The sequence below is a fragment of the Halichoeres trimaculatus genome, unplaced genomic scaffold (assembly GCF_033239565.1).
Source record: "Halichoeres trimaculatus isolate MK-OKI-2021-1 unplaced genomic scaffold, fHalTri1.1 fHalTri1_scaffold_3, whole genome shotgun sequence".
In the NCBI taxonomy this organism is placed as follows: domain Eukaryota; kingdom Metazoa; phylum Chordata; class Actinopteri; order Labriformes; family Labridae; genus Halichoeres; species Halichoeres trimaculatus.
The window spans coordinates 20,142,033-20,387,305 of record NW_027437181.1 but is presented as its reverse complement, the minus strand read 5'-3'; the positions used below and the strand labels follow the sequence as shown (position 1 = coordinate 20,387,305).

Sequence of the window (245,273 nt, the reverse complement as noted above, 5' to 3'; positions counted from 1 at the left end):
TGCATCAAAGGTGTGATCTTACGGGGACGTCTTTCCTTGAGCTGGCACTGTAAATGCTCTAGCCAATCTGCATAAGATAGCATGCTATTATTAGCATATCATTGAGATAAGTTGTGTAGTGCTTCTAATGTGGTTTGTAGACTGTGCCATGTCATTGAGGTTATGTTGGCCGTTCACTCCTTTTTGGTGGCAGAGAAGTCTGAAATGGGTTTGGACAGACAGTTAAATTAAGTTTGCCTGGACTGCTTGGTTTCCTTTACAAATCTGCAGGCTGGTTCAAAGTGAGTGCAGCTGTTGGATTCAAGAAGGAGTTTGGGTGATTTTCGAGGATTTCACTCAGGCATTTAGTGGATTTAGTCATTTGGCCAGCAGGTTGGAAAATAATCCCTAAAGCTAAACACAAGTGGAGTATCACAGTTTGAGGTTTTCCCTTGAGGACATTCATGCAGTATGAGTTGAAAAAAGCTCATTACATAACTGCAGTGTGGATATGGAGCTGTTGTGTGGTTCTGGATGGACTGTTTTTGAAATAACTTCTCATTAATGCTGTAAAGCCATTCAGACAGACGAGTATTTGAACTTAGCATGGCTGATATGCTGCTATTAAGCTGACCCCTCCATGTACCAGACCTCAAGCACACATACAGGCCAGGCCATTTTGTGGATTTACAGTAAATAATCTCTCACTCATACACTAATGTGTGAGCACACGCACACTCACATGCAGTGCGCCGTTACTCCTTAAAGCTTGAAGTCAATAAACAATAAACAGTGATATTCAGCATAGCTCAGCCATAAATCTGTGCTCAATGAAAGGTGCAAATTTATAACACTGACATAATTCAGGCCATGTGGGGGTCAGTGGGGAGAGAAAGAGCATAAAATGCAGAGGTAAGATAAGAATCATGTAACCTACTTACAAAAAATAATCTTCATATTATTCAGAGATACTATCTACTGCAGGTTTATAATTCAAGGGCATAAAATCCATGGAGCTACATAAAACATGTTTTTTCTTCTCTAGCTCTCTTGATTTTAACTTGACAGAACAAATCCTGGACCCATATAAACAAGAAAAAAAACTGTTTTTATCTCCAGTTTTAAATAAATGTGTCTCTGCACACATATGCTGTATGAATGAAGGAGCGCAGGAAAATAATCTCTTTGTGGTTCAACGCTGCCCCCTGGTGATGTTTGTGAGCACAAATAAAGGCACAAAGCCATGATTTCTCATTCATACCCATGTCATAGCCATATGACATAAATATAATAAAAGAGGAACAGACAATTAAATAAACATTTTATCCTCACAACCTGAACAATTAAATAACAAACAATGCATCTTAACTTTTTCTCTTTCACAGTACATACATTTTGAGTAAAGTTACAAAAATTATGCACCACACACAAAAAGAGTTACAGTCTTTCACAGTTAATATATTTGATATCCATACTGCAACTAACAGTCACCTTTAAAAATTCAACCTGCAGCTGTGAACACAAGGTGAGCTTTGCAAAACACAGTGCAGTTGTTGATGATGATGATGATGATGATGATGATGATGATGATGATGATGATGATGATGCTGATGCTGATCTTTTCAAAATTTGTGGAAAAGCTCCATGATAGCGATAGTTGTGCTCTGCCCAAAAATGAAGGTCCCAACTACAACGGTAATGACTCCCCAGGCTGTGAAGATCACCCTGCATGCAAGGAAACAGGAACATCAAGACTTCAGGGATATCACTAACAAAACCAGAACAGATTAGTTATTACAAAGGACTCAAATATCTCATCAAGTTCTCCATCATATCATTGTATTTCCCTTTACTCTCATGCACAGTTATCTGCTCTTCTACTGACAGACTGAAGACTATCATTGGGGAACACTCAGGTACACTTTCAATTTTGGTTACAGCCACCGTAAGTGATCCCTGTGGTCTGTCTCTTCGCTGAGCATTTCCTTCTCATCCTATCATCTTTTCACAGTGTAACAAATCACTCGCTGTAAATCTTTGAAAGAATAAGCAGTGGCTGCAGTTGACCACCCACAGAGGGTCAGGCATTAAAAGTAGTTCATATAAAGTCTTAGGTATTATACTATGGTAATTTCAGTTAGTTTCATGATCAGATAATAACTCTTCACAGGAGCTCTAATTTAATTTGATAACAAAAGGCACACTTATTTTCGTTGTATTTAGTAATTCTCATTATCAGATTACACAGCCTATTGCAGGAAATTTCCGATATTTGTTGATAAATAACCATAAAATGACAGACCCCCTAAGTGAAGCAACACTGTTAAAAATAAAATTCCATATCAAAAGTGTCCACTCACCTTACTCTTGCAGTCACAGGTTCACTTTGCATTATAAACACTAAGCAGAGACCTGCAACACACAACAAACAAATCACATTAAGGCTGCCAACCTGAGTCACATGCATGGTTATCAGTCACGTCATTTTTGTGCAGCACCTTAATACCCACAATGAGCCTACACATGGCTCATTATGTTGTCAGTAACACGTAATTATTCAGACACCAGAGGTGTCTACTTACCAGGAAAAATGAAGATGAAGAAGGCACTGATTCCTCCAATGACACTTATGACCTCACCCATGTCAGGCACAAACATGGCGATGAGAAGAGTGACGGTGATCCAGATCACAGTAAGGACGACTCTGCAGCGACTTTCAAAGGAGTGAGTGATGATTCCCCGGCGACGTCTTTGAACACGCAGCACCAAGTTCAAAATAACAGATCTGTTTCACAAAAAAGAAACAGACAACATGTAACATATAACCTCACACAGCGCAAAATAATTCACCTCCAGCTTCACTCACCTCCCCAGGAGGAGAATAATTGGATAAATGGTGATGATTGAGATTCCAAAAAGGAGCCGGGAGATGATCATGACCACATCGTTTCCAGGATATGACATCAAAATGTCAGACGCAACTTCTCTTCCAAACGTCATGAAGCCATACACACCTGAGGAAAGAGAGTGCGAAGTTATCAGCAGGGTCCAGGTAAGAAAGTAAAGCACAGAGGTTAACCTGTTAGAGGTGAACTCACCTGTGAGAGTGTAGATGAGTAAACAGAAAAACATGGAGAGCACGGAGATGAGCACCCAGTGGGAGATCTTCTGGTTCTCCATGCTGCTGTAGATTGCAATGCAGGCTTCATGACACTGCAACACACACACAGGAATAACAATTTTAAAATCCTGTAAAACTAGAGGGAGTTCATTTAAGGTAGTTTTCATTCTATGGTTTTCAAGTCATGGCATGGATTTAATGGTTCTGTCTTCTTTTTTGACTGTGTTCTGTGTCTATTTTCTTTTCTTTAACATTAAATTACCGTGCTTCAACTTCTTCTGGATTTGCCTTGACTTTTCTTAAATACCTTCTGAAAATGTTGTTTCTGCTTTTAAATTAGGATGTTAAAAAGGTGCTTTTTAACCCAAACCCTATTATAACTCACTAGATCAATTTTCTAACATTTACGCTTGCAGCTCTAAAAATATGAATGTGAGTGTAAACGTCTCCAGCCATGATTTGGTGACTGATAGTTTGGAGGCAAAAGTTTTAAGCAGTCTTTATCTTATGCACAAAGTTTACTTGAATTAAAAATCAGAAGTTTTACCACAGCTGTGTTTGCCCCACCATCATTTTACAAAGTTAACATTCATCTTTGTAATCCCCTTGGTGGCAAATTTAGATAGGGAAAGATTAAAAGTTGTCTCCCTAAAATTCAAATACCAGGTTTGACAAGTAGTCATAGAAGGGGTTGGTCCTAACCGACTTTCAACGACTTACCTGAAAGCCAAAGCAGATAGTCGGCACAACACTGAACATCGAAGCCCAAGAGCTGACCCTGAAAAACAAGACATACACATATTTACAGATATGAAACAGAAACCTGTGATAACTTCACACGATGAATGCACTAAAAACAGTGTTGCTGACCCTTGGCTGTGTTCTGGAGTTAATTCAACAGGGTGATCCTCCAGTAGGTAATATTTGACGATTACTGCCACACACAGGTACGTAGCAGCCAGTGTTCCCAACACACTGGCACACAGAGAAAACAGTTAAATCACATATAAGCTGGCTGTGACGCTAACCACAGAGAAGTGTTGTGTACCTTGTGTATTTCTGGATGCCAATTTCTTTTGGGATGGACAGGGGGAGGATGATGACAAGGCACATGATGAAGAGGGCAAATCGATGGTCAGTGTACCAGTGATACGGCATATCTGCCTCACCTGACCCAGTCACAGTCTCATATAAAGATATACACACTGAGAGAGAAGAGGACACGGAGGGATGAATTTTGTTAATGTGCTACACCAGGAAGGCATCAGCATGCAAGAAGCAGCAAATCCTGATTCGCACAAGATTCATTAACATTTCACATCTTCCTTTATCCATCCACCCTGGTTTATGTTTTTTTAATGTGAATGAACATTTAGAATAATCAAAGCAGAACAATCACAGATTTGTGGTTAAAGCTATTCATCCTTAAAGACATCTCTCTGATGCCTTCATTTGCATACACTGTGCAGAGTTTTTCTCTTTGTAAACCCAGCGACTTTACAGAGGAGAGGGATGTTGTGTGTAAATCCCAACAAATGTCTTTTTCACAACTGTAACGGGGAGAAACATTAAAGGGATTTTAAAGTGTTACAGATGAACAAAAGTGAAAAATGAAAAACTGGTTGTAGTAGTGATGACAGTCACGTGTTAACCCTGATACTGAAAATTAAAGTGCGGATGATTTGGGTTCTGAAGGAGATTATAATCAGATTTTTTTATATGGGAAATGGCTGCTAAATTGATCCCTCACTCAGACTGTGCCTGGATAATATTTAGACTTCAAACTGGAAATGCTTCATGGTGATTTACAGCTTGTGTACAAAAAATCAGCTGATGGGGATGACAACTAAAGCAGGCGACACTACAATGATTTTTAATATGCTGGGATAGAAACACGGACAGAAGTGAATGGGAAGGTATACCACATCACCCCTGAAAACAATAAATCATCAGTTTTTTGTAATGTAAGTTCCTTCAACTTAAAAAGGAAGAATGCAATGCTCACATTTCTCCAGCTGGTCCTGCACCACTACCAAGAAGGCCACACATATCATGAAGAGGTTGAAGCAGAAACAGACTTCACAGAGTTGACCCACAGCTTGCCCACACACCTCCCTCACTACGTCCTGATACGTCTTCTGTCTGCTGACTGATGAGGCATAGCCCAGGATCACCAGACCACTGATGAGGAAAACCAAAGAGACCTGCAAGGAAGAACAGCACAGGAACACACACTGAAATGTATCGACACACAAAGACACAGGCTAAATTCAAGTGATATCATGCAGGTTAGCGACCTCTTTGGGTTTTTCATGACATAGTTGGTCTGTGGAGGAAGTTTTGAGCATTCCCTTGTAATATGATAAAACTTAATCCACTAATGGTGCAACAGTGACAAGGAAAACTTTCTTTTAATAAGCGGACACCTTGATCACTACGAGGCTGATTGGTAAGCAGCCATCTGTTATGACCAGATGGGTTTCGATAGTTGAAAAGAGAATATGGAGTAACAGAGAGTAATAGGGAAACTTTAAGTATAAAGTCAGTCCTTAAAAGTAGTGAGGGTGTCCAACTCACAGGTTCTAGTAAATGTTTTCACAAGAGGGGGGCTCCTGATTGTGGGCTTTGTAACCTATGCTTTATTTTATTAAAAGCAACTTAGCATTCTGTGGACACCATCTGGAACAATTATAACATTTTTTTTTTAGTGATGAGCCTAACTGAGCATCATCTGTACCACAAGAAAAAATGTATTTTGTCTCACATTTGGTGAATTGATGAGATTGATATGATTTCTACCAGTTGACATGGTAAGTAAGGTGTTTCAGTACCTGAAGAAGAATGTGATGAACAAACATTTCCCTGTTTCTTGTTCTGATACCCTAACAAAAAAAAACAGTCTATGCAGCAGTGACAAATACACTGTCGTCCATGCGGCTGGGATAAAATATTTTCAACCTTTTCTCAGTAAATGATTGCGATTTGCAGTTTGGAATAGATTGATTAATATAGTTTTAAGAGGATAAAAAATGTATCCACAAAAAAAAAATCACTTCTTAATCATTGCATTGATGAGGAAAAGTGTAGTTGGGGGCACCCTGACTTTTGGGGTTCCTGGGCCAATTCTCAGAAAGCTTGTATGAACAGAATGAGACAAATACACACCCAGAAGAAACACACAGACACACACACTTTGAAAGTTTTTAAAGTCAGTGCATTGAAAGTTCAGGTCCTCACCTAAACAGGAAGCTTCATTAGAGCTCACCTGTGAAAGAAGTGTGCCTCTTTCACACTAGGAAGGGAGAGTTGAGTGGACAGTCTATACATATGCAGCCTACAGGCTCTGGCCCATTATAAGCCTCTGAATAGCAGTATTTTAAAAAGAAAACAACAGATAACACTTACAGAAGTTCCTCATTCCTTTTGTGTACACACAAATCCTTAAAACACTTTTTGAACAGACACATATATCAGCACAGTGTCAGAGTTGAGAGTGTATGTGTCCTCACCAGCTCCACACTGATAGCTGTGTTCACTCCCCCCGCCTTCTCAAAGGCCCAGGGAAAGTTGAGCAGTCCGGCTCCCAGCGCGGACTTCAGCATGATGAACACCGCGCCGAACGAGCCGAGCCGAGGTGGGTCAGCGTGGGACGCAGAGCGGGCCAGCAGGCTGATGCTCTCCCGGGCTAGTTCCTCCATAACCTTCCTCTGGCTCCAACACTCACTGCACCGAGGAAAGAAACCGAGGGAGTGACTTCAGAGATGTTCAACACGAATGAAATTTCAGTCGTAATCCAGTTGTTCGGTTCATTCAACAGTTTCTTTAAGATTCACCAAGCTGAGGTGTACAGCATGCTGATATATAGCCCACACCCACGCGCACTGGCGACTCACGAGGTCTAATTGGACGTTTAGACTATTTAACATTTTAACTGAGGGGTGACAAATGTGTCACTAAAGTGTAAATGTTTATTCTCTCTCTCTCTCTTACACACACACACACACACACACACACACACACGCACACACACACACACACACACACACACACACACACACACACACACACACACACACACACACACACACACACACAGGGGCGTATTTAGTCGTTTGGGGGCCCAAGGCAAACCCAGTCAATGGGGCCCTCCATGTCCTTGTAACTCATCTTCCTCAGAGCTAGACTGGCCTCCCCTGGGTCCACTGTCTCTTTCCAAGAATCAAGGCATGAGACAGTGCTAATCTTGTACATGCTAACTTAACGCAACTAAATTCATTTTCTCAAGTTCTGTACTTTAGTTTGATTTTGAAAAAAGTGAATAAATAATTTAGTCCACTTTGTCCTGGATTTGAAATCTTTTGTGGTCAATTGACAGCTTATTTTTCCCACAGGGTAAATACTGAAAAAAATAATTTAGTAAAGAAAAAATATGTAAATATCAAGCACAACATAAAACTGGAAGAAAATCTACTGAAGGATGTGATATTTACAGTTACCATACTTTTTGGTACTATTATTATTATTTAAAGTTAATGTATTTTTATTTGATCCCCTGTCCAGTGAGTTATGTATCCAAAAAAAGAGATTTTGTACAATAATGATTATCACCAACTCAAAAAGTTTGATTTTGAGAAAATTATCCTGTTTCCTGGGCTAGATAAACCCTTAAAACCCTAAAAGTCTTTTGTGTTTATCTCAGATCTCAGAGCAACATTGTTTTTATTTCAGACTTGATTGAAAATAAGAAAAACATGGGAAAAAAGTGTTTTTTACCACTTTCTTCCTGAATCAAATTTTCAGATGTGCTGTAACATGGTACGGCCCATTGAATAAGAAGGGAGGGAGAGTACCCAAAACGATCGTTAAATTTTAAGCCTTTTGATGTATTTTGATTCAGAAAAAAGAAATGCTTTCAGGTGAAGAGAACTTCATGAATCAGTTTTCAAGAGATGCTTTGGGGGCCCCTGGGAATCTTGGGGCCCCAGGCAACTGCCTGTGTTTGCCTAATTGTAGCTACACCCCTGCACACACCCCTGTTTGCTACTCTACCGTCTAAGGGGTTAATCAGGCAACAACATGATAGTTGTGTAACAATTTAAGAACACTTTAACAAAAGCAAAGATAGAATTTCTACTATATTAATTACCTGTATTTAAAAGGTAACAGCAGCCTGATAGCTTAATACATCAGGTCTAAGGCAAAGTCGAGTTAGCAGTTATTTAGGCTGATTTGAGGCCTCCTGTTTTCCATTATACCATAATACAAGGACTCACTTACCCTGGGTTTTATGTCCCCTGTAGTGTCTAGCTGTCATCTCTGTCAGCCTTGAAGAAAAGCAGTTGCCTTGGCTGCTCCCACAGATATAATGTGTTGAATTTTCTATAGCTTTTTGAATATATCAAAGATTAAACTCAACCCATGGTCATTCTTCACAGGTCATGTATTCACACATGCTGAATGGGGTAAAGCCCATCAACAGTAATCTGAGCCGACTTTTAATAATCTGTATTACAGTACAGTAACAAGTTTTAAATCATATTATTTGTGAATTGACACATTCTTAATGGACATTTTTTCAGATAAAACCGCTTCATTTGAAAAAGTGGGTTACAAATATTATTCACATTTTATTTTAGAAGGGTAAACTTGAAGTAAATTTCAGGTACGTACATTCATAGCCAGTGTGTAGAATTGGTGCACAACAGAGCCTTCATGGTCATAGCATTTGTTAAAGCGGTAAGATAACGGCCTGGTCGTATGGACTGGAGAGAACAATCCACTTCACATGGAGCTCATAATCCCAGCCATGCTTTATTCTACACACCATCTGCTATGGAGCATCAGCCCAAATCCTGTGATTGTTGTTCTGCATGTCACTAACTCTCATCTCGCAGCAGAAATTTTTCTTCAGGAAAAGAAAAAAAAAAAGGATACATTTGTTGTTTCTTGGACGTTTCAACAGCTGGCAGAATGTCAGCAGGCTTTGAGGCGTCTTACAAAGATTTCATGACGATGCTGCAGATTTTCTCAGATGAAATGAAGGACAAAGGCAGATTAGAGTGAGTGCAAACCAAGGTGTTCTGGGGACATCTGAAAGGTTTAAAGTTAGTTTTTCCACCTCTTGTACCCTTGTTTTAAATTTTCTGAAATATTCCAGGGGTTTGGTTTGATAATGAAAAGAAGAGACACATTTTAGATGACGCCATGTAAAGCATGGGGCAGCTCAGTATGGTGATGATTATAAAAGAAAGAAAAAAAAAATTAAAGATGTAGAGACCTGTGACTAAATCCAGAGAAACTCCATGTTTTCATTCATTCATCCATCATTCATTCATTTATTCATGTTTTGTGCAGACAGCGTGCAGAATTTAATATCAGGGTTATAGTCAGTTCTTTATGTATTAGCTCTGCAGGCTAAAGGTGGATCAAGATTTCTATTTGAAATGTAATCTGGCAATAGAGTAAAGCAAAAACTGAAACGGGATTCACTTCATGAAGTGAACTTTAAAGTTTATGAAATTGCGCTATTCAAATGAGCTGTTAAAGCTGTGAACTTTGGACTACAGGCAGCACATTTTGCTGACCCGTCATCTACTCAGCGAAGCACATGAATATAGAATATAAAGGATAAAGCAGGACATTCACCTGAGGTGTCAGTGTTGTTTTAGTTACTCCTCAAAGTCAGTGTGCTGCATAATGAAGTTAAGACCTCTGACCTTCAGTTGTCACAACTGCTCGCATCATGTTCAAGTCTGACTCTATAATGTTACTGACATAGCAGAAAAAGAACACAACCATTTACCACTTGACATATTCATCCTCCATCTGAGGGCACCGAGGATGTTTTCAAGGGTTTTTGAGGTGCAACCTGCTCGACAGTGATGAATAAAAAGAGATGAGATTAATCTACGCGTGATTCTGCTGTTATGAAACAGCTTAAGAGTATTAAGATTACACACAAACACACTCATGGATACACACAAACACATATACACAACACACCAAAAAAAAAACTTAAAGAAAAGTAATTTAGGGTGAAAAGAAAATCTCTGTATTGAATGTCTGCATAATTTATTCAGTTGGATTGTAAATAAGAGTGAAACAAACAGCCTTGTATCACTCTGTAATGCAGTGGAAAAAATAAAATGCAAATAAACAAACCCAGAAAATAATACAGTAAACATAAAGTGATGTGACAATCATTGAAAAAAAACACAGTGTGTGGTTGTATAATAAAGAACACCTGGAGTCAACAAAGAGCATACAAATTAATTATTTTACAGCAAGTCTCAGTGTTGAAGGATACAACTCCACATGCACTTTTTGTTCTTTGCACTTCACTTTTTATACAGGCTCTGACGTGTCCCTTTTAATTGTCCCAAAGTGTTAAAGTTAGTCAATTGGTTAAATGGGAACTATGCTGGGAGCATAAGTAAACAAATTATATAATAAATAATAACAGTGACAGGGATTGCATGGATGACAGAGTTTTGAATGCCACATGAAAAAAATAATAATTTTCATAGCAGTTGATGAAACTGTTTTGCACCCTGTAAAACACTAATCTGGATCACACCTGATTGGATCACAAACAAATCTGAACACCTGGCATTTGGAAAAACTCCTGAAATCTCATTTCGTTACATCAGTGCCCTGCACTACTACTGGTCCAAAAGTACAAGAGTAAAGATTTGACAACTCTGATCTGATCCTTCAGGTGATCATAAAAAAAAAAATCTGTACAAAACTGTACACACTAACTCCACTCACTGATGGTATGTCAAAGAAATGGTCCATGATCTGTATCTAATCATAAACCCAATGGTGAAACACGCAAACATCAACTTAAAGTTGAAAATTTGTGTCAGGTTGAAGGGAACGTCCCTACACTCTTCTTTCTTGGAGCAATGCCTGTAATAATGTAGACATACAAAGGATGAATGCCTAAATCAGCACCCTCTCATCTACTCTACCAAATGTTTTATTTTGCCTTAGTTATAGAGATCCCCACTGTATGATCAGTATATAATCATGATAATCATGACTCAAGTAGCATATTTTCACCCTCGTGTGTTTGAAGCAGAGGTGCAGCAGGACTCTTTTGAGGCCAGCTTTGTGTCTTTGATCTAACCTTACTAACTCCTGTGAAGGAGTAGCAGCATGCTGCATGCAGGGAACAACAGTGAGGCCAGGGTAGGGCTGGGTCTGTATGTCTGTCCCTTCAGTGTCTCCTGGTTGGTCTGATCAGACGTAGGGGGGCTCTGGGGTGCAGGCACAGTGCTGGGTGGGAGAGTTGTAAGGCTGGCGCACATGTCATAGAGGTTCCCAGAAAACTGTGTCTTCCTGGACTCTTGTCTCAGAGACTCCCAGACAGCTGCTGCGTCTCCAGGACAGCCGGCAAGCGCTGAGTTGGCACAAACATGGAATGCATCCCATGACCTTTGAGGAGCCAGGGCACAAAATATGCTTCATGTTATGTGTAGAAATGCGAGAGAACAGAAAATTGTAGTTTACCCCAGAAATATTCAAAAGGTTAACAATGTATAATACAGTGATGCCATTCCATGTGGTTGACACTTTGCTCCCAGTGGCTAAACTTTGAGAGTGTCTCTTACAAAATATCCACCCTTATGATTGATCAAGTAAAGAGCAGCATTATTACTTAAGCCGAAGTATCAAATCCTTTGGTACAACAAACTAAGGACACACTGGCTTTCAGGTTCCTCCTTAAACATATAGCTTATAGGCTCAGTATTTAAATAAAAGGGGAGAGTACAATGGAAGAAATCAATCATTTTGAAGCTTGATGCCAATTTTTTTAAATTAAATTTATAGAAAAAAAAGTGTCGTTACTGCAACTCAGTGAATATGTGAAGCAAAAGCTGTGCTCCTTTCACTATGAAAGTCTCTATGAAAACATAACCAGCAGTGACCTGGAGGAACCTCTTAGTTGTTACTGGAAAGATGATCCTATCCTGTGACCTAAGGTCTCTGGCAAATCTGGTACAAATGCAGTCCATTTTACCAACCCAAGACCCTTGTTTTGTCAAACCTCTAGTGATCTGATACAAAACTGCAGGATCTGTTGGTCATAGCAGTTTTGTAACATTGCTGCGAAAAAGAAAAACTATAAAGACTGCCCTCAACAGAAAAACTGACCTGATTCCAAATCAATTTCAAATTGCAGTTGCTTTGCTTACCTTAGAAAGGTAAGAATTGTGCAGAGTAAACATGATGCAGAAAAGAAAGTATTTAAACTTTGTTCACTGATTCAGGATTTTTAGGCAGAGGAGATGTTTCCACTTGTCATTTTAGTAAATGGAGCTGATGGGACCAAGAGGACCCAACAAAAACAATAAAGTTTGTTTTTTAAAGTTTGTATTGTTTTAACACTATAGGCTGACTGCAGTTTTCCAGGCTGTATGTTGAAAGATTTGGAGTATCTAAAACTTAATAAAGAGTTAATTTTGACAATCTGAAGGAACATCAGCCTTTATTGAGTCACTGATTTCAGACAACAGATGCTAGCATTCAACCTCTGCCTAACTAACATCATATAAGCAGAGTAACAATTAATAATGATTATTTATTCAATGATAGTAAAGAATTTCTCAGCTAGTTTTCCAGTGTTTGGGGACTTACACCTATCTTGGTGAATAATTGAATTTCCCTTTGGGATTAATAAAGTACTTATCTATCTATCTATCTATCTATCTATCTATCTATCTATCTATCTATCTATCTATCTATCTATCTATCTATCTATCTATCTATCTATCTATCTATCTATCTAAAATATGTTTCACTGCAAAACAGTAAAATCAAGTTTTAGCTTATGCATTAACATTATAAACAGGTTTGTTGTTTCAGCATAAGATACTGTGGAATGGCTGTTCAGATTTCATTGATTACTGTCTTTCTAACTGCTGATTCATTGTGAATTAGTGAAGTGAATTTGTGAACTGGTAGGAACCTTACACCACTGAAAACTTGCAATGCAACAGCATAAGGCTGACATAAGACATTCTCGCAGCTATGTAAGTTTTGGTAAATGTTGTGCCTTGGTTAATGCTAATGTTAAACGCTCATCTGCTTATGGTGATGTGTGATATTTAACAGGTAACCTGTTAAGCTAGCAGCATCAGAAACCTTAAGTTAGTATGGAATTAATTTATTAGCAAAAGATTAAGTTAAGGTGAAGCTGTCAGGGGAAGTCTTTGTTCTGTTAGATTTTTCACCATAAATCAACTAAATAATCAAATGCATTGTGAAAGTCAGGTTTCATGGTTAATTTCCTTGCTAACATCTCTGCCCCTCAGGCCATTTGAATATTGACTTAAGATAGTGATTAAGGTTGCATCATGTATACACACACACACCTGCAGATTGCAGCAATGTCCTGTGAGCTCTGGTCTTTTTGTGTTTCCACCAAGCTGTCGCCAAGCGTGAGTAAACATTGGGCAAAACTCTTGTAAATGGAACCACATGAAACAGGAATGGCAGCTCCAAAACACACAGGGACCAGGCCTGGTAGAGAGAAAAAGACAAAACAAAGTAATGTATGTGTTCCTTCTTATTACATCCATCAAACAGACAAATACAAAATAAAATGATGTGTTGGACACATTACATGTGTGTGTCTTTGCATTCAAAGGGAAAGCAACCCACTGAGTATGAGCCAGAAGTCAAATCAGCAGATTCTTTGGGTTGCTGAGTTTCATCTAATGAATCGATGACACAGTGTTTGTTTATTTATAGAGGAATCATCCATCTGGTGCTTTGATGGATCAAAAAATACAGAAATATGTTGTATCCCATTCATCTGGAGGGATTATAGATCCTCGGTGCCAAATTCGGAGAAGACTACAAAACCATGCATTAGCTGTTTGAGTCTATTGATCAGCTCATACATAATACACTTCTCAGAGGATGATTTGAGTTCCTGCAGAAAACATTTAAGGGAATGTGGTAGCTGAACACCTCAGGCTAAAACTATGGATATTATTCTGGCTTTGTATCAGCTTACTCTTTTCTGGTTTAATCACAACATTTTGGAGTCCTGCTTTAGAAATGTACTCCACATGCAGCAAGAGCAGCATCAGTGATAAAGTCTAGCTCATGAGCCTTAAGGTCAGTTTGAGGTTGCCAAACTCACTTCTTCACCCTCCCATAACCCTATCCAAAAGGTGAACCACCACATGCTGTTTCATCATTTTAATGTCTCTCTTTGTATCCAAAGAGCTGAGTACAAAACATGACCAACACCACCAGGCCAAAAGGGCACAGAGGTGCTTACTAAAACAACTAAAGCTGCAACCACTTCTTATTTGAAGCCTCACATTTAAAATCATACTCTTACTCTTCTTTGTAATTTTTTAAGACTTACTGATTTAATAGATGGTTCAATGTTGCACTTGCCCATGTTTTAATTGACTGTGGCTATCCACCAGTTTCTACTGCTGAGCTTATGAACCATGTTTGAATACACACTGTTAAATGATGTTTTCTTCATGTTAATAAGCCCATTTTGTAATCTTAATTTTTTACTTCATACCAGAGTTTTCAATCTCCAGCTCCATTAAAACTGTCAGTATAATCATTCAAAAGCTCCCAATCCCAGTTGTTCTTTCCTTGAAAAGTGCTGAGGTTTCTGGTCATGATAAACTGACTGGAGAAAACCAACAATGTAACCACCCTCATGAGATTAGACAGAAGGAGTCACTTCGAGTTAAATAATGCTGAACAAACACATGCACGAAAACATTATGCTGAAGCTTTCGTTGAAATGTCTGAAAATCTTTAGTTTCAGATGGAGTTGAAATTTTAACAGTTGATGCTGAACCTCCTCTGATAAACCTCAGTGAGGCCTGAAGAAGATGCAGGAATTTCAGAATTATCAGAATTTCAAACTTTTTTTTCAATAAATGAACACACTCCACACTCATAAGAACAAAATTAGACAACATTTAGAGTAAAATCCTTACTGAGGCAGAGAGCAACTGGAAGCAGCATCGTCGCCATGCCTGCTTCAGACTTGAAGGTTTCTTCCCCAAGTCCCGTGGAGCCGAGTCCCCCCTCTGAACCACAGACTCTGATGTGTGATGATGATGATGAAGCTCCCACTGAATGTGAATCCAAAAAGTGAAAAAGTTGCTGCTTTAAAAAGTGATGTGTCCAGACATCCACTGTAGGTTCATCAGATTGTAAAAGTACAGCAACGCACTGAGGCACAACTCTGCTGGATTAACAGGGAAAGGGACTGATGCATGGCAGAGAGTAAGAGGATGTGTGTGAGTGTGAGTGTGAGTGTACGTGTGTGTGTGTGAATACACACCAGGGAGGGGCACAAGGCGAGAGCGATGGAGGGTTTTGAAGCAGCAGACCAATGACGGCATCACAACACAGCACACTGGATTACAGCGTTCTCATTTCCGGTCTTTAGTATTAAGAACATTTATGTGAATTACAAATAATTATAAAGATACAGTATAAGGGTGAACGCACACCCTCACTGCCTGCTTCTGACACATTTAACAGCTGCAGAAACATGTTTTACAGAGGAGGAAGTTTATTACAGATGAAAGCAACAGGGGAACATAATCAGAAGTGTCATGAGGATTTGGGCTTTATTTTTTATGTGGACAGATGGATGTCGTCCCTGAGAGGATAAAAGAATCCAGCTCACCTGGGAGTCCAACACACAGAGAGAGGGAGAGGGGGCCTGCTGAGAGCAGCAGCAGCTCATGTGAGAATCATCCACAGATATGTGGGTCACCGGGGTTCATTAAAGAGTGCTGTGAAGTGCTGTGCAGTGAAAGCTTAAGATGGGACAGAAAAAAAATTCAGACCCTGAAAAACCATTTACCTTGTTCAGAACACCTTCTCACATTGAGCCTCTGTCTCGCTTCCTACCAACCTTAAATCTTCTGCTACATCCTCCAGATGGCCCATACACTGTGCATTAGCATAAGTCCTGCTTCACATCTGTATGGTGACACAGGAGAAATGGTAACCCATTGTTAATCTCCAGTTTAAAACAACCATTAACTGCAGAATAATCTGTCTGTGTCTGAGTCCGCTGCCACGAATCAATACATCACAGGAGCTACTTTGGCAGCGTCATCTGGATTAGCTCAGTAAATACGATTTTTGTCTTTCACCACCCAGCTGTGCTCAGGGCCATCAGTGTGCGAGTTTTTAAAGAATTTGTTTTTTTTTTTTTTAAAGTAGAAACTGGGAATTGGGATTGGTTGAAGCCACCATCAAATTGCTGTGAAAAACCAAAGAGAGAGCCAAGAAGAAACAGATTTTGTATGCATAGATGGTTGAACTTAAAATCTTATACATGTAACTCAATGTCACACCATGTCAGGCCTCATCATTACACATCATCTGCACCTCAGCTCATTGACGCAGATGGACAGCGTAAATCCCAGCAGCCTCGTGGTGCAAAAGGTACTCAAGGAATTGGAAGGTTGTCAAAAATCATCTTAGACATGGGTGCTACATTCAAGTCTGCATTGTTTTGCAAACTGTTGTGCCAATGTATTGCTTTGATTCTCTAAAGCTCTCTCTGCACAGATAGTTCAAAGTTCATGCTCTTCCCCGTGTTTTTTTTTCCCCATCATTTGTTCACTGTGCTCTTTTTAATCCCCAAAGTTTGGCTTTCTATGTGTTGTCTGTTGTAACCTTACGCAGCTCTCTTTGGATCATAGAGCAGCTGTCCTTCTTTAATGCTGTTATGTGCAGTGTGGTCATTCTCATGTAAACGGATGTGTTTTATATTAAATCCAGTAGTAAATATTTTTTCAAAGGACTTAAAAATGCATTTCATAAATGTTTAAATAAAAATCCCTCTATGATCCAGTTTATCCATCTATTTAGTGCTTTATCTCAGATTTACAATGACAGCAATGCAAATGATAATTAATCCAAGGAAATAAAACTTTCTGTTACATAATCCACTTTTCTACTCTCACAATCAGTTTTGTTTTGTTTGTTTGTTTTTCACTGGTCCATATTATTGTTTGGAGATCAAATCTTAGATTAACTGCTTGGCTCACTTGAGGCCAATTGTTTTCTGTATGTTAAGTTACACATCTTTTGCTCTTATGCACCTGCTCCTAAAGAAACTCTGAGCCCTCATTCATCGTAATGTTTTTATTTAATGAAGTGAAAATAATAAAGAACATATTTTGTGATATTGTGAAAAGTGTGTCTTGATTTTTTAATAAGTTAAGCACTACATAATCTTTTTTAGAATATAATAGAAGCCATTAGAACGTTTTAAGTTTTTTATTACTATGTGTCATGATTATCTTTGTTGTTATGGTTAATACTGACAGCATTATTTTGTATAATTGAGGGTAATGTATTAACCATAGCATTAAATTAACACTTACATTTAGTGAATAACTTCCATGCAGAAACAAGGGATGTTGTTATGAATGTAGATTTATGCAGTGTTTATGATTTTGAAAAAAAAATAGAAACATGTACTTTGGATAATGTTGATAAAGTTTCAACAGCAGCTTGTTTATCATATAATCAAATGGTCATCACTCCAATGGATCTATAGGCAAAAACAAAAAATAAATCCCGCTGACTCTCTTATATGGCTGCTGAGTACTACTTTAAAGTCGTACAGTGTCTTAAAAGACCACACACCGAAAATTAATTTAAAAAAATTCATACATATAAAAATATGCAAAGCCTTTTAAATAAGTATCATAATATGAAAATAACAAGGCCTCATGAGATTTAATTAAAAGGCTCATATATGTGATTTCCTACTATCTTTACTGTAAACACATGTACCTCTTGTTATGTCTCCTACTTGTTTCCAGAGTCACATGTCGTTTACATTGTTTTACGTCATCAACATTACATAATTATTCTCACAGGACGGGACAATCTGGCATTAACTGCTCTGCTTTGGCCTGGATGTAAAGACGGCTGTGGTAAATGTCAGCAGCCATGGAAAAGGAAGACAGAGTAGTGTAACTTTGATCGACAGTGCTGGATTACAGTATTATGCAACACTGCTGGGAGTAAAAAAAAATAAATCCAGATGAGATTAGGATCTACGTCCTGGCTCTCTCCAATGCTCTCCGTCTATCCATTCATCTGCCTCTCGTTCCTCTCTTTCTCTGATTCAGCCAACACATTATCACATAAAAGGTGAAAATTACTTATTTGTGATGGACTGCTTTTAGACACTACAGGTCCAGGTTCTCTGTAATTTTTACAGTGCTTTAATAGAGGTAATTGTTAAGTGAATGAACACTCCAGCTGTCAGCCCACAGGCATGAAGACAAATTAAATAAAGCCATATAGACAGGAGGCAAAGCTCCTCTCTTTAAGCTTTTATCCCATCGCCATCTAGAGGGAGAAAATCATGCTACAATGTCTGACTGCAGCCTCAAAAGGAGCTGTACATGTGTTGTTTACCTTGAAACTGAAATCTACCATCTATCTGTGAAAAAGTTGAGCTTGTTATCAAGTGTTTTTTGTTATCACTGGTGAACTCACTAAAACTGGAACACAGTCACTTTAATAAACTGTCTCACTGAACATTCTTTAATATTATTACTTTCAACTCTTGATTGCTTGTCCACGCCTTATTTTTGTATTTTTCATATTTTATTCCTTATTCTATTAACACTCCAATATTCATTCTTTCTGAGAGTATATCTGAATTTCTCCCCATGGTTTAAGTTTTTTTTTTTTTTATTGTGACCGACAATAATATAATTATTGGGTGTAGTTTGCAAATGGTAATGTGCCACTGTCCACAAAACTGTGCTTTATCAGCTTTTGACCAAATCTAAAGATGCAAAGTTATTTGTTGGTATCTTGTAATAAAACCTGTTAATAGCCCCAAAAATTGTATGGGCTGTTGCCTTGTGGTGCAAAAATCTCACTTAGTGTAAGCTCAATTTTTGTTCAGTATCTTTAAATTACTGGTCAGAGACAGTCAGAGACTTTCAGAAAAGTATAAGTGTGATGCATAAATATTAATTATTCAACTGAACAGCGTAGTGGCTTATCATTTGATTTGATATGGACACCCATGCATAAAACTAAGACAAAATCATATTGTAAAGTCTTACACTCACTGAAACACTACCAGGACTACCACAGCTTGATTATTTTACTCTAGCAAATGATGTGGTGCACTAAGTCATTCAGACATTCTGTGAGGATACTCTCTCGAAACTGACACATTGAAACAATGACGATCTGCCACTGACAGTCAAAGCAAAGTAAGACATCGAGTAGACACTCACCACACAATTCACATACCTATCCAGGTCCTGTACTGAAATATCCATGGGAAATCACGACCCCTGCACAAACAGAGCTAAACATGTCCTGTGAGGATCTTCTCTGTTATTCATTATGAAATGTTTAAAGAAAATGTCTCTGTGTGGATTTCACACAGAAACACCTATTATTGAAACACCTATTTTCACACAACACAAAATCTGGAATTTCATAGTTTTTCATTAATTCTATTCTTTCTCAATCCTTGAGTGTAAAATGTCATTTTCTAACTTATCAAGTTTCTGCAAAAAAAAAAACTTTTTAGTGGCACAGGAGTGTCAAGATTTTCAACTCTGTGGTTTTTTCTTTCTATTATAGAACTTATCACTGTCACTGAACTTTTCACTAAATCCTGACTAATGAGTGCAATTCCCAAGCTGTGCTGCTACTATTGTTGTTACCAACATGTCAGTGGTTGAGAAATCAATTAACATGAATCAACTCAATTTCTACAGGAAATTTACTTCGAAATAACAGCAGAACATTAATGTCAGATGAAAGAAATCAGAAATGTGTATAACATCCTGCATAAAACACTGATGGCCAGACAGGGGTGCAGCTGCTAAATATCTCCAAAAACAGGCACATAAAATTCAACCATGTATCACACTGAAAAAAAGCAGCTGTTATTTGACAAAACTATTTATGAGGGTAGACAAAGTACAGGTTCAAATCGCACGAAGCAACTTGACAAAATGTGTTGTAAGAGAGAGTACACTTGTAACTCAATGCATGTTTTCAAGAAATATTCTTTAAATATTTACTTAGATACCTTCAAAGGCAAAGAGACATGGCTGAGTTTTGTTTTAATCACTTGTACCAGAGGAGTGCCAATAGTGTTTTGTTTACAAAAGTCCTATACTCCATCAGTCCTACTCCATACTAATTTAAGTTTATGGGTAAATAAAAACACCGTAATTATTATCTTCAAGAAAAAAACTCTAGGAAACTAGGCAGTCTTCGGCATCTCCCTCGTCAGTCCGGTAATTAATGTATAAGCCAGCATGTAAGTCTGTGCACACTATGAGTCTGGTTAACTTGATAGATACGCGCTATTACTGACCACGTCTAAGCTGTAAGGGTGTTCCTAAATGATGAGCAATGATGGTTATTTATACAAGCTACATGAACTAGCCAGCGTACTTTGTTTTCACACCGGGCCTACGAAAAGTCAGTCTACCTGCTGAAAATAAATTGTCATCGCTCGTAAATTTTATACAAAATAGAGCTGAATCTCCAGTCCTCAAACACCTTGGTATCTCAGTCTGAGTCTGTAACGGGCCATCTCAGGTTATCCTTCAGATTTTCTTCCGGATGCTAAAAGCCACAGAGTTCCCGTACAGCAGCTTGTCCCGCTCCCGTACCTCCTCCTGCAGCTTGGCCTCAGCCACCCGGAGCTGACGGATGGTCGCCTTCATCTCCTTCATCTTCACCTCCATCAGTGCGATGATGTCCCGCTGCTCGTTAAGTTTTCGCAGAAGCTCAGTGGACGTGGTACCGGTGGTCAGTGAGTACGAGTGGTCCAGTGGGCTGCTTGTGACACTGACATACTGCAAAGGCTGCTGGTGCAAGGGCGACGTGGTTTCAACTATTGAACCGTCGACAATCTGCTCCTCTGAGGTGCAAATGGGCGCAGTGTAACAAGTCCCCTCTGACTGGGTAGGCAGCCGCGCCGTGCCCAGATACTCCCCGTTTTGGCCTATCTGGACCACAGTGATACTGTCGTCGATTGCCTCGCCGCCAGTGTTGCCCTCGGCTCCTTCAACTGCGCTGCCCAGGACATTAGTGATAACTATCCCGGAGGTGGCTGCTGCAGCGGGTGCAGGAGCAGCCGCAGACACTTTCCTACCCCTGCCCCGTCGACTCCTTCTCTCATTCACGCCCCGCAGAGGGAAGAGGGACGGTACTCTGATGGTGTAGGTCTTCCTCCCGCCAGCAAAATGCACGCTACAGACTCGATGCCCCGTGGTGGGCTGGAAGGTGCTAAAACAACCGCTGACTCCGGCCCGGGAGATGTTCCTCAGCCACATCTCCCTCAGAGTGGAGTCTTTGGGAAATGTGTAGAAGCGCAGCTCGCGGTCCCGATGGGAGTTATTGTAGCACCCAGGCACGCAGCAGGTAAACCCAGGCATGGCTGTTGTAAAGTCAATACCAAACACAAGGCGTTCGGGTTTACTTTCGGTTATTTTGATGTTTTTTCTTTATTCTATGCGCTGTTATAAAGCTCAGTGGCCTGCAAACGGAACTACACGTCCCACAACGCTAGCAACTTCCTGTTTATTTTTTACCCAAAGTGAGTCGTTCTTCTTCGCACGAAGGCTTAATCCACCCGACTGTATCCGGATTTGGCGCTCATAGAGCACCTGTTTGTGTTGGATTTGCAGTCAATATTTCATTTACGACGGTATTTGGCTTGTTTGGTCATTCGCGCTGTTATCGACCATCCGTCGTCCATCGAGAACCCAACTTCCCACAATCCTTTGCGCCTTTGTGTGCTAAGTCGTTTGCTGGACTAACGCCCCTGCTGGTCAGTCGGTTGTTGTGCGGTTTGAGCCAAGTGAAAGGAGAAAAGGCGGGTTGCTTTTTACTGTATATTTTTATGGCGTGATAAGACCAGAAAAACTTGAGCTTTGCCATTCTGAAATGATATCCTGCTGCCAAAGGAAACGCTACATCACTTGGTGAAATGTTTAATGTGGTGCACAACAAACATTTTCTAGAGCAGTTCCATCCCTACAAATTTACATAGTTATTGCAGACAATGTAATAAAGTCAGAAGATCTTTGATACGCATATTTATATTCATATTTACGTTTAACTGTGCATAAAGGTGGCTTCATTAAAATAAAAAATATTAATCTTGGGCAATACAGGTAGTCTTCTAAATCATAATTTAATAAAAAGAAAGACAGTTATCCAAATTGAAGGAAAAAAGCAGGGCACTGTTTACTGTGACTGTTGCTCATTTGTGTGTGTGTGTTTTTCCATTTCAATTTTAACTTTATATCTTAATTGCTCCAGTTGTGCAATCCTTGGGAAAAAAATTTAAGGCCTTGATGGTAAGATATCTTGTGTCTAAATCTAGGGAACATAAAACCTGACAACAAATAGCTATTGAATCAATTAACCTGTACAAAGTAATGACTGGATGTTAGCAGTGTTTTATTCCTTACTTTATTGGGAAAGCAAAACCAATGCCACTTTTAAGTCACACTGGTGTGTATATGTAATATATTCATCTTAACTAGTATTTATTTTGTTCTATTTTATTATGTAAATGCAGTCTTCTATACTTAACACTACTTTGTTCTAATAGCTTATTTAAGTTTATTTTGGTAAATTTAAGTTTATACTATTTTATTTAACTATGCTCTTTTTCCCATGGGTTATATTGTTTACACCTGTTCTGCCAAAACAAAATGATCTATGGTGATTAATAAAATCTTTTCTTATCTTAAGAGGGTGTCCATGTGTCCATGTTTTTTTTTTTAAATAGCCTACTTGTATATGATGATAACCTTACAGTAAACTTTGAATAATTGTTTGATTCCATTCCATGCAAACTACAAAATGCCTGTTTCTAAAATGTAGGATGTATATCACGTCTTAACCTCAAACAGGGATAGAAAAACTTCTAAATATTTTAAAAGAAAAAATCTGCCCTACTCCATAGAGCAGAGCTGTCCCATTTGGGGCCTGTGGGCCAAAGTTGCCAGAATTTTTATTTTTAGCCCACTGTCGATGTTTGAATTTTTATTATATTTATTTTAGCTATCATTATTATTTTCCTACTGTCAGCAGTCTTAATTTTTCATTCATTATTTATTCATTGTTGCACTTCCTCTCCTGACCACAAATTAACACTGTGTTACATCGGGAGTATGGTGGCACTAGTCTCATCAGCTCAAATCTAGAAGTCCATGACCAGAGAGTGAGAAGATGCAGGTTCATGGCTGGTGAGACAGTGAAACTCTGACAAGAGAAAGTTTAGAAAAAATTGGGAACATTATTTATTTTATTTATTTTTTTTTTTTTACAGAAATTGATTCAAGTATGCCAAATATGTGGGCAGAAAGTTACTGCTTTTAAGAGAGTTAAGTCTTTGTAAATTAATGTCATTTGTGGGGGGGGAAATCTAAAGCAGGTTTTCAGTTTTATTAGTATTTCTTATTTTAAAAGGATGGAAAATGTACTATTTTGGTTTCATAGGAGCCTGCTGTGTCCCATGCTGTTTAGGTGATATTGCACCAAATATCTTTGAAGATACAGGCCTAGTATTTGTGCCATATGGATGTTCAGTAATTTCATGCTGTGAGATTCAGTAAAGAAAAGTAGTTTGCAGTGCCTCATTTATTTAAATATGTATTCATTCATATATTTTTTTTTCTAAGCAAAGTCTTTTATTCTGTTGGTATTTATTTTAAATGCTGTATTGCTGGAATCCTGTTGCTGTACGATTCAGCAACAGGCGTCACTGGTCCTTAATTCTTTGATGGTGACACATCTTTGCTCTTAGTAGTATTTCCGGTCGTTCCTGTCGCCTTGCTGTTTTGATTCCCTGTCAGCGAACCATCTTCCCCCTCTTTTAGCATCTTTGGTTGTCTCCAACGTCCCGTCGTTGCTGCTGAAGTTACCATTAGCAACTGGGCAGCGCCCGGTAGAGAACCTATCGCGACTGTCGATGCTGTCTTGGCAAATTCAGTAGGTAAGGCAAGCCCAAATGTGTATTTGCCCGTCTACCCCTTTGGACTACCGTCGTGGATTGCTTGATAGAAAAGTTACAAACTCTGTTAAACATATGAGCGCGTTGGGAGAATTTTAGATTCTCTTTGCTGCTGTTTAGCCGGGGCTAGCTGAACGTGTTAGCTAACGTTATCACTAACCCTGTGTTGCTAGCTCGGTGTGAGTCTTAGCCATCTGGAACATACGCGTCTATATGAGCGAAAGAGGTAGCCACTGTCTGAGGTGTTGTGCTCAGATTGTTGTTGTCTATTGTTGAAACCTATTATCATGATATAGCTTTGCTATATGATGAGCAAACGGTACGAGGTTAGGTTAATACGCAGTGGCATGTGAGTAATACAGACAGTGACGACTCTGAAACTGGTTCACATATGTTTCAATCATGAGGTGTCGCAGTGGTGGAAAAGGCTACGCAGGTAATGCAGGTGCACGGGCACATGTTCTGTTTTTATACAGCCATTCCACAGGGAGTGAAGTGTGGCAGGAATCTCATCTTTAAATATTAGTTGTTGAATGATGATTATAACTTGAATGGATAAGCCTTTTGTTTTTTATTTTAAACCTAATAAGAGATCTGTCGCGAAAAAAACGTGCTAACCCCCTCCTTGTGAAAACAAGAGAGATACTCCTACCAAACAAGCCAGCTGTGGCCTGACTACTAATGGACATCTGCACTGGAGTTTAAGAGTCATAACAAAGGAAACTGAGTACATGGAGAGTTGAGATGTTCTTGGATGCGCTGAACTAAACACACTGTTAAAATGTTTAAGGAATCTGCATGTAGTTAATAGTTAATTTTATTTAACTGGTAAATTCACCTGTTATGTGTTATAGTTTTTGCACCTAAATGCCACCAATAAATGTAAATAGTGACCTGTAGTGCACTGCCTTCAAAGGTAAGGTTGGCGTTTACTTTTAGTGGGTGTGGATTGTGAGGAATGGCATGTTAACTATGCAGCAGGACACAATGTAAGTGGCTGTCAGTCAGATTAAAAAAAGGTTGATCCTTTATTGGACATGTTTTTCCTGTTCTATTTGTTTCTCATCCTGAATCCTGCTTTAAACCTAAGGAAAGTATTCAATATTATGTAAGTGATTTTGAAGAAGAGCTAATGGTTGACTTTAATAGCTTGAAAAATGTAGGATGTATTAAGACTTACACATTTTTATGACTCTTTATTTTTGCAGGTACCCTACTTCCAACTGCTCTTGATTTCCATTTAATGCCAGATAAATGGATCCTCAGCTGTTGAGATGCTTGTGACGCTGACCACAGTAGACACATAAGTTTGCAATAAGTGGCATTATCATGTTGCCAGGAGTAGGTGTGTTTGGCACAGGGAGCACAGCCCGTGTGCTGGTCCCGTTGTTGAAAGCTGAAGGCTTTGAGGTTCATGCACTCTGGGGAAGAAGTGAGGAAGAAGCACGCTGCTTGGCAGAGGAGCTGGGCATACCATTTCACACCAGCCGATCTGATGACGTCCTCCTGCACCAAGATGTTGACCTTGTTTGCATCTACATTCCTCCCTCAATGACAAGACAGATTGCTGTCAAAGCCTTAGGTAAGACAACATAAGCATGAATTGAAGTTCATGTTTTTATTTCTTTTTGCTTAACTGCTCTGAACAGTAACCCTAAGGCAGTTCAATATTTACAGTTAGCACATTCATGCTAAGCTTGGTTGTATGCAAACTTTCACACAGCATTGCTATGAAAAAAGGCTGAGTGAGCCTCCGTTTTTAAAGTGACCTGACCCATCTGGGTGTGGCGTATCAGCTTTGGAACAGATTCAACATCAGTGGAGTCCATCAAGCTCTCACTGTAGAATTTTAATGCTCACACTGGCTGAATTAATTTGTCATGTGTTGTAAAGTGTTTTTGGGTGTCCATGAGATATTCTGTGATTATTAAAGCAATATCAGTGAATGAAGTCGTTTGAGGGTGGGAGCCAAACCAAGAGCATTAAAAATTCTCCACGTTTGAAACAAGCAATCTCCAAAATGGATCACACATCACCATCACATTGTCATATCAGAGATGATCTATAAAGTTATCGTTTCACTGTATCTGATGGAATTCCTGAGCGTTGACCTCAGCTTCCTGTTTGAGTTGCAACTTCCTGAGTGAGTGAGTCCCCACCAAAAGACTTACCCGCAGCTCTACCTCCCACAGTTATTGTTAGCTGCTGATATCCATATATGAGAAGTATACACTACTGTGTGCTATCACATGTGCTTACAGAAAAGTATTTACATTTTGTCTAACCATACCAGAACCAGGGACTGCACACAAATGCCATTTAAGGTAAACCCTTTAACATTGTCACAGCACTGAGAACAGGATCCACAGCAACCCTAAAATCAAAACAAAAACGCAACGATATTTTGATAGAAATGACTTAAAACAGAAGCAGACCCACTTTGTTTACATTGTGGAACTGTTCCAGATAATCCAGTTTAGATGCTAAAAGTTGTTTGTGATATTGAAATGAGTTGTAGAAAAATTCAAAATAGGAAACCAGAGTTCTAGGTGAGATTTTGAGATCTGTGAAATCTTGTTGAATTACTTCCATATATATCTATAGTAACCTCTCTCTGTTCCTCTCACCCTCTCCGCAGGTATAGGTAAGAATGTTGTGTCTGAAAAAGCTGCAACTGCTGTGGACTCATTCAAGATGGTGACAGCTGCCAGATATTACCCCCAGCTGCTCAGCATCATGGGTAATACCCTTCGCTTCCTTCCAGCTTTTGTTGCCATGCGTCAGTTGCTGATGGATGGTTACGTTGGAGAGATGCAGGTGTGTGATGTCAGAGTCTATGGGCCAAGCCTCCTGGATCAGTCGTATGGCTGGACGTGTGAGGAGCTGATGGGGGGAGGAGGTCTGCACACTGCAGGCTCTGCAATTATTGACCTTTTAAGTTATCTAACGGGTGCTAGAGCTCAGCGTGTTCACGGCTTATTGCGGACATTTGTACAACAGAACGGTCTGATACGAGGAATTCGCCGCGTCACCAGCGATGATTTTTGTTTCTTTCAAATGTTGATGGGTGGAACTGTGTCAAGCTCTGGTGGCGTGTGCTGCACCGTGACCCTGAACTTCAACATGCCAGGGTCATTTGTTCACGAGGTCATGGTCGTTGGATCCTCAGGGAGATTGGTTGCCAGGGGGACAGAGCTGTTTGGCCAACGTAATGGGAGTAAAGGTGAGGAGCTGCTGCTGGGGGACAGTGGGTGGGTGGGACCTGAGGTGAAAGAAATGCCCCTGCCTCACCTGCAAGGGTTAAGTGCGATGGTAAAGTCACTAAGACAGTCGTTCCAAGCTCACGAGGAGCGCAGGTCCTGGGCACGAGGCCCGGTGGCTATGGCACCAACATTTGAAGATGGTCTGTATGTGCAGACTGTGGTGGAGGCTGTGAAGCGATCCAGCTGTACGGGAGAGTGGGAGTGTGTCGAGATCATGAGTCAGGAGCCAGATCCGAACCACAACCTGTGTGAGGCGCTGCAGAGAAACAAGAACTGAATTTTATACACCAGGTGCTACGCTACTAAAACACTAAGCTCTGAATGTTTCCCTTTGACCAAGCTGCTGAGGCAGTTGACATTACTGATGACTACTTTTCTTCCCATGTGGGAAAAGACAACACAACTTTGTTCTGAACATTTGTACTCGCACAGCTGTGATTAGTTAATACACTAAATGTATGAAACAGCTCCATTATTCTAATTCCTAATTCAAACATTATATGCTCAATGTCCCAATCTACTACATTAACATGTTAATCAACCTTACCATTCCTTTAAAGATTATCGCATTCCTTAAACACATTTATTGATACTTGAAGAGATATTTAGGACAGTTTAAAATACATGTAAAATGGGCATTTTTGGATGTTTTCTTTTTTAGCTGGTTAAAAATAATTAGTTTATTGGTAGTAGACACCAATAACTTATATAGTTGTGACTTTTCCAAGATGTTGTTTTAGATAAACCAAAACCCTTAATGTTGGTCGAACTGAGAAAACATTTTGATCTAAGACGTATTTTGGTGTTAATTTATTTACAGCACCAATCGCACCTTATCCCTATAGGGAGAGTTTATCTCAGGCCTAAATGTGAATACCACAGCAGGAAGGTGATTTGACTAACAAATCCAAAACTCACACACACGCACACATGCACACACACACACACACACACACGCGCACACGCACACACACACACACACACACACACACACACACACACACACACACACACACACACTGGCAGAGTTAAAATGATGCTGTGCTGGAGCCTCGGCTAAATTTGGAATAAGGATAATGGAGCTGTTTGTTGTTTGTTTCTTTTTATTATAATTTTTTTTTATTTGTAGGATGCAAATATCTAATGCGGAGGGATCACAAGATGAGGGATGTGGGTATTATTTCATGGCGTAAACAAGAGACCAGGGATTAAGTTGAATAAGCTATGTGAAAAAAAAAACAACATGAGACTAATTTGTAGCATTGCCTTTCTAAATTAATATGAATAATTTGAAAGTTATGTTTAATTCTACGACCAGTGGTAAGTGTTGCGTTCATTGTTTAGAAGATTAGAAAAGTGTTTGTAGTTTCCCTTTTCACAGATGGCGCAACTGTAATGAGCTCAAGTTGAAGATGGATTTTGATTGTCATGTTTTCAAAAAAGGGAAAAAAGTTCTACACCAAACAACTCTATTACGACTCACAATCATCTATTTCTTAGACACACACCACATAAGAAAAATATATTTCCCTCAAAGACTCAGATTCATGAGGATGTTTTGTCCTTCTTTGCACTAAATACTAAAAGATAGTTATACATTAAATGTACTGTAAAGAGGGAAACTACGAACTATTAACAGCCATCTGTCAAGCTGCTTTAAGTTCAGATTGAATGTTTATATCTTGCTTTTCAGTGTATCACTTAATGATGACATTTTCAAAAAGCAACTGGAAACTAACTGAATTTTGATATGTGTAAAAGTTTTGTTTACATGCCAATCATAGAAGTCATTTTGTTTTTACAAGACTTTGTTTGATGCAGTCCAAAGCTATTACACAGGTTAAAATCACGAGTAGAAGGCCACCATCCACCGCTTTGCTGTTTATCCTTAAATACTGATCCCTTGACTCAGCAGAACCACTGGATTTGATGTACGTAAAAGTATAAATGTGCACAGTGGACCAAGAGAAGTTAGTGGGAAACAGTTTACAGTTGAGCTCAACACAGTAGATGCACTGGTTTGGTTTGAATTGTCTGTTCTTTCTTAGACCTGTATAGGATCTGAAGATAACGACATGTACACAGTACATTACATGCTGACCTCACGCTTTCCCAACAGTGCTTTGCTAAAACAATGCATTAAGTTTACACAAAGTGTCTTTATATCACTTTAGCCTGCAGGAATTTCCATGACCACCACTTTTACTAAAATGCATTCCAGCTGAGTGTTCACCTTCTCACAAGTGATGTTTTTGTTGTACTTTTTGCACTGACTATGTAAAATATGTCACATATCGAACATGCAGTGTGATGTTTGAACCAGCCAGCTCGCTGCACCACTGAATTTAACATTTGTCTGTATTAGGAAGACTGTTTTGTATTTATTTATGTCTTGGTGTGAAGAGGGTTTTCCAGCACTCATTGTTTGTGTTTTTAGCCTGTGAATTTCTGTTTTAAATTGTAATATTTATCTTGTGTATATTTAGTTTTGTTTTAACTGATTAAATGGCTTTTGAGCGCTGTGTCCCATTACATTTGGTAAACTGTACCCGTCACCTTCCCATTAGATTTTCCTTTAATAAATGCAGTTGTGTTCATTAATTTCCTTTGTATTATTTTTTCATGAAAAGGGAAGTTAGTGGATTAAAATAGACGAAGTGTCCAGTAGTGTTTACAAATGTTTGCTTAGTTTAATTTAACTGATGCAGACTTAACTTTAAGATATTAACACAATACAGGATTTTATATCAGTATTCTAATCACAATCAGAAGTGCCATTGTGCTACACTGTTTGATTATTAGATTATAAATTATTTACTATAGATAACTGTTTATATTTCTAAATATCTCAGCTCACTGTGTAATGTCCCATTATGTCCTCCCCTTCATTCTGTTTCCCAAAAATAAATTCATTTTTCCTTACAGACGTAATGCTAAATGGGAATCAAAAGCACCTGCTTGCTAGAGAAATATTTTATAAAAGTATAACGTAAGTTATTTTTTACTGTACAGTTAAAAATTAAATTTCAAAGCAACTGTAAAAGAGTAGACCATTATGTAAAAGCTCAAATTCACATTTGTATTGTTTTATTATTTAAAAACGATTAAGCCTCCACATATAACTCATTGTTAATAAATTTCCATCCCCTACATGAAACATTTTTCTTAACTTTATCAGAAATGTATAAAACAAATCATGGGTAAATTTTAACATTTCAATAATTAATGCACAGATGGATCATTATATATAAGTCAATCAATGTTAAGAACTTTTAAGTGACTGTTTAGTGTTTTTGATAATTTTATTATAGTTAATGATTTAAGGTACATTTAAATTCATTTAGGCAGATTTTAGGGTTCTGCTTTTATGAATAAAAACTTGGAAAGTCATAGATTCGTTTTACAGCAGACTTCATCATATTTGTCTTTTAATATAATATCAACACAAACATTGTTTAGTGAAAATAAACTGGAAACGTATTGAATTTTTGTTTTTGACCATTAACTTACATCAGTCCAGAAAGTTTTCACAATTTTGCAAGAAAAACAATGGCCCGTGGACTCAACTTTTGCAAAGGGAGCATAAATTGGCCTTCAATTTGAAACGTGTACATCGCATTTTGCAGGATAGATTTATCTCAATATGGGATAATAAGATATTTGCTATGTCTTCAAATTTCTATCCCCCGGATATGACGACCATAGACGACTAAAGGCAGCAATGCATTATGGGTCGTGTTGTGGCTACAGAAAACAGCTAGGCTACCTGACGCTAATTGTTCTCCGCAGATTTGACTATAATACTTAAAAAACAAGTAGATTAACATTCACTTTCTACAATGGAAAAACCCATGTGCGGATGACAGAAATGGTCCGTAAGAGAAGTGTTGTGTGGGGCTATTTTTCTACCGTTAACTCAGAGTCCGTGCAGTGTTTACTCTGTCGATGTGTGGTGCCCAAACAAGCTCAAGGCACAACTACTCCTCTGCTTAGACATCTGCGAGTCAAGCATCCTACCGAGGTCGTGACAAAAATAAGAACCCGTCTGTCTGAGGGCACCTTTAAACACGAGAACCGAGAGATGGAGACCGACGGTGAACAGTTCTACTCAGGTATTAGAGCTACATAATTCAGATGCGCTCCATGGTGAGGACACACACCTCCATCTGTGAACACATACACGCTAATTTAACCACACGCATGTAACTCGTCATGCATAGGAAACAGTCAAGTAAAAACATTATAAAAACTTTAAATGATAACCAAACTTATAGCCGCGAGTTTTTCCTTGAGATTTAGGTTAACGTGTCCCATACAAAACAACAAACTATTTTGGAACCCAGTGTTTCCACAAGAAAAACAACAATGCTTAGCCTTTTAATGCTTGAGGTGTAAGGGGTCCAAAACTTTAAGAAAAATGTGTCATTACTTTTCTGGTAAATAGAAAAGAGTTAATTAAGTCCTTCTGCATTAAAAATAGTTAAAAGCAGGCAAGACAAAGACTAATTTTAATACAAATTGATCACATAAAAGCTGGCAAAAACAGTTTAAACAAGTCTAAACAGATGGGGCCTCACTTTAAAATTGTCCTCAGAGTCCAGCGTGAGTCAAAGAGAAAAAGGATCAGATTAAGTGCCTAAGTGTTCCCTTGACAGATACCGTCTTCAGACATCTCCAGAAAGTTGAAAGGGACTCAAAGAAAGTTGTTTAGAACCAACAACTTCAAAAGAAGGAAGGCTGGAGTTGTATGGCTCCAGCATCTCTCCCATATAATATGAAGCCTGACCATTCAGCAGTGTGTACATAACAACAAGTGTTTCAAACTGGATTCTGAAGTTGACTGGTGCAAAGACGTGAGTGTTGGAGTAAAAGGAACCCGCTGGCAGGATTTTGTCAACAGCTTGGCAGATGCTTGACTTTATATAGTTAAAAGAGAGTCACAGTAATCAGATTTTAATCAAGTGTACTTGCTATGATGATGCTGAAGTATGTAAACTTACATACTATTTTAATGAATTGCATTTGTTATTTTTGAAAATGTCTGATCTTCTTGATATAAACTAGTAAAATGTTTGAATTGATTTCTGGCTGCAACCCTGATTTTAACTTTGTTCTTTTTTTTTTAAGTTGAAGTGGCACTAGAGGAAGACGACTCTGACAACGTCACCATGAAGAATGAAGACGAAGTTAATTCAGCTATCAGTGGCATCCTGGAAGCAGGACAAGCAGAACAAACGACAAATGAAGAGGCAATAAGTGACTTGGCCGTGAGTCGCAGACGGAGTAAAAGAAGCCTGATCTGGAGGCACTTTGATTTTTTGGAAAGTTCATCTGCTGCTCAGTGTCACATTTGTATGAAGAAGCTGCAGTGCTCTGAAGGAGGAAGCACCAGCAACTTGCATCGTCACATGTCAAAGAGACACCCAGGGGTGTTCTCTCAGGTTTTGGGTAATGGTCAAAACCCACAGCCGTCTTACCCTACACAGGAATCAAGTACTGCTCAGAACACATCAACACCACCAGAGACAGTTGGGCCAACAGAAAAAAGAGGCTTTCCAGGTCAGGTTTTAAAAATTTCACAGCTGTATGTGTTTGTAGTAAATTCTGATGTCCTAAAACGTATGTGCTAAAAAGGTTAAATGCAGAAAGGCTCAGGGAAGTTTTCATGCAAACAACCCACTGCACATTTACTTTAAATTCAGGCTTTATGTTTTTCTGTGTTTTCAATTTTTTTTCCTGGCTTTTTGAAAGTCATTAACATTACTTATTTACCCAGAAATTACAAGTGGCAGCTTTAATTTATTCTAATTATCCCTTTCTTGTCCAGCAGATGTTTCAGTGGAGGATGGGGACTCTGACAGCCTTACCACGGGGATTGATGCTGACATTAACTCTGCCATTGATGGAATCCTTGAGGCTGCACAAGGTCCAGCAGAACAGATGATGTGTTCCGAGTCGCGTTGTGACCCACCTACGACTCGCGGACGGAGTAAACGGAGTCTGATCTGGAGGCACTTTGAGCGCCTGGAAAATCTTGATGCTGCTCAGTGTCGCATTTGCATGAAGAAATTGCAGTGCTTTGAAGGTGGTACCACAAGCAACTTGCATCGACACATGTCAAAGAGACACCCAGGGGTGTTCTCTCAGCTCTGGACGGATGGGCACAATCAAAGTGTAAACGGGGGCACACAGGCCCCACCTGTGACTGTTAAAGCAGTAAAGAAAAGACAGTGCTCAGGTGATGTTCTGCATCTTTTTGCTGTGTATTGGTGTAGCTTAACTCCACAAACTTCCTCTAAATAATAGAGGAAGAAAAACATACAGTTTTGTCTTGACCCAAACTTAAATTCAGTAAAACTAAAAAAACATGAAAATTAAGGCAGAATTATGTGCTTGAATCATGTCTGCTAGTAGATTCCTCTATGATTGAGATAACTATGATTGTGAATCTGACCAGTGATTTTATGGGAGTATTTACTGCTCTAAACTCATTTTGCAAAGTGCAATTATGTTAATTCATTAAGATACAGCTTAAGTTTAATCAAGTGAGCATTAGATTAGATATCCTTTTTAGTCATGCCAGAAAAATGAGTTATACCAAAGTACAAACATTATTTAGATGCTTAAGGTCTTATCCACTCTACTAGTTGTCCCTTGATTTTCTAAAGGATTCCAGGAAAGCACGTTGGTGCCCCAGCAACAACAATCAGCTAATGAAAGCTGAGTGGATTAATGAAACTCAACATGTGTTCTTTCTTCTTACAGGTATGTTGAAGTTGTCCAAAGCCTCTGAAGGACAAATGCGTGTGTTTAGAAGAGAGCGTGAGCTGATCGAAGCTCTGAGGAGAGCGCAGAGGGAGGAAGCTCAAGCTCTGGAGCAACAGAGGGAGCTGATTGAGAAGCTGCGTGCAGTGAATGCCAGGGAGGCAGCTGCAGAAAGGGAGCAAATTGAGTCATTGAGGAAAGCACAGATGGAGGAAGCTGAAGACTTGTGCAGACAAAAAGAAGAGCTGCAGAAGGAAAAGGCAGAGTTTCAAAAGAAATTGGAAGAGCTTCAACTGCAAAGCTAGGAACCAGAAACAAGTCTCCTGAATCTGGGACAATGTAAAGACTGTTATATTATACAGTGGGATTATAAAGGCTTCAGCACTCATATAAACCAACACCGGTGTAAATACATGTCATCTAAACTAGAAACGTTGCAGAAATAAAAAAAAAAAAAAGGATAGTCCATGCCTGTTGCTCATTATCTGGCTTGTTTTTAAAAATAAGATTTTTTTTATTACTTGTATTCTTACAATTGAAATCAAAATGGAATGGTGCTTCCTAAAACTGTCTGTGTAAAATAATGTCCATAGTTAGTGGTAGAACCATTTAGAAAATGTTTTTTATTATTTAGGCAGCTCTCAGGAATGATCCAAGCTTAACAGCAACTTCAAACTTTGGCAACAGTTCTGCATTGTCCATATCTGTTCTTTAGGCTCCTGTTAAGGCTACATTTAACTTTAGAGCAGCTTTATGAGGACCACATTCCTTCAGACTATGACCCAGTAGAAGGGCTATTGCTACAGGAATATTAATTTAAAGACCTTTATTAATTAAATTACATCAACCTCTGGTGTTTAAGTTGCTTCTAAACCCATTCCCCTATCTTTTTAATTTATATTAATTTCATTTAAAAAAAATAGTGGCACTTTGAGATCATATTATTATGTCACTATTATGTTAAGTGTACTGGTGCTGTGTAAGGAGTTTCAAAAGCAGGAACTTTAAACTTTAGAGATAAAAGATTAAATATGAACACCAAGTTATATATGGAGGATACATGGAAGTGCTCAGAGGACAATGTGATACATTTTTATAGTTTGCAGCTCCAAAGAGTAGTCATCTGAACTTCTGTTTGACCAACATTAATGTATTTCCATAACTCAAGAGTTTGTGGTCTTCAGATCTTTGTTTAAAAAGTAGTTCTTTTAAGAGCCAAAATCAATTATTTAAGTTTAGCTTACAAGAAATGCTGATTTCCTGATTATTTCAGATGTATGAGAAAGTGTACATTTTTTAACTTCAGTTATGATGAATTATGATTTCAAAATAAACAGACAACCCATGCCAAATGACATTATTTTTTATTTACTCATATTTTGATTAGCTTCAACAGTGTGGTTGCAAGTTTTCCTGGGGTCCACACAACAAAATAAAATGTTAAAAAATCACCGCTTAGAACACTTACTATCCTCCAAAACAAATATCCAGTATAGGTCATGTTTATAAAGTAAAACATTAAATAAAATAAATTTAGAACCCATTAGTAGCATAGTCAAACGAAGTAATGGAAACAAAAAGAAAAGTATAAAATACTTGGATCCATAATTTAATAAACTAAAATATTCAAAACAGTGATTACGTTTCGTCTATGACAAATCCATTAGTGTTTGTCATCTAAGTATTAGAATATAAAGCTCCTGGTGCCTTTCTTCCATTCATCAGGGGTAGACGAGTCGGCGCATGCGCAGTATCAACCGCTCGAAGCCCAGCTAAAGATCGCTCAGGAAATGGTTTTGCACTGGTAGAAGCCAGCTTCCTATTTTAATGTGCTGGCGTTCAGTCGTGGAAAAGTGGTTAAAATGTTCAACTAATTCAAAGACGGGGAGGCAGACTGCACTTTCCGTCGGCTCGTTTACCCTGTGAGGAGGCGTTGCCTGTCAGGCTAAACGCAGGGACACTAGACTCCACCACCGTGATTACGTTGGCCGTCTCCTGAATCCTGCGTCGGTGGCGGAAGATGGCTGACAGCGGAGCTTTAGCAGCAAAAAGATGCGACTCCGGTTCTGTGTCTTCAGTGAGTATGGAGACCATTTCAAGCCTGACAGAGCTGGAGGACCTGGAGAGAGTTTACCAGCAACTCTGCGCGGAAGAGGTTTGTAAACACGACTTCTTACGGCAGTTTTTTGACGTGGACATTTACTGTCGTCACTACGTAAACTTCCGGGATACTGCTGATTCCATACAGTTTTTGAAGACAAACCTCTGATGTGCTAAATCACGACAAAATAAGCATGAAACAAGACTCATAACCTGGATCTACGATGTTTACAGTTTTTAATATCCTCCTGACATGAGGAGACGTTAACATTTGAGCTGAGAAACCAAACACATCATAACATATCTGTGCTGTAATTGCTGGATTTGGGATTTGTGTTTGGGAATAATCATCCTTTCTTGTTTTCTTTTTGATTGTAGATTTCAGCTGTCTGCTTTCTATGTGTGAACTCTGTTTGTTCATGCAATAAGTGGTTCAAAGACTGTGTTGGTATTTGTGACTGTTGTTGTACCATCCTTAAATGCAACAAAGGATTACATTCATGTTAATACATTTATATTAGGGGCACACATGCTAGAGGAAGTCATCAACTTTCATATGAAGAAATGCTGCTTTTGTACAGTGTGTGTTCTCCATCCACAGTGACTACTTTACATGCCAGCCAATTGGAACAACCTCTATTTAGACACATCTGACTTAGACTCTTTAGCTATACTGATAGATCTGTGATTAGAAGATTTTTTTTTTCTGCTTATTGCTTATCACTTGTTCTGTCGTCTCCCCAATACAGAAAGAAGTGGAAGCTGAGCTGGACAGACTAGTGGGGCAGGAGGGGGCTATCCACACGAAGATGCTGGCTCTACAGAGGATGGGGTATGGTTTTGAATAGACTGATATATTTTTAAAGCACCTGATAATGATCATATATCGGACCCTATCCACCACTTTGTATGTTATTAAAATTATATCTGCTTTGTTTTCAGGCCCAGCCTACAGCTGATTGGAGGAGATGCCAGTCAGCTGTCAGGCATGATCACATTTACCTGCAGCCTGGCTGAAAATGTCAGCCGCAAAGTCAGGCAGCTAGACATAGCAAAGGTAAATCATTACATCAAGATGCAGCACTGATTCTATTGTAATCAACTGTAACTATTTACAAGTGGACATGAGGACATTTAAAAACTATTGTTTGCATGAAAGTCCGCACAATGTCCCATCACATCTGCTAAATAAATGGCTTAAATCTCTTTTTGATATTGTAGGAAAGTATTTAATCATAATTTTTCTGTATGCTTCATCACTTATAGACGCGCCTGTATAACGTCATCCACCGCACTGATGACATCCTAGATCTGAAGTTTTGCACGGACGGTGTGCAGACAGCTCTACGTAATGAAGACTATGAACAGGCTGCAGCTCACATCCATCGATACCTCTCTCTGGACCAGTCAGTTATTGAGCTGAGCAGACAAGGAGAAGAAAGTATGAATCTCTTAGTTTTTTTTTTTGTCAAAGTGAAAAAAGTACTGTTGAGTTTTATTTAGAGTTTTTGTCTGAATGTTCCATGCTGCATTGTTGGTTGCAGAGTAAATACATTATTCTGTATGTCTATGCTTGTATTGCAACACTGCCAATGGTTTGTTTCTGCACAGGCAGTGCAGTGGATGCCAGCCTGGTCATGCTACAGGAGGCAGAGCAGAAGCTGAAGGTCATCGTGGCTGAGAAGCTGGATGAAGCAGTAGCAGCAGTGGACCTTGCACAAGTGGAGCGGTTTTTCAAGATCTTCCCTCTCCTGGGTCTCCACCAGCAGGGCTTGGCCCGCTTTGGACAATATCTCTGCACTCAGGTTTGATGGTGTTTGCATGGCTTCAATGAAAAAAAAATGCTGCACTTGGATAAAATAATTTTGTTTTATGTATATCATAAAAAGAAGAAAGAGGAATTGTATGATCCACTACTTGAAAATATTTCATGAAAATACCTATTTCATAAGTCATCTTTGTCTTTAGGCTAAAATAATCAGATATATCTCCTTTTTCTGCCGCAGCTTGCATCAAAGGCAGAGGAGAACCTTCACTTGGCTACAGGAGGAGATCTTGGCGAGAAAAGAGCCCTGCTGGTATTTGCAGACACTCTCACGTTGCTGCTGGAAGGTGAACAAACAGGCCCGAGGCTCTGTGTGTGGATGATTTTCCTTTGTTTGCCTTGAGTGTTCTCCACTAATGTTTTGTTGTGTGTTCACAGGAATTGCTCTTATTGTTGAGACTCATCAGGTGATTGTAGAGACCTATTATGGGCCAGGCCATCTGTACACACTTATTACTCACCTGCAGCAGGAATGTGACCGACAGGCTCAGAAAATAGTTGATAAGTTTATCCAGCAGAGGGGATACCACAACAAGGTGTGTATGCCATTTAAAGTGTATAACATGCTTTTGGTGCACACCTGTACGCACTGTTAACCTGTTTTCTTCCTGTAGTTTCAGATTGTCCAGAGCAGCATGATGAAGAGTGTCCCTGGTGATAGGATCGAGCCAAGGTACTTGTTTTTATCTAAAATACCCCGCTCCCCTCTCTGTTAATGTGATGTTTGTTGGTTAGATGTCTATCCTCCATGGGGTGCCATTGGCTTAGTGGTTGTCCAGTGCACTCCATATAAACACAGTGGCCACTGGATCGACTCCCAGCCCCGACCATTTGCTGCTTGTTTCTCCCTTACTCTAAATTATCTGTCCTCTGTGGTCAGGGAGCTGGACCCTGTCCTGACAGAAGTGACCTTGATGAACGCACGGGCAGAACTCTACCTGCGCTTTTTACGGCGTCGCATGCTGGCTGACTTTGAAGTTGGGGATGCTCAGAATGTCACACAAGGTACATTTACTTACAGTTTTTCTCCATTGGTTTGGCTCGTTTCTTGTAACAGAATAACACTGACAAACCTCCAAACTACTCAGCAATTGTTCACAACATAACCGAATTTCTCATTAGTTTCATCAAATTGCAAATGCTTTTGTTTAGTTTGCAAAAGACAAAGTACAGGTAGCCTACAGTAAGCATAGTTAGCCTAGATGTAGCGCAATTTTCAAGTGAATAGATCTTGTTGATCTAAACTGATTGTTGATTCTCAGCCTAATGGTCAATTTCTTCAAAACATGTCAGCATCATTTCATTGTATTAGTCACTTCATGCACAATAGTCTGTTCAACTGTCAAAAAAGTCAGCAAAATAATAACATGAATACCATATATGAATCTCTTGGAACATTTGAAAAAAGGATAAATCAAAAGTCAGGTGAAACTAGAACCCAAAGGAGGAGTTTCACACGTCCCAGATGACCAGATGACAGGTTCTGCCTATGATTGTGAAAATACGCTGAGTGACACCCATAAAAATCAGGCTGTGAATAAGAATATGTGGCCTGACAGACAGCAGCGTGTGATTGGTCAGGAGAGCAAGGACGGTGGCCAGGAGAAGGAGGGGGAGGACAGCGACCAGTCTAAACGTTTTGACTTGCAGTGCTCACATAAAGCCAAAGTGACAATGCATTTTAGAGGTACTGACTATTTGTATGAGACAGTGATTTGGTTTTGACACATAACTGAACTGTTTTGGTAGGTGATCCATAGTGTTATACTGATCAATCCATGTTATTTTGAGCAAAAGCTCCAAGAGTGTTGAGAACGTCTGGTCCGTTTCAAGAAATGAGCGAAAGCAATTGAGAAGGATCTTTGCATTTTAGGTGGCACTGACTTTTAGAATGGAGTTTAGCTTTGAAGCATGAGTGAACGGTTTTGGTACAGATATGCGCTTTTGCAAGTGAGCTGCAGTGTTGTGCTGAACTGTAGGACTGTTTTGCGAAATGAGTTTTGAGAATGTTATTTCTGTTTCATGAAAAGTGCCAAACCGATGGAAAAAACTGTAATATGTGGTTATATATATATAAAAAGAGATTTTTATTTAGATTTTTTTAAATTGTCCATCCAAAATCTAATTTTTGTTTTTGTCCACACAGAACATCAACAAAATGTAGAAAAGCTTCTTAAACACTGTTTGCTGAGCAGGACGATGCAAGAGCTGATTGGGTACTACATCCCAATGGAGGAGTACTACATGAGAGAGTCTGTCAACAAGGTAGATCACTCACATTACACACAATGTCTGTAATACAGTGTTGTCTTGTGTATATTTGACAGAGTGGGCTTTTAGTCAGACTCTGATTGGAGATAATTGTGAATAATTTACTCATTCCATTTTGACAGGGATGAAGAACATATGGAATAAAATACAATGCCCTCCTTAGCACTCATATTAACAAATGAATAAACGAACACACCCCATGTACAGATGCTGTAGTACTTAAAGCTTTAGGTATTTTAACTATTTATTGTGGTATTAGCTCATCATATAATTCAGTTTACATCAGACTAACTGAATTTCCCCTTCTAGGCTGTTACAATGGATACATATGAAAAGGGTCAGCTGACCTCCAGCATGGTGGACGACTGTTTCTACATTGTGAAGAAGTGCATCAGTAGAGCATTATCCAGCTCCAGCATCGACTGCCTCTGTGCCATGATCAATCACGCCAATTCTGTGCTTGAGTCAGACTTCAGGTGCTGCCTCACTTAATTTTCCCATGCACATACAGTGTCCAATCCGTGTCTTTTTATCACCTTCTCTCATGCTTGTATTCTATATCGTTTCCTTTCTTTACTTCCCTACCTGTCAGGGAGGTGTTGTATAATAAGCTGCGGCAAGGCTTCCCGGCTACAACACTTCAGGACATCCAGCGCGGTGTGAGCAGTGCAGTCAGTCTAATGCAGAGCAGCTTGCAGCAGGGCAAGTTCAACACACTGGGCATCGAGAGCACTGAAAACGCCAAGGCTGCATTTCTGGTAAAAGAGACACACTTGCACATCCTTGCTTTTTTATTTTGATGTGTGTTTGATGGTTTGGTTGTCTATAGTTGTTGATGAGTCTTTCTAAAAAAGCGGCAGTTATTTAACTCAACAACAAACAATGCTTGTTGTGCATTAAACTTCACAATTATTTGTGAATGAAGCACAATTTAGGAACGTATTCTTCTGATGTAGAGTCCACAGAATCAACTGATCATTTTTTTCTTAATGTCTGTGGTTTGATGAGTGTTTTCTTTGTGTCTCAGGTTACCTTGAATAATGTAGAGGTGTGCAGTGAGAATATCACAACCTTAAAGAGGAACCTTGAGGTAAGTCAAATGTTCATAAAACCTTTTGGTTTAGACTTTACTTTATTGTTTGATGTACTGATCTTATCCTGCATCCTCCCAACAGAACGACTGCTCCAAGTTGTTCAGTCAGGGCGCTGGTCCTGGTGACCAAGCCAAGATCGAAAGCTGTTTGTCTGACCTCGTCAACACGTCTGCCAAGTTCAAGGATCTCTTACAGGTCGGTAACAAAGACACACTGATCAGCTCCTGTCAGCTGAGTGTTGTGTGTTTGCTTAATCAACTGCAGGAACCACACAGCATGGAACATGTTTTATGTGGTTAAAAAATGTCCCAAAGTGAAAGCTACTCAACAATTTGGTTGTTTGGGGTGAAGAAATTGCCTTATCTAAATTTGACATCTTTTTTTGAATATTTTTGAAATTTGTGTCCAGTATCTTGTATCATAAATACTCCTGCTATAATTTTCTTGCTCTGATGTGTTTTTTTTTTCCCCCAGGAGGGTTTGACTGAGTTAAACACAACAGCCATAAAGCCTCAGGTGAAGCCCTGGATCAGCAGCTTCCTGTCTATATCACACAACATAGAGGAGGTAATGTTCTCAAAGTAAAAACACAAAAATCAGAGGTCATTAAACACGTCACTGTAGCTGTCTGTGTCCCTTACAGGAGGAGTTTAATGACTATGAAGCTAACGATCCCTGGGTGCAGCAGCTCATCATCAACCTGGAGCAGCTCATGGCAGAGTTCAAGGTGCTCTGTCTGATCTCAGATGTAAGACCTGGTGTAATTTTTTTTCCACTCCTGGAGTTTAATCTCCTGTCTGTGTCCTTGTTAGACGGCTCTCTCTCCCGTTATCTACGACACGCTGACCAGCCTGATGACCAGCCTGATATCTATTGAAATGGAGAAGACTGTCCTGAAGTGCTCATTCAGCAGGGTGAGCAGCAAGGCTCAGCCACAAGGTGGCAGCTGGTACCCCTCAGCATCACATCACATCACATCACTGACACACGTGGTGAAAATCTTCAAGCAATGATTTATTAATGAGTCCAGAAAGGCCTGCAGGAGAGGATGCTTCTGCTTTGCACGAAAGCATCTCCCCATTTTTGCAGGGGGGTTGCAGGAATCTTCAGAATAACTGCCTTCTTATTGTACAACAGATATGTGAATCCTCTGTTTCTGATCCTGTACTCATGTTCTGTCGTAGCTTGGAGGGCTGCAGTTTGATAAAGAGCTTCGGTCTCTGGTGGCGTACCTCACCACTGTCACTACCTGGACCATCAGGGACAAGTTTGCACGTCTCACACAAATGGCCACCATCCTCAATCTGGAGCGGGTAACTGAGACCATTTTACACACTCACATACAGAATGTTCATCAGTATGACGGTAATTTGACAGCATTTTATACCAATAAAAGAGTCTAAGTTCATTTCATTTAATACAAGGTGAAGCTACTTGCATTTTTCTTCATTTTGCTCTTTTATACCTTTGACATTTGATCTACTGTAAGTTGTACTGCATTACACCGATTCAAGCAGCTACAGAACATATTAGAAGGAGTTTTTAAAAATGGAGACATCTGGAAAGGCCTTAAAATATTCAGTTAGCTCCTTATGAACCAAATACAGCAGAAACAATAGTTATAGATCAATGCATCAAATCTAACTGTCAAGTAATACTATAGTAATACTATTATTAGAAAACATAGCACTCAGCATTGTAAATCCCTTCACTTTTGATACTTTAAAGAATATTTAGGTAGAAAACTTCTCAGTTTCATTTTTCAAATTCCTTCTTTGTGCAAGAGAAGCCCTCATGTTCTCCTTTGTTATGCAGGTAACTGAGATCTTGGATTACTGGGGTCCGAACTCAGGCCCCCTGACTTGGCGACTGACCCCTGCAGAGGTTCGTCAGGTTCTCGCTCTACGTATCGACTTCCGAAGTGAAGATATCAAGAGACTGAGACTGTAACTAATGAAGTAGTGCACTGATATTTCAGTGTCACCCACTCTCTGATGCCATCCAGGTTTGATCCACGGCTGTTTTTGTCTGAAACAGATTGCTTATTGCTCATTGTGGAGGTTTCTGCTTGGTTTTCTGCTCCTCATCTGATGAAGGTTGACTTTGATAATGTGTAAAATCTGAATATTAATATTGCCTTAAATGTGAAATTAAATATGTGTCACATGGGGGAGTTCCAACCTTTTCACCTGTGGCTGGCTGTGGGAAACGAGGACACACTGGGACTGAGTGGTGGAGCTCTGGAGCTGTCAGTGAAACAGAGCAGTAATGAACGTCATACCCATTAAACTGACAGAAGCAGGTCAGACAGCTGATCCAGCCTAGTCATTCAATATATGAATAGCTCCTCGTCTGTGCTGATGGAACACTTTTAACCTAATAAATTGGGAGCCGCCGTGCAACGCCTCTGATCCCCTGTCATCCGCCACATTTCATGAAGTGCTGCTCCACTGCCATGCAAGACCTGCTCTTAATCTTTTTTTACATACTCCTGACACTATACTGTCAAGCTGTGCTCACCTGGAAACCTTAATTCTCTTCACTGATATAAGCAGGTCAGCATGTATTCAAACTTTAATAATCAGACTGACACCACAAACACAGGAATAGTTAGGAAAAGTGTGGCTTTAATGTAAACACAACATTCGATTGGCTCAGCACAAACATTCCACATGAGAGCAACCAATAAACTACCAAATAGGATGGGGTGCAGCACAAAAACATTCACAGTAAAAAAAAAATCTGGTATAATCATAATATATATACAGTACGGTGCTTTTAAGGTGAAAATGGAGAATAGGATATGAGGACTGATATGTGATAGATAAGAGTATACAGGGACGGGAGGATGATTTCTGGGTGCACAGGTGAAAATGGAGAGCTGTACTTTTTCTCTGTGAAAAGAGAAACGTGACAGATGAGTGAGTAAGAGGGTGGGGGGGTGGATAAAAGGTTCCCTGTTTACTGATCGGGGAGTTTTGGAAAAACCCAACTCCCCAGACAGACGCTGCCTCTAATGATATTGTTCTCCTAGTGCAGTCTTCTATTTCTACACTGTTTCACATCGAAGGGTAAAGCACCACACAGAGAACAAGATGTCATTGGAGGGCTGCTTTCTACCCTCTGAACCATAGACAGGTATCTGTGTACCTCAGTGTTTCATCTCAGGAAATAAATAATGTGGCACGGGATTTCAGGAGGTAGGAGGAAGCATGTAGGGCATGAGGCTTAAATAAATAAATCATTCGATGATAATGTCATATCTGTCACTTAAATAATGATGAGCGTGAATTATAATTTCTGATCCTAATCCTCCTGTCTTGTCATTACATGGATGGCACCCATATGACAGGGTTTCTGTTTTTTTTAAGTTTCATTGGCTGACAGGCGCTTCCTCGTGCTACAGGAGACCAATAGGAACAGGCGGCCTCTCAGAACAGAAGAATCCTCTCTTTCATTATGTTTCCTAGTTAAAGAGAGTGGAACAGACCTGCAGGCGACTCAGTCATGTGTGGGTCTGAAGGAGAGGGGAGCTTTGTCCCTTCTGAAAGTTAAAATAGCCTCCTTTCCCGACCATGAGCATCAGCCTCGAGAACAGCAACTCCCTCAACAACATCATCTCCACCTTCATAAACACAGCAGCTCTTCAAACGCAGCACAACAGGCTAAATTCAGTACAGATAGAAATGCCTCAAGACGTGCACATAAAAATGTCACATAAAGGATGGGACCGTATGCCACACCATGGTTTAAAAATGACATTGCACACCCCTCATGTTATATTTCTGGGCCGGGTTTGCAAAAACAAGGCTCTGGGTGACTAAAACCCTGGTACTGCCGCTTCTGACCTTAGCAGTCGTTGACACAGTCATCAACAGAACATGAAACATTCAGCTCAAAAACACAGTTTAAAAAGACAAAAGTTGGGTGTTATACTGAAAATAAAAAGAGGAAGGGAACAAATCATGGCAATAATCCAGTGTGGTGTCTGACGGCAGCTCTTTGGGTCCATTTGGACGTGTAGAATTACATATTTATGTGTTTAAGTATCATCAAAATTATCATTATTAACACCTCATACTCTCCATGACAACCTCTGTGCTTGGTCAGGCCTCAGTATAAGCCACACCCTCTAAGGTTGTTTGCAATAATGATGTCAGTGACAGCATCAAACACTACCTGGATGTTTCCTGTGTCTGTGGCACAGGTCAGGTGACAGTAGATCTCCTTATTGGGAGAGCGGTTCTTACTCTCAAACTGAACCTGAATATATGCAGTAGCATCATCATAAGTGTTAGCACCTGTGTGAGGACAGAGAAAGAAGAGGAGACAGCATGAGGGACTCATCTTCATCACTGTGCTTATGAAGCATCTTTGCACTGAAACCAGGCATCACAGACTCTCACCTGTGTATTCTGGAAAACAGATCGTCAGCGGTGACTTCTTGATCTTTTCAGCAAACAGATCCTTCTTGTTGAGGAAGAGGATGATGGAGGTGTCAATGAAGAACTTGTTGTTACAGATGGAGTCAAAGAGCATGAGCGACTCGTGCATGCGGTTCTGTAGCGGGAAGAAATGGGCTGTCAATGTTGCATTAAAGAGACTAACAACAAAACACAGATGTGATAGTCACATATCATTGTCGGACAGAATTAATAAAAGTGTACTTCTGTGTATGATTAAAGATGTCTTTTCTATAAACAAAAAGTCTAAATATGAGTGTTTGCAAAATCTAAAAACAATCAGTGTGTGTAAATGCATTCTTTTAAATATCTCTTTGTAAATGGTGGAACTTTATAAATATAGACAATATATTACCAATTTCAAGCTATTTGAATTTTAAATGCACTGTTGATAGAAGTGTAAGTAAGTGGGAGTGCAGGTTAAAGGGTCCAATGTGAGGATATCCATGTAAAGGAAGTTCCAGACTCAATTAGCTGAAGTTGCAGTTTTATCAGTTGTATTTTATCTGTTACGACTCCTGTTATCAGCAGATACAGCAGAACAAAGCTTCTCCATGGATTCTGCAGCTGAGGGATTCAGGTTGAATTAACTGAGTCATACTTACAGTTGTTTCATCTTCATGGAGCACCTGGTCATATCCGCTCAGAGCGACACAGAAGATAATGGCTGTCACATCTTCAAAGCAGTGGATCCACTTCTTCCTCTCTGACCTCTGACCTCCCACGTCAAACAGCCTGGAAGAAGTGAAAGAAGTCAATTCACTCTTAGGGCCTGATAATCCCCCCCCCAAAAAAAAACACCAGAAACAAACACCAAGCTGAAATGATTCTAGGACACTGAAGCCATCCAGACTGAGTTACCTGAAATGGAGGTTTTTAAAGGTGAAGTGGGTTTCGACTATACCAGTGGTCTTCACTCTAGTTCTCAGAATATCCTGCTCTGTGGGCTGGTAATCTGCCGCCCCGATCCGGTCTAGACTGTCCAGGTAGCTGAGGCACAAATACAAAAAGAAGGTGAATTAAAAGACTTGAGAACATCGATAAAAGGAGACTTTGAAATGTTTTATGGACACTCACTATTGAGCAGAGTCATTCAGTTGGTATTCTCGGGCACGGTTGAAGCACTCCTGAGTCCCAGCATCAGCCCAGACACGCTTCATGGCGGTGAGAAGCTCTGCAGAGTACGGCTCTGTGTCCTCCATACGACTAACCACATCACAAACCAGCTTAGCATCCGCCTGCACATTGCATACATTAATTAAGATTAGGGAACAAGGAAACAATGTTATACCCTTAAACGTGTTATAATTCTATTTGGGATCTTTTGGTTTACTGATACAAATTTACAAAATGGTTTTCTTAAAAATTAGCTCTCCTAAAATCAAAAACTCAACTATGACTAATCATTAGTCAAACTCCAACAGTGAAATTTGAGCTTTAGATTACTACCCCTTTCACATTACACCTGTCTGTAGCTCTCAAACCACTAAACATCTTATCTTAGAGAGATACTTTTCATAAAAAAATTCATAAAACCCACTTCTGTTTCTGCAGCACCACATTTAAAACCTTTCATCAAAAGGATATCTAAAGAATGGAGTTGCTAACTGGATGACTAACTTTTCTGTCTTTGTCTCCGAACTCGATGCCCAGTGAGTCCATGGCTCGGAGGATGGCAGCCAAGCTCTGGATGGTGTTGCTGTAGACAACAGGCTTATACTGCTTCACATCATCCCCAGAAAAGCCATCTTCATGGATAATCCTGCATGCGCACACAGATGTTAGCACAGAGCATGAACCAAAGCAGAAAAGTCACACTTATCCATATGCTCCTGCAGGCCCCAGACAACTGTCCTTTCACAAAAAGAGCTTTTTAGTTGACTTTAGGATTTATGTCTTTACGTATCAAACTGGATACATGTAGCACATCAAGCAGCTCTGTCTCCTTCCTTCCTACCATGTCTACATCCTAAAATGCATCTTTGTGTGTCAGTACCTAATGGGATGGGAATTGATCACATTCTCAGTCTGTGATCTGTAATTGGACAGTAATGTGATATTTAAGCCATTTATAATGTATGATGTGCAATGGAGTGGAATCGGTCAGAGCACTAATCAATCAAGCTGAACGGGACTCTACTGTTTCATCCAGTACGGCACAGTTAAATTCCTGATAATCTGGTCAACATTCAATTATCCATCAGCACACTATCACCCTGACCTCATTCACACTGACTCCCATAAATTATCAGTCATAACTTTTCTGTGACCCACCTGCAGTCCACATATAAGATAGCTGCTTCAAGGTACCTCCTTGGTGACCACTTATTGATATTTAACAAGAAATTTTAGTAAAAGAAGAAGGGATACAGTTTCTTTTTTATTTATAATATATTTAATATATCTATATATTCATCCGTGTTGGGGGGTATTCTGTGAAGACGTTTCACCACTGAGGCCTACCACCTGGACTGAAAATACTACAGGCTCCTCAAACATCTTAAAATGAACATTATAGACAACATTAGCCTGCAGGAAAAGGAGCACAGGTACAAATTTTGCACATAACAGCAGTTACTTGTTACTGATTGATCAAACAGTCTCTTCTGAGTTTCTGTAATGAACCAAAACCCTAAAAGTTTTGTTTTAAAACCATGGTCAATCTTCAGCACCAATGTTGAAAAACCACAAAAAAAATCTGCAAAAACAGTTTTTGAGTACTCTATCAATTGATTAACTATTTGACTAAATGTTTTAGCTGAAATAATAATAGTTACTCTTGTCAAATCTTGGGATACATCTGAATTAATTTTAAGTTAATGTACATTTTATGCCCATTTAAGTGACAGGGCTTCAAAAGTCAAAGATGGATATCAAAACTAACATCAACATAAGGCTCCAAATGACAATCAAAATATAGAAATCTCTCTTTCATTAGCAGCTAGGTAAATAAGTTCATGTTCACACTCATTAAGTCAGAGGCAGGAAGTTCTTGACATCATTGTGAGAGAAATGAATTTGAATTATTAACAGGCTGTCTGAAGAGTTGCAGATTGATTTTTAATTTTGCCATGTAAAAGTTTTACAGAATGACTGAGTGATGAAAACTTAGCCAACCAATCGCAGTGTCTGAAATCAAAACGTGTAAAAATAGACACCACTGAGATCCTGCAGCTGCATCTGACGATCCTGGTTAGCAGAACACCATCCATCACTGGGGTTGTCTCTGCTTTAAGCCATAAAATCAATACACTTGATCTAAGTCAATGTGAACACATTTTCCTTGACATGATTTACTGACTAACAAAACAAACAAAATTCTTAAAATAATTTCTTCACTCAATTACACACTCTGCATTTATGGATCAATCACTCCCAGACCAGTTTCAAACATCACAGATATTTTTTTTTACCCGTGACCTGAAAGTGATGATGCTGAATGTAGCCTTCAATAATTTTCTTTATAACCCACAGTGTAGCAAACCCCATCATCTGTTGCCTGCTTTGGCTAAACCAAACCCTGTAAAGTGTTTGTAAACACTCTCAAGCCCTGTGTGTTTCGTTCAGGGCACAGCAGTGAGTTATGAACAACCAGGGACCACAGGGAGGGTAATGAGGTGAGCGGAAGAAGAGGAAGCAGGGAGGGAGGGTGCAGTCAGTGCATTGCAGGCCGAGGGATACGCTGGGCAGGACGGAGGAGCACTGCTAACCACAAAACCACTGAGATGTTTCACAAGACGAAAAATACAATAGGACCGAGCCTTTTCCAGCGTGAAACATCTAGAAACTTAACTAAGAGGTTTATACAAATCAACAACAGTGATTTAAAACATCAAAGAGTGATTTAGCTTATACAGGGGACGGTTTAGATGCGGTTTTAGAAGCCATATTTCTGCGTAAATCCGCTTTATAGGCAAAGTACTCCCGGCGATATCGGGCACTTAAAGCCATTAAGATTAAAAGCAGAGGTATTCACTAATGGAGCTGTAGTGACCTCAATGTAATTCACACACACATACACGCACACGCACGTAAACTCACGCGCACAGAAGAACAACACCCACCTATTCCCTAGTCGCATACTCCCTGTAGTAAGCCCAACCCTGGTTAACTACATTTCAGCACCCCGGCAGTGAACAGCACCCTGGGATGCACCGGTGCGGCCTCCGCAGCCTCACTGTCGGTCTGCAGGAGGTGCTCGAGTCACCGGCACTCCTCCAGGGCTACGGCCTTTCGAAACATGGCGGCTCAACCTGCCTTAGCACAGATAGGGGAGGCGCAATCTCGGGCCTTTTACTCTGACTGCACCAGAGAGGGTTAAAACCGGGGGGAAAAGATGGACTTACTTCATCTGTTTGACGATGGTGCTTTTGCCGGACTCTCCGCCGCCTGTAAAGAACGGAAGGCAGAGTGAGAGCCGGCAGTGAAATCAGTACCACGGAGAGCACCTCCGCCCCATGCAGCCCCACCACAACTGAACGGAGCCGTGCCGAGCCGAGGCGCTGCAGCCTCACGGCTCAAGAGGCTCTTCCCTTACCGAGCAGCAGCAGCTTGACGTCCTTGGCGGCGACCAGCCCGTCCTCTTTCAGGTTTTTCTCGATGGCCTTGCTCCGGTCCAGAGCCGCGCGCTCCTCGGCGCTCAGTGTACATCCCATGTTTCCAGGCGAATGAGCAATCCCGTCTTCTCTCCGGTCCGCCCTGTCCCTCGCCGACTCTCAATCAGTGCGTTGTCTCTCGCTCGAGCTCTCCTCCCGCGCAGTCTGCTACAGCATTAGGCCCGGATTGAGGGCTGAACAGAGCCGGGATCCCGAAACGGTCTTTTCTCCGTGACTCTGTATGCGCCTCTCTAGCTCCGTCTCCTCTCAGAGGGGATTGGGGGGTGGGGTCGTTGTGCTCGAGCCTGCGGGGTTGGGGTTGTTGTTAGGTGGGGAGGGGGGTGCCTGGAGCTTCTCTCTCTCTCTTTCTCTCTCTCTCTCTCTCTACAGGGCGGCGCTGATGATGATGATGACAGCGAGCGCGAGCGATTTCATTGTATCTTCTCAGGCAGGCAAGAGGGGCGCGCGAGGAGGAGAAGGGAAGCAGAGCTGCGCGAGACTCACCTAAAGCTCGCTTACGTCACAGCAGCCAAGCTTTAATCACGTCCTATGAAAGATTATTCAAATGAAAGAGCGTTTAAATGGCAAATGTTGCCCTCTTGTCTCCTGGTATTAGTGGATTTCATGATGTTGTTTGAGAAATTAAAATTACACTACACTGGTATTTTTTTTCTGACGCTTAACAACTCCAACAGGTTTGAACTAACAGGCACCGTGCTGGGAAAAGAACAGAAATGTTATTATTATTATTATTATTATTATTATTATTATTATTATTATTATTATTATTATTATTTTGTTAAGAGAAGTTTGAAAACACATCAGGTCACAACCGTTGGGCAGTTATCAAAATCAGCTTTTTGTATTTAAATGTATTATTATTTTTTATAGGCTAGGTATTCGATCAGAGAAGAAACATATCACAATCAATTACGAAAGATGAGTTAAAATATCCATATGGAAATTACAAACCTGCATTTCAAGAATCTCGACAAATAATCACAAGAAAATGTTTTCATCAGTTTATAAAACAAAATAGTGCAACGTATTGCCAGGTCGGTTCATTTAGCATTATGGTGGTATAACAGGTGGAGCAGATTCAACCTGTACCAGTGCTTTGTATTGTAAAGATTTTCAAAATCTCAGCATTTATGCATCAGACACCTTGAGAATCTAGAGTAAAGTTACACTTTGTCATACTTCTGACACTGAAGGTCCTACTTCTCAGCCCTAAATTAAAAAGATTTAAGTTTTTTTTTCTAAATATGAGTATCAATTTTCTGAACCCAACATTTGCTACATTTAAGTGGAGTGTGTAATGCTATTTCATAAATCCCTCAAAGTTCCCTGAAATATAACTAAGAACATAACCTCTGTTTCTCTGTGGCAGTTCTGGTCCTGGTTAAGGCGTATGTGTGTGTGTGTGTGTTTATCCTAACCTATGATGCTGTGTGTGACCGTGTTGGGGGTTGTGGTCATAGCTGTAATAAATGAGTGATAAAAGCTTCCAACCCACACATCACATCAGGATGGGTGGTCAAGTGCAGTAAAAAGGGGTGGGGCTCAACAGCAGACCTTGAATGAAACCAGCAAAGAAATCCCAACCTGAAGAGACTTTATCCGCCCTTTGTAAATTTCCCCTTGACAACAAGATTGAGATAAAAATCTATACACTCACACACACACACACACACACCTCCACCTTTCTGCCCTGAAGCCCTAACACACACGTGACACATGCAGGCACACACACTAAGCAGCAACAACAGTAATCGGCACAGTTTAATCATATGAGCAAGTGCACGCGTATGTGAGTGACAGGGAGGGAGGGAGGATTATCACCAAATTATACCTGAGGGAATTTTGACAAAATTATGTTTTCAGTTTTAATTACACTAATGCATCAAACAGAAACATGAAGACTCTTTTCAAACCATTTAATTTGTATAAACTCATTTTGTAGAAAAAAAAACAATAACCTTCAGTTGTGTACTCATTAGCAACGAGACCCAACAAGCTTCATAAACAGACTTAAAGCAGAAATAAAAAGCAGTACATGATAAAAACAAAAGTTAAACAGTGCATCAAACTCAGAGACAGCATTTTTATGACAGTGATGACAAATCTGTTTATCTAGGTTTAAACAATTACACCAATAATTGAAAAGTCAATCAAGATATCAATTCTCTGTCTCAACAATGTGTACACACCAAGACACACATATAAAAACCACACACACACACACACACACACACACACACACACACACACACACACACACACACACACACACACACACACACACACACACACACACACACACACACACACACACACACACACACATTCAGGAATGATTTGAGTCAGACATCTATCAGGAACAAACTTGCCGCCCATAGAAGTTAAAGCAGGCAAGGCACAGTGAACTGCAGAGAGCAGAAAAAAACTGTCCTCAGCTTTCACCACTCATTCCCACAGATCAAAAGCACACAGAGTCAATATCAAGGCTGTATGTCCAAAATATTCTCAACCAGGTTGTTGAGTTTGCAGTCTTCCAGTGCTTTGACCAGCCGGCTCAGTTTGGCCGCTCTCCCCTCTGCCTCGATGAAGCGGTTGAGCAGCTGATAGGCTTGCTCATACAGCCCTTCTCTCTCGTACTCGTAGGCCAGGTTGTCTATGGCCGGACCTTTCAGAGCCCGACAGCTCTTCCCCAGGGCCCTCCCTACATACTTCCACTGACGGCCCACTCCGTTAGAGAAACTCTGAACATCTGCCGGTGTCAGCATGCGGTCCTCTGATGGGTTGGAAGATAAAGGATAAAGTAAAACACTAATGTACAGTGCACTTAAACATGATTACATAAACATCAGTTCACACACACAAACAGTATCTATTTCCTAAAACAAGTGGCTAAAAGGACTGGCTGGATGCTTTAACCCTATACATCATCAACAGGGGTTTTTCTATGTACAATATTTTCTACGTTGGAAGCAGAAAACAGGTCATTTAAATGTGTCACCTCTCTACCAATCAGAGACATTTAGCATTCCAGGCCCACCAATCAATATTACTGGACCTTTAAAAACTACCACCTCCTCCTGAGCAGGGACTTAAAAAAAAACTTTTTAAAAAAGGGAAGATCAAATACCCTGGAACTAAATTTAAATCCTGGTATTAAAATGCACTTTTTCCTCAAAAGGTCTGTAGTTCCTGCGCAAACTTCCCCCTTTGATAAGCACATCTGGAGACTATCATACATGCTCCGAAAGAAAAATCAGAGAACATTTACCCGAAGAATCTCTCATACAGTTTCAATGTCTCGCACACATGGAGACACAATGACACTCATCATATTTGTGTCCTCCTGAAAATCGTTCCCTAAATTCACTACCTTTCAAGCCCTGATTTGGTCAATAACCCCTGAGTGAAACACCAGATGAATGCTGCTCTCTGTTCAAGTCTGCTTGTTGGTTCCCAGAAAGTAGTTTACTAACAACACTAATCAAAGCAGCCTCACTTCTTCTATTTTTATTTTCAATAAAAGGTAATTAAATTACAAATTACTCATTGAAATCTACCCTATTAGAGGGACAAAAAATATGGAGAACCCAAAGTAGAGATCATTGGTGGCATTTTTAACCAGTTTCACTTGTTTCTAAATAAAACAAATCCCTGGAGAAAGAGTTAATTTGAGATTGTGCATATAATTTTAATTACTGGATGGCTTTGTTTTGTTCCAGCAGCACCTGCTGTTATATTCACAATGCTTTATCAGAGACTACAGTGTTTAGCCGTTTACTCATCCAGCAAGTGGCTGCACATGGCAATGCATTTCAATAAGCTGTCTGGAATGGTAAACCATGAACTGGATTAGTGAACATACAAAACTTAATTTGTACAGATTTTTTTTCTTTTAAAATTGTTTTATTCGCTTAGTAAATCATTTTTTAGAATCCATATTTAAACCAGTGCAGCTCGGGCTTTAAATGGCACTTGGGGAATAGACGTCCCTCCAGCCTAGATACAATCTGAGGAGGAGGATCTTCATTTACAGGAAGGGAAATTAAATCTTTAATTAAGTATATTAGGAAATCCTATTAACCTTCGAGACATTGAAAATGTTAATTACGGTTTCAACATGAGGTTGAACAATTTACATCAACATCTATGTAATGCAAATACATGATCTGCTGGCACCAATCTCTCCCCATAAACTGATCAGTTCATTAATGGTTGGATTAGTGAGTACTCGGGCAAACAGGACTGAATTCATAGTGTGACTTAAAAAAAATGGTTGGATATTGCATTAAAAAGTTTCCCAACAAGTAGACTCTGACACCAAGCAGTAATGTTGGAAGATAGAAAAAAATACATTTATACTTTTACTTTTGGGTTTTATATTACAAAAGATTTTTATTTAAATATCTGTCTCACATTGCCATACAATCGCCTTCTAACCCCTTGACTATAATTGGACAATGACAGCCTCTGGGACTGACAGCCAACTTTTCTGGCCATATGGTGTGGCCTGTACTCAACAGAGTAGTTGAGACAATGCGTACAAGAATAGATTTTTAGCTATACCTGCGTGCGGATGGCTGTGTACTTTCTGGTCATTCTCTATTCTATTCTATTCTATTCTATTCTATTCTATTCTATTCTATTCTATTCTATTCTGTGTTTCATTTTTTTTTAATCTTCAGTGTGACACCAAGTCTGGGGAGGACACAATATAAAAAAAGCCAAAAGTAGGATTGGCTATAAAGACTCACCAAACACTCTGTTCTGAAACTTGAAGCAGTTGCTGGGGACAGGAGACTCCTCCTGTGTGATGGTGGTGGACTGAGGAGCAGCACCAAGGGCTTGACTCTGTAGCTGCTGCTCCAGGTGATCAATTTCTTCGTCTCGCAGACGCTCCGGCTGAAACAAAATGACAGAATACTGAATATAATAAATCAGAACATTTGGGTAAACTCTCAGCTGATACCTTTTTTGTTTCTTCCTTTTTATCTTTAGTTTTTGCCCCGTCAGATAACACATACTCACTTTTTAAATATTTAACTACTTATTTATCAATGGTACAAACTATACACATAGTCTTTGTAAAGTTATACAAATACATTAATGTTTATATGAGATAAATCATACTGCAGTCAAAATCTTTGGAGTAAAAGAGCTTGTTCACAGATTTTTTGCTTTCTGTTGTTGTTTTCCAAACACATGTAGACTACCACATAAAGTGTCGAGTTGAGCAAGTTGTAGCAGAGAGCGAAAAGAGAGTCTACCTGTGACAGGTGGATGTGCTTTAGGCAAAGTTCCAGCTTGTCCAGATACAGGTCCAAGATATGTGTGCTGGCCTTGAGCTGAGTTTCCACTGTTAACTCTTGAGAGAGAGCGAGAAGCCGGCAGGCATGTTGAGAGAGAGACTGACGCACCGCTCCAGAGCTGTAGCTCTCCAGGAACTGCTGGCATGCCCCCTCATCCACAAACTTCACCTCCACCCCCAGGAAGGGATCAGCATCATGGACCTTAAGTATCTCATAACCACCTAGTCCCCCTGCAGAGTCTGAGCATGGAATGTTACTGATGAATAACCATGACATTAAATGTAAAATACACGTCTCCTGCAGTTTAAAAGACAGGCTATAAAGATATTAAATGCAATGCCCACCTATAAGTGTCAGCTTGATAACTTTAAAGACGATGAACTTTCCCCGATCCCGGTCTTTAAAGAGAGTGAGAAGGTTCACACCGGGACAGAGTGACTGCAGGAACATCACCGCACATCCTGTCCACGTCCCGCCATCCACAGTCCTGTCTGCCATTCTCTGAGTACAGGGAGACACACAGTTCAGTTTCAGCTGTGAGAGGACAACATCTCAATAGGAGATAGGATAAACCCAAATAGATTAGTGCAATAAGGAGTCCCAAATGTATCATTATCACTACTTTAAGAAAACAGACCAGGGCTCAAGATATCTGCTCATGTAGTGTGTGTGCAGCTTAAAAGCATCTGTTTTATAGAGTGAAGTATTTTGCAAACTTAAAGCAAATATCCTTTGAACTTCAAAATGGTTCTAAGTAGAAATCACCAAAAATTCACGAGCAACATCTTCAAACAGCCTTCAGTAAAACCTGGAGACGCTGGTCAGAAAGTTAATGTTTATCTGATTATAAGCTTTAAATGCAACTAAAAAGAAATCTGTTTGGTTTTATTGTTTCCGTAGTCATCAGGGTTTCAGGTTCTTCTTCTATCTTAAGACACCTGAATGCCGCTGCAGCAACAACAAAGAAAACCTTGTCTACATGGTACATGCTTAGTTAGTTTGACAATATATTTGTTTCTAAGGTGCATCAAACGGTCAGTGAGCTATTAAGTAGACAGGCATTATCAACATTTGCACGACTGTTGTGTAACCTTACTACACATCTCCTCTATGAAGCCAAATAAATCAATAGCTTTAACTTTAATCTAAGAGACTGCTTTTTAGAGCCTTTTTATATTTTTGAGGATTTTTGGAAAGGCCATTATTACATAATACTACAAACCTTTTTTCATGAGGATATTAGAGGACATGAATAAACCCAAAACCTAAAAAAGGTTTTTACTGCTAAAGGATTTTTTAAAAAGCAGCTGAAGTGTAGCATAATCATGATTACATCAAAAGCACTACAACACGGACACAATTGATTATTGGCAGAATAAAAATATGCATTTCAGACAGGTACACAATACACAAAATGTTAAATCTTTTGTTTGGTTAAAGTTATTAACCATTTGTTCTATCTGTATGTTTCTGATTTTTTTTTTTACCAATTCGAACTTTGAGAGAAAAGCTTGTAGTTGTTTAGGGTGGAAGAGCTGTTTTCAGTCAAAACAGAACATTCTGGAAAATAGACTCCTTAAACTGAACCACATTCAACATCATCAGTGATTGAACATCAAAGCTAGTGCAAATCTTAAAATTGGAGTTGTTGATGGGTTTCTATCTGGACAGGTCACCAGCTTAACACAGCCCAACACATAGAGACAGACAACCATTCACACACACACACACACACACACACACACACACACACACACACACACACACACACACACACACACACACCAGCATGTTTTGGACTGTGGAAAGAAGCTGGAGTACCCAGTAACAACCTATGCATGCACAGGAAAAACGTTTTAACGCCATGCAGAAAGCAGTCGTGGATTGGTACCAGGAACTTTTCTGTTATAAGACAACAGTGCCAACCACTGCACCACTACACATATGTATTTCTTACTGACTGTCCAAATTTGATGACAAAATCAATTGATATCATCTGAATTACAAAACCTGCAAACCATTAAAAAAAACAAACAGATTTTGAACTTGTGACGTGATGGTAAATTAATCACAACACGCATCTTCATAAAACTGCTGGGACTAAGAACACTTTTATGCCTCCTCTCTGAGCTACAGCCACCCCTGTCCTCTGGTTTCTAGCATTTGTGGCTTCACTACACTTTGCCCTTTTTTACCCCAGCCTCCTTTAGAAATGCTCATTACATAAAAACATGTTTAATCTCAGTCCTCCCCTCCCCCAGCCCCTGACTCTGAATGAAGTACTGAAGCTGGTTGCTAGCTCATGGTGCTGTCTCCACGCAGAGGATGCAGACCGCTCTGCGTGGAAAGAGCATCCTCTGAGCTGGATTATACGTCCTCGTATTTCACTAATACACAGAATGCAGGGCTGTTGGGTCTACAGGAATCTCCACAACTTAGCCAGTATGTAATTATATCCTATCCTATCTATCAGCATACTGGAAGTACATTGGGAGTTTTTTTCACCAGCTGTATGAGGATTAAGTGATCATCAGGAGCTTAAAATACATCATTTAGCTTTTGCTGCCAAAAGGCAACCTCTAGTTTTCCCTGGACAGCTTGTTTTACATTAAAGTGTTAATTTTTCATCCGCTCAAGAATGTGCTTCCTTAAACAAGTGATTGTATGACTTTTATGACACGAAATAATATGTCCTTTGTATCTAAGCACAATACAAAAGAACTGTGAATGGTTGGATCTTTTGAGTGATGTTCATTAAAACATGTAAACTGAACAAAGTGTTAGAAAACAACAAAAAGGGACATGCCTTACATTAGCCTTTGTTTAAGTTGATGAAAGTCTCGTTTTAATAAATAAGATGTATGTAAGCTACCATGACATTATATTTAGGTCCAGGATTGTGCACAATTTCACTATTGCTGGTCGCGAGCATTGAATAAGTATTAAGTTGACAAAGTCCTGAATGACAAGCTGAATGTCATTTTTGGGACCCTGTTACATTATAGTCAGGGCTTGACATTAACACCAGCCAACCGGCCAAATGCTGGTGGATTTCGGCAGTGGCTGGTAACACCGCCGCTCCCACTGGCCACTTTGGCTGGTTAAATTTTATCTCAAACATGTAGCAGAGAGACAAGCAAAAAGATGACTCTGATGACGACAGCTCTGAGGAAATTTAATTTACCTCTCCTTCATTGTCATTCTCATGAAAAAAGAAATGATTTTCTGATTACAATCATTAATAAATATTTAAGCAGACAGTGTCTCTTGCTGAGTTTTTATCAGTTCAATTAATCCCCTTTACCATTTTATTATAAGCAATAACAAACTACTATTTTAATTACCATGTCTGAATAAACTTCATATTTTCATATGAAAGGAGCACAATGTTACACACAACTTTATCAGAGCTGAATGCCTGATTAAGGACCTGTGGATTTTAACATTGATGTAGTCTTGTTTTGAGTGTGCATAGGGGTCATTTACATTTAAAGAGGTTGTAAATCTTTTTCAAGTAAACTTTAGCATGTTATTATCGGCTTTAATAATATTGAACATAAATATCCAACAACAAATTGTGGCCAGTGAAAATACTGAAAGGCTAGTAACTCAGGGATACCACTAGCCACAGTGGCTGGTGAGCAAAAAAGTTAATGTCAAGCCCTGATTATAGTCTATGCCATACCAAGTTTGTTAAAGAAAGTCTACTTAGAGGAGCAAAAAACATATAAGCAGAAACTAGTCCACTTAAAAATAAATAAATAAATAATTAACACTTACAAAATGAAATCGTTTTCCTAAAAAATGAAATACTCAGATCTGATCAACTGGATTGTTCATTGAATTTACTACTACTATCAATGGCAATGGTTTAATCGACAATTAAGTACAAGAAAACAAAATTATGTGACGACTGGCCTATATTTTTCCTTTTTCACACCAGATGTTTTCAGTGTCAGTGTGTCTGGTGCTACTTTTAAATCATTCCAAAGTTATATCTCATTTACTCTCGAGAAAAACAGAATAAGTTACTGTAAGCACGTAAGGTAAGATATTTTAGAGTCAATGTGCTTACTTGCTTAAAATGTAACAAGTATCCAACACTAGCACAAGAGTTGGTGCCATGCGACTCAGATGTGCACAGATGATTTTTCCCCGGCCACAGCACGTGAAGTTAGCTAGTTAACGTGTGACCAACAAAAACGCGCAGTGCGAAGTATTTTTTTACGTAAGGGGAGTTAAAGTTTGTTTCGATGAAACTTCTGTGGTTAAAGTTTGGATAATCAAAGTAAGAGATATAAACATTATACGGACACAGAGTATTGTGAGAGGTACAGTTCGAGTACAGTTCGACTTGATAAACCTCACGTACAGTTGACGACAACTTCGGCGACAGCGAGACCAAACTGACGACTGAAGAAGCACTAAAAAGTTTCAGGACGAAACATCATGCGGATGTGCTTTGACTGGTTGCTTCTACAAACCCTGAAGTAAACCGTTAATTAAATTCGGCACAAACTTACCCAGAAAACTTTGTTGTATTGTTCCGTGACACTTCCTCCTCGGAATCACACCCACCGATACGGCGAAATCTTCCTTCTCTCCTATTGGCTGAACAGAAACAGGGTCGTTCTGTGATTGGTGGAAATCAATATGTCGCTTGGGGCGAAATTCATGACAGGAAGGAAGTTCTTTTTTCAAGAGAAGTACGACCAAGGAGTTTATCTTCTCATCTTGAAAGTAGACATTACTCCATTGTGATTCATGCGAGTGATATCTAATAGTGAATGATAGATTAATAACATATGAGAGTTGAAATAATCTGGAAATGAAACACGAAGGAGTTGGTTAAGTACAAGATCCAGTGATTTAGTTTTGCCCTTCATCTTCTGGGTGAATGTTCGAATTCTGTGAAGTATTAACTCCTACAGAAAGCCCATTTTTGTGTTAGTAGCTGTTGACCTGTTTCCAAAGAGATATAACACAGAACTTAAACATGAAAAAGAAAGAAAGAAGGACACACGCACGCACACACAACTTTTGTCATTCAGAAAATATGTGCCTGTCAGTTCACATCTGAGCACATTACATCTCAAAAGGTTCAGAGGATGGTGCAAATTAAAACAAAACAGCAGCCTATGGATAAATGCTACACTGATATGTATATTACAATAAAGTATAAATACCAGAGGTAAAAGAGAACATTGCACATTAGTTCAACTTTTGATTTCTGCAGTCTGTTGGCATGAGGGAAGAATTTGTTACTAGATCTCCAGTTCCTGGTCCTGATACTGCAAAGCCTCTTCCCAGAGGCCAGCACACAGACCCCACTCACCCCCACTGTGGACAGAGAACAGTCCATGGTGGGGGTGAATGTGGTCTTTGACAATATTCTTGCCTCTGGTCAGGTACTGTTTTTGTGCATGTCCTGGATGGAGCCAAGTAAAGCCCTAATGATTTTCTCTGCTGCCATTGTGAGGACTGTGCTTATACGAGGTCCTAGTGCTTACAGAATCTTGACCAAACAGAGTTTGTGAGTTTGCTCTCTATGGTGATCCTGTAGAAAGTTGTAAGGGTGGGTAAGGGAAGATTTTCTCTGTTCATCCAGCGCAGGAAGATAAGATAAATCACACTATGCATTCATAAAAACAAGACAAAATTCTACAAATTAAGTTTAGTTACTTGTCAACTTAGTTTTTACAGAGGTATGCAGTGGTTTAATCAGACCCTTGGTTACTGCTTTGAAAAATACACAGTTAGATAATTAAATGATGGAACTATTATTTCCAGCTTTGCAGGTAAATAATATCATTTTGGTCTGGTGATATTTTCACATATAGTTTTGACATTTTTAATCTCAATGGAACAAGGGAATTATTTTCAGATGACTGTTTTTTTATACAAAAGAAATTTCACGTCACCAAATGTTCAGGTTCTAAAACTGTCTTTCCCAACTGTTGTTATTTATTGTTTGACTAGTTATGATTATAATTCCATATCAGATTTTCACCCATGCTAATATTTTGTTTGCATACATGATGACTCCTGGCTAACTTGAGAAGAGCAGTCTGGGACAGGATATTAAGTGAATCTATGCTAACTGGTACTCTAACAGTGAAGACTGGAGTCACCTACAAAAGCAACAGCAGCGCCTAAAGTGTGAGATTAAGTGTAGCTTAAAAAAATATGATTTTAAAGAGTATTGAGTATGGTTGCTTTTTAATAAAGTTAATATGAAAATAAATATTTAATTACTAGTGCTTTTATTCTTTTTGCATTGTTAAATACTCTATGAATAGTCCAGGATTTGTTCATGTGTGTATACTGTTGTATATCAAGGTGTGTAACAAAACTATAACAAAAAAAACAAGATAGATCAATTTATTCGTAGTACACAAAAGAAAAGTCGTAAAATTCTCTGCAGGTCGAGTCACAACTGCTTTTGTGGTTGACATGTTTGACGAATTTAAGAGTTTCTTTGTCTCTGTAGACAAGAGCGAGGGAGTTGTTCTCTGGATACACCGTCAGAAGCTAGGAGGAGAGAATCGAGGCAATTATGAAAATAATCACTGATGTGGTAAACATGTATTATAACACTTCATCCTGTAGGCAATATTCACCTCCTCGTCCTCTTCATTAGCAACATAACACGTGAAGCCCCCATACTCAGACTGCCAGTCTGTGAAAGACAAAGAGTTTTAGAGTCACAACATCAATTGAGTTTGTTTTTATCATACTGTGTGTTTGTGGGTGGACTCACCAGCACAACCAAAAGGTAAAACAAGGTCTAGTGCATACTCTGCTCGTGCTGCCTCTCCATCGTGCAGCAATGTGTAGCAACCATGAGACCATCGACGCAGCTCACCACAACATACAGGTGTGCTCAACTCTACAGAACAAATACACGTCAAAACAGAAACACAAACACAGACTAGTGGCTGAGGAGATCAGCTCATACAGACTCGCACCTTTCTCCCTACTAGTATTTGCTGAAGACCCGCTTGCTTCTCCAGTCTGCTTGTCCCCTTTTCCTGCCTTCTCTTGATTTCCTTCCTCTTTGCCCTCCTTCTCTTCATCATCATCATCATCATCATCAGCAGGACACAGGTAGTGTAGTCGCAGGCCGGTGAAGTTGGAGAGAAGCAAAAAGAAAGCCTCTGAATGAAGTAGCTCCCAGCATGCACTCACACACTGAGGCAGAGTATCCAAAGAGGCCGTTTCACAGCATCTAAATGCACAAAAATACATGTGATCACAGCCTTGAAACACTCGCTGCTCAAAAACAGAAACATGCTTTACCTCTTATTGGGTGGACCTCTCTTGGTCCATTGTATCTGGGTGAGTCTCAGTGCTTCACTCACTTCCCTGAACTTCTCCTCCTGTACAAAAGACATGTCATCAGAGCAAGTGGACGCATGTGCAGCAGAAACTGGAGTTAGACGTTACCTTGAGGAAATCTTTGAGCTGGATTTCAGAACTGTCCTCAAACTCCTCCTGAACTTGCTCTTGGTATGATATGTCCAGGTAGGCTGGATTGATCCACTCCAACAGCAGCGTCTCCTATTAAAGATCAGTGAATAGAATAGTTTAGCTCTATAGGGAATAAGCATTTCCTTTTCTGAAAGAGAACATCTCAGTTAGGTTTGCACCCATGCACAAAAAGGGTCTTGGAGAAGTCCAACACTATTGTTACACATCCCAAGCTTTGTGAATGTATAATAAAGAAAGTGATTTAGAGGGGGAGCACAAAATTGCTCCTTGCAAAACACAGTTTGTTTCCTAAGGTGAACAGATGTGTTTGTCATTATGTTGTGATCTTTTCCTCTTCACTTTAAAGGATAAATTCGGTTTATACAGCTTTTACATTGTTTATAGAATGAAGTAGAACAAAATACTCACCCAGAAGGCTTTTCTGATCCAAGCAGTGTTTCGGGAGATATTTAGATCCAAAATCGTGCAGCGGACGTCCGTATAATGGGATTCATCGGGGCATAGACAGCGCCGCTCCCTAAAACTGCATTAATCGTCCAAAAACTCGTGTTTTTCACCTATATTCCATCATGGTCCGCTCCGAGATAGTCCTCTGTTGCAGTCTTTGTCACTTCAGACAGCGCTGTGTGGCTGTACTGACGTCTGAACTCATGAAGACTTTATTTACGTTTGTCCCTCAAAGAAAGGAGTCAGCTCTCCAGAAAGTACTGTGCATGACACAGACTGCAACAGAGTACTATATCGGAGAGGACCATGATGGAATATTGGTGAAAAACACAAGTTTTTGGACCATTAATGCAGTTTTAGGGAGCGGCGCTGTCTATGCCCCGATGAATCCCATTATACAGACGTCCGCTGCACGATTTTGGATCTAAATATCTCCCGAAGCACTGCTTGGATCAGGAAAACCTTCTGGGTGAGTATTTTGTTCCATTTCATTCTATAAACAATGTAAAAGCTGTATAAACCGAACTTATCCTTTAAGTTTTCTGAACCTTCTGCATTTCTACAGATTAAACATGGAGATGTAAACTGTTCATGAGTGAGATTTTGTTTCTCTGTTTAAGGTGTTAGGCTTGCAAACAAAGCGAAGCACATAAGCTTCAAACAACAGCCAACAGCTGTACCTAAGAGTGTTTTGCTGTGTTAAGTTTTAAGCTATTCCTATCTAGGGGTGAACATATTTGCGCATGTCTGACCAAACTTACATCTCTTGGTAGGTGTGGGTTTCGGTGTACAGGGGGCTCTATGTAGCGAGAGGGACGATCCAAAGACGGCCCGTGAAACCAGCCACTCAAGGAGAGACGACATTTGTCTTGTGTTAAAACTTCTGACACCTGAAGAAAACAAAAAGCACATACCCTGCTTTCAGTCCACAATCACATATGCTTTTTTGTGTTTTCAGTTATGGATAAGAAGAGGGGCATTTGTTACCTGGTGAAAGGAGACTGGGGAAACTTCAAAGAGGATGAGTGTGTTCAAAGAGGGTACCAGAGACTTGACGACATTCTGGGGTTGTAAATTACCTGACAACCAAGATGAGGATTATACACATGTAAAATCACACACACACAAACAGAAAGTGTGAAACTCACTGTCTGTGGTGTAAAGATCGAGGGTTCCTCCGTCACTACTCTGCCATGGAGGTACTAGATACAGGATGAAAGCAACACGCCTCCCCTCCAATTCATCGTCATGGCACAAAAGAACATCTAGAAACACAAGACATATAAAAAAGGAATACTTAAATAATTTAGTCACCAAAAATCTGGGAAGACCTAAAAATATACACCAATAAGGCTCACCTGTGTGTTCATATTTGGCACAAGAAATGTCCACTGTGGACTCCAATTCAGCCCCTAACACCTCCCCAAGCCAGGAGCGGAAAGGCCCAAACAGGGCTGCTCTGAAAACAGAAAAATGCAAGCGGCATTTTAGTGTGCAGTACTTTTTTTTGCACCAGCCGTGACAACAACCCTGAAACCCTTAACCTTGTGTAAACCTCAGCAAGCCCACAGATTGTTTGACTGCTCAAACCTACCGTGACATTTTGTTGTGGCATAAATAATAGATGACCACGAGAGGAGGCCATTATTGTGCATCTAATTATGGTATTTATTCTCCGGGGCTCTATTTCTTCAGTAGAGGAAGCAATGTATGATCACAAATATACATTTAGAGGAAAATAGATTATTTCTCCATCTTAAACACAGCTGGTCACTGTTTCAGTTATAAAGAATCACATAATTTTCAAACTCAGGGTTTTAGGTCATATTGCCATGCTGCAAAATGTATGAGTCTCGAAGCTGTCGACTCAGCTATTACTGGTACTTCTTCTTAAGATGTTACTCTGATATTTATTGGACTGATTTAAACAACAAAGCTATGGACAGGTATGAAAGTCCTTACTGCCTCAGTGGGGCACATGTGTTTTATGTCATTTATTTAAAATTACTTAGAGTCACACCGCTGTAATAACTCTCAGTTCACTTAAATGTAACATCCTCTCCAGCCAAATGTTGATGCTTTCAAAATCAACAGTACTAAATAAAGAATATGACCTCGTTGAGAGGTCCATATAATCTCTGGCTCCCCCTGGTGGAGCACACAAACCAAACCCAAATGTCTGACAAATTCAGCTTGTGACTCCTGTGTTGCATCGCTTAGGTAACCTTTATTAAATGGCTGTTGAACATAGCTTTTTTTTTAGGTCCGCTTGATGAAGTTGTTCATGGTAACAGTCATGAGATCCTACTCGAACCTAAACCAAAACATTAAAAAGAATGTGTAACTGGACCTTCAGGTTGAGAGTAGCTAAAATAGCAAACCATCCTCATCTTACCTCTCTTCATCAAAAAGATCTCATCAGTTTATTATCGTCTCTTATACACATATACAAGTGACCTTTTTTTACCTCAGCCCTGCAATATGTGGCTCCGTTCTCCTCCTCAGGTCATCTGACTTAATGAGAAAAACAATGAACGTTAGGATAATACAACACAACCCCACATAAATCATCAGTGAGATGATAAATTTGGAAATTCACCTGTTTAAACTTATACAGATCATTGGACTTCTCGTGGAAGCTCAGTCCCAGGAGTTCTTTCTGCAGATTCTCAACAAACGTCTCGCTGCTGAGGAAATTTCTGATGATGCAGTGAGGGAAAGGGTGACAGTCCAGCTCCAGGTTCCCTGATCAACATTAATAAAACAATCACTCCCTCCAACCCAACCATTTATCATCAAACATAGAATCAACTGACTAAAATAAGCAAATAAATAAATAAAACAATAGGAAAAAATATTAAAAAATGTAAAGCAACTATCTGACAATTAAAAAAAAAAAAAAAAAAAAAAAAAAAAAAAAAAACAATCCTAAATGTTTTTTGTAGAAGTTGTCTCTCTCCCTTGTAGCTCCAGTTGAGGCTGGGGAACCAAGAGAAACTTTACAGTTACAACTGATACTCAAAAAAACAAGAAAAAAAAACAGAAAAATGTGTTTATCTTAGGATCCACTGCTGGTGTTTTTCAGACCTGTGTTTCCTAAGCCCTCTGATTGAAGTATAGCGCCTGACTTTATGTGTGAAGCAGCAATGTTGTGGTGTAGGACAGGAAGGAGAAACAGGCCCTAAAGTTTCACAGCTTCCACAGCTTGTAGTTGGAAATGTGACAATGTGACATTTCTTAATGAAATAGCTCTGACTTTGGCTTTGTACTGTTGCGTCTGTTTTTTTCACTAACCCTGGCTGTAGTGAGTCTTCTGGCTCCAAGCCTCCTTCATTGACTTCTTCACCTGCTCTTCCTCTAAAGTCACGCAAAGTTCAGCTGTTTCCTCACACGTCTTTTTTTTCCTTTTCTTCTCAGTTTTACCACACTCCTGCGATGATCGTTTAGAGGCCATTTTGACGGTATCCGGGCCGCTGCACACGGGTAAACGGTCAGTTTGTGGACAGTTAAGACAACCACATTTACAACGTGCGGGTGTAAAGCAACTGGACCGAGCGTCGCAGGCGAGTGGCGTAATGGAAGAGCGTGACTTCCTGCCCTGAGCGAAGACTGTCAGGCGGAATCGTTAAAAAGCCATTAGTTACCGTCTTCAAAAGCGGATTTACAAATATTTATTATAATCAAATTTTAACACTTATAGAAAAAATTAAAGTGCCCTGGTGTAGAATTATGCAGTTTTTTTTACGGAAACAATATACATATATAGCCACGTTTCACTGTTACTTGTTCTGATTTTTTCAAAGCTTAGGTCATTGTATTCCATTGTGGGATTCTTCTAATCCAAAAGTTATTATAATTTGAGAGTTGGCAAGAAATAATTATATCATAGTATTTGATATGTGACCAAACATTTCAACAAGCATTGTTTTTGTTTCATTTGACAGTAACATTACAAGCTGTTGTAATGTTGCTCATCTTTTGCTCAGGTGACTCTAAACAGGACAGGCAGCTGTGTGGATGCAGCTATGATCACAATATAGAAGTTCAAATAATGAGCATGATGAATCAATTGTTGGAATCTGAGGCTACCGCATTTTACAAAATGCTCTTAAATTCTTAGCAAACCGAGCATTGCTTTCATCTTTTGTTGAATATTTCTAAAAGTACTATTAAACTCTGTAGTTCAACAACAGCTGGGTTCAAAATGCTAGCGATAGAACCAGTCTTTTTCCAATAAATTTGTTAGCTGAGTCAGAATCAAGTTTAAAATCTGTTCCTCTATTCCTGTCATCATTTTTCAACTGTACAACTAACTCAAGAAATGCACAAAATGACTATTTCTTATCAAAACATACTTCTACCTGCTCAGAGCAGTTGTCTGTCTTAGGTCTTTTAACAAAACTATTTCTGTTGTGACAGGGCAAAAAACAAAAGTATAACATTGCTTTTACCTCAGAGTCAATTTGAGTGAAAAAGAAATTAGAAAAAAAAAAAAGCATCAAAACTGCTTTATGTTTACTTTGAAACTTGGTAGTTATCATCCATTAACTTTTTTGCTCTGTTGACATTATAAAAACATCAAACTCAAAATGACTGCTTTATTAAAAAGAAACAGCATCGTTACTGGTTAAAACAACAGAAAAATCAATGATGTACTTTGTTTAATCAAACATTGACCGCAACTGAGAGGACATAAAATCAGATTCTGAGCACATTGGTTACAGACCTTCATACTACAAAACACTAGCAGTATCTCAAGATAAAAAAAAAAAAAGAAAAAACAGACACAACATTTTCATTTTCTTACAACAGTATAAACACCGCCTGTGAATCATGACAACGTTCTCTTTCTTTGTTGAATGTTGAGCTCAAGACGAGACTTCATTTTTCACCCCATGTCTCTCATCTTCACTCAGACAGAGCTGCACTCACAGAGACAGCTGGATGCTTGTGTGTTCACTCAGATTAGTTGTAAATGAAGTTGAACCTATCAAAAAAGTGATACATACAATTAAAATTTTAAAAAGGCACTAGTCAAGCTTTGAAAACTTCTGTTACTCAAGTTATACAAAATTTAAAATCAATGATGGAATATGGGGTCGATACATCACAAAACATCTTTTTCCTTATACCTTTTTTCAAAAAGTTGCCAAAGCAAATAACTAGACACAAAAAATACCTGCTCAAAAGTTGTGGTAGACTGGAAATGATTGGTCCATATCCAGGTGCGTTGTCGTATAGTTCAAACAATGGTGCTGCCACCAATTTATAGTTCTTGGGAACAGCAAAGAGCGCTGAGAAAACAGAGAAGACAGGTTTCAAAACAGATATAACACCATCCCTCCTCTTTTCACTAATCATACCTCTCTCAGTCTACTCTCTGGTCAAGCTAAATAACCAATCAGTCTAAGTGTTACAACATAGCATGCTGACCTTTTTCCTGTAACTGAACCAGGAACAGTTTCTTGTGCTCCTTAGGTTTGGTGATGTGAGCCGGAATATAGGGATACTGCAAGAAAAACAACTCCAGATCAGTACACATTATAATGCACAAATAAAATTTACAGCTGTTTGTACAAGTATGATCAACTACAGACATTCTCATGTTTCATTCTGACTTCAAGAAGCACAAAATGGAAACCCTCTGCAGAGTATTGTCTAAAGTTTGAGGTTTACCTTGGAATATTATTTAAAAGAGAGTGACAGTGGAAAAATGTGACGATAACTGTCTTACAGAAAACAAATCTCTGAATTATTGCAGTGTGTGTGTGTGTGTGTGTGTGTGTGTGTGTGTGTGTGTGTGTGTGTGTGTGTGTGTGTGTGTGTGTGTGTGAAAAAAACTAAACCCTGAAGAAAGAGAATGACACCACAAAATTTTGTTTACATATTTCTGAACCAAGGTACTCAGTGACTTCACTGGTGCTATATCAAAAGTTGCTCACACAATTTAACATTTTCAAATACAGTGATTGATCCACATACCTGTGGGGGTTCAAAGTTGGGTCGCCACCAGTTGCCAATACAGTCATCAATCACCCAGTCCTGCTTCACTCCATCTTGTCGTCCAAGGATCTAATATTCAAATAAAAGTTACTGATAGAAACTAAACAATACTGACTAACACACACTAAAAACAGGTGTAAATTAAGATGTGATGAAGATACCTCAGTCATCAGGCGTTTCAGACCCTCAACCTCATCTTCTCCAGGATTTAACTCTCCCCCAGGCCTGAAGTAGGGGAGTAAAACAAAGCTGTTCAGACAAAAACATTTCTGCTAACCAAGCAGCTGTTGATGAACACACAATACTCACAGTTTGAAAAAAGTTGTGCCCAACTGAAGAAGTAGGACATGAGGCAGCCTGTGCTCATGAACAATGAGGACACCCTCCACTGTCCTCCGCATCCCCATTTTATCAAACTCTTCTCGCATCCGCTGGAAGCGCGCTGCAACTGAACTGTCCTTCTCATAAAGGGGCTCTTTGGTACCGAACGTGTAGTTAGTTAGAGGGTATCTGGAGTAAAACACAAAAAAACACGCGTGAAAAAAAGTTACTAAGCCATACCACAATCCTTTCGGTGAAGTTCATAGCCTTGTGCAAAAAATGAGAAGCTGTTCTTAACCCTGTATTGCTGAACATATCATATTTGATGCATTAGATTCAAAGGCCTCTACCTCATCAATAAGATAAATAATTTTCTTAAAAACTCTTAGATTTTTAAGGTAGATTTTTTTAAGGTATTCTACTCCCTTGAGGATTATAATTCCACCGCAGGCAGCTGAAGTTGTATTTTGGCCCTTTTCAAAATGGTGGCTCTCATGAAATAGTCCACACAGCTTTTTCCAGAAAAATCATTGCTAAATTTCAGAACCTTAGATTACTAAAATTCAACTTTTACTAATCTATTAGTAATACCTTTATTATAACTCATTTTCTAAAATAAGTTTTTTCCATATTAAAAGAATGCATACTTACTAAAAATGCTATAAAATTGCCTAAACTGACAAAATTATCAAATGTGATGCAAAACCATATATCAAAAACAAAATGATAAAGCAGTATTTTTTGTTGCTTTTGTTAAAAGACTTAAATAAACATCTCAGATCCAAAAAAGGGGGGATTTTTGCTTTTTCTTGACCAGTCAAGCTTTACTCCAGACTCCTTTACAGGGTGAAGAAAATCAGATCCCCCTATGGAACTGTTAGTTAAACAATGTAGCTTAAAATAAGAGATTGTTCAACTCTGTAAGTTTGTTTGTTATTATATCCAAACCATATAAATCAACAACATGTTTTGTGTTAACTGGAATAAGCGGAGGGAGAACTTAAGAAAAAACTCCTGTCCCCTGTCGTTGAGGCTCTGCTTTATTTTTACGCTTTCTAGTTTAGGAGCCTGACAGCCAATCTCTCTTCACAATAATTGTTTCCTTACAAAGTACAATTTTAACAAGTAAAAGCATCATGCAATAACAGTGTGTTTTTATTACTCAAAATCAATTGGACAAGTCATAACAAAGTACATCCAACTATAAAGGCTGATTAATAATTCATATATCAACTTTCCAATCAGCAGTCGTACGTTGTGACCAATAGAAAGTAATGATAGATATAACAGAGATAGACGATGACTGCAGCATCGAACACAAATAGCCACCTGAGCTAAACACGTTTGGTTAAATGGTCGGTTTACATGCAGTCTGTATATCATCTAGGTGGACTTTAATACTGATATTAACTAGGCTAGTTTGATTTATAATGGTTAATTTCACATTGATACAGTGAACTCACAGGTTGATGGTCCTCTCCAGTGTGAGGGGTTTAGCAGGCCCGGTAAGGTATTTGTTCCCAAACTGAACGGCACCGCCGCGCGGCCAGCCTGCTGCTGAGCGACTGGGAGGCACGACCGACATCTCAAACGAGAGCGAGACGAAGCTAAATCCTCCTGCGGATATATATCTGCTAGTGCTTGTAGGTAAGTTGCAATTATTACTATCGTGTAGATAAATTTCTGCGTGTTTGTGTGAGTCGTCCACAACAATTCATGTATTGTGGTTTCCCTCGGTCCTCGTCTTCCGGGTAAAATTGTGGCTTTTCAGGAAAATTCTCCCGCAGCGACACCTGCTGCTCTGGAGGATGAACTCCAGTGCTGAATTTCATTGTATGTGGTAAACTGATAGTGCCAAACCAATATAAATTTTATAGGTTTAAATAGAATTGAATTGCTCTGTTTATATCAAATCATACTCCTTTATTTAGTGGGATCACAAGTGAAACAAGTTCAGTGTAGTCAATTTATAAGAACTTTTAAAATTATACTACTAACTGAAGACATGCCTTTCAAGCTAATGTTGAGTCTTTGCTTATGTTTGGTACTTTGCAGGGTCTCTAATAAATTATATAGAATTATCACTGTGATCCTCTTATTGCCTCCTTACTGCCTTTGCCTTTTACCCCATTTACTTCTTTACTATGTTTTTTATTTGAATTGTTAATTCAAATTTTTTTTTTTCTTCTATGTTTTGTTTCTCTGTTTTATCTCATTTTTGTTTTTATCGTCATCATTTTGAACATTTTTGCTTTATTACTTTAATTTTTATTTCTAAACTTAACATTATCAATAATATTTCTGGAAGCTTTTTGATTTTACAATTGTCTTAACTTTTATCTTCTTCTTTTATCCATCTCCTTTTTTAGTTTAATCTTTCCTACCATTTCTATTTTCTTCTTTTACTTGCTTGTTTCTACCTCTGGTCCTTGTGGTCTCAGTCTGTGTTGTTGGGTTCTTGTGCTGCTTGGGTTCTCTTCTCCTGCTGTAAATTTTTACCACTGCAGTGTTTAAATGCTGGCTTGTTATTTCATTCTATTCATTTTATTCTATGACCTCTGCGGTTGAGCACTCTGTAAACAATTTTGTTAAATATGCTATATCAACAACATTATTATTGTTATTATTATTATTATTATAAAAGACTACAAAACTTGGCTACGGTCAGTAATCATTAAGATACTGAAATTTGATGGCAAAGACCATTATTGAACAAAGACGACAAAACATTTGTGAACTAATAAGTTAGCAAACATTGTAGACCATACTCCTCAGTTACAGCCAACAAATGTGCCATGTTTAACGATTTTCTTGCCAGATGCCATTAATTTGTTAGAAATAACAAGAAAAAGATATGAATACGTTCAGAAAACAGAGGAAATGACTCAGTCAATTCAATAATCCATTTAATATCCATAACTTTGTCTTTTATCCATCTATTGTAAACATGGTGTATTTTACCACAGTAGTTGCCTTATGGTACATAATCATACGTGCAATGCAAAAATTCAAACAAAAGATAAAAAAGGACAAAGACACTGCTGGATTTGTTGATTACATAACACCAAAGGGATCTCAGTTCTTTGGTCCAATGGCCCACCCTTTGTGGTGTGCTGCTGAAATGTGGTGGTCCCTGTAGGAAGTGCCATGGATCGTCTCCCCTCATTTTACCCTTTACTGTGGTCTCTCCTGCTCCTCTCACAGTAGTTGGTCCCATAGTGTTATCAATTTTAGTTTACTTCTCACCCACTGACTGGGTTTCTTCTTGTTTTTTAACTTCTATCAGCACCTCATCAGCATCTTTCCCCGATGCAGGTTCAACCATTTCCACCTCTGTTTTCACGGTGTTCTCTTCAGGTTTCACACCTGCTCCCTGCTCTTCTTCACCCTTCACTTCACTGTTGACCACAGCTTTTGTCTCCTTTTCCTCATCACTCTCCTTCTCACCATCAACTTCTTTTGCGCTCTCATCCACCTCAGTTTCCTTGCTCTGTTGTATCATCTCCAGCTCCTCATCTGCTGTTGACATTGGACAAAACACAATATTTAATTTACTCTTCCTCTAATTTTAAAGGAAATAAAAAAAGTATTTATTAAAAATAAATAGAGATTAAAATTTACCTGTTTCCTTCTCTACAGGCTCCTCGCCAGCTCTTTGTTCAGGAGATGTCTGTAAATCTGTCTCTTGGCCCACACTATCTGCAGCAGGGGCTTGACTGGTCAGATGGGGAGAAGTAGCACTTGCGTTATCCGCCATGGGGAGGTCAGAGACAGTTGGCGTGATGACAGTGTTCACACTGTCAGTGAAACATGGGTCCAAGTTAGTTGTAGGCAGAGAACTAGTTGCAGCTTTAGTTTCTAAATTGGTCATGGAGGTGGAATCTGAGCAGTCTATGCTGGTAGTTGTGGTGGTGATGTCTGTGGGGTTTGTTTCACTGGATGAAGTGGAGAGAATAGATTGGCTAGTGGTGGCTGGCTGAGCAATGGTAGAAGTGGCGCTTGTGTCCATGCACTCAGTGGATGTTGGGCTTGTGATATTGGTGATTGTGGTGGTAGGCGGAAGGTCAGGGGAGGTCACGATGGGGGATGAGGAAATAGGAGAGTTGAGAGGAAGTGGAGTTGGAATGGTATCAGCCAAGTCAGGAGGTGGAGTTGTTTTTGTGACTGATGACTCTAATTTTACACAGCTAGCAGAGGTGACTGATGAGAGATCCTCACTTGGAGCAGTTATTAAATTGATATCAGTAGACAAGTCTGATGGTGTAACTAAGGGTGACGAAGCAGTGTCAGTGACAGAAACAGCTGCATCACCACCAGCAGCAGGTGTAGCATCAACTGAGAAGACATTTGATGTAGTTAACAGATTTGTTGGTGCCGTGGAAACCTGAATTTCACTGCTGGCAGCAGAAACAGTTTCTGTGTTGGAGATGGGAGGCGCAGTTATAATAACTGAACTGGAAGTGGTGGAGATGGATAAAGTAGGAGACTCAGGGGAAGTGGAAGTGACTGAGACAATAGTGGGGGTCTCTGTGGGTGCAGCAGTGGTACTAGAGGTGGGTATTTCTGGGGTGTTGGCATCAGCTTCATGAATAGAGGGTTTGCTGTCGAGCTCTGTTACATCAGTGGGTGTTGTAGCTGCTGAAGGACCATTGACAGGGTTGGTGCATATATCTGTGTCTGCGGACGGTACAGTACTTGAAGGTGAAACTGTAAAACTGGTGGAGTCAGGGACCGAGTCTGAGATTGCTGATACAGTGGCTGTGGTGGTGGCAGTGGTGATGGCAGGGGTAGCAGGGCTAGCAGTAGCTGGACTAGGTTTGGTGGGTGTGTTTGCATCCGCTTCCTGTATTTGGGCGAGCTCATTCTCAGGTGTGTTGCGGCCGGAGGTTGTAGGAGGCGGACCAGGCTTGATAACCGGCTTTGGAAGTAAGGCTGGTTTCCCGGCGGACTCATGTGCTGATACACTTGAGCGCATTTGATGTCTTGTATCTATGGAAAAAATGAACGTGTAACTATGAAGTGTTACCAGTGAAGTGTAGTAGAGATGAAGTGGTGTCTTTGTTTTACCTGACGATGCAGACATGGTTCGAGGTTTTGAGAAAGTAGGAGGTGGTTCAGGCTTACTGTCAATAATAGTTCCTGAGGCACAAGGATCATTTTTATCCCATGTTATCCCAGGTGTTAATTCACATCTTAATCTCTTTTACTGAATGAAGAATTGTCTTACTCATATAAAGAGATATTTAACCTTTTAAAACAGGAAATGATTTATGTCAAAAACTCTATTCCTTTAATAAAAATCCCTAAACTTCAAGGATTAACAGAGCTTCACTAACACTACAATGAAGCAGGGACAGGTTTAATCATATTCAGTATAAAATGGGTAAAAGAACATACCTTCAGATTCTGCTTTTTTCATCTCTCCATCCTGATTCTAAAAAAAGTAAAAGAGATAGGCTATATAAACACTTTTGAGGACTAAAAGTGTACACATCTAGACAGAAATAGAGATGCTCATACCTGTGTCTCTCCTGGCTGGGGTTTGGAAACTCCAATTCGTTGAAGCATGAGATGGAGTTTCTGTTCAAAGCTATGTTGGCCCTCCAGTTGTTTCTGAAAGTAGCAACAGCAGAATGAAAAGTTTGATCAGAAACGATCGACTTATCTGAATGCAAATGAGACTTAAACTCTAGTACTATTCACCTTCCCACTGTTCCTGCCATAAGGAGTCCCTGCCGCTGCTGAGCCAGACAGCAGAATGAGTGACTGGGACTTCCCTTCTCTGAGAGCTCGGCGGGGGGGCGCTGCATCACCCCTCAGTGGAGGAGCACCAGAAACAGGTGTCTCCTGAAGAGCTGACTCTCCAGCATTAGAGCTGGGATTCTCTTTTGCTTTCTCCTTTTCATTCTCCTTGTCGTGCTCCTTAACACGGTCCTTGTCCTTGTCCTTCTCGGCTCTGGCGACCTCCCTGAGTGGGCGAATGAGGTCAGCGATGGAGGTTTTCTTGGGACGCCCCTCGTGGCTCGTTTCTGACTTCAGACCACGTCTCTTTTTGAGTGTAAAAAAATCGCCAAGCTTCCTCCTGAGTGTTTTGGTTTGGGGTGGACAAGGGACAGAGCTTGCAGGAGCCACTTCATGCACTGTAATAGTTTCTTCATCCTGCTTTTTCCTAATGAAAGATCATATGTCAGATCAATAGTATGCATTACAGTCCTTTGGTACATTTATTAAAGCAGTATTTTTAGTACAATGATAAATATCATGAATTTATAAAGAGACTAATGTGGCAGCTGATATGTACTCACAGTGTATCAGCAGGAAGTACTCTCTTAGTAAAGAACTCCTCGACTCCTTCATCCACCCTCCCCATGTGCTCAAGGACTTCATTTTCACTCTCTATTATTGTCTCCTAGATACCACACATAAACACAAAACAGAAGCATTTTACTCCAAAGATCAAAGAAGTCATGTTGAAAAGCAACAAGCACAGTATGTAACTTAAAATTACATAACCCTCACCTCTGAAAAACCCACACACTCTGGCACTTGTGTTTCTCCTGCCTCTATAGGTGTATTTTGGTTTGAATCTCTCCTCTGGCCATGCTACAAACAGCCTCCTGGGAGTCAGTTGCTCAGTAACGTACATTGGTGGTGGTGGTGGTGGTTTGGGGGGGAGGTACTAGATTTTGCATGCCAAATGAAAGATGGATAACTCATTTTGCCAACGCTGGTAATGTGATATTGAAATTGCAGCGTTTCAGTGCTGCATCATCCTGATCATATTAACATCTGCGCCCACAAGTAGCAATAAAAAATAGGAGATTGACTGTAGAAGACAGATTTAGCAGAAGTCAGTGGTACGTGGTCTCCAGCTTAAATTTGGTCTCCCTGACCATGAGCTCCAAGGGAGTGACTGTGTGTCTACAGCCTGATAGCTCAGTGACAACATGATCAGCTCAGTGGAAAAAGGAGGTGATCACACTCACACACACACACACTCTTCATCTTAATACAACCTGGAGAGAGAAAAAAAGGGCCAGCAGCTTTTCAGACGACACATTCATGCACAGGTTTTAAGGCTGACTTCTTCAAAGAGCTGGTGACCGGTAGTAAGAGCCTGTCTCATTCGAACAGGGACCAGGCATCTTTTACAGCACCCCTCCTCTGTCCTTCCCTTCCCCCTGCCTCTCCCCTCTGTACCCGTTTGCATCCCCTCTCTCGCCTCTCCCTCCCATTTTCTCTCTCCACACACACACACACACACACACACACACACCACCTTTTCCTCACACTCCATTTGAATACACCTCTGTCCTCTGCTTTACAGTACCTGTGGTCTGCTGGGACGGTAGTTCAGTTTTTGTCGGTGAGGTCTCGGTCTGCTCTGGGTGTAGTGCCTGAGCGCTGGTCCGCCCAATGGCAGCTCCATTGGGGAGACACGGCACGCTGTTGCCGTGGAGCTCTGTTGCCGTGGCTCTGTTGCTGAGGCACGGTTGCTATGAGCGTGAGCAGCAGCAGTATGTAATGCCTCCACTGGGGTGGGCGGGGCCAGGCCGGCGAGACGGACAGATCTGACAACAGAGCCTCGCCTTTCTCTGCCCCCTCCCTTCTGAGAGCAAAACCATGAGAAAAGGATGAAGATAAAATGAGAAGAGAAAACGAGAAGAGATAGAAGAGAGGAATAAAGTGACCACACTGCTGTTTCTCTGACCCATTCATAACAGCCTGTGACAAAGGTGTGGATGAATGCAGTGCAATGGAAATAGCTGTCATGAACAAAATGTTCCTTTGGTTATATAACAAATTAATAATTTATTTTATATGCGGAAAATATGCTAGGAAACTCTTTAAGTGACAGGTTGACCTAGTAAATCAATTCAATACTAAACAGTGTAAAATTGAGTCTTGTAAATGTCTCATCACCAGGCCTTTTCAGAGCCAAGTCCTGAAAGGGTTATTACAGATCAACAAATTAAGCTGAAAGACTCTCAGAAACCCCCCAAAAAACCATCAAATTAAAAATTGATTTTTATTTGGTGCTCTTAAACCACTTAATCAGCTGCAGGTATGTTGCAAGTTCCCTGTTTTATATATGTGATGATGAAACATGTTATCAGAGTTTCTCTTTTAAATCATTTGAATACATAATTTGTCCTTGTTTTGTTGGGAGCTTGATTTTTCTGATTAAACTTGCACATTTTCATATACAATAATAAAACAGTAGCAACAGATTTCTTAAAAAATATTTTAGTGTTTAATTTCTAAGTGGCTAACTGTGAACACTATATAAAAGATAACTCTACTACTAATGAAATTTTAATTTCAAAAGCTGATTTGGCACTCCACAAATGATAACAGACCTTTGCTAGGTCCTTAAATAGAAGCTACTTTTTTTTAAACTTGTATAACATTAGTGTTTTTAATCCTTGATGTGCCTTACAAAGGAACTAGCTTCAGTAAGCACACATCACAGGAGTTTATAGTTGTTGTTTTTTCTCCCTTTCTTTTTTGTCCAATGAAATGACAAAATAATAAATAATTATAATAATAGCCCAGATAAGATTATGATCAAGAAATATCTACAAAAGGAAAAAGCAAAACAAGTCTTGATATTTCAGGGGAACATGAACGTACTCATTCACAGTTGAGCTTTAAGAATCTCATGTAATTACAATAGTTGTCAAATGCTTTCACCTTATTTTGTATAAAGTACAAATGTAACAAGTTTAACAAACATCTTAATGAACTGAAAGGTATAGTTGTCATGGGATAATTTATCTTTAAGTGGGTTCCTCATGACATATGGTAACTAACAGGATTTTGGACAGTGCAGTGCTGCTTTGGTTTGTTGGTCGGTATTTTTTTGACACATGGTTTTGAATAAAAAGAGAAGTCCCCTTCAATCTACTATGGCTATATTATAAATTATTGAAGGTGATGTAGCTTTGCATCATGATTTACAGGCCTGAAACTTGCCCGGCATCTACAACAACCACACTGCCCTCCTGTGATGGATTAAGTGTATTACTCTAAAACTGTGATTAAGTCATAACATTTGAGTACAAGTAACTGGCAGCGATAAGTATATATAATATATACCATACTGTAAATGTAACCAAATATAACGCATCTAATTCCTGCGTAAAACAAACAAACATCTCACTCGTATCGATTTTCATCGTCATGTCTCGGGATGCCACGCCTACGCCTGAATTCAAATGTGGCGCCTTTCCGCCACAGCTCGACCACGCCCCCCACTCCCTCGGGTTATCTGTTTGCGCAGACGCACACGCTCTTTAAGGCCGCCATTTTGTGTTAGGCCCACTCTTGCAAAGCGGGAGAAAATTATTAGCGAGGCTCTCGGAAAGTACGGACGACTGTTGCGGGATTGAACAAGGAAGCCGCAGAGTTTGGGCACCAAAGTCAATATAAGAGGAAAAAGAAGCAGTCGGGAGTAAGTAAAGCAGCTTCTTTGTCTGCAGACACGAAAACGTTTTTGTAGGATCTGTCGTCGGCCTCTAGGTGTCACGGTAGGGCTTGCCGGCCAGGCGACTGGCGGGGGGTGTTTGTCTCCCTCTATCGTTATCTAAAATTCACTAAATCTGTCTATAAACTGTAACTCTCTGTCCTAGTTGAACGTTTGGTGGTTTTTGGTGGATATTTTGTTTACAGTTGGGTGGGATGTCTGCAATTAGTAGTGTTTCTGTTTTAAGTTAGTTCAGGCCTGTCGTCCATCTTATCGTGCCCTTTGTTTCCTGTTTTCAGATGTACTCGCGCCTCCTGAGTTCACTAACCCATTAACACGAGTTGACGCCGTTGCAGTTTGAACCCGTAAAACACAAGTTTTGAGGTGTGTAAGTTTAAGATTTCGACGAGGCTTTCTTTAATTTACAGCTATGCAGTGGTTGGACTTGTAAATAAGAATATCCGTTAAGACACGACCAATGTATAAGAAACCAAGGTCAGTACAGGAAGTCAAAACTGCCGCTTTTTTCAAACGTTAACTTACTAACAAACAAAACTGCAGCATGACAGTTCACACGATTAACACTTCATCATATTATTTTTCTGTTAGAATTATGAAGGCGCCCTACAGATTACCCTGAAATGGCACAACAAAAGTTACAACTTGTGTGCCAAAACCCTTTCTTTTTGGGATCACACCTGAGTCACACTCGAAATCATCAGATTCCAATCGTAGGAGATCTGTGTAAACTATCGTGTTGAAATACGTTTGATCTCAAGTTAGCAAAGGTTAGTATCGCACGATCAGGCTTTGAAAGTAATTCTCTGAACGTTTAAGCGCACAAAAGATTTGTGCTACAAGGAAATGGTTTGTTGATGATTGAATGATGTTAGTTTGCCTACAACAGGCATTAACTGGGGTATTGAATGGGGTTAATTCATTGTCACAAACAGGCAAATCACAAATAGTAGCAATGTATGTATAATTTGTTGATAACCCAATCAAATGCATTGGTGCTAAGTTACTTAGAACACACACATTCCCCCTCAGATGTAGTCTACTAGTGAGGTACTTTAAAAGCTCAGAGCAACTTAAATACAATTACAATTATTCTTGTTACTTGATTTAGTCCGCCTCTATGAATATACACAATCTGTCTTTTTCCTCCCCAGTTCTCATTTTAAAAGTTGGGGCTTTTTCAATCCTCTTGCTGCAAGAGTTACCAAGTACCAGATTAACAGTTTAGCAAGTAAAAAATCTCCCTTCAAACACATTTCTTATGTTACCAAAGTTTAATTTTCAAGGCTTTAACATTTGAATGGGGAAATGGCTTTTGGGTTTTCTGAACCCCCAGCAGCCCTCAAGAAAAACTTGAAACTCAAGGAGCTGGTATCATGATTTGTTTTAAAACTTAAACTTGTTTGAAGCAGATAAGCCAGAGGGACCATTCTGGTCAAGTAAAATTATTACCTTGCAAGTGTTTATATGCGCTAAAGGTGTCTTAAGTCAACACCTGAAAAATCATAACCCACTGATAGGGAGAACATGTCTACAATATTTAAAGTCGTTAAAATCTGTCCACTTCTGTGTGTCAGGTGTCAGCTGGCCTGTCACCATGGAAGGTGAGGCTGTTTCCATGGATACCACTCAGGCTGCTGATGGTAAGGTCCTGCCTGAGGGTGGAGAGGCCTTAATACAGGGGGTGACAATAGCTCCTCAGGGAGAAGTGGCCGGTAACATGGAGATGATGGTGATGGATGCTCTTGATCCTACTTTGCTACAAATGAAGACCGAGGTGTTGGAGGGCGGCAGCACTGTGACGGTCACAGGTGGAGACGAGGGACAGATCATCACATTGCAGGTTTGTGTTAAGTATGAGCTTGGGTTTTCTCTGGCTTTGTCGTAACATGGCTTTTTCAGTGGCCCTAAATGTGAGGGTTTTTTGTCTTGTTGCAGGTTGTAAATATGGAGGAGCAGGCTGGAGCTGCATTGGGTCTTGGTCAACTTCAGTTGGTGCAGGTACCTGTAACAACAGGAACTGTTGAGGGCCTGCAGGCGACCTATGTTGATGCAACAACAGCTCACAAGGATGCAGAGCCAGTCATCTGTCACACTCTTCCCCTGCCAGAGGGCTTTCAGGTAAGAAACAACAATAGCCTACTGTGAAAAAGCCAGCTCAAGCTGAACTTGATTGTCAGAACTTTCTGGTCAGGTTAAGATGAAACTAATAATTTTGTTTTAGGTGGTGAAAGTGGGTGCTAATGGCGAAGTAGAAACAGTAGAGCAGGAGGAACTTCAGGCAGCCCACGAAGAACTTCAGGGGTCAAGAGAAGAGGAGGAGGAAGGAGATGAGGGAGAAGAAGCAATTGAAGCACCTGTGGCTCAGACAGAAGACCCAACATGGACCAAGGACCCAGACTACCAGCCAATCACCACCATCCGTAAAGTGAAGAAGGGAAAGAAAAGCCGCCTGCGCTATGGGGAGGGTGATCGTGACATGGATGTCTCAGTGTACGACTTTGAGGAAGAACAGCAGGAAGGGCTGCTGTCAGAGGTGAATGCTGAGAAAGTTGTGGGCAATATGAAGCCACCAAAGCCCACCAAGATTAAGAAAAAAGGTGAGTCGAGATCTGTCCACATGATAACAGAAGAGCATAATATCTCACTTTGGCTGAGACTCATCATATCAATATGAACAGGTGTAAAGAAGACTTTCCAGTGTGAGCTGTGTAGCTACACCTGCCCAAGGCGATCCAACCTGGACAGACACATGAAGAGCCACACAGATGAGAGGCCACATAAATGCCACTTGTGTGGACGTGCCTTCAGAACAGTCACGTTGCTGAGAAACCACCTGAACACACACACAGGTAACGCAAATTATGTTTTGATTCCAGATTGGTTTGATGATTTAGTTTTTTGTATTTAGAAAATATGGTTCACAGTTTGTAGAATGCCTAGTAGCGTCCATGGTTGGTTTTCAGATTTCAAACTTGAACTTGCCAACTGCCCACTTCAGGTTGTCCCTACCCCCTCTAGCATACCTGTATGTTTGGTTGACACTTAAAGGTCTGCTTATAAAGACACGGTGCTTCTTTTTTCCGGTCACATATGCAGTAGTATCAGACCTTGTGTGCCGAGTTTGGTTTAATCCTGTAGTTTAACTCTCTCCTGTTTCTGTTTCTCTAGGCACCCGGCCACATAAATGTACAGATTGTGACATGGCATTTGTCACAAGTGGTGAACTGGTGCGCCATCGTCGCTACAAACACACACATGAGAAGCCCTTCAAGTGTTCCATGTGTGATTATTGTAGTGTAGAGGCAAGTTATTTCATATTCATCTGAATTACTTCTTGTTTAGTCTGTAATACTCTACCGATATCCTGGAACCAGCTCATTTTTAATCTCCTTTTCCTTTTATTCTCTTTAGGTGAGTAAACTGAAGAGGCACATCCGCTCACACACAGGAGAGCGACCTTTCCAGTGCAGTCTGTGCAGCTATGCCAGCAGAGACACTTACAAGCTGAAGAGACACATGAGGACACATTCAGGTTACATACTACATGCATATAGCCCAGTGTGTTGCTTAACCCTGCTTTGTCAAGGATTGAGCATCTTACTCATGTAGCTATCCTCTTTGTTGCAGGTGAGAAGCCATATGAATGCTACATCTGCCATGCCCGCTTCACTCAGAGTGGTACCATGAAGATGCATATCCTGCAGAAACACACAGAGAATGTGGCCAAGTTCCACTGCCCACACTGTGATACTGTCATCGCACGCAAAAGTGACCTTGGTTAGTTTTTTGTAGCTGTTGTGAAAATTATAAAGTGGTTGTGCTAGGAAGCCTTTTGTTAAGTTTTTTTTTATTTTTCGGACTAAATTTACGTTTTCCTCCCCCAGGTGTTCACTTGAGGAAGCAACATTCATTTATTGAAAAGGGAAAGAAATGCCGTTATTGTGATGCTGTGTTTCATGAGCGATATGCTCTCATTCAACACCAGAAGACTCACAAGAACGAGAAACGCTTTAAATGCGAACAGTGTGACTACTGTTGCAGACAGGTATGTGTCAAGTGGAAAATGGACAGTTATGGTGGGTTATTGTTTGTTTCCCTATTTTAATTTCACCTTAAATGACTTTTTCCATAACTTGTCTTTCTAGGAACGCCACATGATAATGCACAAGCGCACGCACACAGGGGAAAAGCCATTTTCTTGCAGCCAGTGTGATAAAACGTTCCGTCAGAAACAGCTCCTGGACATGCACTTCAAGCGCTACCATGATCCAAACTTTGTTCCCACTGCCTTTGTCTGCAACAAATGTACCAGAGCGTTTACTCGCAGGGTAGGAACACGCTTTGAGTTTTTGTCTTCTTTTCCTCTAGTGTCACTGCATTGGGTTGTTTATGTTAATGCATATGTTTGTTGAATAGAACACTATGCTGCGCCATGCTGAAAACTGCAGCGGTGAAGCAGTTGGTGAAGAAAACGGTGGTTCCTCGCCTTCGCCCAAAAAGGGTCGCCGTGGAAGGAAGAGGAAGATGCAGTCAAGACGAGACGACGGTGATGATGACACAGGTATTGCATCATCAGCTAATATTTGTAAATTAATGGATTACAACTATTATAAAGTAGTGTTTAATATTATTTTAAATAGCTAGCTTGTACATACGAGTAGATAAACACACAGAAAAATAATTTTTCTATCAGCAGTTTACCAATAATTGAGGACAAACACCTCCCACTTGGTGGAGATCGAATATCTGTTAAATGGTAAATGGACCAGTACTATAGCACTTTTCTAGTCTCTCAGACCACTCAAAGTGCTTTACACTGCTAGTCTCATTCACCCATACACACCACATTCACACTCTGATGGTGGATTTCCTATTGGAAACCATCAGTTTTTATCCAATACATTCACATCCATCCACACACCACTGACCAACAGAAGGAGCAATTTGGGGTTTAAAGGGACTGTACAAGTTTTTAAGTGATCTTGAAAAATTCTCAAATCTAGATACCTAATCCTAATCAACAATTTTAAATGAGATTATCAGAACCATTTTCTTTAAAGCTATTTCTCAGTTTCCTGATTGGGTTGGAGAGGACAGATTGATGTACAGCACGTCAAAGTCCTCATGACAACACCATGCAAGCCAACACAATTTAGCAGTGAAAAGAGAGATTAGGTAAATGAATTTTGTGGTAATGGTAGACTCTTAGGCTGGACTGGCAAAAAGAAGAGCAAAAGAAAACTGAATCGGAGAGTGATATTGCACAGGCCAGGGACTAATCACTGGTTAAAGGCAAAAACACCAGTTAAGCTATTTGTGTATTTCAACCCCCATGCAACAGTTATACTGTAGTGGTCTTTTTTTAATCAAGGTGTAGCACTCAGTTTACAATAATAAAGCAAATATGAATGTAGAATGTTTACATTCACATTGGAGGTGCACCGTTTTATTCATTTTGAATTTGAAATACAGCTTAAAGAAGCTTGTGCAGTAATGTTATCGGTGCACTACAGAGCTGTTCAGTTATACTCGACTTTTAAGTGTTTTTCTAAAAAACCCAGTTTTAGTCTAGTTCTGTTTTTGTTGAAGCTGTAGCATGTTAAAATAAGCAAATAAATGCTATTTATTTATTTGCTACTTATTCATGCCTTCCTACATAAGTTGGGGGCACTGTTCAGGGCAGCCCATTTTAAAGTGTCTGAACCCATCTCTGCTTGTCAGAACGTACCTTGTTGCAGGTACGTTAGGTTGCTCTGCTCATCTAGTTTATATTAAACTCTTTGGGCAGTTGATATGGACTACAAAGATCTTTGTCAAGTTGCTGTATGTCAGACACACAAGAACATTTTATGTCATTCCAGTTTCTGTTTTGTTATTTTACTGTTACTGTTATAATCACACTGTACACATGCAGAGTCTGTGCTTGCTATGGTACAAAAGGTGTACAACAGCAGGGGAATTTATTTTTTTTGAATCCTTAACACAATTTTTTTTTAAATTAATCGATAAAATCAACTTATTGCCCAGACCTACGATGATGCACTGATGGGACCTAGCAAGGATACGATAGCATCACAAGTTACTGGTACTTCTCAGTGCAGTGTTTGTGAATGCTAATTTAGTTATAAGTTAGGTTGTTTAAAGAAAGTCTACGTATGTGAATGGAATTGGTATTTGTGTGCAGAGCCTGAAGTGGACGAAGCAGAGGAGGAAGAGGACCTTTTGGGTGACATTGAGGTTGAACAGGCCCCTCCAGTGGTACCTATCCCAGCACCTATGGAGCCACCAGTCAAGAGGAAACGTGGCCGGCCTCCAAAGAACAAGCCAGATAGTAAGTGTGACTGTGATTCTTTTAGGCATTTTTTTGTCTTGAAGATATTTCTGGAGAATCATTTGCCTTTTCAAAACCTAAGAGCTACAACATGAGATTTTCTGTGTACCCTTTTTTTAACAATAGTATAAATATATTGTAAAGCCAGGTTTGAACTTAAGGTACTAGAATCTGACCTGAAACTCTCAACAGCGGCTGCTATCATCCGTGTGGAGGACGAGGCCACGGGAGAGGTGGATGACATAATAGTGAAGAGGGAGGTGGGAGCCGAACCTGACGACCAGGAGGCTGAGGAGGTGGTGGTCGGCGAAGGGAAGGCTGCCATTCAAATGGAGGAATTGCCTCAGGAAGAGGAGACTGCACCGGAGGAGCCGCTGCCTGAGGCCCCGCCAAATGGAGACCTGACCCCTGAGATGATCCTCAGCATGATGGACCGGTGATGGAAGAGACGGTTGAACCTGTAAAAAAACACAGACCCTTGATCTTATTTTAACTCAACATTTAGGATGACTAACACCTCCAGTCCGAGACAGAAAAACAAACATCACTGTTGTAATTTAAGATTTGCTTTTTAATCATGTAATGACAGACAGTTAAATGATTGAAAAATACTTTTACTATGAATTTTCCTACCAAAAAAAGCAATTTAGTATATCATAGTGTGGGGTGGCTGTAATTGACTGCAGTATCTTTAGCTCTTCGTTGATAAGCTTTGTTTTGGTTAAAATGGCATCCACTGAATATCTCATCATAGTACAGTGAGTCCCCCCTACATCTACAGTGCATGGAACAGAAAAGTCCCACCTATGTTTTTAACTTCCCTTGCCCTCTTCTTTTTGTCATTCATTTGTGAGCTATTGTAAGATGATACCTGTGGAATTGGCTTTTCTTTTTGCCACAACTAGTGGCTGTTAACATCCCCACTGAAGAGCATCTCTCACCTCTCAGTCTGGAGACCTTTTGCTCATTGAAGCAGAAGAGGACACAGGGGTAAAAAGTTTCAATTTAATCAGGATTCAGTTTGGGTTGTTTATAAATTTGTCCAAGCTTACAGGAAATAAAGAGGCATCTTCTAAAGATTAATCTGCCATTGATCACAGCCACTTCCAATATTTTTAAAGAAATATTTTGAATATCTTTATATTTTGGTTCCTTTATTGGTGTTAGTGAATCCCTTTTCTTTCTTTTTTACATATTTTAGTTAAAAATCTAATTAGATGTGTTGCTTATTTTATGCTTGTCTCTTGCTTTAGTAACATCTAGATGATGAAGCTGATGTACTTAACATGGTCAGAAGTAAGGAAGGAATTTTTGTTTTTGCTCCTTTGTGTAGCCATTCCACCTTGGGTTGATATTTCCTTTTTGTACCATTGTCAATGCAATGCTTTCTAGCTTGAATGACATTTTAACTGTGTGACTAAAAGATATAGGGCTGTAAAACCATTAAGAATAGAGACTGATGCTGACATTTAGGTTTCTCTAGCTGTAGTTTTATGAACATCTAAAATCTGATTTGGGTAACACTTTAGCAAAACTTAATGTTATATTCAGAAAAAAAACGATTTCATGAATCATTGCTAATCGAAATAGCAGAGAAACGTCTCGCAGAAATGTCCATGTATTTTGCTTGCAAATATATTTTATTAAATGTCAGACTCCTTACTAAGATTGCAACTTGTTTCTTTCATGTTGGAAAAATTGACGAATGCTGATACGATAGCATGATGCAAAACCCGGATTTGTTTGCATCCTACTCTCGCGTGGGCCGTGAAAAGGGGCCTGTTGAGGGCAGTTAAGTGTTCAAAACACTAGAGTTCATGCCTTGCGCTCCGTAGCTTAACTATTGCAAAGGACAACAAGAAGCCCATTGAATTCAAAATTCCCGTAGCATTGTGTTCAGGTCTGTTACATGTTATTGGCTTCTGGCGGTACTGTTCACGTGGTCTGTCATCGCTCTGTATTTCATGGTTTGCCTTCATTGCTACCTTAAAACTCCTTGTTTGAGATATAAATATAAACTTGACGTACAATGAAAGAGGGGACAAAATATTAAAACTTCTGTAACCCTAGTTCCTTAAGCACCCTGACTACATCTATACTCGCCTGTCATTGTGGTGGCTTGTTAGGTTTGACAAACCTCATTCATATAACAGAGGGCAGGTCACTCGCTAACTATAGAACCTGAAAGAATTTTCGCTGAAATGGTTTCAACAATTTATCCAACTTTGCCCCGGTAACCTACACTTTACCTGATGCGGTTGTTTATCAGATAGTCCTAAATTTATACAGCAGTCCTCGTCTTGACGAACCGTTACATTTCTTCACAGTCTGTCCTTAGGACAAACCGTCGCACGCGGCTCATCGCTGCCCAACGGGTCCTCGCCGGTGTTGGGTTCAATTTTTAGACCAACCCATGGCTGCAGCACCCGATACGGTTTAACTCAAATGGAACCTACATGGCTTCATGTTCGACCCATGGGCTTCTGCTCTGTTTGTGGGTAACTGTACAACTTTTTCCATTCTCTCCCTCCTTTCTTCGTGTCTGCTTTTTCCGTGGGTTTCTCTGTGGCGTCGCCAGCGAAGCACAAGCAGCAAGGAGAAAACAGTGACAGACCTAGGGACATCCTTGTTGCCACAGCAACTAGCTGTAACTTGATTTCCGGCTTTCTGATGTGCTTTTCAAAATAAGTTTATACCACGGTGAAAAGGCCCGAGACGTTTTTTTTTTTCGAATAGTATCCATGAGGCAAATAAATAAACCAACAGATCATTCAGCTTTCTTACAGATGTCTAACACAGCAGATCTAGTTAATTAGTCTGTTGACAGGGACTGGGATCAAGCGTTGCCACATGTGAAACGATATGATTGTAGTTATTGGTCTCCTGAGAGCGTGTCCCAAACTGTACAGCACACTGGTTTATTACGGCTCCCCCAGATTGTGTTTGACAATAGTGAAAAGCAGCCCTTTACTCAATTGAAACAATCAAAGTATATACAGATTAACATAAAATAAAGATGCCAAAAACTATGATCCTGGTAAGGCTAGTGTCACCGCACTGTACACCACCATTTTAACAATCTATTTGAGTTGTCACTTATACTTACCCCATTCAATTGCACTGTTGAAAGGTATTTCAAAACAAAAGTGATTTATTCATTCATTATGTTACTGTAAACTGCATTAAAAGAAAGGCTAGCTTACATGTTAAACACACCTGGATTTTTCTAGTAAAAATGAAATGAGACAAAATTAAAATGTGATTTATCTTATTCTCAGCCTCCCTAACTTTTTACTAAAAAAAATAGTTGACACTAAATCTCATTTATTTAATTATTGACATGTCCACATTGTGATTATCTGTAAAATTGTTTCCATTTTACTGTATTCTGTCAGTCTTTGAGAAAAAAAAATGCTCATCATTTCCAAATTTGTTTCCTCTTTTGACTACCTTTTTTTTTTCTAAAAACTTGGAGGAAATTCGAGATTTTGGTTCTGTAGAGAGACGCCACTTGAGTAGATATAAAGTCATGTTCCTGTGTGCCTCGTACACTAAAAGTTGTGGTGCCAGTGACATCTTAGTCCCCATTCTGTGTGCCTTGGGGTACAGAGGTGAAAATACAAAAAACACTTTCTTGCCAGCTTCCCGTTAATTCGAGTACAATTAAATCATACAGTTGTTGTAAAATGAATCATTTACGCCAAAAAAAAATAGTCAAAATATCTGAAGGCAGCAATTTTGTATATTATATATATTTTGTTTCGTAGAATGACACATCTCAACTCGTGCACTGACGTTGATTGTGTATTTGAGCTTTTATTGTGAAAATCTTTCACCGGAAATCGTGGAGTCGCTCCTGCTGACTTGATTTTAGACAAAAAACTGCGAAATCCAGGAGGAGAGGGACAGCGCCCAGAATAACTGTAAACCTCTGCTAACTGCGCGGAGCATCGCGGTGGAAATGAGATTGTGGACTTTACCACCGGGCTGTCGGACATTAAAACAGAGGTAGGAGGCTGCTCCTTGTAGCGCCAAGGTCACAACAAGAAGCCCGTTAAAATTTTCCCTACATGAGTCCCTCTAAAGTGAAGTTGCTTTCCCGTGATGTTGACGACGTTATATCCGCCAGCTGCCTGTGGTTGACTTATATATCCCTTCCTTCTGTTTTCTGGTGTTAGAGATGATTTGTGGGGACGCTTATCGTGGGGTAAGGGACGGTTTTGGTCCTGTTATGGACGGAAGCGGACTTTTTGTGGCCTGTGATGAGCTGCGGGGTCTGTCTTGGGGTGGGATATGGAGGGTGTACAAAACAAGGCGCGACACCGTGTCTTAAGTTTGCCCTTAAACTCTGTCATTGTCGCGTTGACTTGAAGTGTCTCAAGGAGCCTGACTGTGTTGTGGTAGCCTGTTTATCCGACTCCCCGGCCTGCTCCTTCTGGGTTAGGTTAATCCAGTAATCTGGAATAGAGGTAGTTGCATTTCGTTACAACACCATTACCTCTCATCCTCATACTCCTCCTCTTCCTCCTCCGGCACACTCTTGGTTCCACAAAGTATGGATGAACAGTGGTTTAATTGGGTGTTAGCCACATATTTGTTGATATATTTTCTGAGGCTTTTAAAAATCAGCTGCACATAGGTTAAAAACGCATGTGAAGCCTAAAAAGATGAGCCGATTAGAGGATAAGAAGAAATCGACAGTAGACTAATCGCTTCCAGTACTAATTATGATTCATCTTGAAGCTCCTCATTCATGACTTTCAGTTCCCTGTATCTATTACAGTTGTATAACACACCATACACTTTTAATTTGGCAGTTGGATAAATAATAGTCACTTAAGTCAACAGTTCTACTTCATTTTATGTCCAGCTGAGATTTCAGTTTCAGAACTAAAGAAACTGACTATCAACAGATTAATCGTTGTTTGTTTTGATGGGTATAAAAATACTTAGGTCATTTTTGCAATGAAAATAGGCAAAACAGTTATTGTAGCTTTTTCATTTGAAGTATTCCAGCTGATACTCAATTTTGACACTTCTCTTTCCAACTTATATGTTCTATGATATTTTCATGTTTATAACAAACTATTGACTCAAAAATCAGATTAAATTCTAAAAATTACATCTCATAATGAAAGCAGATTTTTATAGCAGTCAAGTATAACTCAGATAATGCATTACTAATTAATGTGTTGCAATGAATAAGTGATTTCAGCCAGTTGTTGGCCTAAACTAATGCTTGAACAAGGCTACAAGTGCTTATGCATGCAGGGAGTTCATGAAAGGCTTTTTTTTTTTTACACAAAACTCCAGTCTTGTGAGGTGATTGGAAACAGGGTCCTCTTTGTTCGCTGTGCTCCAGTGGAGAGAATTAATCCAGCTAATGACCTCTAATGTAAGGAAAGGGGTAACAGCACATCTTACAGATAGGAAACTGGCTGGCGTTTAAACACAATTATCAATATTCTGCTGGAGTCTGCTGAGCTTTTGTGTGGGCTAGAAGTAGAGCTGGTTTCAGGACCATGAGATATTGCTGTAGCTATTTGCATGTAGTTTGATCATGATGATTATGCACTTTCATGGCTTGGACTAGCTCAGGGAGCAGGTCTGAGCCCTGCTTTTATTAATTTGCCATGTTTGGCAAAGTCGTCAGTTTTGTTTGGGTGTTTTATCTGTGAAGGCTCGCTGTATGGCACCTTTTCTTTGTTCTAACCCTGACCAACTCCAGTTAATCCTCCCAGTTCATGCCAAGATTAGCAGTTTATCTGGACCCCCGACCTGGTTTCCCCTCCAGAGCCTTAGTCCATGCTGTGTAGCAAGAGCACATGAGGGAAACAGGGTATACATTCTCATGTCAGATGTCAGTGTTTGTCTTAGCGAGGTTTCAATCACACAGAAACCACAGTTTGTGTGTTCTCTATCCCAGCATGGCAGCAAGTGTTCCAGTCAGACAAATTTCTCTCCTGGTTTGGATTTTAGTGAAAGACAATGGAGAGCAGATGTCACTAGTTGCTTTGCTTCGTGCAGGCTCATTCACAGATCCCATGTGTTAATATGGGTTTGGCTCCTGCTTGACAGATTTAGTGTGGTTTAAGTCTGTAATCTCTTTTGTGGCTAGATTAGCCAGGGCATGACCTGCTCTTCCTACAGTTCCCCCATACGATGTCCCTATCTCCTTGTTAAACCCGAGTCAATTTTTACACCCTGGCACATGGTGGAAGAATAGTTTTATATTCTTGGGCCAGACTTGGATGTAGAATTTCCTGTGTAGAGTCAGCCATGAGACTTCCTGTACTCTGGTGTTGGATTTGGAGGGGGTGGAGAAGTAGGGAAGGAAGAGGAAGAGAAGCAAAGGCAGACTGTACTCAGTGTCAGCCACTGTTGTTGCACACACGTTGCTCTGTATCAGGCTCTAAAAAAAGAAGGTTTTCAGAGCATGGAAGTGAAAGAATGGTTTCTATCATCTGTTTCCTCCCTGTCTATCTTCCAGTAACCTCTGTTCTTGCTGAAATCCTTGATAATTACAGAGCAGGAGCAAAACCTTGTCAGGTACATTGAGGTAAAAGGTGAGCGGGATATTTTTGTCTTTAACGTCTCTCGTTTTTGAATAATTACAGGACATGTCCTTTGGTTTGTTAAAGCTACAACGCAACACTCAACTCGCCAAGCATGCCACAGTCGTGAAACCTTGCCTCTACTTAGCAGGTGAGCTGAGCCTGTGTGTCCTGCTCTCTCTGTCTGCTTCCTTTTGTCTGTTTTCATGTGAGCAATAGTCATACAGGCCTTATCAGAAAGGATCCCATTCTCTGTATCTCTCTGCTTCTCCCTCCCTCAGCCCTGTTTGATCCAAGAGAAACGTGCCTTGTAAGGAAGCAGGATGTTCACGGGCTCTACAAAACTACCACCCACTAAAACCCCCCAGCCCGAGCGGCTGGATGAAGTGTACGCTGCCTTACGCAGAGGCTTACAGTGAGTAAACACATCTCAGGCTCTGTTTGGATTCATTATGGTGGATGGCTGCCAGGTGAAATATCATTGATGACACGGAAAAAGTCTGCTTTAAAGCTGCTGTTCTCTTTCTGTCAGGTCGTACCTGCAGGTCCACCAGCTGGAGCTGGACAGTCTGGGTCAGCAGATCAGAGAAAACAAGAGGAATGGTCGTTTGGTGAGAGCTTATTTTGACAGAAACCAGTCACACCAGTATCATCTGTCAGTCAGTGCTGGGCCGCGTGTTGTTGTTTCCAGCCCTCGTACAGGATGTTAATGCCACACTTTGATATGCTAAATGTTTCCTTGTTGTTTTCTTTGCAGGGTTCTCTGTACGAGCAGGATAAGGTGAGTTTCATTCGCACCTTTTGGCGTTGAAACTGAACCAAGATGGAGCATTTTTCTCTCAGTTTGTCATGTTGAGCAATTTGTTATTTTTGTTTTACAGCAAGTTAAAGCCATAGAGAGGTTTATGAGACGCTTGGAATTTCACCTGAGCAAGGTTAGTATGATTATGAAGATTCAGTAAGACAAATATTGAATGAACAGATTCATCTTCTAAAGGAGGACTAACAAAAAGCAACATAAACTTAAACATGGTTCAGAGACTGTGTGGCATAAAGGTGTAATTTGATGACTGATTGACAGTGTTTTTTTCTTTCACTTCTCTTATAAACTGTGTTTTTAGATGTCAGAGGCACCTGATTAAATTTGTTTACTAAATAGCTTTTTAACCCCCTGCACTCTACATATGACTGCAGACAGACTAAAGAGGAGCAGCATGTGTTAAATTTTTTGTAATTGAAGAGACGAATTATTGATTTAAGTGTTGATGGCGATCCAAACAAAACTAAGAAGTGAGGTAACTCAGCAAGTAAAAAGCAACTTGGTCTTCATGATCAAAGAAAAATGTTGTGATTGTCACATGTTACCGTTTTGATTTCCTGCCTGTTTTTACCTTTAGATTGGCACTAGTTAACCTGAAGGTAGCTGAGAAGAGCAATACTTGTTTACATTGAAAAGTTTCTCTTATTTATTACTTTTGAATTTTGCCACATGTTCATCATGAAAGCTAATTTTTCAATCAGAGTTGTACCACAGTTACTACATGCATCAATTCTGCTGTTAGTTCTGAGTTTGATCAACTGCTCTGACGTGACTAAATAACTTCCTTTTAATCTTTAGATAATAATAATAATTATTATTATCATTATTATTATATTGTCATTTTGTGGTTATCAAACAGAAACTCAAACGAGGAAAAAGCTCATTTTTGTTACAGTCTGTTGCAGTAAAGCTTGCATACTGTATTTTTCAGGTCGAGGAACTATATGATGCCTATTGCATACAGCGGCGATTGCGAGATGGAGCAAGTAAGATGGTGGCGGCCTTTAATTCAGCGACCGGCAGCAAGGAGGCCAGAGAGAGCCTCAGTGAAGCCAACAAGGGCTACAGAGAATGTACAGAGGCAAGTGACTGACTTAATGATCAGAAGTATGTTTGATTAATCTGTGCTGTACTTTATTTTTTCAATACCTCAGTAAATCAGACTTTGGCCTTGATATACTGCAACGGTAAGAACAACAGCTATAACATTATCTAAATCCTACAAACTTGTGTCATTGCAGCACATGTGCTCACTCGAGAGTGAGATAGAAAGCCAGATGGGAGAATTTCATGTTAAGATGAAGGGTGAGTCATTCTCCACAATCCCATGACTCTCCATTGCTTCCTTTCTGTGTCGGTCCAGTTCTCATTTTTCTCGTTCATTTTGGATGCTCTAGGCCTAGCTGGCTTTGCACGGCTGTGTGCTGGTGACCAGTACGAGGTAAGAGGCACAAAAGGCTCGTAGACACAGATATTAACTGAGTTTCTTGGTTTGCTGCATCACATCAGCTATTTTTGCCCCCCATTAGGTCCTAATGCGATACGGGAGGCAACGCTGGCGGCTAAGAGGCCGTGTGGAAGTCAGCAACAAGCAGATGTGGGACAGTGAAGAGTACATCTTCTTGCCACTTGTCACAGAACTGCTGTCAATCAAGGTAACAGCAGGATTCAGGGTTCTGGCTGTTGTAACTTTTGATCGTCCTGACTGTAAACAGCTCTCATGAATTGAGCTGAAAAATTGTGAAACTTTTTCCAGCTTTCATCAGCACCCAGATTTGAAACCCACTCGCTCTGACTCAAGGTGTTAATCTTTCAATTTAGGTCACAAAGCTAAAGAATTTTCAAAACAAATAGTTCATTTTGTTCAGACTATTCGAGATAAACTTCATAAAGTCCTATGTGGACATTCTCAGATGTTGCTTCAGTATATATTTATAAAAACAGGGCTCTGTTTAGTAAAATACAAGATAAACTGCAGTTCCCCTGATGATTGTAGTAAAGAACCATGTTTAGTGCCCACAGCAGACCAGCATGAGGCCTTGTTTAGAAAAATAAGTGTTGTAGATGACTGGCAACAGACAAATTTATGTTATGCCAGGTTTGAGGGTCAGTTCATTCAACAGTAAAAATGTTGAAACGAAGTACTGTACTGATCAGTTTCACACAAAAATTGAATGCTACTGAGGCTTTCTAAAAAGGTTTAGTTTTAATGAACCAGGGAATTTCTAGGGGTTATACCATGTAAGAAATATCACAACTGGAGCTTCATTAAACATGGATTTGACCCCAGTCCATGTTTTAGCGGAGTCTACAGAATGGACAGTCTTATTCTTAAACTCACTGCATAAAGCTGTGTGTGCTAATGCTCATATTCTTCCTATGTGATATTCCAATAGTCTCATGTCTCTGGGGTTCACTTGTTGTTCTCAAGGTGACAGAGCTGAAGAGCCTGGCCAATCACGTGGTGGTGGGCAGCGTGTCCTGTGAAATGCTCGACCTGTTCTGTCCACTCCCTCAGACTCTGGCGGTGGATATAAACGACTTGGGCACAGTGAAGCTGAACTTGGAGGTGACCTGGAGGTACAGAAATGTGCAGACTGCAGCATCTTTTTATTTTTACGAGTTCAAAAAGTGTATCCAGAGCTGCTCTTTTTCTGACTTTGTCCTGTTGTTTTCAGTCCATTTGATAAGGATGACCAGACATCATCCAGCAGTACTGTTTCCAAACGACTGCTGTCCAATCAGAGCCCTCCTGACACGCCCTCAATGCGGGAGCAGGTGTTTTATGTGAGTCACTTCAACAAAAAAATCCTTTCACAAGCTCAGTCACACCTGCTCTGTTTCACCGCATGCTTATTTTGTATCTTTAGGGTTTGTTAATTCTTTTTTAGCACACATACACATTCTGTATGCTATTTATCTTACTTACGGGTGTTATTCCTGTCATTTTACCAACTTATTCTATTTCAGCTGCTCCCCAACTGCTTGGTGTGTAGTGGTAGCTCTGATGTGTGTGAGGATATTCACAGAGCGGTGTGTGTGAGGTCCTGTGGTTGTGGGAGTGGCGTGCAGAACGCTCAGAGGATGAATGATAGCGGTAGCGGGGCGTGTGACAGCAGCACGTATGAACGAAGTTGTGGTCCTTGTAGTTGTTTAATTGTGGTTGAGTAGAACTCCAATGTGTCCCTCCTCTCCCTCACCCTACATGAAGAGCATGCCTCGTGTCGTGTCCAGACACAGCCGCCCGCTGATGGAGACTTTCCTCAACATCATGACGGAAAGGATGGCATCCTCACGTTTTGAAATCAGCCACACGACACCCCGATTCACCTCTTTACAGTCGGTGTGTTGGGACGTAGTTGTAGCTGTAGTTTAGCAAAAAAATCTAAAAAAAAAAAGAACTGGTTAATCAAAATCAATCATTATTTGGAGGTAAGCCAACAAAAAAAGAAAATCTGAATTAAGTGGATTTACTTTGTTAATATCCACAACTTGAGAGAAAAGATGAATCAGATTAAATTTGAATCTGAACAGTTTGACAGCTGCGTTATGTTACATTGGGGATTCATACGACTTAAATTATTGAACTAAAAGTGATAAATTAAGGCAGAGAGTTGTGTTTAAATCTTAAGTTTACCTGGTAAACATGATTTATTTTTCACTTGTGTTTTTTTTTACATCAAATCAAGAAGGTGAAAAAAATTGAAGATTGTTTTTTTTTTTTCATTTTTTAGAATTTACAACTAATCACAAGTGAACCATTACTCTCATGTAACTGTCTGCAAAACTTCTGCAAAATTTATCTATTTTATTTTTTGATTCAGCCAACACATTAATCTCTATGTGAAGCTCCAATCAAATGCTTTTTGAAAGAATAAAACAGTCATTATGTAAAATTGAAATTAAGTTGAGCATCAGTAGTTAAAGACTAGATTAATCCAGTGGTTCTCAAACTTTTTAAATCATATTGCACAGTTTTGATGCAAAAACAAGTGCTCAAGTTCATCCAAGCAAAGCCTTTTCCTTTTTTCAGGAAAACAGCATCACCATCAGTCTTCACAGATGTTTAAATACGTTTATTATGATGCTGTTTGGAGTGATCAGGCCTTACAGAAACTGCAAATTCAAAGCGCATCATATTTCCTTTACCTGTTCCTCTTCTATTAGACCTCTGTTTTCTGCTCTTTTATTTTTCTGCTAAGTTAAAATGTCACTGAGTTAGAAAGTCTCTTCTATTAGTTTCTCGGTCACTGACAAAACTGATAAATTTGTCTTTAGTTTTACCTTAACTTTTTCATGGCTCAGTTTGAGAACCAATGGATGAATAAAGTATCAGTTAAATTTATGAAATTCATCAAATATGCAAAACCAACTTGTACATAAAGCTTGAAACTAAAGAATGTTTAATGTAATCGTATCAGTAACAGTGAGGTCTAACCTGTCACCTCTCTGTGTCTTGTTTCTGGTCCAGTCTCTGCTGAGGCGACAGGGAGAAATGGAGAATGGCACAGTGTGGTCCAACTCCTCTGAATCCTCCGATGACTCCTCCAGCCCCGCCTTGGCTCACCACGCTCAGAGACTTGCTGCCTCCAACATGCTGCCCACCTCTCTCGCCTCTCAGCTGTCTCTAACACAACACAAGTCCAGCGCTTCGACGCCGTCCCTTTCCTCCAATCAGGAGGAAGAAGAAACAGAGAGCGGGGAGGTTTTCTCTCAGACAGAAGCCGTGCCAAACGGTCACCTGCAGACTCACATGGAGCAGAGGAGCGCAGACTGTACTGTAACTGACAGAGCGTCCGTCCAATCAGCTGACATCTCAGCAGACCTGAGCTGCTTGAGCTCCGAGGTTTCCACTGTAGCTTCTGTGACACGGGAGGAGACTGGAAATGTGTGTGGAGTCCCACAGGTGGTTATCTCAGCTGTGGGAGTAAAAGGTAATACACCTGAGGACTCAAAAGAACAGACCAGACAGACTGAAGCAGCGGACCACATCACCAAAGCAGCAGGAGAGGGGCACCAGACAGAAGCATCACAGAAACACAGTGAGCAGCATCCATTCCTCCCAGAGTCACAACAGCCAGAGGAGGCTGCAGCGGTGAGCGCCATGCTTTGTTTATTTACTGATTCTTTACACCATAAGAAAAGTTTTATTAAAAAACTCTTTGTCTCTTTCTAGGCTCCCTTTCCTATCTCTTCAAGCTTCACACAAGAGCTCGAGACGGCCCTCGAAAGTTTCGACTTTCTTAACTGCTCTGACCTTGATGAAGATGAGGAGGAGGAGGAGGAGCAACAGCAGGAAGATAAGGAGAAAATGGAGGAGAGTGAAGGGCAAGACGAAGATGACCAACATGAAATAATGAACAAGACAGTGGATCAGCAAGAAAAGGAGGACAAAGAGGACGATGAGAAAGATGAGAAAAACAAACACGACGAAGAGGAGGAGATGGTAGAGGAAGAAGAAAATGAAGAAGAGGAGGAGGGGAAAGTTGAAGAGAACCAAAACAAAATAAAGAAAGAGACAGTGGAGGAAGAAGAAAAAGAGGCAGATGATGGGAGAGATGAAGAGGACCAATGCAAAACGGATGATGTGACAGAGGAAACAGACAGAGAGGAGAAGGAGGGGAAAGATCAGGAGAATCAGGAGGAAATGGAGGAACTGACAGCAGAGGAGGAAGACAAAAAAGAGGAAGATGGGCAACAGGCAGACACCCAGAAGGAAACAGAGGAGGAGCCAGCGGAGAAGAGAGAGAAAGAAGAGGATAATGGGCAAGATAAAGAGAGCCAAAAAGACACTGAGGAAACGGCCGTGGAGGAGGAAGTGAAGGAGGAGGAGGGTCGTGAAGAGACCCAACATGAATTGAAGGAAGAAGAGGAAGAAGATAAACAAGAAGATGAAATAAACCAAAACAAAATAAAGAAAGAGACGGTGGAGGAAGAAGATAAAGAGGAAGATGAAGATGAAGAAGAGGAGTTTTTTTCTGGGGGAAGGTCAGTGTTGTCAGGTTTTTCTATAAGAGTTTTTTAAACTTTGTGTGAATCATCCTGTAAGCTTCCCAAACTTTGAAGTATGTCCCTTCACTGTTCCTATCATCTAAAACATGAGCTCATATTTTATTTCCTGCCTTATAAAAATGCTTCTCTCACAGTCGATGGAATAAAACGAGCAGGAAAACTTCACATCATTTGGACTTGGCAGTTTTAACACATTCTTCTAAGATCAAATGCTGTAGTTACACACAAAGCCCTCTTAAGCCTCTTTTTGGTGGGAAGAATTTGCGATTTGTGATTTTCAACAAGTGAAAACAACACAGCCTTTTAAATGATCTAAATCAAGTGTTAGTAATGTTTCATGTATATATATATGTTGATGGGTCATGCAGATATTCAAGCTGTGTGACTGTTGCGCCAACAGGAGGTATTGAAGCTGTTATGATGTCCAAACATAAAGAATGTATTTTGTGAGAGTTTGGGGCAATGTGTAAACATCTAGATTCTAGATGTTTCCTTTCAAATGTGGGGTCACAGGTTTGAATTTTTCCCTTGGCATAGACATTCATCCAGCTCTTTGTTGAGTTCAGTAGATTTCCTGAAAGTCTTGTTAACCCCTGTGCACATCCTTTTTGTCTCGTCAGCTGTGATGAAGAGGAGGAGGGAGGAGAACTAGAGATCCTAATGGAAGCCCCAGAAGGATTTAGAAACTCAGATGAAGATCGTTTCTCTGACTCACAGGTAACCAAATAAACTCCAGAATTGTAGATATAGAGTGTGGTCATTTTCAAATCAACTAAAAAGGAAAAAAAAAACACATTTTTAAAAAAGGAGTCAAGCGTGGAGGATGTGCAGGACTGGTTGCGACGGATAGAAAGATCTGAGGGTGTGGAGGAGCACAGCGAGGAAAAGGGAGATGAACAGAATGGTGAGAGCCGAGGACAAAGTCTGCAGTAGTTCATGTGACCACAGAGGTTTTTTTAATTTGCCCTTTTTTTAATCTTTCAGAAGAGGAGACATCACATGATCAGGAGGAGCGCCCTCATACCCCAGGCCATTTGGCCACGACTGTCTTTTAATGACAGTGGAACCATAGCTAAAGTGTTTCTCACTCTCTGATCCCGTCACAGTCTCGGGGGCTGGAGGCCTTGAGGATGTTCCACTTACTGCTCAGACAAACAGGCTCTCCCGTTACGGCAGAGCCTGTGCACATATTTGCCTTGTTCGGACCAAGAACTATAAACCTTGAGGTTTCTGCGCCTCAACCGTGACTCTAAGTCCACCACCCCAGAATAAAATGAAGCCCCCTTCCTTTCAAACACACTCCATCACGTTGATGTTGCCTGGGTTTAAGTGGGAGACCATTTGTTTACACTTTCATAAACTGTTTCTGTGAGCATTTAATGTCCAGAACATTTCAGAAACAGCTAAAGCGGCCTTGTTGTTTGTGTTATACCAGTGCATTTCTGACATAATCCAATAATTTGTAAAGTTTTTTAAGTTCAAGTTGATGGTCTTCAATCTAAAGAGGAGCAAGCAATGGCTGAGCTGTATCAGATGTTTGAATTTCTAACAGTATTGTGGATGTAAAAAACGAGGAGGTTATAATTTTTCAGTGTTAAATCTGTGTTCAGTCCAGAGCTCATCTCTTTGTGAGTGAGAGGAAAAGTTCCTGAGCATGTGATGTTTGTCTGAAGATTTTTATCAATGTGCTGTGGACTTCAAGTCATTTCCAAATCAGGACTGTGCTCTGAAAAAAACAAACTTTGTAGAGAGTTAATGATGACAGAAATCCATATGTTACATTCTATCTTCAAATCAACGCCAGGAACTTAAGTTATATTAGGACTGAATCAAACACACGACAGAGAGGAGTCATTTTGGTTTTGTTTTACAATCAGTGTACACCTATATTTAAACCTGCATGTGTCGCTGCCTCACACTGCCAGCATGTCTGTACAAAAGCTCAACTGATCAGTTCAAGTGTTAAAGCTCAGCTCCTGTGAGGAAGCCATTCAACCTCTTGCTGTGGTAGATCGCCGCCTCACGGGGGCGCTGTAGTCTGTCAGTATCATGCTTTATGTTGTTCTTCAAAAGCCTCGTTATTCAGAAAGTGCCTCAGAGATGTAAGGTTTAAAATGCCACTACAGGAGAGTTAAGGCAAAAGGTAACAGTGTTTATTTTCTGAATTATTTTAAGTGTGCACAATAAGAGATATTTACTGTTTCATATAAAGAATTGTATATGTCCTGAAATGTTAAAATGTTTATGTTCAGAAATGTTACAACTTTATAAAGCTTTCTTTGAACAAATGTACATGCTGTTGTACTCAATGAAGCATCAAGTGTACACAAATGTCACAACAATGCAAAACTGACTCTTGTACGTTTTGACTGTCCAGGTTTAAAAACTGAATGTTGAAGCAAACCAAGGCACTCTTTACAATAGAAAATGCAAAAACCCTGCAAACTAATGCCCTTTAATAGACATCTAAAATGGGACATAAAAATGCACATCCCTTTACATTCAGAGGCAAAAAAACTAATGCAAGTAAAATTGTATTAAAAGCAACTCAAACTGAACATTTCTGGAACAAACAACATGTTACACACCTGCAAATTAAAGTCAGCATGACACACTTTTAACTGAAAAAAAAATGTTCGTTTCACCCCGAGCAGTAAACAAAACCCTTGGGAATTTCATCACCCAATCAAAGTGATCCTGAAATGCTTAAAGTTACAGTGAAATCTGAAGTTAACAACACATTCGGTGCTTAGAGGGATTACGTGTTTAAAACCCATCAACTTAATGTTTGCATGTTTAAGGCAAAAAAAACATAAACTCTGCAGTGCATTGAGACATCAGAAGTTAAGATAAGAATCATTAAAACAAGCTAAATTAAAAAAAAAAACACTCCATCTTTTTGAATATAAATTTGGCACAAACTTTCCAACATGTTGCGTCATTTTAAATGTAACATTCAGGCAGATGTGTTGGTTCCTAAGTACTCCTAAAGAGCTATGATTTTGTAAGTGGATGGCACAGCAATGTGTGTTCCCATTACATCTGCATGAATCATTTGTTTGGAAGACATCAGCTGGATGCTTGTAGATGTGTGATTTTTACTTTGTAACACAAAGACCATAAGTGAAAAGGCTCTAATCACTGAGATGTTTATTCGCGTTAATCATAAATATCTTAAATAAATCTATGATATAAAAATGAAACATTCTGCTGATCATGTAGTCCAACGTGTTTCTCCACTGCTGGGTGTCCTTGCCTAAAAGTGGAGCGGCTCCTCCAGTGATCCCCCCAGCTTCAGCAGAGCATCACTCAGCATGTCCTTCAGTGCAGAATAATCTGGCTGCTCAGAGTACTGCAGAGCCATCACTGAGGTCAGGTAGCTCTTAAACACATCTACAAAGAAAGACACACAGACACTCAATGATTACATCAGCAAAGGGCAAACAAACACACTTTATATGTCTCCTGTAAACGCATTTAACTCACTGGAAACTCTTTTCTTCCCAAAGCAGTGACTCAACAGAGCTGGAACATCCTCCATGTATCTACAACAAAAACACCTTTAAGTGACCTGTGTGTTTATTTGCATTGAACCTTAGAGTGTCATGTTTGTCAGGTATGCAGCAGAGATTTAACCACACTCAGTGTTTTTATGTGATGATGAGTGAAGTTTAAGTGCCTCACCTTTGTTTCTGTGTGGCGACTTGGTCTGGGTTTGTGAGTGTGGTCCAGGGCAGACTGCCTGTGTGCCAATGCAGCAGGCAGTAACCTAGAGACTGCAGGTCACTGCGTCGAGACGGAGCTAAAGCACGAAACACACAACATAGAGACCACAACATAGGTTTGATGTCCTGATAAATAAACTCCAACGAGTAAATATCAGCTGTACACATTAACTTCCAGCTTTGGTTCTTCAAACAAATGAGGAAAGAAACCACAGCCCGCCTCAAAAGACAGAATCTAATCAGTCTCATAATGTGAAGTGTGTGTGTAGGTGGTGGCTGAGCAGACAGATGGACTGTGGGAGGCCTGCAGGTGTCCCCCCATGTTTGGTTTTACAGCAGCTTGGAGAGAAAAATGGCATCTTATTTGCTGATGTGACTGGTAGAGGAAATCAGTGACTCACCTGCTCCCTTATGCGCATCCAGACTGATAAACTCTGTGGTGCCCTCATGTGGCGTTCTGCTGGCTTCACGATACTCAACATGTTGCCCACCAGGAAAATACCTAAAGGCATGGTAGTATCCTGCCAGGTAGACCTAACCACACACACACACACACACACACACACACACACACACACACACACACACACACATATATATATATATATATATATATATATATATATATATATATATATAAAATCAGGTGAGTGTGAAACAAACCTTCTTGAATGTTTTCTGTTTGTACTGAAGAACATGTCTCACCTGAGATTTGTGTTCTGGTTGGATGAAAATGTTTTCAGCACTTATATCAGCATGAACATACTCATTTGAGTGGATATACTGCAGCACGTCCACCTGCAAAGGAGGGAGAAATGTTAGCTTCTATTCAGTATCTTTTCAGCAGAATCATGGTTTTCTTTTATATATGGACTGAAGGACTGCTCTGTGTGTTACACTCACAATCCTACAAGCAAGCTGAATAACAGTTTTTTCAGAAAGAGGCCTATTTTCTTCCTCCATGACAGACTGGAGACACTGGCCCATGTTGGGAAAAATTAGAAACCTGTTGACACAATGTGAAGAAGAGCTTCAAATCAATGTGTAACTATTTTACATAATGTGTAAATATTTTAGGATGAACTCTTTTTTTCACACCTGTAGGAATCTGCATGAGGACCAAAGCCAGCACAGGAAGGAATCCCAAGAAAATCCATTCGATTTGTTTTCATCCACTTCTCCACTAAAGAGACACAATAGGTTCAAATTGGACATGCACATAAAAAGTCACACACCTGAGATACCAGAACTTTATTTCTTGAAGGTTAGTTTTTTTATTGGCCTGAAGATAATAACACATTTCTATGACTAGATGAAAATGTAAAAACAGTTTTCACTGTCACTGTCTGTTTTACTCTTAAGATGTTAAAGATTTTGTTTTTTTTACTGTTTTTTTTTCCAGTCTGTTGTAGCAGGAAAAAGTTGAAACTCAAACTTAGTTGAACTTTAGGAAACTTATTTAAGCCTCACCAGATGCAGGTTTTGCAGCTCTCTGCAGAAAGTTCTGCTCATTGAAGATTCTCCCGTCTTTGGCTCCCTGACAGAAAAACACGAGAAGATCAACTTAATGATCGATGTGGTTGAGGGTTTAAGAGGTATTTTTCATATCAAAGACAGAGGATAAGGAGGAATTTTACTTAAGCAGAATTCTTGTGGCATCATACATTACTACTTTTTACAGACAGTACCCAAGAAAGCCTAAACTCAGATCATGACTCTTGTGGCCTCACTTACCAGTTTGAGGATGTGATGTGATTCCTTGGAGTTTGATCTTGAAAGTACTTGTTGGACTAGAAATGATAAAGCGTAATAATTTATGAAACACGTTACTTTTAAAAGTCATTTTACCATTCTTTTATCTTTATGTTTGTGACATCTTGGTGAAAAACCAAATCTTTATAACTTAACTCTGTCAGTCATTTATACGCTGTAGTAGCATTAACTAAGCCTTTAATTTAACGCTAACTCACCTTCATAGAAGATCTCTTTTGTGCTCTGACTGAGACGTTTTATCAGCTTCCATTTTTTTCCGGTAGTGTCTGTCACCTCCTCACCTTCCTGCAGCGCCTCCACAGCAGGCATATGTTTCGCCCTCTTGGCTCTGCCTTTACCAGATGCTTTAAATGGACACAAACATTTTTAGATTTTTATATGACAAAAAAAGGTGTTGATTTGATCTTTTTTAGAAAATCAAATATTTCACTTGTTAAATATCAAGGACATGTGAAAGGGCAGGGAGCTCCCAGAACAGAACCGTCGTGCTAAATATAACTCGGTGCATGAAAATAATAATTCATTGCATAGTTCACCTTTTGAAGGAGACCTGATGGGTGATGAAACAGTCCCAGGACAGCACTCTGCTGCTGATTCTCCTGATTCACTTCCAGCTGTATTTTCCACCTGCTTCGCTGGAGAGCCGGCAAGTTTTGCTTTTCCTCTAACTTCATGTGAATCCAGTCACAGCAACATGGATGAGAGTAAGTATTGTGACATAAAATAGAGAACGCTATATTTTTCATAAGGGTTGAAATAAGAGTTGTGTGCTTAACTCACCAGCTCGAGGGGTCTTTCCAACAGGAGAAGAGGCCGACGCTGAAGGTGGCTGTACCTCTGCATTGAGTTTACTGCTAACTGAGCATTGCTTTGTAGGAGTTCTGACCAATCCAACAATAGTATCTGTTGATGCAAACAAAAGCCATTATCTTCAAAAGAAAAGCTTCAGCTTCCAAATTTATTTTAGTAAAAATAATCCGTCAGTGAGAGATGATTTAAAATTCTATTAGCAACACCTTCAATCCTGTCATCTGCGACAGGTCTGGAGACATCTCTGTAGCTGACTGATACTTCCTTGTCCAGACGTAATGTGTTTCGGGTCTTTCTCAGAGAAGGACGAGGTGAAACTAAAATTAAATGATTAAATTCAAGAGATGTGAGAAAAACAAAATTTCCACCTACAATAACTACATAACTTGTCACAAGAGTATTTCTGAGATATTTACCCTGGGTTTCTGTAGATGCACAACAAGGGCTTGAAGCAAGACTTGTTTTAAGTCCTGATAATGATAATGCTTCATTTCTTTGAGGTGGAGATGAGCTAACAGGTTCAGGTTCATCAAGAGTAGAAGGAAGTTTTTTTCCACATGATGGACAAAAATTAAAACCAGGCTGCAACTGTGTCCCACAATAGGGGCAGAAGAGAAAAGGCATCTGTAAGAGGAAAAACAGACACATGATAATGAATTTGTCCTTGCTGCTTCAGGTTTATTTTAGTGCTGTCTTTCTCCGAACCCCAAGATTTCCACAGATTGATACTGCACAGGCTCGCTATTGTGACAAAGGGTTAAACCAGGTAATAGATCCCATAGTTTACACACTTTATGGACCAGGCAAGAAACCTCTTAAATGTGAAGATCGACTGCGAAAGCATTTAGCTGTTTGATATTTTGGCTGAGGAAAAAGAAAAAAAAATAAGCAATAGCATTATCCTGTTTTTATTTTGGAAAAAAGAAGGCTTATCAACAGCTTTTAGTATTAATGGAGATTTTACTGGTCTGTTTCTCCTCCAGGGTTCACTCAGGTTTGGAGGACAAATAGTGTTACTGTCTGTTTTTAAAGGGTCTGTGAGGGGTTGCTTAAGTGATTCTGAAAACATCTCCCGTCTAGATAGATACACTTTAAAATGAGATTACCAACACTAATACTACAGGTTACAGGTTGTTTCAAAATGCTACGTCTTAGCTTCCCAATCAGGTCGGGCAGGGCTGTATTGATAGATCTGTGATTAATTTTGCAGTGATGGTGCACACTGGGGCCTAACTGACAGGCATAAAAAGGACGTAGGAGCAGATGAAAGCTAAATGGGAGAGTGCTAGTGCTCACAGGCTAATACAGGAGCTAACCTGTTTGTGATAATGTTCATTCCAACCCACGTTCAGCCGTTATACTGCAGTGGTCTGTTCAAACTTAGTCAGCCAATAAAATGAGGAGTGGGGTTCCAAAACAAACACACCTTGCTAAGAGTCGTTTTCACGACGGTGTACATGAGCCTCCGGACCAGAAGGTGGCGAGGCAGTCAAATTGAAACAGATCCTCATCATAGCATCTTTAAATACGTAAATAAAGAGCTCGTTACACTTGCAAATAGCTATCTATAGTTGCGTTCGGCTGCCAACATTCACATTACAGTGGTAAGTAAAAAATATATTCGAGGCTCGAGAGAAGCTTTAGGCCCTAAATTTCATATGTGTGCTTCTGACAAGAATTAAGAGAGGTGTGATCTGACATTTCATTCTCGTGCTAGCTGAAGCAAAACTTTCTCAGTTTCGAGCGGAAGTCCTCTGCTGCTTTCTTTTGCTCTGAAAAGTTGCAAGAATAAGTCAGATACCTTAACAAATGCTCCCTTCAGACCAAAGACTTTATACAGATATTTATTCTTTACCGTCTATGGTTCAAGCTGCTGTTTTCCTGTTCTGTAGAGTTTCTTCTTCATGGGATAAATGTTCTCTGAGTTTGCCACAATGCAGCATGAGGGTTCCCCCTGCAGGAGTTAAGGGTAACTGCAAGACAACTATTATATCGTACATGTCTTGAGATATCACAGAACCAACGTCTAAACTTTGTGATAATCTGTTAATGAGGTAATATGAACACTTTTAACATCTATTTTAATGATCTTGGCCATGTTTACCAAGTCAAAGAAGGCCAGTTTTTCAGCTGTTGGGTACTTAAACTAGCTGTAGGTTTGTAGTCACTGCACAGTCACACAGGACTGTGGGATCTCACTGCACAGGAACAATGCTATTCAGAGGTTTTTAGTAACATGCAGTCCTATGTTGTTCATTTCTTATACAACATTGCATTTAGATGGCATCTAAGAAAAAATACCCAGCATTCCTTTCTTAAAGTAGCATATTGTTTAATCCTCAGATGGATGCGTTTGGTTAATGGCACATAACAAAATAATAGTCCACACAGAACTACAATGAATACATAAATAAAAATGTTTATTTTTTGACATAAACATATGACACTTTATCGCAAAATTGACAATAAAAACATTTTTTTTAGACTTGCTGATATAATCAAATATTATTTTAGTGAAAGCTATTCACATCTCTTGATCAAGACTATGAATGGGAAAATATGTGTTTTTATGTCAAATATAACATTCACCACAAGCGAAGAAAGAATGGCAAAAACAGAAATTATGTTGACTGCTGCGTGAGGGAAGTAAAAAACACTGTGGCAAAACACAAAAACAATAATGATAAATCACAATTCTGGTCCAGTGTTTTCACAATAATTATAAATGACATCCTTTGTTAGACCATAAATCTATGGACTAACAAATCAATGTCTCTAGGGGAGCTTCAGAGTCTAAATGACATCTTCAAAAACCTGCCAGTAAAAACGATCTTTGATAGTTTCGAAAACTGAAAACAAAACAAAAGAAAAAAATCAACATCAAAGCCTCTTCTTAAATTATCTGCTTTTTTTTCACTACACCAAGCACTCAATTTAGCATTTAAATCAGACACCTTTAAAGCAGACTGACATCTTTAAAGGTTATGATGTAATCTTTTGATACATTTAATTTATATTATTTTACATTTGAAATAAAGTATTTGTGGTTTAAAAAAAGTCTGCACTGATTAAACTTTTTGGATAAGAAACATTATTCTATTAAAAAAAGGGAGAAGTAGTCATAAGAAAAGAAATTACAGATTTTTAACCCCAGCCTTAAATTATGTAGTTTTGAGAAAGTATTTGATTAAAATTCATGATTCAGTGGAGAGATATTTTTTATTTGTGTTGGTAGCTCGTTAAATTATCTACGATTATTTTTTTCAATGTCTGAACCATTCAGTTTAAACCGAGAAAAATGTGCCCAATATGTTTTATTACCCCTAAACTGACCTAGTTACATAAAAGCCCACTGGCACAAAATCACCAATATGACTTCGTATTTACATTTTTTTTTCTCTTTAAGTATATCTAAAATTAGGATTTCAAGGATTTGAAAATTTTACATAGTCAAATTGTCTTTCAATGGGAAGAATGAATTACCTGACCAAACCTGTTCCTGTTTGTACTGAAGTGTAGATAAGCTTGTCACTCTGCATTTCTAAATTCTTGTTTTAGAGGAAAAAATGCAAAATGAAGCATATAACTTGAAATAATCAATCAGGCAAATGTTAGAGGATCGGTGAGAGCTAAATGACTTTGACTTTGGTAGATGATCTGTTTGACCTTTAGAAAAGCATCAGTTGTGCATTACCAGCATCATGAAGGGCACTGAAAGCACATCCCAACAAAAAGATGACAGCAGGTATCAGACTTCTTTTTTTGAGTGTAGAACGAGCAGAGGGGGCTCTTTCCTATAGATTACAAAAAATAACAGTGTGATTCTATGGATGCAAATAAAAGAATATTCATAAATATATTTAGAGCACATATGGCACATCAGCTCACTTTGTTGCCTCTCAACAAGAATGTTTTTATTCCTGAACATATGATCAGGATATATGATAACTCAACTTGGACTTTTGATCTAGGTGACAAAAAAAAAATCCCACACTCCGGTAACTTCTTTCTTGTTCAGAAGACTGATCCTGTAAATAGAAATGAAATGAAATGCCCCCAACACAAGGCATTTAAGTCTGAAAAAATAATACAGTATCTCAATGTACATTTTATCAGCAATGCACCAGTTTGTGGCTTAAAAGAAACAGATAATACCAAGTTCCACCTCACTTAAAATACAATACATTCAGTATACAATATATTTATACCTATACTCCCACTGTTAAACTTGGATGAATTTTTATTTTTTCACCTTGGCGAGCACAGATTTGTGACCAAAGTGGCTCATCTATCCTTCTAACAGGCACATTTGCTCCTATCTGGGGCCTCTGTGAGGTCTGGGTTGGTGGGTCCATTAGCTCGAACGGTCCCATCAGGGATCCAAGACTTGTCAACACATCTTTCCATCCTCTTCATGATGAGATCCAGAAGGACATCCACAGACTGGTTCACATTTTGCCCATTTGCTGCACTTGTCTCAAAGTATGGGATTCTGCATGAGAGAAAATCCAGGTTATAAATCAGTGATGATGACATATCACCATTAGTGTAGCACAAACTTTTATTTCATTAAAAGAAAAGGATCTTTATAAAACAGGTGGTTTGTACATTTCAGTAATTTTCACAGATATTTTCAAGGCTTAATTTTTTATTTTCAAACAGCTAACCACAAAGTTATATGACTGAGGGAAACCAGATTTTCTTGTGTTAATATTTAGGAGTGAAGCAATAAAATTTGTTGCTTGTGGGAGTAGTAACAGTACAGCTGTATGTGTGATTTGTTCGAGAGAAACTTCTTAGCTTACGTTCAAAGAAGCGAAGGATAATTTCAATCACAAGAGCAGTCACTCTTTTTCGGTCTTTCATGCATGTTTGGACATCAATGACTTAATAAATAGTTATAAAACTTTGAAGCATACATTTTATTTCACTCCTTTTTCTGAAATGTGATAATAGGCCTCCACCTCAAAGGTAAAATATAGTCTCAGATATTTTGGCTCTGAAATTTGAAAACAAGTTTATTCTTAACTCTTCTAACTCTTACATGTTCAAAAAGTATTTTGTTTTTAGAAAATCTCACCTGACTATGGAGACTTGTAATGCCATAATGCCTAAAGATATTAAATTAAGGCACTCATCAGAGTATATTGGAGGTCAAACACTGTATTAAATACTGAAGTATATTCTTATTTTGAAGTCATTCAACATTTCAAATCCTCTAACATTAGTGTTTTTAGTGGAGGTGTGTCCAGTAGGGTGAGAGCAGGATATTTTACACATGTGCACAAATATTTGCTTTGTAAGGAGGATGAATTTAGTGTGACATTCTGCTGCACAGACTTCGGCACACAGCGCAGTCCCAGCCTTCTTAACAAACAACGGAGGGAGAGGTTCATGTACAGACGGATCAGAGCTGAGACATACCCGTACTTCTCCGCCAGCTGACGGGCGTCCTCTTCAGTCACTGCTCTCTGATCTGTCAGGTCACATTTGTTTCCACAGAGAACGACATCTGGACTTTCACAGTACGCATGAATCTGTAACTGACCTGGAAGATACACACAGACGTACCACAATGTCTCTGGATCTGTTCATATATGTTACAATGATGATGATATCAGGGCGATGATGATAAATAATGATAGCCTCAAAAAACAAGTTTGAGCCCAATAAGTTAAGCTTTAGCTCAGGTTTGCTGATGTGTAACTGAAAAATCAAATGTTTAATCACATAATATTTTTGTGCAACAACAGCCTATTGTGTATTCCTCTGGATCCAGATGGAGAAGGTGTTTTGTCATCATCTACTGAGAGTATTTGGGATCCTATTAAATTAAATGTCCTGTGCATTTTAATTTTCTGATCTCAGACGTGAGTTTTGTTGGCCTAATAAATTAACTTTTACATTAAGGGAGGGGCACTGAATCAGAAAACTTACTCATCCAGTTTCTGACGTTGAGGAAACTTTGTTCATTCGTGAGGTCAAACAACAAGAGGAAACCCATTGCATCTCTGAAAAATGCGGTTGTCAAGCTCCGAAACCTAGCATGAGAAAAGTCATTAAAAGAAGAACACAATTAAAAACAACTAAACAAAAGGAGATGGTCTGAGAGGGATTCATGTACCTCTCCTGTCCTGCAGTGTCCCACAGCTGCATGTGAATCTTCTGTCCTTTACCTGAAGATCCATCTGGACCTGTTGATTTGTAAACCTACCAGACAACACAGACAAATGAGCCCAAACTTCACAAACACCCTCTGCTCACGCTTTGGAAATCTTATATGATCAACTTATCATGGGCTGGACTAAAACATTTAATATCATTCAAAAACAAAAAGGCAGTGTGGCCATTCTACTCAGATATTTTTCATTGTAAAAATGATCAAAAAGGTTTGATGAATCCTCATGTTCCACCTGCAAGTAGTGCAAAAAGACCAGACCACAAACTACCACAGGCTCTACGAGTAACACCACGGAGCAGCCAGTGAGACTAAAACATGATTTGACAGGCATAAGCCTGTGCTGTGTACTCTGCAGTCATTTCATCGACCAGGAAAAATCAGGACTGTCTGGTGTTTGATTTTTGACATTTAGTGGATTTTAACACGGGTAGCACAGCTCTGGGTTGTTTGAGGATATATAATAATGACTTATTGTGCTCTAACCATGATGGAGGGTTGAGATAAGTGCTCTGTAATTCAATAATTCGTAGCGGTTATTAGTTTTCAGTTAGCTAAGTTTTCACGTACATATTTTTAATTTTCTGCATCTTAACTTCTTACCAGAAAGACTAAGAAGCCTCTCAGTTTAAATGGTAATGGATTGTCCGTCCACAATAAAACTGTCATTCATGCTTTATTCTGGGAGTCAGACGTCAGCGTCTATAGACTGATTATTGAGTAAATATAAGCATTACTCAGCTGTTTGTAAAGTTGTTACCATGAAGTGTTTATTCTTAAGGAGGGTGCTGCCTGCCGCTGGCCAACTTTAGTCAGTGCTCAAACTTCTGTTGCGACATCCATCACTAGTCTTTTGTTACAAGACTTAATGGCCTGGGAATGTGTTTAAGCCCCTGATTAGGAAGCCGTAAATCCTTGTAGCTCACACATGGACATAAGGAAATGCTACCTTAGAGATGCAGAGAGAAAAATGCATGTGTGTTTCTACTGACGTATCGACTGAAGGGAAACCCCGGCATAACCAGAGTCAGAACTTACCACTCGTTTTTCTCTGAAGTCTATTCCAACTGTAGTGATGAACTTGGAGTTAAACTTGGCATCTGTGTATTGGTAGAGGAAGCTAGTTTTTCCCACACCCGAGTCGCCGAGGGCTAGGAATTTGATAAGGTAATCATAGTCCCCATCAGACATAGTGAGTGCTTAGTTTCTGAAACACACAAAGAAAATTTCTCAGAAGAACAACAATCACACGATTTAGCAGAGAAATAAATCTTATTAGAATAATTCTGTTTTTAGACCACAAAGTATGCAATGAAGACAGCCATCCAACAACTAGGACACGACCCAGCCACGTAAGAGCCTCTTGTTATTTTAAAGGATAACCACTGGATTACCATATTTTGCTCTAATTCCCATCGAAACCCATTCAGACTCAACTCAAAATTTCAGTTTTTGAGGAGTGAAAGTAAAACTAGATGTAGCACTATTCTGTGTCATGTTGCTCCAAACAGATTAGAGCAAAGTGAGTCACACTGTAACACCAGGTCAGATGTAATGAGCATGGATACGGCAGCTTCACTGAAGTCAACTCTCCATACACTTTGGCTGCTGTTCATATTCACAGGTGTAACAACTGAAACCCCTGAAAATAGATGCAAAAGATGAACAGTTTATCCTACTAAATATTCATTTGTTTTAGAAAGCAAAAACTAGTTTTCTTTTTGGTAAAAAAAAACTAGTTTCTGGCTCTGCCATCATTTTCCAACACAATATAGGGACAGAAACCTGCTCACAGAACCCCTAAACGTTGAGACCATTTTTTAACGTGTTTTTAATGGTCATCATCACATCAGCAGGAGAGAGAGAGGCTCGACCAAAAAATGGTTAAAAAGGAACTGCATACGTATATTAAATAACCTGATTCTTTTGGTACAAATGTTTACCCGCTATGTGGAAAATAGAGCTCTGAAATTTACTCAGCAGAATATTTGCTGGTATCTAGAGGGGTTATTTCAGCCCCAGCACTTTTCAGGAATAGAGCAGGAAACAGGCCACAGGCTGGACTGGCTGGACTGGTCTAGGCCGCCTGCACCCCAAACTTTTTAAATCTATTTCATTAGATTTTTATTTTAATAATTACAATTTGTTGTCTAAAATGTTATGGAGAGAAACTGAGCTCATCCACAAGCTTGAACTGTTATTCCTGAACTTTAGACTGTGAGTTCTTTAGGTTGCAGATGATATAAAATTGATTTGTGATGTTGTTTTTTTCCTTATTGTTTCTCTTTTTTTATCACAGATGAATGTGGAAAAGGTTTTTAAGGATCTGTGAGGTGCACAGCAAGAACAACATTTAAATGTTTAGGATGGAGAAGCCAGCAGAAAAACACTGAACACTCTCTGATGTGTGAGATAGACAGACAACGAAAAATGATTTGTGGTGACTTAACAGGGCTTGGAAACACATCAGGCTGAAAATGAAACGTAATATGAAACAAAGTGTATCGGTCAGGTCTTTAGTTTGTGGTCTTTGGTTTGTTCCAGGTGAAGGCCTGTCAGGAGAAGCTTGGGAGCAGTGAACAATACACAAAGACTGGTGTTTGTTTTCTTTTTATGGGACAAATTTGCAATAAGAAAAGCAAAGATTGACAACAGTTTGACCCTGTCAGGTTGCCATGTCTGCAGCAGTGCTGCATCCAACTCACTCTCGCAGGTTTTTCCCATTACTCAGGTAGATTACACCTCCAGTAATGTTGAAACAGGGAGGAGCTAGCATGAGATGATGCAGCTATAAAAGTGTATGGACCAACTAGTATGACTGATCAGTCCCACCCCAACAGGTACAACAAACCCAACAAGACACGTAGACACACACTCACTGAAAAGAGGTCTGATCAGGATAAACTGCTAAAAAACGAATCTGCTGCTGGACTATGGCTGTGAAGGGGCTTTAAGTTCTTTATTCTCAAATTCCCAGATTTAATCAGGAAAAACAGCTTATATTCAACTGAACAAACAACAGGATTTGGTGTTGAGTTCCTCAGCAGAGTGATGGTGATGTGTCCGACTCCCTCAGTGTGCTCCAGTTTGTTCAACCCACACATCATTTTATGGTATTTAGTCCGCTGCCGTTCCAGTTTGACTGGTTGATTCAACAGCACACAATGAACACCTAATTAGAGTACTCACTATCAACTTTACATGAGATTCATCCTGACTCTGATACAGGTCAACTGAGAACATCCAGTCTTATGGTTTACATCAGAGGTTCATAAATAACACCTTTATATTTATAATAGAGCTTTATGCATACAAGACAATCAAGATGATTAACGTAAAAGCAGTAAGGGTTGAGTGGAACACATAGCCTTGTAAACTCACCAGTAATCAATAATAGTTGGCACTAATAGCTTTATAATCCCTATAGTAAATATACTTATATTCACCCAAGAGTTTTCAAACTGCTCTATTTAAAGCAACGAAACAAACAGACACTGCTATGAGTCACATTTGGCCTACAAAGAAGTCAACGCTCCAGAGGGAGAATTAAAAGTCTTTAATACTTTTTCAATGTTATGCAAGACCTTAGAAGCAGACTTGCTCAGTTTATGGCACTGTGGGCTAATGTGTCTAACGTAACAAGTGTTTCCTTCTGCTGACACAGTGGCAGGAAATGACAGAAGGCATTTTAACTCCTTCACCATCAACAGTCAAAGGTTCTGTTAACTCATTATCACTCCTGGGAGTGAGTAGTTGTATTGTCTGTCCACACATTAGGAGCCTTACTTTTTTGAGCAAATGTTGACCTGACCTTAATCAAGAAACACAGCTTAAGTTACTCATTCACACAAAGCTCACGCAGAGAGAATGAAGAGCAGGCATTAGATCCACTGAACGGACATTCTTTCTTGGCGTGGATGACTAATTCTGGTCAAAACAATCAAAAAAACCCCACATATATCATATGACCAGCATGTAGAGAAGTATTCAGACAAGTCTTACATTCTTTCCCTGTTACCCGCACTGAACCTTTCATCTGGAGCTGTAAGCAGCTTAAGGTCTCGTGAAAAATCAAGACGCATGAAAAATACACTGTGATGGAAACGACTGCAACATGCACTGATTTGGCCATAAATGTTAAGCAACGACTACTGAGGCCCTTAAAGCATGAACTCCACATTCCTGCTGTTCGGCCTGTTTTGACCCAGGTGGATTACAAATTATGAATCGGGTTATTTCTATAACTCTAATACATAGCATCTTTTTTATTTCTGGAGCATGGGATTGTTTGGTTACCAACAACTATGTACCAAACCTTTAAACCATGTCTTGAATTTAAAATAATATTAGTGCTTGTGAATCATATCCTTTAATTTGGACATTGTTTTACAGATGACCAACCAATATTACAGCAGATTTGAGATTTTTGAAGTGTGGTTGTGTGAGGTACTTATCAGTTGTGAAAAGTGAAAGGGCGCCAAAGAGAAGATCAACTACTTGCTGGGTTTAAAGCAGCATGTGCACTGCATCTAAAAACGTCCCAACAAATTAATTCCTCTGCGCAATATTTCCTCAACCTTACAAACTCTTTGATCTGACTTGATGTACCATGTTATGATATTAACAGGCTGTCTGGGTCAGAAAGTGCAGTGAAAGCTTGACTGACTAATTTCCCCTATTTTAGATTTCATAGATGTGGCATGCTTTTTTTTTTTTAACCAGACAATCCTTTTCTGTTGGCTGAATTTGGCTGAAGACCTCCACCACCAAACTTCCACTGATGATACAACCATTCCTCTTTTCTCCATTTTGAGATTACGAAGTTTGGTTTTCATCTTAGTTCATTTGGGCTGAGTTCATTTATACTCTCAGAACTTGGTTTGGGCTTCTTTACCACAAAATACTGTGGTATGTAGAGCTAAAACGATTCCTCGAATGATTCGAGGTGCTCGATTACAAAAATTACTCTAGTAATTTTCTCCGCCTCGAGGAATCATTTAATTTTAAGAAAGATCAAAGAGTGGTATTTCAAATAGAGCTGAGGCCATATTAAGAGAGTTTTCAGACCCCTCAAGCTACCTCTTATATAAAATAGCAACTAGCAACAAATCTAGCTTCTTTTCTGGGGTTTGGAGACTAATAGGTCATTCTACGAAACGGGTGCCATTTGGGTCCACAACATTTGATGAGATGTACAAGGCACAAAAAATGTGTCAAAGTGTGTTTACAAATTTTGGAGATACCAAAGCAAGTGCTCTTATTGACATGCTGTATCAGAAAATTATATTTCTTAAAGAGAAAATTTTCATTTGAAAAATAACTGCTCTTTAACTAAACAAAAATTTATTTTATCAGATTACTCGATTAATCGATGGGATTTTCAGTAGAATACTCGAATACTACATTTTTCGATAGCTGCAGCCCTAGTGGTATGACATGGCAGTCAGCTCATGGTTCGATCTTGATCGCAGCCTCCAGCTGGTCTGTATGTTTGAGATGGGTGTTTTTCGTCTTCCACTCTGACAGTATCCTAAAGATGCTCTTTGCAATTCAGGTAAGGTATCTGGCTGGTAATAATGATAATAGTTTGCAGCAGTTTGCTGACATATTTCCAGCAGTGGTTTAGCTGTGTGATTTTTGTGACCTTGTTTCACTGACACAGAACTTATAAACTGATTCATTAATATCATTACCAGCAAACCATTTGGTGGTGGTTCTGGCAGTGTCGGCAGGTGCTAAGTTCTACTAAAAAGAGGAAATCAACATCCCCATAAAGCTCATCAGCAGATAGAAGCAAGAATTGCTCAAAAATTTTCAGGCAGTGTTGACTTTGAAGTTGATAAAACATGTTTCATGCCAAAAAACCTGTCACTTGCCCTTGGGTTCACCATTCATATGCAAATTTCTGTTCATGAATTAGCTTTCACTTTGAGTCTCTTGAGATTTGAGATTTTCTTGTCCCAAGTGGGAATCATATCAGAAGATTAATGTCATTTATCAAGGCACTCATAGCTATAATCAATTTTAAAAAAGCATTACAACAGCACAACTTTTAGTCAAGGCTCCTGGTCTTGTGCATGTTGTGTTTCTGGAGCTGAAACTAGATGATTGTTATCACTGAAACACCATCAATACAATATGTATCACGCACAGCACTTTTCTGTCAATATTAGGGTGTGAAGACGTCTGTAACATATAAACTTAAACAAAACTATGATGACTTCATTGCAACTCATTTTGTCTAATCATAGGTTGTTTCTTTCAACATTCAGAAATATCACTGAATCAGTTTATAAGTTCTGTGTCAGTGAAACAAGGTCACAAAAATCACTCAGCTAAACCACTGCTGGAAACATGTCAGCAAAATTCTGCAGACTATTATCAGAGTAATCAGAAAGCACCTTATCGTGCCCCGTTATGACCAAGAAAACGGTTTCATTTTAACGAACAAGGGTTGAGCGACAGATATACAGCAATAGGAAAACACTTTCATCCATTGGATGTTTAGACAAAGCTATGTTCAAAACTGACATTTAGTCACCCTCTCTGGTAATTATTGAACATAGCTACAGTTGTTGCAGCTGATTTTTCAAAGTTAGACCAGTATCATTTTCATTTCAAACAGTTTGTAGACCAAGAAAACAAAAGGCTTTGTAAGCTTGGATTAATAGCTACTGCCTAATTTGAAGTCTTAACATTGCCAAGAGAAATAATAAGTTCACAAACTGTGAGTGCAGAGGATCTTATTGACAAAGATTCATTGGGCTGACTTGGATACTCAGCTGTATTTGTTCAAGTCACAGCAGTATAAAGTGGGAGATATGCAGATGGGTGAGGGCGATGCTACTCAATGCTTAGTGCATCCTGGTACACGGAGGCCCCGCTGACAAACCCAGATCTCTCTGTCAATGTGGCACAAATTTCACAGCTACTAGTTTATTGACTATATTAACCATCAAAGGTGACAAGATATCCACATGAAACACAACCATGACATACCTCTCACCTGTAGCTGACAACTATTTTTGTACCGCTGCCAAACAGCTGCATGTACCTTGTAAGTATTAGATAACAGAACTCGAAGTGTGTCTTTATTTGAAACTCAAAATGTGATCATTTTATGTGTTTTTTTAACCTCGTACCTCTTGTGAAACCATGCCACACACAGTGGCACAGTCATACTCTGAGAGGAACTAAATTTAGTGTGGGTCCTTCATGACACTGCCAGATCCCCTTATTAAGATTATTGTTCTGCCAGGGACCAATCCATGTACCCAATCAGTGTGACTGGCTGATTTGTTTGTAACCTCTCAATGTAATATTGAATGAATAAAAATAAAAAACCATCAACATTTTTGTAATTTCACTACAGATAGTCACATGGTGCATTTTGCTGGAGACACTCTGTGCTCACCACAAATTAATTAATGCGCAAAAAGAGGGAGAAACAAGAACCAGTGATTTTTTTTTCTTCATCCAGTCAAATATATTACAATACAAAACTTATAAATATCTGATTATCTTCTAAAATTGTTTGATATCTATATCTGCACTGGCAGGAACATAGCACACCTCGATCAGTTTACTGGATGACCACATTGATCCTAATCAATCCTATCTATTGTTTTCGAATTGCATTTCTGTTTTAATAAGATACTGTGTGTATGTGTGTTTCCATGCATTTAAATTAGGTTTTGTTTCTTTTGTTTCTTGTGTTCCATGTCTGGATTTAGAAAAAAAAAACACTCAGGCCACCAGTACTCAAACAGACAAATGTGATCTGAGGATTATCTGTCTAAGGAATTCTTAAATGAAAAAGTACTGTCCTCACAAACTCTGAGCTGTTTCTTAGGATGTGTTGGCATTTCCTCCTTAAGAGGGAGTAACAATGTTTGCCAAGCAAAGACTACCACCCATGCAGACCAGCAAACACAAAGTGGCTTTAATCATTTGTCAGGGAGAAGTGGAAGACCCACCCTGGGCAGCAGTCCAACACAGAGGCCAGTGGCTCCTTGAGAAAATCCGGATGTTCACATGCCATGAACTTAAAAGAGTGCAGAACAATTGGGACTTTATAATGAGCATATCATTACATCACTCCGAATAAAATTCAACGATTAGATAAGGGCATCATGCATCCTTAAAACGCCTGACTGCCAATGATTTCATATCTAGTCATTAAAATGCCATGACTGCATTTAACGGCACATTAAGACTAGATACTCAAAAATAAACAATCAAAAGTATTAACTAAAGGAAATACAAAACGTAATGTCAGCTGGTCCTCATGTGAGTGGCATTAGAGGTCAAATGGACTTTTAAATGAAGAAAACTCCCTCTTTTACTTCACGGATCTGCCGGGTGGATGCCAAGTCAGACATATTGCAGCACACATATGGGTCTAAACATGCCGGAGTACCGTCACTAATATTAATAAAGTTAAGCCCTTCTTGAGGAATAAGTTTTCTTACGATGTGTTAGATTTTTTTAAACAGTTATAGAGCAAGTTTGATGGGAACTTACAACTCTAAGAAGAGTGTTCAAATCAGGTGTAGCAAGTGTTTCCCTAAAGTCTTTGGATGTTTGAAGGGGATTTAAAGCACAGTTTGTGGGAAGTAAACCTGTAAACAACGCAAATGAATGAGGAAACAAATCGTTTCAATACAAGTTATCGACCTGTCACGTACTTCTAACAGATGCTACAAACTCGTTTCTTCGACTGACATTTCCTGGAAACACATTTAACTAACCACTCACCAGCCCCGGGGCGTAGCTGCTGCGCACTGTGTCCTGCTGTTAGAAAAGTTTGTCGGAGGTAACCAGACAAGTCCTTTCTGGAAAGTCAATAAATAAATGCCTTACTTTCTTCGTCGCCTCTGAGCCATTAGTTGACATGAAGACAGACTCAGTACCTCTGAACACCACTTCACTCTCCCCGTGTGGGTGTCGTGCTTTGCAGAAACAGCTCCTCCCCACGGAGCACACAGCACAGAGGGCCACTGGACTGTGAGCTAGCAGCAGGGCAAACTACAGTCCTCTAGACAGAGCACAGCAAAGTTAAATATAAGAGCTTTATTCAAATATTTCTTTGAAATACTGGAGAAACTGTGTTAACTTCTTCCCCTCTGCTTTTATCTGACAACTAGGGATGAAAAGCAGCCTAGATACTCTCTCTGGTGGTCTACTCATGTATGACTGCTTGCATTACATTTTGACTAATACTCCACTAATTCAGAGACAATCAAATATTCCACCTACAAAATACCAAATTCAAGGTGCTATCATGTGGGCCTATTGCTGTGGTTAAGAACACAGCAACTTAATAGCCACTAGTAAGCTTTGCAACAGACTCTGCCTCCCATACTACTTTTGGGTACATGAGGTACCTGGCATGATGCCAATTTTTGGCTCAATGAATAAGGAATATCAAAAAAGACTGACTGCAGTACTGTAGAATTATAGTCTAATTTCTTTTGTTGTCTGTACACATGCAGCAGCTTTTAGGACCAGCTGAATATGGTTTAAATTTACAAGAGCAGCCTGATAATAAGGAATTCTTATAATCCAGCCTAGGAGCAAGAAAAGCTTGAGTACTTGTACTTTTTTGAGACTAAATGTGCCAGATTTTTTAACCGTGGAAAACTTCCTCATAGCACACCAGTTTATTGACAGGTGTACATCAGTGTAAACAATATATTAATGTAATTTAAATATTTATTTTCTCAGGTAATTGGTATACATTTCACATAAAGAAAAGATAATAATATCCACTCACAAAATATGGCCCTAAACATTTTCAACCCTTCAAAATAAGGGAATAAATTAAGAATACTTGATGAAAAATTACTTATATTCTGTGTTTTAGTGGACACCCTGGAAGTATAAGAATGTGGACCTCATTTCTTGAAAAAAACATTCCTTTGTCAGCTTCAGGGAATGAAACAGAGGTGTATGGTGTATTAAAGTCTGACAAGTCTTTCTGAGACTTACTGATCACATAATTAGATACTTTATTGTGAACATTGACAATCATACAAGAAATTCTAAATAAGTATAATTTAGTCCATGCTGGTAGTGTTCTTGTTTTGCCTCATGTTCCCAGGGTCCAGCTGCTGTCCTTCAGGTTTTTATCTGTGACAGCTCTTCTCGGAGTGATGGATTATCAGTTTGTTTCATTTTTCTTTGGCTCATCCTGGTTTTTCTGCCCCGAGTTTTTCAGCACCGGCTCAAAAGAAGGTCTGTAGATATAAACACCTCCAGCAACTCCCAGCAGCGTAGCGAAGGCCACTTGTGTGAAAGGTATCCTCCTGCGAAACATGTCTTCAGTCAGTGTGAAATGCCACTGTGGAGACACGAGAGGCGCCTGAAACAGGGGGGAGAGTAATGTTACCCAAGATTTTAAATGTGGATTATAAAACAATAATTTTGCATACAGTGCTCTGTTAAATGTTACTCGTCGTGTTTTGACAGTCATAAAAACCATCCCACTAAAGAGAGATGTTTTCCGAGACGAGAAAAACCAATTACAGAAACAACTCAACACCACTTGAGTCTTAATGTGAAGAGTGAAACCGGATGATAAACACATCAGATTCGCTTTCTTGACAGATTTTCAGCCGTTTAGTTAAACGTGACACGATCGCAGTTTATAGTTTGAAAGACGATCATCCGTCTAACCCTTTACTCACCGACAAAGCTGCTTTATTAAACGTTTCTGTGATTACCAAACAGAGAGGGACGAAGGCACGAAGAGGTAACAAAAATCAAGATACATGTAAAAAGACCTCAGACATATCAGGACAACATTCTTCTTCTTCTGCGACATCCGGAGGTAGGGGACCTGCCCTTAAACCTGCCACCTAGCGGACAGTATGGTGAAACGACAGGAGAATAATTATATTTACCCCCAGCAAAGTTTCATTGTGAGTAAGGGCTGTTTAATGAAAGAGGGATAAAATTACTCTGGAGGTAACAAAAAAAAAAGAAAAAAAAAAACAACTTTTTTTTATTTAGAGAAGGAAACCCGGGAAAAGAGACATGACTTTGTCTACAGGTGATGCCAGATCCACACAAACTAAAAGTTCCTGCAGAAGCTTCAAATCAAGATTCTTTCCCAAGTAGGCTACGTAGCCTACTTACCTAAAAAATAAAATCATTATAAGACTAAATAAAACACACATGTACAGTTTTGGAAAAAAAAAAAAAAAAGAAAGAAAGAAAGAAATTAACTAGAAATTATAACAAACTGAAAAATCAGAAAATTGTTGTGAAGTTATACCATATTAATTTGTATAGAACACATATAGAAACAAAAAGTATTTCTCTCAAAATACCAATTAAAGCCAAAAAATGACATTCATCTCTATTTAAAGCTGTCAAAAGAAGTACAAACTGTTATAACAGTTCAATATTAGCACAGACAGCCTGGAGACTGAATGGTTTTGACAATTTACTTTGGTGGACAAAAGCAGGCTGGAGCTCCAGCCAGAGGCTTGGCTAATGTGGTCTGGCTGAGGTGGACGGTACGGCAGAAGAGTTGAAAGTGAATGAACCAAACAGGCTGCTGAAGACTAAAGCCAGGCAGGTTGAAGCTTGAATTGTGGTTGAACAGGTGCGGAGGATCTGAGGCACAGAGGTAAAAATAGATAAATAAATAAACTGATGTCCAGGGGAGAAAAAACCCCACCAAAAATCCAAAATATTAAAAGCCATCTCAGAACAAATGCCTGGATGTCTGTTATATACTGCGAGGCTTGATAAAGAGATCAGGGGCAGGTGGAGGAGGGAATCCAGAGTCCATGCCCTGCAACACGGAGACAAACTGAGACAAACATGTCACACTAGGGAGGGAAAACAACAGGAAACTAGGGATGTCCCGATCATGGTTTTTTTGCTCCCGATCCGATTCCGATTTTTTTATTTTGAGTATCCGCCAATCCCGTTATTTCCCAATCTGATCTTTCAGCAATGCATTAAGAAAAAAAAAGGAAAAAAAACTCCTACAAGTTGCCCTTTGAGTTTTTTATGTGATTTAAATGAAGGTATCATTCTAGCCAACATGGATATAGCTTTTTTTCTCCACTTAGTGCAGCATTGGATCAAAAAAATAAAAAAAAAATAAAAACAAGGCTTGTGCACCACAAGATTACCTTGTATGTGTGTGACAATAAGGTTGCAATTTCTTGTTTGCAATTTTGTTGTACTTGTTATAATGACAAATTAAGTTCTATTCTAAAACGAATGATGATGTGCTTTTATACACATTTTAATTAAAAACAAGAACTAAGGCCCCAGGCTTTTTCCGATTCCCTCTCCCCCAATCTCCGATCATTAAAAAATGCCCCGATCAGCCCCGATACCGATCACATGATCGAATCGAGGCATCCCTACAGGAAACCCAAGGAAAGGGAGAGAAAAAGCCCACAATTTAACATAAACATCATAACACAATGAATGTGTTTCTCATGGACTTCTGGGCTAGTTGAAAAAAAGTAACAGCTAGGCTTGTGTGAGAACAGGTTTCAAACAACTTGAACAACAAACAGAAAAGAAAAGTACAGGACAGCATGTGAGTAGGGTTGGTCAAAGTGACACTGGACGATTTGAATATCACTCACTTACAATACATATCCCATACATGTTACTTTTTTGCTAAATGTACAACATGTTTTAGGTACTCCAAAAGAGTTAAACTGAGAGTGGTTTGGAAAGAGGTCGCACAGGAAAAGTCCTCTATGTTGTCAGTGGTTGGTGATGAGGTCTGACTTTGAGAGGAGCTTCAGTAAAAACACACAGAAATATAATAATCATAAAGTTGGCTATGAATAGCTCATGTGATGCTCCTGTTTTACAGAAGTTTGAAGATCTACCCTGCTACTGCAAATGGCTCTGGTGAACATCATGGTCTAGTTGTTCAAAAGGTTTTATCTCATAAAATCCAGAAATCCGCGCTTCACTAAAACACGGCGACTTTTATTTTGAAGGCGGAGAACAGTGATTAACCGGAAGTGTGAATGTATGCGGAAGCGCATTGAAAATGAGCTTCGTGCCGGATGAAAGTTGTGAAGAAGAGAAGTGTTTTCTGTTACTGTTATGTTAAACTTAATACAGCAAAATTATATTTTAACTTGGGGATATTCACACGCTGAACATTTCGCTAAGCAACTTACGATAGTTGTCTGTTTTCAGAGACCGCTGTGTGTTTGATGTCCTGATGTTGTTCACGGAGCGCCTGACCTGACCTCACACACCTGACGTACATCCCGACAGGTTGTGCAGGCAAGCAAAGTGAAAAAAAAATGTCCTGATGGAGAACATCCGATCACGGCTGAAATTTGGGAGAAAAGTCGAAGATGTGAAACTGAGGAAACGAAAATCTCAGCTGTACACAAAGAGCAATGAATCTGCTCTCAATGACGGTGGGGGCCCTGTGTGTTAATATAATCTGTTTACAGAAACAATAGACTGAAGAATATCAGCCACAGAACTGCCTGTTATGTCTGTGAAATGAATCAGTTTTATGACTCATGTGAAATCATTTGTTTTGTTCTCACAGGTGTGCTTGGGGTCAGAGTGGTTGTGTTTTGTGTGCTGTTCAGACTGATAAACTGCTTCCTGGTTCAGACCAGCTTTGTCCCTGACGAGTACTGGCAGTCTTTGGAGGTTTCACATCGTATGGTCTTCAAATATCCTTAAACATTTGGAACCGTTTTTTATTGACAGCTGGTATGTAAACTCAGTTCAGTAGCTTGATATCATCTTGACATTTCTTACATTGTTACATGTTTCCTTAACAAAGTGACTTATGGGTATCAGACCTGGGAATGGAAAGAAGGAATAAGAGGATTCTCATATCCCCTCCTCTTTGCACTAATATACAAGATACTGTACTTCATAAACTATGACTCTGTCCATCTCCTTGTAAGTGCATTTGTTTTATTTGAATGTATTTTACATCAGGATGTTGGTACATCAAATTTATTTTGGTCACTTTGTTCTAATAATCCTGTTTTGCTTGGTCCTGCAGATATTGCTGCCGAGAATAATTCAAGCACTGCTGGCTGCATTTGCCGACATAAAATTTTTCTATCTCACCCAATCATTGCAGAGTCCAGATGTTGCAAAATGGACGGTAAATGAGGGTTTTATTTTCTGCTTGGCACCTGAAGTTGTAATTTTATTTCTACCCTGTATAAACAAATATCAGGATGAAACTTGAAGAAAATGTACAAGCTTTACATAGTTTCATTGTATCTCAGTTCTTTTTTTGTACCATGACTTGCCTCATTGTTTCTCCTTTCCTGCAGTTCTTTTGCCATCTGTGCTCATGGTTTTCATGGTTCTGCTGCACCAGGACTCTGACCAACAGCATGGAGGCCACCCTCACCTGTCTGGCCCTGTTTTACTTTCCTCTACCAGGGTCCAAAACACACAGCAGGTCTTGTTTCTTTTACATCTGTGCTTACTCTGATCTCACTATTTTCTATATATTAAAACAAAAGTGAAGATAGTTTTATTCTTAGACTTTGTTGATGTTGTTTTCCAGCATTAAATATTTGACCCTGGTTGCCTTGGCCGTTATCATCCGCCCCACAGCCCTGATCGTCTGGTTTCCTCTGCTGATGTATCATTTCTGTCAAGAAGAGGAAAAGCTGAGGCTCATCACTCATAACTACATTCCTATAGGGTTTGTGCTTTTTGTCATTTAAATCCACTTCCCTCCTCGCCTCTTGACTTATTACCTCCCTCTTCTGCAGAGCTGTGGCTGCTGTGATTTCAACAATGATCGACTGCATCTTTTATGAAAAGGTAAAACATTATGTCCGGGTTATTTACTTCACATTTCACATACATGAACTACACTCCACCTGCAGATTTCTTTCTGTGCTTCAGCTGACCTTGGTGCAGATCAACTTCTTGAAGTTCAACATTTTCCACAGCGTGGCTGATTTTTACGGCTCTCACCCCTGGCACTGGTACCTCACTCAGGGGTTCCCTGTAGTGATTGGTCCTCATTTTCCTCTCTTCCTCCATGGGTGCAGCCTTGCCTTCAAACAGTACAAGATCCTCCTAGTGTCGATCATCTGGACTGTTGTGGTTTACAGGTAACACATACCAAAAAGAAAACAGAACAGTCACAGAAGTATTCACAAAAACATTTAAAGCTAACAAATTAACTTAAAATTTCTTGCAAAGATTTTTGGAAACTGCTGTGAATAATTTTCAAAGCTGCCTTTTTAGTTATTAGTGTTTTGACATCTGTTTTAACCATTTCTTCACTTGTGCCATTCAGCCTTAAAGAAGTTAAACTTCAAGCAGTTTTATTGATATCTGTCATACTTAGTTCAGCTACTATTCAAGAAAATAAAGTTTTCCTTTCTGTCCTCAGTTTGCTTCCTCACAAAGAGTTCAGGTTCATCTACCCGGTGCTGCCGTTCTGCATGGTTTTCTGTGGTGAGCTCTTTGATATACCTCAGATGTTTTATTCGTGGTAAAGACAATCCTGACGTGTTTGAACACTTGTTAACTTAACAGGTGTCTCTTTGGCAAATCTGAAAACGTGGAGACGAGTTGCTGCTTTCATCTTGTTGGCGAGTAATCTGTCAGCTGCTCTGTATACTGGCCTCGTCCACCAGAGAGGGACTCTGGACGTCATGAGTAGGATCCAGACACTCTGTGAAGCCAGCAGCTCACCCAGCAGCTCACCCAGCCCTCCAGATGTCCTTTTTCTCATGCCCTGCCACTCAACACCTTTTTACAGGTACAGTTCACAGCTGAGGGACGGTGGGCAGATAAAAGCAGCATGACGAGCAGTTTTCTATGTTTCATTTGAAATAGGAGATAAAAAGAGCATTCACCTTTTTTTTTTTCCCCAATATATCAGTACATTGTAGTTATTTAGGTTTTTAAAGTGAGATTATTTTGCATAACTAGTATGTGGGGATTCCTGGACATATTTAATAAACCAGAGCTCCTTTAATTTTTCTTTGAAAAAAATAAGAAGTGTTCAAAACTTGGATTAAATCTTAACGTTTACTGACTGTAGTTTTGATTGTAATAATTTCAGACTGTGTCAAATATCAGTCTCTCTAACTTGTCCAATTTTCTCTCTCAATAGTCATATCCATTGCCCATTGAAGATGAGGTTTCTAGAGTGTCCTCCATATCTCGGAGAGGAGGATTACATCGATGAAGCTGACACTTTCTATGACGACCCTCTTCTCTGGCTCAGCAAGTCTTTTCCATACAAGTCCTCTCTCCCAACCCACCTGGTTCTGTTTGATGTTTTGGAGGCAGTAAGTTTTTTTAAAAACTCATATTTCTCAGTACAAGAAACTCAGCAGTGGTCATGATCTAACCTGGATTCTTCTGTCATCGTAGGAGATCTCTGTGTTTTTGAGCGGGAACAACTTTAAGAAGACAGCAGAGATATTTCACACTCACTTTCCTGAGGGAAGAGTTGGAGGAAGCGTCTTTATTTATGAAAGGCACTGAAAACCACTGGAACAAACTCTCTTTTCACGGAGAACAACATGGATTTGCTACTGAAATAAATATTTTAACTCTAAGTGCCACTTCAGAGTTGTGTGGCTTTTTTTAATTCACATGAACCGAAGGTGGTGTGACATCGTTTCCAGTCTCAATTTATCAGGTCCAGTTAAAACCAGCTGGAGGTGGAATGTTAGGGAAATCCTTTAAGCCGTGAAAGCACATTATGAGCAAACTGTGTTTGAAGCTGCAAATGAAAACATCTACATTACTCCACAAAGAAACGCCCAAAACATGAAGTGTCTTTCATTTCTCTTCAAAGTTACAAAATTGTTCATTTCCCAATTAACAGCAAGTGCCAAATATTTTATGTACTTTTGAACTTAAGTGCTGTGGTTTTTGAGGTGCCCTGATGACGTCTCAAAGGAAACCTGCAGACATCATTTACTGTCCAATTATTAATTAAGCTTTCAAAAGAAAGAACTCAGACTTCCTGTGTGGGAAATACGCAGATGACGTCACGTCTTTCACACAAACTGACAATAACTTCACAAACCATAAAACAGGTCAGGACATTCAGTAGCAATAAAACATTAACATTGTGCAAACTTACAAAAACAAGCTCCTAAATGCATCCCAAAATAAATTCTCCAAATTCAACATTAAACTGTTTAAGTTTTATCAGTATTTGGGGTCAAAGGGCATTGGACCCAGCTCTATTTTAACATCGGCCATGTGTCTGTCTGCGTTTCTTCCTGATCTGCTCCATTTGCGCTCACTGTAAGGTCGAGATCTGGCTCGCTGATGCTTTCTCTGGTGATGCTTCACCCTTGACTCCTTCGAGTCGTGAGGTCTCTCAAATGGCCCACTGTGTGATTTAATCAAAACACACAGAAGGCGTTAAATTTTGATTGTCAAGAATATTTGAGCAACAGAAAACACACTTCAGCAGCATGATGTCAGACAAATATTCACAAAAAACAGTTTTATTACTGACTGAGCCAAGAGTAGTCTCTGGGTCAGGGATGATTTACGGTGAGTGGGTTTTCCAGAGCTGTGTTTATAGAATAATTTAAATAATGTACATTTTACCTCAGGAGACTTACTTGGGGCCATAGCTTTTCGTGTAGGCCTCTCCGAAGAAGTGCCGGTAAACGTAATCATCCAGGTCTTCAAACACATCATCATCGAGGCCATGGTACTCGTGCATGTCAGTCAGATAGTCCTCCACGCCACTGACAAAGTCCGTGAACAGCATGCGGTCGTGGATGAACACCCCGTTGTGGAAGAAGTTGTTGATGAACATCTCCAGCTCTTTCCAGTGGTGGAAGTGGTCGACCTCTTGCTGCAGGTAGCTCTGCATCAGCTGGTAAAACTCATCTGCTCTGATCGGCTCTGTGGCTCTGTTGAACAGACTCATGGACTCCTGGTAGGCGCAGTCGAAAACTCCAGAGCATCCTTTGTAGGTGGACTTGTGTGTGTTTTGTTGCTGGTCTGTGTGAACTTTGTCTCCTGGTTTTCTCGTGTTGTGGTTACTCTGGAAGGAGTCATCGAATTTGTGCGAGTGTCTGTGATGAGGCTTGAATTTGTGCTGCTCTTCACGCCTCTTATCATAAAAATTTCGGGCTTTGTTGATGAAGGTTGAGGCTGAGTCCTTGAAGTGTCGGAAAGTAAGTTTGACTGAATCTGAGAACTTCCTCAGATTCTCCTTTACAGCCTCCTTTGCCTTTTTTATCTGCTCTTTGTGATGGTGGACAAACTCCTTGGTGGAGTTCTTCACAGCATCAAATGTCTCTTTCACTTTTACGGCCATGCCATGCTTTGGTTTCTTCACTTTAGTTTCTGTATCTCCTTTAGCTCTGTCTTCTTTGGTTTCCACGTACAGCCTCTCCCACAGGTCAGAGCGCTGCTGCTCAAAGCTCAGTCTCTTCTCCAGCTCCATCAGTCGGGACTGGAGCTCCTCCGCCTCTGAGCCACTGTCTTTTTCAGCTTCAGAGATGCGACTTCTCAGCAGGTTTAACTCTCTCCTCAGCTCGTCTGTAACCTTCCTCTCCTTATCGAGCCTCTTCTTCATAGTCTGTGCTTCAAGCATCATGTCTTCCCTCTGGCTTCGGATCAGCCGTTTCTCCTCCTCTAGCTGGTCCTTCAGCCTCTGGTTTTCTGTCAGCAGTGAGTCTGCAGCAGCTCCCGTCACCTCCATCTCTCTGATCTTAGAGCGCAGGTTTCTCAGCTCCTGCTGTAAAGCATACAGGGACTTCTCTTCACGTTCCAGGGAGTTTTTCAGCAGCTGATTCTCAGCCAACAACCTCTGCTGCTGAGACACAGAGGTTGTCCTCTCGTCTGCCTTCTGCTTCAGCAACATTTCCAGGTCATCTCTCTGGGCCTTCACAGGGAAAGAGAGGGAAGGTTTGAGCATAAAAGTGGTGTTTACATTAGGGCTGAACAATTAATTGAATTCAAACCGACATCGCAATGTAATAGAATGCAATTTTCAAATCGCAAAGGCTGCAATTTAAAAATACAAAACAATTTTTTTAAGTGCATTTACTTTAGTTTGTGCTTTGTTACTGATGAGAGATCACTATGATTTCTATACAATTAATATCTAAATTTTTTTTCACACAGTGTTTCTTTTTCATTTTATAAAAAAGTGCATTCCACATGTTGACATATTTCAGTGGTTGAGCCAGAGATTTGGTCTTATTTACATTTCTGCACTGTATCTTATGTGAGATCCTCAGACGAGAGGATTAATCTTTATTTTCTATTTTATTGTTCATAATAGGCCTGTTGTTATGCAGTGCTTTGTTCCTTTCTCTGATTTTATTTAATAATGATTATTTTATTACAGGTCTGTAAGGCCTAAAGTAAAAAAAACACATACTAAATTGCAATCGCAATATTGGTAAAAAAAATCGCAATTAGATTATTTTCCAAAATCGTTCAGCCCTAATTTACATCAGTGAAATCATAGCTTCTACACAAACTACTGTGTTTAAAAATGCAGTAAAATGTAAGAACATCTAATGTTTTTCTCTAGACATCAAACCTCTAATTGGTCTTTATTCAATTCATTATTCTCTAATGTTTTTATATGTATCAAAAGAGTCTTAAAGCCAGTATAATACGTACCTGATTGATACTGATGCTTTTATCAGACTTTCAGAGGATCAAAGCTGCCATCAGTTTGTTCCCCAACAAAATGAATTATGACTTGCTGCCAGAAGATTTCATGTAAACATTTTCATCTGCAAGGTTTAGTGATGCGGAGAAAACGCTAAAGACTAACTGCTTCCAAATGCATGAGCAAATGCCTTCTTTGAAAAACGGTATCAGCAGAGCATTGACCGAAGAGCTAAAGAGCTAAGTAGACCACAAACAGCCAAACCAGAGTCAACCTTGTTCATTTTACAGACAGGTTTATACCTTTTGTACACAGAGGGCGGTCTAAACAACGCATCACCTCCTCAGATCTCTTCACAGCTGCTTTATTTACCTGAGCCTGAGCCTGTTGAGCACTGAGCTCCTGGTTCTCCATCCGAATTTTCTCGATGACCTCTGTGAGCAGGGAAATTACTTTCTGCTCCCCCGGGTCATCCAGGCTGAAGTCGCCCCTCTGTACCTGAGTGAAGACAGGAAGAAACAAGTGTTTGTTCATTTTTTCAGCACCAACAGCTGTAAACAAAGGTGACAAATTACAAAGTAATACAACTTTTTTTTAATTTATCCATTTCTCTTTTGAGATGAGAAGATTTTCCTCATTTTTAGTTTGAAACCACAGTTTAAGACGACTGTCATGTTTTTTGCTGCAGACTGTTTATGATTGTTTGGTTATGACCTGTGCCGTCACTCACCTGCTTTGTTAAAGGTTGATCCTTCATGTGTTGTTGAAGCAGATCTCTCACGCCCTCCATTTCATTCACTCTGATTTTCTCCACTGTTTTTTGTCTTTCTTGAATCTGGACTGTGCCTGTAAAATCGTTAGCATGTTCAGTCAAGTTCACATCCAAAATAAAAACTGACACAGTCTTCTGAAGGGGGAAAGGGTTCAATAAACACTCAAAGACGAACAAAAGTGGGACAGGAACAAAACCTACAAGCTTCAGAAAGTCAGTGTCGTTAACACTGAAGATAAGAGTCACTGAGATAAACTGTGACCTGCTCTTACTGCCAAAGTAAGGAGACATGTTAACATTTAGTCAACGACAATGAGACTGAAATGGGAACCATGATAGAGGATTGAACGAACAGATAATCAACATCTCTACAAGTTTGAGTCAATTATCTATGGGGGTGCATTTTAAAAGTCTGACAGTTCTGTGGTGAACGCCTTACCGTAGAAATGGCCGTAGCCCATGCTGATAGCAACGACGAGGGCGATCAGGATACATTTGTTGAGGATGCTGCTGCCCTGTCCCCTCACTCTAACATCCTGAGCAGAAACAGGACGAACTTCAGTGTGCACCTCCTGCTGTTTCTGCTCTCTGACCTCCTCTTCTTCCTCCTCACTGTGCCCTGACTCCTGCACACCTTCCTCCTCCTCCTCATCTTCAGGCTCTGTCACAGCGCTTGTAGTATTCTTCCTCAATCTTCGTCTTCGGACGACGGGACTCGGGCTTCTCTTTGCTTCGTCCTCACTGCTGCTTGAGTTCGTCACTGCAGACTTCTGCACTGGGAAAACTACAAAAACACACAGATGATAAAAGCTAATGAGAAAACAAAACAGGTCAGACAACAGAAATCATGCACAAGTGAGTTAATCATGCAGACAATCAATTATTACCACAAAACAACAGTGTTACACATTCTTTTCTAAAGTGTTATAGAAATACTTAAAACTTCTCCCATTCCCTTTTTCAAGATCAGTATCCATTACATGCCAATAAATAACTCAACACCCAGTAAGTAAAAAGCAAACTTTGGTATTTGACACATTTAAAACCATTAAGCTCATACTGAGGGCTCAAAGTACGACCACTGAGCATAAGAGATCCAAATTTGACTGTATTTGAGTTCTGTGTAAAATCAATGTGTCGCTCTGACAGAAAGGAGTATTCTTTTTCTTTTAGCCGCCAGCTGAACGAGAATGAACATAATATAAGACAACAATAAAAATATTTAAGCCGTCTTTCTTTCAAATTTAAGACACACAATAACGGCCCATCGCTTCCTGCCTACAAACGTGCTATGTTAAGGAGGATAACAGGATAATAAACTCCCCTGTGAAGAAAAATCATTGGTGAAAGTGATTTTCTGTGCTCTGAACACTCTTTCCATTCTTTCGTGGCTCGTCACACACTGCTCATACAGCTCTAGGGTCAAGAAATCTAATTTATCAGGAGGTGGTTTTAGGTTTATCTCTTGTCTCCAGTAGCATCTGACTTTTATTGCCACATAAAATATGGTTTATGATCACAAGAAAAACAACAAAAGGGAAAAGGGGAGCTGGCATTTCAACTTTCAGGAATCATTTTGGTTTGTTTACAACACCAGGGGAGTGTAAATTGAAAGCAGGGGGTGTCTGTTTGGCCTTGTGGTTGAATCATTCACCCCACGTGGAGTCCTCAAAGCAGGCATCCTGGGTCTGAGTCCAACCAGCGGCTCTTTTCCAGATGTCACCTCCCCCTGTTTCTCCAAGCTTCCTACTATACCCACTAGGGTTGGGACGATAAGCTGTTCTCGCGATCCTATTACGATTTTTGGGGGGCCAATTCGGTTTAAATTGTGATTCTTTGATATTCACAGTTTTTGGTTTGCTTTTTTACACCAGACCATGTGAAAAATGTAAATGATGATGATGATGATAATAATCTCTACAGACTGTATCAGGAGCCATATTTTCCCATAAAATGCCATAATGTGAGTCAGACAGAAACATTTCACCCTCTGCTGGAGAAAAGTGGGAACTTTTTTCCAATCCAGTTTATAATCAAAGACTGAAATTAAAAATTTGAATTTAGAAAAACAAACAAAAAAAAACATTTTTTTGAGAAAGAATCTTGATTTTGATATTGTCAAACAAATACACCCAATTTATCGGTTTTCAATTTTTTTCTCCCACCCCTAATACCCACTGTCATATCCTCTCAATAAAAGCATAAAAGCCACTACCTAATAAATAGATAAACAAACGTGAACAAAGAAAAATAGAAAGGAGACTCTTCATATCAGGGGTCACCATCCTTTTTGAGACAGAGGTCTACCTCAAGGAAAATGAGTGGCATGAAGGGCAACTTGTCTGATAAAAACTTCCTGAACAAAATTGCTCGGATCACTTTTTAATAACAAAAGACGACTCACATGTCAATGTTATTACTCCACAGTTATTATTAATAATTTACACAACAATGTTGGTAGGAAACACGTATAAATTTCTGGGAGGAACACCATAGTACCCAGTGCTGTTTTTTGGAACATGCCTCCAGGCGCCTACAGTGGTTCTTGCAGGCACCACGTTGGTGACCCCTGCTTTATATAAACCAGTCAGAGGTCAGACATAAAATGCCATGTCAAGCAACCATGTCTAGAAACAGCGAAGGGAACTACAATGGATATTTTTATGTGCGGTTAACATGCATTCACAAGAAGCCCATCTGGCTCACATCAACATGTGTTCATGCCAGCCACTATTGCTTAACCAGCTTAGTATCATATTAGTTTCACTCCAGATCCAGTTAGGCCACCTGGAAGAGCGCGACCTCCAGTGAGCCGACTTCTCAGATGAAAGCCTAACTTCACAAGACTCTGTGGAAGTTTCCAGCGACTCAACATCAAACCTGCTTGGTTGACACAGAAAACAAGCGGAGAAATACATGTTTTCTCTATTTGGACTCACTGACTATGCTGTAAACAAAAACAAGCTTGCCCTACCAGTCTCTGTGGCAGTGAAGGCGTACTGGCTGCTGCAGGAGGTGCCCATGTAGAACTCCTCGTTGGCTTCTGCCTCCTCTTCCACCTCAGCATGCCCTTCCTCTTTCGAGTCTCGAAGCGTCACTATGTCAGAGTGATCACTGGAGGACAGTACAGTCACATGCTCTTTCCCTGGGGTGTTTCCTCCGGCCTGGAAAGGATTCAATACAGAATAGATGAAAGGGAATGCAGCAACAAATGAGATTATTAAAAAGAGAGTTTAGTTTTAGGGTTTTCTTTTTGTTTTTTAATAACGTTGCTGTTTGTTATTTCACCTCAGGGGCATACAGAGTCTCATCAATGGTTTGTTCTCTTAGAGTGTCATCAAGTGAATCAGCAGCTCCCTCCTCAATACACTCAGCTGAAAACAAACATAGACAATGTTCATAATATTAAATGTTCACCTCGGGCTTTATATCATGCATTGTTGAAATAAAACATTTAACATCATACAGGTGCATAAGAAATGACTCAACAGGAGTTGTAAACTGCTGATTTGTGAATCCAAGATGTGTTACAAGGTGATAATCCTGTGTGCACAAACGATCCCTCACAAAAAGCCTCCTTATGTTTAATAAATGTGACGATGAAGTAAAAAACTTTCTCTGCATAACAAATGGCACAAAGTGTATTTACCGGCAGATGCAGACGGCTGTCCTTCCTGCAGTTCTGCTTTCTCCAACCGAGGGCGCTCTGACAGCTCTGCTCCATATTCTACCACGGCCTCCGAGCCCAGAGTCTCAATGTCTGATCCCTGAACACCAAAGAGCCAGACATTACCACCGATGGAAAGATTAGCTCTTCACTAGATCAGTTTAAGAAGGTCAGCTTTTTTTGTATCGCCTTCAAGAAACTCACTAAACTTTTCTAAAATGTTACAAAAGCTGACTTATGTCTGGCCCACAAATGTAACAAAAGTACATTAGAGGTGTGCAGCTGGTAAATGGGACTTAAAGTACAACAAAGAGCTCTGATATTATATAAAAAAATGCAATCATAATGTTTCATAAGAGTAATGTTTGTTGTGGTTTAACCAGAGTACATATAGTTTCCACCATTACTACTATTTTTCACAGTGACGTTTATTTCCAGTGAGTGCTGCCACATCAGTGTTGCGTCTAAAAGCATGTGATGACAATTAAGTAATCAGTTTATTCATTTAAGCTTATATTAAATATCACAGAGGTCAGCACATGTGCAGCCAAGTAATCTGTCTTGAGGTAGTTCCAGGAATGAGTTTGTACAAAATAAGAGCAATAGTATGTGTAACATAATCTTCATTGTGTATCTTTTTGATGTGAGATTGGACTCGTTGAGTACTGTAAACATAATTTTCATATTTTTTGTAAGTATGGTTTTGTTTGCATTACTTTAAACTATCCCTCTTTGCAAGGAAGTTTATCTAAAAGAATAATTAAAGAAAAACTTTTGTGGGTTTGAGAGAAAAAAGTCTTTTACCTCATTACTAATAATTGTCCAGCCACAGGACGACTCTGTATCACTTGAAGTTTCTGACATGTTAGTTGGTTTGTTTGCAGTGTACAGGGACCTACAGGAGATAAAAAAGTTCAGCAAAAATCAGTATGACATTGTGAAAAAGATAAGGCAGGTCAGTGTGTCAGAAACATATCCACCTCATGTTTACATGGTTATTTTCTGTATTATTTCATGAAAAAAGTTCTGCAACTCTGCAGTTTTACTCAGTAAAGGAAAAAAATCCAACCTGAACCTGTACAAAAAAAAGTTTAAGGAGAAAATAAGTGATAACAGAAAATGTATTCGTAGCAAGAAACCAAGAGATATCTGTCACTACTTTTCCAAATTTGCTTGTTGACAATGAACAAGTTTGAGGTTTGATTCAGACCTTACTGACCTGACAATAAGCAAGAACACAAACATCTTATTGAAACCAGGTGAACACCTACACACTCCTCTTTAAACTAGGGCAGGGTTAACAAGCCTGATCCTTTAAGCAGTCTGAAGCTTTTTCACTTTCCGGCCTGTGTTTTGCATCACTTCAGTACCCTTTACAATGAAAGCACTAAGAAAAGATAAAACCTCACAGCTGTTATTAAGAAAAATGTGTCACAGATGTGAAAAAATGCAGTGGTTAAATTGACAGGGAGTGAAATCTAGTTGACTTGGTTAGTTATATTGGCTGAAGCTTCTCTCATCCGCCACCCCAGCATGAAGCAGTCATTAGGCTTTAAATTATGTGATAATGAACTTAAGGCTTTCTTTAAATTGTACTATAATGAGTTTGACTTGTAACAAGCAGAAAAAACAGCGACCTGCTGTGGCGACAAATAACTCTACTGACAGATGATGCCAGTTCCTGAGGCCTGACAATGTAAACAGCTTGTGTTTGTCTCAGCAACAAACACAACTACAAGCCTGCCTTTGCCTAGCTACCATTATCTCTGTATGTTAACAACGGGTAATGTCATGAAGTTATTGGTCTGCATCCATTTCACTGACTTCAAAGACTGGTCGCAAACAATAACCTCGCAGCATCGCCAGAACATAAAACTCAGAGCCATATTTACAACAGGCATTGTCCTAAGCAGCTTCCTAACTCCTCAAGTGAAAAATTAAAACACACATTTTAAAACACTCACCAGTGTTAGATGCACTACAACGAAGCAGCTGTTTACAAAAGCTGCTGAGTTGTTGCAGTATTTCCTCAGCTCTTGGGTTATCCGTTCACAACACTGCTGGTCAATGTATCGATGGGAAATGTAGTTTCAAGTGACGCAGCTGCGCAACCAAAAAGAGCTGTTCTCGACATTTTGGAACTACATTTCCCTTTGGCCAGTTCGCCCTCTCAACGGGCTCTATGTGGGCGGAGCAAAGCGTCTGGGAACAGACCTTGCGGCTCGGAAAAACGTAAACAAGGAAGCATGAGAACGATAAACGCGAGGAGAATTATCCTTAAAGAACAAACTACAATATATGTTTATCCTGTTTGAAGGGTTGGACTGAACGTCAACGTTTGTTTCTAAAAGTTTACTAATGCTGGAAAGTTTCACCGACTATCAGAGAGCACGTGTTTGAAGAAGTTTCCCTGGGTGCTTGTCCTCACCTTTTATTAAGCAGTCTATAATCCTCGCCAGACTTGTCCTGTGTTAGTTATGTTGCTCGACTGGTAGCGAAGTTAATGAACCTTTAAAACAGCGTGATTCGAGCTGTGACGCATCTGTGTAACCTACGGAAGCCAAGGTGTCCTCAAAAAATCTCGTCTGTGATATAGTTTTATTATTATTTTTTTAATTTAATTTATGTAAGAGAAGATATTGTTTTCAGAAGTAAATGCCTTAAGTTGTATCTACCATGACAAAGTAAGGCTGTCTGCATTTTAAATGCGAGTTTTTTTTCTTAGATTTCATCCTTTATAATCGAGTAACCTGGGTGAAACTAACCCTTCCCAGTGCTTGATGTTTCAGTATGGGCCTAATAATAAAAATGACTAATAAAACTACTATTGATTTTTTTTATTTCCGTTAGATCAACAAAAGTAATGGAAAAGTAATGTAGTGTACTGTGAACATATAATATGATGTCGGTAGGGGGCAGTGCTGTCATTATTACTGCTTTATCACGCGCAAGATTTATTTCCAACCATAATGTGAACTGAGCTGCGGGTCCCTCGCAAGTTGTGGTGGTGGTGGATTTGGCCTAAAAACTGGCCTTTTATTGAATAAAAAAGTGACGTAAAGTCACCACCTAGATACAATCCTTGTAAATTAGTTCAAGCCAAGTGAAGCCCTGAATCTTCAACCTTGATTATGTGAAACTACAACTAGATCTCCTGGGAAAGACTGAGATAATTGAAATGAAATAAAATTGACTGTGTAAAAATGTATGTCAGTTTCAGTGTTGCTCATTTCTGAGAGGAAAACTAAGAAGAAAACTAAACTGAGCAGTTTTTATGCTTCAGTTTTTATTGGAAAAAAAAACCCTAGCTATACCAGAGTTTTATTACTAGATGCCTCATCTTTACATTTAACAAGTATATAAGTATATGTATATATAATAATATTTTTTAAATGCAAGCAGTAATATATCATGTCAAACAAATTGAGCAACACTTTAAACTTTGAAGCTGGTGACAATAGATCTCATAACTCCAACAACACAAATAGCCCTAAAATCCAAAGAAAAACTATTTGTTTTCCTGAAATACACCAGCTACAATATTACTCAGACTTTTTTTTTTTTATCATAGTTTAAGTGCTTTCCCTCTGTCGTTAAGTCTTCATGAGATGGTTAGTTGGAGTTGTTTTTCCTAAGGACACAAAACTGAGGCAAGCTGCAGGATATTTTTGAAATTGGGGAATTGAGTTTTGATGTGACTTTTTCACGAGTGTTTCTCAAAGGAAAACATTGTGTCATGTATGAAAAGATCAAACATTGTGGTCATTAGAAGCTTAAAGTAAAAGAGTTTTTTTTTAGCAGACGTGGTCTTGCATTTCAACCTGCATCAGATCTGAAAGCACACAAAGAAAACAGCAGCCAACTAGTTGCATTTCTTTTATTTCTATTTAAACTGGGAATCAGACTTTTTCATCTTTAACCACTGTGTAAAATCTTCTAACTAAACATTTTGGCAAAAAAACAACTTTTGAATGATTTTCTTAACAAATTATAACAGAACAGAAAATGTTCAAAAACATACTTTAATTACAAAAAGGTACATTCAGCAGCTGTGGGTTCCCCCTGAGTTTGACCTTGAATGACCCACAGCGCTCCACACAAACATTATTCGAACAACTTTACTGCAAAAGGGACTCAGTTTTATCCCTTTGAATTCACATGATAGGACGAGAACATAAATTTGACTTGAGATGAAAGACAACAGACATGTTGTGCCTCTTGATGAAACATCCTCGATATCACAAACATTCTCACCCGAGGAATGTTGCATCTGCACCGCCAGAATATCAAACGTAAAACACCAAAAACCTGAGGTGTACCTGAGCTATAAAGGGGGCCACTCCAGAACCTGTGCCACTCCAGTAGTTTTAAGATAAACTCTAACAGCTTGTAAAAGGAGCAGCTGTAGTTTAGGAGGTCAGTATCTCACCACAGGTAAACTGATGAACTCACAGTGAGGACTTCAGATTCTGGATTGAGCCCCTAAAGCTCCGAATAAACAGCACATATGAATAACTTCTGGGTTTCAACTTAATACAGAAATAGGAGTCCCACATTTATTCATCATAAGCAGAATAAACAAAAAATTACTGTTCAAAAACAACTGCAAAATAAAAAGAAGATAAGTTGATTATTTGGAAATAGATGCTGATAATAAAACACTGAACATTTTGTCTCTGCTTTCATTACAGTACAAACATTATAGTTATTTAAATAGTAGGAGAACACTGAAAATGACATTTCACAAAAGCAAGGATGCTTTAAACTGCTCTTTTGCCAATACGCAACGGCGACTGTCTCTGGTTTGTATTGTTTGCTTTTAAAAATAAAGGTAAACTGATTGTGTCACTTTTCATCCTTACATATTTCCCATGATTGAATCCTGTGCAGAATCCTCTGATTAAAAATGCAGAAGAGTGAAAATGTTTGTGCACTCACCAGTCTTTCTTTTAAAATACCATAAAATTATTTTAGAAATTCAAGAATTGCAACAACAATATGTGAACTTAAGTATTTCATGCATGTTGCTTGTGAGTTTCTCTCTGAATATAAATGTTTTAGTCATTAGTGTTTTTTTTTTTTTTTTCAAACAAAAGATCAGTGAGTGCACATTTACACACAACCGCACTGTTGCATCACAGACCACTAATCAATATAATATACTGTATTTAATCATTTTCACCTACAATGTACAGACTTCTGTTTGCAACAATCTTCGAGGAATTCCACAACAGGATAATTTGGCATTTGTGCATAATCTTGATTGTTTGTTTTCACTCTATCGTCATGAAGTGCCAGTTTATCCTGCTAGCACTTCCTCAGAGTTTCAACCTGCGACTCTGCACTGTTTCATTCGCAGGTCAAGGCCACTAATGTGCAAGGCTTCATTTGAGGAGCAGCATCTCAAAGGCTGTTTTTTCAAATCTTTGGTCTAATCTGTGTTGATTATTTCTCATTCCTCAGTAACCTTCTGCCAGAGATTAGTTGAGAGGCTAAAAAAAAAAAACTCAGGTAGCAAACAACTCTTTGGGTTATAGCGTCACAGTCACCGCTGCACATTGGCCTAAAATACAAAACTACTGGGCAGACAAGTGCTAATCTTTATCTACTCTACAGCAAAGAAAAAAACTAACTGAAACAAAAGTAACTACATTGTGTACTCAGTAGTACATTATCTTCTAACAAAAATATAGATTTCAAAAATGTCTTATGGTGTCCATTCAATTCTTCACTTTCGTCTCTGGTTAAACACTTCCTTTCTATTTACTACAATCATTCTTCTTCATGTGTTGCATCGTCATGTGGAGCATCTCGCTCAGACAGATTACATTTCAGCCTCTGAGGGAAGCTGCCCACATGCATTATAAAGCTTTTCTATACCGACATGTCACTGCAAGCACTTCAGGTGTGAATCTTTACACAAATAAACAAAAGAGTCTGTTGTAAAAACAGACATCACAGGACCTGAGGAGAAACTACAGAGGAGGTTTCCATCTGTGAGGAGGAGGACAGCAACGTCTGAGCTCCTGGCACACAATGTGAGAGATACATTCATAGCATTTTGTTTTAGGCAATAACACACTACAACAGTTTAGTACTGAGAAGATACCCTGTCAGATTAGCATGTAACACTACATGACTTTTCAGATGTACTAAACTTTGTTCCCTGAGTTTAGGAAAACAACAAGACAATAAAATCAATTCTTAAAGGAGGTAGTATAAAACAGGAATGGTAAGGGCTGCTGCACAGACAAACAAAACAAAAGCAGACATTCATCATCTTTCACTCCATTACTCAATAATGGATGCAGTGAGGATCAAACATTATTAATACTGGCTCAGCACCTCAGAAACATCTGAGGGGATAAATAAAAACTGTGTGTGTGTTTTTGATCCACACAACTGGTGGAGTGAGAGGAGAGCTCTGCAGTGCCCTTACCATCCACAAATCAGAAGACAGCAAGAGGAAAACACAAAAAGGGATAACAATCATTTCAAAGAAATCATCAGGAAGTATCAAATGTAATGTCACTGAAACAGCTCATCACATAGAGTAGGTATAAGTAGTTTTAAATATACAGTGGAAGTTTACCCCACAGGTAAACCGAGGTAGATAATCAGCAAAAAGGACTCACGCTTCCCTTTTCACTCCAGTGATAAACTCTCTTAAATAATGTCAGAAATGTCACTTTTTGTCACATTTTGACAGTCCTTTTAGACATTCATGGTGGGTGAGATTTTTTTTAAACACAGACACACACAGATAAAGAAAATAAAAAAGACATTCATCAAATGAAACAGAAAGAAGTAAAAGAAAATCAAATGACCTGCACCTGCCAACAACAGTCCTTCTCCAGCTTCCTGGTCGTTTGTTGGAACAAAAAGAATAAAAAGAAAAAAAAGCTTCTCTCACTTCTTTCTTCACTCTCTCTCAAACCTATATTCAGGCTAGGGGTACTTGCAATGGAAACAACTGTAGAAAACATGGTGATAATCCTCTATATCACGTTTGTAGCTATGGAAGTAGGGGAATAAGCTGACGTTTTGAAAATGCTCTCTTTGCAAATCCCAGATGAGAAGATTGATACAACTCTTCTGTCTGTGCGGTAAATACTTTGTACAGACAACTAGTTAGCTTAGCATAACATAACAATAGGAAACAAAGGGTAACGGTGAACAGAGTTCTGTCCACCTGTGCCTTTAAATTTATAAACCAACATGTGTGTTTTTTTTTAATCTCTCCAAAAACTAAAGGATAAAAACATAACCTCTGATTAGGCTTAAGAAAATGAGTGATTCTAGTCAAGAAATAATTCTAAATAACCTCTCCAATATCTCAGTTTTATGGTTTTACCCTCAAGTTTTTAGTTTTCTCTCAGATTAACAAGTGAGACTAAATAACAATCAGCAAGATATGATTTGGAGCGGCACAGGCTGTTTTTTTTGTTTAGTGTCGTCGTGCTGAGGTAAGTTAACCAGCTTCAGCACAGTTTTTGCAAGTACACCCTGCCTTATCTCTCTTTCATACACAAACACTCACACACACACACACACACACACACCCAGGCATAAACTCAAACACACTCACACACTGTCTTCACACACACTCAGGCACACGCCCACTCACATGGAGCGACAGTGCAGAGGGAAAGCTGCTCTGTGCTTCATGCTGACAGCAGCCGCTCTGAACAGACTCCTTCAACCTGCGCTCAGTCTGACTCTCCTCTACCGGCTCCAACGGCTCCTCAGATGAGGCCGCATTGTCTGAGTCTCCACTGTCCTCCGCTGTCAGAGACGGCGGGCGGCTGCTGTGTGAAGACAGGTTGGACATCTCAGTCTCGTCATGAGAGTAACGACCCGAGTCCCCAGTTGCATGGCTGCCCTCGCTGTTGGAGGAGCCTTCTGTGTCCCTGGAGCTCCAGTACATGGTCTGCAGGGTGGTGGGCTGGTCTGGAGACAGCTCTGCCTCATAGGTCAACACTGTGGTTGTACTGGCCTGGTAGGGGGGCATGCCTTGTTTCATATTCTGGAGCACAGAAAATTGTTGCTTTAGTTAGATGGTGGTTATAGCTACGTTGGTGAGTTGTAGATAGTGTCTCAGAGATAGAGAAAACTTGATATCCTTTATAATTTTTACATGCAGGAAAAACAAAAGGCCTCATTCACCAACCAGTCCTAGGAGGACACTTAACAAACCCACATGTGCAGTTTTTGCAAAGTTTCTGAAACTCACACATTTTCTTATTTGAAATATGTTTTTGTGTAAGAAGCACCTTTTTATGTAATTTAATCTTTCCTAACTTCTGTCTCCTTCCCTTAACGACCCTGTGTGATTTCTGTGTACATAAGATCCTGCTGTCATGTGCCTTTTTAAGGGGCATTAAAGGGGCACATGACAGCAGGGTTTTTTTTTAGATTAAGAATAAGTCCATAAAACTGCCTTGGACTTTTCTAAAAACAAAATTAAGAAGAGACTTGGGGGTGAGATGAATGAGGCCTGTAGATACAGGTTGAAAAGAAGCAGCTGGAGAAGGCATGCATCCACTTTAAGCTTTAAAACTACGTCATGAGTAAACCATGTCCTTATTGTGTTTCAGCAACAAAAAGTTAGAATCAGAGGAAGGGGAATCTTAACAGTGACAATTTCTCAGGCATATACTCGACACTTTTTATCTCACCTGTGCTGCTTTACTGTCCTTTTTCATGTTACTGCTGAAGGAAAACCATTTCTCCCTCTTCTCAGAGCTGGGCTGTACCGGGCCCTGAGAATTGATGATGAGGTTTGTTCCACCCTGCAATTCAGAATACATTTGTAAAGACTGAAGCAGATTGTTTAAGTTTCTATTTGTTTTACAGCTCCTGAAACTACATTTGATGTGCTTCTAGTTAAGTTAAGTCTAGGTAAAGTTGTGTTTTAATAAACTTCTGTGTAAGCCAGTGAGTGTGAGGACTGATCTTCTTTTTTTTGCTGCTGTTTGATTTAAGCACGTTGTACCTATCAATGTGGGTTAAACCATTGTTCTTCAGGGTTTCATGCAAAATTCCCAAATCTTTTCAAAGACTCTTGTGAATTTGATGTACACAATTTTTGTACCTTGGTATCAATAAAATACGATGGGCTCATCATAGGCACAGTCACATCAGCATTTTCAGCTTCTCCATCAGATCCCAGACGTCCTGCAGCAGAGGAGGACAACGTACCTCCACCTTCAGCGTATGTTTTTACAGCTGAAAATTTTCTGCAAGTACATAAATTAAGCATCAGTACTGATGAAAAAAAGCTCAAAGAAACTGCAGGGCTTGGCTGTCGGAGGATTTGGGTTTGGTTCCGTTTTTCATGGATGTGCGCGTTACCTGTTTTTTCCTCTGCAGACAATGATGAAAGCACAGATGATAATGCAGATGAGAGCAATGCAGACTCCCACAGTGATGCCTGTCATCGACTTCTGATCCAGGTGGTAGAAGCTATCAGAAAAGCCTGTGAGGGATGAAAGAGATACTGTCAATCCTTTGCCATAATGCATGCTTAAAGAGATTCAATGACTGTTCAAAGAGTATCCCAAAAACAGCATGTACAGAGGTTTAGGTGTTACTGACCTGTGGAGTGTGAGGAGCCACGGGAGAGCCTCTGATCATGAGAGGAGAGATCTGATCTCACAGTCAGCTCCACTGTTTGAGAAAAAGGACCATCTCCCATCTTGTTGGATGCAGAAACTTTCACCAAGTAAACCTGGTCAGGCTTCAGGTTCTCCAACAGAGCCATGGTGATGCTCCCTGTTGGTGAAAACAACTCTGGTGTTTAACTGAACAAATTATCTACAGTTTATGTTTTAAACATTTTGACCACATCATGTCACATTTAAAGGTGTTTGGAACAACAACTATAAAGCTACTGCCAGCAGAAGGTTAGATGAAATTAGCATAACATGTGAAAACAGGAGGAAAAAAGTATCCCCTTGATGCTCATATTTAATAAAACACTGGAATAAGATACAATCTTGATAAAAAAATAAATAAGTATCAACAATGATGCTGCTTTTAAAGAGTTAACTCCACAGAGCAGGGCTTTGTGACAGTGAGAAAGAAAAACATCAAATCAATCCTCCAGGCTGAAAGGGATGTTTGAGAGGAGCTTCTGAGAGGAAGCCGGAAGGGTCAGGAGATCAGAGCTGTACACATACCCCTGTCCAGTACCATCCACTATACTCACAAGAAGGGTCCCAGCAGAGACTGAAAGGGGGGTGGGTGTTCAGTTTGAGGTGATGGGGGGGCTGGGCTAAGCTGGAGGGGCTTTGTGAGAGGCTTCACTTTTGACCCCTCTAAAAGGGGCAATGTGGAATTGTGTGTCTTTTTTGTGTGTTTCCAGAGGTCATGTGGCCCAAAAACACCTACACTGCCTCACAAACCAGAAACAACAACAGCTTTATGGTGACTAATGCCTGGGGGTAAAGGGGACTCATTTAGACTGAAGTCCACCTCCCTAACTCTAAAAAGCTAACTTTTTAGAAATCTTCTCTTCATCACATGAAACATGTTTTGTTTCTGATGATATAAATATATACACGTTTGTGTGTGTGTGTGTATAAACACAAAGATAAAAGATGACTCTGTAAAATATCTAATACCTTTTGAAACAAGATTTTTGTTTTAACATCTTTAATTTGCCAGATACTCTTTTAGTAAAAGCGATTATTTTTTTTTACAAAGTCTTCAAAAATAGACAGTTAACAGTGTTTCACTCACAGCAACAAATTATAAAAACATTTTCCCTTTCTTAACACCCATACAATCTCAAAACTTCAATGATGTGTGTTTTTTTCGACAGTAAACACTAGATTGAGAATCTGTAAAATGAAGCACACCATGAACCACCATCAGTGGTCTGTTCTTTAAACTAACTGGTACAAAAGTGATCTTTGTTCGAGAAACGTCAAGACACAGGAGTAATCAAAGTCTTTGTTCAAATCAAGCTGAACCTCCAATCAGATTTTATCAGTAGGAAAAAGCATTAAGCCAGAGCTGTCCTGGCACCATGAACAATGCTTTAGATAGAAGCTGGAATGAGTTACTGATTTGCAACGGTCCTTTTGTGTGGAATGAGAGGAGGTCTTTGTGTGTACCCTTCCCTTACACACCTGAAGAAGCTCAATCTAAACACGTCTCCTCACCTTCTCTTTGCAGCACTTGCCATTCCCCAGCGATCCAGGCGTGTCTGGAGGCATACAGGATGGTGTAATGTGTCACAGCAACATTGGGTTCCTCTGGAGGTTTCCATGAAACTAGCGCTGTGTCCTCTTCAATCAGAGTCACTTTCACGTTAGAGGGGGACAGAGTGGGAGCTGGGTGGGGATTAAAGAAAAGAAAAAAGATTTCTTGAATGATTTGAACAAAAGAACAGGATGCGAGGCGTTCTTTTATTATCATTTGTTTGAATTCTCAGAATTTTAGATTTGAACCCCTCCAAATATTTTTTTTCTCTTTTAAAACAAGTGGAAGAAGAAATAAAGGTGGACAAGAAATGTACAAGTCGCCTGTGAGTGTACCTCTGTCAAAACCTTCTTGTTCACAATCTCTTTCTCAGATTTCTTCAAAAAACAATGAAAAAAAACTAAAATACTTCTTAATTTTGCCCCCACCATCAGCAAAAGTGCTTTGATAAACCACAGGACTCCAGGGGCTGGACAGCTGGTCGATGTGAAGGCGAATGGCAAACTCATACTTGGTGTTTGGTTCAAGGTCTCGCACCAGGAGACTCTGATCATTCCTGTAAAAGAGAGACATTTCAGGGACTTAAGACATTAATACGCTTAAACAAATACACATCATACACATCTTTTCAACCTGATTTGCTGTGGTGTTCAGATTTAATTGTGTAGATTTCTGAACCTCTTTAAAAAACATTCAGTTAAATTTAATGCTAATCCACAAAGTTGAAAAAAAATATCATGAATTTAATTAGCTTTGTCTCTTTTAAACCGGTTACAATAATATGCACATGCCAAGTTTGATTGTGATCTTTAGATAAGGCGTCTTGGCCAGCAGATGGCAACGTAGAGCTGTGCTGGCAGTGTGCAGAGGAAACATCAAAGAAGCTCCACTGACCTGAAAACCTTCCTCAACAAGTGATGAAAATTTGTTTTGATAAGACAGAAGCGTTTAAAAGCAACTTAAGTGAGATAACGTGTGGCGATGCTGAAATACAATCCAATAAGAATAAGGTGTTAGGACCAGAGCTGAACTGTGAGACAAACCAGAAAAGGTGGACAAAACCAAGTTTAATGTGTTACACCTGGTTTCACTTCTCATGCACCCCTTTTCTGCAAACAGGAAAGAAACATAATTGAAAATGTCTTACGTCTGCAGGTAGAGCACCAGGGAGGCGTTCTGCAGGCCTACTGGGTTGCAGCGGACAGTGTAGTTGACTGCATGGCTGGAGGTAAAGGCTGGTCGACCCCAGTGCAGAAGTATGGCGGTGGAGCTGTTAGTCTTGGCATTAACATTATGTGGAGGAGGTGGTGGAGGCACCAGGCGATCTCTAACAGCTGAGATATGTGAACAGGAATGTTATTTCCCACATACTACAGACACACTGACAAAACATGTCTTGCTGAAAATATTGGGAGACTTACAAACACATCCAGGAGTGCTGATAGTCTGGTCTGCCTGGTAACCATCTCCAACAAAATTATATGCCAGAATCTTAACATGGTACTTCTTCCTCGGGTCTGTGTTGGGAAAAAGGAAAACACAAAAAAGCAAAATAAATCACATCCTGCAAATGAGAAAAACAGCCAACATTTAGCCCCTTTGTTGTTTCAGGTCTGGATCAGGTAAACAATCTTCTGAGACTTATATTCACCAACACTCACCTCACCACCACACCAAGATAGATGAGGTGACTCTACAGCCAACAGGAAGCAGGGGTGATACTTGAAAGAGGCCTGGGCTGTGTGGGTGAGGGGTCAGTGAGGGTTTCTAGTGTGATGGTGTGGTGGGAAAAAGAGGTGAGGCTGTGTGACAGATGCTCAGTGCCATGAGTCCTTTGGTCAGTTTCTGCAGCACAGCAGAAGAACTCCAACATCCATCACCTTGTCACCCTGAGCCTTTTGGGTGCAAATACGTAGACCCTTTCCCCAGCCTGCTGGTCAGTGGTCAGTGGCCACTCCTATTCAGATCCTAAGTCTGGGGGGTTGAATTGAAGGACAAAGTCCCCTGGGGAGGACACCTCTGACGGTCAACAGTAGGCCTCAGTGACCCTAAGGACCCTGGACTGAACAAAAGCCATCTGACCAAATGCCCCCTTTACCCAAAAAGGATCATCACACAATCTTATCTGAATGTTGCATAAGATGATCAAAGCTTGAAATCAATTTGTATCTTTATTTCACAGAGATTTAAAATAAAAAGCAAACTGACCTTCAAAAATTTTAGTTTACACTCTTTTAAGGCCTACATATGACTTTTTAGTGGATATAACTGCAATACATATTTTTTTCATAATTATCTTAAGGGATTTTAGAGAAGACAGGGGGTACCGGGGATGATTTTAGCTCCATAGAGTTTAAAGAGATTTAAGAGGGGTAGAGTCGTGCTATGTACACCCCCATGCAGCCCTGAGGAGTTTCACTGGAGCCAGACCAGGGCAGGCAGGTCAGACCGAGATTAAACTCTGAAAGAATCCGAGGTCATGGGTGTGCAATATGAGAACAGCCTCTACTCCAGCTGAGGGATCCTCTACTTTCTCAACTACACGACTGTTTGCAAAGACAAAGGGGAAAAATATCCCAATGTACTGATTACTTTTGTCAATTGCATAAGAAGCAAAGACTGAGCACTTGCATGAAAAAGTTTACTAATAAAAGGTTTTTTGGTTTAATAAAGCAGAAGGTGGATGGTTTTCAAACAACTTAGTTTACCCAGTTTGTTCTGCTTCAATGTCCACCTCTGAAGAGGAGCCGGCACATAGTATTCACCTCTACCCAGCCCCACGATACAATGGGCCTGCCATAATTATGCGAGAGAGTAGCTCTGCAAGGGGGGAAGCTGTGACATCTGGGCCACGACCTTTGACATGGAATCTGGGCAAGCTAAATCCTGCAAAAGGAGGGGTTATAGGGCTCTCTCCGAAGGGGGAGGGTCAAGCAGAGGAAGTGAGTGGAAAAACAGGGAAACACCAAGAGTCAAAAATAAAATGCCACTTAATAGGTGATGACAAAGTGTTCCTGATATGAGAGTATTTAGAGGTGTTTTGTTCTTCAAAGACAAAAGGCTCTACACCTGAAGATCTATTCTTCAAACGTGATGAGATAAATCAACTCTCATTATACCTTAAGTTAAAACTAAATTTAACCGAGTAATACAACTGATCCAGTCATAACACAAAGTCATTTAAATAGAAGATCTTATTGTACTTAAAACACTTCACATTTTTGTTATAACTGACCCTTTGGTATAGATTAATCTGTCTAATCTATTAGTTTTAAATGTTATTTCATTGATTTTAGAGGCCTTTTTATTTGACAAAAAGCAGTTGACTTTTTTTTTTTTTTTTTACAAATATCCTGCATGAGGCTTTATCACACATAAAAAAAAAATAAAATCCCAATGTTTTAAGAGCTGGAAATGCAAACAAATGACATTAAAAACTCATCAGAATAATAAAAATGAGTAGCAGCTACTTCTGTTCACTAACCTTTATCAAAAGTCAGTTTCAGAACGTGAGCTGCAATTTTCAAAATGTGGCTGCGTTGCTTCTGTTGGTTTTCTTAGAAAGCCTTGCTCTAGAGTTGCCATTCCTTCAGTGACCATGTTTGCTTGCCTGCCCCTCTGGGATAAATCTCACACAGCCTCACTCCCATAAATTATGCTGCTTGTATTAAAGGGCATATTTGAGCCATTTGTGGTCACCTCCTTTTTTACAGCCAAAGTGCTGATCCTGTTGGCCCCTGAGGTTTTGTTCTGGCCTGCAAAAGGCCCCCCAGGCCGCAGCAAGCCAGGCCTGAACAGGGGCCATAAATGTCAACTCCCGCATGAACCCTCACACCAGCATCTATCATCTCTCTCCCTGTCCTCCCCCTTTTTACCCTGTCTTTTTCCCTCACTCTCTCAAATCAACACACAAACATGCACTGATGTACACACACAAGCTAAATAAAAAATAGCCTTTCAAACAAATGTCTAGACCACATATCTGTGTTGTGGCTCATGCTCTGCCTTGCGTTCAATAAAAGAAGCGGTGGAGATGAAGGACGGCCTGCAGCAGTGAGGTAAATCTACAGTTGAGCACACATCATTGCCTGGTGCCAACAGGTATGAAAGGTATTTCGGCTTTGACTATGACTACGTGTTCCTCTCATGGGCCGAGCAGAGAAAACACATGTGAGGAAAGGTCATCTATACCCAACTGGAGCCTCTCATCAGCATTCCTGTCTTTCAGGGTGTGCTTTCAATCATCTGGATGATCATAAGTGATAATTTAACCACTGGCTTGGGAGCGTGTCCTTCCGCAGCTGTACATGATGCTGTATCAGCAGAGCTTAGTCTTACCACAGCTGGTAGTTAAAAAAAAATCAATGTTATCGGCAAAAAATGGGACTGCCGCTGTGTACAACATCCCTGAGGTAAAAGGAAATGCCACTTACAGTAAAAGCAGATACAATTTTCAAAGGTCACCTGCTGAAAGTAATCAACATTCAGCAGTGGCAGCTTTAAAGACAGAAAACGTGGACAAGACTTTTCCCAAGTCTTTGTGGTAAAAGAGTCCCACAAATGCCCAGCAAATAACACTTAAATCAAAGATTTTGAAGAAATAATTCCATGCAAAGATGCTTCGAATGCAGCTTTACTTATAAACAAGAGTAATGTGTCAAAATAAACTGCAAAAAACCATTTGGATTCCTTAGAGCACAGCAGGGTTTCTCCTCTGATGCAGGATGTGTTGGCACACAGGAGGTCAGATGCAGCACTTTATACCTCTCCCTCCTTGTACCCTGTGCTGCAGCTAATTCATGAGAAAGAAATCTCAAACTGCAAGATAGTGAGCTCACAGGCCATACTCATTGTTCTACCTACAGCTCAGATGGTGAGAGCCTGCGTTTCCTTTAGGTCTTGGCTAATAAACTATCTTTGTGGCTCTCAAAGCCTAACACAATGAGGGTCTTTGATGTCAATGCACCTCCAGCAACACTGCTCAAAGCAGTCATAAAACACATAATAAATCTGCCTCCACAAAACAGCTTCCCTCTCTTCAAAACACAGCACTGCAAAGCTCCTTTATCAGAGAGGAACAATAAGATGATTCTTCGGATACAGCTGAAGCTCTATTTTTGATGCTGTTAATTTAACTTGATTGGACTGAGTTCCCATCAGCAGCTGTAGCTTATCAAGCAAGAGAGAGCCAGCAACTTTAAACCCAGTGGGTCATTCATATACCTAAATAAATGCATGCGTGAAGTGACATGGATAAAGGTGTTGTAGTAACATTAGTTACAGTAGTAATTGTTCATGGAGTGCTTCATTAACTTCAGCAGTGTTAGAGTCATGAAACTAAATATCTAAATGGTGATATGCCTGCAGCAGTTAAGAGTTAACACCTAAAGTAATTTATAGTGCATCCTTATCCTTCTCTCTCTCTGATCCCATTCTAGCACTGACCAGCCTGATTTACAAGTCAGCTGCTGACCAGCTGGTTGACCCCCTCTGGCCACAGATGGTCAGTTGTCCACTGCATTGGCCTGATCCCCCTTTCCTCTCTCAAACAAAAAAAGGCCAAAATGAATCTGACCTAAAGGCCAGAAGAGCCGTGCTTTTCCTCAAACACCATACAGCAGCTGCTGGAGACACACACACACACACACACACACACACACACACACACACACACACACACACACACACACACACACACACACACACACACACATTGGGATCTTGAGCAGAGGTTGGAGGGTCATGAATGTGGGATGTGGGGCTGTTCTGTGATGCTCCACACATGACAAGACCTAAGCCAATTAATCACTCATAAGGCCGGCTGTCAATACAAGCTGCTACTGCAATCCATACCTGCCTTCAATGAACTACTCTGCTAAGGTCAATGTGAGAGTGAAAACTTTACATGACTTTTAAGAAATGCAACTTTTAATAAACAAGTATTATGTATCTTAATTTTTCTCCATGTAACCAGAAGAAGAGTAATGAGGGAAAGCCATACCTACAATTTCTCACAAGTTATGAGTGTCAGAAGAGTACTTTTCTTTAACAAAACAACATAATGAGGTGAAGAGAGGCTTTTAATCCTCTTTTTCATGAAGGAAACATGGGCTGGAACTCACCAAGACCTCCAATGGTGTGTGTATGATCAGAGGCAAGCAGCTGAAGTGGGGCGCTTTCCGACTGGCTCTCCTCGTGGTAGAACAGTCTGTATCCCTGCACACTGGCTGAGTTCCTGGGTGTTAGCTGCCAGCGCACCAGTATAGTGGTGCAGTTCAGAGGCTCCAAATGTAGGTCTGGAGCCAGAGGAACTAACAATAATAAAAAAGAATAGAATTTGATCACAATGATGTCCATAAAGTATAGTTTTAAGTGCTCACACCGTCTTTCCAGAGTCACATGTTTAAAACACAGCATGTCTTGAAATCTTGGATTTCAAACAAACGTGACTTCAAAGACTTTATGAGTGACATTTCTCTTCTTGACATGCCACCTGAAGTATTTATGTGTTGGACCGAAAAGGTTCCTGGGAAAGAGTTTTCTTTGAAAGTGAAACTATCATCTGATGCCTCAGCAGCTGTTTCACACTCATGCAGAACAGAGACAACTCCACCAGGGAGGGAGCAATTTCACACATTTTTATTTTCGGAAAGAGGGGAAATACGTTTACCAATGAAAGACCCCTGTTTGAGTTCTAAGTAAAGACAGGAGGCAAAAGTGATGGGCAGGAAAAAAAAACAAATCCTCCCCTCCCCCACCACAGTGCTTTAGATTTGACTCTAAGCAGCCATATACTCTTTCCCACCCAGAGGCCTGAGTCGCTCCCTTTATGACCCATGACTGAAACCCTTCCAATGTTACTGACAGTGCAGGGCGAAGGTCAGAGAGTAACAAACCCAACGCTTTAACAAGATTACTAGAGAGGCTCTTCTCTTCCCTCTGCCTCATGGTCCAAATAGAAGAGGAGCGTTTAGAGAATTTTTAGCTTTCTGGTCAACTTTCCTCAAAGTGTGGTTACTTGTGTAATAGCTCAGTAAATTCAAATATTTTGACACATGTGCACTTGTGTTAAAAAAAAAATCTAAGCAAATCTTTAAATGTCGTACCTCGAGCACTGGATGCTTTTGGAGTGCGGTGGGATGTCCAGGCGGACTGCTCCCCCCATCCTACTCTGGTGGCAGCAGCAATTCGCAGCAGGTAAATGGTGTCAGGCTGTAAGTTTTCCAGGAGATGCTGGGTCTTCTCTCCAGGGAGCTCAACCTGTGAGACTGTATTCTCAGCGCTGGTGCGATAGGACAGACGATACGTAGAAACTCTGCCACGACTCAGCTTGTCTGGAAGGGGCTGCCAAGACACCTGGATGTCCATGGGGCTGTTGCTGGTGAGGCTGAGCTCAGGGGCACGGAGGGGTACTAAAGACCAGCAAGACACAGAAAGAACCCAAATCATATTTGGTAAGTTACATAACCTACCACATGGCCTTTAAGTCCCCTTACAACCCGGAGGAGGAGAGGTGAGAAAGGGACAGAAAACACAGATGATGTCTGATGAGAGGTGTCAGAGAAAGGACAGGACAGCCCAAGGGTAAGAAGCCTGTTTGGACCTTTTACATGTTTTCTTAGACATTGCACTACAACACCATATAAGCAATGATAGAATATTCAATTATTAAATGTGCATTGACTGCAAAAACAAGAAATGATGCAAATCACAGCAGCTGATAATAAAGGAGCGCTACAATAATGAAGTTACAAAATCCTTTCATTCAAGTCAAAAAGTGACACAAAAGGCGTCCCATGTCAAACTATTTCAAAATGGTCGTTGCTGTTCCATCAATAGGAAGGAATTGAACTGCCTTTTCCAGAGCACCTACTTAAGGTGACCCTGAGCATGCCCCTCAAGCTACGTATATGATATCATTTAATATTCTCAGTCATGTAGAACAGACTCACTGCAGCCTTTGACCCGAAGGCCAACAGCATGAGCAAATGAGGTTTCCCCGGGATGCAAAACTCTTTGGGTACACACACAGACATACAAATTCACAAGTGAGCTTCTGTATGTGGACATGCAAATATAACAACACACTGTGTTTACAAATCATTTCTCTTCTTTTGTTAAAAACTTATTCTCTTTTTAAGCTGGAGTCTGTAAATCTGATTAAAGAATGAAGTTAGCATCCTTTGGGGATGACTGTGTATGTATGGCTCACCATCCTCCAGTGTGTGCTGGAACACATGGTCTGACATTCGACTGGCTCCCATGGGCATGTAGGCCACCACGTAGAAAGTGTAGTTGTGAGCTGGCTCCAGGTCATCAATTATGTAGCGAGTTGTATCATTTCCAATGACCACTTGATATTCCTCATTGTTCAATCCTGAAAAAACATTGTAAAACAGGGAATGTTGATACCATTTGATACCAATCAAGCAAAATATGTAACTTTATCAATTTCATTACCTTTGCACTCTTCATTTCTCTTTTCTAATGTGCATATTTGCATCTACAGATCTGCACAGAGCAATTATTTGACTGATTTTTGTGTGTTTTTGTCTATATCTATATCTAGCTGAATATACAACAAGTTAAAAGATACCTGGATCAGTCATTCTGGAAATTAAGTTAATTTTTCAACAAGAACATTTGTATAGACAAATTTTTGCAGTAAAAGGTTTAAAGCCATACCCACCAACAATCAGGAATATCAAAGTCTAGGACAATGACTACAAAACAACAACAACAAAAACAAACATTTCTACCATACAGATATTTATTTCTGTTAACTAGCAAAAAATTTCAGATAACCTACTGTGTATTTCTTATTTAGTTTCAACAGACTAGCATAGTCACAAATGTTGTACTTGTGCCCACAACAAAGACTCACCTTGTCTGATTTCTGACCTGGTAAACATGGTCCTCAAGGAGTAGACAAAAAGGGTTACTCTGTGGTCTTTATGCCCCAGTAAGCCTAACTGAAAAGTGGAACAAAGCCTGCCCTCCTGCCCAATTCACAACCTCCCACAGCTCTTACAGAAAACACACTTTTGGACTCTCAACCACACAAACTAATTGGTGCCTCTTTTCATTGGAGCCTCATGTAGTGCCAGGCTTCAGGTGCAAAACAACTGACTGATACTCTGTCATTGTCTATGAAAGCTTTTCAGAGAGGCCGGGACTAAGGAACTATGTCACTAAATCTAACTTAAGTGCATGAAAAACCCTGACGAATTCCAGTTATTCAGGAATAGGACAGAGAATTTGTCAGGGTGTGTTTTTTTTTATTCTAACCTCCTTATCCTAAACAAAATCAAGCAGGTGTCCCTTTCTTCTTCGCTGAATCCTGTACTTTTTTCCCTCCAATGAAAGTCAGTGGCATTATAATTAAGAGCAGTGCTTGAATGAACAAGCTGATTTTTTTTTAAATGTCACATAGTTTGAATGTGACTCTTGTCTGTAAGAGTTCCCAGGAAAGCTGAATGGCGTTTTTGCTGCCACACTATTACCTTTGTGCCTTTTGTGAAAAGTCTTGTCTGCATCCTGCATTTCATCAAGGAAGAGAAACCCTCATCTTGGACTCCACGCAGTGGCTAGTCAATAATAAACTATTGATTTTTAAGAAAAATTTATTCTGTATTTTCAGGGATTTTTTTAACTAAACTTCAGCCCACCAGCATGGCATTACACCAAATAGTCAGATTCCACTGTATATTTTTGAGTCAAGAGCTGCCATAAATTAAGATCCAAAACTACTCTTTTCTAAGACAATCAGGTATTATTTTCTTGTATTTTACAAAGTTAGAGCTGGTGACCTGTTGAATACAAGTGAAAGGAATAAATAAATGAATCCTCCAGAGGGAACTATGTAAAACTTAAAGACTAGGTTTAAGTAAGGACAGTTAACTCAGTTTCCAGTCTGAGGATAAAGACTGCAAGTTTGAAAATTGGATTTGGGGGGATTAAGATATTCTACGAAATTCTTCCTGTGGTGTAAATGCAATGTGGGTAAATATGCAAGTAACAGGTTTTAACAGTGATAAAGGTTGAAGTGAAGTAAAAACTAAATGAGATATCTTTTCTTCTGCATCTATTAAGAGCTATTTTTTATCTCAACATAGCTAGCCCAGAGAAAAACTCTTATACGTTATAAACATGAAATATCAAAACATATCAATGCTTTCCTACTAGAGCTATTGCCTCTGCTTCGCACAAATACAGTAAAATATGATCAATCTTCTAAATTTCTTACTGGCCCATTAACTCAGCACTTACCTTCAGCCTTCATGTAGTGCACTGAGTATGCAATAACTTTATCCGCATTGTATAGAGGCCTCTCCCAAGCCAGAAGGATGGCAGAGCTCGACACAGTGTCTGCTCGAATATTCCTGGGAGCACTCGGCCGATCCTCAGACATGACAACGATGAGCCTGGCCATGGCGAGGACCGATCCCTGCTCATTCTCTGCCTGGCACTGATAGATGGCATCATCCTCTGGGATGATCTGGTTGATGACCAGTTTGCTGTGCGACACACACACACACACACACACACACAGATGAAGAGTATGCACACAGATGGTTAATATCCGAGGCTCATCACTAGCTTTGACTCATTCTCTAATTACCTTTTACAATCAGTGACAGATGAAGAGGAGCTAGAGTGAAACCAACAACAGCCCTGATTGCAGAACTGTAAATTATTCAGTTTCCCTTCTACTGTAAGGAAAGCAGTGAATTATTTATTTAAAATGTTGTAAATTGGTCAAAAAAGACTGCTACAAAAGTCTTTAATGCTCTAAAGAGTCAGCGTACCTGTTTTCAAACCTCAGTATATATGGATACAAACACATTTGACACGCAAGCAAAGCAGATTAAGGTTTCTTTGAAATCAAGAGAGGGATACCTGTTGTACATCTTAATCCGACCATTGGATTGAACTTTCTCTCCGTTCTTCAGCCAAGAGATTAGCGGTGTTGGAACTCCTTCAGCTTGGCACACAAAACGAGCGGTGCCAGCACGTGGACGGGTCAGGCTCTCTGGCCACTCAACCAAGGAGGGGGGTGCTTAGGAAAAACAGACCAGATAGAGAAATTAGCTTATGAAGTTTCAGATTTAACTAAAACTAGCTTTGCGTATTGACAAATGTCTTTACCTAAAACTGTGACATTGGCTGCAGCAACAGTGTAGTTTCGGGTTCCCGGAGTTGTGGCTCTGCACATGTAGATGCCTCCATGCTGAGGTTTGATGTCTGTGATGATGAGGTTACCATTTCCCAACACTTTGGTGTTGTAAACGTCAATAGACTTGCTGTCCGCGCGGCTCCAGGAGATGATGGGTCGGGGATTTCCTGTGGCCATGCATTCCAGGATGGCAGTCTGGTGCAGTGACATTGAAATGTTCTGTGGGCCAGCGATGATGCGAGGTCTCTGGGGAAGCTGTGGATTGGGAGCTGCGGGGGAAAACAGCTTTAGTGCACGTAACGGAGAGTTGTGCGCATATGTATGTGTTGTATCTTTGCTCTCTATAAGAGCAGTCTCACAACTACTACTACAATGAATAAACTCACAGTTAAATTACAGTTTTTGGTCAAACTTAATTAATACTTTGTATAAGGAAAAAGAGAGAACTGTTTGACACACCTGGAGTGACAGTAAGGGTGGCCTCTGTGCTTCGACGACGGCTGGCAATGTTAGTCGAGATGCAACGGTAATTTCCAGCATCTGACCGCTGAACCCCGTGGATCTGAAGAACACCACTGGGCAGGACGGTGATCCTGGATGTCCGGGAACAAAAAAAAAACAGTGTTTAGCTTTCACAGTATGGAATGATGATACATTTAAAGTCTTAAACTCTGATTGTGGCTGATGAACAATCTATGAGGAAATAATAATTGATTAAAAGAAACCAAACACAACAGAGTGGATACCTTTCCGTGCTGAGGGGTAATGTGACTCGATTGAACTCCCAGGTGATGATTGGAGGAGGGTGAGCACTGATTTTGCAGGAAAACCTGGCGACTGAGCCTTGAGTCACCACTATTGACATCGGCTGGATTGTAAAAGACGAGATACCTGCAGCAGAACACAGCAACAAGAACCTTTAACAAACATGTTACGTGCTTCAAACATTCTGTATTATTATGCAAAATGGAATTTGATTTGTGTCCTCTGCAATTTGTTGCTTCTACATGCTGTTGCTTAGTTAACATTTTGTTGGGATGATACAGTTTGAATCTCAATCAATAGATGAATTCTGCTGGGCTCACAAAATAAGGATCCTACTTCAAACAGGCGACTATTACTTAACTCGATTACTAATAACTACTTTACCAAAACAACATTTACTAACTTCCCTCACCTCACGTGCTGAAAAAAAAGTTGTAGATAAAGTAGCATTAGCTTGCGCCAACTTATAAATTAATCTGCTTTCACCCCAAGAGAGCAATCAAGTCTTCTTTTAAATGTCTTCTTTACAAGGTGAAGTCAAGGAAAACGCCTTTGCCTTGAGGTGTTTCCCTGTAGTGAAACCTGGTGTTGTGTTTCAATCTGTGACTCCCTACAGAACTTGTTTGGACACAAAACTGAGACACAATAGAGGTCTAATCTTTATCTCAATCTAAATTACATCTTACCTGTAACTGAATTAACATAGTGTCATTTTTCTGAACGCAAACTATCCCTTTCAAAACACAGAGCTGTTTTCCATACCTCTATTCATCTCACTGAGAACGCGAGGATGTCAGAAAAAAGAGAAACTACCTACAAAGCTACAGACGTGCTGAGTGCAGCAGGAAGGTGATGACTGGAGTGAAACAGCTACATCCTGCACATATAGAGTTTCCCTGAAACTGAGCTGTCAGCCACCAGCTGAGCAGCAGGCAAATGAGGCCTGATGCGAATTACAAAGAGGCCATTTATTGTGAAAAAAACAGCGAACAGAGGAGCATGTATGCACTTAATAATGACTGAAGTTTTAATTAATTCTCTCGTTGACTTTTTCTTCCTCCTCTGCTGTACTAAATCATCCTGAAAGCCATTAAGGGCTTTCACAGCAATACTGTCCCCCGCTGTGTTCAAAAGGCTACGCAAGCCTGAGGCCAAGCATTTGTAACAAGAAATCAATTGCTCTGCTGTGCGTTATAGGGAGAAAACACAGAGATTACTAAAATCAGTTAACATCACAGTAGGCTCAATGTAATTCCGTCATTATCAATACATCATAACATCCAGGGAACAGGTACAGGGAAATCAATAGATCAGTGAGTTTTTCCCCACATTACTATTTTATTCTGGTCTGTTCTGAGTCAATCTGCTGCTGGCTTACAGGATGAAACTATCACCTCTTAAATAAGTCATCAACACACTCACTGTGGTACTTTTCTTGGCCCACATCTAGCGTATCGCAACTAGATACTTGGTATAGTCAAAGCCATGTTGTTTGGCCTCACATATTGATTCTTTGCTCTGATATTTTAGTATTCCAGTATTCTACTGTAAATCCCATCGATTAATCGAGTAATCAGATAAAATACATTTTTGTTTAGTTAAAGAGCAGTTATTTTTCAAATGAAAATTTTTCTCTTTAGGAAATAGAATTTTCTGATACAGCATGTCAATAAGAGCACTTGCTCCAAAATTTGTAAACACACTTTGACACCTTTTTTGTGCCTTGTACATCTCATCAAATGTTGCGGACCTAAATGGCACCCGTTTCGTAGAATGACCCATTCGTCTCCAAACTCCAGAAAAAAAGGTAGATTTGTTGCTAGTTGCTTTTCTGTATAAGAGGTAGCTTACAGGGTCTGAAAACTCTCTTAATATGGCCTCAGCTCTATTTGAAATACCACTCTTTGATCTTTTTTGAAATCAAACGATTCCTCGAGGCGGAGAAAATTACTCGAGTAATTTTTGTAATCGAGTACCTCGAATAATTCGAGGAATCGCTTCAGCTCTAGCTGATATTCAAAATTGTTGCATCATAATTTACAACAGAAAACTGTGGTTAACTCTGCTTTTGAGGAAAACCTACAGGAAATCCCTCATGGGTCATATACACACAATGCTGCCAATGAAAGCCATAATGGATGGCTGTGCGTCAGCAGAGTTACCTTCCAATGAGTTGTAACTTTTGCACAAGTGACAGCATCTTGCCTCTAATTTGGCCTGACATTTTGGACACAGCAGAGCAAAGAGTTGCAGCGATAAAAACACAATAATACGTATACATAATTTGTGATTGCTGGATTGATTATGGCTGCATCATCTGGTAAACTGTAAGTAAAAATGATCACTGAGAGGTGTTTCAGATTATTTCTGCAATGTATCATTTTATTCTTAGTTTAGTTTAGTTTGTTACGCCAAAGACATACAACATTAAATTACTTCTCAACTGTTACCCTACTTAGCTCCAATGTATTTGCTTGATGAAAAGACACAAGTTAGATAGGCATCAACATCCCTGCACCACATAAACGCATTCCTGCCCTTTCTCACCCCCAGCGTTAACGCAGGCTCTCACAAAAAAAGCCATCAATGTGTTGAAGTGATACGTCTGCAGGGCATGGGGGATGAGTTGCACTCACCCTCTGCCTCACTACTTTGTGTGTACATCCAGTCAAATGATGCTGGATTGACAAACAGCAGGATAATCATTGATTATTGATAAACTACTAAGACAAGGTGGAAAATCTATTGCTGCTGGGGCTTGTGGAGTGTTGGTCAGAGCTCTGCCAGCTGAAAACAGGAGATTGACCTTCTCCTCTGAGCAATGATGTTTGCCGTGGGGGATCTAATGTGCAGATGAAAAGATCAAGGCTAACAGGATGCTAAGTGTTATTTTTCCTTTGAACTGAAATAATCAGTTAAGAGTGTTGAATAAAATAACAAATAACAGAGTCATTTCCTTTGCCATCATTATATACAAACATGAGTTCAGAAGCATATTAAACCAACTCTGATGGAGTTCATTCCACTGTGTATTACTTAAAAGCACAAAAAAACTGTACTACTAACAATCTCCTCTTTCCAGCAACTTCACCTCTCGCCGCCACAAATCCTGGTTGGGGATCACCAAACTGTACTGCATCATTACTTAAAACCAAAAGCGCTGTTGCTTACTGCCTCTGTTCAGGTGATGGTATCACATAGTGGCTCCTAGCCCTGATCCCCAAGCAGATGATTCTGAATTCAACGGTGTGGCCTCTTCCCCACATGTCACGTTGGCCTCTCTTGATAACAGGCATGAAAAAAGCTGCACCATGCAATGTTTTGTGACAAAATGCTCTTCTGATTCTTCTTCTTCTGAATTTCTGACGTTTCATCATGATAGAACAATTAGGCACAACAAGGTTTACTACAAGCACCGTGCAGGGCTTGAGACAGCAAAATGGTCACAAATGAGACCTTTTGTTTGAATTCCATCTGGTCACATTCGTGCCACTGCATATGTTTTAATACTTCCTCTATCACAGGCACTGTTTAAGAAATTGTGTTTTTTCCACTGACTTACTCAGTCTCCTCCACTCTCTCCTGTTCTGGAGACAGAGCACCGTACAAGTGCAGCCCATATCACACACCAAAGACAGACAACTTCACGACAACAAGTGTTACACTTTTGTAGTGACAGAAACATTCAGCCTCCTCTCTTAAAGATCCCCGCAGCTCTAAACTCTTCTTGTTGAAGAGGATGCTGTTGGAGCTCATGCTAGACAGAGAAATCAGAGCTAACCACAGGATGAATCAACTTTTGACCACGGTCAGAGAGGGTCGAATGCAGTGTCTTTGGATCAAACCAACTACAGGAGAAGGGCGGATGTTTTATGAGTTTTCGATGAAAGGCACAAGAGCAGGATTTGATTTGACTTTAAAAAAATATTAGCGATCATAGGACCATACTTAAAATTGGGGGGATCACCAGGAGAAATTCGGGGGGACAAGTCAGGACAACATTGGTAGAGTTGATTAAAAAGTGGGAAAGTTCCTCCCAGATCAGGAGTTGTTGGTGTGTCGTTAGGTCTGTTTTAAATAATGAGTTTATGTATGACGTGTATTGACAAAGAGGAAAAAATGAAGACATGTTCTCTATCATTTTTTTGTTAGTTTTGTAAACTTATGTCACAATTTTAATAAATCTATTTTATGTAAGGCCTTGTTTTTATTTTTATTTCAACGAAAATGTTTTTCAATTATTATAACCCTGACATGTAAACACATGCATTTTAGTTGTTGTGCTTTAATTTTATTTATTTTTTATTTCAGCAGAGTTACAGGCTTTGGTCGGATGGTGTGACCAATTGAGAAAGTTAGTGGCACCAGTGCTGCCAGTGGAAAAGTTAGTGCAGAGTGCTGCTGTGGCATGCTGAATTAAAGTAAAAGCCAAGCATTACCCTCCTGACACACTACAACCTACCTACAAAGTAAACCTGAAGAGTAAAGCTGTATTTGACCCACTCCAGCTTGTAACAGATGGGCCTGCTGATGCTAGCAGCTCAACAAACGGAAGGTCAGCAAACGGGTCAGGCAGAAACAAAGATTCCCTTACAAATGCCAGGAATTAGTTCAGCACTCACGCCTCTGGTCAGTTTCCTAGCCAACCTGCACCTTGAAAGACTATTGAGCTCTTCATGTGAAGATATTACCAGCTCTTCACCAGAAACATTTACCTTCACACACCAATCACCCCTAATTCAATCCACCCTCCCCCAAGGGTCTGATCTTTTAGGGGAGACATTAAAATTGATCATTCTCTCTATATCCTGCAGGATTGATGGTTTTCAGCACCAGGAGAGCCATGAAAAAACGTGAAAAGTTATCCCTCAATCAAAATGTGTCTTATTCCCATAGTGAACAGAAGTATGTAGCAAGGTGTTACTAAAATAAGTTCATTCTGTTTAGAACCATCACAAAATATCCAATATCAAATGACTGATGAATCTATAACAACGTTCAGGGATCCTCGGTCAACATTAATAAGTCTCAAGGAAAACAAGCGGGCTGATAAGCAAGAAGGAGAAGAATGCAGTGCTAAAAAAGCTCACAAATCAATCACAGGCTACTTGGCAGATGTGCTGCTGCTCCACACAGGCTGCAGGATAGTCAAGTGACCACTGGCCTGGCTAAACAAAGAACTATTCCCATGAGCAGCGTGACCTCTCAAAGCACCACCCAGTCAGTGGGGGAGCAATGTTGGAAGAAGCATTCATCCCCCTCCTCCCATCCCTTATCTCTGCCACAAAGTTTTCCAATCATTCAACAGCAACCCTCCACTTAGCACACACACAGTGGCTTCATTGTCTCTAATCTTCAAATCAGCACATGGAGAAGAAGAAGAAGTCAATTTGTGAAGGGCCACATTCTGTTATTTAAAAAAAAACCCAGAATCATCATTTGTCACTGCATTTATCAAAAATCATGCGGTGAAATTAAATATATAAAAAATAAAAAAGACGTTTAAAGCAACAGATGAAAGAGATGCTAATTAAAACAAAGGGGACCTTTACTGAGTGTTGAAGCAAATGACAAATCTAGATGAGAATCCAGTATTGTTGTAGGTAAGATTTAAGCCCTGTGCTATGTCCCCCTGCCCTCCATCTATTGAACAATTTAAAGAGACCTTTGACCCCTGGCCTGCCGTTCAGGGGAACCATGGTAACCTTTCGTGTCCAGCAGAGGAGAAAAACAAGATTCCAGGCTTTGAGTTTTCTCACTTAAGATCTTTTTTTTTTCATTCACACCACAGTTCACACTTTTTACTTTTTTCTTATTAGGGTTTCTAATCGTGCCAAGCTAGCACAACTTAGACCCACTTCCTTGGCAACTTGAGATAATACTAAGGTGCTGATGTAGCTGCTTAGGGGCACACTGCTTAAGTAAAGCAGCAGTATTAGCTCCACCAAAATCTCCTTAATCGTTTTGCACTCAGTTTAAAGTTATATGATTGCTTTATAATTTATATAAGAAATGCAACATCTGGATCTAAAAGAATGGTCTGAGAACCTTTAAGAGGGGCATAAGCTTTTGTAGTTATAAGCTTTGGGTTCTTATGCTACTCATGAGAGCTGCGCTACAGATAAATGTACAACTTCTACCTAGCACATAATCCAACACAGCTGTTAATGAAGCCAAAAATGGGTTATCTACAAATAGGCCCACACGTCTACAGTACGTCCCACTCAGCTTACTGGACTCATCACCTGCAACTGTTTCTGGAATTGGAGTTTTACTTTCAACAATCAACATGTCAATATCTGACATATAAATATCGACATGCGAGAGCTCAGCTTTATCTTCTAATGTTTCAAGTTAACATGCCTCGTGTTCCTGGGATAAAAGTGTTCACCAAACCAAAAAAAAGGAAGTCATCTCAGGGGGCCATCTCTCTTCTGAAATCCCCATCAATCTAAAGTCTATTGACAAAAGTCACATGGTAAGGCTCATGTGTCACATTCCTTTTCATCATGGCCAAATCCCTTCTCACCTTTGAGCTTCAACAGGACAATGTTTAAGGTTACCTTCCATCATCCCCATCACATGCCTCACAAACACAATCAGCTTTACAATGACTTGACTTGAGAGGACAAAAATGATCATCATGGGTAGGATCCCTGCACATGAGTATGTCTAACTTAACCAAGGTGACGCTGTCTTGAATGTTTAAAGAACGAAGCTGGCATAAAAGAAATTGTAGTCAATTTCAGAAAGATATCTAATGATATCTGAAGGTAGGTAGTAAAGCTCTCAGCATGAAGCCATATCCATCTTCCAGCATAAGAATGAACATGAGTGAAGACCTCAGAATGTAGCAAACTGGAGGCCAAAGTTTGAAGGTTATTTCAATTTTTAGCCTCTCTTAAGTTGAAATGCATCGAAGAAGAATGACTGCACATCAGAATCTGATGATGTGAACTGATCTTAACACAAATGATTATTGCTGTTCAATGGAAGCTTTTTAATTAGTTTGTTAAATTACAAACAAACTCTGGTTTTTGACAAATAAAGTTATCTAATTACTTTTGCAAAGTTGAACAGGTCTAGCTGTTCTGTCCACTGATACCAGGGAAAACAATCAACCCCAAACAAACCCTGTTCCTTTGCGAGCAGAACAAAAAACAGCTAGAGTGAAAAACTTTTCACTCTTTCACCAGAGTAGTGAGGCAGAAAGCAATTGTGTGCAAAGCCTCCAGCCCTTTCTGACCCGGTGAGGGCTGCAATAAAGTTTGGTCATTTAGACACTCAGGGTAAAGACAGTGGTACTGGGAAACAGTAATTCGCATTTGTGTGAGTGTGCGTATGTGTGTGTGCACACACTCGCAACAACCCCCACAGCTACCACTGTGTCCTTCAACTGAGCATTTCCCAGGTATGTGCAAACTTTATGAGCTTCCAGATAGACCCTCAAGCAGGTCTAAGGGCCATTTTAAAACAAACTAGTAAAGCTTACTGGCAGCTTTTACCACCTTTAAAATTCAAACTATAAAGCAGATTAACTACTCTATTAATTAATAAGACTATTTACTCAAGTTCTAGATAATATCCATCACACTTACTGCACTCCATTTTTCTTCAGTGAGAGGACGATTTTAAAGTGCTGGCAGTGGTTTCAGCTTCTGTTTATCCTCATACAAAGATGAAGGATGCAAGTCTCAGAGAAGCACATTTTAGCATTCACTGATACAGAATTTACAACGTTTTTCCTGAATTCAAGTCAAGAATCTCTCGATCTTCACCATTTTACCTCTACTGGTCTCAAACACATTACTAAACAAGTATAAAAAGACTTTTAAGTAGAAGAATACACTGCCTTGAAAATTGCATGATAAGATGGGTTTACAAAACCATGAAACAACCTGCACAACAGCCTCATTAAACACAGCAGAAAGTAATATTTCAGCATCTTCCCTGGAATGCTAAAACCGCATGTTTAAGTACAGATTGGCACGCTGATAAAGGGTCAACATACAATCTGCAAAAGTGGCACAGCAAGATGCATGGCCTGTGGTGTAGGAGGAAGGTGTATTAAGTCCCACAAGACCATCTCTGCCTGGAGCTTCTCCCTTCAACCTCCCCCTTTTAAAATATGAGGCCAGCTCACATGGTGCGGGAGGAGAAAGCATTCCAAAAGAACAATTCCTCAAGCGATCAGGGTGCAATAACATGAAAGCCTCAGCCTGTGAATAGGGGTCATCTGCTCTCTAGCTTTGGAGCGCTGGTATACTGGACAGCTCCTAACCTTTCAAATCTGCTGCTCCTTCATTACCACACCAATGGACACAATTATTTTACTTTTACTTTGAAGACTTTGTCCCACTTCCACCATTGCTGCAACATAACATGGTCTGAATGCAAAAATATGCAGAAAGAAGTAAATAAACAATGAAAAAAAATGTTTATGAAAATGTTTGAGTTTACATCTCTATGAATGCTGGTGGCATTGAGTCTGACACTGCAGGAACAAGTATTATATCGCATGTCATTTCAATCTATGTTCTCCACACTTCAGCATGATACTCACTTGCGATTGTAAGACGGGCTTTCTGGCTCAAAATTGCTCCATATTTGTTCTGAGCAAGGCACTGATAGAGCCCTTCATCTGATTTGTCTCCTCTTCTGCTCTCCACCTCTGAAATAAAAAGGGAGCCATTGGCGAGCTGATACACCCGTTCGTTCTCCACAACTTTCACTCCATTTTTCAGCCATCGAACATCGATGGGTGATTCTCCATGCGCCTGGCAGTCCAAAATAACCGCTTCTTTCCGCATGACGGTGACATCATGGGGCTCTTTGATGAAAAACAATTCACTAAAGCATAAAACACCTGTAAAACAAGGGAGAAAAAACACACATGAGATATGAGAGAGGTCATCTGCAAAAAGATACAAACAGGCGCCTAGAAAATCTTACTACTGCCTTAGCATGTGAATTTTACACAAGTCTGAATGCTTAAACGCAAATTAAAGACTTTGGTTTCAGATGGGTTCAGTGATGATACAGATTAAAAGGCCCTGAAATGCTATATAATCACATCTGAGAGGGTGAGAGGCCCACCAGCAGGGGGTCCGATGTACTGTACAGTAATCAAACTGTGGAGTCATACAGTCTTTCTGTTCCACTTTAATCCAATTACTTATGGCTCATAAAGTCACTAGCTAAAGGTGAAACGGTTGATCCTATTAGTCTCTTTAGTGTGTACAGAAATCTATTACTGATCTCTCAGCATGAGCTCTTACATAATGATGTAATAATGTGAGCTTTAACTGAGAGAGGGATTCATCCCTGAAAGGCTTTATTAAATACATCAACAGTATGTTTTTATTACTATTTGGCCACATGTGGCCAGATGTCTAAATATTTGAAACATTGGTTTTCATATTAGCTTTACTGTTGATATAAAATGTACCAGACTTATATCAGAGCAAAGTGTTTAAGTCGGACTGACACTGATGTTCGAGTCCTCCAGTGAGAGAAACTATGAGCACTTTCTAAATAAATTTGCATACACTTAGGATATCTGTCTTTTTACACTTGTCTAACCTGCTTTGATAGCTAAATACAACATATGTGACTGTTAGAAACTACGTAAGAACCTTACAAAATAACAACCACATCCTTTAGGTACAAATTAAGGTAATTTTAAAAAATAAGCTGCTATATCTTATCTATAATGTAAGACACCGTTAGCTGGGATTTGGCATTTCGTAAGGTTTGAAATAAATAACTTTACCATTGACAGTCAGTTAAGACAATTTACAAGCAAATAAAACGACATTAAACCGGATACTGAGGATTAACTGTCCATTTTCATTCGTGACTGTGGTGTTGCGTTACATTTTACATTTAAAATACACTGAGGCAAACCGTTGACGTTCAAACCGTCAACATTGAACCGATAAGTTACACAGAGAGGAGCTTTAAACTGAGCCCCAGCTCCCGTTGAAGGTCCGCGGTCTAACATGCAGGTAACAGATGGTCATATTTGATAAACCAAGCACAAAGTTTCTTAAACGACATATAGTTTAAAACGAGGCTTACCTGAGATTGGAAGAATAAAGAGAAAGAACAGCAAGCGCTGATTTAATGTCCTTTTGACGGGCGCCATTTACATGAATTGTCCGAGCATGCTAGCTACTCTCTCATAGTTGTTTCCTCCTCATGAACTGCGCTGCAACTAAGGTAGGGGTCTGCTGTGGAGCTGCAGGAGTGGAGCTTCCCTTCTCAGGGATGGACATCACTCAATTAATCACGTCTGTGGATCTTCAGTGAAGGGTTTAGTCCAGCGCCATCTAGAGTTAAGTGTAATAGTAGTGCACGGATGGTATTAAGAACCGATCCCTGGTCAAATTTTGGTATGATCAAGTAAGTGTTCTCTATTAAAGCTGTAATTTAGTGATGCTTGATTTATATCTGAACAAAAAAGTAAAAGTTTTATTTTTTTAGGGAAAAGAAGTTGAGAGTTGAGCACAGGTAGTCCTGCTATGGTATGGTATGGTATGGTATGGTATGGTATGGTATGGTATGGTATGGTATGGTATGGTGGAGTCGTTTTAAATTTGTGTGAGCTCTGTGTCTAATTTACAGAGTAGATTAAAACAAAAAATGCCCATTTAGTCTCAGGCTGACAAAAAAATGACATCCTGAAGATGCCCTGATGTCTGATTATCAATGGAAGAAAACTAAGATCCTGTCACAGACACCCACAAAAAGCATTCAGTGAACATGTAAAATCCTAAATTGAATTATTTACAGCCCTCAATAAAAATTTATCAGATTTTCAACAAAAATAAAAACTTGTTTTGTATCAGTAAATTAGAAATGATTTTGCACAACTTGTTTCAACTTGAGTGTTCCCAATCTGATATCTTCGTTCATCCACTTTTACTGACCCTTTCCCTTTGGCTTTATCAATAAAGCTGTTCAGTTGTACTGATGGGGGCTGATCCCTGACTATCTGAGACCAACTGTACACCAAATGTTCCCAGCTGACTGAAAAAAAAAAAAGATGTTAATGGAAATGAGTTTGTCCCTTGTCCTTTCAGAGTGGGCCCTGCAATTATGGAGAAGCATCGATAGGAGCCGGACAGCTGCTGTGTCAATGTCGATATTGATCCAATGTCCATCACTTATTGTGGAGAGTGATCAAACCCCCTTGCTCCCACGGTCTTCACCCCCTCCCTCTGTGAACCTTTATTCAGCAGCAGAGCGCTGCCCAGCTGTGATGTCCGTTCAATCAGAAAAAAAGGAAAAGTGTGTAGTCCAGGAAAATCCATCCATGCTTGTAAATGCGTAGAGTTACTTTGTTTATGATGAATTTGTTAGAATGTATGCCTACAAATTATTAATTATGATTTATACTTCGATGAGATATTTTATCCCAAGTTTAGAGGTTGAAACTGCCACTATAACTTGATTTAAAAGGCTGCTTTTAGCGTTTGTTTCCTAGAAGATTAAACTGAAAAGAAAACATTGTCTGCTTCCTTTCCTGAAATAATAAAGAAAATATGACAATCACAAGTTTGACAAGATAACCAGACTTTACTTTGCCAAGATAATAAGATTCATAAATGAAAAAAGACAAAAAGTAAAAACATAAATAAGAAAAATCAACCATCCTTATCCTCAATATGTGGTTTAGGGTCTTAATGCCTCCTCAAAAGTAAATCATGTTTACCTGAGTAAAAGAAAGCAATGATTCCTATGTTATCTATAGATGCTTTCCAATATAAACCTCCTCTGCTATCAAAATGACCTCTTTAGCTATACTGTCCGTTTTCTTACAGTTTACAACCCTTTCTGTACAGAAAGGCTGTTATGTTTCCCTTTAATGTATGTGCGATCTGTTACATAACAAACTACTCGTCCACAGTCTCAGTGCAGGTTGCATTCTCCTCTTACATAATGTGAGAAACTGAGCACCTGGCTTTAGTCATTCTACACAAGGCTCTCCCCATGGTGATCAATTAATCAAAACCTCAGTTTCGGCACCTGCCAATATGGCAGAGTTTGTGGGTGGAGGGACCGGCCCGCCTGAATCTGAACTCTGGTCTAGCTCTAAGGCCTGATCGATGGAGTAAAAGTCATTATCAGGTTATGAATGTCAGCAGGATGGTGGGCAAAGAGGAACTGCTCCCATTGGTCAGTGGAGGTCCTCCTATCATCTATGCCCATCCCCGCTGACCCCAGAAGTGTCCAAATGGCCGGCCTGAATCCTGCCTGACCTTTCCACTGACCCCTGTGGTGGAGAGGGGGTTTTTACTGCTACTGCGGGGGGTTGAGGAGAAATTAGAACCAAATCACACAAAAGGCTCAGACCAAAGATATTTTCTTTCCACAGACTCTTCTGTTAACAGCAAACACTACATACAGCCGACACACTGTTGGTCAGCACAGGGAAGATCACAGATTAATATTTGACTATGAATTAACCAAGTTAACATGAGGTTAACTAGACAGCTATCTAGCTTAAATCACTTAAAATCTGTTTAATATAACTATTGAAGACCCCAAATTAAGTCATTGAGATGGCTAAAAAGGTGGATGGAAAAAAAGCAGAGCAGAGTTGTTTTTGTGTTTACTCATAGGACCGGTTGCATTAAGAGTAGAAGGGGTATTAGATGAGGTCCAGACTTTACTTAAGTGGCATAACAATAAAAAATGTTGAAAAATGGAGGTGTTTATAGCATTTTAATTTTGTTGGAAATGTTTTTTGAAGTGTCTGTTAAATCAGCATTTTGGTTTAAAAAGTTTGTTTTTCAGATGTGAGCTCAAGAGTAAGGTGATGCTTTTCAAAGAGAATGGGAAGTGTTTATCTCCCCCAGCTGGAGCAGTTTGGTACTACTACACTGATACTAGAAATAATACACCCCTGAAGAGATTTAAGGATCTAAGGTTACCAGAACAACAGATGAAACCACAGAACCTACTGGTAGATATTCAACGTAATAACCCATGTATAAAAAAAGTTTCAATTTTTTTTTTTCAATTAAATCCATTTTAAAAGATGAACACCAGAAAAAAAATCTTCATAACAGGAAGAATGTTAAAACCAGACACTGGATAGTTGTTTTGTATGTTTCTTTATTTTCAAACACATTTAATTTGGTTTGATATCGGTCCTCAAATTAGTATTGAACAGCTACAATTCAATGCACCCTTTAAAATGCTGTATAAATGCTGCATGCATGTTGTTGTAATGCACTTATAGGTGTTTCAGTTAAACTGTATAATAACAAATTGATATAACACAAATGAAAATTTTTACTATTCATTAATACTCAATAGATAGCAATACATATATAACATTAATTCTGTTCAGAGACAAGAACATCAATAACCAATCAAATTCTACAATACATTACAAAGGCCTCTGTATTTAAATTTAAATAAAAGTGAAAGAAGAAAGTATGCTTTTCTTTCTTCTTCTTCTTCTTTTTTTTTTTTTTTAGCAATGTTCACGTGTAAACAGTTAAACACATGTGCACTTAAGCATAGGATCAGTATCTTAAAGAGGGATTTAAGCAGTCTGCAGGTGACAGATTGGCAAAGATTCAGACAGATCAGAAGTAAGACTCATCGATATAAACAAAGTGCTTCACTTTATAAAAGCATATTTATAAAATTGTCAGAGACAAGAACCAGCCCTCGATATCTTTCTTAGTCAATATCCTGTAAACATGGCAGGTAGTGTAAACACATGTTTAACCATTCAGAAAATGTCAAAACTACTACTTAAGTACAGTTACTTTTCTATAAAGGTAATACAAGTGATTACTTTCTTTGAAAACAGACAATAATCTGTACACATTTTCACAAGCAACAAAACATTCTTTTAAAACTGTACTCTTAAAATAGAGCACTGTGCTTGTGGTTAGACACCCATGATGAGTAGAAGAAAAAAAATGGTATCACTTATTGACCAAAGGCAGCGAAACAGTATATTTAACATACTGTATGATAAAGCCAGATAACGTTTCTACTGGCCAGGAGATAAAAAGTTTGTGTACATGTGTGTGTGTACTACTGTGCAACTTTGACAGCACTAACAGTCAGTGATGAACTTGGATATAAGTGAATAATAATCTTAAATGAAACATGACTTATAACAAAGCCACGTATCAGATATCATGTTTGACAACTCAGAGTGGTATAAAGTGGCTCATATAATAAAGTTTTAACCATTTCTAGAAGCCAAAAAAAAGTATTATATTTACATTATATTAGTTTGAATAGTAAAGTTTTGTTTAATTATCTTAAGCCAATATGTACAGTTATGCATAGTATTTCAGCAAAATCTAACACTGCATGTTCAACTTCGTCATGTCTTTGGATCCGTGGACAAAACAGTCCACTGTGGGTTGATGCGACGCACCCAAGTGAGACTGCGACACCTTTCCTTCCTGACACCCTTTTCCCCTCCCATATGTGCAAGTCTTTGAGTTTTGTTGTATTGGTCATTTATGTGCTTATGTGCTGAGGTGTTTTTTATTTTTTTCCGAATCTCACACTGTGCCCCACCTACAGGAGCATGGACTGGTATTGTTTTTGTCCCCTCCTCCCTCTCGTATTCTTTTACACATCTAATCAAACAGGTGTGCTGCGCTGTGCACGTTGGCTTCTGGTCCTGTCCTCCCCATGATACAGGTCATTGTCTTTTTATGTTTTTTGGACGGGTTGAAACTGAAACGTAATTTCCTCTCAGGGAACAATAAAGGATGTCTGATGTGATAAACACACAACACAAACTGCAGGATTATCTTTGTCTTTACTTCTTTACCAGTCCTGTTATTGATACCTCACTACTACAATCATTTACTGATTCACTTTCTATACGTTTAGTCGCTCAAACGTACATATAAACAAGTTGAACTACAAATTAACATGTATCTTGGGACCCTCATCTATGTTCCTGGCCAGATGGAATAAAACTGTGTCCTTATAAAGATAAATTATTTATGGTGAAGTGAAAAAAATAAAACCTATTTAGGTCTCATTTTACATAAAGAGCCAAATTACTTAGGTTAAGAAAATAAATTGACATCAATCTGAAACAAAAGTATTTTATATCTTTTTATCACATTTTCTTGTTCAGTGATTTTTCAAAGAGGACAGGATGTATGAAGTCAATTCTCAAAATTATCCTGTGAGAATCAGAGAACCTTGTTTTGTGCCATTCAGCCAAAAATGAAACAAAGATTTCTAAAAGTTAATGTTTTTTGTACATACCATGTATCTTTGCATTCTTGTTTGTAAACTTCAGAACATGCAGAGTGTTTAAAAACAGATTTAAGACCCCCCCTCCACATGCTGGTTAAAGTTGTGAGACTTTCCTTCATTTGTCACACAGCTGGCACAGACCCGCATACAAAGCACAGCTTTTTTTTCCTCAGAGTCTCCATGTCACAGTTCTTGTCTTCATGCTGACGACAGTAATGTCAGCTATTCTCGTTTACAACTGGAGCACTAATCCACCCCATCAAAGCCTTGTGCGTTCTCAATGGCGATGTTAAGTTTCTCCCTGAGCTCCTCAAAGGACTCGTATGGAGGCAGGTCCAGCCGATTGAAACTTCAAAAAGGAAGAGAAAAGACAATTAGAGAAGTGTGCCAAAGTCATGTCAAGTATTTTCAGCACAGGGATAAAGCTGAGGCATTTTCAGAAACTGATTCAGTAAGTTCAAAATGGTGCAATCTCAGATCCCATTGTCAATCAGTGTCTCTACCTGACTCAGGTAATGATTTCTGCCTCTGAAAATGGATGCCAACTTTTTAGCACTGACTTCCTTTTGTGCAACATTACTGACATTTCTTTGTTGAATGCCTCCAGATAGCGCTAATTTGTCTCTTTCTGGTACCAGTGGGTCTCAATGTAAATCCAGACCCAAAGACATTTCTCTATGGTTTACTTGGACAGTATGAACCCAACAAAAAACAATTTACTTGATTTACTTACAATTTATGGGTTCTAAGTTTGCTGAGAGAACATTAAGGTGAAATTGTCGGCAAGAGGACAAAAAAAAACTTTTTTAAAATCAGAGTTTGAAAGATTAATTTGCTGCAGTCAGCCAATTGGAGCCTGGGTGTCAATGGAGCAGTGTGCACTCGAACCACTTTTTCTTGCATACACCAAATCCTGCTGAAATGCGGTGCAGCAGAGGCAAAGATTGGCTGAGTTATCGACTCTGAATTTCAAAAACACTTCATATAAAATCCTTGATCCTACACTTCCAATAATGCCACCAAATAGCAACTTTTACATAGACATGAATAGAGAACAAACCCACATATGTTAAAGAAAACAGGCATTGATTTGAATCCGAGGCTGTCACTGAACTAAAAAGCTTGACCGAATGAAGCCACTAGAGGGCTTCACCCCACTATGCTCAATATGATTTTATTGCCAGCCTTTTTTCCTCCTGCTCATCATTCAGTCACAGTCACACCAAAACCTTGTCTAAACTAAGTGTAAACTAATGTAAACACAGCAAAGCAAAACTCTAAATGTCACAAGTAAATTAAGTCTCATGTTTAACTCCAGAAAATGATGCTGAATGGTTCTTTGACACCCTTTTTGTTTTGGAGAAAATCATTCATGCACACAATCATGATCATTTTTGTTGATATTCCTGATTCTTTTGAATAAACCCCTAACTAATTCTCTACAGCAAAGATCAGACTATGAGGTATAAGATTTATCATTTCTTATAAATCTTATAAAATGGGTACAATATTACATTGACTGACAGAAACATTACTCAGACATGTACAGGGCACGGACAGGAAAGAGGTACGATAATTCTTTTTCAATAGGATTGTAAAATTGAGCCACATTTTAAACGTCCTTACAGTAGATTTTAAACCCAGCAAATAAACAAAAAATGATGACATATTCCCAAGTGTGTTAGAATAATAATACATTATGGTGTAGTGCTTACCACGTGTGCGCTCGAGGGAGTTTATCACGTGTTCCCCACTGCTCGATGGTGAACAGCTGCGGTCCGTTAGACCCTGGAAAATAACAAACATCAAACATCTGATAAACATGTTGAGCATGGTTTTACTGTTGTTCAGCTACAAGAAACAGAGCAAAATACCCCAGCCATATGTGATTTAAACACAAGAGGAATTAGTATTAAGGGAAAGGTTTGGAACAATGTGGATAATTTTAAATGAAACAGAGACATCAACAAGCACAGCAGGTACTGAAAGAAAATGACGCAGGCACCTCACCATAAAGCTCAGCAAAGCCGTTCATTGGGACCCTTGATGTTCCCGTCACAAACTGCAAGAGCCTGATACGTTTTTCTGCATCCATCAACAACACCGTCTGTAACAACACAAACACATTTATAAATACACAACAAGCATTCAGTTATTTTCTAAAAGGGAAAAAAAATCTAATAAGATCCAAAGCTCAGCTTGTTAGCTCAAGGCATGGAAAGATGTCTTACCTTCCAAAACCACTGGATGACGACATGGTTGGCGCAGTAGCCGTTCTTGTACTTGGTGTTCTCCCTCCAGTCATTCACATCCACATCTCCGAGACCACACATGAGCAGCTGTGAAGGACAAGGATGCAGGTGGACACAGATGGAGTAACTTGTGTTTCTGGAATTAATCTTGTTGAATTCAGCCCAAAACCAAAAACTCACCTCAAGCTCGTTCTCATCAAAGATCTTAATCAGGTCCTGAGGAATCAACTCAAAGAATCCCTGAAACCAAAAAATACAGAAGATTACTATAACACTTTCTTCATACTGTTTGGTATTATGAAAAAATGAGTCATATGCATCCTTACATCTTTGAAAGCAGTCATCTGCTTCTGTATCCTGTTCACAAACCTCCACTGCATCACAAGACTGTCAAAACAAAACCACTGATTAGAACCTAACCATCATGTCTTTGGTGAGAAGATTATGTTTTTCGTTAATGAGCAGCCCCCTTGCTTACTGGATGTACTCCTTCTTGTTGTCATTAGTGATGACTATCTCAGCACCGCCTGGCTTCAGTTCATGTTGATGAGTCTGAACAGGAAGAGTAAGATGTATGAATTATATAAAATACACAAAAAAGTAAAAATGTTAAGTTTTGAGGCAGAAAGCAGATTGACCAAACCTGTCCAAACAGCTCTTCATCAATGGTGAACCTCAAATCCAGGTCTGTTGGGTCGTTCTCCAAAATCCACATTAGGGAGTTGAAATATTCACTATCCTATAACACAAGAAACCCATTTTACTAAAAAACGTCTTTTAACATTTAAAAGGTCTTTATTCGAGTTGTTTAATTCAGTATAAAAATAGGAATCATGGGACACTCACAACAGACTCCATGTCCATGAGAGTGATGGGCTTCTGCAGCATCATCTTGTAGAAAGGCCGAATAAAAAAAGCTTTGAGGAACACAAACAAAGTTAGGATCTTCTCTCCTTAAATCACTTTTAACCTGTCCTGTGCTCTTTTGTGCACAACTTTTCAATTGGGCACACCTGGCAATCATTTATCTAACGTGATTCAGTGTCAGCTGTTTGGAAGAAATTCACTGTTTCTACGCCAACAAGTTCTACAGATGTGTGTGGGATGGCAAAAAGTTTCTTTTTGGTTTTAAAAAGCTGAAGGAAGAGTCGTTTAACCCATGCCCAATGTTTCTTTTCACCTTTTAGTGTGACTCATGTCTCCTCAGCAAGGTAAGGACTTCTCATAGAAACAATGGCATCAGTATCAAAATTAAAAAATGCATGGCAGACAAACAGGTAAGCACTCACCATCAAGCAGTTTGCCATGAAACACAGCCATGCCTGCCACACGGCCAATAAACTTGAAGTAGGTGAGGTGGTCTTCATTACACAAACCAGAGTTTGGGTTTATCTGCAGTGTGTAGTTGTCCCTGGAAGGCACAACAAAAAAAAGTTAAGGGAGGAAAAAAACACAGTTCCCTTGCTCAAGCTACCTCCTCCCTCACAACACATACGCCAAAGTCTTAAACAGCTGTGCATTGCTCAGTGGCTCCACTGACAAAAGCTGTTCAGCAGTTTTACTGGAATCACATCTTGAGCTCTATTGGGTATCCTAAACTGAGTAATTACCACGAAATATATCATGTTTGTAAGTATGAGTGTTTGTGTCTTCTTTATAACATCAAAAATCAAAGGAGCTTCTGTAAAGTTGCAATTTGGCATTGCTTGCACTCACGTAGCAGAATACTCAAACAATCCATAGTATGGATTGAACATCTCCTTTGACATGAGGAAGAACCACTCCCTGGCAATGCCGCCGTAGTCCAGTCCTTTCTCTCCCTCGAACTCAACCCAAAGTCGTGCCTTCAGCAGGTCTGCCCTCTTCACTGAGAGGATGCGTCTGTAGGAATCCTCCAGCACCGCATTTCGTCTCAGCTTCATCTCGAAGCGGTTTGGGATGTCCGCCTGCATACAAGCATACAGTGTTATTTAACACTTCATCATCCATAGGTTAAAAAACCCCAACACATGTGAAAGCAAGGCTTTGAAACTGGTAGATAAGGCAAAGGCAACACCAAAACCTGACTGTTCTTAGAATTTATACTAATATTGATTATTGTTTGTCAGTAACATATGTTAATAACATATTTTCTTGTAGTTTCTTTGAGACACTCACCGGTTTCTTCAGCTTCTTTCTGAAGTAGTCATACTTCTGTTTGTAATCTCTGGAATAAGGCACTGCCTGCAACAACAAAGCTCAGCGCTCAGAAACAACAAATCCATTTTACCCTTATGACCTTCAAAACCCGTTTACAGCGAACCTGTAAGCTACTAATACAAAATGTTATTTTTCAATTCCTTCAGACATGATATCACTGAACTAAAATCTGTAAAAAAATCTTTACTTACTGGTCCAGTTATAGCTGAGTTCTGTAACCTGGGATCGTCCCACTGTGTGGTCTTGGTGTCTATGAAATATATCACAAGAGACCATTTGTTAAATGGGGCTTTTTCATCATTAAATATCAGATCAAGATGTATTGCATGTATTGAGTGATACAGTACTGTGATCAATATAGAATATCCTCCCGTCACTGTGGACCCTCTCCTCCCAACCAGGCTGAAAAAATAACAACACAGTCTCAGATACCAGCCAGCGAAAACAATATGCAGCTTAAACAGCTATGATTAAACAATGTGTACACCAACACAGGGTAATTGAGACCGAATGGGTTTTTGCTAGTCTGATCTTGTTAGCCTAATTTTAATAACTGATCTCATGTAAACAGATGACCTTACCGGCAGGGGGCCGAGATCAGATGGATCGAGTGAGCCTCTCCTTCTAACGTGAACAGGAGTCTTCAACCTGGGGTCTCCCTGTTCACAGGACAACAAACAGGGTGTTTTTCAGAAAAAGATCTTTTTTTTTACACATGATATAGTATTTGAGACACTGATGGCTTGTAAGGATTCTATTCTTTAAATATTTTAAGTCTCCACCACATTGCAAGATGCTTACTTGCAAGTTAGACCATTTCATGTTGTTCAAATTAAAAAAAAGTAACTGTCCTTGAAGCCTGCCCTTTGTGGCCATCAAATAAACTGAATCCCTTGATGTTTGGTAACAATTTTAATGTGAGCTAAATGCATATGGAACTGCTGCCTTCTCACCCAGGTAGTAGTCTTTGTGTTGTGGTCGATAAAAAAAGGTCTCCCACTGGGAGCACTGCGAACCTCCCAGCCAGCTGGCAGGGAGCCAGACTCATAGGTTCTCTCAGGGCTGGGTGTGTGCCGAGGAGACTCTTCAGGGGATGTAGTCGGCTGAGCTGGAGGTGCAGCAGGGGCCTGGGCAATACCTGCAGTACTCTGTGGTGCTGGTGCCTCTGAGGTTCTCTGTTCCACAAAAAACAGGACAAAACATTAGAAGTGTGAGTGTGTAACAAAAGACTAATTCAACTTTTACAAACTTTAAACTTCAGGATTAAGAAGTTAGTTTGAATACAATAATTAAAGAGACGTATTCTGTACCTGAATGAAGGGCCTTGTCCATGAAGTGGTACGTGTGTTGTGGTTGACATAGTAGCGTCTGCCTTTAGTGTCTCGCTTCTCCTCCCAGCCTGGAGGAAGCCCAGCTGAGGTTGGAAGTAGCTATTGATTAAATTAAAAGAGAAAAAAATTACCAAAACTGAAAACTTAAAGCTCAATGAGTGACACAAAACAAATCCAGAATGTATATAATCACAATCTAACCATGTGCTGACTTTCATACCATTTTGAACATCAAAGAAAAAAAAAACATAACAAAAAAACCTGTGACCATCAACAATGAGCTAGGTGTGAGCTTTGAATACTCAGACAGGTTTCGTAAATTGTAGGAAGGAGTGATTTCAACAGAGAGTGAAACACTCACCACAGGATTAACGGGATGTTCCTCCCCTGTAGAAATCTGGGAGCTTCTTCTGATACTGGAATGGCTTGAATTACTTGCATGATTCTGCAGCAAAGGGGAGGATGTGAAAGACAATAGTGATCACTTAGCCATCAAAGTGAAGCTCCTTTCCCTTCCACTCAGTAAAAGCTTGTGGTTTATGTGCAGTTAATCTCATTATGAATCCCTCCTCTTCCGTCTACAGGAAACTAAAACCTCAAGCAGCACAAAAAATCAAACTCACTGTTTGGGAGGTGCCAGCTGTAGGCCCTGAAATGTGAACATTTCTCAGCTCATCGGCGAAAGCGAGGAACTCAGGGACAGGTGAGCGGGGTGAAGGTGACGTGAGCTGGTTACTACTGTGGTACAAGGTGGAGTCATCCTCTGTAATAATTTCCCAGCTCTAAAAGAAGAGACATCAATTAAGGCATGATGAAAGATAAAACCATAAAACTCCTTGGCTAAAATCTAAATTTGCTATAAACCTGACTCAGTTTGTTTGCTGTAAGGCAAAGTGGATTTACTTGAGTATTTTTTGGAGGGCCATAGCCTATCAGGCCTTGGAACTGTGACCAAAATGGTCCTTTTGTTTCAGGGTGTGCGAGTAAGAACTTTATCTGGCTGCATTCTTACGGCTGCATATGTTTTAATACTTCCTCTATCACAGGCACTGTTTAAGAAATTGTGTTTTTTTCCACTGACTTACTTAGTCTCCTCCACCTGCACTCTCTCCTGTTCTGGAGACAGAGCACCGTACACATGCGGCCCATATCACACACCAAAGACAGACAACTTCATGACAACGAGCGTTTCACTTTTTGTAGTGACAGTAACATTCAGTCTCCTCACTTAAAGATTCATGCAGCTCTAGACTCTTCTTGTTGAAGAGGATGCTGTTGGAGCTTTTGTTAGACAGAGAAATCAGAGCTAACCGCAGGATGAATCAACTTTTTAACCAGTGCAGGAGTATAACTCATGGCAGCTGATGCTCTGATAAACTCCTCATCAACCGGTGTCACACAGTTACCTGTCTCTGTGTGGCTCTGTGACCACAGTCAGAGAGGGTCTCATGCAGTGTCTTTGTATCAAACCAACTACAGGAGAGGGGCGGATGTTTTATAAGTTTTCGATGAAAGGCACAAGTGCAGGATTTGATTTGACTTTAAAAAATATAAGAGAGGATAGAACCATACCCAAAATTGGGGGATAAATAGGAGAAATTACAAGTCGGTTGAAAAGCAAGAGAGAGAGTTAAAAGGTGTGAGACTCCCTCCCAGATCAGAAGTTTTTGGTGTGTCGTTGGGTCTGTTTAAAATAATGAATTAATGTATGAGGCATATTGATAAAGAGGGAAAACTGAAGACATTTTCTTTCTAATTTTAGCTCATTTTAGTTGGTTTTGTAAACTTTTGTCACAATTTTGGAAAGTTATCATTTTTATTTTTATTTCAACAAAAATGTTTTTGCTCCCAATAATAACCCTGATATGTAAACACATGCATTTCTGTTGTAATGCTTTGCTTCTGCTGGTGCAACCAAGCGAGAATGTTGGTCGCACCAGTGCTACCGGTGGAAAAGTTAGTGTGGAGCGCTGCCCTCCGAGGCCATGCCAGAACTACGCAGTAACAACCACAGCATTACTGAGCTCCAACACAGGGGCCCTGAACCTTCAAATTTCTCTTCTACCTTTATGAAGTGAGTTTAGAGTGTGCTGTTCATCATTAAACCTTCACTTCTGAGTTTTTTGGTCAACTTCAGGAGTAAGACCCTTGTCCCCCTTGATAGGTGAGTTTAGGTGGCGGCCAACTGTAGAAAGAGTCCTGGTGGTTCTGCACTTTGTCCATTTACTGATAATGGAGGCCACCGTGCCCAATGGGACCTTCAAAGCAGCAGAAATTTTTCTGTACCCTCTCTTTGGCCGTTGTCTCTGAGGATCTCACCTGGCTCTTAAGCAGCAAAATACTAAACAACATTTAAAGCAGACACTACCTGCTTGGTAGGTAGTGCCACTTGGGCTTTCGGAGTTCTTTTTTAAGACACAAAACAGCTGCCTGCTGCAGCTAAAATGAGCCAATGCAGGAGGAGAGGAGGAGAGTAAACTAAAAGAAAAAACTCTTTGTGCTGAGAAATGACACAGCAGGAAGAAAGACAAACAGTGTCTCTAAGTGCTTGTGTTCACTTGAAACATAATTGTTATGGTTTTAATTTCTTTGAGGAAAACTCTTGGCTTTTACCTTCCAGGTGACACACCTTTCTTATGCCTCTCTCTGAAGCCTGAATACACAGTGAGGTATTGCATGCAGCACAATGATTCAGCATTTTTTATGGATGTGCAGCCAAGACTTTTTAGTCATTTGAAAGTAAACTATGTAAAAAACAGCCATAAAATAACAAATTGTACGCCCTCTCTTATCTTATTCTCTGACTTGCTCAACCAGCATTGCTCCCTCTCCAGCTTGTTGAGGTGAGGCCAACTATGAATGAAGTGTTCACCAAGTGACAAATCCTATATTTCTGTCCTTTAACTTGACATGCTGGAATTTAAAACTTGTTTCATTCTTATTAAAATCCCCCCATCATCTTATGATCCCCATCTGTCTTCTGTAAACAGAGTTGAAAACCCAGGTATGCCCAAACAGGAGTCAGAAACACAGAAAAGCAAGATAAGCAAGGCCACGGGTAAAGGGCGAAATGCAAATGAACATGCAAATAGATTTCAAAAAGTTAAAATTACCTCAGGAGACTCTCGAGCAGTGTTCTCATCATGGTCTGAGATCTGTCTGCGTGTAATAAAAGCATGCTCCTCTATATTATTGTTGGGTCTTCTTTGCATTCCAACATCATTGTCCCTGTTGAATACAGGCACACACAGAGACACAGTCTGTCAGGACCGGGCCAACAATGAAAGGGATGTGAATTTTTGCTCAGGAAAGATCATTCTTACTGCATTGTGGGTCGTTGCCACTGTGTGGTTCTGCTCTCATGGTTGACAAAGTAGGTCCTCCCCAGGTTGTCCTGCCGCTCCTCCCAGCCAGGGGGTAGAGCTGGCAGGAGCTGGCTTTGTCGTGGACCCGACATGTCCTGACCCTCCAGAAACTCCCAACCAGGCTGCGCAACACAATAAAAGGGTTCAAGCAGGATGGACATAGTATCATGGTGCCAGGTGTTCAATTTTACAAATTGAGCAAGCACGTGTGAAAGCATGAGGATGGGAGATCTAAGTGACATTCTGAATCATAAGCAATGGTAAAGGTAGAACAACTATAAGCTTGACCCAGTAACTTTAATCTCTAAAACAAGACTTCAAGAGTTAATCCAGATACATCATAATACAACAACGATATCGATACAAAGGTTACCCCCTCATATGTTTTTGAAGTTAAACTTACACCAATGTCTTCAGTCTGTTCTGGTGTTTCCTCCTCAGAGCCTGAGTTTTTTGGCAGGTAGGTCATTTTGAGACGTAGATGACCCTTGACCCTGGACTTGTGGCTGCTCGGATTAATAACAGTTGTTTAAAGAAGACATAAATACAACAACAGTAAGTTGATAATAGATACATTACTATAACCATGTCTCACTAAGAAATGAATAAAAATCATTCATTTAAGAATGAACTGAGGCCTGTCATTCTTCTGTAAATAAACACATGAAAAAAATGGAATGATTAATTTAGGAAAACATTAAACTGAAAAATCATGAAATCATGCGAACCTTCGTGGGTGAAGCAAAAAATCCTTGAATGTGTATGGCCTTTCTGTGTTAGGATTTTCTGTCTAAGAAAACAGGAGAAAGAAAATCTTTAGGCCTACAGACACTCTTCACAGCCACAGAAACAAATCTTCAGAAGTTATTTAACAGAGTATAGTTAAAGATATATATACATGACATGATGGTGACAAGGAGCCATGGGGGCTAATTTGTGGGTGTTGTATTTGTAATGAAACAAAGCAGGAACAGAACATAAACATGTCAGACTATGTTTTCAAAACTGCAGACAATGATGTGGAACAGACACGAGAATGAGGGCATACGTGTTTATATTTACATGGGAGCATGGGTGAGACTGAGGTTGTGAGCTTGTACAGTAAATGTTACAGTACAAACAAAATACGCCCAACTCACATGAACTTAGGCAAGCCAAAGATGTCTAAATACAAGAACAAACATCTCATGCAACTTAGGACTCACCGGTATCTGGTTTAAGGGGACGTCCACCTGTCCCAGAAAGTCATCACGTGTCTGACAGAGAGAGAGAGAAGAAGTCAAGATCATGATAATATTATCTCCCCCTAAACTCACAGACATGTGCACGGACACATGAGCACAGAAGACCGGCCTGGACATGTTTGTTACTAAGCCATCTTTGGAGAACGAATAACCACTGTGATAGTCCCACAGTGGTCAGATAATTAGATATCAACAAAAACCTGATCCTCAGCGACAAAAACTGAACAACGTGAAACAATGAAAGTCACTGTTCTGCTCTTTATGACTCTATAAGCCCTCAATGACTGGCTGTGTTGTTACAGCATTAAAAACTAGAATCAACGCAGTTCACACATTTTCGTGCCTTTATCCCAGTCATTCCAGTGTCAGTGTAAGAGGCACTGAATGCAAACTTACACTTCACAGTAGGAGTTGGATTTGTGACTAAATTAACACCCGCTGCAGGTCAAACTGCCAAAACAAGGTACTGAGTGTTTACATGAACAAATATAGATGAAGGCCTCCTCTGTCCTACCCTTGTGCTTTGAAAACTGAAGCCAAGAAAATCTGTTAGTTCCAGGAACTTTGTAAACAATAATTGTGTTGAGTGAGTATTTCACTCAAAAGAAAATGTAAATCAAACAAACAAAAAAGAACCCCATACCTAATGATAATTACTTGCCATCTGTTGATCTCAGATTAAACATTACTCATTGTCAGCATAAGCTAGGAGTCAATAGAAAGACGCTGGTGGCTTGAATGGAAATTAAAGCATCAGATTTAAGCTGTAGCTGGGAATTTCTTGTAATTCAGATCCTTTTTCTTAATTTACTTATTAACCATATTGATTATTTAGCACTGAAATGTGAAACAAATCTGATTTAAGTGTTTTTTCTTTTTTTGACTGGTGGGAACAAGATGATTTATTTACTTTAATAAACTTCTCAATCAACAACAGCGGATGCGTGCCCAACTTGAGAGCAGAAGCATTGTGGAGTATAATGGTTTGACGACAGACGTTGGGGAGTTAACCACTAAAAAACACATTTTTAAACTTAATATCACTATTTTGACGGGTGGTAAACAGCTCCCAGGTTTGCAAAATAGCAGTGAGTGGATAGAAGAGATCATTAAGTGGACAGATATAAGGTAGATAGATGTTTTGGCAGAGAAATCCAACGTGTGCCCTAGAGAGTATTTTAAACACACAAGTGTCACACTATGCTCATGACTGCATTATCCATTGACACTTAGTAGACTGTGACATACCAGGACATAAACATGTGTCAATAAATCAGGAACCCTCCCAAACCATAACGAGCACACAGACTGCAGAGTCTGAGACCTGGTTTATAATAAAAGAACCAGAAAACTACGTCCTGCACCAAACTGGTGCCAAATCAACTCCACCAAATCAGAATATCAATGGTTGTGTATTTTCAAGATTAATAGACTGGTTAATAATTTCATAATATTCCGTAATTTTACTTTGATCGTAAAATTCTGTTTTCTGTTAATCATAATTCAAAGGTTCACTTATAATTTACTCTTTATATTGAGTCCATATCTGGTCGTACCCTGGGCCAAAACCAACTTTTTCCATTGAATATGCAAAGTAAAATCTGCACTCTGAATATCAGCAGTTAACTTTGCTTTTTTGCAGTCAAACCTGTTTAACTGAGGTTAGATAAAGACGGCACATTTAATTACACACCCACAGACGTTGCAGGTGTTTCTGTGTAAAGTGTGACCCTGTTAACTGGTGACTCCCAGCCGTTGATCACTAATACTTTCAACTGTTAGTCGCCAGTTAGCACCGTCGCTATTAACTCCAAAACACTGGTTGCTCTGTAACCATCAAAACTTGATAGACGTTGCCTCCGTTGTATAGTATTGTTTCTGACAACTGACCACAGAACAACCGTAAACTTTGATGGTGCTAACAGGTTGAATTAGCATTTAAGAGATGCGACTGAATGAATGTAGCTAAAACACTGCGTCTGCGGTCCAAATGCGTGCCCATCTTTATGATGATGTAGACTGAAAATCCCTCTATACTTTTCATTGACAAATATCATTGATAAATAGTAACAGTGCTTCCCCGAATGCTTCTATCACTCCTCATATCCAATGAGCCACTGCATGCATGGTTGCAAAGCTTTTATCAGAAGGCACTAAACAGATATTGCTTGCATACCAAGTGGGAATCTGAACTCAGAGTTTTGTTATTGATGGTTATAATTTTTTTACATATCATTGCAGGAAACTCAGTTACATGCTTATCAACATACATTATAGCTTTGTTTTCAACAGGGAATATAAATGAAGAATTTTCAGAAACTTTGCAGACTGAGTCAAGCTAAGGGACATTTTTTAACTAGCCACTGTTGAGTTTAACCACAAAATGTTTGCTCTTCTTAATCCAATATTTTATAAGTCATTACCTCTGCACATCAAAATCAACCTTGTATCTGAACGACTGACCCCTCAGTCATATTAAAACTCAGCTCAGTATTTCATGATCAGGAATAAATAAGTGATAAAAAACTACAGGCTGGTATCAATGACTGTCTCTGTGGTTTTAAAGGGAAGTAAGCGAGTAAAACAGTAAAAAAAAGTTTAGTTTAGCATGTGGCATTAAGCAGCGCTGACCACATACTGCATAAGGTTGTGGCAACCACCAAGCCACATATGTTTTCTATCTGTGAAGCAAGTTCAGTGATATCAATCATAGCTTGGCAACGACAAACTACTTTCAGCAGGTGGACTGCAGCATGGGAAACCCTAGCTTCCAAAGTGCAGCACAGATTTTGTCCTTAGAGCAGGCAAAAAGGATCTGATGATGAGACATCCTATAAGTAACAAGCACACAGAGATATGCCGGCACAAGAAAAGTCAATGATGGGTTCTGTGGATTCAAGAGACTACTAAAACTGTAGGCACAAAGCTTTAGCATCATGACAAAATTAAATTAATACTGTAAAATAGTTATTTATCTAACTCTTTAAGAGGACAAAGTCTTTCTGGATGCTACTCTGTTACAGCTTCAAAACAGTTAAGGTCAAAAGACTGCTTTGAATTAGTTGGACTGTTATGATGTTGTGGTTTCTCTCAGTCATATATGATGAATGTGAAGGAATCCAACTTAAACCAAAAAAGTATGTGCGCATTTGTTAACAGAAAACTGATTTGTTATGGCTGAGCAGAGAGATTTCTGATTTATGTTTTGACCTGAGGTAACTCAAAGTTGTTCATTAACCACTGGGATGAACCATGTGGGGTTGTGAAGGTAACTGCTGATAAAAAAAGACAGACCAATAGTGTTTCCACTGTGGATTTTTTATCACAAACACAGCAGTAAGCTGCGTCAACAGCAATGCATTTAATGTAAAGCCATTCATTAGTTTTAAAATGACAGTTGCTGAAAATAAAGTGAAATAAATGTTGTAAACAAAAACTGTCACTGTTGTACAAAAGTGCTAAAAATATCAAGTCTATTAAAACTTATAGTTATGTATTTTGACCAACTTCTTGTGTCAATTTTATATATGATTTTTTTACATTTTAATTTTTATATCAGATTTGTTGTAGGAAGTGTATTTAATATTGTTCCTACAGTGTTTGAAAGCATGAGGTGACTGGTTTTACCACTGCTGTAAAATACGTCACGTACAAAGGTCACCATCCATTTGAGTCAATAAAATAACCAATACTTTATTTACATAAAAACATCCTTCAGTTTCCGAGGAGAGTGATTTAAATGCTGCTTACGAGAATGTCTTACTATTGTGACATCTTTCCTGGCAGGTAGAATAAAGACTTCTAATGATATGTAACCAAAGAGAGCATGGATAACACAGTTGTTGCTTCATTGTGGTTGTGTGTGTTCACAGTGTAAACAAAGGTTTGTAATACTTAACATGATGTCCATGTGCAATGTGACTCTGTACCAAATAAACATAAATGACCATGAATATGAAAGCTTTAGCAAAATGCATTAAGTAGAGGCTAAAACTTCTGTGGCATTTTAGAGTATAAAAGTAAAACCTAGATTAAGAAATTAAATCAACTTCAGTTTTTTTTTTAAGTAAGTGGGCTGGTTAATTACTGAAGGAGCTTTTCTTACTTGACAAGCTGCTAAATGCAGGGAGAGGGCTGACACCTGATACTTCATAAACACTGCATAGCAGGGGGACCCATAGGGAAGGGACACACCACCCTTTACTGGTAAAGGCTCACTCTCCTGTCCTGCCTACATTACATACCCCCACCACACAGACACACACACCATGTCCACAGATGGCTGGCATGACTGTGCACTGCTCTAGTATCATGCTGTTAAATTTGAATCCACGGGACTGGGCAGTGCTACAGACCACCAGACTATCTGGAGTCAGGGGGAATATTTCAGAGGAACTTTATTTATATCAGCAAGAGGCACTGCTTTTCCCACCACTAAAATTAGCCCGGGTAAATACTTATGTCGATTACTCATAGTGCTAACAGAATAATAAAATGGAGGTACTACTCTAAATTTTAGCATCTTTTCACATATACCAAGAGTTCAACAGACTTGAAGTTGTAAAATAAACTACTTTTACTTAACGTTCCAGCTTTTCTTGGAAACCAATATTCAAATGGATTTACTGTAATGTAACCCAATACCTCTGAATGTTTGTCCACATTGGGCTTGTTAATTGCATGACTTAGCTGTAGCAATCCTCTCAGTTACTGAATTTCGCTCACTTGTAGTAAGTCTAATGGTTGAGTACACAAAGTTTTTAGGAGTTTGAATGGCAGAAGCAGTAAAGAACAGCTTTATTACAGAACATGTATTCCAGATGAACCTCAAATTGATCCCAACTTTAAAATTTTCCTAAGCATCAGTTAGATAAAGAACCAAAGAATAAGTTTATGGTTTTGTTACATGCAGTTTTCATGACTGTCCAAAAGTAAGCAAAGTTGCGTCACCAGAGCAGTCAATTCAAAGCTTGAGGAATCCACCCCAACAAGTTTAACCACATTACAGGACACTGTAAAGGGCGCCTTTAGAGAGAATTAGCCACAGAAGGATTTTTGAGGCAGAGATTTTTAAAGAACAGTTTGCTTCTAAATTTAAAATGAAGTTTGTGAGGACGGTAACTCAAAACTCACCTTGTGTTTTTGATCCAGACTCTGCGATGTATTATTTCCTTTGTGACTGGTGTTTACATCCGTTACAGAGCTAGGTACTTTAGCTGGGCAGCATGGAGACAAATGAATGTGCACATGAGGGGAGCAAGGGCTGCTGAGTTTTGGATTTGAAACATGACATGAAATTCCAGTGTTAGCATAGGGAACTTCAAGGGAAAAGCTCCTTTGAATGGCACGATGAAAATGGTTTTCCTCAGGCCTGTCCTGGCCTTTTCCTGATACAGAAACCCTCTGAATTTTCTCACTTGGTCGAGTTGAAGAAAACAAACATGCAGAAGTACTACGATATAGTTTTTTGCGAGGGTCAAGTTCACCCTCAAGTTGTGTGGCCCTGTGAGGCCCCTCAGGATATCCCACATTAACTGTGGCAGTAGTTGTAGCTCCATTCCCGAAAATCATTGGTCTATGGTGGGCAAAGTGCAGCAGTACACTGCTTGAGTGCCGATTTGATCTGTCTAAAGTTGATGACAGTTCCATCATTTTACTCCTATCTTCAACTCTGTTTTTTGGTTCATCCTTAAGAGGAATATTAAATTGCACCATGTGTTTGGTATCCCTGAACTCAGCTGAACAGCTTCCTTTTGGGAGACGATGGCCACTTAACGCAGTGGTCATGGACCCTTTGCACGTCAGTTCCTCGTCATCTTGTGAGAATGGCTGAAATGATGACTGATGAGAGCCCTTTGTTGGTGGGAGAGTAGGGAGAGCCACTGGACTCACTGGGGATGCCGGTGGAGTGCTACACGGGCTCTTTGGGAATATCACCAAGGATGAGCACCGTCTCAGTGGGACCTTAGATTTGCAGCAGTGTAGACATCTATCCTGGGTGGTCCTGTGTTTTTCTGGAGCCTCTGTCTCAAAGATGCTGTTACTGCTACAATATCCAGGATCGCTGGCCATGCTGCTGCTGCATGAGCCTCCTTCAGAGCCGCTGCCTGCTCCTCCTTCACTGCCTCCTGGGTCTCCATCTTCTATACTGCCATCCACTTCACCATTTGGCTTTCCACAGGGCTGCAGCGAGATCTGCAGAATGCTCTTCCTGTTACATGCTCCAGTATTAACCCCGGGTATGAGAACTGAAGAGTACCGCTGTAAATTAGCATAGTCTGGTGACAGAGGAGTCACCTTTAAGTGGACAGAACTGTGCGCCAGAATCTCTGCGGGGCTACAAGCTGGCACACTGACTCCGCTCTCCTCACCATGGCTGCTGAGGCTCTCTGACAGAGGGTCAGTGTTGCTTCGTCTCGAGGCGAAATGCAAGCGCAGCCTACGTGCCATTCGCTTAACTCTCTAATCCCTGCAGTGCTGGTGAGAGCCGCATGATCAAACTTGCTGGTAGGAAAAAAGGAAAGCAACTGCTCCAAGCGCTGCTCTGTGATCACAATCATTAGCGGCTGTACATTTCCAAAATAGCTCTGGTGACAACCTACATTCCTCTTCAGGCTGATCTCAGCTTTTAGTCAGAGGAGGTCAGTGGTTTCGTTTGGAGACATGACCCAAACATACGACCTTTGAAAGAAGAGCAATCCCAGACGTTAGCTCCCTTCAGAGAGCTTGAACATTTTAAGAAAAACAAAATGACACAGGGTCTTAAGCACTGAGTTCTGCTGCTGACCCACTTTATAACCTTTGCCTAGCCTAGCTGCTAACTCACTGTACCTCCTGAGGTCCAACCAGAGTGATATCAAAGCCCTTGTGTCTCTTCCAGTCGGCTTTCTCCTGTGTACCCTTTCTCAAAAAAACAACAACAAGGGAGCCCTCTATGCTGCCTCTTAGACTAAAGCGCTGGTAAACTGTTACATCTGCCCCAGGCCACTCACTTAAGACTCTACTTCCTGCAGCAGCCATGCATCTAATGTTTCTCCTGCTCTGTGCCCCCACAAATATTTTTACCCACTGCTATTGAGTTACAGGAAATCAAAGAGAATGATTTTCAACAGAATTCTGCTAAAAACTGAAGAGTAAACTTAAAAAATATCACAGTATGCAATTAGTAAAACACAAGAGCATGTGGAAAAGTGCAAAAGACAAACTTAGTCCATGCAAAAATAAACTATGTAAATGTATTTTGCTTGCACAGAGTCCAAACATATGTCAAAGAAGAGATGTTAACCTGACATACGATTTGTCTGAGTACAAATATGACGGTGATACAAATCAGGCAAAACTGGGAAAGCTTCCACGGTGACATGACACCTGTTATATGACACTTCATGTAACAGTCAATACTGGTCTTATTTCCTTCGCATGGCTGTTGACAGTCCCATTTATTAAGAGCAGACTATTGTGTGCCAGTATGCCCTATTTCAGGACATTACACTGCATCCAAAACAGTTCCGGTATAGGCAGTAATACTGAGAGACATATCCAGGATAAAGACATGATTCACTGAAAGACTGCAGGAGAACTCATCACCTATTTTTTAAACCAACACAACAAGCTACTAGGAAACCTTGTGATCAGCTATTAATCACTCACCCAGCCAGGAGAGATAAGATGTGTGACGCACACATGACCCATTTATGGCAAGTCATACTGTGTGGCGTAATGGGCCCATAATAACACAAAGCTGCCAGTAATATACCAACGAATGTGTCACAAATACTAACAATGCGCTGCCCAGCAATGAAGGGCAAGCTATATTTAATAAACACTTACAATGACGTCATCATAAACTGTGTCAGTGGGGTGTGGTCAGGGGTGGGGGTGAGCTCAGTCAATCAGCAACGGGTGCTGTAATGAGTTAAGATAATGAGCTGCTAAACCCTTCATGTTTTAAAGTCCTCATACCATACACACATGCATGCCCACGTGCATACATCCACACATCCACACTCCAACCACAACTAAGAAGCAAAAATAACCATCTTTCTGCAGCCAATCATATCCCCAAGTTGAAAAATTGCATATTGATGGGCATGGAAAGGATGCTAATATTTATTTGCACGGTACAATTTCTGCCACCAGCGGTCGGTTTCTACTTTCAGAAGCAACCCCTCCGGGATGTATCTATAAACAGACTTTACAAACACTTTGGAAAACTAACTTTGTCATAACCTTGCAACTTGAACTTTGACCCTCTTGGTTAAACAAGTTTAGTAGAAAATGTCAGTGCTCGGTCAACTGGCTTATCTTTCTCTGCAGTGCATGCATGTACATAGCAGCTGTGCCATGATTTGTCACCATATCAGTAGAGGTTTCTCATTAAACCTTGTTGTAACCACAAGGAAAACACAATGCACCTGTAAAGTTTCTAGATTAGTGCTGTACTCCTTGATGGCCTTTAACCTGACATACTTGTCATGTTTTCCTTGCATAGAGCTTCATGTCAACAGTTTTGTAGTTTTATAAGGCAAAGTTCCTTGTTAACTATGGTAAGTAATAATTATAAAGTCTTTGGTTTGGTACTTGTTCATGTAATTATGTCATTTTCAGCTTCCAGGTGATCAATTTTGAGTATTAACTTAAAAATCACAATTTAATAATTGTTTTTGTCAAAGTCTGAAAACTTAACTAATTGTAAGCACACTGGAAAAAAATGAACTCTTATCAAGTAATTTTGTCATTTTCAGTAGTAAATGTCTTGTTATACTTGATATGAGCCACATTAGCCTGACCAGTCCAGAAAAACCTCTTGTTTCAAGTTATTTAAAACCAAAAATGAGGTCAGACTTGCTTGTAACAAGTAAAAAGAATCTGTTGATGGAACAAGAGAAAGTTCCTTGTATTAAGACATTGTTCTAATTTTTTGCCAATTTTCGAGCAAATTTTTCTTGTTCTTCCATTGGCAGATTTTTTTACTTGTAACAAGCGATTCAGACCTCATTTTTGTCTTAAAATAACTTAAAACAAGACATTTTTCTGGATTGACCAGTTGAATGTGCCTCATATCAAGTAAACAAGACAATTTTTACTTAAAATAAGACAAAAACATTTGATAAGATTTTAGTTTTTTTGCAGTGCAGTTGCTGCATTACTATACAGCAGTTAATATCACCATACTAAACAAAACGTAAGGACAGTATCTTTTAGCTTTCGTTTGATTTGCAAAGTATGAAGGCTTCTCTCCTACCAACCCCCTCAGTATCTACCCTAAAGCAGAACCAGCAAAGACATCTGAGAAAGTTTTTTGTTTTTTTGGCTGAAGGTAACACTGAACACTTTTACCTGGGAGCTGGGAAGAAAAATTGCTGAGCTCAGCATGAAGTAGATGAATATAACAGTTTTCTAGCATTAAGAAAAAGATCAGGTGTTGCAGTGTCCATCACACTCCAACACACAGTGGGTTATACAAATACTTGCCCAAAATGCAGAGCTTTCAACTAATAGAGAGAGAGAACATACAAGCCTAAACAAAGAAAAGATCGTGATTTTTTACAGAGATATATTTATACCGTAAGAATACGGAAACATCAATCAATTATTTTATTTTTCTTTTAGAACAAAGTGAAATTAGATTTTCATTAAAAGAATCAAATTTAAAATTCATGTAAAAAAAACCCACTTCACTAAAAAAGCCAAACTGCTCACTCATTTTGGAACTTTTGAGCTTGCTCCTACAGCAATTCAAATTAAAAGCCTAAAGTAACAGAAAACTAATTTTAGTTATGCAAGGGACTTCATAGATTAATGAGATTACAGATCAAACTATGAATCACAAAAGTTTACTGCGTGAATGACAGTGACGGACCAACCAACCCAGTTTCAACAAGTTTTCCTCATTCTGCTCATCCCTCAGTGTATCAGAGCAGGAGTGTCTCACACGTGCATGAAAGCACGTTCACAGCACTGACACAGACACACCCTCCACGTTTGTACAAAATCTACCTGAAGTATGACAAGGCAGCCTGAAGTCAGTCACACCCAGTTTTTGCTTCATCATGTGACCAAAAACTTCATGTGATATAATAAAATGTCCTAGAAACCTCTATAAACCAACAAACAGCATCTAAGTATATCCAACTTATCATGTGAGGCTTGTTAAACTACAAGAACACTTTAAGCTAGAGGAGAAAAACACTATTAGAGAGTTATGATAATCATGAACAGATAACAGTGGGATGAAACGGTTACACTGTTTTGCATTGTTACCACTTACAGTTATTTTTGTGTGTCAGATAAACTGCAGTGTATCACCGACATTACTTTTCTACATACCTAGTGTGTAGCTACTTGTTGTATTCGCTGAGCCACTCTACTAGTTCAGACAGGTTGGTAAAGCAGTTTCATGCTGTGGGGAGGTGAAGCACAGAAATGCCATAACTCACTGTTTTCACTCAAATAAGAAAAAATATTTCCATAAACGATTGGTATTCATAAATTTAAACATTATGATTATCATTAGTTTTGGCTGAAAAAGGGCCTTATAGCCATAAGGATGTGGACATTCTAGTTTGATTGGTACAGGGTTAAACCGTAGTGTCATCTAAAATAACAAGATTGCTTGTTTCAGTGTCTGTATTTTTCTTTACAGATGCAAAAAATGTTGGGCTTTCTATGTTTCTAACTTCTTGGCTGTGTTTACATTACATACAGATCACACCATCTCAAACAGCACAATGCTGTGACTGCTCAGATGATCTAGGGTCTGAGGTGCATCATATCAGCATGAAACTAGGTCAGCAGCTGTACTGATATCATGCTACAACTGGCACTTCAAAAAGCTTTGACGTTGCTGTGCACTTACAGTATGGTCAATAAAAGAACAATCCTTTCTCGTTACTTGATCTGCCAACCCACAACGGCCCACACCTTACTTCTCACACGGTTGTCAGCATACTTCAGAACCTTGTGCGTTTGTGTCCTAATACAAACTTGTTTGCTAAACATAAAAGATATCCTTCTTGGCTGCATGCTATTCAACACCTGATTTGATATGTAGATAATACAATTTCCATCAACACCTAAAGCAACAGACATTAACTGGCCCTTATTTAGAGGTCTGACTAATTAGGTATCTCAGTTTTGAACAATATCAGTCTGACCATGGCAAAATAAAGGCGTACCTATCAGGCAGACAAACCAAAGGTAACCTTGCACTAAATGGATAATAAAACATGACACTTTCCCTTATTTGGTATTTGTAGTGTTTTATGGCATACACACATTAATTACTAAAAGGGGGTTGCCTCTGTATCAAAGTATTTCAGCTTTAACTTATTCAAAGTTTTTCCCCAAATATGTCCCTCTGAACTGTAACCAGCAGGATGAGACATCCCCATTAGTAACACAAGGAAAAAACATTTAAAAATATGATCAACTATAAAATACTGTACTATCTTACTGTTGATAAACTTTTTTGATCTTATCAAAAACATTTATCATCATTTTTTTCTCAGCCTGTGCAAACAGCATGTGGTCTTCTGTACAGAGCTTTAAAAACCTGGATGCCTTTCCTGTTATAAATGAATACCTTTCTTCCTACATAACATGAAAGGGAAACTTGTTGGTATTTACAAGCTAACACTGCAGGTTATTGTATTTGATTTTAGAGAAATAAATTCAAATAAGGACCTGAACTCGATCAGTACAAAACAAATAATTTCAGGCTAAATTTAAGTCTTTTGTTAGTAATGTCAAAACTGGAGGCGGATGCTGACTAAATGACTTACCAAACGATTCTCATCAAACACCTCCAACAGCAGTCGGTGCTTTCTGGGATCAACCTGAAACATAAAACAATTAATTAAGTTCTTGATTTCACAATTACAACATTTAAACAAAGTCAACAATGCAACTGTCAGTGGTTAAGTGAGTAACAAACAGTTGGCGATTCATTTTATCAAATACAACAAAACTAACTTCTTGTTGCAGCTCTAACGCAAAAAAAAATCATCATCAGTGTAAAAAGCTCACTTACTCGGAAGAAGAACTCTTCATTCCAGTTTGGGTCCAGTGTCTTCAGAAACCACAAAGTAGGAAGGAAAGTTTTAATTAGAATTAAAAATATGCATCACAAGTAAAATTGTAGAATCTGCATGGGTAAATTTTCATTAACTTACCTTTTTAATGGTTTTGGTTTGTAGACTTGTGAGTTCTCCATTGACAGGGTCATAAAGAGACAGTCTTGTATAGGGATCACTGTGAGGAAAAGGGAGACACATTTTGACCAAGCAAGGGTGTAAGCACCCATCAACATAGAATCTAACAGTTACCATTCACTGTCTCTGCAAAGCATCTCTGAAATGCTGCCAAGAGAAAGTTAAGCACCTAGAATTGTTGCTTATTTAGACCAGAGAGTGCACTTAGAACCCAGAAACATCAATATAATGGTTTGAGATACTCTATGCTCCCTGCAAAGCTGAGTCTAATCTTTAATGGTTGGTAAACAGAAAATGCATTTCATCCACACAATTATCTTGCATTGCATGTTGCACTGCCTGTTGTAACAGCCACTTTTTTTTAAATCAGTAATGTATTGAGTGGCTAATGTAAAAATGGTACTCAAACAGCAGTTTTGTGCATTCGGAAATGTGGACATAAAAACCTCAAAGAAAATGTCTTCAACTCAAAGACACATTCTAAAAACACTTGATTTTGATGGAATGTGTTGAGAATTTCAACCACTAAAAGATAAACGGGTTGACAACTCAAACTGGGGTCTTTCAAAGAGTTCTCAATTTGGAGAATCATTTATTTTTTCCTATAGTGGTACAATAAGCCAGCAAGATGACACTGTTATGATGAATAACTTAAACACACATTCTTTATTAAACTGCTTTCAGACACAACCTGTGTCTTATCTGTTTGTGCTTGATTCAGCTTCCTGTTGAGGTTGAGCATTTGTGCGTTCTGTTTGTGTTGCATAAGGCTTTATTTCCCCTGAAATACAGATTACCTGGTCTTTTCCCACAGATTAACTCAGAGCATCCTAAAATACTTAAAAAATATTCTCAATATTTTCAATTCTTAATATGAATGAGAATTATCAATGTAGCCTTGAAAGGTAAAATATAATATAGTTTATTTGAAATCAGCGTTCAACTACATTATTAAAAAATTAATGGAAATAGTTTCGAGAAATAGATATCTTTTGATTCATTTTATTTTATTTACTGTTCTTCTTTTGTGTTAATCTATGTACATTTCTTAAGACTTAGATTTGCTCTTAGAAATAAAATAAAGAATAAAAAATGAACATTTAATTTTATATTCATTGAAAAAAAAATATTGTAAGAAATACTTTTCTCTGTGAGACTTGTTTGATGCAATATTCATTTCAGCTTAGTAAATTTAGTCCTATATCAAAGTTAGTAGCAGTAATCTTTCAATTACTTACCTGGCTCCAAGTATATCTTTTTTGGCCAGGCCAATCCCAGCAATGACTTTCACTTTTAAGATTCTGGTTTCCTCCTGAAATTAAATGAACAAATATAGTGATTAGATTTTGGCATGGACAAAAACACGAAAGTAAAGAATGTGAATGCTCACACCTCATACTTTGAAAATACAGATGACTCTGGGCTGACTGATTAAAACTAAAAGTTGAAAATCATATAAGGGTCGTGGTGGTGGTGGTGGTGGTGGTTTAGCCAAATTGGTACGGTAAGATTTTTTACAATCTCAATGACAAATCTTAATTTAGTGATATATTATTATTTTGTTTATATAAGATGAATGTAACCATGAAAACTTCACTGAGATTAAAAATCACCTTTGCAAGATTGTCCTGGCCAAGATTGCACATCACATTTCCCCAAAGTTATGGACATATCAGAGCATCTACCACCCTGATGCGTCTATCTTCTAACCACCCAGAGCTACTCTGAGAACATTTCAAAAGACCAGTTCCCTCAATCCCAAAGCCTCCTGCAGCAGATTGCAAGCTTCAGGACAAGTAAAACTGTTTTTCTGCATTTTGAGAAGCATTCTGGGGACAGAAAGCAAGATCAAGTCTTGTGACTGAATCACAGAGTGAAGGCAGCAGCCTCCAGTATTTTCCAAATCAATGATGATAATAGTAATAGATTACATATGTAAAAGGAAAGCAAGTCAGAATTGTGTTATAAATTTGACAATGTCAGGGATTTAGTTTACACACAATGCAGGCCAGTCAACTTTAGCATACAGGCAGCAGCATGGATGCACCAATCTAACTTTTCTGACCCCGATGCCGATACCATTTTTTAAAGAACAATCTGCATGCCATACTGAGGGATAAGACTGTTAATGTTTTGAGTAAAAGACAAAAAATGAGTATATAACATTAATGACGTTGATATTTGTTGAAACTAAAAAGAGTTAAAATGTTTACCAACACTTTGGTAAAAACAATGCTTCGGAACTGACAAAAATTACTATTCAGTTGTATACTTTTATACCCTGTACCAAATCTTAATTTAACCTAGATGTCAGATTTGGATTGATCCTTTCCCACTGATACCTGACCCAGCTTTGAGGGGCTGGATCAGACTGATACCTGACACCAGGGTCGGGATTGTGCATCCCTAGGCAGCATTAGGGAAACTGGGGCTGGGGTGTTTCATGGTAACATACATGTTAGGTGTTTCATAGTTCCATGGTAAACATTATACAGGAAGTGAAGCCTCTGAGACTATGCATGCAAACATCATCTTAGTCAGTCAGGGGTATGACAGTGGTAGCAACAGTCTCAGGAAACAGGAAATGTGAAAAACATGAGTTATCTCTGCAACTTTAACTTCCTTCCAAGTCTTCTGAGTATAAGGTTAATGTAGTTATTGATTACATTTTGTTTAAAATGAGCAGAAACACCTTCTTCAAAGATCTGTTATAGTTAGACACTCACAGATATCGCTCTGGAGAATACGCAGTTTTAACTTAATTATTTGAAAATGATTAGATAATAGACTACAGATGACTCTGGATATAGAGTTCAACAGCCATGTAATCTGAAAATGATTTATTAAAGTTACAGCAAACAGTCTTGGTCTTGATTAATCACACAAGCCACCCAAGACTCAATTCACTTACTTTATATCAGCAATCAGAAAATGAATGATAATATTAGGAAAAGACAACACATTGTTGCTTGTCTTTTTCATATTATATGCCAGCTGTTGTATAAAAGCGATCTCACATTCAGGTTGTTCTGTTTCAGTGATTACCCACATGGCTGTGATTATCTTTGGCACACAGCCTGCGGCCTTGAGCATTGGACAGAATCACAGCCATATCCAGAAATGCATCCCTCCCTCTTGTTTTGACATTTCTTGAATTAAGCAGAAGTTTGGCCTTGAATCATGAGTTACATCTCATTTGTCCAGACACTAAAAATCTTTGGTTACAGTTGGCTTTAACTCCTCAGGCCAGTTAGGTAGGTCAGCTGACCTGGAATGCATTTCAAGGTGCCTCACTACAACTCATCCTGATACCTGAGACAGAAAATAACAAGGTGACGGATCAGAATAATATGAAAACTGGTAATTGTTGTAGATAAATCGTTTTGACGTGATTCTCTGTCACATGCAAGCTGTTCACATCCCGAGGACAATCAGTGCTTGCTCCTCAAGATGATGTAACATCCTGATAACACTTGGCACTTACACACATTTCCCATCATAACTCCAGCTTTAGACGTGCTTTACTGTGAACCATAATGTCATTTCGCAATCAACGTCCACGCCTTCCTGTGCAAGACATTACTCTAGGGGCCTGTTATCTATACCTGGAACTCCGACAACATGAGTGTTTATCCAAGACCTCAAAGTTTGGTCGATCGTGTTTGTACCGAGGACAGGAAACAGCCGTTGAGAGTAAACTGCTCTGAAGTCTTTTGGCTTTCGTGGTTGAAAAAGTGACTAACTACAGGGACAGTCCCCAAAATACAGAGATATATCGTCAGCATTATCGATTTTCGATCACCAATTAATGATTCCTGCTTATTCGAAACTCCTACTCGATAGGTATCCATAGTTTCCCAGTATGTGAGCGCGCGAGCTCCCCAAATAATTTCCGGATTATTCCAGTTTAGTTAGTTAGCAACAGTTAGCGTCAACTCATTAGCCAGCTGGCTGACGATGGTATCACATGAGCACCCTCATTAAATGATGGCAAAAACGAGAATGGAGCGTTAGTTTAAGATTACCTCATCCGCCTGAAGTCCTCGTATCTGTGGAGAAAGTGCAGCCATAATATCCTCGCCCTTCTTCCTCCCAGAGAGCGACGACAGCGAGAGAAATGACAGTGGTCCGTTCAACGCTAGAATCTTTAGGTGTTCAGTTACTACTCTACCTCTATTATGTCTTCTATGTGTTTACACTGGTAGATACCGTGAACCTGACCTAGTGTCCACTTGTGACACCGTCGTCACTTACAGTATCCATCCTCCTCCTTTTTTTTCTTCTTCCTCCTCCTCCTCCTCTTCCTCCTCCTCCCTTTCCCCTCCTCTGAGCAGGGTTGTTGCCTCCTATACTTTACATCCTCTCCTTCCCTCGAACCGTCACCTCAACCAGAGCCTCACACGTGAGCGAGTACCTCAAGGCATCACCAATATGTTAAAAAATGTAAATAACACCTGTGAGAGCGAGAAAGAAAAAATCTTGTTTGTAAAACGAGTAACTTAGCAAAAATATAAAACGGCCAATCACAAGTGTAAGATTTATTTGTGATCTATTAAATAACTAAAAGTTTTACAGTTTTTTAATATATATATATATATATATATATATATATATATATATATATATATATATATATATATATATATATATATATATATACACACACACACACACACACATATATATATATATATATATATGTGTGTGTGTGTGTGTGTGTGTGTGTGTGTGTGTGTGTGTGTGTGTGTGTGTGTGTGTGTAAAATAAGAATGATGATACGTTTTATTTATAAAGCCCTTTTCATCCAAGGATTTTAAGGTGCTACAACTTCATGAAAACAGAAAATAAGAAATCAGAAAAGATAAAAGGGGGCAATAAGACGGGTTAATAGAAAAAAGCAATTACAAAAAGAAACAATTAAAAACAGCTTAAAACAGATAATCTTAAAAGCATCAGAGTTGGATAAAAGCATTGGTAAAAAGAAATGTTGTGTGCCTCTTTTCGAAACAGTCAGTGGATTTTGTTGCTCTTAGAGTGTCAGGCAGGCACTTCTGTCTAAGCCTTTTAAGTGGGCTATTGGACTAATTATTCCTTTTCCTGGTGTCCAAAACTAATGGTTAAGTGTATGTGTCAGACCAATTGATATACTGGATTCTGTATGTTTGTGAGATATTTAGTGTTGGCAGAAGTTTTTTTTTTTCCTATGAAAAGATAAGATGTACTGCCATGTTCACAAAGAGTGCCAATATCATAACTAACCAAAATTTCATCTCAGGAGCTCAGGAGCTTAACACAAGTAAATATTAAAACTGTGTTTCACAAGAGGCTCTTTTTGAAGGTTAGGGGTTAGTGCTTTGAAAGTTTACTATGGAAAGAGGGCTGTAAAGTTTGCCAATATAATCTTCATAAAAAAGATTTTTTTTAATCACAGAAAGCCAGTACCTGCAGAAGAATGTATGTGCTCTAAATTTGAATTTATATTATTTTGAAATCAAGGTTTTCCCCAGAAATTTGAAGCATGTGTGGTTTCACAATTTTTTTTAAGGTAATATCAATACCTGGGAATGACAAGAAATGACTAAAGATATTACAACAAATAAAAAAAACCCACAATCTGTTAGCAACCACAATCTGGAAAGAAAAATTGGTCTCGATAATGGCCTTTTGTCTTGGAAGCTGCTACTTTATCAGAGACTCATATGTAGGTGGTCTGGAGAAACATAAACAGTTGTTAAGTGGGAAATGTCAAAGCTGTTTTGGGCTGTCATCAGTCAAACAGACAGTTTGCTGGTGTTTAGTGAGGGAGTTCAAGTTGAAGGACTAAAAATCTAAGGTGAGAATATTGCAGAGAGCATTCATTCTGTTCATATAATACAGATGAACAGAAACGGCTTTACAAAGTGTGTATGTAGTAAGCCAAATAATAACAGCATACAACAACCTGTCATATGTCCCTGATTTTGGTGTAGTTTGCAAACTTGTATCCTCAAATTGCTTTTTCAGGCCAGAAAAAGAGTGGGTATACACATAACACATTTTGATGCAAAAGTATGGAGTTTTGTATTCCCTAAATATATGTTCTAATTTTAACTTGTATTATTTGTGTGCAGAAATGCAGAGTATATTTTGATGTGAAGCACATTTCAGGAGCATGTGGAATTTTTAAATCAGAGAATTTTATTTTATGTAAAAACTTTTCATTTTGATAAATGAAAAGCATTTGGTAGAAAGAGAAGATGTATGACAGCCAAGAGATACTTTAAAATGAGGGCATTTACTGTTATAATAACAGCTCTTTTTATATATATGTCAATGGTTTCTCTCCAAGTATGTTGGATGAATTTATCTGTACATTTTTTTTAGTCTTACTTACTTTTGGTCTTCGGGGGGCTTGAGCCCGGTATGTATTGTTTTAACAGCAATAAATGCCAGATGTCAACAGTTTTTTTGAACTCATGTACAGAAATGTATCTTATTGCCTACCTTTAATAAAGCATTAAAGAAACACTTACTCCACTGTTTACTTAAAAACATGTATTAATTTTAAAAAGTCTTTACAAACCAGTATTAATCACAAGCACTTCCTCTTATAAAAGCACTTGCCAAAATGCAAAAGAAAAATCCCGGTCCGTTGACCAAAACCAACAAAACAGTTGAGGGCAGTTCTACAGCTGTGAACCACTTTCAACAAGAGGAAGGGTAAAATCTTCATTTAATACAAACACCAGTGTTAAAGCCAATAAATGCAAACCTTTCCACAGACACAGTAAAGATAAACATATAAACTGAGAAAACTGATTCAAAAACTGGATATAAATAAAAAGTTTGTCTAAGATGCTCAATGTTACAGCTCACATAATGAGACATTATGACACAATGATATAAATTGCTTTTGCAGAAGTAAATCAAGATGTAACGACTCAATTTATTAACAAACCTAAAGAGATTTATTCCAATGTATTTCAATGATGTTGGGGCCTTAATATCACACTTAACAGTAATGGATGATCTGATCCTCACATTTTTTAAACGTGTGAATATTTTCAGCGATAATTTTCAATCAAAATCAAATCAAGCATAGCGTAGTTTTTCTGGTTAATGTTTTTCTGTTGACAAAAGGAGGTACTGTATACATACATACGTGGTAATAGGAGATAGTATCCTGTGACACTTGAAATAAAGTACTCTACAAAACATTACAGTGCATGTGTATCGTGACTTCACAAGATTACGTAGTTATCAGGGTTATGTCTTCTGTACAAGCAACACACAAGACAATCTGTACAACAAAAAAGTTAGTCTGACCTACAATACAAACACACTTAGGGAGAAACACTAATACAGAAGAACAGTTTGTTATTGGATTACAGTGTTTTACCGTAATTTGAACAGTATTCTACTGAAGAGTTTATGTACACTTCAGCAGTGGTTAAGAGAATTAAATATTGCTCATAAGTTGTAACTGACTGAATCAATTTCCAACTAAGAATCTCTACCATTTTGTCATTCATATTATGTTACATATGTTTTATGGCTGTTTTTAACAGTAACTTCAGCAATATTTCCATCAAGTAGGAGATCTCTGTTAGACACCCAGGATCTTAGTGCATGTTATTTCAGGTGACATTTAGAAGAGTAATGAAGTCTTTGGTATGGACTTAAGGTTTACAATGAGAACCCTCAGGGGTGTCTGTGGCTTCTTTTCACAGTCTGCCACCGGCAAAGCAAAACTTCCACATTTGATTGATAGTTAGCTGTTAACGTCAGTGCATGTACGACACAGAATTCCAAACCAAACTCATTGAACTGATCTTAAGAAATAAGTAGCTCGGATTGTCAGAGCATAGATTGGATTGCTACATTGGGAACCAAAGATTTCAAGTGCTTTATGACGCTCATTTTACAGATAAAGTGATATTTTCTGCTAAATAATCTACTTAGTGCATTCTGTAGTTTCCAAAAGAAGACCTGTTGCTCTAATGTGCAACTTACCCACAACACATATAATGTATTTACTCAGTGTATGTAAAATTTCCATTTTTCATTTTGTAACGGTTCCATATTTGTACTGAAAAAGTGCAAGAACATCCCAATCAAGGGGATTTAATTTAATCTTAGGTTAATAACTTAATTTATACATTTTCCCTCATATTGGTAATGTCATGATAAAGCGCTTGTCTTTCGCTGCCTCAGATGAACATTTCACATATACATAGAAATCTATCTCTCAGTTCCTCACAATGCTCTGTGTAACATCACTGTCTTATCAAAAGACAAAGATTTCATTTAAATACTCAATGCATATATACTTTGCCTTAAAGCCATAATCGTAGGTAAGTGTTAATCAGTGTTTTTAACGTCTCCACTTAAAAAAAATGTTGTACCACTACAGGACCTGTGCCTTTTGATACACAGTAGCACATTGCAGTCACTATACAGTATATGCATATTGTACAAACAAAGACACTTTGCTTATGTACATAATAGGGATTTAAAGCAGTTTTTTAGAAATGTTGGGTGATAATCAAATTCTGTTGCAAAATATGGCTTAAATAATAAATGTGCAAAGAGGTCAAACTATTTCACTGACTGGGATCAGTGTAGACAATATACATATATATTAGGTCATCATTATTATTATTATTTTTAGTCACCAGTGACTTTTCATCACAGGGATAAATCAAATTAATCTATATGTATTAATTTGGGTTAAAACCCTAAACGATAACTATAAACTGAGAGCAAACCTTCAAACATATTTTTTTAAGTAGAAGCAAATGCACTGAAACCAGAACGACACCCAAACATCCTACATGAAGTACTTACACAGAGGTCAAACCTCTTCATTTCTCTTTCTTTTGGTACTTGACATTTTTCATGAATCTTTTGCACATGTTTAATTCACAGCATATTGTTAGAAGTAAAATTTGATGGGCTGTATTTTATGCTCTAAATGGATTACAGCTGTAGTTGCAATAGGTTTGATTAAATGAGATATAAAGAGATAATGTTGACATACATTTTCACAGTGCTTTCAAAATGTGAAAGTCAGAATTTGTCATTGAAATGACATATCAAACATATTATATAAAAAAATGTCTCAGGATTTTCACACTGTCACCTTGGTTTACATGTTGTAAATGCATGTCATCAAACAAGGTGAAGTGGTGATCTCTGATTAGAGGGAAATGACCAGCATTTTAATCAGAGTGTTGCAGCATTATTGCAGATCAGCCTGGCACTTGAACTGGACAAACCTCAACATATCCAGAATTACATTATAAAATGTTAAAAAAAGTACAAATAAATAGAACAGCAAATATTGATCAACCTATTGTACATGACTTAAAAACAACACTCGTTTTAACCCATCAACCCAACAGTTGGATGATCTTTGCTTTCTAGCCAGTCAAGTCCACTTGAATGTGCTGTCTCGTTGGTTATTTGCTGAAACAGCACATCGTTCACAAACTCCTCCTCCCCGGCAGTATTTTGATATTGCCCTTGCTGCTGCTGGTTGGGGTCAAACAGGAGGTTTGTATCCAGCGCATTAAGGTCATTGATGCTACTGGAGAGCTCCGATGTCATTCTGATTTCACAAGGGAAATCTGCCCCGCCTGACGTTAGCTCTGACACCTGTTCCATGAGCTGACTGCCAGCAGTGAGGCCGTTGTCCGTCAGAAGTTCTTTGACTGAGCTGCTGAAATCACATCGCTGATGCTGCTGGTGATCTTCTTGACGCTGCTGTGAGCTCAAAGTTAGCATCATAGACTGCGCCTGTTGCCCCTGCTGATCTCCAGACACTGTTTGGCCTCTACCATCACTCATCTGTTCATTAATAGCACTTTCCATGAGGTAATTCGGCCTCTGTAAATTGCACGTGCTGCTGGAGTCAGAGTTCATCATGCTGAGGTGATTGTCACTGCAAGTCAGGTTGGTGTCAGACTCAAGGATCTGGGTGAGGTTCATGCGAGCAGTGTAGCCAGAAGGTAAATTATTAATGCCCAAACCCCGCACAGTGTCATCATGGCCCCCATCCAGTTTACTAAGAAGGACACTGGTGATGTTTTTGCTGTTGCATTGTTGGCCCGGTGCAGGAGGGACCTCTGTTTGCATCATGACATTGAGTGGCACAGAATGACTCCTCTGGGCCATGCTGCTCACCCCAAGATTAGCCTGAGTGTTTGCAAAGATATTTAACACCTCAGGTGTCACAGGAGAGTTGAAGGGAGACACGACTGAGCGAGGGATATGTGAAAGGTTTCCTGTGGTTCCAGTAAAATTTCTTTGATGCACAGCAGGGCTCACGCTGCGACATCGAAAAGCAGGTGAACTATTCGCTTTATTATCCAGAGGGGCAGGCACAGCAAAGCCTTCCTGCTTTGCCATGTTGACCACCTGCTGCTGCACAGGGGAGATCGGAGTCAAGCGGCCAAAATGGTTGTCATGGTGTCTTGCGTGAGGGACTGCAAAGGCGTGCGGTTTTTGAAACTGGTCGCCTATCAGACCTTGATAGCTGGGAAGGATTCCTACTCCGCTGTTTGACTTATTTAAGCTCCCACTGCTGCTGTTGTAACTGTTACTCATCCATTCTAGCCTGGTTTTGTCGGGGTGGGTGGCCATCGGTCTCTGCATGGGTTTCACAGGGCTGCTAGAGACGGTGCTGCCGTCATGGAAACCGGTGATGCTGGAGTTGATGGGTGTGAATGCAAATGGATTTCTGCACTCCACTGGACTGGGAGGCACGTTGCTGCTGCAGTTTGAGTGAGGAGTACCAACCGGGGTGTGACGGCTGCTTCCCAACGCGCTGTCCACTGGGGTAGTGGAGGCCATGCGGAAGCAGGGGCTCTCCCCGGTCAGGCCTTGGGCTCCACCCATGATTTCTGATGTGGGTGTGGGTGTTGGAGTTTTCATTGGGTTGCTGCTGCTGCCACTGCTGCTGCTGTTTGTTGCCTGATAGAAAGCAGTCATGGTCTGATTGGTAGATATGATGTTGTCTGACATCACAGCTTGTTGACTCTGCAGTGGCACACAGTCCCCAAATCCCTGCATATTATTGAGCTTCATCTGCTCCTCCATCTGCACTAGCTCCTCCACGATGCTGTCCTGTGTCACATCATCTTCAAAAGAAAAGTAGTCCATGTCATTCTGCGCTGGGAGCTGGCTCGAAGATGGGACTTGATTGAAGAAATCTAGTGCTTCGGTGGCAGGGTTAGACTGCATATAGATCTGTTGTTGTTGTTGTTGTTGTTGTTGTGGGTCAGAGTTGGAACCAACATCACTCCCACCCCGTTGTTTTTGGAGATTATGTCTGTTAGGTACAGCCACTGTGTGCCCCTGCTGTTGCTGTGTTAATGCCTGACTGACTGTGGTGCTAGTTTCCATAACAGTGGAAGTGTTTTTCCTCTGCATCAAGCTTGCTGTTTTGGCAACAGAGTAGAAGCCACTGGCTCTGAAAGTAGAAGTGCACAGCGCGTGGTCCTGAGATGAAGAGTTCATTTTCATCTCTACCTCCCTGGTCACTGGTGCACTCTCAGGTCTAGCTGAAGCTCCTTGCTTAGGGATGTTCACAAATGTGTTTATAGTCCCATATCCAGGATCTGCAGCTCCCTCTGCTGGCTGCTGGGGCATAAAAGCTCTTTTGACAGGAGAAAGGTCTGGACTGAGTCCAGAGCGCTTCCTGAGGCTTTTTGTGGCAAATAAAACTTCCTTTGCTGATATTAAACTGCTGCTTTCCTTAAATGATGAAGCTCTGCTGGTATTAACTAAAGAAACAGTGCTGGTTTTCGTCGTGGAGGGGGTTAAGTGCATATTATTTGTAGTATTAAAGTTATTATTGCTGCTTTCCACAGCTGCCACAGTGATAGTGCTTGAGAGGGACGTTTTGTTATATTCAGTGTTGTTTGCTGTTTCTTCCAGACCAAGGAAACCTTTAGTCTGAGGTATAGGCACACTTGCAGCCCTCTGTCCAGCCCCTCCAGCTCTATTTGTCACTGCTCTTTGAGCCAAAACTAGACTGTTAGGATTTTGTGATTGGCTGTTTTTATGTATAGCTTCTACTTCCATTTCTACATCTATGGTAGGCGTGTCAGCAGTCGATCCAGGCCTGGCCACCAGGGCCAGTGTTGGGACTGCAGAAGTGCTCCTCATGCTTTGATTGTAGCTGATGTCCTCTGCAGCTGAGGAGCTGGTAACGCCTGCAGACGCTGGCCGCAGACTGCTGTTTGTGTTGGAGGTGGTGGTGATGCTGCTGGTCAGTGCGGGCGATATGGCTGTCATCTTCATCAAACTCACTGGGCTGACATGACAAGTGGCCATCACAGTCTTTATGGAGCTGTTGCCGATGATCATGGTAGACGGTGAGCGTATGGTTATAGCAGGCGAAGGTTTAGGCAGGATCTGTGCATAGCGTTGCCGAGCAGAGCGTTCTCCGGCAGGACCGGCAAGGGTATTTTGCAAGGGTTTTTGGCTCTGTTTCACTGCCTGAACAGGCTGGGTCACCATCTGGAAATTTATGGGCACCACTTTGCTCTCCACCGTTCCCATTGGACTGGGGGACATTAGCTGCCGTCCTCTTTGGGCCTGTAGAAAGGGAAGACCAGTCAGACAGAGGAACAGTTCAGTTCTTGTTTATAATCTGAACAACCCTCCTTCAAACTATCACTTGGGAATAACCAAGGCAGCCCATGTAACCTCTTCAGGAAGTCTGGACTATTCAGTAATATCATCTTTTTTTATGACAGGTACAAAAACACACTGAGATGTGCTCAACAACAGATAAAAACCTAAGATATGCTTTGAGGACTGTGCTAAAGGATGACAAACAACCAAGCATAATAATCTGTAACTGGGTAGACTACGATTGTTCAGGCTGATCGAAATCCTGCTTTCTCACCGTGACTGGGCTTGGTACAGTGGCAACCACAATGCCGATGGTTTGCTGAGGCGACGGAGGGGCAGGACTAGCACTGGTCAAGCTGTCTTCGGCCTTCTTGGCCTGTCCCTCACCAGGAGAAGGTGACTGCAGCTTCTGCTCTTGTTGTTTCCTCTGGATTTTCCTCTGTAGCTGTTGCTTTGCATCAATTGAAGGAGAGGACAGCGTTGTGACATGAGGCTGGAAGGTTTGAGCTTCAGCGGTGGGGATGAATGCTGACACGGTTGGAGAAGTCTGAACCTCTACAGAGAGGAAAAAGGGCGTTAGTTGCATATCTTGGTACAATTATTTAAAAACACAAAAGAATCTGATTTTCTGAATATACCAATGAATAATCTGAGGATCCATCATGTCAATACGGTCGAACAACACCTTTACAGTCATTTTGTAATGGTTTATCTCCTTTGCTTGGCCGTTGGGTTCGGCAGTTTTCTTAAACACATTTGAGGAAAAAAGTGTAAGCACCAGGAACATATGGAAAAAGTAGAACCAACAGGTCCAAGAAATACAGCTAATTAAATGTAAACTTACAGCGACACAGATAACTTTTTCAACTCAGAAAGATTATATCCTCCCTCAGTTTTGCAGTCTGAGGTCGGTAAATGCAAGAGCACTTGTTGACTCTAATGTTATTTTGTAGTGTGTTCATCCTGCAGAAGCCTTTGATATCAGTAAATATTAAATTATCTATGCTGTTTTCTTTTATACTGACTGTTATCAAAAAGGCAAAGGTTTCAGGAATTCCTTCACTGTACCCATGAAACAAAGCAGCCTGGAATACATGAGCAGTAACAGCTACTTTCCACCAGAGGTTACCACAGACCACATTCAACACACTTGGGGCATGAATCAGACATGAGCTAAGTCTCACCTGTTGTTGTGCCTGTTGTGATGGTGAGAGCTGCTAAAGACTTGTTGCTGATGTAATGGCTGTCAATTAGGAAACGAGCCAGATCCTCCACGGCATCGAACTGACGTTTAAGCACCTTTTGGGCCCACTCACACACTAGATCACACGCTGCAAATCGCACCTCTTCTTTTATGCTGCTCAGCTGCCCCGCTGACTCCAAAAGGTCACACTGTATCTACACACAGGACACAAGTTAAATGTAAAACATACATATCTATACACGACCCAGTGATAGAATAGGAGCAACAGAGCAAAAAAAAAGACAAAAAAGGGGAAAGCATTTTATGATGCAAAGTTGTTGGGAAACATCAATAAAGAAAACATAAATGAGCTTACTGTATCCCCGGTTTTATGGATATCCAGTGTAGGTAAAGACGGCATGTGAACAAAAGGCCTCTTTCTTAGTCCACTGTAGCAATATGTAAGCTGGTGTTAAGATCAACAACATGATTGAAATGATGATTGAAACTCTATAGTTTTACATATAAGCATTTTTTAAACATTAAGATGACAGAAAATCTCAGGAACGGGCAGATTTTTTTGTGAATTTCAATGTTAGCCAAAGACATTAATAATACTGGGGAACAATTTGAAAAAAAAAGTCTGTCGAGTTAGATTTGTATGCTGATAAAAACTAAAATTGGCATGCTGATATCAAAATTGCAGTCATTTTTTTTTCTAGCATGTCAATTTTTTTTCTCCACAGCTTACCCTCCAGATTGTCAAAATTCCACTGTAGAAAGACTTGCCAGCTGATTGGACTCATCTACAGTTAAGTGGCAACTTGTTTGTGCAGTCACAATTGAGACAGTGCAGTTAGAGGTGTGTGCAGCTCCCGATAAGTCAGTACTATCAATATCTGCAAACAGACAGCTAGCATTATAGGATTTAATGGGATTTGTGCTGGCTTTTCTCTTAACCTTGTAACCATGGGCAGACCATTGTTAGTTCTATTTCGTTTTGTGCTGTTTTTTTTAGTTTTCAAAGCTTATTACTATTCCATCTTAGTGTTTTATTTAAATAGGTTTATATTTACTTCATTCCAGAAAAGGATGGGTACCTTTCACATCTGAAACGATACAGTACCGTTGGTACCTGGCATTTGGTATCAGTACTCACCAATAACTCACCAACTTTTGATACTTTTGTGTGTGTTTATGCAGTAACAAACACTAACTTGTTTAATAACAAAATCTCAACATTATTCATTTCAACATATTTATTTCTCAGTAAATAAAAATGCAATGCTGTGTTCCTGTCTAGTATGGAAAATCGCCTACTCTTCCACTCCCTCACAGTCACAAGGATGCAATCAGGAACCTAAACATGGTATTGTTTGATTTTAGGTTAATTGGTGCTCAGTGTTACAGATGGAATTTGGTCGGTACCAATAAAAGTATCATCCCTAGTTCTTGATCATGTCTCCTCCTGTAGCTCCTCCAGTGGCAATATCCTTTGTAAAAACATAATATTGTTAAATAATCATTGCAGTTATGCCTGTTTCTTTTGTATTTTATTGTATGTCAATATTTGAAGATTTTTATAAAACAAGCACATCCGTTAAGTAAAGTATTTTTCCCCCCTTTTTTTTTTAAAGAAAATGAGATCCTATAGCTCAAAAACTTGACAGAGAAAAACTGAGATCAGTTCTGAATACCGCACCCAAAAATTAGTTACCTAACTCAACAAAATTTGTTTTCCCCACAGTAAGTGAATCAGAGAACTTTTCAAGACTGTCATTTAAGATCTAACTCGGCATGTTATCAACAGTTTTCGTTCAAGTGATTTAAATCATGTGTCCTGCGCAAAAAAATTCATTAAATACAGCAAACAATAGTGGCCTTGCTTTGCGTCGGTGTGCCTCATGATAGGAATAAAATAAGGTGATATTAAGGTACCTATTTTGAGATTTAATGCTAACAGAGAGATACTTAAATACACTGTAATAAGTTATTTTCCTACTGTGGTGAAAAGGTGTTAAGACTAAAAATACTGCCAGTTACACTGTTGTACAGCTAGGATTTCAGCAGTTTGTGGATTATTTTATGATGGAGTTATTAGGCAGAAAAATAACTAACCCTAGCTACTATAAGTCTTCTATTCATAAAAAAGAGGAGAAAAAATGCTTCAATGAGAAATAATTTCTAATTTTTCACACTGTAACTCATAACTGAATCATTTATGATCTCAACCTATATCATGGTACTTTTGTTCACCAAAGTGAAAAAAGGTCATGGGAAATAAAAAAGGAGATAATAGTGTCCTGAAGGTCAAAATCACAGACCCCCTCTGAGGGGCCTCACTGTATTATGCTTGTGCTTCTGAGGCAGAGGGGGGACTTTATTTCATTTCACATCTATATTTAGAGAGCTTATGAACTGCCACAGCAGATGGTCTGTGACCAGAGACACAGGCCAGACAGTTTAAACCCGTTCCAGTAAAGGATATTTAGATTTCCCTCTCATGCCAAGTCGACGGGCTTTCATGTTAGGGAAGACATTTTTCATCATTTTTCCAAAGTCGGCAGCACTTAGCGGGTGGTAGTTTAGATTGTCACAGAAGCTCCTGAAAAAAACATTAAAGACAGAAAAAAACAGATGGATGATTAATAAAATAACAGAGCAATACGTTAAGTTTTCAATCAAACCAGAGTTTATGTTGTGAATCTTTAAACCATATCACTAAACCAAGCTTTTAATGTTTGCATCCCTGTCTAAGTCAAGGTCACAAGAGTATCAAAGTACTATTACTTGTTTATCAAAATTGAAGGTAGAGGAATAATTTATGGAACCACTTAAAGAAATTAAGCACCAAACTCTGTAGCTTCCCTCGGTGTAGTGTTAATGACTCCTCTAATTAAAAGGCACTAAAATGGGTGGTGGAAACCCAAAAACTACATGCTACATGAGAGTACTAATAAGATGTGCAATGAAAACAAATGATAATCAAATTAACGTGCTGTTCTGTAACTGTTTGATGAGTCAACAGGCAACTCCATGAAAAAATAAATAAATAACATAAGACGTCTTTTCTGTGAAAAATGCCAGTGTCATACTGATGCCCTGGTGTTTCTTTACTAAGTGGTGAGCTAATGCAAGTTTAAGAGTATAATAAGTAAAGTTAAAAGGTGTGGAATTGCAACACTAGAGTTTAGTAACAGCTCACACTTTGACACGTTTGTAAATGAGAACATGCAAACTACTCTGAGTGTCACACATACCTAACATTCCCATCTAATAGAAAGCACTTAGTAGCTTTGTTATGTGTTGATACCAGCTCCAAAATGCTTTCTTAGAGACTTTTTTAAACATGTATGAAGTCTGCAAAAAGATTTTTTGTTTTTTTAATGTGTTACAACACAAAAGAAAACATTTGCTAGTTTTAAAGCGAAGCACGTACTGTCTCTTTAAAGCCTCTTCACCTGTCTATCTGAAAGGCGCCAATATTTCTAGAGGCCACTATATTTCTGATCTGGTGGAGTTAAAAAGACAGTTACATAACACTGTCAGAACATTTCAATGGCTGTCTCAGACTTTCCATTCTAATATTACCAACACATGTTGCTCTCTGTGATTCCCATGCCGGCTGGGTCTATTTATACTGATGCTCCGGCCACCAGAGTAAGAATCTCACACATTAGAAGCTGTATCCATTCAAAGATCCAACTCCAATGAAGAATATTAAATACATAGTGAAGTCTACGGTCCAAGAAATACAAACTGAGTTTTTGTTTCATATCTTGTGATAGCTGGGAATGAAACGGTTATGGTGGTGAAACATTTATTTGTATATGCATTATATCAAACATGATACCCCATTCAAACCTACTTGTATTCATCGTAAACTTCCTGTTTGGGAAGAGAGGTCTCTGGGTATTCCTCTAAATGGTTGCGGATCCAACTGAACGCATGCATCTGCTGCGTGCGGCTCGATGACAGGGCACTCTGGTCACTGAGAAAAGATTTGCAAAAGTAAACAACAGAAGAAACCAAAGTGTGTGTGTTTCTTTTCATTTGGTGTCACTGACAAATAAACCGTCTGGCCTGTCATAAAGCAACTGTTTTCTCACCTTTTCTCAGTGTTGCTGCTGGGACCAGAAGGCAACTTAAGGTAGAGGTAGAGTTTTTCAATGTCAGAGAACTTCTCCACATCTTGCTGCAGAAATGGAAAAAAAAAATCTTTATGTTAGGCCTTTCATTCATCAACACAAAATAGTAAATATGTACTCCTGTGTAACTAGGGATAATCTAGTTACACCAAGGAGCAAAAGCATTATGGAAGTTAACGTGATGTCAGAAAGTTCACAACAGTGAGGGAAATTATTGGGATTTTTGCTTAGTTGTCTCACATACAGAGGCCATCATCCTCCCAGCTCCCAGCCTTCATCAGAACTAAGCAAGTCTTTGATGCATGTCTACCCCACTCGCTTCTCTCTATTTGTTGTCCTCTTCTAGCTAACAAATCCACATATCAATTAATCATTTGTTTACCAGCTGCTGGAATACTTGTCATGAAATAGGGTTCGAAACAGATCTGTCTTCAGCCCTTACAAAGTTGAAGAATCTCAAATTAATGAGATTCACATCAGCATCAGCTGTAATAACACAAGTGCTGTGAGCATTGTAAATATCATGCCTGGGAAACTTTAATCTGGTGTAATTTTTTCCCATTCCTAAGTTGGCGTTGAAAAGTAAGAGTTGAGAGGAACTTTGAGCCTGGTAGTGTATGAGTTTGAAACATAAACACAGTGTATTCATAGGGACATTAAGTGAAGTAGTACCAACATAGCATGGCTGCAGACAGACACAGAGACAGAACAGGGGAGCGTGTAAGGTGAACTAAAACCCTCTGCTGTTAGCATTTCTGCCGAGACAGCTCACTGCGCTGAGTGGACAGACATATGTCTTTGCTTGGAAATATTCACTCTCTCAATTGGCTCCTAAGAATAAATGCTGTCCTGTGTGTCTTCTCTCTTTAACTACTTGGTCGTTAGGGAACTACAGCTGCAGGCACTAAACCGCCATGAGGAATACAAGAAATAAAATCAAGTTTTACAAATAAGTTTTTAAACTTTCAAACTGTTTTTTGACTGTATTTCAAATGGAGTCCTGCTGAAACTTTTATGTTTTAATTCAAAGGACATTGTAAGTCTTTTTAACATGACTCACCATCAAGGACTTACAATGTCTGTATGTTACTGTGTCATCAGCTCTGCTCAGTAAACTTACTTCGAGCTTTATGCAGAGCTCATTATTTCCTTGCAGATGGTGCACCTGTTTGGTAATTTTGTACACTATGAGATAGGCAGTTCGTCACACAATGTGCACCAAATCGGGACAGTAGTCTTGGATCGGCTGTAGTTGAACTTACTCAATCTTACTGTAGTATCGCCATGATGCAAAGAACTGTCATTTTGCTATTTAATAAACTGTTCACCAACATTGGCATATTGCACATATTTTTTCAGAATAAGTTCAAGAGTGATTACTAGCATAGATTGTTTTCTAATTAAATAAAAAAAGTCATCTGAATTTTTTTAGGTTTTTAGTTAAAGTTTATTCCAGAAACTAAATTAGCTTCTTGAACAAACCTATAAAAACCAACAAAAAATATTTCACTATATTATAATTGCTACTGCTGCAAAACATATGCTGTGTTACTCAAACATTTCCAGTAGATACAGAGCTACAACAGGGCTGTGCTGGGACTGAAGTGAGATGCAGTCTGATTCTTTTTATTTTTATCTGCTTTTTTAACTGGGAATTGTCAACTAAATTGCCTGTATAAGTTAAGTTTTCTGACTCTGAATTAAAATAAAAACTATTATTCCTTTTTGGTGGGGAGCTGTAACTCCTTTAAATCTTATCACCCTAGTTTATACTCCTACGTTGACTCTACCCCATGGTGACCGATGTGGTCATGTTTTTGTTAGACATGGTGATAAACAAAATTTGACTTGATTTTGTGAAATCTTGGTTCCCACCAAATGTGTGGGGCTAAACCATTAGCCAAATAAATCAAGAAAAAAGAAGCATTTCATAACATCTGTACAACATTATTAAATGATGGGGTCCCTTTCAAACAGGCATCCTTTGGAGCTCATGGGGGTTACACAACACACTGATTTGTACTCCATTCATAGAGGAGACAACTATATGATGCTGGTTTACTGAAAGAATATCTGACCTATTCCTGACACTGTCGTCAGAGGTTAATCCCTCGTCATCATTCATGGAAGCTCACCACACATCAGTATTTGTGTCTCTGGATTCAGCGGCCCCTCCCACGGACTCCAAACTGAACTTACCTCCTGTGGATTGTTAACTTTACCTTATTCTGGAAACAATCTTAAACTTAAATTTTAAAAAATACCCCTAAGAGCACAAGTATCCTTGAAGGCTGTACTTGCACTCTGAGTATTTTTTTAAACAAAGTCTTATAATTTTTCTGTAGTTCCTCTAATGGACAAAGACATGGCACTGTGATCAAAGCCTTGGCAGATGTAAAAAATGACCAAAAAGTCAACCTCCCTGGCTTATTACAACTGAACAGTCCCTAAAGATGGATTCTTAAAATCTTATTCAGGTTGTCCTGCTCTTTTTATCTATGAGATACTTCAAAATAAGTCCATCACCAAAGAAAAGTGCATTCTATTTCCAAATAAGTGGATTTTCAATATTATCACAAATCAAACAAAGTCAAGGATGAACAGCAAGAAAAGTTGATGATAAAATTAGTCTTACCAGGTAACAGTTACACCAAGACTACTCACCAGAATGTTTTCCACCTTTGATTGAACAGATTTGCTGCAAAACACAAAATATAAATTAGTATGAAGCCGTTGTAACGTGAGTGCTTGTGTCTAAAGTGTATTTATTTATAAAGCGGAGGAATGTTTGGCATGTGTCGACCCTCCCTGCAGCATCTCTCAGGTCATATATCCCACACCAGGAACACATGTTGTCATATGTAAAAAACAGAGAAGGACAGTGTGGTAACATTGTCTATGGCAGAAGTACTTTTATTCACACAGGGCAGATTCTTTTTTTGGAGGGGGGATTACATGTAGATTATGTTCTTACTGTAATGACAACTTTTTAAAATAAACAAACTGTCTCCTCAGGCTTCCATTTTTACTGTGTTTTTCTGTTGACATCTGCATACTTGTGTCCTCTGTGCACTCTACATTGAAAGGCCATTAACACACAGACACATATAAAGTTCTGGCAAAAGGCATGAAGCAAATTATTTTAACCAAAGAATGTCACATGCAACTCAGACAAAACAAGCATTAGAGAACACTCATCCAGGATCATTATACTCATTTACAGTAAACCAATGAAGGAACCACAATGAGTCACACCAGATACATGTAACACCTCTCTACGTCTGGGTCTTAATTAGCAGATAGGTCAAGTTATTGTGGATAGAGAGACAGAAGGTAGGGTGAATTCAGAGACAGGTCAGAATCAGGGTATGCTCTAAGTCCAGGACAGGAACAGTTCACTTTAATTCACTGTTACCAGGGGGGCTGGGGATTTCCCAGTGCAGGACAGGCCGTCATTAAGCTGTTTGTGAGCAGATTTGGCAGCCAGGTCAACTCAACAACACCTGAGATTGAAATTAGAAAATGTAAAACAGACTAAGATGCTTTTAAAAACAGTGTAGGATTTATCCCCTTGGATGGTTCTGCCTCTGGTTGAAACACTTGAATGAAAATCAACATCCTCCTCAGCATTACTTCGCTGATCATTATGACTTCGCGTGAATACAAAGTGATGGTGTAAACAAACTTCCTGACCCCAAGACTGTCTCATCCTGTGGTGGACATCTCAGGAGCAGGCCGTCAAGGTGAACGTCAACATTCATGCTCTAATCCTCTTAAGGGTTAAAGACATTGGGGGCAGGACAAATCAGGGGCATAGGGCTGCATATGTAGGGTGGAGAGATACTGATCATTTTTGGGGAGGATAGAATTGTTCCCACTAATAATCAAGCAAAAAATCAATACTGAAGCTAACTTCAGCCACGAACAGCTGTTTATAGGTGTCTCCCCAGATGATTTTAACAGAAAAACTACCTGGCACCAGGTGCGTACTTTCTTGTTCCCTACTAATGTTCAGACAACACCTCTACTCTTAAGAGCAAATTAAATATCCTAAATTGCTAAGGAGGCTCTGTTGCCATCTTTCAGCTATTGTGCTTTCCTGCAGTTGAGTCTTCTGACATTTCTTTGCTGTATGACATTTAAGTGTTAATGGTTGATGTATTTCTCATTCAGACACAGTTTCTGTAAGAGCACAGCCTTGAATTACAGCAACCACAGACAGTGTAAACAATTAATCCTATTATAATATACTTTTCATCCAGTCCTTGCAGTAGACATATTAGAGTTCATTTTACATTTTCACTCTGTGACTTTGATACTGGTCTTCCTTATCAAGTAGAGAGAAAAGCATAGCTCAGACTGGTGCATTTGAAAAGGAGTAGTAATTAGATAAAATTATAATGAGTCAAGTACAAGTACCCCAAGATTGCCAGTGTCTTGCATCTGAAAATGGATGGCTTGATCAACTCTGAACCCTCTGTCAGCAGACCATCCCTACAACGTACTACCATAACTAATGGTATGGTTACTGTTGAACAGCAAAAGAGAAGATTGCAAAATATGTGCTATATTTATTCATCAAAAGCTTATTTAAAACAGAGAGTTCACAGCCCCACCTTTCACTCCCCAGCCTGGACAAAATGCATTCCATCCAGCTAACACATTATCAAGTAAAGTGTGAATGCTCTAGACTCCATGCTTGGACAGTGAATATAAGTAAATAAATAAAAATAAATAAATAAATAAATAAATAAATATTTATTTAAGGCTCCTTGAGGTGGTGAAATGTGAGTGGGAGAGCCATTACTAAATCACTTCTGGGAATGTGATATACTTATGCAATTAAATTTGCCTGACATCTTTCAGATACTTTTAAGATTGAGGTCACGATTTAAACTGTAGTTAAGTTCGACACTGCCATTTTTAGTCCTTTGTTTAAGATCAAATTCAGGCGGTTCATTTTGTAAATAACTTTTTAGGTACCTGAAGTTAATTATGCATACATTACCTAAAATGTGATGCACTGCTGCAGATTAAACTATCACACTTTTAGTATTGGTAATAGCACATTTAACAACACTTTACAAGACAAATCGTGTATAATACTAAGGAGTGGTAAAATTTCCTATCACAGTATTTAACCAGTGCTTATTCTTCTTATACTTATATACACTGCTTAAAAACACCTTGCATACCGGTGTACTTCTGAGTAGTTCTCCATCATGATATGGTACCTGCACTGAGACCAAAGCGCTCACAGTAAATTTAATATTGAATATTGATCGATCTCTGTGAAAACATCAAAGCCTGTGCAGATCGCCATGTAAACATCTCCTCACCAGATGGAGTTCTTGATCCGGAGCTGCAGGGCACTGGCTTCAGCACCCTGCAGCCCGGGGAGCAGGCCGGGCAGGTTTCCCCTCGCCCCCTGGTCCGGCTGCTGCTGGGGGTCCTCTTCGGCCATACTGCTGGACTTCAGTACCGGAATGCACTAGACTGGACTGGACGGGAGGTGTGAAGGATGGGTGCACTCTTGCTGCAATGTTAAGCGACATGGACCAGAGGACGTTGCGATGCTAACGGGACAGCAGCGCGCCCTGTTGTTGTTGTTGTTGTTGTTGTTACCGCCCAGTCCTCCTCCGACATCGCTCGCTGTAAATCCGGACACTTGTGGAGAAAAGAGGCTGTTTGCCGCAAAACTACAAGTCGCTTTCAGGAGCCTGGTGATGCATGAATGTAAATACGGTTGTAGCCACTGCACAAACAGCTCAAAACATGTAGCCCGTCCCTCCGGTGCGCTGAGCCCCTCACGTTATGGGATTTCGGTGCATGTGCATGGTGAGTAGTAGCTGTTGGTCCAACGCATGCGCATTAAGACCCCAGAAAAAAAAATGCAGGCAGACAAGACCAAGCTGATCCAGTCATCCAGATCCAGAACATGTCACTTTTAGAGACAAGTTAATGTTTGCAAACCAAGTGGTTAAAATAGCTGTAGAGGTATATTTTCTACTCTTCAGAGTCATTATCACTAATAATTTTATTTATTTTGAATTGATCACCTGTTGTCAAGATTTTCTATGCGGTATCTAGCAGCAAACCCTGTTGAAAAGAATTTGGCTTGATAAGTAATACTTGGTTATAATACTAATTGCAGAATATGGGCCAACAGATTAGTGACAAAGACAAGCGGTGAGGTTACATGACAAAGCATTATGAAATGTAGAATTTTAAAAAACACACTGGAAGTACAAATAACACCCTACTGGGGTGATAAAAGGTTTTTTGGTGGGCGGATGGGTTCATGACTTCCTCCAGGATACAGCCATAGACTGTAAACGGTTTAACTAACAGCAGCGATTACTCTGCGCAATGTTTACCAATGTGTCCGTACAGGGCTTCCGTACAAAGGGAGTGTTGTGTGTTGCTGAGTAACCAGAGACGCTCGGTCTACTTCAGTGAAGATGGCTGGAAGAAATTGTGATAAAAGGGCCTCTACTCCCCGGCTTTCAGTGTCACAGGTTTGTACTCTCACTCTTCCCATTTATTTTTCTGAACTAGTGAAGTATTTCAAATATTTTTAGGAATGATTCAATTTGGTTTTATTCCAACAGGTACAGCTCACGTCTTTCAACAAACATTCCCTCGAGCTAACGTTAAATAGCCCTCTAGCCTGCCACACACAAATGCTGGGGTTTATTAAAGGCAGAGTATGTTTTGTGATGTTAGTAAGGAAGCTTTGACAGAAAATATACCAATTTCTATCAGTCAAGCTTCACCCTCACGATTGTGACGCACATTAGTTCGTACTGAATACAATCTAATGCACTGTTAGACCTCATCTTGGATTAAGACTAACTTCTTCACTATTTTTGTCAGAGACGCCCATCCTCAAGCACTAAACCAGACATGTCCAAGAGAGTTGAAGAAAGACCCCGGGTCAAATCTGCCTCTGGTCCAACAAATCAGCACAAAGATGACCTCTTTGCTCAGGAAGAACAATACAGGTAAAACAGCATGTTTCTAACTACACTTTATATACTTAATTTAAAAAAAAAATGCAACTTTCTCTTTGTCTCTCCTTTATTCAGACTTCTTAATGCAGAACTGGAAGCCAAAACAGCAGATCTAGTAAAACAGACAGAAAAACTCATGGTAAGGTATCAAAACAATAACAAAACTTTGCTAAGAAAAAATATGTAAATGTATATGTTTGTATATAGTGATTTGGTTTTTTTACACAGTCTTACTTTTAAATGTGATCTTTGTTTCTTTATAGAGAGAACAGAATGAAGTTCTGTCGAAGCCCCTTTCCACACTCCTCCTCACTCCCGCTGAGGATGAAAATGATTTAAGGTAATAGAAATCTAGTGGTTCATTTTCTGAAACAGTGTCTTATATCTAAGTTAAACATTAAGGTTTTTTTTTTGTTTTTTTTTTTACAAACTTTTCTGATGCATTCCAGCATGATAAGGACTCGTCAGTCTTCGGCACAGGAATGCAAAGTGAAGGTATGAGTTCAGAGTATCAAATCAAGCTGTTTTCTCTAACAATCTGCTGGCACAGTTTGTCTGGGCTGCAGGCCTAAAAGCATGATTGTGATTTTAGTTTACATTCCCTTTCTTAGGTGTTAATGAAAAAAGGGGCTGCTTGTACAGGAAAGCAAGGAAAAGAGCTTTGCCATGAAACAGTGTAAGTTTAATTGTATATTATTTCATAGGAACATCATGTGATGAGTTGAGTATATTCTATAAAATGTTCTTTACAGGGTTACTACAAGGTTTTAAAAAGTTTATTGATTATCAGGACCCGCAAGATGTCTCAAGTGACTGATTCAGCAGCTGTAGGAGATGGGGATGATTTCTTTCTGGCCAGGACAATTCAAAGCATGGAGGACAGGATGCAAGAGGACACTGTCACCTCTGAAAATGTTTTGGATGATGTTGGAGGCAGTGTAGTATCAGGTATTTTTTTGTCATAGTGCTAAGAAATTAAAATATATGTAGAATAGAATAGAATAGAATAGAATAATTTAACTTTGCTCATTTAATACATTTTTCTTCATCATAGTTGGTTTAAGTTTTTAAGTAAAGATGGGTTTTGAGGACAAGGGTAAATTGGTATCTGAAACATTTTGAGAAATTCTTGCCTATTGTGACATTTTGCTACATGAGAATTAATTTGGCATTTAATTCTAATGGGAGCTTAAACGCAGATTAAGATGTTAACTTTGTATTTGTTAAGGTGTGTCAGATGCTCAAATACGAGTCCTGAAGGCGAAACTACAGATCATGCAAGAAGAACTGGATCAACTCACATGTGAATACTACAAAAAGGTAAACAACTGTACTTACACAATGATAAAGTTGCAGCTGTTGTTGCTCCTCCACATTAGCAGAGGGAGACAGAGCTCAACTGAACATCCAAGAGCCATAAAGAGATAGCAAATGAGGCAAAACACAAACCTGATACACCTGTCAGTGAAATGTGTTGAAACAACCAGTTTTCCTGTAAAGTCCATCTTTTCAAAAGACGAGATTCTGATCGTAATGCAAAACAGTTGTCTTTGTATAATCATTTGAACAGTTTTAAAACAGATATGTTTGTACTTAAGTTTGTGTCTTTTCTGCCACAGGATGATGAAAATGCAAAGCTCAGTGCAAAAATAAAGGAGTTGGAGGAGGATCGAGCCAGGCTGCAGAAAACAACAAGCATTCAGCAAACACAGATTGAGAAACATCGAGCTTTGGCTGAAGAGTCTACCAAGAAATGTGACGGTCTTCAAGTGCAAGTGTCAGCCTTACGCAAGGTCTATAGCATTTTGTCAAAGTCAGATTATTTCTGAATGACAAACCATCATTCATCCGCCGTCACATGTGAATTTCTGATGTGTGATTTCTTCTGACTGGTCTGTGTGTAGGAGATAGAGAACCAGAGCAGATCCCAGAAACAAGCAGCAGCTGTCCAAGGCACTGTGGAGGTTCGTCTCAACAGAGCTTTGGAGGAGGGGGAGAGGTTAAAGACTCAGCTGAACAAGATGAAACAAGCAAACAAGGTAAGCAAACATCATGATTGTCAAATGCTATTTGTTGGAATTTTGTAAAATTTTACCATAGGCATTTAGTGATTTCAAATCTAAGGAGATAATAACGGTCACAAAGAACTGTTATTTATTTGAACCCAAGGTATGTATTTAAGTAATAAAATGCAGCTTTAAACAGTTTATTTTAAACCCACGTCGTTCTGATTGTCAGGGACTGAAGTCTTGTGTAAAAAACTCTCAGTAGAATACATTCTTGTGTGAACAAATTTAAAAGAAACTAGATATATAGATACTATTGATTCTAAATTTGATGTTACAAACAGAAAAATCAATAACTTAGACCTAAAGCAGAATTTACAATTAATTTTAAAAAATGTACTAAACTGTAACTCATAAGACCTCAAGTGGCTTGTTGCACAAGTTTAGTCCTGATTTAGTTTCACTGATTTTAGTCTTTCGATGTTGTTTCATTAAGGATAAGACAAGCGAGGAGCTCCAGAACCAAGAAAAACTACTAACTGAGAACAAAATGCTAAAAAAACAGAAAGCAGAGCTCATTGTGGGCTTCAAGAAACAACTCAAGCTGATTGACACTCTTAAAAGACAAAAGGTAGGAACGTCAACCATGTGCAGTGAAAACCCATCCTCAGCACAGTGTATGATTTTAAAGACAGTTTCTTTCTTTTTCTTCCTCTTTTCCACAGATGCATTTTGAAGCTGCAAAGCTGCTCTCCTTCACAGAAGATGAGTTTATGAAGGCTCTAGACTGGGGGAAGTCATGAGCATTGAAAATTCCATCATTCTACTTCTTATTTGGTTGTTGTTGTTGTTGTTGTTAGAGAATGTCCAGAGTTGGACAGATTTGTTTCGAATAACAAATAACAGATCATTCCTCGATCTAGTTTATTGAAAACCTTGCACAACTCAAATAAAAATATCTTCCAGTTACTCTGCTGTCATAAAACAAGTGCTTTTAATGATGAAAACAATTTAAAAACTTAAGGGTTACTTAAATATCTATGTTGGCCTGAATCTTCTGTCTTCTGTCCTCTATCTGTTTCTCAACCTCGCGCTTATGCTCGAGTTGCTTCATGCGTTGTTTTCGATTATTCATCTGCTCAATCCGGTCATCCTCTGCAAACTTTGCCATCATCATTTTCCTGAAGGCCTCTTCTTCCTCTTTTTCTGCCTGCCTGCGCATCTCCTTGAAAGCCATTTGCTCCTGGTATGTCTGCTTTATCACCAGCCTTTGTCTGATTTTCTTTTCCGTCTCCTCCTGTGACACAGAAGTGTGAAAAAATGTTTAGATTAATCACTGATACCCAAGTTTACGTCTCTTTACTTATGAGCTGCTGTTCATAAAGTAGTTGTTGGATAATGAACAGCAAATAGTGCTCTTCAATTCCTTGTAATTTCTTGTCATTTCTCAACCAAAGTGATTTCACTTTAAGTGTTAGGGGTGGTAAATATTAATCTCAGCTTTTTTTCTGATTTTGATTCAGTAAGGTATGTTTCATCCTTATTTCCAAAATAAAGAATGAATGCTTACAAAGTTGGCTGTAAAATAGACATACTTACAATTTCTCTCTGCCTAATGGCCTCTTCTTGTTCTTCGAAACAAAGTTCCTCCCGCACTCGCTCCATATCCTCACGCTGCTTCCTCTCCCCTTCTATCTTGTCGGTAAGCTGAGGAAAAACAAAAAGGAGTTAAGCATCAGATCTAATTGAAAGAAAAGACAAGCATTTAAAATAAAGGTGACTCAACTAGTTCTAGCAGATGCTCCTTTGCTTCCTCACGCTCCTTCATCTTTGCCATCCTGGCCTCCTCCATGTGCTGCTGATGGCTTGCAAACTCCATGATACGTCTTTTCTCTGCCTCCATCTGTTCTTCCTCCATGCGTCTCCACTCGGCCTGTTGTCTCTTAAATTCTTCAATGTCTTGCTGAGTGGCTCTGACCTTCTCCAGTTTCAGCTGCCTCTCCCTCCAGGACCACAACATTAGATTTCAGTTAAAACCCAACATGGCAGCAAGAATCTAAAAGTTAGATACTTTGCAGCACTTATAATTGATGACTACTCACATCTGATCCTCTTCATAGATCTTTTTGACAATCTCATCCACCTTGGGCTTCTCTTGGAGGAACTCTTCTTGTCTCCTTTGCTCTCTCTCCATCATCTGATGCTCCAGCTCTCTCTGATTCTGCAGCGCTTCCTCTCTGCGTTTCTGCTCCAGCTTCTGCTGCTCAGCGACTATCTGCCCCTGTTCACGCTTGCTCTCACGAGCAAAGTCTGCATTCTCACGCTATCTCCCCCCCCCAAAAAAAACGAAAAGACAAAACGCTAATGATTTTAACGTCTGTATTGTTTTTTTTTGTTTTTTTGCTCCAACACGTTTACCTTTCTATCTCACTGTTAAAAAATGTGGGGCTCACCAAGAAGACAAATCAGGACATACTTTCTTAGAACTCTAGTCTAAATGAACTGATTCATCTGGGTCCTCATACATAAAGCAAATTGAGCCTTTTTTGAACAAACTGCTGATCATGAAAGAAAATGAACCTCTATTTTCTGACTGGCAGTTTAGAATTGATCTGTAGGTATAATAAAATCATTAAGGACAGCACCCACCATCGACTCAAGCCTCATAGCTTCTCGCTCAGCAATTTGTGCAGCTCTTTCCTTGCTCACATAAGCAGCTTTCAGCTTTGACTCCAACTCTCGCAGCTCCGGGCTGAAAGTGTATGAAAAGGCGTAAAAGTTTAAAGGTCTTATAAGAGGTCAACAACAAGGTAAGACAACTCTTAAGTAAGAAGTTTTGTGTTTGCATACTACCCTGGGACACACCTGTTCTCAATGATATGCTGCCTTATTTTCTCTTCTCTTTGCTTCTCAAATTCGATACGGGCCAACTCTATCGCTATACGCTCTTCTTGTTCTAGTTGTTTTTTTCGGTTCATTCTCTCCTCTTCTGTCTGCAAGAACAAAAATGTAGTAAACTACATTTCTAGATAAGGTCAGTCACTTTTACTGTTTCTTGATGTCAGAAATGAATGACAAGTCTTAGAAGAGGGACTAAAAAGATTATATATTACCAGTAAAAATGTCCTCTCTGTAGTACATTAAAATGCACTGATAAGTAAAAGACTTATTATTTTGTTTGTTAATTTTGATAAGGGATTCTATAGAAATAAGATACATCTCTACAATTTCTATGTGCATATTGTTAAGTTATAATTCCTTAACTTACTGTGTAGTCACTGTTCTGACAAAGTGGTTTTTAAAGCAAAAGGATGGAGCAATGAAATGGCCAACTGTCATGACAAGTCCAAAAAAAACCCAATATACCTCCATGTTAATTCCTGAGGGGTTTTCTCAGAGATCAGTCAAATTTCCCTCATCTATCTATCACTCTCATGGGTCCATTTCTTGACCTTCATGCATGAAACTAGACGAACAGCTTCCTCTGGGTCTCAGGATTCCTACGGTGTGTTCATTTTTATTCTAGCCCTCACGGTTTTGGCAAGGTGACAGGAGATTCGGACTCTTGCTTTGCCACAAAATCTTCCGAAGATTACAGTAACAAGGGCAAAGTTCTGCACCTGCTGCCTTAACGAGCAGGTCTCCGTGGCAACGTTTCATCTCACGCAGCTGTTTATAGTAACTCATCAAAACATCCAGGAACAAAGACATGCATGTGTGTGTTTATTTATCAGTTATCACCAATGCAAAATCTGGCTTCAGATAAGCCTCAGCAGACAGGTTTACATGATTGAACACACACACACACACACACACACACACACACACACACACACACACACACACACACACACAGGGCAGAAAGTATCTTACTTAAACAGCATTTGACTTCCATTTCCCTGAGTCAGCTCCTTATTTTCCTAGATTTTTTTCTGTAAATTTTAATTCCTTCCTTTAATTCTTGAATTGATTCAGCCATTCAAACTTTTAAATTCAATTTTAGATTACACCGATTCATGCTTCATGATCATTCTATTTGTCAGAATTGCAAGCACCTTTACACCCTGATTTCAAGGGGAATGTGTTGTGAATCAACAGACTCCACCAGCTCTCTGATGGCAGTTGGTAAACAATGATCACCATGGCAACATCTGGCTTCAGATGGGCCTCAGCCTACAGGCTTACATGGTTAAAAAACTCACACACAGGACACACAGGATTACATTTTAACATGGTTTAAGATATCCGACTCGCATTTTCCCTCAGTCAGGTCATCATTTCCATAAATGGAAAGAGAAATTGCTTTTCTAGTTAGCATTGACATGCTACAGGCTGCTAACAGCTAATTTCGCATGTAAACAATGCAGCCATGGTTACATAGGATCTCCAGACAAACACAGGAGAAAAGTAGTAAAAAATATCGCCGAAGCCACAAAAAGGTTGGTGTCCATGACCAACAATGAGCCATACAAAGTAATGATCCACTCCAAATACAGAGATTACGAAAAAGAGACGAAAAAAATTACAAGAAACGGACAAAGAGAGAGCTGCTGCAACAGGCAGCTACTTGGGCAGCGCCTAGCAACGGAAAAGTGACTAATATAATATAATATAATATAATATAATATAATATAATATAATATAATATAATATAATATAATATAATATAATATAGATAGATAGATACCTTGAGCAGGTCAGTTTCCATCTGCCTCTTCTTGTGTTCACCTAGCACCTGGCGCAGGTATCTCCTCCTCTCAAAGTACTCGTCCCGCAGACAGGTCTGCTGCTGCCTCTCTTTGTCCAAACGTCGGGCCTCTTCCACACGGTGCTGCTCCTGAATTTGACGCTGAAACTCTAACTTTTGCTGCTGGTTGTACATCCAGTTACGACTGTGTGCCAGAACAGAAAAGAAACACGATATAATGTTAAGCAAAGTGTTGTTGTGAAACCCTAGTGAGAAGCTGCTCTCTGAGTAGCAGCTACCGTTCCGTTTACTCTGACTTCGTTTTTTTTCGGACATTTACCATGTTTGCGCTGCCAGTCTCCTGCAATGATTATCTATTGTTTTGACTCAACCGAGCACAGCTTCCAAGGAAAAGAAACTTCAGTTGTCATTTTTTGTTTGGCGTTGTGTTGTCGTGGGAACGGCGCGTCACCTTACGTCCGACCAATAGAAATGAGCGTTTGCATTGACGCCAGATCCGGGGAAAATCAAACTACCAAAAGAAAAGACTTCTAACCATAGACTGTACAAAACAACTTCAGCCTAATCTAATGTATCATACAGGCTATGCTTCTAAAGTCTTACAAGAAACCACATACATATGACTGTAGGAGACTGTCTAGGATAGGAACTAGGAATCCCTTGACAACGTTGATATATAACACCACGTGGTGTTATAGTATATATGGTGTGGTGGTGGTGTTATACGTACACGTCTTGCTGCGATCTTTCCCCCTCCTTGTACACCAGTTATTTAGTTTGCTTACTTTATTATCATGTCGCTGCCTAGTTACTGAATTTCACCCCTAGGGATTAATGAAACCTTATCTCAGTTTAAGGTTGGGCTTACACATTTTTTGTATTTCTTTAAATATTTTTAGGGTTTTATTCACACTGCTGCTCTACCAATCCTGAGTTTTAAAATATATCCCCCTGTATTCCTACTTTTAATATGGCAGAACATACAGTAAATCTTTCTTCATATCATATGGTCTCTATGCTGAAAAGTAAAAGTCAGCTCATATAAAGAAGACAAAATACATTGGCACTCACCCATAGTATGGGTATATGCAATGATGGATCAGGCATGTGATCCAAATGAACTGCAAAGGTTAGATAAGCTTGGAACTACAGCATTTACAAGAGCACCACAGTACGACATCTATTGTAGTAAAGATTTATTTACATATCTATCAGGAAAACACTGATACAAACAATGGAGTTGATAGATTTCTGAGGAAAAATGTGTCCTGAGAAGAACACAATATGTTTTGAGGAATGTATTAAAACAGACTCAAAGTGGTTACATTTACAGTGCTGTCATAGACATATATGCATTTACAGTCTTGCCCTTATAATGCTCTATGTACAAAGGAATTATTTTTTTCTTCCAAACTAAAAATAATATTTTTGGGGATATCAAGTCACAAAAGGTTAACTGGTTATATTCTATACACATACCAGAACTAGAGCAAATTTTCTTTTTTGTACCTCATATGAAAAGAAAAGGATTGGTTGATCAACCAGTAACTGGGACATGAAAACAGATCCGGTTTGGAGTGTCATGCTATGTTGTTTTGCCAGAGATTACGGATAAAAATTTCTTTTACAGTTAAAATAAAGACAACTGTCCACAGCAACCTACATGCAACCAGCTGTAATCTTGGTCATGTTCTTACTAATGCTGCATATGCTCCTGCTTTTCTCTAAGCCACATAATTCTTCTTCACTTGGAAACAGTTTGATACTCAAGAGTTTTTATAAATGCACTGCACTATTTGTTATTAGTTTAAAGCATCTTTATTTTTGCGAAGATAAATCTTGGGCTTTTTTAGAAAACAGCTGCTAATATTTACTTAACTTGTTCAACTTCACTAAATCAGATGTTTTAATTGATAGTGTTTACATCCCTTTAAAAATGCAAGTTGATTTTGAAATTTCAAATTCAGTGCATGTGAGCAGCTGAGAGAAATCATTAAAAAAATTTTTTTAAGACCTTTTGATGGCAGGAGACCAAAATCTATCCAACAAAGCCGTGGGCAACTCAAATCTTGAATATCAATGCAAATTTTCAAACTGTGTTGATTCTTATATACTATGTATGTATGATTCTGGCTGATTTTTCTAAGGTGGGATTCTCTTTTTTTCATAAGCATATTAGGTTTGATAGGAAAGTATAAAAAATCTTTGATAAAATCTATTTCCAGTTGGCTTGGCAAAAATGACTATTAAGGGGAATAACAGTGGCGAATGAGTAATGTGAACAGCATGTTGGACATTTCCAAAAAAGAAAAAAAAAGAAAACATTGTAGGGAAAAAAATGAATTCTAGTGTGTCATTTCCACTGTAATTTGTTGTTATACAACAATTCATTCCGATACGTTTTCCTGTTCCCCTGCTTCATCTTTAGGGACAGGCAGCTGATCTGAGACGGTGACATCTTCTGTGTTTCCCAGAGTTTCCTCACAGAGAGGTGAATCCCCTTCTGGCGCAGCTGCAGACACTGCATCAGGCTGCAATGGCTGCTGTGTTTGTTCCTCAGACAAAGTGCCAATCACAATGGTTTCTTTGGGAGCATTTTTCTGATTGCTTTCTGGTAACACCAGCTCTGGTTCTGGCTTGTCAGACTTTGCAGGAGGAACACTTCCAGATTGTTTCAAGTCCGTTTCCATCGCTTTTTGAGTTTGTGCTGAAGTCAAGAGGTACATGACCCTTACTGGCTGTCCCATGGCATATTGTCTGCATAAAAGAAAAAAGGAAATCAGTGTAAAAGCATTTTCAAAGACTGATGCCGCTGTTCACAATATGCTCGTATTAACTGGCTCAAAAAAATCCACAGCACAATATTACACAATTTATTTGGACATCTTATCTGTATTAAAGTGAAAATTTATGTTACAGACCATGTTTGGTTTGCAATTAAGTTAAAAAGTGACTTTTGCTTAAAAAAGAGGGGTGACAAGAGTAGTAGTAGAAGTAGTCGTCGCAGTAGTGAGTAGTAGTTTCTACTCACACTCGATCCTTGGTTTTCATATCTGTTGGGTTAAAACCAAGAGACAGCTTTCTCAAGATACTTGTCACACCATGTCCTAGTATTTGTCTAAGTGGTGATCAACAGAAAAACCACATACCTTTGTCCTGAATGACTTTACAAACGTGATTTGGTCTATCAGTCAAATGTTTGGTCATCAGGTTAGCTGCTGATCCATCAACGAGAAGGTCACATTGGAGACAGACCAGGGTTGATCTGAGAGGAAAGTAAAAGAAATATTTGTCTGAGTTTAAACTGCAGAGAGAAGACAAAAGATTAAGAGTGAAATATAAACTTTATGACCATACTTACTTTGACGCAGATGAATGTTTCTTGTTATCCATTTTGGAAAATCTGTTTTTGGTTATGGTGCTGTGAAATCTATCAAAAGGCCAAAGAAAGAATAGTCACAAGATTTGTCAAAGGAACACACAGGGCCGATAAATCAGCTCTATACATATGACTTAACTGACCTTATCATGTGATTCCCAATGGCAATTTTGCAACTTGTTTTGTATGTGCATGCACCGCAGTTGGAAACCATTGGAAAGTGAGAGAAAAAATCCTCCACCGGAGAGTTACACTCAACACACGTGTAGCGTTTTCCCTTGGGGCTGAACACAATAAAGATCAGTTAGATGAGAAAATGATGTAGAAATATTTTTTAAAAACAAGTCTTTTTGGGTCAAGCAGAATTCTGAAAGTGTAAGTTTGTTGTTGGGATAATATTTCATTCAAAGGTCTGAAAAGCCCCTTATTCTCTTTTTGCTGTCTCCAAACTCATTTACAATACATTGTCTTTTGACTCATCTGCTTACATGACCATATCAAGTGATTAATGCAGCATATTAGTTTTGATTACTGAGACCAATTAACCAAATATCACACTCATTACTTTTAAAAGGAAAGAATTCCCACTCTATCCACTACACGGCCTGTTATTTTTAGCTAGCTTAATGAACAGTGTCTGGAAAATTAATTGAAAACACAACTAGCTTCTTTTTGTATAGCCAGGCCTTAATAACCCATATTAATGTGCTTCACTCATGAATACCCAGGTGGTGGGGGTCAATATGTTAGAGGCCATGGGGGATCCTGGTTATTCAGGGGATCGAATGCTTGATATGCTGGTCACAATAGATAGATTTTTGGGGAGCTCACCAGGATTCAACCAACTGTTAATGGTTAAATGCAACAAAAAGTAGTGTTGTGTTACTGAACACTGTGTGATTAAGAACCTCAGACTCTTGAGTGCCAGGTTGTGCTTGCTAGTACGGTTATTTTGCTTCCGGCTCTGGGTTGCCTTGGTCTTTCCGGCTGCAGAGATGTGTGACTTTGGATCAATGATGTTGATGGGCTTGGCTTTCTGAGTCAAATTTTGTTTGTGTGGACTGATGATAGGAACAGGTTTATCAGGGGAGGAAGGCAGGCAGGTTGTCTTTCCTGTGATGGATGCTCGAATGGTGACCTGGAAAGGATTCAGAACGTAATGCTGCAACTTAACATTCATATTAATAATGATCACCGTAAGCAAACTTAGAAACGTTTTACACGTATCACTAAGACAGGGTCTGACCTTTGTTCCTGGAGGGAGGCCCTCCAAAGCTTTAGGTTTTCTGAAAGTCTTGTGAACACGAGCCCTGTGCTCCACTTTTTCCTTGAGGGTGAGGAAATTCAGTCTACATTTTCCACAGCGATGGATCCCTTTTCTCTGTGATTAAAAAAAAATTGTAGAAATACATCATTCATAAGGTATGCAACTAGAACATAACAGCTCAGACTTTCATTCAGATTCCCTGAAAGAGTTTTAACTCTGACGCTTATTGCTCTTTAAGGGAGGCAAAGGGAAGGATGCTTTACATATTCCACAAAGGTAAGCTTCAAAAAGCATAATCAATCCATTCTTGGTGTAGAAGCTAAAAATGCAAACCAGTGAATTCAATTTCTTGTAAATACTCTTCAAAGTATTTTAAGTTAACACCAACACACAAACTGCTAAAAGAAGTCAGGCTGTTTGATAACTCCCTGAGATCTCTGAGAAATGCCACCTTCACAACAGCGAAATATTACAGTAAAATAAAACAAGGAACACAATGTACCTGATGTTTCATATAGTGCTGCATGTACACATGACCACTTCTTAGAACTTTGAGACAGAACGGACAGAGGAGGTCTTTTGTGTTTTCATGGGCACTTCGGAAATGTTTCTCCACGTCAGAGAAGAAGGAGGACCTGTAATTGCAGACCTAGAAATACAGTGAAAGACATTTTAAGAATCCATGAATGACTTTCTGCAAATATCAAAGCAAACTAAAACTTAGTATGAGCTGACACACCTGGCACACATAGGGCATTTCCCCAGGCTTGTGGTTGTCCTTCATGTGTTCCAAGAGAACTTGCTCTGACTCAAATGCAAGCTCACATATCTTGCAATTGGCTGAAAATTTGAAATAAAAAAAGTAAAGTTAAAGGATTCTCATTTTTTAGCACAGTCATGTTAGGCTGTTGAGTAAAAAATGTCATACTAGAGGATTCGATGCAGCTGTGAGCGCTCTCAATGTGACACTGCAGCTGGAACGGAGTCCCGTATTTTCGGTAACAATGCTGGCATGTCGTGTGGCTTTCCCAGCTCTCACTGTTCTGTTTCTCCAGCTCCAGGTGGTGCTTCATATGGTTCATGAACCTGTGGAGAGAGGTAAACGCACATGCTCGAGAAACAGAGGTATAGTTTTGAGATACTTACTTATGTGACACTATAGACACAGAGCACCAATTAAGACAATTTGTGGCAATTTTCACTTTATATTGCAAAACTAGGAGCTAAAGGAATTATTTTTGTCCCAATTATCCCAACTTTCCCATCAATCTGGAATTCAATATTTTGAGGAACAGAAATTTTATTTTGGGCTTTGAAAAAACATTTACATTAGGATTACATCAATCAAAGCCCTGTGGTTACTTCATAGACTGATTCAACTAAATATCACTGCTTTTGATTTTAGGTGATTACCTTTCTCTTCATTTTTCCTTAAACAAATTACGACATTTTACTTTTCTTTGTTGGAAAATAAAACTTACGGTAAAAAATGCTGCATTCATATTCAATCATTCAGAGGAAAGATTAAGGAAAAGAAATATTATTGATCATGTCTGACATTGTTGACAATGTGACAAAAAGGATCAAGTTTCCCGTTCCGGAGACAAACATAATATAAGTAATACTTATTTTAAAAAAGGAAAACTAGAAATGACACATATTAATTATTCTACCTAACCTACCTACCAAATTAATTATTATTTTTATTTCCTTACTTATCTAACTTTAATTTTACTTATGCCAATTAAAAACTAGCAAGCAAAACTGTGTAGATCAGGGAAACAGATACCTTTAGAAAACAACCTAACAAATGAACATGAAACCTTAGATCATAGCTATGGTTTCATGATGTTAACATACAGAAGATCACGGTGAATTAAAAACCAAACATTGTTAAACTACAGGGAAAAGATACTATATCTGTGTGTTCAGGTCCAGGTCCCAAAGGTTTTAAGATAAATGCAGTCCTCTCCTTGTGCCTAATTTCTAAGCATCTATAACGTCGTTATGATATAAACAATTACAAAAAGATTTTGGTTTTGTCAAATGATGTATTGCTCTGAGGCTTCAAGCAGCACCATCACAGCTTTGTGCTATTGCTGCCCCGGTGAGAGATGGTCCATTTTTCAGCATGCTTGTTCTGCTGCCTCAGCTTCTCTAATAGAAATCTTCATGTGGATGAACCATGACCTCAACTGTGAGAGCGTGGTTGTGGTACAAATGTGTTTCCCCATTAGAAGAAGCTTACTACAGCTTTTTTGCTATGTCCTGAAGTAGAGTTATTTAATCAAAAGGTACAGTTCTTTCACCAGATAAACAAGCCATCATTTTTCATTTTTAGGCCCATGAGGAAAACAGTCTAATGCTGCCATCCATCTGAGGAGAAAACTGTGGTAAAGACGGCTATCGCTGCTTTATTCATGCTGGGCAGATATCTTTTCAACAAGGCCTTCAAGTCCCATTCTGCTTTCTAAGGGCTTGTGATACTCTTTATTTATAAAGCAGCTGAATATAAAGAAGTGCACTGAGGTATAGCTGCTAGCCAGAGAGACAATTTTACTGCTATATTTATTCAGTTAATGGAAAGACTGACAATACAAGCCTCCCAGATATATTCCTTATATTTCTTCAGATTACAACCCTGTCTGTCAGAGAATGAGTAAAGAGACATTTTCACACTGGCTTGCCCCGTTAAAGACCTAAATATTAGAGATGCAACAATTGCTGTTTCTGACTGACTGTATATATATATATATATATATATATATATATATATATATATATATATATATATATATATATATATATTTATATATATATATATATATTAGAGCTGCACGATTTGGGGAAAAGGTGCGATTTGCGATTAGGTGGACAATATTGCGATTGCGATTGTGCTTGCGATTTAATAAAAAAAGTTGTGTCATGATGAGTCTACAGGCTTGCGTGGTTATCATGGAGAAAAATCTGAATTGCATGTGCTGACATTGCGATTGCGATTGCGATATCCTCTTTTGCGATTACATAATTGCGTGTGCTGACATTGCGATTGCGATTGCGATAATCGTGCAGCCCTAATATATATATATATATATATATATATACATATATATATATATATATATATATATATATATATATATATATATATATATATTTATATATATATATATATATATATATATACACACACACACACACACACACACACACACACACACACACACACACACACACACACACACACACACACACACACACACACACACACACACAAATGTATCAAACATACTGCATGTAGCCAACAGATCTTCATCAATGGAAAATATTTGATACAGCAATATGGAGTCTACTGAACAAAATCCTCTCATTCTGTTCAAGAAAATCACTCAACTGTATAAACATCAAACAACTTCAACGAGAGTCTGGCACTTCCCTTGGCGGAAACTTCTGTACAGCTAAGTAAAGTGCTATTTTCTGTACATGTGTGCAAATGAGTAAAGGATATTCTAAACAGAACTGTACAAATGCCAACTGTTAATGGCTCATTATTCATAAGTGATGTCTATCATAAGTAAATTATCTCAAGACGTGCCCTGTGAGACAATCAAGTTGAAACCATATATGTTTACAGCTAGTATATAGTATCCACAGATTTTGACCAGTTAAAATGATAATAAAACAACCATTCATTTAGGTGGCACTGACCAATAAAACAAACAAACAAAAATAAAACAACGAGGTATGAAATATTAAAGACATGCTCTAGGCGACCTTTTAAAAACACCTGGTAGAAGTTTACTGCAACATGAAATAAGACTGTTTCCAAAAATGAGCCAAAATGACTGAGAAAATGCATATTTTTTAAAAGGCAAGAAATTTCTACCTGATATTATTCTTCAGAATCTTTAAGCAGCTCTGGCACTTGAAGGTGTTGTTGGTCCTCAGGGTTGTCTCCTTCTGGCTCTCCTCTCCCCCAAATTGTCCGTAATAGAAATCTGAGACGAGCATGATGCGCTTGTTTGATCCGCCGTCCTGAGCAATGCTTTGCACGTTCACACAGCCGTTCTGCAAAAAAAAAAAAAAAAAAAAATGTTTGACATGAGTTATTTTTAATATCAAATTTAATTTACAGGTTAAGGTTATTATCACTCTTTGATATGATCTTTACTCACAGCCATGTGACTCCTCAGGCCATCCAGTGTACCAAATTCTTCTTCACACTTTGGGCACTTATTCTTTGCAACCCCATTTTCCACTGGCATTACTGTGCTTGTTGGTGCTATAGGAAGCCAGTTAGATGTGTCAATCAACAACACAAAGCTTGATATCATTATGAGGACATGGCATTGAGGTATCAAAACAAACCTTTTTCAACAGAAACATACCAAAATCAATCTTGATTCTTTTTGCTGAGCTGTCTGCTTGCTGTGGTAGCAATCTTTGTTTGGCAAAGTTGTGATCTGTTACAAGGAAGAAAAAAAAACATTTAAATTTAAGGTCTTGCATTCAGTCATCCCAAAATGTATAGAAGTGCATGTGAACATTACATGAAATCACCTCTGTTATTGTTATTTGTCTGTACAGGCACAGTAAAGGTCTGGGGGGCTTGTGAGTTGGAGAGGTTGAGCTGCAGTGGAGTGGACTGTGTTGAATATACGGCGGGGCTTCGAACGTTTGCTAGTGTTACAATGTTGTTGCTGATTTGTTGCACCTGAGGCCTGTGGACAGCACCGGGTATTACTGTGGATGGAGAAACCTGCTGAAACAGCTGTGGTTGACCGGCTGAAAGAAAGAAACAATAACAGACATGGCGTCAACAGATAAAACCTACTACTAAAGCTCTTCTTTTATACATCACTGAGGAAGAAAGACTCCTCTGGGGCATGTTACTCTCATCTTTACCTGATACAATTGTGAATGAAGTCCCAGGAGGGTACTGGTTCCCAAGAGAAGCCAGTAACTCCCTGTTGTTAGTTAAATTTGGAGATGCGACAATGAAACCCTGAAGAAAAGGAACAAATCAAAATTAAACAGGTAGATGAACCCCATGCAAATCATTTGAAAAGGTCCAAAGAAATGACTGAGTACACCAACAGTACCTGGTTATTGACAATGACAGGCTGCGGGGTCACTGTTGTCATATTAGGTGCAGCAGCATTGACAGCGTTTCCCGCCACATTCAATGGCAGCATAATGGCCGAGGAGCCGACAGCTGACTGAGGAGCAGGACGGATTTCAGGTTTTCCTGTACTGTTTCCTCGGGAAGGTGGAGGTTGGGGATTGGACTTCACCTCCTTTTTGTTATTAGCTGAAAAGACAAACAAAGGAGCCAGAGTGAGCTACTTTTAGCAGACAAGAATGCAACATGTGACAAGCAAACAAAAACAATCAAATGTTCATTGTAGAAACTATTGCAGATACCAACAAAAAGTCCCATTTTCAACTAACAAAAAGTAAAACTAAAAAAAAGGCAAAGAAAAGCAAAGAAAAGAAATCACTGAAATATGATTATACATTATATAATTATGCAGAAAACCCTTAACCTAATCATAACGTTAAAGTTTAGATATTAAAAAAAAGTAATGACATACAGAGCACACCAACAAAGATGGGTTCATCATCATCATCTTCTATTAAGTGGACTTCAGGAGCTTGTTTCTGCCATGGCTCCAGCTCCTCCTCTACACACTCCATAAATAGTTCAGACATTGTGGACCTGCAAAAAACACAACATAACTCAACCTAAATTCATCAAACAACTTCTTCTGTAAGCAATCTAGATTCAGGCTGTTTCGAAAATATCAAACAGGGACTGGTACAGGTGAATTATCTAAAAAAAAAAAATAATAATTGTTTTACCATCCCTGGCAAAAGCTTGGGAGTAGATGGAATTTGCATGTTTATAAACAACTTTGTACCACTTTTATAAGCGGGAAAAGCAATGCTTTTGAAATGTAAGTTCACGCTATTACCCTTAAAATGAAAAATATATTTATTGTACAACACTGGGTTTCTACCTCTGATAAGTACAAGTGTGTGAAAATAAGAATGAATCAAACAACGTTATAATTTCCCTACACAAATAACACTTGTTTGCTGACACACAGGAGCAGTTTAGGACATTCTTGGATAGAAAGCCAACACACATCTGATGTTCCCTTTGCTTCCATTCAGGAATAGGTATAGTTTTACCTCTTGATACATTGGCTTCTTCAATAGCAAACCACAGCAAATGTCACCATAAACAGTTTATCATATTCAAAACAGTGATGCTTACGGCGGTTATTCGACCTATACTAGAGATAATACATTGTATCACACTTTTTTAAACTCTTTTGGAAACAACTGCTCAAATGAAACATACTAGTGTATAACACATACGATCTTATCACTAACGTTAAGTACATGTTAGTGATTTTTTTTGGAGATCTGAAGATTCTGTCGGTGGTTTCCTTTCTACTCTAACTTATTTTTCAATTTCTAAGTCAAAAACTGACAATAAGTTTGCCCAGGAGCTTAAGTTCAGCAGCTTGCTTCCACTGTTTCCTTTACAAAGAAATCCTTAATAATTAAGCCTGAATACAATCATTGCCATGACCTTAACGTAAAACTACGTTTAGTCATTAAATCATCTACAAGTATAAAAGATGGGGCAATTTCTGTGAGTGTGGCTTTACATGACTTAGCTTTAAATGACTGGCATTGATACCATTTGCTTCTTGATCCTATTCAATGTACAGGTAGCTAATGCTAACAAGCTAACGCTGATGATGTCTAATGTTGCTGCTTTACGAACGCTGCAGCTTGAAACGCTATCAAATATTACGTGCAAAATCATATTTAAAAGTTATCAAAATATTGTATCTAAACTAAATTGACGATGTGCATAGCATCTGTTAGTACCAATCGATCAGCGCACTACAACACAGGCTAGGTAACGTTAGCATGTTCACTGAATCAGGGGGGTGAATGATGGGACAAAGACTGCGCTCAAGAGTTTCAAGTGCAGGTTTATTATCTTCACCTACCTCTTCAAAACCCAAAACCTACCACTCAAGATGCCGACTTCGACTCAGTCCTCAACTGACAGAGTGCAGACACTATCAGTGACTTCTCTCGGGAGGGCAGAAAACTGTATCTCTGATCCAAGGTGGTGAAAAATACTGGGACTGTCTGGACCAATCAGATTGGCTTAAACATTTCAGTTGGTCTGGACCAATCAGACTGCCTGGGATATTTTAGTTCCCTACTTCCTGTCCGTAATTACTGTACTTCCGGGTTTATCCCGCGACTTTTTAGTAAACAGTAGTTCACAGTAATCATAAATTTAGTAATAAAAATAACCAGAGCTGCATTTGAAAAACAAAATAAAACATGTCAACATGTGAATACAACAGATCAACTATACATGTATCAAATAGCAGAATTACAATTCAGTCTTTCCAGCATAATTTGATTTTGACCAAGGGAGGACAGTAGAAAGACCCAACAGTTGCATTAGTGTCAAGTGCTCTCTTGTACTAGTTAGGGAAGATATAGTTATAAGAAATCTTTATCTATCACCCCAACTAAAGTGTTTCCCTATGGATGCTTAAAAAATATTTACAGTAGCTGCAGCATTGTACTTAAAGCCAACTGCTTCCACTGCTGCCTACAAAGCTGCAGTTGCTTCTGTCGAATACATAGAGTGTACTATAAAAATCATCTTGTGCACAGTTCAGTATAAATATTAGCACTACATTATTTAATAGGCAAATTCTGTGTGTATGCTATGTGTAGTACAAAACCCCATGAGATGTCATGGTTTAGTTTGAAGTTACACAAAAACATAATGATACCTTTTTGATCACTGATAAAGCTTCACAGGTATATGTTTGACAGTCATTTAAAGAAAGATTAAAGGTGGATTGGTCTGTCACAAACATTTGCAATGTTATAAAGATCTTGGGGCAAAATGCTGCTGTCCAGCAAATGTCAAGACGATGTCACACTACATTGTGCTAGACTGCATTTCAATTTCAAAACACAGAAACTGGTCTCCTGGTTCCCAAATTTTTACAGTTTCTGTGTAAAAAAAGAGGTGTTAGAATTACAACCCTGTCTGTCAGAGAATAGGTAAAGAGACATTTTCACACTGGCTTGCCCTGTTAAAGACCTAAATATTAGAAATACAACAGTTGCTATTTCTGAACACTTTTCAGAAATATTAAGAGGTCTAGACTTGCTAATGTTGTATGAACCTCAAGACAAGATAAGGACTCTTATCTTTTACCATCATGAGTAGAACAGTTAATAGTTTGCAGCATTTAGCAAGTTATAGTAGCGAGGGAACATAAACATGAGGAAACATAGGAATAAAAGTGATAGGCCAGTGCATTTTAAGAGGACCTACAACACCACAGTGAATATGCTTCCAATGTGGATTTTATGGGGACAGTGATAGATAAGGTTGTTCTTATTTTTGTTTTTTAAATCAAAATATGATTAAACTTGTTGGAACAGTGTATTAGATGTTTGTTCAAATGTGCACTTTGCATTTCTGTTGGTGCCATATTTTATATGACATTTTTACCTTTTTTTTTAACCAATTAAAGAGTCAGTCCCATTAAATTATCAAATGCATAACCACAAAAGGATGGCAGGTATTAAATAATTTACCTTCCAAGAAGTTATGTAAATGTACTGATAAAATAAGTAATTTGTTATGAAATATAATCTCAAAGTTTATTTAGAATGTTTATTCTTTAAACTTGGTAATATGGGTTTTGTTGAATTGAGCAAGTCAGTATGCTGTAGACATCAGTGTTTATTTTCGGTCATTTGGTTTGAAATAATATTAAGTTTCATTTTACAGTGTATTAGACTGCTAAAATAATATTGATTGTTTTTTTTGCACTTATCAAATTTTTGTATGACAAACATTTGTTCCACTGTTTGACATTTATCAGTCTCACAGACTGACCACGTCTTTCACCCTGTGTTTTATTGTGAAATGTAGCTGTGCAACAGCCATTCATTGCAAATTTCTACAACATAATTTGAATTTTTCTCACTTATAGGTTACTCAAAAATTTTAAAGACCTGTGAGTTGTTGCAAATGATCAGTTCAGTAATGGTCAAACAAAACTTCCATGTTTTTTTTTCCTTTCAATGATGAGAGATATCTGGTGAAGTTTGTGTGATTCAAGTTTGTCCAACAGGTGGCAGTCTGGAATTAATAATCAAGGAGAGTGGCACCTCCCTTCCATCCTTTTTTAACACAATAAAACTTGCTTTATCAGGCAGATCATTTAATTCAATGTTTGTTTTTCTTCAGGTTTTGGCCATCGCACAATATGACATTAAGCTAAAGGACATAGAAATCCAAATTTTCCTCTAAACTTTGAATGTTTAACTTGCTGCAAACAAGCCTGTCGCTTAAAGACCATTTAACTGATGTACCTAAATGTTAAGATTACTGCAGAGAAAATTTATTCAAGTTTTTATCTTTTTTTCAGAATATGCTCTTCTGAAATCAATTCAGACTTTCCCCCAATTCACTTCCCCCAGCCACTTTTGAAGAACCATGGCTTAAATGCTCCTGAAAAATGTAAGACTGGAGTCCCATGATTTACCTTGAAATGTATAGATGATAACAGAATTAATTTATGAGACATGAATGAACAGTCTGAATATTATTCAAACACACTCTGCAACATATTGCAGACTTCATTTTGACAATTCAAGAAATGTTGTTACTCACTTATGACAAGAATCTGTTCAGGATAAACACCAATGTTCTCACAGAAATAAAGTACAAGCTGCAGCTTGGTGCTCCATAAAGTTGACACATAAAGTCAAAAATACAATTTGATTTTGACATTGTTATCCTGATTTCCTCTAATATTTGAACAAATGATTAAAAGCCTTATATGTGGACAAGTGGATGCTTGAACAGTGAACATAAGCTTTAAATCTCCATGGACTGAGTCTCCTTAAGCTCCTGTAGGGGTGACACACCTCGTTCAATAAAACATCTGGATTATCGCCCACCTGTTTTTTTTATGCTGAGACAAGACTTTTCTATTATAAATGTTGTTTATTCTTGTTTTGAAATCATCTGAATAAGGTTTAAGTTTGGCTAAAATTGTATTACATGGGGGGGCATTTGGTTTGGAATGTTTTGTGCCCCCTGTGGACAATGAGGTACATCTTCTCTCTTTGATAATTTTGTCCTATAAATGTGTGTCATGTTTTCTAACAAATATTCTCACCTTGCTTTATTGTAACACTCATAAGAAATCATTTGGTTAATTCAGCTGTTACCTACCCCCACCAGAGGTTCAAGACATCAAACATAACTATAAAGAAAGAATCAGTCATGCCATTAGTTGCCTGGTTTGCTTAGGTTTTAGGTTTTTCAGCTTATAAAGATGTGTCAGTGTTGGTGTATTGAAATTTATTCACAGTAGCTTCAAACTTGAGATTTAATGAGGGATAAAACAACATGTGTGGTGAGTAAACATGTTAGTTCAACCCACTGCAGTCCCCTGTGTATCTCCTTCCACACCCTTATGTTCTTCATAATTTCAGTTTCTAGTTTGTTCCTTTTTCAGTCACAGTGGTTTCAGTAGAGGCCTGGCCCCCATCTGAAAACCCATGAGAACTTTCTTTTTGCATTCAGCCCTGAGATAAATGACTCAAACTTGTGCTTCAAAACAGAAACAAAGCCATCTTTGGGTCAAAATATGTAACAAACCAAAAACTTCACGTCTTTGAATGTCATCCTTATACATAAAAAGCCAAATTTACAAAGCCCATGATTAAATCATTACCAATTACTTGACAGAAGAATGCATCTATTTGCACTCTTCATATTTTTTTCCACAACTGCTACATGGAAACTTCTCTTTAAATGACATCTAGTTAAATCATTATGCAGACCATGGAATATTCGAGCCAAATCAGCTCATGTTGGGGTTTGTTCTGAAATTCAATCTTGACTTTCACTGAGTGAAGTGGTAATACCTCCTTCCATTCCTAGTTATATATATATATATATATATATATATATATATATATATATATATATACTCCTAAAATGAATGTGACAAAAAAAAAAAAACCAAACACAAACAAACAAAAAACTTATCGTTGTAGATGAAAAGAAAATAGTTAACTGTTTGGAGAAACTATGTGAAGAAAAAAAGCGTAACCCCAGCCATACACAGCTCAAGCACTGCAGTCCTCTTGTCTGGTTTCTCGCTGGCGCGGAAGAAAAAGTAGTTCCCTTAGAGCAATTGGACCGCGCGTTACAGTTATTGAAGTCAAGTGCTTAGATGTAAAGCACAGGTGTTTATGCATTTCTTAAATTCTAACTTCCTGCTTATTTATCATGCAGTTTCATATCAATATTTCAGCGGTGCGATAGCCTCCTTTGTGGCCCTGCACACCTGTAGCTAAACTGAGCTGTCAGGTGAAGAACGCCTTCTGTGGATGTTCCATGTCCTCACTTAATTACATTGTCAATTTATCGATGATTTATAACTCCAGTGAAGGACTTTCTTCAATGAAACGCCAGTAATCATGAATTTTACATCACACAAAACTCCAGATAAATGATGGTCCTATTTTTAAATGCATGAAAAACTAATAGTAACATTTTATCTTGACTAAAAAAGACAATGCTGAGTGCTGACAGAACCAGTAACATGTCGCTTTAACCTGATACTCACAATTTAGAATCATTAGCCTTATTTCGTGAGTTTGTAAACAGTACTTTCACCCTTGCGTCTCCATCATGGAGAACTATCATACAGATTTATACCGTTTTGACTCGCAGCTGGTCACTTTCCTCTCTGGTTAAATCTTCTTCAGCTCGAAAGATTTATCTAGTAGTTCGCCATCAGATTTCCGACCGATAAGTATCGCTTGTTTCATGCTTGCCTGGTGACGACAAAGTCCAGCTTTTTAAGTCATGTCAAAAGAAAACAGCATTCAGGTAGTGAAAAAACCTGAGGGTAATCTTGTTTTCAAAAGCCCGCCTTACATCCGCTAACAGCAACTGCACTTCTGGTGCGCCACCTTCAGAATAAAAGCCG

General features: G+C 39.3%; 25 protein-coding genes across 41 annotated transcripts; 7 read left to right on the top strand and 18 right to left on the bottom strand.

The window, feature by feature from the left end:
• Window positions 1–1,590: 1,590 nt before the first annotated feature.
• slc38a8b (solute carrier family 38 member 8b) lies at window positions 1,591–6,798 on the bottom strand. Its single transcript, XM_074666943.1, has 10 exons — window positions 6,610–6,798; window positions 5,106–5,304; window positions 4,149–4,305; window positions 3,971–4,075; window positions 3,821–3,878; window positions 3,078–3,192; window positions 2,846–2,993; window positions 2,562–2,764; window positions 2,340–2,391; window positions 1,591–1,704 (listed from the first exon to the last, which is right to left on the bottom strand). Exons 1-10 carry the CDS (start codon window positions 6,796–6,798, stop codon window positions 1,602–1,604), a joined length of 1,329 nt encoding a protein of 442 aa, XP_074523044.1. The 3' UTR covers window positions 1,591–1,601.
• A 3,569-nt stretch (window positions 6,799–10,367) lies between these two features.
• nrn1lb (neuritin 1-like b) lies at window positions 10,368–15,343 on the bottom strand. The gene is made up of 3 exons (XM_074667028.1): window positions 15,085–15,343; window positions 13,480–13,627; window positions 10,368–11,539 (listed from the first exon to the last, which is right to left on the bottom strand). The coding sequence occupies exons 1-3, from the start codon at window positions 15,119–15,121 to the stop codon at window positions 11,236–11,238; spliced, it is 489 nt and encodes a 162-aa protein (XP_074523129.1). The 5' UTR covers window positions 15,122–15,343; the 3' UTR covers window positions 10,368–11,235.
• A 4,514-nt stretch (window positions 15,344–19,857) lies between these two features.
• Window positions 19,858–21,929, bottom strand: thap11 (THAP domain containing 11). Its single transcript, XM_074667243.1, has one exon. The coding sequence runs from the start codon at window positions 21,556–21,558 to the stop codon at window positions 20,725–20,727; it is 834 nt and encodes a 277-aa protein (XP_074523344.1). The 5' UTR covers window positions 21,559–21,929; the 3' UTR covers window positions 19,858–20,724.
• A 2,101-nt stretch (window positions 21,930–24,030) lies between these two features.
• gfod2 (glucose-fructose oxidoreductase domain containing 2) lies at window positions 24,031–29,991 on the top strand. 2 transcript variants are annotated; one of them, XM_074667102.1, is made up of 3 exons: window positions 24,031–24,131; window positions 25,358–25,731; window positions 26,788–29,991. In XM_074667102.1, exons 2-3 carry the CDS (start codon window positions 25,479–25,481, stop codon window positions 27,687–27,689), a joined length of 1,155 nt encoding a protein of 384 aa, XP_074523203.1. In that variant the 5' UTR covers window positions 24,031–24,131; window positions 25,358–25,478; the 3' UTR covers window positions 27,690–29,991. The 2 variants fall into 2 exon arrangements, with proteins under 2 accessions (XP_074523203.1, XP_074523204.1); XM_074667103.1 differs by lacking the exon at window positions 24,031–24,131 and adding an exon at window positions 24,147–24,585.
• Window positions 29,992–31,110: 1,119 nt separating this feature from the next.
• LOC141787679 (uncharacterized) lies at window positions 31,111–35,730 on the top strand. Its single transcript, XM_074666281.1, has 4 exons — window positions 31,111–31,524; window positions 32,540–32,971; window positions 33,243–33,650; window positions 34,178–35,730. Exons 1-4 carry the CDS (start codon window positions 31,272–31,274, stop codon window positions 34,480–34,482), a joined length of 1,398 nt encoding a protein of 465 aa, XP_074522382.1. The 5' UTR covers window positions 31,111–31,271; the 3' UTR covers window positions 34,483–35,730.
• Window positions 35,731–35,939: 209 nt separating this feature from the next.
• Window positions 35,940–43,636, top strand: cog4 (component of oligomeric golgi complex 4). Its single transcript, XM_074666279.1, has 19 exons — window positions 35,940–36,332; window positions 37,027–37,109; window positions 37,220–37,334; window positions 37,544–37,718; window positions 37,889–38,082; window positions 38,284–38,389; window positions 38,481–38,638; window positions 38,717–38,775; window positions 38,983–39,107; window positions 40,249–40,367; window positions 40,683–40,849; window positions 40,966–41,131; window positions 41,401–41,463; window positions 41,549–41,662; window positions 41,942–42,034; window positions 42,111–42,194; window positions 42,280–42,381; window positions 42,652–42,780; window positions 43,283–43,636. The coding sequence occupies exons 1-19, from the start codon at window positions 36,198–36,200 to the stop codon at window positions 43,415–43,417; spliced, it is 2,322 nt and encodes a 773-aa protein (XP_074522380.1). The 5' UTR covers window positions 35,940–36,197; the 3' UTR covers window positions 43,418–43,636.
• A 444-nt stretch (window positions 43,637–44,080) lies between these two features.
• gnao1b (guanine nucleotide binding protein (G protein), alpha activating activity polypeptide O, b) lies at window positions 44,081–50,947 on the bottom strand. The gene is made up of 8 exons (XM_074666282.1): window positions 50,468–50,947; window positions 50,277–50,319; window positions 47,551–47,692; window positions 47,008–47,168; window positions 46,792–46,920; window positions 46,536–46,665; window positions 45,874–46,027; window positions 44,081–45,768 (listed from the first exon to the last, which is right to left on the bottom strand). The coding sequence occupies exons 1-8, from the start codon at window positions 50,583–50,585 to the stop codon at window positions 45,581–45,583; spliced, it is 1,065 nt and encodes a 354-aa protein (XP_074522383.1). The 5' UTR covers window positions 50,586–50,947; the 3' UTR covers window positions 44,081–45,580.
• Window positions 50,948–52,335: 1,388 nt separating this feature from the next.
• Window positions 52,336–60,506, bottom strand: tradd (tnfrsf1a-associated via death domain). Of its 2 annotated transcripts, none has more exons than XM_074666283.1 (5): window positions 60,376–60,506; window positions 56,197–56,353; window positions 55,811–56,091; window positions 55,298–55,445; window positions 52,336–53,319 (listed from the first exon to the last, which is right to left on the bottom strand). In XM_074666283.1, the coding sequence occupies exons 2-5, from the start codon at window positions 56,348–56,350 to the stop codon at window positions 53,027–53,029; spliced, it is 876 nt and encodes a 291-aa protein (XP_074522384.1). In that variant the 5' UTR covers window positions 56,351–56,353; window positions 60,376–60,506; the 3' UTR covers window positions 52,336–53,026. The 2 variants fall into 2 exon arrangements, with proteins under 2 accessions (XP_074522384.1, XP_074522385.1); XM_074666284.1 differs by lacking the exon at window positions 60,376–60,506 and adding an exon at window positions 60,225–60,360.
• Window positions 60,507–62,202: 1,696 nt separating this feature from the next.
• Window positions 62,203–67,378, bottom strand: ogfod1 (2-oxoglutarate and iron-dependent oxygenase domain containing 1). The gene is made up of 13 exons (XM_074666444.1): window positions 67,085–67,378; window positions 66,390–66,535; window positions 66,258–66,304; window positions 65,149–65,249; window positions 64,939–65,055; window positions 64,778–64,869; window positions 64,552–64,680; window positions 63,299–63,412; window positions 63,152–63,231; window positions 62,821–63,080; window positions 62,613–62,741; window positions 62,473–62,531; window positions 62,203–62,383 (listed from the first exon to the last, which is right to left on the bottom strand). Exons 1-13 carry the CDS (start codon window positions 67,242–67,244, stop codon window positions 62,234–62,236), a joined length of 1,584 nt encoding a protein of 527 aa, XP_074522545.1. The 5' UTR covers window positions 67,245–67,378; the 3' UTR covers window positions 62,203–62,233.
• A 996-nt stretch (window positions 67,379–68,374) lies between these two features.
• nudt21 (nudix hydrolase 21) lies at window positions 68,375–71,892 on the bottom strand. Its single transcript, XM_074666451.1, has 7 exons — window positions 71,578–71,892; window positions 70,103–70,303; window positions 69,955–70,018; window positions 69,773–69,862; window positions 69,224–69,299; window positions 68,970–69,084; window positions 68,375–68,777 (listed from the first exon to the last, which is right to left on the bottom strand). The coding sequence occupies exons 1-7, from the start codon at window positions 71,697–71,699 to the stop codon at window positions 68,756–68,758; spliced, it is 690 nt and encodes a 229-aa protein (XP_074522552.1). The 5' UTR covers window positions 71,700–71,892; the 3' UTR covers window positions 68,375–68,755.
• Window positions 71,893–73,029: 1,137 nt separating this feature from the next.
• On the bottom strand, window positions 73,030–77,654 carry LOC141787511 (uncharacterized). 4 transcript variants are annotated; one of them, XM_074665974.1, is made up of 8 exons: window positions 77,445–77,650; window positions 76,420–76,523; window positions 75,818–76,283; window positions 75,635–75,727; window positions 75,512–75,548; window positions 75,182–75,253; window positions 73,736–75,103; window positions 73,032–73,633 (listed from the first exon to the last, which is right to left on the bottom strand). In XM_074665974.1, exons 1-8 carry the CDS (start codon window positions 77,541–77,543, stop codon window positions 73,350–73,352), a joined length of 2,523 nt encoding a protein of 840 aa, XP_074522075.1. In that variant the 5' UTR covers window positions 77,544–77,650; the 3' UTR covers window positions 73,032–73,349. The 4 variants fall into 4 exon arrangements, with proteins under 4 accessions (XP_074522074.1, XP_074522075.1, XP_074522077.1 ...); XM_074665973.1 differs by having other exon boundaries at window positions 73,030–73,630; window positions 73,736–75,253; window positions 77,445–77,654; XM_074665976.1 differs by lacking the exon at window positions 75,182–75,253.
• Window positions 77,655–79,398: 1,744 nt separating this feature from the next.
• Window positions 79,399–87,612, top strand: LOC141787512 (transcriptional repressor CTCF-like). 2 transcript variants are annotated; one of them, XM_074665978.1, is made up of 14 exons: window positions 79,399–79,568; window positions 79,880–79,964; window positions 81,176–81,441; window positions 81,537–81,719; window positions 81,823–82,198; window positions 82,280–82,450; window positions 82,770–82,903; window positions 83,013–83,133; window positions 83,229–83,378; window positions 83,486–83,646; window positions 83,747–83,929; window positions 84,018–84,162; window positions 85,786–85,932; window positions 86,125–87,612. In XM_074665978.1, the coding sequence occupies exons 3-14, from the start codon at window positions 81,196–81,198 to the stop codon at window positions 86,370–86,372; spliced, it is 2,265 nt and encodes a 754-aa protein (XP_074522079.1). In that variant the 5' UTR covers window positions 79,399–79,568; window positions 79,880–79,964; window positions 81,176–81,195; the 3' UTR covers window positions 86,373–87,612. The 2 variants fall into 2 exon arrangements, with proteins under 2 accessions (XP_074522079.1, XP_074522080.1); XM_074665979.1 differs by lacking the exon at window positions 79,880–79,964.
• A 4,940-nt stretch (window positions 87,613–92,552) lies between these two features.
• LOC141787843 (uncharacterized) lies at window positions 92,553–101,513 on the top strand. Its single transcript, XM_074666524.1, has 16 exons — window positions 92,553–92,637; window positions 92,802–92,901; window positions 93,019–93,097; window positions 93,244–93,267; window positions 93,368–93,421; window positions 94,238–94,387; window positions 94,548–94,611; window positions 94,704–94,747; window positions 94,836–94,961; window positions 95,738–95,886; window positions 95,985–96,093; window positions 97,778–98,401; window positions 98,483–99,294; window positions 99,939–100,035; window positions 100,126–100,222; window positions 100,303–101,513. Exons 1-16 carry the CDS (start codon window positions 92,553–92,555, stop codon window positions 100,371–100,373), a joined length of 2,685 nt encoding a protein of 894 aa, XP_074522625.1. The 3' UTR covers window positions 100,374–101,513.
• Window positions 101,514–102,574: 1,061 nt separating this feature from the next.
• On the bottom strand, window positions 102,575–107,561 carry vrk3 (VRK serine/threonine kinase 3). Of its 2 annotated transcripts, none has more exons than XM_074665991.1 (15): window positions 107,482–107,561; window positions 106,043–106,250; window positions 105,833–105,943; window positions 105,597–105,719; window positions 105,353–105,484; window positions 105,014–105,160; window positions 104,778–104,833; window positions 104,514–104,580; window positions 104,142–104,226; window positions 103,947–104,049; window positions 103,749–103,841; window positions 103,445–103,577; window positions 103,003–103,120; window positions 102,805–102,863; window positions 102,575–102,711 (listed from the first exon to the last, which is right to left on the bottom strand). In XM_074665991.1, the coding sequence occupies exons 2-15, from the start codon at window positions 106,248–106,250 to the stop codon at window positions 102,575–102,577; spliced, it is 1,572 nt and encodes a 523-aa protein (XP_074522092.1). In that variant the 5' UTR covers window positions 107,482–107,561. The 2 variants fall into 2 exon arrangements, with proteins under 2 accessions (XP_074522092.1, XP_074522093.1); XM_074665992.1 differs by having other exon boundaries at window positions 104,778–104,824.
• Window positions 107,562–108,111: 550 nt separating this feature from the next.
• Window positions 108,112–120,819, bottom strand: rab27a (RAB27A, member RAS oncogene family). Of its 2 annotated transcripts, XM_074666425.1 has the most exons (7): window positions 120,717–120,819; window positions 120,562–120,638; window positions 112,843–113,011; window positions 111,751–111,836; window positions 111,564–111,667; window positions 111,051–111,174; window positions 108,112–110,118 (listed from the first exon to the last, which is right to left on the bottom strand). In XM_074666425.1, exons 3-7 carry the CDS (start codon window positions 112,993–112,995, stop codon window positions 109,923–109,925), a joined length of 663 nt encoding a protein of 220 aa, XP_074522526.1. In that variant the 5' UTR covers window positions 112,996–113,011; window positions 120,562–120,638; window positions 120,717–120,819; the 3' UTR covers window positions 108,112–109,922. The 2 variants fall into 2 exon arrangements, with proteins under 2 accessions (XP_074522526.1, XP_074522525.1); XM_074666424.1 differs by having other exon boundaries at window positions 120,562–120,818.
• A 491-nt stretch (window positions 120,820–121,310) lies between these two features.
• On the bottom strand, window positions 121,311–125,052 carry pigbos1 (PIGB opposite strand 1). Of its 2 annotated transcripts, none has more exons than XM_074666267.1 (2): window positions 124,974–125,052; window positions 121,311–122,167 (listed from the first exon to the last, which is right to left on the bottom strand). In XM_074666267.1, the coding sequence occupies exon 2, from the start codon at window positions 122,120–122,122 to the stop codon at window positions 121,967–121,969; it is 156 nt and encodes a 51-aa protein (XP_074522368.1). In that variant the 5' UTR covers window positions 122,123–122,167; window positions 124,974–125,052; the 3' UTR covers window positions 121,311–121,966. The 2 variants fall into 2 exon arrangements, with proteins under 2 accessions (XP_074522368.1, XP_074522367.1); XM_074666266.1 differs by lacking the exon at window positions 124,974–125,052 and adding an exon at window positions 122,493–122,625 and having other exon boundaries at window positions 121,325–122,167.
• Window positions 122,496–128,315, top strand: pigb (phosphatidylinositol glycan anchor biosynthesis, class B). The gene is made up of 13 exons (XM_074666265.1): window positions 122,496–122,635; window positions 124,993–125,222; window positions 125,360–125,489; window positions 125,607–125,724; window positions 125,831–125,935; window positions 126,111–126,241; window positions 126,350–126,490; window positions 126,561–126,612; window positions 126,697–126,908; window positions 127,193–127,257; window positions 127,339–127,564; window positions 127,922–128,099; window positions 128,185–128,315. Exons 2-13 carry the CDS (start codon window positions 125,111–125,113, stop codon window positions 128,296–128,298), a joined length of 1,584 nt encoding a protein of 527 aa, XP_074522366.1. The 5' UTR covers window positions 122,496–122,635; window positions 124,993–125,110; the 3' UTR covers window positions 128,299–128,315.
• Window positions 128,316–128,700: 385 nt separating this feature from the next.
• On the bottom strand, window positions 128,701–138,378 carry ccpg1 (cell cycle progression 1). Of its 3 annotated transcripts, none has more exons than XM_074666262.1 (10): window positions 138,284–138,378; window positions 136,660–136,750; window positions 135,838–135,955; window positions 135,477–135,562; window positions 135,163–135,352; window positions 132,628–132,972; window positions 132,147–132,262; window positions 131,789–131,914; window positions 129,399–130,675; window positions 128,701–129,160 (listed from the first exon to the last, which is right to left on the bottom strand). In XM_074666262.1, the coding sequence occupies exons 2-10, from the start codon at window positions 136,717–136,719 to the stop codon at window positions 128,974–128,976; spliced, it is 2,505 nt and encodes an 834-aa protein (XP_074522363.1). In that variant the 5' UTR covers window positions 136,720–136,750; window positions 138,284–138,378; the 3' UTR covers window positions 128,701–128,973. The 3 variants fall into 3 exon arrangements, with proteins under 3 accessions (XP_074522363.1, XP_074522362.1, XP_074522365.1); XM_074666261.1 differs by lacking the exon at window positions 138,284–138,378 and adding an exon at window positions 137,820–137,943; XM_074666264.1 differs by lacking the exon at window positions 138,284–138,378 and adding an exon at window positions 137,820–137,943 and having other exon boundaries at window positions 129,022–129,160; window positions 129,385–130,675.
• Window positions 138,379–143,396: 5,018 nt separating this feature from the next.
• Window positions 143,397–169,220, bottom strand: prtga (protogenin homolog a (Gallus gallus)). Its single transcript, XM_074666736.1, has 19 exons — window positions 169,085–169,220; window positions 167,568–167,870; window positions 158,986–159,130; window positions 158,699–158,832; window positions 158,212–158,508; window positions 157,963–158,122; window positions 157,333–157,580; window positions 155,276–155,440; window positions 154,170–154,475; window positions 153,186–153,374; window positions 148,485–148,580; window positions 148,211–148,397; window positions 147,492–147,619; window positions 147,024–147,194; window positions 145,453–145,629; window positions 145,210–145,333; window positions 144,950–145,094; window positions 144,534–144,647; window positions 143,397–143,881 (listed from the first exon to the last, which is right to left on the bottom strand). Exons 1-19 carry the CDS (start codon window positions 169,149–169,151, stop codon window positions 143,453–143,455), a joined length of 3,585 nt encoding a protein of 1,194 aa, XP_074522837.1. The 5' UTR covers window positions 169,152–169,220; the 3' UTR covers window positions 143,397–143,452.
• A 2,920-nt stretch (window positions 169,221–172,140) lies between these two features.
• On the bottom strand, window positions 172,141–201,179 carry nedd4a (NEDD4 E3 ubiquitin protein ligase a). Of its 2 annotated transcripts, XM_074666149.1 has the most exons (29): window positions 200,891–201,179; window positions 198,104–198,177; window positions 196,827–196,905; window positions 196,685–196,723; window positions 196,437–196,490; window positions 184,615–184,665; window positions 184,138–184,199; window positions 183,813–183,915; window positions 183,368–183,531; window positions 183,158–183,272; window positions 180,668–180,826; window positions 180,406–180,489; window positions 180,024–180,143; window positions 179,667–179,888; window positions 179,295–179,372; window positions 179,061–179,115; window positions 178,905–178,963; window positions 178,672–178,737; window positions 178,231–178,460; window positions 177,804–177,925; window positions 177,361–177,431; window positions 177,158–177,253; window positions 176,993–177,066; window positions 176,841–176,901; window positions 176,695–176,754; window positions 176,494–176,601; window positions 176,273–176,369; window positions 175,978–176,050; window positions 172,141–174,611 (listed from the first exon to the last, which is right to left on the bottom strand). In XM_074666149.1, the coding sequence occupies exons 1-29, from the start codon at window positions 200,933–200,935 to the stop codon at window positions 174,509–174,511; spliced, it is 2,724 nt and encodes a 907-aa protein (XP_074522250.1). In that variant the 5' UTR covers window positions 200,936–201,179; the 3' UTR covers window positions 172,141–174,508. The 2 variants fall into 2 exon arrangements, with proteins under 2 accessions (XP_074522250.1, XP_074522251.1); XM_074666150.1 differs by lacking the exons at window positions 184,138–184,199; window positions 196,685–196,723; window positions 196,827–196,905; window positions 198,104–198,177; window positions 200,891–201,179 and having other exon boundaries at window positions 196,437–196,472.
• LOC141787768 (uncharacterized) lies at window positions 189,375–191,103 on the bottom strand. Its single transcript, XM_074666434.1, has 2 exons — window positions 189,787–191,103; window positions 189,375–189,389 (listed from the first exon to the last, which is right to left on the bottom strand). Exons 1-2 carry the CDS (start codon window positions 191,101–191,103, stop codon window positions 189,375–189,377), a joined length of 1,332 nt encoding a protein of 443 aa, XP_074522535.1.
• Window positions 201,180–203,770: 2,591 nt separating the features above from the next.
• On the bottom strand, window positions 203,771–220,287 carry LOC141787616 (DNA-binding protein RFX7-like). Its single transcript, XM_074666156.1, has 9 exons — window positions 220,157–220,287; window positions 217,482–217,515; window positions 214,779–214,864; window positions 214,538–214,660; window positions 213,158–213,274; window positions 211,046–211,130; window positions 210,671–210,884; window positions 209,761–210,041; window positions 203,771–209,447 (listed from the first exon to the last, which is right to left on the bottom strand). Exons 1-9 carry the CDS (start codon window positions 220,279–220,281, stop codon window positions 206,229–206,231), a joined length of 4,284 nt encoding a protein of 1,427 aa, XP_074522257.1. The 5' UTR covers window positions 220,282–220,287; the 3' UTR covers window positions 203,771–206,228.
• Window positions 220,288–220,515: 228 nt separating this feature from the next.
• On the top strand, window positions 220,516–224,698 carry LOC141787615 (testis-expressed protein 9-like). 2 transcript variants are annotated; one of them, XM_074666155.1, is made up of 13 exons: window positions 220,516–220,655; window positions 221,211–221,335; window positions 221,694–221,821; window positions 221,906–221,969; window positions 222,094–222,170; window positions 222,289–222,325; window positions 222,442–222,506; window positions 222,621–222,778; window positions 223,059–223,150; window positions 223,450–223,623; window positions 223,735–223,869; window positions 224,333–224,467; window positions 224,562–224,698. In XM_074666155.1, exons 2-13 carry the CDS (start codon window positions 221,279–221,281, stop codon window positions 224,637–224,639), a joined length of 1,200 nt encoding a protein of 399 aa, XP_074522256.1. In that variant the 5' UTR covers window positions 220,516–220,655; window positions 221,211–221,278; the 3' UTR covers window positions 224,640–224,698. The 2 variants fall into 2 exon arrangements, with proteins under 2 accessions (XP_074522256.1, XP_074522255.1); XM_074666154.1 differs by having other exon boundaries at window positions 222,280–222,325.
• Window positions 224,699–224,866: 168 nt separating this feature from the next.
• LOC141787614 (meiosis-specific nuclear structural protein 1-like) lies at window positions 224,867–229,001 on the bottom strand. 2 transcript variants are annotated; one of them, XM_074666152.1, is made up of 8 exons: window positions 228,864–229,001; window positions 228,524–228,728; window positions 226,702–226,829; window positions 226,486–226,588; window positions 225,939–226,159; window positions 225,623–225,839; window positions 225,436–225,543; window positions 224,867–225,133 (listed from the first exon to the last, which is right to left on the bottom strand). In XM_074666152.1, exons 2-8 carry the CDS (start codon window positions 228,716–228,718, stop codon window positions 224,867–224,869), a joined length of 1,239 nt encoding a protein of 412 aa, XP_074522253.1. In that variant the 5' UTR covers window positions 228,719–228,728; window positions 228,864–229,001. The 2 variants fall into 2 exon arrangements, with proteins under 2 accessions (XP_074522253.1, XP_074522254.1); XM_074666153.1 differs by lacking the exons at window positions 226,486–226,588; window positions 226,702–226,829.
• A 726-nt stretch (window positions 229,002–229,727) lies between these two features.
• On the bottom strand, window positions 229,728–240,385 carry LOC141788152 (zinc finger protein 280C-like). 3 transcript variants are annotated; one of them, XM_074667005.1, is made up of 19 exons: window positions 240,222–240,380; window positions 238,785–238,909; window positions 238,293–238,501; window positions 238,096–238,195; window positions 237,905–237,975; window positions 237,751–237,820; window positions 237,579–237,653; window positions 237,366–237,472; window positions 237,077–237,258; window positions 234,119–234,276; window positions 233,930–234,030; window positions 233,693–233,839; window positions 233,170–233,304; window positions 232,832–233,061; window positions 232,067–232,207; window positions 231,906–231,974; window positions 231,694–231,809; window positions 231,576–231,597; window positions 229,728–231,301 (listed from the first exon to the last, which is right to left on the bottom strand). In XM_074667005.1, exons 2-19 carry the CDS (start codon window positions 238,900–238,902, stop codon window positions 230,932–230,934), a joined length of 2,421 nt encoding a protein of 806 aa, XP_074523106.1. In that variant the 5' UTR covers window positions 238,903–238,909; window positions 240,222–240,380; the 3' UTR covers window positions 229,728–230,931. The 3 variants fall into 3 exon arrangements, with proteins under 3 accessions (XP_074523106.1, XP_074523105.1, XP_074523104.1); XM_074667004.1 differs by having other exon boundaries at window positions 237,751–237,975; window positions 240,244–240,385; XM_074667003.1 differs by having other exon boundaries at window positions 237,751–237,975.
• Between the last annotated feature and the right edge of the window lie 4,888 nt (window positions 240,386–245,273).

Excerpts from the sequence above, each read along its gene's own strand:
- nrn1lb (XM_074667028.1), bottom strand. The coding sequence starts at position 15,121 with ATGGCGACGATGCTGCTTCCAGTTGCTCTCTGCCTCA. Across the intron at positions 13,628-15,084 it reads TCCAGTTGCTCTCTGCCTCA|GCCTGGTCCCTGTGTGTTTT; the intron begins GTAAGGATTTTA and ends TCTCTCTACCAG. Across the intron at positions 11,540-13,479 it reads GACATTGCTGCAATCTGCAG|GTCATGGGATGCATTCCATG; the intron begins GTGTGTGTGTGT and ends GGCTCCTCAAAG.
- LOC141787614 (XM_074666152.1), bottom strand. The coding sequence starts at position 228,718 with ATGTACAACCAGCAGCAAAAGTTAGAGTTTCAGCGTCAAATTCAGGAG. Across the intron at positions 226,830-228,523 it reads TGGAAACTGACCTGCTCAAG|ACAGAAGAGGAGAGAATGAA; the intron begins GTATCTATCTAT and ends TTGTTCTTGCAG. Across the intron at positions 226,589-226,701 it reads CAGCATATCATTGAGAACAG|CCCGGAGCTGCGAGAGTTGG; the intron begins GTGTGTCCCAGG and ends ATACACTTTCAG.
- LOC141787511 (XM_074665977.1), bottom strand. The coding sequence starts at position 77,543 with ATGGAGCTGCCATTGGGCGGACCAGCGCTCAGGCACTACACCCAGAGC. Across the intron at positions 75,728-75,817 it reads ATGGCAGGAACAGTGGGAAG|AAACAACTGGAGGGCCAACA; the intron begins GTGAATAGTACT and ends TGCTACTTTCAG. Across the intron at positions 75,549-75,634 it reads CCCAGCCAGGAGAGACACAG|AATCAGGATGGAGAGATGAA; the intron begins GTATGAGCATCT and ends TACTTTTTTTAG.
- ccpg1 (XM_074666262.1), bottom strand. The coding sequence starts at position 136,719 with ATGTCAGAAACTTCAAGTGATACAGAGTCGTCCTGTGGCTGGACAATT. Across the intron at positions 135,563-135,837 it reads ACAGCCGTCTGCATCTGCCG|CTGAGTGTATTGAGGAGGGA; the intron begins GTAAATACACTT and ends GTTTGTTTTCAG. Across the intron at positions 131,915-132,146 it reads ATCAACCTTTAACAAAGCAG|GTACAGAGGGGCGACTTCAG; the intron begins GTGAGTGACGGC and ends GTCTTCACTCAG.
- gfod2 (XM_074667102.1), top strand. The coding sequence starts at position 25,479 with ATGTTGCCAGGAGTAGGTGTGTTTGGCACAGGGAGCACAGCCCGTGTG. Across the intron at positions 25,732-26,787 it reads GATTGCTGTCAAAGCCTTAG|GTATAGGTAAGAATGTTGTG; the intron begins GTAAGACAACAT and ends CCCTCTCCGCAG.
- LOC141787768 (XM_074666434.1), bottom strand. The coding sequence starts at position 191,103 with ATGGCACGTAGGCTGCGCTTGCATTTCGCCTCGAGACGAAGCAACACT.
- tradd (XM_074666283.1), bottom strand. The coding sequence starts at position 56,350 with ATGGCAGACAGGACTGTGGATGGCGGGACGTGGACAGGATGTGCGGTG. Across the intron at positions 56,092-56,196 it reads TATCAAGCTGACACTTATAG|ACTCTGCAGGGGGACTAGGT; the intron begins GTGGGCATTGCA and ends TTCCATGCTCAG. Across the intron at positions 53,320-55,297 it reads GTTTCAGAACAGAGTGTTTG|AGGACCGCATGCTGACACCG; the intron begins GTGAGTCTTTAT and ends CCAACCCATCAG.
- ogfod1 (XM_074666444.1), bottom strand. The coding sequence starts at position 67,244 with ATGGCCTCTAAACGATCATCGCAGGAGTGTGGTAAAACTGAGAAGAAA. Across the intron at positions 66,305-66,389 it reads ATCTGTATAAGTTTAAACAG|TCAGATGACCTGAGGAGGAG; the intron begins GTGAATTTCCAA and ends TTTCTCATTAAG. Across the intron at positions 65,056-65,148 it reads TGCCAAATATGAACACACAG|ATGTTCTTTTGTGCCATGAC; the intron begins GTGAGCCTTATT and ends TTGTGTTTCTAG.
- LOC141787512 (XM_074665979.1), top strand. The coding sequence starts at position 81,196 with ATGGAAGGTGAGGCTGTTTCCATGGATACCACTCAGGCTGCTGATGGT. Across the intron at positions 84,163-85,785 it reads CGACGGTGATGATGACACAG|AGCCTGAAGTGGACGAAGCA; the intron begins GTATTGCATCAT and ends ATTTGTGTGCAG. Across the intron at positions 85,933-86,124 it reads TCCAAAGAACAAGCCAGATA|CGGCTGCTATCATCCGTGTG; the intron begins GTAAGTGTGACT and ends AACTCTCAACAG.
- prtga (XM_074666736.1), bottom strand. The coding sequence starts at position 169,151 with ATGGCGCCCGTCAAAAGGACATTAAATCAGCGCTTGCTGTTCTTTCTC. Across the intron at positions 148,581-153,185 it reads ACACACCATTGGAGGTCTTG|ACCCGAGGAAGAAGTACCAT; the intron begins GTGAGTTCCAGC and ends TTCCCAACACAG. Across the intron at positions 145,095-145,209 it reads GTCTGCAGAGGAAAAAACAG|AAAATTTTCAGCTGTAAAAA; the intron begins GTAACGCGCACA and ends ATGTACTTGCAG.
- pigb (XM_074666265.1), top strand. The coding sequence starts at position 125,111 with ATGGAGAACATCCGATCACGGCTGAAATTTGGGAGAAAAGTCGAAGAT. Across the intron at positions 125,490-125,606 it reads TCACATCGTATGGTCTTCAA|TTATGGGTATCAGACCTGGG; the intron begins ATATCCTTAAAC and ends TAACAAAGTGAC. Across the intron at positions 125,725-125,830 it reads ATGACTCTGTCCATCTCCTT|ATATTGCTGCCGAGAATAAT; the intron begins GTAAGTGCATTT and ends TTGGTCCTGCAG.
- LOC141787615 (XM_074666154.1), top strand. The coding sequence starts at position 221,279 with ATGGCTGGAAGAAATTGTGATAAAAGGGCCTCTACTCCCCGGCTTTCA. Across the intron at positions 221,336-221,693 it reads CCCGGCTTTCAGTGTCACAG|AGACGCCCATCCTCAAGCAC; the intron begins GTTTGTACTCTC and ends TATTTTTGTCAG. Across the intron at positions 223,870-224,332 it reads AGATGAAACAAGCAAACAAG|GATAAGACAAGCGAGGAGCT; the intron begins GTAAGCAAACAT and ends TGTTTCATTAAG.
- LOC141787843 (XM_074666524.1), top strand. The coding sequence starts at position 92,553 with ATGTCCTTTGGTTTGTTAAAGCTACAACGCAACACTCAACTCGCCAAG. Across the intron at positions 94,612-94,703 it reads ATTTCATGTTAAGATGAAGG|GCCTAGCTGGCTTTGCACGG; the intron begins GTGAGTCATTCT and ends TGGATGCTCTAG. Across the intron at positions 95,887-95,984 it reads AACTTGGAGGTGACCTGGAG|TCCATTTGATAAGGATGACC; the intron begins GTACAGAAATGT and ends TGTTGTTTTCAG.
- nudt21 (XM_074666451.1), bottom strand. The coding sequence starts at position 71,699 with ATGTCGGTCGTGCCTCCCAGTCGCTCAGCAGCAGGCTGGCCGCGCGGC. Across the intron at positions 70,019-70,102 it reads GGCACAACTTTTTTCAAACT|GCCTGGGGGAGAGTTAAATC; the intron begins GTGAGTATTGTG and ends CCCCTACTTCAG. Across the intron at positions 69,085-69,223 it reads GGTTCAGTTACAGGAAAAAG|CGCTCTTTGCTGTTCCCAAG; the intron begins GTCAGCATGCTA and ends CTGTTTTCTCAG.
- LOC141788152 (XM_074667004.1), bottom strand. The coding sequence starts at position 238,902 with ATGTCTGAACTATTTATGGAGTGTGTAGAGGAGGAGCTGGAGCCATGG. Across the intron at positions 234,031-234,118 it reads CAGCTGCATCGAATCCTCTA|CCAATTGCAAGATATGTGAG; the intron begins GTATGACATTTT and ends TCAAATTTTCAG. Across the intron at positions 231,975-232,066 it reads ATTGGGAATCACATGATAAG|ATTTCACAGCACCATAACCA; the intron begins GTCAGTTAAGTC and ends GCCTTTTGATAG.
- pigbos1 (XM_074666267.1), bottom strand. The coding sequence starts at position 122,122 with ATGTTTCGCAGGAGGATACCTTTCACACAAGTGGCCTTCGCTACGCTG.
- thap11 (XM_074667243.1), bottom strand. The coding sequence starts at position 21,558 with ATGCCTGGGTTTACCTGCTGCGTGCCTGGGTGCTACAATAACTCCCAT.
- LOC141787679 (XM_074666281.1), top strand. The coding sequence starts at position 31,272 with ATGACAGAAATGGTCCGTAAGAGAAGTGTTGTGTGGGGCTATTTTTCT. Across the intron at positions 31,525-32,539 it reads CGGTGAACAGTTCTACTCAG|TTGAAGTGGCACTAGAGGAA; the intron begins GTATTAGAGCTA and ends TTTTTTTTTAAG. Across the intron at positions 33,651-34,177 it reads AAAGAAAAGACAGTGCTCAG|GTATGTTGAAGTTGTCCAAA; the intron begins GTGATGTTCTGC and ends TTCTTCTTACAG.
- nedd4a (XM_074666149.1), bottom strand. The coding sequence starts at position 200,935 with ATGGCTGCACTTTCTCCACAGATACGAGGACTTCAGGCGGATGAG. Across the intron at positions 179,116-179,294 it reads CTGATCTCGGCCCCCTGCCG|CCTGGTTGGGAGGAGAGGGT; the intron begins GTAAGGTCATCT and ends TTATTTTTTCAG. Across the intron at positions 176,602-176,694 it reads TTGATGAGAACGAGCTTGAG|CTGCTCATGTGTGGTCTCGG; the intron begins GTGAGTTTTTGG and ends TGTCCTTCACAG.
- gnao1b (XM_074666282.1), bottom strand. The coding sequence starts at position 50,585 with ATGGGATGTACACTGAGCGCCGAGGAGCGCGCGGCTCTGGACCGGAGC. Across the intron at positions 47,693-50,276 it reads ACCATCGTCAAACAGATGAA|GATTATCCATGAAGATGGCT; the intron begins GTAAGTCCATCT and ends GTGCGCATGCAG. Across the intron at positions 47,169-47,550 it reads TCGGAGACAAAGACAGAAAA|GCGGATGCTAAGCTGGTTTG; the intron begins GTTAGTCATCCA and ends TGCAATGTGCAG.
- slc38a8b (XM_074666943.1), bottom strand. The coding sequence starts at position 6,798 with ATGGAGGAACTAGCCCGGGAGAGCATCAGCCTGCTGGCCCGCTCTGCG. Across the intron at positions 4,306-5,105 it reads GCAGGACCAGCTGGAGAAAT|TGTGTATATCTTTATATGAG; the intron begins GTGAGCATTGCA and ends CTTCTCTCTCAG. Across the intron at positions 4,076-4,148 it reads GGCATCCAGAAATACACAAG|TGTGTTGGGAACACTGGCTG; the intron begins GTACACAACACT and ends TCTGTGTGCCAG.
- vrk3 (XM_074665991.1), bottom strand. The coding sequence starts at position 106,250 with ATGCCTTTTCTCTTCTGCCCCTATTGTGGGACACAGTTGCAGCCTGGT. Across the intron at positions 105,720-105,832 it reads CGCAGATGACAGGATTGAAG|ATACTATTGTTGGATTGGTC; the intron begins GTGTTGCTAATA and ends TTGCATCAACAG. Across the intron at positions 102,712-102,804 it reads TGGGAAGAAAAGAGTTTCCA|ATGTGTTTAAGAGCTACCTG; the intron begins GTGAGTTAAATG and ends CTTTCTTTGTAG.
- rab27a (XM_074666425.1), bottom strand. The coding sequence starts at position 112,995 with ATGTCTGATGGGGACTATGATTACCTTATCAAATTCCTAGCCCTCGGC. Across the intron at positions 111,668-111,750 it reads GACACTGCAGGACAGGAGAG|GTTTCGGAGCTTGACAACCG; the intron begins GTACATGAATCC and ends TTCTCATGCTAG. Across the intron at positions 111,175-111,563 it reads CAACGTCAGAAACTGGATGA|GTCAGTTACAGATTCATGCG; the intron begins GTAAGTTTTCTG and ends TGTATCTTCCAG.
- LOC141787616 (XM_074666156.1), bottom strand. The coding sequence starts at position 220,281 with ATGGCCGAAGAGGACCCCCAGCAGCAGCCGGACCAGGGGGCGAGGGGA. Across the intron at positions 213,275-214,537 it reads GAAGTTTACGATGAATACAA|GAGCTTCTGTGACAATCTAA; the intron begins GTAGGTTTGAAT and ends TGTTTTTTTCAG. Across the intron at positions 210,042-210,670 it reads CACAACAGGCACAACAACAG|AGGTTCAGACTTCTCCAACC; the intron begins GTGAGACTTAGC and ends TCCTCTCTGTAG.
- cog4 (XM_074666279.1), top strand. The coding sequence starts at position 36,198 with ATGGCTGACAGCGGAGCTTTAGCAGCAAAAAGATGCGACTCCGGTTCT. Across the intron at positions 37,719-37,888 it reads GAGCAGACAAGGAGAAGAAA|GCAGTGCAGTGGATGCCAGC; the intron begins GTATGAATCTCT and ends GTTTCTGCACAG. Across the intron at positions 38,776-38,982 it reads GGTGATAGGATCGAGCCAAG|GGAGCTGGACCCTGTCCTGA; the intron begins GTACTTGTTTTT and ends CTCTGTGGTCAG.